Source organism: Andrena cerasifolii, chromosome 15, assembly GCF_050908995.1.
Source record: "Andrena cerasifolii isolate SP2316 chromosome 15, iyAndCera1_principal, whole genome shotgun sequence".
Lineage (NCBI taxonomy): Eukaryota > Metazoa > Arthropoda > Insecta > Hymenoptera > Andrenidae > Andrena > Andrena cerasifolii.
Window position 1 is genome coordinate 7,019,124 of NC_135132.1, and position 253,859 is coordinate 7,272,982.

At 47.0% G+C, this 253,859-nt stretch overlaps 9 protein-coding genes and 1 long non-coding RNA gene across 27 annotated transcripts; 5 read left to right on the plus strand and 5 right to left on the minus strand.

Annotated features, from left to right (window-relative positions):
- The first annotated feature begins 794 nt into the window (after positions 1-794).
- Positions 795-2,094, plus strand: Acbp1 (Acyl-CoA binding protein 1). Its single transcript, XM_076827713.1, has 3 exons — positions 795-949; positions 1,136-1,250; positions 1,649-2,094. The coding sequence occupies exons 1-3, from the start codon at positions 935-937 to the stop codon at positions 1,786-1,788; spliced, it is 270 nt and encodes an 89-aa protein (XP_076683828.1). The 5' UTR covers positions 795-934; the 3' UTR covers positions 1,789-2,094.
- A 1,265-nt stretch (positions 2,095-3,359) lies between these two features.
- On the minus strand, positions 3,360-19,300 carry LOC143376916 (dnaJ homolog subfamily B member 6). Of its 6 annotated transcripts, none has more exons than XM_076827711.1 (8): positions 18,953-19,300; positions 8,592-8,698; positions 8,140-8,249; positions 7,224-7,334; positions 6,392-6,571; positions 5,914-6,064; positions 5,072-5,161; positions 3,360-4,434 (listed from the first exon to the last, which is right to left on the minus strand). In XM_076827711.1, exons 2-8 carry the CDS (start codon positions 8,654-8,656, stop codon positions 4,257-4,259), a joined length of 885 nt encoding a protein of 294 aa, XP_076683826.1. In that variant the 5' UTR covers positions 8,657-8,698; positions 18,953-19,300; the 3' UTR covers positions 3,360-4,256. The 6 variants fall into 6 exon arrangements, with proteins under 6 accessions (XP_076683826.1, XP_076683821.1, XP_076683823.1 ...); XM_076827706.1 differs by having other exon boundaries at positions 5,914-6,163; positions 18,953-19,293; XM_076827708.1 differs by lacking the exon at positions 18,953-19,300 and adding an exon at positions 10,941-11,189 and having other exon boundaries at positions 5,914-6,163.
- A 993-nt stretch (positions 19,301-20,293) lies between these two features.
- Positions 20,294-41,500, plus strand: Aralar1 (calcium-binding mitochondrial carrier protein Aralar1). Of its 4 annotated transcripts, none has more exons than XM_076827696.1 (17): positions 20,294-20,450; positions 33,182-33,238; positions 33,363-33,505; positions 34,407-34,522; positions 35,064-35,203; positions 35,281-35,427; positions 35,497-35,638; positions 35,718-35,811; positions 36,822-36,912; positions 37,031-37,106; positions 37,348-37,466; positions 37,542-37,712; positions 37,807-37,947; positions 38,019-38,213; positions 38,293-38,395; positions 39,023-39,107; positions 39,311-41,500. In XM_076827696.1, the coding sequence occupies exons 1-17, from the start codon at positions 20,409-20,411 to the stop codon at positions 39,483-39,485; spliced, it is 2,037 nt and encodes a 678-aa protein (XP_076683811.1). In that variant the 5' UTR covers positions 20,294-20,408; the 3' UTR covers positions 39,486-41,500. The 4 variants fall into 4 exon arrangements, with proteins under 4 accessions (XP_076683811.1, XP_076683810.1, XP_076683812.1 ...); XM_076827695.1 differs by having other exon boundaries at positions 20,300-20,450; positions 39,017-39,107; XM_076827697.1 differs by lacking the exon at positions 20,294-20,450 and adding an exon at positions 27,185-27,366 and having other exon boundaries at positions 39,017-39,107.
- Positions 41,501-45,280: 3,780 nt separating this feature from the next.
- LOC143376920 (uncharacterized) lies at positions 45,281-45,919 on the plus strand. The gene is made up of 2 exons (XR_013087200.1): positions 45,281-45,502; positions 45,550-45,919. It is a non-coding gene; the product is annotated as an uncharacterized LOC143376920 (long non-coding RNA).
- Positions 45,920-50,545: 4,626 nt separating this feature from the next.
- Positions 50,546-61,884, minus strand: LOC143377357 (venom allergen 5). Its single transcript, XM_076828545.1, has 7 exons — positions 61,577-61,884; positions 56,251-56,372; positions 54,762-54,843; positions 54,421-54,581; positions 53,159-53,259; positions 51,675-51,769; positions 50,546-50,858 (listed from the first exon to the last, which is right to left on the minus strand). Exons 1-7 carry the CDS (start codon positions 61,680-61,682, stop codon positions 50,812-50,814), a joined length of 714 nt encoding a protein of 237 aa, XP_076684660.1. The 5' UTR covers positions 61,683-61,884; the 3' UTR covers positions 50,546-50,811.
- A 7,040-nt stretch (positions 61,885-68,924) lies between these two features.
- Ache-2 (acetylcholinesterase 2) lies at positions 68,925-184,926 on the minus strand. Its single transcript, XM_076827702.1, has 6 exons — positions 183,321-184,926; positions 126,885-127,027; positions 105,711-105,863; positions 90,008-90,171; positions 85,231-85,388; positions 68,925-81,655 (listed from the first exon to the last, which is right to left on the minus strand). The coding sequence occupies exons 1-6, from the start codon at positions 184,447-184,449 to the stop codon at positions 81,528-81,530; spliced, it is 1,875 nt and encodes a 624-aa protein (XP_076683817.1). The 5' UTR covers positions 184,450-184,926; the 3' UTR covers positions 68,925-81,527.
- Positions 184,927-199,963: 15,037 nt separating this feature from the next.
- Positions 199,964-230,287, minus strand: Ptr (patched domain-containing protein). Of its 4 annotated transcripts, none has more exons than XM_076828127.1 (9): positions 230,096-230,287; positions 209,503-209,779; positions 208,946-209,156; positions 208,674-208,859; positions 208,241-208,584; positions 206,193-206,393; positions 205,931-206,062; positions 203,689-204,002; positions 199,964-203,333 (listed from the first exon to the last, which is right to left on the minus strand). In XM_076828127.1, exons 1-9 carry the CDS (start codon positions 230,285-230,287, stop codon positions 201,843-201,845), a joined length of 3,348 nt encoding a protein of 1,115 aa, XP_076684242.1. In that variant the 3' UTR covers positions 199,964-201,842. The 4 variants fall into 4 exon arrangements, with proteins under 4 accessions (XP_076684242.1, XP_076684244.1, XP_076684243.1 ...); XM_076828129.1 differs by lacking the exon at positions 230,096-230,287 and adding an exon at positions 223,720-224,240; XM_076828128.1 differs by lacking the exon at positions 230,096-230,287 and adding an exon at positions 211,047-211,177.
- Positions 230,288-230,877: 590 nt separating this feature from the next.
- Positions 230,878-236,457, plus strand: LOC143377148 (2-phosphoxylose phosphatase 1). Its single transcript, XM_076828131.1, has 4 exons — positions 230,878-231,009; positions 231,530-231,697; positions 231,772-232,337; positions 233,340-236,457. The coding sequence occupies exons 1-4, from the start codon at positions 230,919-230,921 to the stop codon at positions 234,078-234,080; spliced, it is 1,566 nt and encodes a 521-aa protein (XP_076684246.1). The 5' UTR covers positions 230,878-230,918; the 3' UTR covers positions 234,081-236,457.
- Positions 236,115-251,177, minus strand: LOC143377145 (uncharacterized). 7 transcript variants are annotated; one of them, XM_076828120.1, is made up of 19 exons: positions 250,893-251,177; positions 250,668-250,790; positions 250,345-250,602; positions 250,080-250,262; positions 249,690-250,025; positions 246,570-248,810; positions 245,948-246,088; positions 245,521-245,783; positions 244,327-244,997; positions 244,136-244,263; positions 243,633-243,686; positions 242,985-243,152; positions 242,503-242,571; positions 241,241-241,555; positions 237,830-241,177; positions 237,493-237,762; positions 237,244-237,423; positions 236,785-237,164; positions 236,115-236,721 (listed from the first exon to the last, which is right to left on the minus strand). In XM_076828120.1, exons 1-19 carry the CDS (start codon positions 250,953-250,955, stop codon positions 236,601-236,603), a joined length of 9,312 nt encoding a protein of 3,103 aa, XP_076684235.1. In that variant the 5' UTR covers positions 250,956-251,177; the 3' UTR covers positions 236,115-236,600. The 7 variants fall into 7 exon arrangements, with proteins under 7 accessions (XP_076684235.1, XP_076684237.1, XP_076684234.1 ...); XM_076828122.1 differs by having other exon boundaries at positions 242,503-242,568; positions 243,633-243,689; XM_076828119.1 differs by having other exon boundaries at positions 243,633-243,689.
- Positions 251,178-251,759: 582 nt separating this feature from the next.
- Pch2 (pachytene checkpoint 2 protein) lies at positions 251,760-253,573 on the plus strand. The gene is made up of 2 exons (XM_076827634.1): positions 251,760-251,977; positions 252,153-253,573. Exons 1-2 carry the CDS (start codon positions 251,928-251,930, stop codon positions 253,363-253,365), a joined length of 1,263 nt encoding a protein of 420 aa, XP_076683749.1. The 5' UTR covers positions 251,760-251,927; the 3' UTR covers positions 253,366-253,573.
- Positions 253,574-253,859: the final 286 nt, after the last annotated feature.

Sequence of the window (253,859 nt, forward strand, 5' to 3'; positions counted from 1 at the left end):
TTAGAACTGAAAGTTTAGAACGGGGCCCCCCTGGAAAGTGGGTCCCGGGGCTACAGCCCCCCCCCTAGCACTCCTTTAATCCGGGCCTGGGTCCCATGACCAAAAAAAAATATGATTAGGTATAGGTATCCAAACACTACATTTTTTTGTACTACTACACTTGACCCGTTTTTAGTAAACTACCTCATTTTCCTCCAAAAATGGGCCTCCCAGAACGTTTGCCACCTGGGCCTTTTTTCTTAAATCTGCCACTGCCCACTCGATCACCAAGTCCGATAGATTCTAGGCTAATAGATGCTGTTCCCCTGTCTATTTTAAGACAACACTTACCGCATTATGTAAAACGTGTTTCAGCGAGTTGCGACATTATTCAAAACCGTTGGAAAGTGCCTCGTTAGTTTTCGATTTCACTTGAGATTGAAGATAAGATACGGCTTAAAGCCATTCCTACTTTCGCGAGCCACTCATTGCCATCGCTACTTGGGGGCTATATCCAGCGGAGCAACAAACGCTCGTTTTTCACGGGAACTTAATATACCCCGAAGCAAATCATCCCCCGACTCGGATTCCAGGCCTCGAAATAAATAATAGCGGGCGCAAGAATGGCCCTCAAAATGGAATCCTTCGTTCCGCACGCGGGATTACTCGCTGGCGCCTCGATCGATACTATCGTGAACCCGCTGCTAAAGTTATCAACCTGCTCCGTGATAACGCGGGGCGATCATGAATTCCTTATCAGTCGCAGGTCTTTTCAGCCCGACAAGTTATCGGCGAAGCCAGGGTCGGTCGCTTGGTGACCGGGCCGGGTGGAGAGGGAGGACTTTAAGGAGGCCGCTTCGCGAGCGGCCGCGCTGTTAACTCGCACCGGTACCCGAGGAAGGACGTGGAAGTGAAATTTACGAAGTTCTGCGAACTCCTCTGTTGACACAGCACGATGTCTCTGGACGAAGTAAATATAACCCTGCTGCTCATTTTCTAAGGATACTCCGTGATCCTCGTTCCTTCTTCGATCTCTTGCATTCCAGAGTTTTGCTCATAGGGTGGAGTTTGCTCAGTTCCAGTAACTGTCCTACGGTGTTTCCCGGAACTCTCATATTCCGAGCAGTGATTCTCATCAGATTTTCTACCTCCACAGAGATTTAACAAGGCCGCCGAGGAAGTTAAGGAGCTCAGCTCCCAACCCTCGGATGCTGACTTACTTGACCTCTACTCGTTGTTCAAACAAGCAACAGTTGGGGACTGCAATACGTGTACGTAAAATGAGTTTCAAACTCCTCCATGGACCTCAGTTCAGTCGCGCTGCATGTAAATCATAGGGGCAGGTCTGCCCTTGGCTGTAGCTCAATCGGTGCTAAGTATATTCAGCAGAATCAAGTCGTCGGGAATTTATATCGTCATTAATTGACCTGTGATCCGTGTTGAAAACATGATAGTGCACTTTCAGCCTTCATTTGTAATTCTAATTTTACAACGAATGCTAACGTGCACGCAAGAATGTAGCTTGAGAAACTTCAAAAAAGGAGAATGATAATCCCGTTTCAATTAATTAATTATTCCTGCTTTCTTTACAATATCATGGTTCTAATTAGCACTCCGTGTGGTTTTCTGAGGCTCTACCTCTAGCAGTCTTCTTGCGGTTTGTTTCTAGCGAGACCAGGCATGCTGGACTTCAAAGGCAAAGCTAAGTGGGACGCTTGGGACCGCAAGAAGGGCATGAGTCAAGACACCGCTAAGCAGCAGTACATTCAGAAGGTGGAGGAGTTGGTATCCGCCATTGGGAAGAAGTAATTCCTGCCCCTGAGGGATCTGATCTTAAGCTTCGCCAGGAATTTTATCAAACTCTATGATTATCTTATCAACCGGTCCTTGGGATATTCAGATACGTTTTTTTTTTTACCACACAGTGCAATGGTAGCAAATGTGTTCATTTAGTTTTTACGGGCGTGAAACGCTACCATATGCGAAGGAATTGATGTTTCTCGAATTAATCCGAGATTCCTTGTAATCTCGATTTTCCTATCTGAGAACTTCCGTTGCCGGCGACTCTGTTTATGTACACAATCTTCGAAAATATACAGATAAGGGTTTTCAATACTTGGCCGTGTAACGTAGAAGGAATCGAAAGGGGAGACAAGAGCTTCGTGTTGGAAAACTTTCGTACCCCGTTTGCGTAGCTTCTATGTTAATTTTTAAATTCCAGAAACTTTAAAGGTCGTCGCGTTTAAATTTCAAAAAGTTCATAAGCAATTCGTGACCGATGATTATTTAATTATTATTCATCTTCTTCGATCCGCCAAAATCCGCGACGGCCTTGAAAACACTCGAAACTCTCGAAACTTGAAGTGCTGATTCGGTTTTCGAAGTGGAATATCTTTAAGAGTTGAAGATTCTTCGTTCGTTGATTTTATAATTTTTCTTTTCTGGCTTTCGAGAGTTTCGAATCGCGAAAAAAGTACGAACTTTCGAAATTCGAAGCTTTCTTGGACTTCGAGGAACCCATCCCTACATTTAAGGGGAGAGCCTGGTGTAAGTAGCTAAAGAATCAAGGCATTCTCGTGAATTTTTTTTAAAGAAAGTATTTAATCGATCTCTCTGGATTTTTCAGGATATTGTATTGCCAGATTAAGGTAAATAAAACATTTTTTTAGTAAAAAAAAAAGTATGTCCAGTTGGTTGGCGACGCAATTATTCCGCGGCTGACAACGTAGCGTCTATTCATAAAAAATAAAAAATTCCAAAACTTTAACTTACAAGATGCAAAATTGAAAAAAAAGTTTATTTTTTTCGAACGAAATTTTGCCTTAAATGTGTAAAAGAAGCTATTTATTTAAACTGTATCATTATTCCAATATCTAAATTCTTTAAAGAAAATGTTCACGAATATCCATGCGCAATGCCAAGTCGAGCGGTTGAATATTTTTGAGGTTACATCGTCCGCCAATTGTAAAACTGTCGTTCCGAGAAAAACGCATTTAAAGTTTTCTGGTAACTTTTGCGTCACCTGCTGCTACGTAGCAAAAGTGGCTATAGCCGGTTTAATTTTTAGAATTTCGTTCTGCGGCTTTGGGAGAAAAAGAAATCGATTTTTCCGATCCGCTACACCAGGCTCCTCTCTTAACTCTTTGGGGTTAGGTGGGTTAAAAACTGCCCCAACCTTTTGCTTAGTTTTTTGTGCGTATAGTGGGTGCATCGATTGAAAAGCTAAGCAATAGGTGGGACAGTTTTTAACCCTCCTAACCACAAAGAGCTAAGCCATCCTCTGCCGCTTTGACGAACACTCGTGCTCCGAGAGTCTCTCGTAAAAGCGAAAGATTCTCAAGTGACGAAATTGAAGCATGGTTTCGGAAAGTAATGAAGTATTAGTGCGTATTAATAATGTATTTATCCACGTAAGTTTAACAGTTCTTCCTTATCATTATATACACATACGCAAGAAACTAACTAAAAGAAACGATAGGATTTACGACACTTAAGTGATTTCGGGAGGGGAACGTTTCTGCTACAGAGCAGAAGGGACCTAGTCCCGTAGGTCCCGCAGCGATCAAAGAAGGAAGAGGCCGTACGAGCAGGTGTTTAGTCGCAGTACAGTGTTCTGCTCCGATACAAGAGCACTGGCTATATGGCTGCTGGTTTAAACGAATCCTATGCATACGCGCGCGCGTGTCCTTTCCTCGGGCGTTAAAACTCCGCTCGGGCGTCCGTCCCGACGCGTGCTTCGAGTTCTCGCGGCTTACAATTATAACATAACTTACGAGATAATGAAATTAATCCTCTAAGAAACTAGGATAAGCGAAACTTACCGTACATAAACGTAACGTCAAAAAGATTTTTCGAACGGAAGCGACGCGCGCTATCTATAAAACGCAAGAGACCGTGTACAATAATCTCTCCTCTCTCACTCCTCCATTCCCGCGGGGCGATGGTCGGAGAGAACGAGCCCCGGTCCCGGTCGTTCGCGAGCAAACGGGAGCAGGCGCTCGGCGTGCCGTTCCCCCGTAGCAAAATCTCACAAAATCACCGACTACTTTGCAGCGAATTTTTTTATTTGATTATGCGATGTTTCATCTCGGAGCTACGACTCTGGCGGTCATCACTCTGATTACAGCGACAGCAACGTTACTTAGGAAATTTACATCAGCTCCGTAGGCGACGTTTGATTTAAAAGGTGGAGGGAGAAAGAGAACCGACAGAGGGGGAGAGAGAAAGAGAGAGAGAACGTAAAAGAAGTGAATGAGAGAAGGCTGCTAAACGGGCCTCTATTTTCTCTTACTCCTGTCTATGTGCTTCTTATGAAGAGCCGGGTGGTCTTTATTCAGCATCTTTGTCCTGCTAGCCCTCAGATGCTCGCCGTGGGCCGGTCTCGAGTTGTGGCCGGTCATCTCGCCGTCGTTGGCATTGTTGGCCGGCTGGCGGCTCGTCGACGCCTCGTCGAGCCTGGTAAAACAGAGAAGGTGACGGGAACAAAAGCTTTCTGTAGGCATCTCGTTCTGCGTCGCGTCGAAACGTTAATCCCGTTTAAAAAGCTTTCTTTCTGGGTCTTTAAAAGCGGCCTCGACCGCTCCGGCTAAGAGATCCAATCCTCTGTCATCGAAGTAATCGCTGGGCTGTTCCGTGTCGGGTGAATTCTACATAGGCATACACAGGGTGTTCCGCGACGAGTCGCGCAACGGGGGTGGCTGGGTCCGACGTGCGAGATGAGACTCCCTTCTGCGCGTGGAATCGCCGCTTACGATTGCACCACTCGTTGCGAGCACCCTGCATATTATTCTCTTCCCTTTCGTTTCTAATCGTTCTGTCGCGCGTGCACCACGTGCTTCTAACAACGCTGGGCATCGATAGAATCCCGGCGAGAAAACTGAAGTCGGGTTGAGGAGGCAACAGCCGCGGGCGATTCACACTTTTCTGTTTGCTTTTTTTTTTTGTCATTCAGGTAGATAGTAGCAGGAACAATATATCTCGGTAGAGCGCAACGGGGGTGAACACGCAAAACGTGAACGACGACAGGAATATCTCAATTGCCGAGCGGAGATCGAGCGGGCGTTGTTTGTAGAGATGTGTGATTTAACTGTACGTTATCGATTGTGGCACGCCGTTCACCGTCTTCGACTTCAGCACGTCGTTCTCGTAGGACATTATCGTCTCCTTGCCGTCCTCGTACACCCTGAAACGAACCAACGGGGCTCTTTAGTACCGCGCCTCGCTTTCTCCGTCGACGTGGCAAACCACCAGTGGCGGATTTAACGGGCGGCCGGTGAGCAATTACCGCCTGGGCCTCTGCCCATTTTTTTCTGTACTACTACATTTACCAGGGTTCGAAAGAGTTCTGGAAGTTTTCTGTAGGTTCTATTTGAAACATGGAGCGTGGAAATTTTTTTAAAAAAATTTCTCACATTATAAGTTCCCATGAGAACTGATAAAATGAAAATTCTGGTTGGAATGGAACTTATAAAATATAAAAATTTAAAAAAAAATCGCCTCTTTTCGGCCTCCTGACTAGGTGTAACCTTAAATAAACACGAAGAGTGTGATATTATATTGTTAAATAAAACTAAGTAGTAGTACTTTTTTTAATAAATCTTCTAATATAACTATTTCCATAGAACTTTTGTTATATAGATTCTAAAATATCAATTCCATGAGAACACTGTCTAAAGAAGTTCCTAAGGGTAACATTTCTTTCAATAAAAATTCCACAGGAACAGATATTTTCTTAAACGAAACATACAAGTTCTACCAGAATTTTTTTTAAAAATAAGAGTCCCAGAACTTTTTCGATCCCCGACATTTACACTGTTTTTACTGGACTATCTCTTCATTTTCCCCGAGAAGACTGGGCCCCTCAGACCGTTCGCCACCTTATCCCTTAAATCCGCCACTGCAAACGACTCCCGCGATTCCCGAGCTACCCTTTACCTTCTGGTGGTGATCTTTTTGCCGTTGATAAACCGAGTGGAGGTGCTGGTTCGCGTCATCACGCCACCGCCGCCGCCGCCTCCGCCTCCACCGCCGTAGATTCCACCGAAGTTCATCAACGTGTTAAACGAGGCGAATGAGTTGGACGGACCTTGGAAAAGTTCGTTGGATAGTGAGGAATGATAACTGTCTGGGCCGAAGAAGCACCTGCCTATTTTGTAACTTCCTGGGTGAATTTGCCTGTGGAGTTCTCCATTCGGGGGAAAATTAATGTTTGGTTAATCACAATGCTTGCTGGTGAAACCGGAGGGAGGGCTTTTCTCTTCATTATTCAGTTAATCAACATTTCCATTCTCCAGAACGAGCACAAGGTGTTCCGATTCATTCATACTTCTCCAGGGAGGTCACGCGTCCGGGGTGGCGGTCGGGAGGGGCACATTCACCCACGGGAGGTTGTGTAGAAAACGGATTTGCTTACCTGTTGGTACCTTGAGCAGATCGACGAAAGCTCTGTCGCCAAAGAACTCTCTGAACACTTCGTCGGGGTCTCTGAAGACGAACGCGCTGGGGAAGTGCATGTCGAAGTCGTCGCCGTACGGCCTCTTGCCGCTGGGCATTGGAACTCCTTCATACTGGTCGTACGCTCGCCTCTTCTTTTCTGAAACGCGCGGAAACAGAAAGGCAGGGTTACTGGCCGGCTCGACGGAAGCGCAAACTGTTATATATCGCTTGGTTTTATTCGCTCCAAATCCCAAGAAGCAGGTGCTGCAAGGCTTGCCAGGTTAGTAGAATACTGCTGGATGATTTCTAACATCATGAGCGACCATCGTAGCAGCAAAATCAGTATAGAGAGAACGCCCTCTGCATTGTCAAATAACTAGGACATTAGAACGAGTCCTCCAATGGTCGAGGTTGGTTGTGTTAACAAAATCTGGCAGCATGGTCGCTTGGCCGTTGGAGGACTTACCCCTCCGAGGTCACTGAGCAATCCGAACGTTCTCTCGCTGAGTCAGTTGAGCATTGGCGGTGGTTAGAAGTGCGGAAAGGTACAGGCAATATTAACTCTCTCTCGAGCCGTCCCAGAGGGCGCAACACGCAAGGCCTGGACACTGTTTGCAAAAATCTCTCGGGGGAACTCCTGAAGCCTACGAGGGCACGCGGCTTCGGCGGGCAACCCTGCCCCAGGGGGGTAGGGGGTGGAAGGGAAACGAAAACCAAGGCTAGCCGATTAGACAGTAATCAAAACAAGAAGAAGAAAGAAAACAATGTTTGGCCACTCTGTCAAAGTTCTTTTGTCACTGAAGCGGTACCGAAGAATCGATGGAAGGCAGAGTCAAAGTAATTCCGGCAGGTGAATCCACGGCCGGGCCTCGAGGACGCCTTCTGATACAATCGCTGGTCGTAGGTTCGCCTCTTCGCATCTGGGGCATCGAGCACGGTCACGAGAGAGATCGTCCGGAAAAAACAAAGATTTCTAATTGAATTTTCCTTCTAGGCCGGACGCCGGGAGCAACAGCTGATTCCCGAGTTTCTCGCACCCTCGGCCTTCCTAAAGGGGCGCGGCAACAAGTGGTGTCGGAAACTCGAGAATCCTGGAGCTGCGAGTTGCCCTGACAGCAGTAGCTTCGCCGCAGAACAGTTGCTGGAGTCACAGAAGAGAGACTCAGCTTTTCCCTCCCGGAAAATTATAGACCACCCCACCTGGACGGGGGCCCAGAACTTTCTGGCGAATTAAATCTGCGGCAGCTTTCCCCGAGGGGATAAAGTAGCGGCGTTCTACAATGGAATTACTCCCTGCCTATCCTCGCAGCTCCCCCGACTTGCTTGTGACACAGCCGTTCATAAAGAAACGACGTGCTCGCGTCTGATCCGGTCGCCGCTCGATCGAGTCGCGTTGCTGGGTCCCAGAATAAGTCGTACTAGTTGCGGAGCGCTTGAAAGAAGGCTCATGCGAAATTCGCCGTTGCTGACAAGCAGGAGGCACCCGTCGTTCATCTCCTATTGGCAGCTGTACCCTCCGCGGTTTCGTCACCGAAGCCAGGCACCGGTCGACTCGGATTAATTCAAGCCGCAGAGAAGTGATTTTCAGACAGAGATCGGAGGATTAATAGCCACGGAACGCCATTGTCCGCGCCCGGGTAGTTCTTTGATCCTCTTTGCTCAGCTTGCCGGCCCCTCTGGACCTGAGAATTTGGTTAAGAGAACCTCGGAACCGAAGGAGCTTACCGTTAGTGAGCACTTCGTACGCCTGGGAGATCTCTTTGAACCGCCTGTGCGCTTCTTCCAGGTTCTCCGGGTTCTTGTCCGGGTGCCATTTCAGTGCCAATTTCCTGTACCTGCAAAGCATTCGAGCGTTATTCCTCATGGAAACGAAAACAGACACCGAATTAGCTTCTTCATTCAGAGGGAGGCTTTAGAAAAAGTGTCTCGATTCTCTTTCAGCTGGGACGACACGAATGTTGCTTCCTGGACCAATGCCAGCTGCTCCGATAGAGACTAAAAAGCCATTCATTCAATCTGCCTTTGGCCGCCGCGGTTTGAAAAACAAATAATCAGACTTATTTCCAGTGCCCTCTGTTGTTCCATCCATTGAGCTTGGCGGATAGAAATACTTTCCTAGCTCCGGCCCTCCGTTTAAAGCGCTCCCCGACACCGCGGCTTAAGAGCTTCGTACTCACGCTTTCTTTATGTCCTCCTGAGTGGCGTTCTGTTGCACATCGAGCACCTTGTAGTAGTCGACCATCGTTCAGTCCTCGCGCTCGGATGTCAGGGCTTAGATAACCACCTGTCGAACAATGCGAGAACAGTTATCGTAATTAGCGGGCCAATTGGCAAGCGGGCCGGCCGCGAGCCGGCGGGCCGAGAACACGGGGGAAATACAGCTATCCCAGTTTCGTTTAGCTTGCCTGCCAGCTAACGCTCGGAGGCGCGTGGTTTGCACACGGCTGCGCCTCTCCGGCTACGCCTGAAACCCTGCTTTATCCCGAGTCTTTCACCCCTTGCGACTGCCACGTGGGGTCTGTGAGTCATCCTGCACACCGCACCATTCTTCAGCTTTGATATTGTTGGAGCCGAACTTGGCAATAAGGCCTGGTCAAGGCAGAAGCACATGGTCGGGTGGTTCAGGACGAATGCTTCGTTCGAAGTGACTCTTTTCCTTTGGAACCATCCCTCAAAGGGACTTTCGACCACCTGTTGCTCAATGACCGCTTCAGAGCTGATACCAAGGCAATACTCAGCGCGATAAAAATGGGCTATTCAGTGTTAAGGGGTCCTTTTACTGTGGGGGGGACTGGGACACTTTGATGCCGGGGGCACAATTAATATTTTCTTGATATCTATAGGGTATCTTAATATATAAAGCAGAGAGATTCTAATATGTTTGTGTGTTTGTCTGTCGCCTAAAAACTTTCGATGGATAAACTCTGCGATCACAAAAGGTGCCTCAGCTCATTATGCTATTTAAAAAAAAACTATAAATTTTTTTTTTTATAAAATCAGAATCTAAATTTCGGGCGAAGCCGAGTATTAAAGCTAGTCATTTTATAATCTTATACTGTCTTGTGATCATGTTTTGAACTTCTGTTTCTGGATATCAAGAGAATATTAATGTTTCATTGCGCCCCTTGCACCAAAGTGCCCTAACTCCCGCTAGAGTTTAAAAAACGACCAGCTTATTTTTTAAAACTTTTTTGGTCATAGAAAGAGTGTATTTACTAAATCGAAGTTTTTTTCTATTTATTAATACGTGTTTTGAGAATACAAAAATATATTGATATTTGGTTTAATCCTTCATGGTTAGTGTTGGTTAAATAGACTTGTGTTTTAACTTTGGAGCTTGATACCGGTAAGTTCCCGGCTTTGAAATGGCATTGATCTGACATTTTTCGGAAATTTGTGGCTTCCTCTTCCGGTAGAGACCGCCAATTTTTTAATCAGAGCGTCCGTTGGTAGATTCAATTATTTTCATTTATAAATTACTTCTCTTTAGAAACTTTCGCCTGATTTCGAAGAGGTGGGGTGCAGGGCTGCGGGGGTGAAACGGAGCACGGAGACTCTCACAAGATTTTCACGGGACTCGGCATATTTGCAGAATAGTGGAAAATATTTGACACGTACTTTTAATTATCGGCAATCGCCTGTGTCGAAGTGGTGAAAAACAGGCCCTAAATTTGAGGGTCTTACAAGGAGAGTATTTTAGGTGTCCGATCATTTTGATTTTTGGATATGTTATAGAGGACTGAAAAATAAGAAATACGTGTTTTTTTATTTTTCCCCATTTTAATATTTGGAGGGTGAAAACTGCGTTCAAAATTAGGGGTGAAAAATCATTTTTGTGGAATATCTCGAGAACTATTAGAGATAGGGGAATAGTGTCAAAGGACGAATTTTGTGTCTTTGAATGCGAAATATGACTGACCCACCAGATTTTCAAAAATCCACAAAAATGATTTTTCACCCCTAACTTTGAACGCAGTTTTCACCCCCCAAATATGAAAACAGGGAAAAATAAAAAAACACGTATTTCTTATTTTTCGGTCCTCTATAACATATCCAAAAATCAAAATGATCGGAGGCGGACACCTAAAATACCCTCCTTGTTAGACATTTCTAGAATGTCTCGAGAAAGAATTAAATTTTTCTCCAACCGCGAATCTTTTAAAACCGAATCCAGTTCATTCCACACTATTCTACAAGTCTGCAGTGTCCATTGAGCCACCGCGACAGTCGCTAGGAAGGCGAGAAACACTCGGCCAGCACTCGAAAATAGTACCACCGCCGTACTATGTGTAGTATTTCCAGCGGACGCGCAAATATAATCCAACGCGAGTTAATTTTACTTGCTGTTTTCGAAACAGTCGCGCAGTGTCGCGTATAAATGGCACACGCCGGCCGAACGCTTCCGAATCGATCCTTCAACTGCGTCGCCCCGGAACAATCGAATATATCACGCGTGTGTAAAGCATCCTAGCTGCCCCTCCGAGCTCTGCGGCGGGATCGCGAGGAGACACGCGCACAAAAGGCACCTCAGAGGCTACACCTCGAAAACACCATCCCCTGGCGGGCGAGCATTTCGTCCCTTCACTGGCGCGAAACGGCACTCGGCCCCTTGGTGCGGCTCATGCCGGCAGGGTTCAGCAGCCACGGGGACGGAGGGAACAACCGGTTGCCTTCGGGTATCGAAGCACCGACGGATCGCTGGCGCGCGCGCGCGGTGAGCCGTCAGCGAGGCGCACCGGCCGACCACTCGGTGGAAAACTGAGGCTCAAAGTCAAACACTGGACTAACGCGAAAACGCTAAAGTTAGCCGAGACGCGTATCGAAAATAGTCGGAAACACGGAGGTGGAGGTCATTACGTTATCCCACTTCGTCGATCCTCCCCCCACCACCGCGCCGCGGCAAGAGAGCCCGGTGGACTGGCTTGCAGTCTGCTCTTCCCATTCCAACAGGACCATAGGAATCCACTGAATCACTTCTACCGAAGCAGTACCTGAGTAGGGGGGCCCGCGCAGCCAACTGTACCGCGAGCAGATTCGGGGCGCCGATAGGACGCGACCGATTTCAGATCGGGGAAGCTCGAGTGGACGGAAAGAACGGCCGGCGGAGAGTGTGTTACCGGGTGAACAGGAATTCTCCGCGTCCGCCAGGTGAACAGCGATTCATGTCCATACGCGACGGGCGATCGTGACGACCACCTCCGCGATCGGGTCGAGGACGTTGGACTGGAAGGCGGTGTATCACCTTCCGTGTGCCACAGAGGCGTTGTACAGGTCGTTCCCTAAGCCCGGAGCTAAGTTGTCGGCGAGGTTCTGGCGCGGGGATGTATGGGAGCGTTTCTTAAGGTTCTGACGACGATCTGGGTATACTTAACGGGGGAAGATCCCGAAAATTCAAAAAATTCTGAAACTTTGTGAATGTGTAGGGGATTTCTTCCTGATTACAACGCAATTTTTTGTGGCTGCCCAAGTTGACTCGAAGTGGGTGAAATTAACCCCTGAATATTCGGCTATTTTCCGATTTTGTGTTATAACTCGTGAACTGTGAGAGATAGAAAAAAAGTTTGAAGACAAAAGTTACTTCTTTTAATTAGATCTATCGTTTGGTGAAAAAAAATATTCTATATTTCATGAGTTATAAAATAAAATCGGGAAATAACCGGGTTTTCAGGGGTCAATTACACCCTCTTGGAGTGAATATGGCAGCGAACAGAAATTGCGTTGTAATCAGGAGGAAATGCCCTACATGTTCACAAAGTTTCAGAATTTTTTGAATTTCCAGAGTCGGGATGTTCCCTTGTAAGCCTGGTATAACACTATGTGTGAAATCAGAGCCACCATAAGAGGGAGCCCGGTTTGGCGGAGCTGGCTAAGCGGCTGCCCAGTACGCAGCGGATCCGAAGATCGCGGGTTCGAGTCCCGTCGCCCGAGGTCCTGTTTTTTTCCGAATAAAAAACGTAGGAATTACGAACCCTGTATTTCTACGTAAAGAAGACAGAAGACTTGTGTTTCTCCTTCAGAAGAAGAAAGAGTAAGCGTGAGGGAAAAAGGGAGCTTTGCTGTTGTGTTGTTACTGTCTCTGGATCAGAATAAAACACTCAATGGGAGCTTCCTAGAGCCCGCAAGGCCCTTCCATTCAGCTAAACGCAGAATTTCCGACAACAGTGGGTGAGAGGCGTGGCGACGAGGCTGGCCCCAGTCCACGGATTAGGAAGAGCCCTGTAGCTTATAATAAATCTGCGCGTTCACGCGGGGATCGCGAGATCCATGAGTCACACCGGTTTCGGAGGTGATTTTGGCCTGCCTACACGCTGATCGCGTGTACCCAGGTAAAACGGCGTGAACAGTCATCGCGACGTGGGTCGCCGTGGGCGTCTCTCCAACAGTTTCGTCTAAGGAACACCCTTGGGGTCCGTTCTCCTTCGGGCATCATCCTCGGGCCCCCTTATCTCAGGTACAATACCCTGGGAAACGGTTGACAGTCCTCGGACTCGTTGGCCTTCGTCGACCACAACCGAGCTTCTCCTAGTCTAGAAACGGCGGAACAGCCATCTTGCGATTGGGTGTCGTCTCCAGGAAGGCCGAGGCGGCGGTCAGCTCGCAGAAAGACGACACCAGAGATGGGAATTCATTCGGTTCCCATCGATGTCTCTGACTGAGTGGAAAGTAGACCAGCGGGGGAATGTATGTCTTTCGATTGCAGGGATTCAGCGGCGCAAGGAATGCGCTCGCGAACGAGCCTTTCTGTGTTTGAAATTCGCCAGAGCCTGGATAGAAGGGAACTGGACTGGGCGGGCTTGCGTAACAGCCGATTCCGAATGTTTCGGATGCCTATTGTGCTCGTAACGCGTTCGGGGAAACCAGCTGGGGCTTATCGATCCATGGAAAACTCGCTGGGACGCACACCTGGTCCCTGGGAAATTCCGCCTGCGAGCACATTCAATTTCGATGGCGGTGCTTGGTCGAACAGGTTTCGCGAGTCTTATCACGCGCGAATGGGAGCTTGAACAGAGGTCCTTGAATAATCCTTTTCGGTTGGTTGGCCGAGTTCTCGTAGATCCGTGATTGAAGCTGGGTCCAAACGGGGCGTAATGTTCGCGGTGGTAATTCCCGAAGAGGCAGGGATCGCCGATAATCACCGTGCACCAATTCTCGTCTTGATAATCGTCCAAAGCTGACCATCGGGCGCCGCTCCAAGAATGGGAAGATCGGACACGCGGTGATTTCGTTGCTTTGGGCGATCGTTGCGAATCCCACCCTCGAGCAGAACATTTCGCCCACTGCATGTACTCTGACGAATGCCTTGTACTTGAATCTCGTGTGATTAGGTAAGTGACGAGGGGGAGATTCGGAGAACCGTCATTTTCATTGCTTTGGTAGCTTTTAGATTTAGGACTAGAGGCATTTTGGGACTCTAGGGTATAGGGTTAGAACTTTGGGACTGGGGGACCTAGGATTAGAAGAACTTTGGGACTCTGGGACCTAGGATTAGAAGAACTTTGGGACTCTGGGACCTAGGATTAGAAGAACTTTGGGACTCGGGGACCTAGGATTAGAAGAACTTTGGGACTCTGGGACCTAGGATTAGAAGAACTTTGGGACTCGGAAGTATAAAATTAGGAGAACTTTGGGACTCTGGAATCTAGGATTAGAAGAACTTTGGGACTCGGGAATCTAGAATTAGAAGAACTTTGGGAATTCGGGGATCTAAGATGAGAATAAGTTCGGGACTCTGCAGTATAAAATTAGGAGAAATTTGGGACTCTGGGATCTAGAATTAGGGGAACTTTGGGACCCTCAGATCTAGAATTAGAGGAATTTTGGGACTCTAAAGTATAGGATTAGGAGAACTTAGGGACTCTGAGATCTAGAATTACAAGAACTTTGGGACTCTAAGATCTAGGATTAGAAGAACTTTGGAACTCTGAAATTTGGGAGTAGGGGAACTTTGGGACTCTGAGATCTCGGCTTAAGGGAACTTTGGGACTCTGAGATCTAGGACTAGAAGAACTTTAGGATCCTCAGATCTGGGACTAGTGGGCCTCTGGTACCCTGCACCACATCATTTCCCATGCGAAACTGCTAGGGAGGGGATAGATTGGCGTTATCCGGAGATTACGGCGAGACATTCGAGATTCACGTACGGAAACGGGCGGTTTCGCGATTACGCGATCGTGTTTGTAGTTTCGCAAAGCGTGAGCGTTTCCAGTCGCGCAAAAGCCGAACAAGCTTCTCGCTTATTGTCGGAAACGGGGGGAGTGGAAGATGCCCCCCTCTGTGTGCTCGCGAGCACGAGTCACCAACCAACCATACGAATCGATTAAACGGAACCGCCAAATACGGTTCCCGGGCAACTTTCGAGGATACACGTGGCTCGACGTGATTGCGAATCGTGCCCCTGGGCGATCGATATGACTAATATGCCTGCTCCTACTTTATCTACTTTATCAGCCGCGTTCGCAAGCCTCGATAAGCCTGGCTAGAGAACCCTGCACCGCTGTGCCTCTATAATTATAGAGTATAAACATTTCTGTCAGAATATCCAGCGATAAAAGGCACCAGCCTTGGAACCCTCCTCTGCAAACTGTCTATCTCAAACAGCTCAAACCCTCAAACCCTAATAGGGTGTTGCTAGTTAGTTAGTAGCTGTTGGTGGAAAATGTAGCGAAACGTGGGCGACAGTACATGTTTACTAAACTGGCCGCCCACAGAGTCCCACGTGACTAATACAGAAGTGACGTTCGACACCAGCGATCATCCTTCATCGAACTTCGCCGTGGCTGCAGTTCCTCGACCCTTGGCGCAGCAGAGGGAAAAGGGACGAGCTGCAGCTCTCGCTGGCACCAGGGTCGAGGGACGCTCTAACGAAGATTAAACACGCTTCGTGTGTGGCTTTCCATGGAAAACGCGGCGAAGTGTGCACAGAGGCTCGAGCAGAAGGAAGGCCGGGAGAGAGAGAGAGACCACGGTGGGCGTCCTTTCGCGCTCTCCCGAGAAGGTGTGACGTCAGTTTTACATATTCGGGCAGCGTGAGCGACGTATCGAGGAAAAAGGATTCCGCCGGCGTCTCCTGATCTTGAGAGGCTGTGTTTGCCTCCGACAGAAGGACGAGGATTTCGCGGTATCCTTGCCCGCTTTAAAACACCGCCACGGGAATGTACGGCTTTGCCGCGCGGCACACTGCCTTCTTGGGTTCAAGAGGGAACCGCGCTGCGGGACATTTGTGCTCCCCGTCAATCTTTCAAGCTCGACGCTGAAGATCTGCATTGTGAGTCTATTTCCCCTGGTTCCTTGCTGTTCCGCCTGAATTCAGCCTAGACTCGTAGCGTTCTTGAAATTGGAACGCAAAAAGCGTGGAAGTAGTTGGTCTCCGGCTGGAAACGAGTGCAGAGCTGACGTTGGGACGGGAGGATGGCGACGGGGTTAAAAGTTGCCGGCTCTAGGTGCTCTGACAAAGATACCGGGGCACGGAGAGGAGGGGCACGCGACCGAAATAAACCGTCGGCCATCGGCGATGTCCTAGACCCTTTCATTGGCCTTTTAACCGACATTTTCTAGCCCCGACCTAGCGCAACGCGCGTTGCGTGCACCGCCTCCCAGAGGAAAGCGGATGGATTCTCGGGTGGAGTGAACTCTGTTGTGGTGTGCCCAAACGGGGGGAAAAAAGGAATGGTATTTTTAGTGGCGTTACATGTTACGCAATGTTGCGCAACATTGCGTGATTTGGTCACTATCGCAGCTGCCACTGTACCAAGTGTATGTATATAGTACTTGCTCTTTGGAAGAGAATTCGTCATTCTGGTAGCTTCTACTTGGGACCTTTGGGAAGATAGAAATCGGGGACCAGTGGGACTAGGAGAACTCAGAGTAGGAGAACTTTGGGACTCTGAGATCTAGGAGTAGGAGAACTTTGGGACTCAGGGATCTGGGATTAAGGGAACTTTGGGACTCTGAGATCTAGGAGTAGGAGAACTTTGGGACTCAGGGATCTGGGATTAAGGGAACTTTGGGACTCAGGGATCTGGGATTAAGGGAACTTTGGGACTCTGAGATATAGGATTGGAAGAATTTTGGGACTTTGAGAGCTAGGAATAGGAGAACTTTGGGCCTCTGAGATTTAGGATTAAGGGAACTTTGGGACTCTGAAATCTAGGATTAAAAGAACTTTGAAACTCTGAGAGCTAGGATTAGGAGAACTTTGGGCCTCTGAGATTTAGGATTAAGGGAACTTTGGGACTCTGAAATCTAGGATTAGAAGAATTTTGAGACTCGGGGACCTAGGATTAGAAAAACTTTGAGACTCTGTAATATAAAAATAGGAGAACTTGGGACTCTGAAGTTTACAATTAGGAGAACTTTGGGACTCTGAAGTTTAAAATTAGGAAAACTTTGGGATTCTGAAGTTTAAAATTAGGAGAACTTTAGGCCTTAGAGATTTAGAATCAGGAGAACTTTGGGGCTCTGGAATCTGGGATTAGAAGAATTTTGGGACTCGGGGACCTAGGATTAGAAAAACTTTGGGACTCTGTAATATAAAATTAGGAGAACTTTGGGACTCAGAAGTTTAAAATTAGGGGAACTTTGGGACCCTGGAGTTTAAAATCAGGAGAACTTTAGGACTCAAAGATTTAGAATCAGGCGAACTTTGGGTCTCTGGAATCTGGGATTAGAAGAACTTTGGAACTCGGGGATCTAGGATTAGAAGTTTGGGACTCTGGAGTATACAATTCAGAGAACTTTGGGACTCTGGAGTATAAAGTTAGGAGAACTTTGGGACTCTGGAGTATAAAGTTAGGAGAACTTTGGGACTCTGGAGTATAAAGTTAGGAGAACTTTGGGACTCAGAGATCTAGAATTGGAGGAACTTTTGAAGTCTGAGATATAGGATTAAAAGAACTTGAGTACCTCGACACCCTCTAAAGAGATAACTAGCTCTGTTCTGCTGAGCAATCTAATTGAAAGGCCAGTCCCCTTAATCTTTCTCCATTACGAACTGATCCCTAATCGTAAAGAATCTCAAACGACTGATTGAACGTGTCAGTTGCAGCGCTAATTGCTTGGTCAACGGCGGCGATTACCATTAAGATCGAAGGTGAGGCACGGGGAGAATCGGTGGTGTTGTTTCCACGTCCCATCGCGCGCATAATCGAACTTAATATAGCCGCGGCTCGAGTCACGTTGTTTGGGTGATCGAGATTACAACGTATGAGAAACGTTGGGTATGACGAAACCGTTAAGGGGGAACTTCGCCTCGAATACAGAACGAAGTTCGAATCTGATTGCAGGCTGCGATATTTAACAACAGAATCCAGAGGCTAACGAGAAACTGAAGCTGCTAGTCGAGAATTGAAATTGCAAGGGAACAATAAGCTAGGGAAGCGCAATTAACAGAGAGGATGGAGCGCGTGCTCGGCGATAATTTGTGGTCGATGATTCGCTTCCTGACTATAAAACAGCCTGCCCGTGGGATCCATTACGCGTGACGAGGAAAAATGCCGTTACTGTGCTCCAATCTCCATTGTCGTTTCCCAGCATGTACCTCTTCCTAACAACAGCCATCAGGCCACCATAAAACCCCTCATCCTCTATCGTTATTGCTACTACCTAGACCACAACGAGCTGGTTATTAATCCTAGCAAACTATCCCTCTATCGCATCGAATGTTAAAGCGCCGTGGGCTAAGAACCTACGTGAAACTGCATTCGCAGCAACCGATCCACTGTCGTTGCGTCCTTAAATTCCAGGTACCACAGACCTCCTGCACCTACTTACCAAATGTAATTCAGGCCATCGATTCAGAGCAGTGGAATGCAAGTTAAACCACCCAATCGATCCTCCGAACCTTTCCACGAAAGGAAATAGCAAAGACTGCTGAAGATCCGGACAAATCTTCCCTACATGTTTACCAATATTACCCAGAGCCTCACAGGGCAATCCCACAGACACTGTGATCCCAGATTGACAAGGACACAATCCACACGATCAGCCTGGTTATCAGATAAGCCGGCCAGGATGACTGTGCCAGGCCAGTACCAGTAATAATTCCGAGAAACTCGTCAGTATAGTCGTCAGCCTCGTAAAAAGCACGTGCGTGGTCTTTCACAATCTCCGCTTGAAGGGATCACCTGTCGAGGTTGAGAATCACGGTGATCTCGCTAGCACGTTTCCAGGCTCTCGGGGCCCGTTCCTCCCGACAGCGATTCCAAACGGCTGTGGCCATGGTAATCGGTTATCTAGCGGCGGGTGCACAACGATTCTCGGTGGCGAGTGACAAGGGCCCAGGCTTCGTTTGCGGCTGCCTGCGACTTGGGTGTCGCGCGGCGAACGCTGCCAGGGACGACGAGAAATGCGTTGTCACCGCGCGTGGACACGGGACGTGTCCCAAGAGCGCGGCACGTCAGAGCGAAGCTGGGTGGTTCTCGGAAAAATTTCAAGTGGAGCACGTTAGTCTCGTTACGACAGTTCCCCTCGGCGACGCAGCCGTCGCGGCGGCCCTGTCGCGTGATTATTCTTCGCTGATAATTGCTGGGCCTTTACTCACCGTGAAGTGGCCTCCGTTTGGTCCTAGCCGAACACACTCGGTCACGGATATTCCGCGGAAAAGCCAGCGGCTGTTTCCCCGTTTCAGAGCCAGGTCGGGCGCACAATGGAACGCGAAGCGACAATCTCGCGAAAAACCAGAGAAATGCCTGAGCCGCCTGAAGTTGGCGCAAACAAAGGTCGATATTCCAAGATGGCCGCCGCCGACGTTATTGATTCCTCTAGAGCCCGTTACGCCGCGCTTCCTGCTATTGATCCCTGGTAAATTCAATTTCCACGCTGGATATTCCGAGCCCAGTACTCTATCCTCCAGCGATGAATATTGTCGCGTCGGATGCTTCGTAACGGCGCGCTTTTCCCTACAATCCCGAACGCGACCAGCTCGCGATTCGCCGAGATTCGCCGCGGGCGGCACTGCTCGCGGAAAGGTTATCGAAGTAAAAATGTCATTCGCTGGGAAACGTTCGCGGGTTCTAACAAAAGAAGCTGTTTATCGAGTGATTCACTTGTTTCCCTCGGCGTAGAATCCTCGTTTACGTAACTGGAATCACCGTCTGGCTTTCGCAGCGATGCGATTCTCGAAATATAGCCCCGCCTCTACTATTCCAGAGACGCGTGTTCTAGAGTATTCCAGACACTTCTTAAATCGATTGCCTTTTAAGCAGGAGATCGATCTTGTAAATAGTAGCAGGAATACCCGAAGTCTTTTATAATATCCGCGATTAGGTTAGGTTAGGTTTATTCTTTCTTTGGTATAGTTACAAAAATATATAAACTATAGCTAACGTGGCGTTTCAAGACATTTTCTTATATGGCCCAACGAACTTTGTCCCTCACTTAAATGCGATTACTTTCGAACATTGTAAACGTGCCCGCGGACGGGTTCGAAAACCACCACTTTTCCCGCCAAAACTTGTTGCTTCGAAACCTGAACCCCGAACATCGCGCGTTCGAATTCCCCTCAAGCTTGGGTCAATAGCGTGAAACAGAGAGAAGTAGACTGGTAATCGGAGCGCAAACAGGAGCGAATGAATTGGAAAAAGAGTGAAAAAGGGGGAGAATTGAGATACTTTATTTGCAAATGTACAATCGATAATAAGAGGCGTCTAGTTGCAGCGCCAGTGGCGCCACCGTCTCGGTGGCGCCGACCGCCGTTACGTCCGCCGAGATGGCGCTAGCTGAACGGTTTGCGCACAGTGGCATGGCAGCTTCCGTTCCGCAGAGTGTTTTCAAAGAGCAGGTGATCGTTTGGTAGATCGGGACGCGCCTCTTCGGCCAGATCTACGGTGAACACGGTGAAGAAGCTCGCTGAACGTGGCTGCTGTCTGTCCACGGCTCGCGCGTGACTTGTGCGAGTGTGTGGAATAAAGTGTGCCCGCGGGACGCCGGTACCCGAACCGACAGCCCCCGTCGTACCGCTTGGAGCTGTGGACTAGGTAGTTTACTTGCCGCTGGGAATGTTGAAGGACTCGCTTCTCGTTCGAGCGTCCTGCCAAGAGGTGGGTAAGTTTTGCCGATCTCCCCTCTCGTAACGGTCGCTCGAGGTCGCGGGCCCTGTAGAGCGTTCCACGGACGTTCGATTAGGGGGCCCCGACGGCTCGGGCGACGCTTCCCGCGGCCGGCCCACTTTCCCTGCTCCGGGCCCTGCCCGCGCAGGCGGAAGCGGGGCTGGCCCAGGCACATCTGCATCGAGTTGGACGTGTCCACGAATGGCGGTGCGAATATCGATCCTCGAGTCTCCGGCCGGCAGGCTGACTTGGTTTCGAGGTCACCGGGACTCTCCCGACATCCTCAGCCCCTTCGAGTACCTTCTATTTCAATCCTGCGGAACATCGCCACCCCGTCGTCCCCCCCCCCCCCCCCACCCCCGTTCCGCGACGGCACCGGACGTCGCGAGATTATCGCTGGCATCCTGTCTCTCAACGCGGCGTGCCACTGCAGCCCGGCATCTCCCGTTCAATACCGGATCGAGCCAGACAAAATCACGGTCACCGCGATTTTGTTATGGGTTTTTAAGTAGCTACCCAAGTACGTGGAATTTTTATCGGCGGTTTCGGTTTATGGCTGAAGTAGTTTGCTCCACAGAGCTTCAGTCGCTTTGGTCGCCACCGCATTGGTGCCCTCTTTGCTGGCGCGTTTCTATGAGCGAAAAAGTGCGACCGGTGCAGCAACCTCGGTGGGAAAGAATTTTGGCGCATAAGTTATGTAAGCAGCCGGTCGGAAGACTGCCCTAAATATAGAGACGTATGCAGACGTTCGATCGGAATCAGCCGACGCACGGCTACTTATACAAGATCACCTTGACCGTGATGGAAGCGCGTTAATCCTTCCGTGTCGTAATATCAAATCTCATTTCGACTCGCCTTGGTCGAGGACTTGAACGGAACATTTAACTAGCTTCTCTGCTCTTTCGTTATTCCCTGGCACCGTTCGATCGCACTTTTCACTCTTCACTTCTCAATTCCTCACCGTCGGATTCTCGCTTCGTCGACTCTCAACTCTGACCCCTTCCATCACTTTCCAGCCGCGTTATCTGCGACATCTCCGAGCGTCTATGGCCGCACGGACTGTTGTCGTAAATCCACGGCCACCGGGAGCGCTGTAATGTCAACAGCGGCGTAAACAATTTCCTGCGCTGCTTTATTGGCCGGGCAATAGGCTCCCTCGAGGACCTTAATGCCTCTATTATTCAATGCGGCCAATGCACGCGCGCTTTCCGACGCGAGTCCAATCGGAACGTTCGCCTCGCGTGTCGCCAGAGAACGCTTCTGCGGTACCACCGTGACCGTGCCTCGTTACAAGCGCGTATCTGCTCCTGCAATCAGTGCGAGTAACGAAAAGCATACTCGGGTACTTAATTTCACGCGACGCCCGTAAGGGACGGATCGGATCGGTGGGAGCTATCATCGATTTCAGATTAACGGGCCTAATTCGCTGGTTCAATTAGCGGTGTTTGCCTTTCAAATGCACGGGGAATTGAAATTGCGCCGCTGACGGCACGGCCGGCTGATTGATAGGCGATCCGCGGGGCTCAGGCGCCAGGTGAAATTTCCACGGGCAAATATTTTAGTAGCCTATCGCGTTCCGCTGACAGTTTGCGATAGAGGGGCGGACAACGCGACAGCGTGGACGAAATTTGTTTGCAGCGATACCGCGCTTCTTCTCTTCCTTGATTAAAGGCTGTCTGTTGCGTGACTCAGGTTGCCAACATTTTTTCTTTCGACGCTGTGGAAAAATGTAGTAGGGGAACTGCCGTATATTTGGAATACCAGTTTGCTTAAGACGAATAAAAAATTACGGCTGAGGTTAGGAACAAATAAAACTGTATAATATCATAGGGAAACTAATAGACTTTTATATTTCAAATTCTCATTAATAATAAGAAACAAAAAGTATCTGAAACTTTGGTCTAAATGAAAAATGACAGGAAGTATTAATTTCGTTAAGTGCAGATAATTTGGAATACCGGGTATTCCAATTTACCTTCACTTTATAAACTTAAAAAAACATGTAGATAGTAAAAATATTTTCTTTTATGATCTAATCGGGGTCAAAAATCGCAATATGGTCTAGTAGGGTAGATGCACCATTTGTGATTACTTTAAGGTATTGTACCAGTTTCGGGCCACTTCTTATGAAATATAATATTTTTTCGTGTGAACAATAAATATAACCTTATATTTCTGGCGGTATAATAAACAAAATATTTATGATGTGAAATTCTCCACATAATAATGATTTGCAAGCAGTTTAAAAGTAAGATAATTATGCTCATGGCCGAAAACAGTGCAATGCCCACAAATGGTACACCTACCCTATCTTAGTTAAATATAAATGAACAGCGCTGACTCAAACAGACGCGGCGGTAGCCGTTACGCGTGAAATAATAGTATCGCTAAGCCTTGGAATATTCCAAATTACCTTCATCTTCGGTATTCCGAATTGGCAACATCGCATTGAAACCTAAAATATTATGTCGCACTTTGTATTCCCGAAAATATCGCAAAACTGAAGTGGAACCATAGAGGGCACGTGCAAAAGAGTAGATTAAGTGTTGAAGACTAAAGATTTAACATATTTTAGCCACGATTGGAACGACTAAAACAAATTTACTTGCTGAAAAAGTTTTGCAGATTGAGTTTTTCTTATTTTACAGATTAAGTCGGAAATGTAAAAATGTCGACTTTGATCAGTTATAAAATGTTTTACAAGCATCCTATGTTGATGTGGAAGTTCCAGGCTGTAGACAAAGGAATCCCACACTTCCAGTTAAAATTTCAAGTGAAAATATTCATTCATTCAAAAGTTATGATGTACGAAAACAATTAAACGACCGAAAACGGTATGAAAAAACCAGTGTTCAAACATGTAGTTTTGAGATAAACGGCTTCCATGTCCCCTGCGCCAATACCGCTCTGCGAGGGCGTTACTCAACGGTGCACTAATTTCCATAATTATTTCAATCTCCTCATGAAACTTTGCTGTAAGTGTTCACAAAGGATGACACATTCAAAATTCTTAATAATAAAAAAAAAATCGATTTTTCGAGATTCGAATGTGCTTATTTTAAGTAAAACAGGTTAGGGTGACAGTAATTAGATAGGTGGCAGTAGATAGCCGTATTACCCTATCCGTTTGATAAGGACTCTCTAGCAACTCGATTAGCATAATCGTCAGCAGACATTCCATCTCGAACACAATATTATTATTAAGCTCTATGACCATTCTCCGGCCCACCAAACGCTCGCTTCTTCCACATCACTGTCTCGCATCCCACTTTCTAACCTCATCGCGGCCAAACCCTGGCAACCGGCTCCTTATTTATCATCCCGTTGACTATTTCGATTATCGAGCCCCCTGCGGAGCATTTTTATCGCGTGCCCTCGATTTTGCAACGCTTCGTGTTTGTTACCCGCCTTATCGCGAAAAACAGCCGCCAACTATGGCGGGACGGCTCATTAAAACGCCACGGTTCGCTGCCGTGTCTCGGCGAGTTGTTTTCAAGCAGTGATTCTCAAAAAGAGGGCAAGGAAGGAGGAAAAAAAACCTGCTGTCGTGTAATCGTTTATCGGTGCATCGATACTCGCCTGAGTCACGGGACATTTCGGTCAATATTAATGGAACGTTCCAGGCGATTACGATAATGAATAAATTCTCGGTAAACACTGGCGACAATCAGCGACGAGGAACCGCCGCGTCATCGCCAGTAAGCTTTCCGTCCGCCCTCAGAATTTCTTTCGAACCGATCGTCGGTTTCTCGCTCGATCGGGACGGACGGAACTCGCATTGTCGAGCTCGCTCGCTCGGTGGCGGATCGGTTTCCTTACCGGTGTCGATATCGCCGGTCGGTAACAAGATCGATCTCTATCGCGGCGGCGATAATTGTCGATCGACGCGTCGCGGCCGGTTACGTAACTGCATCATGGAAGGTTCTAGCGACAGAACGAACGTTACAGAGCTGGCTCGAGTAATGGTGCGATAAATCGGGCTTGATTAGTGCTTTATCATCCGCCGGGGACTATTTCTCGCGGCAGGACCGTACCGCAGAACCGTTTGACGGTGTCAATAGCCTTTGGAGGCCTGCAGAAGCGCGTGTTTTGCCAGAACGATCCGTGGAACGAAAATACTGGTACGGGAGTGATTTTCAGGCCGGGCTAATTCCGAGCGGCGCGTAAAGCGCGACCACCATTGCGCAAACCCCGGACGCTACTTCGTCTGATCCGTTCCCCCTCGAGTTTCGTTTCGTTTCCCCCCGTCCCCGCGGCGATTCTCCGACGCCGTTGGTTTGGGGACAAACGGCGCGGAACGCTGGCGATTTTCTGCTCGAGGAATGTCGAATCGGTCGCGTCACGGGCCACGGATCGATAGCTCGCGCGAAACGAGCGACGCGGAGGAGGCTGAACGGTGACGCTGTTATTCCCCCGCCGCTTCCGAGTCACAGAAATTGCGCCGTTGAGCGGGGGCTCTTGATATAGAACGGCACCAAATGGGTCCAATTCGTGTCGGGCCGCAGTATAAATACTTGCCGGCTATCTCCTCGCGTCAGATACAACCGCGCACGTATTATTACGTTTACGTTGGATAGCTGCCGAAAGGCGCCACTCCATCTTTCCAAGATTCCACGCTAGCAGATTAGACCGGCTGCCCTAATTCTTCGCGGCTCGGGGCCGGACGCTGGGGCGCCCCGTGCAGTTTTATCCGCTCGCCCACGGAAACGTCGCAGCTTCGCGAAACAACGCCAGGATTCTGCGTGGATGGAGCCGGCGACCGCTAGACACCCATCCTGGATCCAACTGTTCCCTTCGCATTGACCCACTTCCTCTGGCACACGCGAGGCCTGGACATACGGGTATTATTATCCCGCCGACTGATTCAGCGACGAGGTTCACGGCGCGCGCTCCTTTCAGCCCTCCAGAATGGGCCCGCAGCTCCGTTCAACCCTGGAACCACGCTGCGGGGTGTCGCGCTGAAGTTTTGGACGCTTTCTTCAAACTTTGCAAGCTTCCGCTCGCAAATCTCGATTTTTTTACATCGAAAAAAAAATATGGCGGGCACCACTGGCCCTCTTGGGGGCGTTTAAATTATCCGGGGGCCATTTAGATTTTAATAACACGAAGTTACATGCGATTATTACTCTGACTTTTATCCTAGATTTACTTTTACTATTACGCATCCACATATATGTATTATATAATTTATTTTGTAATAGTAATAAGTATTCAACAAAGTTCACTGAGTGTATAAAAGTGGAAACGCGTTCGCAGATTTTTTTATATCACCAGATACTTTTTATATCGATAATATACTCGACGAGCTGCAATTTTAGGATTCTCGGAATAGTCGCTGCTGCCATAACACCTAATTTTGCGTCGCGCTGATGCGAGCCTAAACGTTAGGAGATAACACTGCCGTGCATAAGTAGCCAGACACCTAGGGAGTTTAGATAATTACGCATTAGTGCTGTAATAATATAATTATTTTTTAATGAACTTAATTTTAGTTGAATGATTGGTGAAATGGTATCAAACCTTATAATCACAAATTGGTATTTTTGGAACTTTTAACTTAACCTTTAGAGGGCCACCTAAGAATTTGGATACTTTGCCGGCCATTTTGGTGGCATATATGAACAAATTTTAAGTAAATAAAATTTACAATTTCAATGAAAAAACCCCGGCCCTCTAAAGGTTAATCCTCTTTTAAGGGAGGTGCAAAAGGGGCAGTTGCCCTCCCCCTGGGTTTTGAGAAAAAATCGCTTATTTTTCAAAACTGATCTTTATTAAGTTCATACTAAAAGCGACAATATTTTTAAATTTCTGTCTTAAAAATTTAATTAAATTAGCACTACAAAATGTGTGAAGAAAGCGAGAGTGGAATTATTTTTCTTTTCATCATCCCAAAGTCCCCGCCCGGAAAAAAGTCTCCGGCCGCGCTTGCACCCTTTATACAGCAGAGGGCGGTTGGGATAATGGTCCCGAACGAGTTTCAGACACCCCACCGCAAACATAGCCACCTACAGAGCCATTCAAAAGACTATTTCCCAAAACTTTCGTGACTTTCGAAACATTGAAATTTCAACCCCACCCAGGGTGCCAGCTACCTCCGCTCTAAAGTCCAAGATGCGATAGGGTTAATCCGGTCTCATTTGTTGCAAGAGGAGCCTCCAGATGCCGCGACCGAACGCGCTGCCTACGTGACACTGCGCACGCGAATCTTCGCGGCCCGTTCTGCATAAGTCCGAACCGGTTTCTACGCTGGTGCTGGTCCGCGCCGCCCTTTAGTCTAGATGCGCCGAGTACCGGGCCGCACCAGGGTTTGCGCGGCCCGCTTAAACTGGATCTGGGTTAACCGCGGAGATTTCGCAGCCAGGCCGCATTTGATTCGAGGAATCAGGCCGACCGCGTCAGGCATCCGCCTCGATGCTCATCCGCCTGCCAGATATCGTCGGGCCGGCTGGCCGGCGCTGCTCCCTTCGGCACGCTCGCGGCGCAGGGCCCCGGTAGCCCAGGACCCTGACACTCGCTGGGAGACCGGCGCGGCACTTTCGGTTGCCATAGATTAGCTGCAGGTCAGCCGTATCTGGGCCCTCCTGTAACAGTTTCCCCGTAAGCGGGTCGTGGACCTCCTGCCCACCTCCCTGCGGTGCGTGAACCTGCACCAGTTGCGCCGAGAGGCTCGCGGTGAGGCGACGACGCCAGTCACGCCTGGATCCTCCTCGCGGTAGCGTCGTCGTCACTGGAGATGATCCACGCCTCTGCGAGAGCTCTGCCGCCGATCGAGCATGTGACCGGGCATCGATCGTTGGTCCTGCTGTCCGTGTGATCGGTGCATCGAGTTCCCCAGCAGTGTTGTGCGCCGTTACGACTAATTCATTACGGGAGGATGCCTCAGAACAGCAACGGGGATTACGAAGAGGTCAGCCGGAGGATCAATTTTTACCCCCCCCGACACTCTCCTTCGACCCTCTTAGCCCTGCCGCTTGAAATCGCCAAGGCAGGAAATTGCCAGGAGCTTCCGAGATTCGCGTTGCGTCAGATTGCGGCTGAATTGCATCGACCGCAGTCCCGTCTCGCAGATACCGATCCCCGCGGTTCTAAAAAAATTCTCGCGATCCGTGCGGTCTGAAAAGCGGCCTTTTGATTGGGTTACGTAATCCTGCACTATCTAGGCGGCAGCGTTGAGATCATCGCGATCGTTTTAGAAAGCATCGCGACCGGATCCCATGGCATGTAACGACGTCCAGTTATATACCAGCGGCCCGAAGCGTGCTCGAAAAGGCGGTGGCTGATTAGAGGTGGATTATCACTTGGGATGACGTCGCGGGCACTAATTGCGGGGGGACATTACGTAAGCGAGTGTGATCTTGTTGTTGCCGGGATTATCCGATCGGATCCGCGGTTGTATCCAGCGCGGTAGCAACATTCCTTAACCGCATTAGACGCCCGGAGATGCGGGATGCCTTCTAACTACTGCAATCCCTGTCAAACCTTAGTTGGCCGCGCACTTATGTCTGATTAGCCTTTGCTGCCTTTGCCCGCGTCCTTGCTCCCCTCCTCGGGCACCTGTTGCTTCGTCTTTTCCGCCTCCTTTGCCGCGGCGGGTCCCGCGATCGGCCGCCCGATCAAAGGGACGCTTAATCGCTCTCAGCGGTCGTGTTCGTTCTGAAAAGGTGGGAATCCCCCCGAGAGGTATTACGCGGCTCCTCGGGCACTCGATGGGCCCTCGTGGACCCATCGATCTCCCCAGACCTTCCAGTTGCTCCGGCGGAATACTCCGGTGTTTTTTTGCCGCATCAGTAGTCTTGCGGCACATCTATACTCTCCGGCAGCGACCTTCGAACCTTGACACTTGGACGTTCAGATGAAACGTCTGTCGAAGTTACTCACTTCAGGTTCTTATAAATAGATGGTTGACACCACAATGCTCCTGAGTGATGCAATAATAGCGCGCCTAGTTCCATGACCAAGACCTAGCTCGGGTCTAAGGCAGACTTCGAGACGTGGTCTCGTTTAAGGGGATGCACCTGGGACTAGACAGACTGGGGTGGAACTAGTTTTTTTTTATAAATTTGTAAAATTCGAAAACTGGTTTATAAATTTTAAAAAAATGGTTTTAGTTTTTTAATGGTTTAAATTATTCGTAGGTAACAGTTTGCTGTAAAACTAATCTTCATGAGTTCATATTTTTGGTAGAAAAATACTAAATGAAATAAAGATTTATAATTTATATTTTGCACGGATTTTAGTAATTTTAGTTTTTTTTTTCATTTGGTTTTGTACGCAGTGTATTTTATTGTGTTATTTTTTTGTACACCCATGAATATTCAATGAACTCAACAATTTTGGTTATTTTCATTTTTTTATTTATTTGGTTTTGTATAGATAGTGTATATTTTTATAATTCCATAAATATTAAAAAGACTGAAATTTTTTCTACTTTAATTATATTTTTTTGTGAAAATTCGGAAAACGGATTTTTTAAAAGTCGGTTTTTGTATAAACCCCTGTGGAAACAGATCGGAAATATTTTTTCATTTAAAAACCTTTATGTGAATATTAAAACACATAGTTTAATGTGACAAGTGTGTAAATTTCATTCGAAAACTAAGAAGATCGAATGTGTACAGGGTATCTAAAAAGCGATGGACACCGCTTTCAGGGGTGAATCTACACCTCTGGAGGACATTTCTGAAAATAGCTTGCCGCAAAAATTGTTTATAACACTGAAGATTAATATTAAAGTTTTTTTACACCAACATGTTCTGTCCAATGATCAGAAATGAAAACTAAAGAATTCCATGACAAATCTGTGTTCCAAAATTCACGAGTAATATGGGTTACATTTTCTAAAATATCTACCTTTTTGAGAAAAACGATATTACATATTTAATCTTCTTAGTTTTCAAATTAAAACACAATTGTTACATTAAAGTACGAATTCTAAGATGCATGTAAAAATTCTCGAATTAACATACATTCAATGAGAAAAAAATGGCCGAAATTCACCCCCGTTTTTCTAGTCCTTGGTGCCCTCTCGCATTCAGTGGAAATCGCGGGGAATTTAGTGCCACGCTATGGGGCAGGAATTTAATTTCCTTAAACTGCTCTTTGCTGGAAGCTTAACGTCGTTTCACTGGGAGGCGTTAATCGAGGGCTTAGCTTAGCAATTCCTCTTAGTTATTTGGTTAAAGTTAGATGGAGCTCTCTATGAATCTTGAATTAAAATCCCACTTCCTGGCGCCGGAGATATAGCGGGGAGCAGTGGGCTGGATATCAGCTTCCATAAATCGGATGGAACGCGGAGGAAATGATCTGGCCGTTATGCTACATTATCTATCGATCAGCTCGCCCATAAAAGGCGACCGTTGGCGGTTCGCGCACTCCGCTGTCAGCTTTTTAATCAAGCGGCAGGATTAAACCCCGCACGCGGTAGAAAATCACGCTCTACCGGAGGAAATATCGAGTTACCACGTTTACGGCGCCAGGGAACATTTAAAAGAAACGCTTCCCTCCGCAATTGTTTATTAATCTGGAAATCGAGCGCGACCGCCGCCGTTCTTAATTAGCCACAAATCTTATTATATAATCAGAGCATTACCAGCGGCCATGGCCGTGATGGAAACACCGGTTCCCGTAAGATCACCGAAGTTAAACATCACGGGCGGCGTACTGGGGAAAGATGGGTGACCGTCACCTGTCTCCCGGTGCGTCGCTGCTGCTGGGACCCGAAGGAGAGAGGAGGGAAAAAGGAAAAATTGACTATCGTTCGTTGGGCAATATAAGCGACATGCTTGAAACGCCATCCTGTGTGTTAGAAACACACAGGAAAACAAAAATACAATACAATACAATAATCAGAGCATTATGAGAAACTTCATCTTACTCAATCAAGATTTTCAGCTGAAATTACTCGAGGACTATTGTCACGCATTCTTATGCATATTAAGCACCAATCATATGCAACATTGGAAGCAAATCGGTACACCACAAAGCAACATTGACGGAGGCCTGAAGAGGACCCATTTGTCTAACGATCGCGGCAGCGATTGTCTCCAAACGATCACAGACTTGAATGTGAAAAACGTGACGTGGCCCCTGGCAGGCTTAGTTAACTGAGCGGCTTCGAACTGGGACCAACGAATGCCGTGGAATAACGGGCGACACGTGTGCCGGCGATAGAAGCGAGGGCCTGCCGTGCCACGGTTACGTAACCCGTCGCGTTGCAAAATATATCGGACGTCGTATGCAGGAAGCAAAGCGCCGAGCCGGTTAGCCATCTCTTGCGCCAAGGCACGCGCCTCCCGAACACGCAAAAATACCTGCTCTTGACAATGAGCGATACCACTCGCGCGAGGGGGGTCTAGCGGGCCGCGGCTGGGGAGGAGAGCCGCTCGGGCGTCCGTCTGGGAGCAAGAAACCGAGGGAGCATACGTGTTACGCGCTAACGAGGCAAGATCGCAGGCATTAGAAGCGATAAAAACGGAGAATAGATGCGAGAAGCCAGTGCTGGGCCAGGTAGCGATGCTTCTAGTCACCTCGGGGCATTACGGGCCCCGAGGATCTCCAGAACGCATCGCTCGTAAAGATTTCATTGTCCCTGCCCCTGAATCACCGTGACCCTCGCGACAGAGGCTAGCGTGTGACAGAGACTCAGGGAACAGTGGATTCTAACGGCGGTGGAGGGGAGAGAGCGGGACGAGCGTTCCCTAAGTTGTCTTTTCGTCTTAGCGGGCCGATTCAGTCTAGTCGTGACATTCGCGCGCGAAGCACGGGTCTACGTCGTCGGGGCTCGTACGTGACACGTGCGTGACGCACCGCAAACGCTCCTCGAGACCATCTGCTCGACCTCTAGTCCCCCGTTCCACGGGCCCGTATTCCACGCACGCGACCTCTTGTCAGCATGGCTTCCGGGGGCACGTGACACCTCGCCCCAGAGAAAGAACTCGCGCCGTACTCGGCGCGCTCGGCGGACCTTTTTTCTCGAAGGCGCCCAGGGGGAATCCAATCTTGCGCCATGGTACGTCAGCGATAACTCCCAAGACCGCCAGCGCGATTTCGCTGGAAGCTTTTTTACCGCGTGCCTCCATTCGAGCCCGAGCGTTGCCGATAAGGAAGAACTGCTCGCCGATTTATCTCGCTCCTATTTCCTCTCTCGACCCCACGGGTTATCGTCGGAAATTCCATTGTAAGGGCCCACCGATAACCGCGGCCAGCGTTCCATTCAGCAGGGCGCTGTACGGCCCCGAGCTATCCGTCTGCTGATCGGAATAATTCGCGCAAACATTCGGCTGTGCCCTGCCGATAAGATTGCGCAGCTATCTCGGGGAGCGTGACTCGAGTAGTTTATCTACGTCGCTCTGGATTCCGTGGGACAGAGTCGCCGGGAATTAAGCGCGATTTCGAGGGGACCCCGGGCACGCCCGTGGCCGCGGTTATCGCCTCTGCAAACCTGGCACGGCTATCATTCCCGCATTATTCTCCGCGTCAAGTTCTCGAACGTCCAACGGCCGTGAAACGCGCACGTAAGAGGGCCACGTGACCGACACGTGACGCTTCTATATTACTCGGCGAGATCTCGAATTGCCCGAGGAATGCGTGGCATTTCTGCTTGCCTGTTGGGCCTGCGAGTAGGGTAAACGCACCAATAAATGAACAGTTAAGGCTAATGAATGAACACTATTATAAAATTAGGTTTGCAGCGCGATTGACTCCACGTGCTGCAAAAATTGTTTGGATCTGAAGCAAGAAATTACAAGAAGTCTCTAATTAATTAGTTGCTTCTTTTAATAACTTATTTTACTCATTTTAATAAAAAATGTCCATTCACTGGTACGTGTTCATTTACTGGTACATCCACCCTAGATGCTGCGGGAATTCCGTGATATTCCGTGGTCATTGTCATTTCCATCGAGTTAGTTGGCGTACTCCTGCGCGCTGCAGGACCGATGCGAATTTAATTCTCGCCTCCGGAGGTAACCTAAAACTCCGATGCCCCAGATTTGCAAGTTCAATGGTCCGCCGTGGGTGGCAGTGCGAGCACGTGGCATCTGCATGGAATTCGGGATGGAATTGTCGAGCGACTCTGGGGCTATTGGGATCGCGATCCCTTTTTAGCTCAGCTGTTATTCAGTCGAGGCCTCGATTAAACCCATCTTTGGCGTTGCCTTTGAACTTTCAACTACGCGACCTGGCTGGTGTAATGTCAGGCTCGTGTCAATCTCGCGGTATATATCTACACCGGATATCTTTCCGCCTCAGCATTTTCCTCGCGTGCAAATTTAGATGCTGCCGTATAGCCTGGCTGTGGCTGACCTCTATAGGCAGCGGAGTCTAGGAAGCGAAGAATTTCGCACAACCATATGCTTCTTAAACAATGATCATAACCAGTGGCGCTCGGTTACGCAACGATCAGTGCTTCTGCACGTAGATGCAACCTTTTTCTATCGCCGCGAGATAATTACTATCGCTGATAACCCGTTCGAGGTTCATAGACGCGCTTCGATAGTACGTTTTTACCGTATCAGCCCGATAACGCGCGGCGGTACTCCAGCAAACAAGTCGAGTGGCTTACGGAACAATGCCCCGCGGCTCTAGGAAAGCGAGAGCCTCGAAATCTCGTTCACTAATCGACGCCATTCGCGCGGCGCCTCCGCCATTCTAATTTTAAGACCTCCGATCCACCCGCCGGACTCCGTCTTCCGCCATACTCATCTGTGATGATCGGCTTGCAGGGTTCCGGATATCTCAAGCGTGCGAACACTGACCGCCTCCATGAAATCTTTAATCAGGTAAACGATCCGGCCTGGCCGTTCTCTGATAGCTACGCTGTTCTATATACTCTGCTGAATCTGCGCGAGTCGATCGCGCCACTTGCTTAATTCACTTGTTCACGGGGTTTCCCGGAAATTGCAGTACGCCTCGCAGGAGAAGAATGGCGAGAGGTTCATGACCCCGGCCGACTTCGTGCGAAGCTACCTTGGCCTCTACACCGATGCGGACTACAACCCCGACTCCGTCAACTTGCTCGCCGGCATCGTCGACACCAGCAAAGATGGGTCAGTCCTACGAAACCCTTGTAGCGTTACCTCCCACGCCGCCGCCAGATGGCCTTCCGACCGATCCCGCTTTCTCGCAAGTGCTCCCTCACCTACAGATTTCGGAGGCAAAGTTATAATGCGCTATCTGTACTGTATAATAATTAGCGGGAGTTGTGAACAGTTAGAAAAGTTTAGACAGAAGATTGCGTTTTGTCCTACCTCGTAATGAGTTCCGGACAAAACGCAATCTTTTGTCTAAACTTTTCTAACTGTTCACAACTCCCGCTAATTATTATACAGTACAGATAGCGCATTATAACTTTGCCTCCGAGCGGCCACTGAGGAGAGTAGGCCGTGCGTGCGAGAGAGAGAGTCCCTCCTGACCGTCGGCGTTCTTTTAATTCGTTTCGAAAAACATGGGATCGCATATGGACGAAAATCATACAAAGTAAAAACAGGTTTTATTTAGTTGATATTCCTGCGTGTGCGAGATCGTATGTTTTTCGATTCAAATTAAAAGAACGTCGACGGTTGGACTCTCTCACACGCACGGCTGACCCCACGGCCTACACAGTGGCCGCTCGGAGGCAAAGTTAAAATTCGTGCTCGGCGAGTTATGGAGACAGAGACAGACACACTATTCCGCGCGGCTAATGGCACGAGCGAGATAACCCAAGAGCGAGCGAGAGACCTCTCTCTTTTTTGTTTCCACTCTCGGCCGAAGGGTTCCAAGAAACGGTGGTGAGGCATAGTCGCGCTGGGCGTACAACGCTATGGTAGAAACGAGCTTATAACGAAAAATGCTTACTTTTGTATAGCATTCCACCTAAGAGTAGACCTACGCCCCTACCGATGGCGTAGCTACGTATGGCGTTATTTATTAGAGTATTCATTGAATTCCGTCGTTAAATCATTGCAGGCTCATATCGTACGCCGAGTTCCAGGCATTCGAGGGGCTGCTCTGCGTGCCCGATGCCTTGTACAAGACAGCCTTCCAGCTGTTCGACACTAATGGAAATGGAATGGTTGCATTTGGTGAGTGGAGGAGAGAGAGAGATGATCCCCGGGGTTTACACCCCTATTCCAGGAGGCCGCAAAGAGGCGAGAGTGTTTGAATTTTTTTAAAAAAGCGGGAGTATATTTTTTTACAGAACTTTTTGCACTTAAAAGAGCAGCATGTAAAGAACATTTGGTAATTTTTTCGTAGAAAAATATTTACGGTTATAATAAAATTACAAGCGACATCCAAAAAGCCATTTTAAAAAGTTATTTTGGGGCGAGCACTACCACTCGGAACCAGATAATCTAAAATCAAAAAACAAAAAAGATTTCGTTAGTATATTAATTTAAAACAAAATGTCGGCTATTTAAAGTTGAAGTCCTGTTTTTTCTACAAAAAAATTACCAAATGTTCTTTGAATGTACCTCTTTTAAGCGCAATTTTTTTTTTAAATATATGCTTCCGCTTTTACAAAAAAAATTCACAAACATTCGCCTGTTTTCGGCCTCCTGAATGGGTATAACCCCTTAAAATGAATACAATAACACAGCGTGCCTCTCTCATTCGCCTTTTCAGATGAGTTCGTTGAGGTGATGCGCAAGACGGAGCTGCACCACCGGATGCCTTTCAACATGGACAGCAGCTTCATCAAGCTGTACTTCGGCAAGGACAAGCAGCGGCTGATCAGCTACGCGGAGTTCAGCCAGTTCTTACACGTGAGTGTTTGTTCTGGCAACGAGTTTGGTTCCGGTGAGTTTTCACGGCTGTGTTACACCCCCGGCTGGTTCTGCAGGATTTCCACGAGGAGTACGCGACGGAGGCTTTCAAGAAGTTCGACAAGGACGGGCAGGGGTTCATCTCGGCGCTGGACTTCCAGGACATCATGCTCAGCATCAAGAGCCACCTGCTGACCAAGGACGTGAGGGACAACTTAGTCGCGGTAAGTGGCAGCCGGCGTTGCTCGGCATAGTTCAGAACAGACGTGGAACGGGATTATCTGAATGCGCAGGCTGCTAGCACTGGCCAGACAGGGAGGAAGGTCAGCTTTCCGTACTTCATGGCGTTCAATTCGCTGCTGAACAATATGGAGCTGATTAAGCGGATTTACCTTAACGCGACCAATGGCCACAGATACGAGGAGGTCACCAAAGGTATTCCATACATATCCCTCTGTCAGCTAACGTCCGAGTGAGACTGGTGACCCAGAAAGAGGAACTTAATTGCTTCCAGAGAGGTTCCTTCATTCCGCACAAATGATGTCGCAGATCACGCCACTGGAGGTGGACATCCTCTTCCAGCTCTGCGACCTGCTTCATCAGACTGGGTGAGTATCTACGATCCCGTGACCGTCGATTGCTAAGAGAAAAGGGTAACGAGCGAAAAAGGGTGTACGGAAAGGTGTGGTGGCTGGTAATCATCTTCCACGCTGGGCCTGGTCAACGAGAAGCTAGTAGTTTCGAATATTGTCGCTGAATAACCGTAACGCCACCCGTGCTCGGAGCGTCTCGTTCTCCGGGCAAAAGGAAATGGAGAGCCCTCCATGCCTGCTAACGAGAGTTAGAAAGAAACATAAATCGTGCCACATAAATTATCTCCGTTCTATTCAGTGATCGCCGATTAAAGCTCTCACCATTGAATATATCTGTTTACGTGTTTACGCTGCCTGGATCAGATCTACGGAAGATGACGAGGCAGATTCGCGGCTTGGGTGCGTCTTTGTATTACAAGAATAAGTCACGTGCTATGAATCTGTTAACAAAGCATACCGTCTCGGTCTCGCGCGGAAGAATGGGAATCCCTCTGAGACGCGGAAGCGGCGAATTCGGGAAGCCAAGGGGGCGAAAAGGCGTGGAAAGTTTACACAAACGGATCGATCCTTTCCGAGTTCCATGTTTCCTCGTCTCTCGGGGGCAAGAGTTCCCATTTCCCTGGCGTATGCAGCTCTCTGCGCGTAATATTGCATATCGACATGACACGCTCGTCTTCACCCACTTTCTTCGGCATCTATCTTAGGACGATGGTATTTGCAAACGTTTGCACATCGTGGGCACTAACGATCCCATCCACCACCTCCCCCCCCCACCGTTCCGTGCTATGACAGCTTTGACATGTTTGAGGAGCTCTGTCAACAGGCCGTGTATTCTTAGCATCGCTCGAGGCGCAGTGCCATCGACGTGTCTTTTTTTCTATATTTTTTTCTCTCTCACAAATAACTTCCTAGAGGAAACCGATTCCCGCCTCTTACCCCCCAGAGAAAAGAGAGTTCTAAATGCGCTTCACCGCCCGCGACAGCTAAGAGCCAACCTACTGAGCACGCATTTTCTCGGGTTTCAGGAAAATTGTGTACAATGATCTCGTGGCTATTACACCTGAGCAGTATTTCAAGCAAATTACGAAACGCCTAGCCGAGATTAAGGCGGTGTCGGTAAGTGTTGGGACGGGGAGAAAGAGGATTACGCCTGGGAGAGGAGGATCCCCCCTGTGGGACGGCCTGTAAGGGTTTCATGTACACGTGTGTGCGATAGTCATTGTTACCGTTTCAGAGCCCCGAGGAGCGTGGCGTGATCGTGCAAATACTCGAGAGCGGCTATCGGTTCGTGCTTGGATCCATCGGCGGAGGTACGTTCCACTGTTCTTGGTACTCCCATGTCTGTTTGCAGCCGCGAGGGGTGCCCTAGGATCGTCCTCTCGTTAGCTCCCTGTACACCCCCATCCCTCTGTTTGCCGAGCATTGTCGCGGTTAGGGATATCGATTTTAGCTCCCCTGAACGCCAACTCCTCGCGGAGTGACGGTTGTAGTTGATGAGAGTGGTAGACGACGGGAGGATAAGTGGTATTAGACGTGGAATGTTTTGTTCAGCGGTGGGCGCCACGGCCGTGTATCCCATCGACCTGGTGAAGACGAGGATGCAGAACCAGAGGACCGGCTCGCTGGTCGGCGAGCTCATGTACCGGAACAGCTTCGACTGCTGCAAAAAGGTTGGAATCGAAAAGTCTCGCCGCGAAACACTGACTGCATTGTTAATCATGAAGCTGGTGCGTTGCGTTTGACAGGTGATCCGGCACGAAGGTTTCTTCGGGCTTTACAGGGGTCTGATACCCCAGCTGATGGGCGTCGCCCCTGAGAAGGCGATCAAGCTGACCGTCAACGACTTCGTCAGAGATAAGTTCATGGATAAGAATGGCAATCTGCCCTTGTACGGGGAGATTATGTCCGGCGCCTGTGTAAGTCACCGACGGAGACGTCTACCCAACCACCGCACCCCCGCTCCCATGGATAAGCCACAATTCCCTTGATTGTTGACCTTTGTTTTCTCAGGCGGGAGGGTCCCAGGTGATATTCACGAACCCCTTGGAGATCGTGAAGATCCGGCTGCAGGTGGCTGGGGAGATCGCGGGGGCCTCGAAGGTCAGGGCGTGGACGGTCGTCAAAGAATTGGGTCTCTTTGGCTTGTACAAAGTGAGTGTCGCCTACTGCCACTCTATCCGTTCCGGGCGGCTTAACCTAACACCTCTTCTTAAATGTCCCAGGGTGCTAGGGCTTGTTTCTTGCGAGATGTCCCCTTCAGCGCGATCTACTTCCCCATGTACGCTCACACGAAGGCGCGACTAGCCGACGAAGGAGGGTACAACACGCCTCTGTCACTCCTCGTCTCCGGGGCAATCGCCGGTGTGCCTGCAGCAGCGCTGGTCACTCCTGCAGACGTGATAAAAACGAGATTACAAGTACGTACCGCCCTGCTAGACCGATCATCCTCTTACTAGTCTCTCTGCGGAGGATTGTAGCACTGGTTCTGTCCGGCAGGTGGTCGCTAGAGAGGGGCAGACAACGTACAACGGGCTGCTGGACTGCGCGAGGAAGATCTACAGGGAGGAAGGCGCCAGGGCGTTCTGGAAGGGTGCCACAGGTATGAGATTCTATATTTCCGTAGGTAGCTATCTCGAGAACATAGTAGATACGCTTCTTAACTGTGCCACGGTGTGAGAATTATTTTAAGTTCGATATAAAGAGTAATATATTTTGATTTGGTCGATTGCATGCGTGGGGATCGGCCCTGACGCATCTTTCGACTATTCTTCCCCTCCAATATGACCTGGAAACTTAATTCTAAGTGAGTACCCCTTCTGCTCTCTGCCTGCCAGTCTCTCGTGGTTTTTGAGTTTTGTATTCTGCGTTGAATTCTCTGTCGTCTGGTCCTTTCGTTTCGTCACCTTCTAATTCTGTTGGTCATGTGGATTTCGTTCGAACCATTATCTTCACGTGACTCGATCGTTCATCTCCACGTCTCGTCTCCACTTCTCTTCGGATCTCACCCCTCTAGGAAGAAGAGCATCACTGTCTTGTGTACCGAGGTTTATGTTGTAACAATCTTCGACAGAATTTTCTTCACGCCCATTGCCCATGAAAAATCGAACGATCATCATCAGCATAACACAAGTCTTTATTTAGACAAAGAACACGTAATAGTGTGTGGAAAGCGCGGCGACAGCTGGCCCGATTCTAGCCCCGATATTTTTCTATTTTACAGCACGAGTGTTCAGATCGTCGCCGCAATTTGGCGTCACGCTCTTCACGTACGAGCTGTTGCAGAGGCTCTTTGTCGTCGACTTCGGCGGCTCGTAAGTATACGCTTGAATAAAGTACAGGCTTAACGTGGCTACAGAGAACTTCAACACTCTCCACCCGGTACAAACATTGCGAGAGTTCCAAGCGAAGGATGTTGAAGTTCTCGAAATTCCACCAAAGGATGGACTGTGTCTCGCACGAAATTCGAGGAACCACCCCGAAGGTGTCCGCCTATAACGTGAAATATTGTTCGCAGTCGACCTACCGGGTCGGAGCAGAAGGTGCCTGCGACAGGGGTTGCCGAGGAGATCCGCTCGACGAATCCCGACCACATAGGCGGCTACCAGATAGCGCTGCCCATCTTCACGGGCATAGAGACCAAGTTCGGGCTCTGTCTGCCCAGGTTCCAAGCAGCCACCACCGGAAAGTAACCTCGTCCGTCAGCCGCTGCTAGAGACCTAAGCTTGTAGCGAGCCCCGGCTATCACAGAAAATCGCGTGACAAGTCGCTGAATACTCCGCCGACCAGAGAGAAGCAAGCACGAGCTCCGCAGAACCACTTGGTCTGTCTCGGGATGTCGAGCTTAGTAGAGAGCAGGGTCGCTACCGCGGCCGGGAGACGCTGCGGCAGGCGAACAGCACCTGGAAGAGACGAATGGCGATCCAAGGACGCTCGACCAACCGGAGGGATCCTCTGTGCCACCAGGCACACCTTGGATCGGGGGAGAAGAGGCTGTAGCAGAAGCTGTTGGGAGCGTGATCTCGGGAGTCCTTTAGATTACTACGCGAGGAGACTGAAGCCGATGATGAGGGAGCAAGCGTCAACGCGCACAAGCTAGTGGGCTAGCAGAGAGACGTGGGAACAGGGTTTACACGAGCTGAATGGGAGAAAACGGTTTAGCCTAAAAACACTATTAAACGTTCTCAACCACCTCTTTACGCTTACGTTCACGCGGATGTGGAGCTCGAATGGATTGGCGACGAGAAGAAGCAGCAAGCTCCTTATCTTCTTTGTACACTTTCTTTTGTCACCGGCTCCTCTACCCTTTCCGCCCGGCTTGGAGGATTCGATACAGCACCTCGATTCGACAGCTACACAGTCCCGACACACAATAAAGTACCACCGCATTGCTTTGCCCCCCTGGCGACCCTTCGCACCAGCAGGGAAGAACACTCGCGCCTGTACGAGGCAGTGCAAAGGGTGGGTCGACACACCAGTTGCCGCTTCGCACCTTACTTTTTCTACTTTTTATATATGCCACCTTGAATCCCCGGGAACGAGCACGCTCGCCTGTACCAGAAGAGCTAGGCTATTTTTGTAGATTCGTACTCCCTCGATTCTGGAATTGCATCGCGGAGAAATACTCGAAATCAACCTGCCACCATCGCGGTCCAGCGTTTACTCTTCTTCTAGTCGCGACTGCCATTCGTCCCTTCAGACACGCAGTACACGATTCGTGGGTTCGTTTGATCGACGATCCGAAGTCTCGGTGGTTCGATTACCGGTCTCCTAGCTCGCAGCGCGATTAGAGGCGCTGTACCTTTCCTTTTCCCTCCTTTTCACCTCGAGGAACTGCGCCCCGCGTGCTCAAGATTCCTCTGCTGGCCTGGCGCTCTGCCCCCTTTCGGGCAACGCACGGGGAATCTTGCGGGACGCCACGGGGACGTTCCACCTTGCGAACCGCGTCCACGAGTCCCTACGCGACGTTCTTGTCCGCTTCGAGGAGCGATCGGGCTCTACTTAGGCGTAAGGATTATATCGAGAGCTCGAGGAGCGTTTCAAACGACACGAGGGACTGGATCCCTCGTCCCTGGACGCTCGGGGTCCTCGGGCCATTTTTATTCAGTCGATCGTCGGAAGTGCTCGAAGGGTGGACGGTTCTCTTTGGGAGGGTAGTTCCCCTGCGCACTCCTGACGATCGGGTCGACCAATATCGCGCTGGTTTTTTCGTCGAGAGGCCCGAAGCGGCCGTGAAAATGGTCCATCCCGCAGTTCGATATTTACTGTCTAACAATACGCGCGCTCTAAAGCTGTAGAAGGCAATTTCGAAATTAGCGGCTCATCGTGCGCCAGCGGAGGACCGATGCTGCGGAATTGCTTCGATCACTGCGTACTCGCGCGCCGCCTCAAGCGATTCTGCAGGATCGGGTCCTCGGATTACAGTTAAGGACCGAGCTCACCGCAATCTTCACTGCAATCTTCACTGCATATTTCATTCGTTGCTCGAGATGTCGGGCCACCGTCTGCGCCAGGGGTAGTTCCTCTCGAGAGAGGAAGCAGGGGCTGCGAGACAGCGCTGGGTGTCAGACCTCGATATAATACTGAACTCTGACCGATCGGTTGCTCTCCCATTCGATAACCAGGAGCCTCTCGCCGACAGAAAAAGCTCGGATTCCCCCGAATGTATCAGCGGAAACTATGGAGCTCGATAAATCAATACAAATGATTTGAGTCGCAGATCTGTCAATCACCCTCCAACGCAAGAATCGATGACGAGAGGTACGGAAGCGTCGAAGTATTATCTCGCGACCTGACAAGCTGCCAATATCCGGTTCAAACGGTCGAGATATATTTTCGTAACGAGAAACGCGGGGGGAACCAGGCGCAGTGGCGCTTCTGTGCATTCGCGATTACAGTCCGGGCCGAATTCGTTTGCCTGTAAGGGCCGGCTGACTTTGCTTAGAATATGGAGAAGTGTTTGAGCAGCTCGCAAGGTGAACGTGTATATAAAAGTGGAGAAAGAGGTAACGAGGAGCGATCGAAACACGGGAGACCTGCGTTCTGGCCCGATATATCAACACAACCAACCCAATCGTGGCTCGATGTACGTACATACATACGTTGCATATGTAATATAATTAGCTCGTGTATATAGTATTGGCAACTGTGACTGCTGAAAGATCGAAACGGGATTGGAATCGGAAACCTTGACATTCAGTGTTCGCATATGGATTTTTGGAAGCGTCTGATCTTGTGTTGTGAATGTACGAATAGTTGAACTACTCGAATAATTTCGAATACGAATAATTCCAATGTCCGACCACTAGTAGGTACGGAGTATTCGAATAATTCGGGATATTCGAAGTGTTCGAATTTCGGATTGTACTGAATACGAATCTAAACGTTTGAAACACAAATAATTGTGAACGCCAATATGAAAAGAATTTCACGATAAAGCGTGGAAAAATATTTCACGTTCTGATAAAATGGTTCTGTTTCCTGTTTCTTTTACAAAATAGGTATTACCCGTGCAAGAGAAATAAATAAATAAATGAAGTATTCTATTCGGTACAATCCGAAATTCGATCACTTCGAATAGTCGAATGCTCCTAATTATTTGAATACCTAATAATCGAATTATTCGAATCGCAAATTCGAATTCCACTGGTATCCGAATCTCAAATTCGAATTCCACCGGTATCCGAATCTCAAATTCGAATTCCACCGGTATCCGAATCTCAAATTCGAATTCTACTGGTAATCAAGTAATATTCGAATCTCAAATTCGAATTCTACTGGTATTCGAATGATATTCGAATCTTAAATTCGAATTCCACTGGTATTCGAATCATAAATTCGAATTCCACTGGAATTCGAATCTCAATTTCAAATTCCACTGGTATTCAAATCTGAAATTCGAATTCTGCTGGTATTCGAATCTCAAATCCGAGTTCTACTGGTATTCGAATCTCAAATCCGAGTTCTACTGGTATTCGCATAAGATTCGAATCTCAAATTCGAATGGGTACTTAAAATACTCGAATATTCATAATAGTCCGATCACGCGAGGCCTTTTGGGAGCCGATAGCGGTCACGGCTGGCCAGTCGCGTGGAAATTATAATAATAAACATTCAGGAATCCGTCGTGGGCACTCGCAGCTCAATAACACTTTGGTTTTTATACGTCACGCATACACAGACACGCGGAAGCGTTCTTCTCGATATATTTCCGCACTGATTCTCTGTCCTCATTACTATATTGTTGTCGTCACGATTTTTCATGTTGCCACGGATACTTGTCGAGTTAAAAATCGTTCGCCGCCGACGAGGCTCGCGACAACGGAAGAGAGCAGAAGCCATCGGGCGAGCATCGAGGGAAGGACACAGGAATTGAAATACCTCCGACTCTATAGAACCACCGTCTTCAAAGATAGGAAGTCTCGTCACTCTCGCCTCTATTCTAGCGCTTCGCTGGTCCTCGGTTTTCCGTTTCGCTGGTTCAGTTGAGGGTTTCTCTTAACCGGCCTAAAAGCGTGGCCGCACAAGCCACGGCCACGATCGTTGCGCTCCGTGTTCCGCCTCGAGGGGGAAAGCGACGTCCCAGCGCCGCCTCTGAGGAGAGTCCGCTCTCAGTGTCAATCTTCGACGGACAAATCTCGCGATTCACCTCGACGATCATGGATCAATGGATCAAAATCGCTTGGGAAATCGGACAGATGGCTTGGGACAATGCAACTGCTGGAATTTCGATTACTGTGCACAGGCTCGGAAGATCCGCCTGTCACGGCCACCCGTTCGCGGGAGAGGCATCCGGGGGCGATGGCTGTGCCATTGCACAAGGGATGCAAGAGGGAAACTATAAGCGAATTAGGGTTAAAGTCTATATTTTACCGAGTACTAACGTAAACGACTCATTAAGCGACTCTGGGAAGGGGCAAAGTAATCAAGCTCCGGCTTCCATGGACCGTCTCATATCCAGTCGGCGACACCGAATCGTCGCCGATGCATAGGAAAGGGAAATGGATAGGAAGTAAGTTAAACGAACGATAACGATAAACGTTGTACTATAACATATACATATGCTAGGTCTTTCTTGCCCGGTTGAAGCGAAGAACAATTAAAAGAACAAATATCGAATCGACGTTCTACGATCTGTGATCACATTGTCAGATTCTTGACGGTACATACCGGAAGGCCGATTAGTTAGACGATTTCGAATTCAATTCTTACGAACTTACTCAGTCGTAATAATATCTTTGATAATTTAGATTTACCTCATTGCGAATTGTAAAGATATATATATATATATATATAATTGTAAATCAAAAGGAGAGGGATGGATAAAAAGGATGGAAGAAATTACCTAATTGTGAATAACACCTAAGCTGTTGTGGATATATTTTAAAATAATAAATATTATTTAAGAGACACTGTTGCAGGTGTGATGTGACGATTCCTCCAGCTCGCTTTATTTTGAAAGCTGCTCCCAAGGGGCTTCCCCGTCCCACCGTCGCGTGATTTATGCGAGACGTCTTTACCGCGCGGACGATAAAGGCGGTAAAAGAATTTTAGCGGCGGACTAATGTTGGCCGACATAATTTCAATTTCGCTGGGCGGCAGTCACTTCTTTACGACGGTTTCCGGGACACCGTGAGACAGTAACGGCCCCATAAAACACCAAACTTCTCGTCGTTCCGCCGAATACTAAAATATTCCTGGACATTATGTGCGACGTGCTCTTCTGCCCGGGTAAACGTGGCCCCATGCAATCTTTACAAGCATCGTCGTGCTTTTCCAAATTGGACATTGTCCTCTGCAGAGCTACCTTGCCTGCTCTGGGGGTTTCGAAAGAAGATGGTGTCTCATGGGGGACTTGAATCTTCCCTGGAACATGAATCAAGTCCTTTGCAATCGTTTAATACCCAAGTTTTGTTTACTTTAATCTTCAGTCACTTCTTTTCAGGGCAAAAAGTGTTTGTCAGGCCTTGGGAGTAAAGGTTTTATGAATATTCGAATATTCTTCCTAAGTATTCGAGTAGTATTCAAATATTCCTCCTAATTCTTCGAGTAGTATTCGAATATTCCCAATTATTTGAATAATATTTGAATATTCCGAATTATTCGAATAATATTTGAATACTTCGAATTATTCGAATATTATTATTATAATATTAAATAAAATATTCAAATGTTCCGAATTATTCGAATGCTCCGAATCATTCGAATGCTCCGAATCACTCGAATGCTCCGAATCATTCGAATGCTCCGAATCATTCGAATGCTCCGAATCATGCGAATGCTCCGAATCATTCGAATGCTCCGAATCATTCGAATGCTCCGAATGATTCGAATGCTCCGAATGATTCGAATGCTCCGAATGATTCGAATGCTCCGAATCATTCGAATGCTCCGAATCACTCGAATGCTCCGAATCATCCGAATGCTCCGAATCATTCGAATGCTCCGAATCATTCGAATTTCAAATTCGAATTCTACTATTCGAATAATATTCGAATTACTGCAATCCCCAATTAGAATTCTACTGATATTCGAATATACGACTATTTACAGCTCTACTCGGGAGCACTTCAGTCTCAGAATCTAAATCATTTTTGCAGTCCCCAGTCGCCATTGCATTGCAATCTGCTCGTGGTTCCTTAAATAATAAATTCCATTCCCGATTCGAATTCGACCTACATAGATCCTTCGAAACCCCGTTGCCACGTTGGTTGGCAAGTTTATCAATTTTACTAATGGCTAGCGATTGTTGAGTAGTTGTGCTGCAATTAAAATATTCTGTCACGATAGTAGTTGACCCGACAAAGTTGCCGGGGGCCAACTCCATTTAGCAGAATGAACATATTTTTCGAGCGCACTTGGAAACGTATTTCTCTCGCTTCTCTCGCAGCAATGCTGAATTTCGTTAGCCAACTCTGAAACGAAGTTACCCGCTACTGAAAAACACGCGGCATTGTCTATACAGTATTCAATTACATAATTCGGGTTGTACTTCAAAAAGCGTACAAGAAACGTGCAGTGTAATTAAAACAGTGGTTACAATCGGCTCTTGAAATTCATATTCTGGAAGTCGAGAGACATCTCTGCGGATCGAGCTTCGGAATAAAATGGGGGAAGGTTTCAAGAACTCGGCAGCATTAATGTGACTTTATTTTTCAACAACCATTTTACCGTAGAAGCCAAAGCAGGGCGACTAATGGCTGGCGACTCGGTCCACTCGCTCCATGCTCCTCTTTCTGAATTAAAAAATAGTGTTGAGATTAAAATGAGCGATCGAGCTCCTTCAGATGCAGTCTGTGTATTAGAAATGCAGGGCCGACTCATGGCTTATCTGAATATTCGTGGGAGCGAGTCGCCGCGTGCAGCTACATTGAATCAGCGGGCGCGCGCATGCATTTAGCTAATTAGCATACATTTGAACCGAGAGCGGGCTCGGTGTTCGTTCCTCGTTCTGCAAACGCCTTGAGCCCCTTGAGGAGCCTTTGGAAGACTCGCATCGCGATATATGGCGCCCCTCGAACTTTCTCTCAAAGCTGCTTCATGTTTGCTCACGTTGCCAGCAAAATCCTGCTGGTTCTTCCTCGATCCCTCTTCTTAACCCTTCAGCGCCGGGTTAAAATGGCCCCTTTTCTTTGTATCCTTAAGAATGGTCTAACTTTTTATATTCTTATATAGAAATTTTTTCTTCTTTTCCCTTCAGGGTAAAATGCATAGATTAAATGAATACAGGGTTCAAGTAGGTCCAGTCTTCTTCGATGAATAAAAATTGCGAAAGAGCAAAGAAAGGGAGTGATACCTCGGGCGCTAAAGGGTTGTTTGCAACCCCGGAATCGCCGGGATAGTGGAGGAGGGGTGGACGTCGCCGAGGGGTGGATATTTTCGGGAGAAATTGTTTTCCATGATTCACCTGGAACGGGATATCAATTGTTATTTAATTGCTTGATTGGGAATGGAGAACTCAGGGAGGAGGATATGTAGGCCAAGTTATACAGAAGAAATTATGCAGTCTGAAGATCTTAATTGTTAAGGAAAAGTAGCTTTATTTCTGTGGAGTATATTTTATTTTTTATTATGGATTTACAATGTTTTTTGATGGGTTACTTAATGGGGAGTAGTAGAATTAATATTGTTTTACATTTTCTGCGGTTTTTATTTTTTAAACCCTTAGGTGGATCTATGGCTTGGTAGTTTTAATAATTGTATAATGTGAGAGTTGCTCTAAGGGTTGGTAATTTTTCAAAACTAACGTACTGTGTTTAACTATTTTTTTTGACATGTTCAGTGTTCGTAGGTTTCTGCATAAATTAACCAAATTATTATAAGCTCCTTTTTATTTCAATTGAGAGACGAGTAAAATAGTTGGGGTGAATGATACCCTGTTAAGGGTTGCAAATAACCCTTTAGCGCCCGGGATATTATTCCCTTTCTTTACTCTTTCTGAATTTTTATTCATCGAAGAAGAATGGACCTACTTGAACCTTGTATTTACTTGAAAAGAAGGAATGCCACCCCCTGCGCTGTGATACGCGTCGCAGCTGGAGGGCGGCAATAAGCAGGGCTCAGTCTGTGTTTGGCAAAGCGTCCTTTGAGAAGGTAGAAGTGCGTGTAAAGCTGGAGAGTGCTTCATATTGAGTATCAATGCCTACGGCCGTTGCCTTTCAGGATATCAACTGTTATTGCAGCGGTTTGCAGCAGCTCCGGTTCAAGCACAACACGCCAGGTAGGTGGATGTTTTCGTAAGCCTTGTTTCACCGCTGCCTCGGCTACGGAACACAGTTCTGTGCGTACTACGCCGAACCCATTAGGAGTAATTTGCATTATGTCGAACTCTGAAGATGTCAAAGTTTACTTCAGTATTATAATAGGTAAAATTAGCTTAGAAACAGGGGCGGATTTCAAGATTTGGTGCCCCTAGGCTGACAAGCATCTGCCGCCCTTTCCGCGAAATGTCATAAAATATTTAAATTTAAAGTGGGCGAGACAATTTCACAATTAATCCAGTATGGCGACTCACATGTGAGTCATTGCGAATTCGCTACATGAAAGAAAAGTGAATTGCTTTTAAAGTTGTCTCAAGCCTCTGTATTTAATTTTCTTCCAATTTATTTCGCTCAAAATTTGCCGCTCGCCAAAATTGATCGCCTCCCAAAATTGGCCGCTGCCCAATATTTGCCGCTCCCCCAAATTTATCGCTTCCTAAAATTTATCGCCTCCAAAAATTGGCCGCTCCCCAAAATTTATCACTTTCCAAATTTTTCTGTTCCCCAAAATTTGTTAACAAAATTTAAAAAAAGGTTTCCTCCTCAAGTATTTATTTTTTTAAAACTCGTTCAAAAACTTTGGTAACGCAAGTTTGGAGCGCTTATTGTACCATTAAACTTCCCTTTGAAATTTTTTTCTACCTCTTGTTCTTTAAGAGTCATACGCGAGGAAGTGCCTATTTGACTTTGAGGTTAGTTTCCAAATCCTTATCTCTTGGGTCACTCTATAAACCCAGATAACCCAAGTGCTTTGGGAGTACATAGAACGAAACGTCGCCTCTTATGAGTAGAAAGTATAGTATATTCTCGTTATAAGCTCGTTTCGACTATTCGTTGTGTGCTCGGTCGCTATCCCCGCCATTTCTTGGAGCCCTTCAGTCGAGAGAACCCGAGAGCGCTCTCACGCATCTCTCTCGTTGGCGGCTCGGAATAGTCGACGCTATGCGTTGTAAGCTCGCGGCCAGCACCGAGTCTGGAGCCTATAACGAGAATTACAGTGAAACTTTTCTATTCGAAAAAAAATCAGCTCGGATTCATGAGCACATATTGAACTCGATCCACTCGAGCCAACTTCCAAAACCAAAACAGAAGCACTCGAAATTGGGTGCACCTGTAGAACCACGTAATCGCGTTCTATTTCATGGAAACACGGAGGTGGACCGTGGCGAGGGTACCTCGGTGTTCATTTCCCCAATGAAATAACGCGTTCAGTTGTGTGCAACTGAGAATAAATCCGGGCGTATTGCGGGGGAAGCCTGCCGCTCGGATATCCGGGATTTTACTGTCCCCCGAATAAGGGAATTAAACTTTATCGCGCATTTTTTTGCCACCCCCTCCCCCGCCCGCCGTCGTCCCGCATCGGTATAATCCAGCACTTTGTTCCGCTTTTTCGTGTTTTATTGAACCATTATTTACTCCGCTGCCTCGCCTACCCCCTTCGCCGATTTCTCCGGGCCGAGCGCGGCGAAAAATTCCCCGCTTCTTTCACCGCCACCCTCCCGGTAATTACCAATTACGCAGCGGTGAGTGTTCGAAAGAAAATCGTTTTAGCCACGCTCCCCGCGCCTCTCCAGCTCCGAACACATTTGCATCGTAGTAGTCGACGATGGTTACCTCCCTTCTTTCTATTTCGCGTCTGCTACGTTCATTAGCAAACTCGCAGTTCTGTTTTGCTGCTCTCCCTGTGCCGAATTATGCAGCGTTGCGCCAAACGCTGCTACGTCAAGGGTTTCTCTGCTGACTGTTGGTGGAAATTTGAAAATTACGAAAGCAGGGGTAGGTACTAATTTTTTACAGTCTTTAAAAGCACCCCGCGCGATATGGAACTCGAGTTGAACAGCGCAGTTTTGAGGGTTGCCGCTACGTCGCGGCGGACAAATGGAGCCGAGTTGATCGAAACAGCCTGGGGGAAAAATAAGAATAATTGCCGCTGCGAACGGGGTGAAAAGCGTGCGCCGTATCTTTCTTCTCGCGTAAATATTTATACGGCGTGTTTCGAGCCGCAGTCACGTAAGGGCTGCGATGCAAAATGCATGGAAAAGCGCATGGATCACACGAGGAGACAGCCCCGGCACAGTGTTGCAGAAGTTCCAGCCCGCCTGGAATACGGGATTACAACGTTATCAGCGCCTTATCTCGCATTTTCGAGTCCATAAGGTGCCGGGAGATCTTCGGGACAGCTACGCTCATATTTCATTTGTTTTTCAGCAAAGTAGGCAACTACTTACAGGGGAAGTTTGGCAACTAAAAAATTCAGAGAATTATGCCACTTTGCGTGGAATTAGAGTAGTTCATCCCTAACAGAAGGATATTTTCTGCTGGTGTCATTGTGGGGTTCTGGGGGGTGAAATCATCCCTCGAAGAATATTCACAATTTTCTTTTTCCTGGAATATCTCGAGAACGGTGAGATATATCGAAAAGAAGTTTAAACAAAAGTTGCGTATTTTTTTTATATATACAAAACTGTGTAAAAAATGGTGTAAGTAAAAGGTAGATGTAAAAAGAAGATGCAAATTTTATTTAAACTGCTTTTTCATATCTCTCATCGTTCTCGAGATATTCCACGAAAAAGAAAATTCTGAATTTCTGTCGAGGGATGATTTCACCCCCCTAAAACCCCACAATGACACCAACACAAAATAGCTTTCTGTTAGGGATGAACTACTCTACTTGCACAAAGTTCCATCATTTTCTGAACTTTCTGGATTTTCTAAATTTACTGAATTTTCTGAATTTTTAAATTTTCTGGAGTTTCTGAATTTTCTGAATTTTGTGAACTTTCTGAATTTTCTGAATTTTCTAAATTTTCTAAATTTACTGAATTTTCTGAATTTTTTAAATTTTCTGGAGTTTCTGAATTTTCTGAACTTTCTGAATTTTCTGAATTTTCCGAATTTTCTGAATTTTCTAAATTTTCTAAATTTTCTGCATTTTCTGAATTTTCTGGTTGCCTAATTTCCCACATTAGTTTTCTTCCAAATACGTCAGTTCGTCGTTTTTGTATTTAATTCTCATAAACTTAGTCTAATTACATGGCTAGAATTTACAGACTATCTTCCGTAGACTAGAAACATTGAAACGGATCGAAGGACGATAGGAAGATTCTTTAACGGAGCTTCGCTGTCGATTAAGCTTGACGTCCAGTTAAGAAATTCCCGCTCGATTCTTCGGTAGATTCTCGAGCTCTCCAATTCAGTTCTCCCCTATTACTCTACTTTCGCGCTTGGATTTCGTTCTTCCTCTAACGTCGGAGTCCTGTTAGCCGTAGGCACAGTATGCTCCCAGGTGGTAGTAGCTTTCTGCAGCTGCGAATGATATAAAATGAAAAATGCGAGGACTCTTCCAGATCGATAGACAGTGAGAAGATAACGAAGAATATTTTCCAGGGGTCGAATGAAACTGTTAAAATCTTCAATTAATCCCGAAGTAACTGTAATTTTATCACTATTATCTCAGTGTATTAACTGTAACTTTTTGCTGCAAATAAGAAACATTTATTTTCATGAACGCGAGAAAAAAAAGTTTCAGTTAAACAGGGACATTTATTGTGCTTTGAAAAAGTTAAAGTTGCGACAGGCAGATTTCTCGAAAGCGTTGCGGGGTAGATAGATCCGAAATTAAAACCTTAAAACGTTTCAGTGATAATAATTACGTGCTTCCTCTTCTATATTAATTTATCCTGCTTCCAGTTCCTTAAACAATGCTAATTAAAAAATATTCCCAACTTTTATATTCCACCCTTAAATATCTGTTGAAAAGTATACGATCCCCCAGAACTTTTATTAATCAACAAGTAACTATTAAAACCGAACTCCTACAGCATAGTTAAAGCGTTAATGTGCAAAGTTAACTCGGAACGGAAAAGAAACGATTTGAAAGTTGAAAGTTCAATAAATAAATTTTATTTACAAAAGTTAGCAGTCTCACTCGACCCCTGGTATTTGCAGCTATGGTGGCATAAAACTGAACGAGATTTTAATTTCTCCTTCGATGTCCCGGGATTGCCGGCCGAGCAGTTCATTCTGTTTTCACTTTAAATTCATTCAAGCGTCTCAGCTCGCTCGGAATTTTTCTGAAACGTCAGCCGTTACGGTCGACGATAGCGACGGCATGGAACTTACAACAAAGTCCGGCGTATCGATTCGAATAAGACATCCCATAGCTGCCGCAAGCAGGCTGGCCCGATTGATACGGTTGAAATCCAAGCACGTTGCCGCTGCAATGCAAAGTAATAACGCTTGAGCCCGGCAAGGGTGATTTATCGAATCCAAGATGGACGGGGGTTATTAAGGAACGCGTTAAAATTTATCGCCCGAAACAAGTGTTCATAAATCACTCCGCACTGTCGTCGGCAACGTTTCCACCGTTCCCCTGTCTTCCAGCGCGCCCCCCACCCCCTCGGAATGAGCACCAGACAATTCTGAGTTAAGGGGTTGCGCCACCTCGACGGTTTCGAAAAATTGAGACAAAAAAAAGTCTACTTGAAATGACAGATTGGAGCCTAAGAATAATATGAAAAGGATCCCATTGAATAAAATCGCTGTGGTAACAAAGATTTGTTTTATTCTCGAAATACGTATTAATAAATAGATGTTTTGGGAATACAAAAAATCATATTTTTTAAATGAAGTTTTACGTATTAATTAATAGATAAAACTTCAATTTAGTAAATGCATTCTTTTGGTGACAAAAGAGAGTTCCAAATTAGGGTAATTTTTTAGGGTGTACAGTGGAAAGACTAACTTTTTTTCACAGTGTGGATAATGCTCATCGGTAAAAAGTGACGGCTTTCTCTCGAAACCACAACTTTCGACCTGGCGCCACTAGTAACTCAAAAACCGTGCGACCAATTCTAACGAAATTTGGTACACGCATTCTCCACGGCACGTAGCCTTTTTGATTAATTGGTTCTCAAGATATGGAAAAAAATAGGCAAGAGACAAAATTTCTAGTTTAATATACTTAATAAGTTCTACAATTTTTGGAAATTCAAAAGATCCGAACGTCAGACGGTATAGAGTGGCTTGAAAAATCAGAAGACTGCCGAACTTTTGATTTTTAGTCACTGAGAATATCAGAAGTGATTTCAACAGGGCGCATAAATTTTTTATAAAAATATTCAAGAAGCTGTCGCACGTTTTGGGCCGGTCAAGGTGGTGCAACCCCTTGAACGAGTTTCAGTGAATTCGCGAGTTGAAAAAGTCGAGAATAAATATTCCGCGTCGAAGATTGAGATTGCTTTTCCTTCGTTTTTCGTGGGTGGAGAGGGTGGTGGGGGCGATAGGGCGCGGGCGATGACGCGTTCAATTTGTCGACAGTAATAAGCTGCCGATTGACAGGAAATACTCGAGAAACGAGGGAAAATTTATGGAAGCCTCGGCTGGATTCAATACACCTCGTGTCCCGTTTTCTTTTTCCCTGAAAGTCGGCCGATAAATCTAAAAATGAAACGTCGAGGCCGCGGATCCACCCAACAAGTGTCCCCCTTTCTCCCTCGAAATAATTCTCGCGGTCTCGTCGAGGATTCTAAAAGGTTCGTGCACCCCGTTGGCTCGTCGATCGCGGAGAATGAGTCCAGCCCCGTCGTCGAAATAAAATTTCTTACCTAGGCCCGTAGTTGCAGACGTAGTTCTTGGTGTAGCCCCGAGCCGGGTCGTAGTAGAAGGAGTATCCGCAGCCCAGAAGGAACGTGTCGCCCCAGACGAGCTGCAAGTAATTTAAAACCCTCTTCATCCCCTCGCAAACTCGAGATTTTTCGACCCCGCTTTGAGGATCTTTCTCACGGGCTTCCTCGAGTATGTACTCCTTTTCTCCCACCTCGTTATCCCTTCTACCCCCTTCTCGATACTGTATTCTAACTCTGATCTCCTCACGATAATAATAAAATATTCGAGAAGGTTTGCCGGAGGCAGTGACGTCCGTCGACCGAAGTAGGGCTGTAACGAATATTCGAATAATCTAGGTATTCGAATATCAGAGAATTCGAATTTGAGATTCGAGTATTCGAATATTTATAATGATAAATTCAATCACTCCGAATATTGGAATACTCTTATTAATTCGAATACTCATCATTTTTCAAATACTCATAAATATTCAAATATTCGAATCTCAAATTCGAATTCTCTGGTATTCGATTATTCGAATACTCATAATTATTCGATTATTTGAATACTCATAATTATTCGAATATTCGAATACTCATAATTATTCGATTATTCGAATACTCATAATTATTCGAATATTCGAATACTCGGATCTCAAATTCGAATATCATAATTATTCGAATATTCGAATACTCGGATCTCGAATTCGAATACTCATAATTATTCGAATATTCGAATACTCGGATCTCTAATTCGAATACTCATAATTATTCGAATATTCGAATACTCGGATCTAGAATTCGAATTCTCTGGCATTTGATTATTCGAATACTCATAATTATTCGAATATTCGAATACTTGGAACTCAAATTCGAATATTCGAATACTTGGAACTCAAATTCGAATATCCGAATACTTGGAACTCAAATGCGAATATTCGAATACTTGGAACTCAAATTCGAATATTCGAATACTTGGAACTCAAATTCGAATATTCGAGTACTTGGAACTCAAATTCGAATATTCGAATACTTGGAACTCAAATTCGAATTCCCTGGTATTCGATTATTCGAATACTCATAATTATTCGAATATTCGAATACTCGGATCTCAAATTCGAATTCTCTGTTATTCGAGTACTCATAAGTATTCTAATTTTCGAATATTCAAGGAAATTATTCGAATAATTACATCTCTCAGCCGACGGTCCTTGCGAGTATACTTTGCGCGAGTTGCAAGCTTGTAAACGTTGATTACTAACCTGAGTGTAGTGGCCAGTGGCGTCGCTGAACCCAGTTCGATAGTGTTGCACCTCGTTGAACCAATTCAGGATCCTCTGTCGCCAGTCTGGTTGGTCGTCGTAGGGACCTGGTGGCCTGGTTGTCCAGGTTCGAGCGATATTTTGCCCCACGGCGAACCTGCCTGTAGATCTACACTGATCAGTCGCTCTTAATCCTGATCGATGGTCTCTTTCGTTTAGATTTGCGGAGGGGGTGTCTAGTTGCTCGTTTATTGTCGCACTTAAGCGCAGAGGAATTTAAAAGCACCCTACTACTGCTCCTTGGCGATAAACCTGTAGTAGTGTAGACTTATTCTACTCACGGACGTTTCTGAGATTGTCATGGATCTCCACGCATCGATCCGCCCATCTCTGAGCGATCATCGCCAGCTCGTCGTCCCAGACCTGAGGGAGTCAACGAATTTACACAACTTTTGCAAACCCCACGAAAATGCTCCAGATCAGGGCTTACTAATTCGATTGGCTGTAATTTGGAAAATAAATGAGAAAGCAAGATCCCTTTTTTTTTTTACTTGTTGAAACTCGAATTTGAAAGTTTGTAAGGCTTCGAAACTCTTGGTACTTGAAATGCCCATTCTGTCTTGTAAATGGAATATTTTGGTTTAAGGAACTAAGTCAACAAAATTTTAGCATAAATCTCTTTCATTGATTTTATGTTTTTTTTTTTTAATTTGGGTCTCGAGAGTTCCGAATCAGGAAAAATTGCAAACTTTCGAATTCTCGAAACTGGAAGCTTTCTTCGGCTTGGACGCTTCGAGAAACCCACCCCTAACCGAAACAAACTTTCCAGATCGTTTACGTTCTCGTTCTGGCAGCTTTGATTGGCCTCCGAGATCCCATGATTTTTTTTCCGTGGAGCTGTCTCAAAGTAGAAGTGAATGCGAATCATCCAGCGACAATTGATCGAGTTCGGTTACCCGAGCATGTCGATTTTTTGGAAACTGTGCAGCTTCGCAAAAGACCTCGATAGAAGTATCAGGCAATTTTTCGTTCGTGGTGAAAACATGCCCTAAAGCTTAACAAGCGTTTTCCTATTTTCCAGTGTATCTTGGAGACTATAGTAGATATAACAAAATTATTACAATGAAAACTTAATGACTTTTTATGCCTTATAAAACTATGCCATCGAATTGTTAAAAATTTGTAGCGAGGAACGTTTTTTCATTTAAACTACAAACTTTTAACAATTCGATTACAGAGTTTTATAGGGCATAAATAGCCGTCAAATTTCCATTCTAATAATTTTTTTATACCTACCATATTTTTCAAGATATAGGTACAGGAAAGTAGGAAATCACACATTAACCTTCATGGGGTGTTTTCACCCTGTAGAACCGAAAAATTGCCTGATACTTCTATCGAGGTTCTCCACAAACCTGTACAGTTTCCAAAAAAAATCGGAATATTCGGATAACCGAATTTCCCTTGAGGTTTCCACCCCTAATTTATTATAATTTTTCACGATTCAATAATTAAGTAAAAAAAAAGAAGAATCTTGTTTCCTCAGTTATTTTAAAAATGATAGCCCAATTGAATTAGCAAAGCTTCATTTGAGGCGTTGAGAATAAAAACGGATATTTTTTTGCGAAATTTAGTTAGTAACAGTAACATATTGCAATCGGCTGTACTATTCATATAAAATAGAAAAGATTAATTTCTTTCAATCTCAGTCGGTCCGTTTTTGTTCGCAGTTGCCTCATTTTAAACACCCTGTACAAGTGTATCTTAAAGAGCGCTCCAGTGCGAATGCGGCTGTCTGGTTGGGGAAGATTAATCTGGCCAGAGTCTCACCATTTCCCTCATATTCGCGGCGCTTGGCTGTCCATGAATCTGCCCCAGAGCCACTAGTTGTCTCAGCCGATTATGCTCGTCCAAGATGGCCTGCTTCTCCTCGCAAGATAATCCCCCGGATCCTGGGAACGATTCGACCGTCTACCGTATCCGAGGCATTCCAACATTCCCCGGGAATCAGGCAGCAGATCGAGTAACAAAGTCTCCATCCCCCCTGTTACCCGTCCATTACGCATTCAGATTGTTCGATAACTCGCGACAGAGGCAATCGAACGTCCACCCCGCCGCGGTTTAAACAAGTCTAAAAAGCAGCTCGGCCCCCCATTTCTTCTCGGCCCCTTTCGCCAGGCTTCCATCCGTTCATCCGACCCGCTAGATTGCCCAACTTGCTGGAAAACTTTTCCCCCGGAATCTGCTTTAACGACGTTCCCTCTGTCTTTCCAGACGGAAACTTTCATCCAGCCCACCCCCTCCGTATTCTTTCCCCTAATAACTTTTCGTTCCGCGAGAACGAGGCGCGGCTCTGCGCCTCCACTTGTAGCGAAATGCAAATCAGTGCAGCGCCGAGGGGAGAGAGCGTGAGAATTGCCAATCGAATTTCTTAATCCAAGAACCATTTGCGCGCGGAATTTCTTATTTCGCAGGGGATCCACGGTTATATGATTTTGGCGGGGATTGGAGGAATTGTTGGAAGGTAGGAATTGAAGGCTCGCGTCTCGCTATAGGCATGGGCTAAGGGCGAATTTAGAACATGATTCATCCACAGTGAAAGGACCAGCGGCCGTAGCTGATGGAAAACACCGGTTCTCGTTAGATCACCGAAGTTAAGCATCACGGGGCAGGTACTGGGGAAAGATGGGTGACCACTTTTCTCCCGGTGCACTGCTGCTGCTGGGGCCCGAAGGAGAGGGGAGGGATACAAAAAATGGGACTATAGTTCGTTGGGAAATATAAGCAAAAATAAGGTTGAAACGCCATCCTGCTTGAAACACAGGAAAACAATAAAAACAAACAAACAAATACAGTGAAAGGTGTAAAAAAGATTGTTTTCATCCAAAGTGGACCACCAGTGGAGCAAAGTAGAGAGTCAGTCAGAGGGATAAAAAAAAATGGGACTATAGTTCGTTGGGAAATATAAGCAAAAATAAGCTTGAAACGCCATCCTGCTTAAAACACAGGAAAACAATAAAAACAAACAAACAAACAAACACAGTGAAAAAGGTGTAAAGATTGTTTTCATCCAAAGTGGACCCACACCAGTGGAGCAAAGTAGAGTCAGTCAAGCCTCTAAAACTTTTCATGAATTCATGTTGGCTGTGGGTGAATCATCCGCGATGCACACCCAAAGTGTGAAGTATTAATTCGCCTTATGGTGGGGAGGTTAGAAGGTAGTTCAGAACTGTTATATATACGAATGGGTAGTGAAGCGAGTACTTGCGAGAGAGCGAGATCAGCCGGAACGCCATCTACACTTGAAGTCGGAAGTACCCTTAATCCAATATAGGTTTATTGTTTCGAGCACCGCACTTTCCTTAAAAAAAACGCATCCCAGTATATACATTTCCCGCAAACAACCCCTCCCCTCCCACAGTCACTTGAAATCGTCCGTTACGGCTGAACGGGAATTCGCCGGCGGACAATTCGGAATAATAATTCGGTCCGTCTTGTTGTTGCGCGCACGGATTTCCCGTAATTAACTAGCAGCTGCTTTAATTCGCTAATGTAATCGAATCTCGCGGCCGCGCATTCAGCCACCGCCACGTCGGGAGGGGGGGGGCGGAGGGGGGAGGGGGGAGGGGTGCCGAGCGCGCTATTTTTAGAGCCGAATCGATGGCCAGCGACGTATCGAAATGTAATAGATTCCGATTTCACTCCCCCCCCCCTTTCCCTCTCGCCCTCCCCCCCACCCCCACCTGTAAATAATGCACGGTCTGAATTATTCATGCGCCACGGCTACCGCAGCTGGACGAAAAAACGAAACGATAAATTCGATTGCTCCCTTCGTTCTTTCCCTGGTTCGATCGCGGCGAGCTTTTGTCCCCGCCCCGCCGGCCGATCGCGGGGAACGAGCTTCGACTTTCGTCCTTATACAAAATTAACAGCCGGCAGTGGTGCTTCGCGTCCCGCTCCCCCGCCGGCGGCTTCGTTTGCATATATTCATGCCGAGTTTCCGATTGGTGTCAGGGCTTCGGAGCAGTGTTTACGCTCGGTCGACGCGGCACCTAAACGGCGGCAGGTGGATCCGAAAGCCGCCGGTTTACAGTTACGCGCGGTCGTTCCGGCTATTTTTAATCGGGATTGCATAATTAGCTTTAAATTTAGCCGAGGATGACAGGTGGCTCGTTCGCGCGTGTCCCCTCCCCCCCCCCCCCCGCGCCCGTGGGATTTCTCTTTTAATCGGCTCGATTTCGAATCCGAGGCCCGTCACGTCCGCAAACAAACTTCGGGAGCGATGATCGGTACACTTCTCCGCACCGTGGGACCGAGGAACGTGTGCAGCCGCGCGTACTGAATCGCGCGAGATTTTCAGTTATTTCAATGCTGCCCCGCGCGACATCAGATTACCACGGGGAATTAACACAATATTTATTCATATTCTATAATCCCGCGAAATACATTTCCAACCTCTGGTATTTTCCACGCCCCTGTTTCCACGCGCCGGACGAATTATACGACGATAAAGCGCGCAGGTCCCGGCCACTCGCCGCGACCGAGGCAGCAAGATTTCGTCGATTCTGGATCGTTAGACGAACCGTTCGTTAGCCAGTAGGGTAAAGGGTCCGTATACCGAACATTTAGTGAGGACATGAAAGTTATTTAAGAATTTTAACGTAAGTTTTCAGATATTCTGGAAATTTTTTGCATTAAACTGATTACACAGTTCGACAAAATTTGACTTTTTTCGGACTTGTAGAATTCAATAGCCGTTTCTTGTAGGTTTTCGTGTCCTGAAAACGAATCCGCAAACCGTTTGTCGCGATCACCCTCAGTTTTTGAGAAATTCGATTTAAAAAAAAAATGCAAATTTTCAACTTTGAAAATCTTTTGTGTCGAAACGGTAATACTTATTCGGTTGCTCGTTGCGTCAAATTATTCTATGAACCCTCCCGAATACAACGATATAAATTATCATTTAATTATGAACATTTAAATATGTTTAAACATCGATCAAAGGGAAATGGACACACAACATGCACCTACTTTTGAAGATATCTTTGAATTTATTTCCATAACTAAGGGTCTAGGAGAAAATCTGACTGCTCCACGAGATGCAGCAGACATTTTTGAATGAGGGAGAACTTGCGAGAGAGCGGAGCGGTCGAGTGGCCATCTGGCGGCCGCGGCGGAGGTATCGCTACAAGCTCGGTTCTACTCTACGTTGTAAGCTCGCCGCAAATACCAACCCTGGAGCCTATAAAGAGAACTTTCTGTGTTCAACCCGTGGGGCTAGTATCCCTCGACTTCCGGCCCCGACTGGTCCAGCTCCAGTTGCCAGGAAAGTCCTTGCCGCGGTGCTAATTATCGGGTGGAATTAAACGAAGGCGGAGGTCGTTCCGCTCGCGGCGGTTTGCGGGAATGAAGAGCGATGCAGGCACGGTTGGCGGGACTGCACGTGTCCGCTTCTTTTTCCACCGGAAATGAGCGTGGGCTCGGCCTGTACGTAACGATTCGGCCGACACCTGCCGCCTCCATTCTCCGCCGTAGCCGCCGGTTAAATGGATTCCGTGGGAATGGACTCGCCGCTTGTTAAATAAATAGTTAGCAGGCTGCTCGGGCTTCGTCCGAAGTTTTCCCCGGTTATTCTCATCTTCTCGCGAGCACTTTTCAACTCCTACCCCCGGCCGCCGATAACACCTACCCCCCTTAATTGAATTTAGAAAAATCTGGCACAGAGATGTCCGCCCGCGGCGACGTTCATTCCCGCGGCAATTTCGATACAGTGGGAAGCGGCGCGAAGGTCCGAGGCGGCCGGTCAATGGTACCATAGAAATTCCGTTGCGCGAGACAAATTAGAAACCTGGTCAGACTGGTCCACTCGTTTGCTCGATTTACGCCGTGATCTTGTCCGCTCACCGGCTGAGAGTGGTTCCCCGCGGAAAGAAGTCTAATCACCTGATCGCTGATGTTATACGACGGACGAGTTATTACGTCAGTCGCGAGGCTGGGACAAAAGAGGCGCGACTGCGGGTGGATTGGGGTGGTTAGGAGTAGCAGCGATGCAGTGCAGGTGGAAACCAAGGTTCGCAGGTGTAGCCGGAGGAAAAATAGATTGAGGGGCCTCACTAGTTTGACGATTTGGAAATGAGGCAAATTTGGGGGAAGTTTTTGAACGAAAAGTATTAGAATTTTAAATTTTGAACGTTTACTAATAAATAGCAACTAAAATAGCAAATAAAAAAATTGAGCGCATTCCTTAAATATCAATTAATAAACGTACAAAGTTTGAAATTATAATACTCAATACTTTTCTTTTAAAAAATTACCAAAAATTGCCTAAATTGTCAAAGCAGGAGGACCCCTTAATTTCTTGAAGTAACGAGGCTCGTTGTACCCGAGGTACTGTCTAGTAGGGTGGCACGAAATATAGTTTGTATAATTCATGACTTCTAATAGTTGGCAAATGGAATTTAAACTGTCAAAATCTGAACATTTCAGGTGCCGCATGTCACATAAAAATTATTATTTTCATCAACCTCATTTTATCATCAGATAGCACTTTCTTTTAAGAGAAACTCACTCTTAAAAAATGAACAAAAGCAAAATTTAAAAAATATATTTCCAAAGACAAAAAATTAAAATCTCAAAATTCTGTCTCACAGAAACTAGCTTCTATTTTCAGACTCAATTTAAAACACAGAGGTAAAATTTTTTCCACTATTAGAATACAATACAGCCACACAATTTCGATATTTTCGTTCCCCCTATCAGAGGTAAAATTTTTTCCACCATTAGAAAACAGTACAGTCACACAATTTCGATATTTTCGTTCCCCCTATCAGTCTCCAGTCACGTTCTTATCGGGCCCCGTTGCCCGGAGCCTGCCAAGCTGTAGCTCACGGTACACGGAATTCAAAACGCTGTCCCCAAGGAGATGAATCACCCGCGCTCTAGCTCCTCCAGAACAAGCTACCCAAAGTACCAATCAGAAGAATCGGAAGCAACGCCTCTCGATTGAATTCTCCCCCTAAACCCCAAACCAGTCCCTCACCCTATGCCCCTTACCCCTCCGATCCCACCAGCGTTCAACCCTCTCATCACCCACGCGATCTTCCAAAAGCCTCGGTCACTCGATCTCCATCCTCGATACCCCACAGCTCATACTCACTCAGCACGGTCTTCCCAGCGCAAGATGGCCACGAGTCGGCCGCCAGGCCCGTCGCGACGACGACGAACGTAAACGTGATCAGGATCACGTGGCCCCCGGGTACCATTTTCCCTGGTCCTCGCCCTGGAAGCTCAGCTGGCGGCTCGCAGGGGCGTGTTCCGATCCCAGCCCCTCGGGATCGACGAGGAGTGAAGCAGAGTGGAGCCTCAGGCCGGCTCCCAGTGCTGCTCGATAAACTCGATCGATTTACGAGCGATCGGAGACGCCAGTGGAGAACCGGTCAACCCAGCCAGACTAACAGCTGGCCATGCCTCTGCTGGCTTTATATTCGCATGTCCCATGGACGGTGTAATTGTCAGCGATACCAGGTCCCATGGTGGGGAGGACTGCATGGGTCAGGATTCATCCGGGGACCCAAGGTCGCCGCGGATCTGGAGGAAGGTGGAGGCTCTTTGGGAAGAACGATGGAGTTTCGTGTTACGTTGCTGTCGGAGGAGATTGGGGAAACTGAATGGCAAAAAAGGAGGCTGCGGTGCAGGATTAACCCTTTGTGCTTACGTCAGCTTCATTGGTCTTTGCCAATATTTTGTGTAAATTTTTAGACCTTGAATAACAAAATGTCGCTTTAAAAAAATCGCTTTTATTCACAACTATTTTTTAAACGATTTTATTCAGCTGCGATCCTGTGTTTGTTTGTTTGTATAACTAAATTAAAGTGCACTAAATATTAAAAAATAATTATTTTCTTGGACTATAATTTCGAGGGTATTTTTTCACTTTAAGTGTAACAGGGTATGAATCACTTTAATACAGAAGAGAACGTAGAAATGAATTTGTTGTGAGAATGGTTTCATTCGCATTAATGGAACAAAATGTTTTAATTACAGGATACAGATTGTAATGTGACCTAAAATTGATAAACTGCAGTTGATGATGTTCCACTTGCCAACCGATACGTCAATTTCTGGTTGTACATGTTGCCCCACGATTTTATTTAAAGTGAATTGTTTAAAGTGAAAAAACACATTCTTAATAAAATTGTTTAACATAAATTTTTTTTAAATGTTTCTTCAAACAGCAATGCCAACATATCAAAATTTATATTTCTAGAAAAAGATTGTATGAGTATTACTAAGGTACAATTATCACTGAATACTTAAGGGAGGATACTCACGGTAATGGCCCAAAAAGTAAAGCTAACTTTGGAAATTTATTAAAAGCAAACTACGTAATGAATCTTTTTTAAACTTTCCAGGTCTTTTCATTGGATATTTAAGTTACACGAATATATTTTTTTAAATCCATTTAAAGCAGATTTCCAAGCTGTACAGGACCAGTAACTTTGCGCTGCAAAAAATCTGGTTGACAGTTTTCTGACGAAACGGTGCTTCTAAAATCAAAAAACCAAAATATTTTGTAAACTATATGCAGATGGCTATGGCACGCCGGGAGATTTTTTCTTCTATTTCTTTTTCGAAAGAGGTTAATCTACTAGAACCAAATTTCCCAATTTTTTTTGCAGAGGTCCTCCATTCTGTCATTTCTCAGAATTTTCAAAATCGAGCCTGTCGCGCCATAGCAACGCGCATATAGTTTCTAAAACGTTTTGTTTTTTTTTGATTTTAGAAGCACCGTCAGAAAACTGTCAACCAGATTTTTTGCAGCCCTAAGTTACCGCACCTATACAGTTTATAAATCTGCTTTAAATAAATTAAAAAAAAAAGATATTCGAGTAACTTAAATATCCAAAAAGAATTCCCTACGTAGTTTGCTTTAAATAAATTTCCAAAGACACCCCTACCGTGGTGTCCCCCCTTAAAAAATTAAAAAATACGAAAATGCCAACTGAGAAATGTCGCTGGGGTGCAGCGAGCCCCGCGCGACCAAACTGTGATTATAAGACGGCGTGACCCCGGAGGGTTAACGATAGTTTCCACTGTCAGGGACTCGGATATAAATTCGGCGGATCGAGATGGGCGTGGGAGGGTGCGGCGAAGTTTCTCGGGGCCTCTGTTCCCTGACAAAGGGGTGTAATTATTTGCAGCTAAGTAATCGGATCGACTCGCCTGCGCCGGCAGCACCTGACTAGACGCGGGCCTCCCTAAAACTCTGCACTCATTAATATCTCCCCGCTCGGCCTCCCCGCCAGCCCAGAAAATCGTTAAACATAATCCCCGCGCAGAAATTGCCGGAGTCCCATCGGCTCCTCGTTCGGAGCGTGTCGCGGATAATAGCTCCCTCGGTTAATTGAAGGGACATGAATTATGAATGGGAGTTTTCGCCGGGGCCTGCCACGGGCAGCGTTCGACTTTCTAAAGAGATTTCTATAGGATCCGACGGGCATTCTGCCGAACGAACTAGCCATTTCGACTGGCGATGGGCGCTTCCGTCGTTGCGCCCGCTCTCTCGCCAGATCCATATCAATTTTACAGCTTTTTAGCATACCGAGGGCCTGCTGGGAGAAGAAAGGAGCCCGAACTGGGGGGGGGGGGGAAGTAAACTTTCCGACACGTGTGCGATCGGTTTATTCATCGGATCCCCCCACCGTTTACCCATTCCAGAGCTCGGCGGCTAGATTCTCCTAGAATGGGACCAGGTTTTCAAGGTGTACCGACTGGCTCGGTGGTTCCAGCCAGCAGACAGCCAGGCTCCAACGTGGTCATCCGGAATTAGCCACTTGTTTTTGTCCACCTGCACGAATAAATTAGAATCCAGCTAAAGAGGCCCACCTTTCAGGCCCACGTCTTTCGGCTAGACTTTATTTTATTTTCTGGTTTATCGAGTCGAGTCTGCAATTCACGTCCGAATGTTCTCGGAGGAAAGAATCTTCGCGGCAAGCCCGAGGAGGCGGACAAATGACGACTGTTAATTTTATCGCGAGACGAGAAACGGGACGTGCGCATGGTCGAGGCGGTAATTGTTGGGGCCTCGCGAAATATAAATTCCCGGCGTTAATAGTCAGGCGGCGGCGCTTTTGTTAAACCGACGCTCGAAATGATTTATCTTGTTCCAGGCGTTTATCTTGTTCCCGAGGAAGCGTCTGCGAGCTCGCGAATGCACGTTGCATCGGGCGCGTGCTCTTTGGAATGCAAATTCTCAAGGCACTTTGAGCACCGGCGAGGAAATTTTCTACGGTAGAACGTGCCCGGCGTCTCGCCCTGTTCCCTTCGATTCGCTTTTCCGCGGGATATTCCTCTGTTCCGGCTACGCGCGCGCCTTACGTCAAAATTTCTACGCCGGCGAGGAATTAAATTTCCCTACCGTCGCCACGGGCACCCGCTTCCGCCGCTATTTGTTCGCGTCGGTTCTAGAGTGCATGGGAAATGGGAATTTTGAAGCGCCGCAGCTTGGGGGTGTAGCAATTCTACGGCGTTGGAATTCTGAATGTGGGATTTCTGCGGCGTTGGAACTCTGAGTGTTGGAATTCTAAGTCGTCGGAGTTTCAGACTTAGGAATTCTGAGGAATTCGAGTGCTGAATGTGGGAATTCTGAGGAATTCGAGTGCTGAATGTGGGAATTCTGAGGAATTCGAGTGCTGAATGTGGGAATTCTGAGGAATTCGAGTGCTGAATGTGGGAATTCTGAGGCTTTAGAATTTTGAATGTAGGAATTTCAAAGCTTTGGATTTTTGAATGTAGGAATTCCAAGGCGTTGGAATTCTGAATGTAGGAATAGTAAGGCGTGGGAGTTCTAGATTTCGGAATTCTAATGCACTCGACTTCTCAATGTATGAATTCTAATGCACTCGATTTCTGAATGTGGAAATTGTAAAGCATTAGTATTTTGAATGTAGGAATTCCCAGGCGTTGGAGTGTTAAATGTAGGAATTCCAAGGCATTGGAGTTCTGAACGTAAGGATTCTAAGTCGTTATAGTTCTGAATGTACGAATTCTAAGGCGTTGAAGGACTGGATGTAGGAAAAGTAAGCCGTGGGAGTTCTAGATTTAGGAATTCTATCGCACTCGACTTCTGAATGTAGGAATTCTGATGCACTCGAGTTCTGAATGTAGGAATTCTAAAGCATCAGTGTTTTGAATGTATGAATTTCCAGGCATTGGAGTTTCAAATGTAGGAATTCTAAGGCGTTGGAATTCTGAATGTAGGAATTCTAAATCGTTGTAGTTCTGAATGTACTAATTTTAAGGCGTTGCAGGTCTGAATACTGGAGTAGTGAGGCATGCAAGTTCTAGAGTTAGGAATTCTAATGCACGAGAGTTCTGAATGTAAGAATTCCAATGCACTCGAGTTCTGAATGTAGGAATTCTAATGCACTCCAGTTCTGAATGTAGGATTTCGCATGCACTCAAGTTCTGAATGTAGCAATTCCAATGCACTCGAGTTCTGAATGTAGGAATTCCAATGCACTCGAGTTCTGAATGTAGGAATTCCAATGCACTCGAGTTCTGAATGTAGGAATTCTACTGCACTCGAGTTCTGAATGTAGGAATGCTAAAGCGTTGGAGTTCTAAATGTAGGAATACTAAGGCGATGAAGTTCTAGACTCAGGAATTCTAACGTATTCGAGTTTTGAATGTAAGAATTCTAAGGCATTGGAGTTCGGGACACAAGAATTATCAGTCATTGGAATTCTGAATGAAAGAATTCTAAGGCATTCAAGTTCCAAGTACAGGAACTCCAAGGCGTTGGGAGTTCTAAATGTCAGAGTTCTTAGGCATTCAAATCTGCGAAGTAAGAATTCCAAGGTGTAGGAACTTTGGAATTTCCCAGGCATAAATTTTCCAGAAAGAGTACGAAACCACTTTGCCACGTCTTACCGCGTCGGCTCGTGAGTCAGGCAAGTCCATTCACACAATCTCTATTTTCTCATTTCCGCGCGAAAATATACGAATTCCTTGGACCGTGAGTGTAACCGACGGTTACTAACCGTGACGTGCTGCTGACTGCGGCGACTCCGTCACCTTTAAAGGCTCCGAATATTCCAAGAGGAAATGGCAGCTGCAGAGGAATCACCATATATTCTTTCTGGTCTCGTGATTAGAATACGATCAGGTCCGAAAGGTTAATCGGATTCCTCGATATAACGCCGCGGGTCGATCCGAAATCGCCGGGAACAGGAAAAAGGGGGAACTCTGGAATCGTCAACTGGTCCGTATTAACGCAATCGGGTTATCGATCAGATTCTAAAAATATCCGATAGTTAAACGCGGTGCTATAACAGGTTTCGCGGACCACTCGTCCTTATTTCAATCAATACGCCCTGCTCGCTCGATTGAAACAATCAGTGAAGACCCGGCCGAAACACGGTCCTCGTGCTTTTTCCGCGTCCACGGCAATCGAACTTCTTGCGCCCGGCTCTCCATCACTTCCCACCCGCAATCCCCCAGATGCTTTTCATCGCGGGAGTCCCGCATCTCCCGAGGAATCACCGACCACTTCCCTTCGATTCCCCGAATCACTTCCCAGACACGTGGCCGCCAGTTCCCCATGATTTTCCTGCCAAATTACAGCCAAGTGCAGCGTCCCGCGCCAGCTGGCCGACACGTCGGCAGTGAATCGGCATTTCCCACAGGATGGCGGTCGGGTATAAGGATCCGCTGGAAATTAAAGTTGTACGCCGCAGCTGCGACTCGTCTCCCGGAACACGGTCCCGCAATATCGAGCGCGAATGAAAGTTGACGTTCCGCGTTGCCGATTCTTCCTCTTGCCACTTCTAGGCAACTCCTCAGACACACTTGTTAAAAAGACCGGTTCCGGAGGGCGCCCCATTTGAATTCTCAGGGATTACCTCCGGTTATGTTTACCCACTCCTCCACCCCTGGCTCCCGGAGCCACTTGTGGAGCTTAAACAGTGGCATTCGCTAGTAGTATTAGTTAGAGTTCCTACATTATTTAGAAATTCCCCTAAACAGAGCGTTCCCCTAATTCCAGTGCTCTCCACTTTCACTTAGATCCCCTGTGGTTCTGAATGTAGGAATAGTAAGGCGTGGGAGTTCTAGACTTAGGAATTCCAATGCACTCGAGTTCTGAGTGTAGGAATTCTAAGCTATTGGAGTTCTGAATGTGGGAATTCTAAAGCATTGGATTTCTGAATGTAGGAATAGTAAGGCATTCGAGTTCATATAGGAATTCTGAGGCGTTCGAGTCCTGAATGTAGGAATTCTAAGGTACTGGAATTCTAAATCATGGAATTCTAAGGCATTCGAGTTCCAAGTATAGGAACTCTGAGGCGTTCGAGTTCTGAATTTTGGGAATCCTAAGGTATTGGAGTTCTCGACGTAGGAATTCTAAGGAATTCGAGTTCTAGACTTAGGAATCCTAGTGCATTCGAGTTCTGAATGTAGGAATTCTGAATGAAGGGATTCTAAGACATTGGAGTTCTGAACGCAGGAATAGTAAGGCGGTGGAGGTTTAGGCTTAGGAATTCTAACGTATTCGAGTTCTGAATGTAGGAATTCTAAGCCATTGGAGTTCTGAATGTGGGAATTCTAAAGCATTGGAGTTCTGAATGTGGGAATTCTAAAGCATTGGATTTCTGAATGTAGGAATAGTAATGCATTCGAGTTCATATAGGAACTCTGAGGCGTTCGAGTCCTGAATGTAGGAATTCTAAGGTACTGGAATTCTAAATCAAGGAATTCTAAGGCATTCGAGTTCCAAGTATAGGAACTCTGAAGCATTGGAGTTCTGAATTTTGGGAATCCTAAGGTATTGGAGTTCTCGACGTAGGAATTCTAAGGCATTCGAGTTCTAGACTTAGGAATCCTAGTGCATTCGAGTTCTGAATGTAGGAATCCTGAATGAAGGAATTCTAAGGCATTGGATGTCTCCCGGAACCCGGTCTCACAATATCGAGTGCGAATGAAAGTTGACGTCCGCGTTGAAGATTCCTCTCGCGTTCTCTCGCTTCTCCTAGGCAACTCCTCAGACACGCTTGTTAAAAACACCGCTTCAGGAGGGCGCCCTATTCGAATTCTCAGGGATTACCCCGGTTCTGTTTACCCACCTCTCCACCCCTACCTCTCGGAGCCACTTGTGGAGCTCGAACAGTAGCATTCCCTAGTAGTATTAGCGAAAGTCCCTCCATTATTTAGAAATTCCCCTAAACAGAGCGTTCCCCTAATTCCAGTGCTTTCCACTTTCAGTTAGATCCGCTTCGGGCTAATTCGAACGCGGACTGGGTTAGCTCAGGGTCTTCTTAAGCGGGATTAAAATAAAAATTGCGATAACCAGAGCACAGTGACTCTCCGTTAATTAAGACCCCGCACTTTTACCGCCCGGGAATTAGCAAAACTTTCGCTTAATTAGAGGGCGTTTCGTCGCGCGGCATGGGGGCGGGGGATGGAAAGAGAAGGGGAATGAAGTGGTCCTAAGCCAGACTATGGAGGGCTCGTAGTAATCGTCGTATCGTTTATTTCATCGTTAACTACATTAATTTCTCTTATACATAGCTTGTTCTTTGCTCTCTTGTTCATTTCTCTGTTAATCATTACGTACAACGGTGTAACATTTATTTATAATATCTTTATGTATAACCTAACAACGTTTAACGCGACACGCAGATTCACAGAACACGTTTCTCTCTCTCTCTCTCACTTTCGCGACCGCGCGTGCACGCACACATCCCCGCTTTCCCTCGATTTTTACTTACATTTTCGTTCCCTTCTTCTCGATAGTATTCCCTTCTTTTTTCAATGCCTCTTCTCTTCGACTGAAAGCGCGGCCTGCGTGCAAGCGCGCGCGCACACACACGCATACGTACATATAATATAATATATATATATATCGTCATATAATATATATAATATATAAAATTGAATGTGTATATATATAATTGTGATATACGGTGTTATATCATTATATATATTATATACATACATGCACAATCTGTGATTTGTTAGTTGCTTGGTATCGTTAATTAACACGCTAAGCGACGAAGTAACATTTCCATCGAGCTCCCAAGTATACCCTCCATCCTTCTCTGCGAGGACTAAAAAGCGATTGTTCATTACGCGGCTAGAACGCGGAGTTACTTGCGATTCGAAGAGGACGAGCCTTTCATTGAGCACTTATATTCGTTTGTCCACGTCGAGGTTGATCGGAGCAGCGCGCGGGGAGAGTTTCGGGGATGGCTGGAGCGTAGAGGGGCGCGGGAGAACTCGAAGTCAAGTACGTGGAAGAGTGTGCTTCGGCTGAAGAATGGATACGAGGGGCCCAGTGGAAAACCGTCGCATGGTGGCGTTTTATGGTTTTAGAAGGGGAGCGTGTTGAAGGCGATATTATTTTCGGAGCGAATGCGGTATGGAGTTGTAATTATTTTAAGCGGTACTTGAATTACAACTGTAATCAAATTTTAGCTAAAAAATTATTTTCGTGGAAAATGCGCGACGAAATTTTAATTATCTTAAGCGGTGCTTGAATTACATGGTGAATTACAACTGTTGAGTAATTTTGGCTGGGAAATTAATTTTATTAAGTTAGGTGTCCCAAAGAAGGCGAGTGGCATGGGCTCTATTTTCCCTTCGCATTTTTTTTTTTTTAAATTTACCTGCTGTTACATTAGGAGGTGATGGAATTACACTACATTTGCAGGAAAGAGTTAATGTTTTAAAGAAACGACAATTTATGAATACGTCATCTTTGAAATATCAGTTCGAATATCTACACTGATTTGCAATCTAGGCAAAAATTGTTATCAATTCAGGAGCAATGTATACATTTGTTTCTACGCTACTGTATTTCGTTATCGTAGAAATTAGGCTTGTCCGGTAATTGAAGAGGCCTTGTAGAAAACACTGTAAGTGTCAGAATTGAAAAAACAAATTTTTGTCGGAAAATGTTCCATTTTACGTGCCAATTGTGAAACTATAGTAACGCTAATTAGGTGTCTACTTATCTGTAGAAAATAATGGAAGAGGCAATTACTGAATGGCATCACTCAGTTTTCTCCAGAAGTTTTCTACAAATACAAATTTTTTTTCATGAATTTTGACTATATTAATACAAAAAAAAATAGAAAATTTTGTGATGCATTTGGGTTATTTTGTGCTTAACTCTTTAGAGCCGGCAGCTAGATCCCGAGGAAGGAAGAATGTCCCGCTGTTTTATCGTTAAAAATGGTCTGAATTTTTATATTTTTTCAGAGGTTGAAATGCATGAAACAAATGGAATACAGGGTTTCGGGTAGATCCATCTTTCTGCAATGAATAAAAGTACGCAAACTGCGAATTTGTTCCACTTTCAAAGCGGTAAAGGGTCGAGCATAATTTGCAATCAAAACAAATCAAGTCTCCGAAATAATTTAAAATTAGGGAAATTTTTTCTGACCCTTGAAAAATTTGATTTTTGGCACTTACAGTGTTTTCTACAAGGACTCTTCAATTAGTAATAATAATAATACGTGGCACGTGCCAGTTTCCCAGGGCCCCTCAGTTCCCTCCATTCCCGTTTCACCTACCGCTACACTTCCCTCCCATCTGCCCGAACCTGCTCATCGAGGACGTGTAACCTAACCCCTCTATACCCGGGTGAAATCAGTTAAGTAGAAAAGCTGGATTATTAACCGCGTCCAGCGAAACAGTGGACAGCGTTAGAGCACTTGGCGGTAAGCGGAGTAGTGCCGGTGCGTGGAAAGAACCCTGTCGCTCGGAGGACTAATTAGGGTGAATCGCAATTAGGAGGCGAACTCTCGGGGACTCGCCTCCACATGCCAGTTTCCCTGGTTCTCCATGGGAGGAGGTGATTCTCCGTGGGAAATAAAGCAGCAGCTCAGTGTTTGTTGCCCTGGAATCCGAGTGTTGGCCCACTTAGGCCGAGTTTGCCCCGCAGGGGCGATCAAAGGGCTGGCTTTGAAGCGCGCCCGGGGAGGTCGGGGGAGGCTGAGCTTGCGGCGTATTCATCCGCTCCTTTTCACCCTTTCCATCCCAATGTGTACCGAGGCTGGCGGGCCTCGCGGTTTTTTTCAAGGTGGATCGCGAGCACCCCCAAAAATCCACCCCCTCGAGCCACGCTCTTGACTTTCCCGGCGGCCGCCTCCGCGACTCTCTCTCCCCAGAGTATTCAGGACCCCGCTGACCTTGGGCCGCCCTCGAGCGCCTTTATTCTACGTAGATAGCGCGGTGCCGGGAGGGAAACTGGAGCGAAGCGATACACCCCCAGCTGTCGCTGATCGATATGGGAGTACAGTGGCTCTGGCGAACGACATATGGAAAACACTGACGGCCTTCATCCCCTTTACATCTGCACTCAACGTTTTATGCATCCCTTCCGACCCACCCCAGCCGTTTCTTGCCCTGTTTACCGCGGATCCTCTGTTTCCAAAGCTCGCGCAGTAGCGCGGCTCAACGATCGCCCGGGCGGACTCCCTTTCGGCCGAGCCATGAATGCTGCTATATCTCTCCTCCTCATTCTTTTTTCCCTTCTCGAGCAGCTTTTTCTCCTTTTGCTCCCTTTTGCAACCCCGCCTCGGCGCCTCTCCACCTGCTTCTCCCGCTTTCCTTCCTTCGAGCAGAGGGGTTCTAGCGCTACCTGCTAACTTTTATTTATCCTCTCGCGCGTTCCTGATAGTTAACTGGAGTCGTGGAAGAAAGGCGGCGACGGGGGTGAAACTTTTCCCCTTGCTGCTACGTCGCGGCTTTATCTCGCTCTCGAAGATATGATTGGATATACGTTCAGGTTGCACCTGCGATAAACGATCAGAGCGGCGATGAGAGCGAACGTAGAAATACGTTCGAGACAGTTTTATAATGGAGATGTTTTTCCTTGAAGCAGAGCTACGCTTATACTAGATGACCAAAGATACAAGCGTCGAGTAGCAAATATTACTTTGCAGGAGAAAAAACGAACCTCGGTCGATGGGACTCGAACCCGCGATCTTCGGATCCGCTGGCCGCCGCCTTAACCGATTCCGCCAAAGCCGACTCCCCGAAGTCTCTTTATTTTCGACTCTACTTAACTTAAACGCCACCTAGCTCCTACAACTTTGTCTTCGCTATTATCGCCGGTCTTATAGTTGATACATAACCTTACATACTGCTGGACAGTATTCTTCGCCGATCGATCATGCGAAAAGTTAAAAGAAATTTATGTAAAGTAAATAGAGTATCGTGCGATACATAGATGGCATTCTTTTAAATTATCAATTATTAGTTAGAAGAAGGTGGCGCATTGTTCCAAATTTAAGAATTAGTAAACAAGTGACTATTCAAAGCGGCAAAGTTTATCGTGAAAGAAATGTGTTGCAATAATTTAGCCCTCGTTATAAGTTTTCTAAAGTTGTACGCAAATTTCGTGTATTCAAATTGTTTTCTCTGTCTTATTTACTCCTTGCACAATTTTTAAGAAGATTAGATCTCCTTTATGGGAACACGGAGATATGTCAAAGCAATCTTTGCGAAACGTTAAGAGGACTGGGCAGTCGAATCGCTCGAAAATCAAGTACTTGTTTGCGAATTAATTGCAAGGAGATGAATACAAACTGTGTCTGGTACTTTTGGGTAATGTTTGTTAATACTATAAACTCTAAAAAAAAAATTTTTGGATAATATAAATATAGATATACGACGGCGATATAGTCCTCTGATGTGTAGGTGATGAAAAAAAGTAGTAGGATTTGAAAAAAATACAGGATATCTAAAACATGTGCCATTTCCCGCGAAATCTCTGATATGGTGCGTCAAAATTCACGATTTTCAAAAAAAATTCAGATGTCGCCGATTTTTATTAGCGCACAAACACGACAGAATTTTTCTTGAAATAATCGCCGTTTTTCGGCCACCAATTTTATACTTTTGTTTTAATTTTAGTTTTTACTGGCTCCGCGGGAAGTTACGGATGTAACAAACAAGAACCGCAACCTTGAAATTGGATCGCGCCGTTTCTTAAGACCAATATTACGGCAAAACTACAGAAGAACGTTAAAATCGTCAGCGCCGCCATTTCTAAAGCACCTGTTTCTGAATTTGTTTTCATTTTTTTGCAGATACAGTAAAAAGAAAGTGTTTCTTTCAAAAGAAGATATTTTTATCGCCGCCCGATCGACGCTCTATAGTCTCTATCGCAGCTGCAACATAAAAGTAACTTTTCAAACCTCTTCTTAGCCATTCCACTCTGGCCACCGTTCCCAGCCCCCGCAGCTCCTCGCGAGCCGTCGACGGGGCAGCCGAAGGGAAAAACGGGAACGGCACGTTGCCAATTATCGCGATGGGAATTGGTAAATTCTTAATCACTCGGCCGAGAGGAGGCGCGGAATAAATTTCACGGGATTGCAATTCTCGCCGTGCGCGTCCCCCGGGCCGGTTGATATCGATAGCGCGCGCGGGAGCGGACCGAAATAACCGCGAGCGTCGCGCCGGCGGAACGGGACTGCCCGCGCCCGCGCGCCTCGCGAACTTTACGCGCTATCGAGTTATTTAATTAGCGAAATGACCGCGCGCGATTCCTCTTTTTATTTATCTCCCCGCTCCCCATCGATTTCTCCTACTCCCCCGATTCGCCGGTCTCCCGTCACCGGCATATTAACACCCTCCCGTCAACTCCCCGATTGCACCCTCTTACGTTAAGCTCGTTGGTTTCGTTATTAATTCAGTTCCTTGGCGTGAACGGCTCCTCTCGCCTTCCTTCGTTGCTCCGCAGCCTCGCGATTCAATGAACAATAGTCGAGGGGGGAACGGGGGTGTGGCGTTTGGTAGGACCCCTTTCAGCACCCTTTCCGCGCTCCGAATCGCGACGATGCTTAAGCGTACTCGTTTCCGTCGTAATGGTTAGGCCTGTCGAGTCGAGAAGAAATTTCTATAGCGAAAAATATATATATGTATGTTATATATAAGTTGCTTTGGTAATTAGTTGTCCCTTTTCCCTCCGGTAGCTAGAGGCTCGGGCCGCTACGGCTCGGGCGAAACGTTTCCGTTGAAAGCTCGAGGAGAAAGGGTACGCAGAAACTCGGGGTGCCTGGCTCCTTAATACTCTGTCGATTCTTTAGTTTCTGCCTCCCGACGGATTCTCGGGGGCGAGCGAGCCTCCAGGGGCGTCGCTGTCGTTTCCCGGCGACGTCCTGGACGCATCGATCGCCCATGAATTATGCGCTATAAACTGCGCCACGCAGGAACAAACTATCTAAAGACAAATATTGACCCATCTCGGCCGCCAGACCTCCGTGGATTCAGCGCGCTCCGCGGCTAACGAGACGTCTCGCGCAGCGGCGGATTTAAGAAACAAGGCCCAGCGGAGGGGCCCATATCTTCCGGGAAAATGAAGAGGTAGTTTAATAAAAAAGGGGGTAAGAGTACAGAAGAGTATAGGAAGGAAATATAGTGGTTGGATAAAATCATTATATTTTTTGTAGATAGGGCCCTAGGGGACCTTCAGAGCAGGGATCCATTTTTCGGGAAAATCATGAGGTAGTTTAGTAAAATGGGGGTAAGTGTACAGAATAGTATAGAAAGAAACTATAGTGCTTGGATAAAATCATATTTTTTGTAGATAGGGCCCTAGAGGGCCTTCAGAACAGGGATCCATTTTTCCAGAAAATGAAGCGGTAGTTTATTAAAAACGCGCTCAGTGTAACAGTACAAAAAAAATATGGTTAGGATAAAATTATAACTTCTTTTTTTAATGGTGGGGCCTTCTGGGCAGGCGCCCATTTATTCGTGAAAATAAAGCAATAGTTTACTAAAAACGAACTCAGTGCAATAGTATAGAAAAAAATATAGTTGGGATAAAACCTTATTTTTTTTTAAGGATAGGTCCCCGGGGGACCTTTTGGGCAGGGCCCATTTTTGGGGTGAAAACATCACGGTAGTTTACTAAAAACGAACTCAGTGTAATACTACAGAAAACAGTATAGTTTGGATAAAATCATAATTTCTTTTTTTAAGGATAGGTCCCTGCGGGCCTTCTGAGAAGAGGCCCATTTTTCGGGAAAATAAAGCGGTAATTTTCTAAAAACGAGCTCAGTGTAATAGTACAGAAAGGAATATAGTTTGGATAAAATCATAATTTCTTTTTTTAAGGATGGGGCCCTAGGGGCATTCCGAGAGGGGCCCAGGCGGCAACTACTCATCGGCCGCCCTGTTAAATCCGCCACTGATCTCGGTCCTGCAGTAACCCATTAAATTTTTACCACAGCGGGGGGCTCTCGATCATTTTTACCTTCGACGCCGGCCGCACGTTTGTTCTCGTCGCCCGGGACCGTGACGGATAATTGGGTGGCGTGCTGTCCCGATTAATTATGTTAATTAAGCGGCGGAGGAAGCGCCGCGCCGCGAGGAATTAATTAATTTCGTTAAAACGAAACGCGCGTTATGCCACGGACGGGCTGCGCGGATCGAGGAGCGGGCCGTGCGCGGTTTCACGTCGAGGCACTAATCCTAACATTAAGTTGTCACGACAAGACGCATGGGTAATTAGCTAATGATATGTGAGGACGTGCTTAATCGTTAATGAGGGGGGGGGGGGAGGTGCACGCTGGGCGGGCGCATACGGCCCTGCACTTACTCGCGTAAATCTCTAGGGGAGGTACGTCGATTTCGGCTCGCGAGAACGCTACGAATCGCTCGTCTTAAGTATCCTTGTAACGCTTAGAGGTTAGCTGTGAGCTAGTAGGGGTTGCCTGGGTCTCGATTTAGGCTTCGGATAGATCGGGGGTGGATCTACCCCGTAGGCCTCCGCTTAGTCACGACTGAGCGTCGTCCAGCTTCAATTTCGTTGGACATTTAGGCGTGGAGGTACTGCCACTGTCGCACAGTGTTTCGCGCAATGGAAAAGTTTCGAAAAAAGTCCATAAATTCTTGTATCTTAAAATATTATTTAAAGAACATAGTTTTTCATACTATCTAACAACTTTTACTGAATTTGCCAATTTGTTATAAAGAAGGATGCTAGAAATTTAGTGAAATTTTCCGTGCATTTTTTTGAACACCATTACCATTTGATGAATATTTATGTGATTTAATTTTTATGTATTATATCTTTCAAACTGGTAAATAGAGTTTTTGCAAAATTATCAGTTTGTCCGAGATCTCGTGTATATTAATTTAGGGCATGTTAAACTTTATAATAACGTCGAATTTAAATGCACAAATCTGCTCGAATTGACAAAATAGTTGAAATCGTTATTAACGCGTTAGATAAGACACACCTGTTACCTTAAACATTCGTCCCCTTACTTCCAAGTGTTTATACAATATCTACCGTGATTTTTCCATCCCAAATGTTACCTTCAGTGATACAATTAATTTGCTAAAAAAAATGTCAGTTAACAACAAATCGAAAAGACTTTTTATTCAATAAAAAAACATGATTATCTCAATTTTTTAATGGAAATGTATATTTTTTATACATCACTCGATGCAGCTTTTTATTCTTTTTAAGAAAGTATTGGGGTAGTTACGTCGAAAATTGATTAATTTAGAAGTTATGATTTATTTCCCGAACACCCACATACGCGAGACACTGTACGTCGCAGTGGCTGGCTCTGCGTCGGCCTGATCTCCCGAATCCTCCAGATTCGTTGAACAGCGGGCAACCCTGAGCGAGGGGGCAGAGTACATTGGTTGTCGTAAGAGGCGACTAAAAGGGGTCAGCCTTGAAATTATCCTCCTAATCACGTTAGAGGTCAGAGCGAATCCTGTACTGTAATTCACTTTGTGTGGCCGGGTGTAAGGATCGGTGAGTCGTCTAATTTAGCTAAGCGTCTCGCAAGCTTAGGAGCACCTTTGCCGAGGAAAATGCCCGCGCGGAGCCGCTAGAACTCAGGGTGAAGTTAGAGGGTTGGGAAGGCGTTTAACCGGGGCGGAGGACGAGCGATATTCGTAGCGCTAATCGCGAGTCCTTGAGCCTCTCGACGAAGCCTGCGACGGACGATAGGTCTAGAGCCAACGATATTACATCGGTAGAAAATATGTTCGGTTTCCTCGTTTTCTTTTAATCAAAATACCGAGTCCTTTCTCTGCTCGCGGTTTGTTCGCGTTTTGTTTAGCGTGTGCCACGCTGTGCCACACGATGATTGAACGCTCTCGATGCTCTAGCTACGAAAACGATCTCTATCGATAGAATTAATCTCTCTCACTCACACACACTCTCGCTCTCTCTCTCTCGCTCTCTCTCTCTCTCCCTCACTCTCGCTATATATGATATATTTATATCGGTGATATGTACGAAATGGAAGATTCATGTTTCAGCGTATCGTTGGTCGCGAGACGAGAGCAAAATTAATAGGCCGAATCCTTAGGAATTGTTAGACCTTCGCTATAAATTAATCTTACGAGAATTTCCATGGTTTGCCCAAAATTTGGTCCTAGTCGGGAGTGAGTCAAATTGAACGCAGAGAGGGCCAGCATTTCTGGCATTTGTTCCTCCACGCTCAGGAATGGTAAATTATTCAGAAGCTGACGCAATCCTTTTCCCTTTTTCTCTTTTTCCCATTTCCCATTTCCCTTTTCTCCATTTCCCTGTCCGCATTTCCCATTTCCCACTTCCCATTTCCCATTTCCCATTTCCCATTTCCCTATTTCCCATTTCCCTTTTTCCATTTACCATTTACTATTTCCCCATTTCCCTTTTCCCTTTTCCCTTTTCCCTTTTCCCTTTTCCCTTTTCCCTTTTCTCTTTCTTTTTCTTTTTCCCTTTTTCCTTTTCCCTTTTCACTCGTCTCGCGAGGAACGATCGCGGATCACATTTGCGGCGCTGGTTCTGCGATCGAGAAGTCACCAGACGGCCCTTAAACGATACGATGTATCTACCCTTAGTCGGTACTGTCTCTAAGTGTCACTGTGTGGACCTACGTCGCGGAGCAAGTTACACGGGTGCCTTAATTGCCTTACGTCTACGTCAACTCTGCTCGACGGCACACGTAATTTCACCAACACGTGTATATATATATATATAGATCCATATTTATATTTATATCATATGTATACGTATATTTACATCGCTTAAATGATACATCCCTTAAGTGTCTATTTTGTTTGTAACGTGTTCACGGTTAATTCACGAGGTGCCATTTCTTTTTTGGTTTTTCTCTTTTATCTCTCCACGATCTCTGGCAGCCGTGCGACGAAGCTGAGAGATCGCTTCCCCTTCTCACCCCCTCTTGCAGCCCCGGATCCATGCAGCTCAGGGGTGCGCGAGCGTTTCCGCTCCAGAAGCTTCGCCAAAAAGTAGAAAAGTCGGGGCCAAATTAGTTTCTTTTCGTCTAGCGTGTTTGCATTTCAAGCTACGGGGGGAGGGGGCGGGGTGTGTCACTGTGTGTACGTGTGTGTGTGTGCGCGTGTCTGTGTGACATTTTTGTAACGGGTTAAAAGGGCGGAAGGTCTGAGCTGAAAGAAAGGGAGACAGTGTCAGAGGATTGGGTCGAATTGAAAGTGTTTCCTTGGTTTTTAACGAAGTCGGATCGTCAATGAATGCTGCCCTTTGAGCATTTGCACCATTCGGTTACCCACCGATCCTCGAGGGTTGTTCGAATTTGACCTGGACTCCTTTCCCCCCCAAAATGGACTCTACGATCTTTCTACCTAGAAACGACAGATTACTCGCGACCGATGGTACTCGACCTTATTTTTTCTCATTTTATTTTCTCGCGTCTCTCCCCCGTTTTAAATGCTCCCTAGTAATTTATCTAGTTTAAAGGGTGTACTGACGGTATTGTCATGTTAGCTGTGCCCATCTCGAAAGTCCAGATCAAAAGTCTCTTTTCTTTGCGTGCCTGGTCCTCGCGTTAAAGATTGATATCCCCGTAGAAACGATCGGGTCGGTGCCAATTAGCCCTCGGGGCCATCGAATTCACCCCCACCCCGTCAGGATTTCCTCGAGAAGCGATCGAAGAGGGTGTCGAGAATGTCCGGCGGTCACGAACCCCAATTTCTCAAGCTCCTCCGAGCCGGGAGGGCGAGTTTTAAAGACTTTTTTAAAGACCTCCCTCGCCCGCCTTTTTCTCCCTCGACCGGGCCATTTCTCTGCGGCTTCTCCGGGGGGATCCCCCGCGACTCCTGCCGCGGCGCGAACTTCTCCGCTGCCTCCCTCGGCCGCCCTGTTAAAATGATTGTACGCGGGAGAGGCTTCTCCTTAGGCCGTGCTGTTGCTCCTCTTGATTCGGCAGAGATTTATTGTCGGTCGAGAGACAATTCCCCGAGGTACTCCGGTAGGGTTTTTAGAAGCCCGCTGGTGTTCTGGTTGAAACGTTAAGCCGAGGGAGTCCAACAGACGGGGCGCGCGGCACGGCTGAGGCTCGAGTGGCCCCGGCGGAACTTTTTCTCTGATTTTTCGCGTGTCACGCAGCCCTGACGTTTAAGCGTGCTCTCTCTGGCATTAAAAAAAGATTTCCCCGCGATACGTGGATTTAACGAGCGCGAAGTGCGTTCCAGTTCCAAATCCCACGCTGGCCCAGGTCCCAAGCACCTCCGCGGTGCCTCCGCGGAACATTCGGCGGCCCCACTCGATCCTTCGAGACGGCTAGGCGCATCGACCCATTAGCTGGCAACGTCGAGATCCCGTGCTACTTAGCGGCGCGTAGTTTCCGGTGGGCTGCTCGCCCGTCAAAGGGATTGACTTCCGGCGGAACGCAGCAGGGCAGGGAATTTATTTATAACGACCCGGGAGCTGGAAAGGACAGCGGAGAGAGGCAAGTTTGTCCAATTTCGCGGGGCAGACAAGCGGAGCGTGAATTCCTCGGGAAACTGACACGATCCAGCGTCGTCGCTACCCCGCCGCCTCTTCCTTTTTCCTTCCTCAGCGATCCCCCGCCCGACGGCGTCCTCGAGCCGCGCCGAGGACACCAGCAGGCTGCACTTAACCCGCCGAGTTTTCGAGGGCGCCTCTGTGAATCCTTAAGCCGGTCCCCGGGGATTCCCCGCCGCGCGAACGAAAACGATCAGCCGCTCGCCTGGTCCAAGGCTGATCACCGTTTCCGGATAGGGAGGTTCGAGAGGGCGTTTGAAGAGGTTTGCTGATGTTTGAAGAGGCTCGCGGACGTTTGACGGTGTTTGAAGGCGCTGGATTTGCGCAGAGGGTCCGTTTGGCGCAGCGACGCGTCGCGGATCCGCCACTCCCAAGTTCCGTCCGGAGTCTCCGGAGCTGTTAAGAATTCCGCGCCGCGGCGGATCGACTCGCGGCCACTTGTGACGTTTTAAACTTACCCAATCTCAGTTCGGAAACTCCGCGCGGTTATGCCACGTTCCCTGGCCCTTTTAAGCTCGATACCGGCTCGCGAGGCTCGTGGCCAGTCGCGGCCAGGGATCTGGTGGCCCGCAATCGATAGGCCGGCTGAGAAATAACGCGGCTGCTGGACGCGATCCAACGATCGTTCCCGGGGTTCTTATGTAAAACCGTGCACTTGTTGCGTTTTACTAATGAAACTGTTGTCATGAGGCATCGATCCCGCGAACAGGTGGTTAATACCGGTGTCAACTGTTCGCGGGGATCGCCTAGCACCGACACGTTTTTCCCCTGTCCACCGTATCGATCGCTCTCCCCGGCATTATTTATGCAAATCGGATCCCCGAGCATTATCATTCGAATCGGGGCGGTCGCGGCGGCCCGCGGAACGTCCCCTGGCCATTTTTATTCAAATCCCTCGGCGGCCTACGCCTTGGCTCGCTCCAGCCGTGAAATCTTCGCCTTCCTCGAATCGATATCGGCTCCCTCATCCAGCTGTCCCCGTTTCTCCCGGCCCTCGCCGTTCGTCAATCTTTTAAGATTCGATCTTTAAACTCGCCCGCGGTGAATCGGTTTCGTTGCGACGACGAGCAGGACTCCGTCTTCGACGTCTCGTTTTTCAACAGCTCGTCGAGCCTCTGTGGAGGCGCGGAAACCCTCCGTGCCCGGTACCAAGGAGGAAAGTGACGTTTGATGGGGTTGTTGGGGCCCGTCGATCTGCCGAGCGATTCACAGGGGTGGTCGCAGTTGGAGAACGCCCTCGAGCCCGCGCGACTCTTTGAACAACCGATTGTCAGCTTCAGGAAGGGTTGATCGATACGGGCCTGTTTCCCTCGCGGGTGGTTTAAATGACTCTCGACAGAAGCAGGACCGACGACAGGGCCGTGATGATGGTCAGGGAGCCGCGCAGCTCCTCCGTTCCTGCCGACACGCTCGACGCTATCGCGCTGTTGCAGGCCTCTGGCGCTGGGTCTGCAACACATTGGCAACAAGAGGTCATGGGGAGTCGAGCACAACTTGTGGGGAAAGTTGGGAAATTAAAGGAAATTGAGGGAAATTATGGGAAATTATGGGAAATTATGGGAAATTATGGGAAATTATGGGAAATTATCGGAAATTATGGGAAATTTAGGGAAATTATGGGAAATTTAGGTAAATTATGGGAAATTTAGGTAAATTAAGGGAAATTTAGGTAAATTAAGGGAAATTTAGGTAAATTATGGGAAATTTAGGGAAATTTAGGTAAATTAAGGGAAATTTAGGTAAATTATAGGTAATTTAGGGAAATTTAGGTAAATTAAGGGAAATTTAGGTAAATTAAGGGAAATTAAGGGAAATATAAGGAAATTAAGCGAGACGAAGGGAAATTAAGGGGGACACACACCTAGATGTGCCAAAAAGGTCGATTTGCTAACATATTTTCAGTGTTTAACATGTCATGAATGTTCAGGTCCATTTTCGTACACACGAAACTGAGCGTTTTGCTTCAAACTGTACCTGTTTTGTTATTTTTCAACCAATCGAAAAACTTGAATGTCGGCCGACAAACAATTCAGTGTCATTTAATATTCTGTTGTTAAAATTTCGTTTGAAAAACCTGTTTATCAAAAACAACCAGGGCTTGAAAACTGTCATAATATCGATTTCGGTTCTCCAAACGGTTATAAAGAACCTTTATTCTGAATAACTGTTGTGAAGAACCGAAATTTCCAACTATTATCTGTTTAAAAAAATTGTATATATTATTCAAAGTTGTCTCTATCTTTATTAAAAAAATTTAATCGACAAAAGTGTTTTTGCCACTTAGAAATAAATTCCCAAAACTGCGGTGCTTCTTAACCTGGCCAAGGTGAGCACGATGAAAAGTGCGAACTGCAGGCTGCGAATTCTGCAGCTCGGAAAAGAATATCCCTGTCGAATCGCCGCTTCGTTCAGCGATTCATTAAGGACATTCGCGAATCCGTGGGGGAATTCGTTTCGCATTAATTAGTCGCGGTATAAATATTGAAGCACCTCGGGTGATCATCGCCCATCGAATACTCTGATCTCGCATTCCCTTTGGCGCTCGCTAACTGCTGATGAGCCCGGCTCTGCCGGAGCAGCCGCGGGGAGAAGTTTCCGCGGCCCGTTCTTTTGTAATCTCTGCCAGCCGCGTGACGGGAGTTCGTAAGTAATCGCGTCGCGGGTGGAGGCGCGAGGAATCGCCACGATCGCCTCGAAGGGTAACGAGTTCCCGGCTCTGTAATTTCCGGGGGGTTGTGACGCTGCTGGGTAATCGAGCTCACCTGCAGCCGCTCCCTGTTTCTCGAGCCCCTTGGACAAATATCTGCTACGCGCGGGTGAATTGAAAACCGAGAGAACGAGCTACGATTATTTCTCGATTAACGGGTTGCCGGTTTTTAATATCATGAAAAATCGTGTAATTGCTCGCGACACACGCGATTCTGATTCACGTCGATTCCCCGGTGCACGGCGCACGCCGCTTCGCGGGCTTGTAATTGTTATTAAAAGACACGAGCTAGCTGGCAATTTATAGTCGATTAAAGGGGAATTAAGTGGCTCGTTAATTAAAGCGTGGCAGTCGGTAGCTGAGCTTAAGAGGATTCTCGTGTAACAGCCCGTAAAAGTAACTGATATTTATAAATTCATTTCGGAACAATTATTGTTAATATCGGATTAAACTTGCAGGCATCTTCAAACTCGCAGAAAATATATTTTTATGTCGACGCTTCTTACTATTTATTAATTATTATCTTGGTAATATATAATCAGAAGAATCGACATGCAAAAACATTTCTGCAAGTTTAAAGATGCCTCCTTGTGTCCCAAAAGAGATTAATCCAATTTTAACAATAGTTTTGGCAAAAAGAAATTGAGAATTTTAGTTAATTTTGGGGGCTGTTACACGAGAATCCTCCCGTAACGATTAACACTACGGTTTATGCAAAAAACGACTTTTCGAGAAACCGGTTTTCCAATTCCACTATTCCCAAAATCCGGTTAAACCGGTTTTCGAATTTTCAGAAAAAATAATTTGTACTGGTTTTAGAAATCTTCAGCTTCCTTCATATTTATGGAATCACAAAAAATATAACAAAATAAAATATATTGTACCTATACAAAACCAAGTAAATAAATAAAAATTAAATTAACTAAAATCCGTACAAATCCGTACAATTTTTGAGTTCATTTAATATTTATGGATCCAGAAAAATATAACACAATAGAATAGACTGCGTACAAAACTAAATAAAAAAACAACTCCATTTAGTATTTTTCTTCAGAAAATATGAACTCACGAAGATTAGTTTTACAGTAATGAGTAAACTGTTACCTACTACAATATTTCTGTGTTCGATCCTATTTCAAGTCAAAAGGTTAACGTTTTTAATTAAATAATTAATTCATTTCTGCATATTAATTCTAGTACATTAAACCGGTTTTTTAAATTCAAAACCCGGGTTTCGAATTTCACGAATTTATAAATAAAAACCGGCTTTTAAGAACCGACAAACCGTAATCAACAGCCGCGAATAAAACTAATCTCAGCGTCTTCGATTTTACAGGGCCCGCGGTTGTTGCTCGCTTCTCGAATTAGGGGGACGAATGGCAGAGCCTGCCAGTGATCGATGGAGTCGCGCGGACAGTAGTTTCGGTCGCTCTGTGGTCAGACATCTCGTATACGACTCGCGGACGAATTTGTAAAGAAGACAAGCCATTGCCATCGCTTTTCCAATATTAATCTGGGAATTGCGAGTGGCCGGTGGCTCCCTGCGGTCGAGCTATTTCCCATGTACCTCCGGGGGTGATCTGTTTCACAAAGGAGCCATACAGTGACCCACTGGCCGCGTAAGAATTGCACCCGCGGACGTCTCTAGCCTCCGAGGCATTTACATCGGACCGGAGCAGCTCTCGTCGTGCTTTCCCATCCCTGGAATCGATAATTGGAGGGCGGCTGTGTCACAGCGACCAAACAGCGGGATTTAATCCGGAACAACCTCGAGCAAACAGAGGCTGGAATTATGCGAGGGGATGCGAAACGAGTTCACGCGTACCGCAACGCGCGGCGTCGGCCGTTGTATCGGGGTAATGAAACGCGGCAAGCTGGCGTGGAAAATCACGCGGACACTGAATCATGCGTCGCGGCTTCGCCTCGGAATTACGGGGGATGGTTCCGAGGCGTCGATCTTACTTGTAAGCGCGCGGAATGGGGTGGTCGGTGTTAATAGAGCATCGATGGGTGATGGATCGGTGGCGCTTGCTTTTCAATCAGTCGAGCGGTGCTCGATTCCCCGTTAGAGGGCGACAATTTGTCGACGCGGTGCCTCGATATTTCAAAGCACACGCAGCTATTCGGCGGGGGTATCTTCGTAAATATGCCCCGCGGAAAATTGGAACCGTGACGTCCTCTGCCTGCGATGTTTACGCGTCGGGGGTTGGAGGCGGGGCGCGAACGTGCCTGGTTCTGAATCGATAGCGGGACAGGGAGCATATCGGGACGCTTTCACTGGCCTTCGTGGAACGTTGAATTAGAGTCTTTTGCGTACCTGGGATCCCCTTCAACCTTGGCAGGAAATCGTTCCAAAAAGCGCAGGACGTGGTGCGCGGACCCTTGCCCAGGCCCACCTTCCTCGCGTCGAGGATGAAGTACTGGGGCTGGTCCCTTGAGTACGGCGGCCACTCGGACTCCTCAGCCGTCGGTTTTCTGCAAAATAATGCGTCGCGATTTTTAAGGTGGAGTGAAGTGGAGTAAGGTCGATTCGTTACGCGCAGGGTTGTTACGAATATTCGAGTACTTTTCATTACATTCGGGTACCAGTGGAATTCGAATTTGAGATTCGAATATTATTTGAATACCAGCAGAATTCGAATACTCTAAGCATTCGGATACCAGTGGAATTCGAATTTGAGATTCGAATATTATTTGAATACCAGCAGAATTCGAATTTCAGATTCGAATACCAGTAGAAAAGGAATTTGAGATTGGGATACCAGTAGAAATCAAAGTTGAGATTCGAATATCATTTGAATACCAGCAGAATTCGAATTTGAGATTCGGATACCAGTGGAATTCGAATTTGAGATTCTGGTACCAGTGGAATTCGAATTTGAGATTCGGATACCAGTGGAATTCGAATTTGAGATTCGGATACCAGTGGAATTCGAATTTGAGATTCGGATACCAGTAGAAGTCGAATTTGAGATTCGAATATTATTTGAATACCACTAGAATTCGAATTTGAGATTCGGATATCAGTGGAATTCGTATTTGAGATTCGGATACCAGTGGAATTCGAATTTGAGATTCGAATATCATTTGAATACCAGCAGAATTCGAATTTGAGATTCGAATATTTGAATATCTGTAGAATTCGAATATTCGAATACCGGTAGAATTCGAATTTGTGATTCGAATACCAGTAGAATTTAAATTTAACCTCGTGTATCGCCATTTGTAAAATAGATATGTACACAAAAAAATATTTTTGTACTCTACGTGATAGTAACAAACATTGTGCGAAAGGAAAAGTCTGTACTTGCTTTCATCTCTTTGTAAATAATTCTAAAAGAAAAACTTAATTTTCAATTACTATTTGTCACTGTAACCAAAATTCGCGTTAATGGCAATGGCACATTTTAAAACATTCAACATGTTACTCCCGCCCCAGATCTACCCCACTAAAAACCATTAAGCAACCTCGCGCAAACTTAACAACAACCCCGATCAGCCCTGCACCCTCCGCGGCGCCGGTTTATTATTTATGGAAAGAGCACACCTGTTCTTTGTGACTCACGCGGCAATCAAATATTTGCGGGACGATCTCCCATTAATCGATTAGCCATCGAGAGCCATCCCCTTTTTGTTAATTAGCGAGTCGCGGAAGGAGGCAGTCGCCCAATTACGTGGATTTTTCGTCGAACGGAAATCGAGCCATTTTATCGACCCCCCGAGCTTCCACTGCGGTCGAAGGTCGCCCTAATTAACGCCCACCCTTAAAGCAATAATGTCCAAGCTCGCTACCTTGGGGGTGGAAGCCTCGTGCGGCGATAATCGTTGGAAAAAGGAGCCGCAGCTAGCTTGATAGATGATGCCCGCCTGACGCGTGACATATCGAGCTCTTTGTATCGGGGCCGATAAATAATTCCACCCCTTCCGTTAACCCAGATTGAAGAGCCCCGCGGAACGTATCGCGGTCTGCTCCGTTAATATTTAATGGCTGTCGCCAAATACGACGAGCCTTCGCTCGAGATTAATTCTCCGGCTGACTTTCCGGCTCGGCTGGCGACGTCACCCGTCCCAACAATAAACTCCCGAAAATATTCATCGCCCTCGGATATAGCAGCCGACCTCTAATTTTAGACTGGGCCCGCTACGCGATTTATCAAAATTCAATCGCACTTGCACGGGGATCCCTTCATCGTCGTGTCGCTGCTAGACGAGAAGCATTTAACGCCGAACGTACCGCCACTTTATTTATGCATACCTATTCCTACCGTAACCGATAGGAAATAAATGATCGGTTAGGAAGTAAGGGTCTTATTTTTGGAAATTGGATATAAGTAATGCCAATTTAACGGGGGGAATAATGCACAGAAGTACTTTGAGATAGTAATAGAAAAATTATATACTTTCATTTTTATTTTTAACATGGAAATAAAAAATAATGTATAATAATATTTTTTTCCATGTTCAGAATTTAGCTTTTCATTGATCTTCGAATACTCCATTTATGTTGTTTATTTCTTTCAATAACTTAAGGATTAGTTTTTTGTCTACTTTAAGAATAATTTTTCCTTTTTTTAATTCAGATGAAAAACAGCGAATTTATGATGGTTACCGCAGACGCCTTTTCTAAAAACCGTTCTACCGAAACAGCTACCACGCAGCTTCTTCTCCAATTTTTTAAATAAAAATTTCACATTTTACAGACAAAAGTATGACCGTTCCTATGTACATAATGTTTCTTTGATAAAAAAATTTCTTGACCGAAAAAAAAATTCTTAAAATCCGTCCTACTTTTTCGCCTCCTAGGTGTATGTAAATGAAACAAACGCAACGGTAAAAAAATGATTAAACGGGTAACACAAGAATGTATCATAAAGCCAAATCGACGGGAGAAACAAAAATTAATGCAGAATTTTGAACCGAATTTTAATACCGGTCATTTGACCGCTCGTGGTACGTTTAGCGTTCACCGAAGGGATGCTCCTCGAGCCCTCCAATCCCTTTTTAAACGCGCTTCCATGCAAGTCAAATTTGTTGCCCAAACATCTCTTCTCCAGTTAAAATACCATCCCCCCGTCCACCCCTCGCGCCACCCCCTCGCCCAGCGAAATTCCCGAGCTCCTTATTCAGCCGCGTATATTTCAAACGAGGCCAGACGTGAATACGAAATGCAATTTTAAGCAACCGCGTCCCAGTCGCGGTTTTAAATAACCAAGGGAGAATCGACGGCTGCCAGACAACCTACTGAACTTTCCGCGAGCTGGTGAAATAGGTGGACAAGCCCCGGGCGTTAAATATCAAGCGATCGAGCGGCGCCCGCGAGATTCCAGTATCGGTGAACGTCCGCCGGATGTTCTCCGGCAGGGGTGCCCTTTGGCCGAGTGTCTCGGCAATCCCGCCGCGGATCGAGTGTACGAAAGGCAGATGACTAAACGATGGGCAACGCCGCACTCCACTGTATTGTATTCAGACGTAAACAGAGCGCCCAGCTTTTTACTCGCAAATTGCCAGGATTACGCGAGGGCGCGCATCGTTCCCTACGAGCTGATCGATGATAGCGTGTCGTAAAATAATACGCTGGGTCAACTGAAACGCGTACAGCTCAAACAGCCCGCGATCAATAATCTCATTTCGTTAAGAGGCAAGTGGATCCTGGCTAATACATTCCGCGAGCTCGATTCTATTGGCGGACGCGGGGGCTGCTTTTAGGCTAGAGCGTGTACGTTGAATAGGGTGGCCGTTATTTTCAACCTGCGATTTCTTTTGCTCTCACGCCCTAATATGGTTGCATTTCAATAGCGCTTGAAAAAGATTATTGCAATCGGAAGACAGGAAAGGGTGCCGACCGGGCCTTAAAGTTTAGAATTCATCGATCATTTGAATTTGAAGAATTTCTCGAAAATGGTAGGTCCTGTCGAAATTTTGTTCGAATAATATTAAAAGAGCGTACAATTTTCTACAATTACTGTATATATAGTTTTTTCGTGCTTCCAACGGTTTTTTAGATAATAGCGTTTGAATATAGAGAGGTCCGCGCCTCGCGCGTCCCACCTGTGCGACGTGACGTATTGTCTACACGCGCGCAGTGCCGATTTCTCTATATTCAAACGTGATTATCTAAAAAATGGTTGGAAGCACGAAAAAATGATATATACAGTAATTGTAGAAAATTGTATGCTCTTTTAATATTATTTGAACAAAATTTCGATAGCGCTTATCATTTTTGAGAAATTCTTCAAACCATTGATGAATTCTAAACTTTAAGGCCCGGTTGGCACCCTTTCCTGTTGTCCGATTGCAATAAACTTTTTCAGGAACCATTTTTTTATGAAATGACACCGTTCTAGGGGGTGAGGTAAAAAAAAGAACAAAAAAATTCGACACATATAAATAAGGACCACCCTAATGTTGAATAATATCCCACAGTGGTACAAACGGCACTTTTTTGTGTAAAAATGGTAGAACTTTTGATAGAGCCGAGACGGAGGGGTGAATCTTTTTCGAGGTTAAAGCTAAGATGTTGCAGAATAAGGGAAAAATATTGGAAAAGTATGACAGACAAGTTTTGACTTTGAAAGTCTATGTCAAAGTTGACATTTTCGAAGGAAATCGCGATTTTTCCGTTATAGAGTGTGTTTCAAGTTTTCCCCATTTTTTTTTAACAATATTTACTTTTGCAATTTGTTGTCAACTCAATACTGACAAACTTTTGTTCGAAACATCTATTTCCCAAGTTATTTTTAGCACGTGTATCGTGTTTGATAAGTGTTTTCTGAGTGTTGGGAGCTTTTATTTTGTTTTCCTTCGAGTGTTCATATACAAACAAAGAGTCTGGATTACGGTCATGTTAAAAACCATCGCAAAAAAAAATATTGATTTTTAGATTTTTATCCACTGAGCAATGCACTTTGTGCCCTTCAGAATTCTTTGCCATAGATTTTCAAAGTCAAAACTTTTTTGTCATACTTTTTCAATATTTTCCCCTCTATCTTATTTCTATTAAAAGTTCTACCATTTTGACAGAAGAAAGTGCAGTTCACCGCACCGTGCGGCGGCTACCATTCTTACCAAGCGGTTCCCGATCCGCGCAAACTCACCCCGAGTAGGCGAACTTGGAGAAGTACAGCATCATCCTGAGGGACAGGTCCCGTTCCTTCTCGGTGTACGTCAAGGACATGTTCAAAGGATGCCCAAACACGTACTCGACCTCGTCGCCGTGCATCACGCCCATCCACTCGCCCCACACGTTGGTGCTCGTCCTCTGAAACACAGTCCACGTGGTTAAACGCCCGCTCCAATGCGTCAGGCCCATCGACCATCGTCCACCCCCGACGCGATTCCCCATTAGCCGCTCGGTTTTCATTTGCCGCGGTGCCATTTCGCAGGGTGGAAAAGTGGCGCGCTTCAAGAGGCTAGCCCCTTGAACCCGTGGGGTCGGGATAGGGCTGGGCTAGTCGGGCTTTTCGCAGCCTTTGTGCTCAACTCGAACGGCTGGCAGAGCCCGAAGACAAAGGCAGGAAGGCGGAATCGTTGTAGGCGAGGCGAAAGGGGTCGCAATACTTATTACGAGCCGAGGCGGGTCGCAGGGCACCCAGGTGTCTACTGGCAGCTGAAATTATTCTAATATAGTGGCTGCAGCAGAGTGCAGAGTCTTTAGAGGATCAACGAAGCGTCAGCGGAGCCGTAGAGGGCGACTGAGCGCCTTCTTGCCTCGGGACACATTCTCCCGTTATGGTTATCGGGCGTCTCGGTCCCGCGTCTGCTCTGGGCTAGGAAAATTGCGAGCCGGGCTAGAATGGTCGGAAATTGCACGCTTGTCCTCCTGAATGTGGCTCGTTGACGTACAACGGCAAGGCGCCGCCCCTGCTCTGCTTGCCTCTCGCTAGGAAACTTTCGATCACTCCTTGGGCAATTTTGGGTCAGGTCACATGGCCCAAATTCACTTTATATTATCATTTTTGGAACAGGCTTTGTAATTTCAACGTTTTTTTCTCGGATAGCCGCGAAAAAAACACACCTCGGGCGACGGGATTCGAACCCGGGATTCTTCGGAACCGCTGCTTACTGACCAGACGCTTAACCAACTGAGCCAAAGTCGATCCCCCGAAGCCCATTATTTCGAACTACCTTTTATGCTGCCTGACCCCACATCATTTTGTCCCGGCCAATCAGAACCACCGCGGACTTTGAAACGGCCTCGGAGACTCTTCCCTGGAATTACAGTCGCGTTGGAACGATCGATGCTGGCGCGATAACGCGCGGCCAGATGTTTCGAACGGGGAATTAATTAAGCCCGCCGCCCGAGTGAGTCCTGCATAGAGATTAATTCAGGGCAACTTGTAAAATTGAATCTGACAGGAGAAATCTTGAAACGGGTCTCGGGGCGGCCCCAATTCCCAACTCCGGCTCGCCGCAACTTTGTTCCAAGGAATTTCGCGAGTTCCCCTTGCCGGTAAACGGTGCGCGATTTTTCCCTGCTGTTAGCCGGCTTCGTTAGTCGCCGATGAGGGTCGGCAAACACGGCGGGCACGGATATGGCGGTTATTTAAATTGTGGCGCTTGCAAATGCGAGGGCTTTACGAACGGTCGGGGAGGATGAATGGTCGAGCTACACCACTGATTCTTCAGGATCCTGTCGATCTCTTGCTCTTTTAAATCATTCTAAAAAATAGTTCTTTTCTAGTACTACAATTTCGATGGTGATACGTGACTTCAAATTTTAAATAAAATCGTGGGACGCCCATAAATTAAATTAATTCAATTAATACCTTTTTTTAACTTCCAACCGTTTCATCCCTTGGTTCTGTATTAAATTAGGTTTATTTAAAGCCCAGGATTTTATTTAAAGTCACATGTCACCAGCGGAACTAAACTGTGGTACAAGAAAATAATTATTTTTCACTTCTTACTGCACTGTTGATCAAGTGAAATAAGATCGTTTCGCTTAAAGTTTTCTTCTTCTTATTCTTCGGTGAGATTTCCATTGGTCTGGGCACGAGGCAGTCAGGGCCAATCACGGAGCTTTTGTGCCGGCATTGAATCGCGATCGATGCTCTTGGCGTTGACCTTTTCCAAGGAATAATAAAGCGCGACGAGCTAATTAAAATCCTCCGACTACGCGTTCACGGCTGCTCCCGGCCACCCTTATTTTCGCTTTAATTATTACGAACTCGGGACGAACTCGTCGAGCTTTTATCTCCGGCGCAAAAGTTGGGCGAGAGTCGCTGGAGAGGGAGCGGTCTAACCGCGTTGAAGACGCGGAGAACGGAGGCAGGGAGAATGGAAGTGGAGGTGTACGCCGGAAATTCAATCCTGCTGTGTATAATTTATTTTCGGCCACTCTCGACAGCGCGGGGGTTTGCGGCATCGCCTTATCAGCGGGGCCCTTTATTGATTCAGTCGTGAACCTATCACAGTTGCCTTCCTTTCCGAAATAGCTGGCGGCCTCGGCATAACAGGACGTCCCGCGGAATTTATAAAAGGAGCCCGCCGCTGAAAAGCAGCGGGGACCATCCAGCTCGATAGCGCGGCGGCTTCGATGGAATTTACCTCAATCAAACCGGAGGTCGCAGAAAATTATCGCCGCTCCGTGACTGACACGCTGGGATAGGGGAGCTCGGTATTCGTAAAAATAATCCGCCGCTCGGTGGACTCGAGGCGTAGAAGTGGCGACGTTGGCAGGGGAATGTGTGGGACCTGGGATGGATCTCCTTGCCTCGACTTATTCTGTTGACCTAATGATTAGTGATTAGCGGGCACGGACGGCGAGGCAAGTTACCCACGCCTATCCTGGACCTAACCTAGAATTAACCAACCCTGGCTCAGATTTAATTGAGATCTAACAAGGAAACGCCCCCTGTTGGGGGTGGGTGTATCAAGTAAATACCGGTGCTGCTCGTAACCTCGGATAATGGCAAAATTGTATGTACAGTAGTGGGCGAGAAAACTGCACCAATCCTGAAAAGTATGTATAGTTTGTCGAATATGTAGATACCGGGTGATCAGAATGAAGGTCAGCAAAATTTTAATTAGCAAATTCAATTGGCTATAATTTCTAAAATAAATGAGAAAACAAGATTCATTTTTCTTTACACATAGTCGAAGAATATTCATAGTCGATTTACAAAATTTCAAATGAAAAGGATTTGTTTTATACTTTCAACTTATTTTTGTATATAAAGCACCCCTCCTTCGGTTGGACCATCGATACTGCGACACCGTGTATAAATTTATAACCCAGCCGACGTAATATTTGCATCAAATTTTCACGTTTATGTTGAATTTTGAATGAATAATATATGAATATTCGAATTATTCGAATCTCAAATTCGAATTCTACTGGTATTCGAATTATTCGAAACTCAAATTCGAATTCTACTGGTATTCGAATTATTCGAAACTCAGATACGAATTCTACTGGTAATTTAAAATTCGGATTCTACCGGTATTCGAATATTTGAATTATTCGAATCTCAAATTCGAATTCTACTGGTAATCGATTACTAGAATTATTCGAATTCTACTGGGATTCGAATATTAGAATTATTCGATTCTCAAATTCGAATTCTACTGGTATTCGAATATTCGAATTAATCGAACCTTAAATTCGAATTCTACTGGTAATCGATTATTAGAATTATTTAAATTCTACTGGTATTCGAATATTAGAATGATTCGAATTGCAAATTCGAATTCTACCGGTACAAGAATAATTGAATTATTCGAATCTCAAATTCGGATTCTACCGGTACTAGAATATTAGAATTATTCGTGTCTCAAATTCGAATTCCACCGGTATTCGAATATTCCTATACTTCGAGAATATTTGTAACAGCCCTATTTCAAATTTGATACACCCGCCGGCAATGCTTCCACGTAACACCGAACCTAACTCAACCGAAACCCACGAAAGCCAAGCTCAATAGAAGACTCAAGTTTCGTAGCGGGAAATATGAGGAGTCGTTTCCGCACCCTGCACATGCTCGTCTATGTACCATCGGATCGTTCACCCTGAATTAAGAACGGCCAGCGCCGAATCCGCGGGGAAGCGCAGCTCCGTTTGTAACTTCCGAATAAGTTGGCAGGGAGTTTAATTCGCGGCCGCCGCGGGATGGATTAATTTTACACGCTGCGCGGGCATTGTTTAACTTTCGGGCTCGCGAGCGCGTGAATCTCGCATCCCCGCGAATTAATCTCGCAGGATACCCCCGTTCCATCAATTCATTAAAACTTGATCAAACTTCCGGCGCGGCCACGATTTTTACCGATCACCCGCGGCCCTCCGCGCCTCGCCGGAGGAACTCCAAGAATTCCTCCCCCGTCGGGGAAAAATCGAGGATCGGCGAGAGTTCGTTAAAACCCCTGTCCCGTCGAAATTTCGAGCATCGTTCAAGCTGTCCAACAGCGAAAGGTCGCTGAAACCAACAGATTTATTAACCCCCCCACCCCGGCGAAGCTTTCAATTGACCGCATTCCGGCCGGCTAAATAAATCCACCCCCCTGGACGTCCCGTAAACGATCGCGCGGGGAAGTTTCGCGACCGCGTCTGAAAAAGTTGAATCACCCACGACAAAGCGGAAAATTGGCGAGCATCCGCCAACTTCATGCGGGGGCGCGTTGAACTTGGGAGTGCCATTCCGCGCGAGACGAATCGCCAGCAGAACCGACAGGAGGCTTCGTTATTTATCGCCGCCACTTTCGAGGGTCCACGACTTACACCATATACAGGGTGTTCATAAAAATGTGGGACATTTTCCCAGGATAGGTTCCGCTCGGCAAAGTAATAAGAAAAGTTACTATACGCTATGTCCGAGGATGCCTAGTTTTGCAGTTAGGAGCATTTTTATATTCCGTAAAACACCCTATTACCTTAATTAGACCATATATACAAGTGAGGTTATATCTTCTTCCGCGAATATTTTCTGAATAATTATTAATACTGGTGCAAACATGTTGTATGAATAATTGCAAGGAGAATTATTAAATTACATTTTCGTAAATATTTATACATTGCTGGAGCTTCTATCATTACTGTGCTCACATGTGACGTCACGTAGATGATTTTATCTCTGCGTTAAGGCAGTCAACTGGAGCCGTGTCTATAAGTGGGGGCCCGAGATTCGTGGTGGTGTAAGTCACTCGCGTGATGTTTCGCGTTTTGTGTTATAAAAAAATCTACGTATATTTTGCAGTTGTAGGAACACATCAAAAGGCTTAAAATTCTACCATAATAAATATGCATATACTTTAAAACAAGTACAAAACAATAGGAACTTTTGTACCTCTTCTTATGAACACTGAAGGGTGGTTAACCCCCTAAAGGTGCAAATGGGCAAAAATAAAAAGACACGTATTTCTTATTTTTCGATGCTCTAAAACATATAAAACAACCGAAGTAATCGGACGCGGATACCTACAAAATTCGATAACTTTGAGGGGTGGTTTAACCCCCTAAATATGAAAATGCGACGATATAAAAAAACACGTATATCTTATTTTCCGGCCCTCTAAAACATATCCAAAAACCAAAGCAATCGGAGGCGGGTAGCTGAAAACCTCTCCTTGTTAGTCGGACTACACGTTGTAAGTTACACCAGTATGTTTCGAAACGCTCTGGCCTTGTTACTTAAGTTCTAAAGAGGCATATTTTTATTTCCCAGTTAAGAATGAAGGTATAGCCTGACTCACTATGAAAGTAAACAGATGGAGCCCTTGAGACGGAAAAATTGTTATTATCTCGAATTATCAAAATTGGACTTATACCACTGTGATTCTCAGCCCCCCAAGTGTATATGGTCTAAAGTGTTGTCATCGACTACGATTGCCGCGGGATCGCGGAGAGCGGCTCGCAAAAGAGTCTGTCGCGGAATAATAGCTCCGAAGGTTACAAGAAGCGTGGGGACGAGGGTGTCGGCGAAATCGTGCGGCTGTTTCACTTAATTTCCAGCCGGGTGAAAGAAGAAGCGTTGTCCGCCAGAGGAGGGAACCGTGAACGCGCTAGCGTCATTACGGGGCTCTCCCGTGTTCGGTAAACGTCGTTAATTTTAACGATCCTTAAAATTACAAAGGCCAGAGGGGTGGGGGTGCGGTGGACGCGAGGGCGAGTATCGTCCAGAGGGAAGCCCGGGGGCGAGCGTAATGATATGGCGATCGATAATGCCCGGCGGAGCTCGATAGACGGCTGGAATTTCGTTGCGACGGCTTAATAAACGTGTATCGAGCGGTATCTCTTAATTAACTTGGCAATTTTCCACGGCACGCTGCATTAACGTCACACCCGGCGCCATTTTCATCGGGTAAAAATTGCCTGTCGAATTTGAACCTCGTCCGCGCCTTGGGAGCCCGCCTGCCGATCGAATCCGCGCGCCGCCAGCCGGCGAAAATCGGCAACTCGACGGGGGGCTGACTTATGGCTGACCCACATCACTCGCGTTCCGTCGAAAATTGCAGGTACACACGTACTGTTGGGTGTAAGGGCCTCGAGACACTCTCAATTAGATTCCTCATTCTTTTCTACGTGTCAGCTCTAGTTTTCATTGGGGTATCTTGAAAATTGACAGAGCTTTGGTAAATTTTGTGAATGGGGGTTGACCAACTGACCCTTCCTAACCCAGACCTTACTCGTATCTAACACTACGCGATCTACGACTACTTTTACGACTGTGATTCCTTTAATATCGTATGTTTTTTTTCAAATATTATGCAAATATTAAATGAATAATAACAAAACAATATTTATTTCTTTATTTCTCCAATTTATGCAGGAACAGCCCCAGAGGGCTGTAATTAAAATTAATTTCACGGATCAATTTATCACGTAATTCCGATTGTAATGATGCATCAAAATTTTAAATATTATAGACACTTTTATAACTTCGCAGATAATTTTCTCGATACTGACTTTTGGATGCAAGTGTCAGAAGTGACGATTTTCAGTATTTTCTTGCCAAGGGGTCGTTCTTAAATTGCCTAAGGGTTTTAGGGGAGTCGCGAATTTCTTACGTTTTCTTAGAAGGTGGGAGGGCAATCAGGTAGCGTTTTAAGTGATATTTTTTTAAACCTAATTTTCAATATGAGTTTCATGAATTATATAAATGTTTAAAAGAATTTTAATAACTGAAAAAATGTAATGTAAAAAATATTAAGGAAATAACGGATGGGGTTGGAATATAAGATCTTACGAATTCTCATACTCGGGGAGGGGGAGGGGGTAAGAAATCGCCAAAATTATCCTCGCGTAATTTAAGGCCCAACCACAGCAAATACAGTACATACTTATGATCTCACAACTCTATTTTCTAACAGCTCCAGAAATCTTAATATACAAAGCAGAACGTTTATATGTTTGCGTGTTTGTCTGTCGCCTAAAAACTATCGAACAGTAAACTCTGGGGTCACGAAATGTTTCCCAGCACTGGCCAATCCAAATAAATGTGACTACTTTAAAAACTGTTATTTATAAAATCAGAATCTAAATCCTAGAAATAAATTACTCCAGCACTTACAGCGTTTACCACCAAACTCAGCGTGGAGTTTACATCCCTTTCCACTGAGAACGTAATTTTTTTATTTCCTTGGCACTTACATCGTTTACCATTTCAACTCCCAAATAATTACTGCCCGCCGCTCCTCGCCGCCCCGGACTCACCCCTAAAACGCTCTGCCGCGCAAAAAGGCAGGATCCTCCAGTAATTAACCCGGTTAACGTCCATTTATTCGTCAAGGGATGTTCGTGTGAATGGGAAGTTTAGTCGCGGGCAACCAAGACAGGCACCGTCTCCGAATAGAATCTCCTCGAGGTCTCCTTTACACGGGACGACCGGCGTGGTCCTCGGGGCCACCCCGCGCGGCGGGATACCGCGGGCGGACCTTTTCATCCCCTGCCCCGACGTCGAGTGAATGGCCGCTGGGCGCCGAGAAAAGTCGTAAAACGCGATATCCGGGCGCGTGGTCGATAATGAATTTCGCGTGGAGAAATCCGGCGGCGATGAAAGGATCCCCCCTGGAGCCGGATTCAAAGGCGGACGGGGTGAAAAGGGGTGAAAAGGAGCTTTCAGATGTTTGGAGAGGCGGTAAAACTGCGGCCCGGCTGGAAGACGATTTCACTTGCCATTAATTCCTTTGGCCAATCGGCCATGCGATTCAGCCCTTAATGAATCGGCGAGGGGGAGGTGGGGGGGGGGTTGGGGGGCGGGTGCCAGCAATTATTTTTCAACGAGCTGTGGAAGAAATCGGAGGATTCGAGGCTCGAGCGGCGGTTGATTATTAGATAAATTGGAGCGTTTTGCCACCCTCTCCCGCGGCTTTGTTACGCCCGCGTGACTCAATTCAGAGGGAAGATGACGTCTGCGGGAGCCGAGTCTCACGGTGTCCCGAGGCTGCGGTAAATGAAATTTTTCCGCCCCGCTCGGCCATTCACTTTGAGGCTCTTATGAGCCACGCTGACAAAATCAGCCAGCCCTGATGGACGAAACACGCTGCGACTTCGGGAGAGAGCCGGTCTCGGAAAATTTCCTTTCGTTTCACTTGCTCGCGAGGTCCCAAACCCTCGACCGTCCTCCGACCCAGTTATTGCCTCTCCACTCTTGCGGAGCGCTCTCGCAAGAAACTTGTAGCTCTACCCCCGGAGCTTCTCTAGCTTCGAGTGGCCCCGCAGTCGCCTTTAATTTTTCCTCCCCCCCCCCCCGCCCACCCCCTCGGGACGCTTCCGCGGTGTCCGCGAGCCAACTTCGAGGAATTCACGGCTTGTTTTTTTTTCTGGAACGTCGAGCCACCCTCGCGTTCGAGGGAAATTCCGAGCGGAACGATGATTGCCCTGGGTCTTGGAGGGAAGCTGGTGGAACTTGAAGGGGGAGTATACTTTACGCAACGCTAAAACAGGCCGGTTTTTTTAACTTTTTATTCCTATGTATTTAACATTTGGAGATAGGGAGAAAAAGTTATGATGAAAATATGCTACGGTGGTGGTTCTAAACGGCGGGGGTTGTAGCGCCTTGGATTCTTGTGCAGAATCATAAAACCAAAAGTATTGTTATTAATTATAAAATTGTATCTTCGATGAACCACAAGAATAATAAAATTGTTGAAAATTTACCAAATTGTAATGCTTAGGAGAAAAAGCCTGATCAAAAAATTTCCTCAAAAAACGTACTTTTTCCCCTAAGATTTACAGCTTTGTCAATTTTCGACGTTTTTATAGTTTTTGAGGTTCATCGATGATATAATTTAAATAATAATAATAATATTTTTGGTTTTTCGATTCTAGAGAAGAATCGAAGGCGCTGAAATTCCCACCGTTTTGCAATTTCTGCGGCGACGTTTTAATAAGATTCCTTGACAGCGACATCTACAATACATATTTTTAACATGGAATTTTTGTTTTCGTATCTTCAAATGTTAAATATAAAGCCATAAAAAAGTCGAAACGACTTGTTTCGTAATTTCTCCCCCCTTAAGGGTACTAGACAGTCGTTTTTGTTGAAAATAGAAGCATTTCTGTTTCGATTAATTACAAAGTAATAAAAAAAAATTTGACACAATGTTTATTAACATCATAAGCTTTAAAAAACCGACTTTTGATAAAACCAGTTTTCAAATTCCATTATACCCATAAAACCTTATTTTTAAATTTTTCAGTTCTTTGAACATTTATGGAATTACGAAAATATAACAAAATAAAATATACTACGTACCAAATGAAATTAGAAAAAAACTAAAATCCGTACAAAATATAAATTATAAATCTTTACTTCATCTGCTATTTTTCTTCAGAAAATTTGAACTCGTGAGGATTAGTTTTACAGTAAACTGTTGCTGCAATATGCTTGCACTCGAGGCGACTTCAAGTCAAACGGTTAACGTTTTTACTTAAATAAGTTAATTCATTTTTACATATTAATTCTAGTATCTAAAACCGGGTTTAAAAACCGAAAAAACATGGATGGCACTACAGATGGATCACTAAAGAGGCTTTTTAACAAAGTTTCTCTTACTGTAGTATAAAGCTTAACATAATAAAGCATTAATCCCACCACATTGCATGTTAATTATTTTCCATTTTTTTTAATTCATTTAAATAATCCGTTTTAGTTACCACGAACTCAAGATGGCATGTAATTCTGCAATCTTTGCTCTGCACTCATCCCTTTTCCCTTGTTCATATTTCATTTTCTTTCTCATCTTTATTTTTGTTTTTATTACAATCTACCTAATGTGATTCTCTCTACGTTCCTCTACCTTTTCTTGCCGCGCGCTTGTTTATTCCCTTTACGAAATTTTCTACATTTCACTCACCTTGTCCACCTCCCATATTTTCCCCTTTGTATCAAAGGGCTACCGTCGATAAATTTATTATTACTACTATTATAAACCTTAATGCTGCCTCGAGCTATGAGTCCCTTATGCACTGCAAGCATGGTGACCTCGTGCTACGGCGTCTCGGCTTCCTCATTCCCAATTAACAGCGTCTTTGGGGGCTATCGACGGAGCGCCTTAGGTCCTGCAACCAGGTCGACGAGGTAGCTCCCCTCCACCTTTCCTTTCCCCTCACTCTCATTTACGCAGGCCCACGCACGGCTCGGGTGACAGTCATGGGGAGGTGGAAGGCCCCCAGTAAGGTGGTCCGAAAAAATCAAATTTTCGAAACTCGGAACAGGCTAGTGCGGAAAAGTTGCCGCCGGGGAAGACAAATCGAGGCAAGAAAAAATTTATGAAATCGGTCAATATTTCACCGGCCCCCATCGGGGTCAATGTTTTTAATTTTTTACCGCGTTTAGCGACTTCTTTATATTTTCATAAAATTTGTATATTTCACTGTTGAGCATCAGAAAATATTATTATATATTGTATATATAACTATATTATTATATATTGTATATATAACTTTATGAATTGTTCACTGTAAACTAAATGGTCTTTATCCGTGAATAAATAATAATAATAATAATAATAATAATAATATCTAAATGATTCTTAAAAGATTTTTCCAATGGATTATTTGCATGTTGCACTTTAATGAGCTTCAATTCTGACATTTATTTGAGCATTTAGATGGTCAAACTACAGGTCCAAAATCGTTTTGTGGTCCTACTGGGGAGTGTCTTTTGAGCGGTGAAAACTTACCTGTGGCTACATTTGAGAGCATTGATTGCGAAATTCTATCTATTGATGAGAAAGTTCTCAAACAACTTAGTAAGGGCCAGAAATATCTTCTGAATATAGCTTCAGCTATCAGGTCACGATTCTGTTCTCCAGATCAGTTACCTAGTTGCCTCAGATCCTGGGCCGCTGTATCATTCCCGGTTTTCCGCACTAGGCTCTTTCGAGTTCCGAAAATTTGATTTTTCCGGCCCACTCTACCTCGCAGGGTCCTATATTTATTTTCTGTACTACTACACTGAGCCCGTTTTTAGTAAACTACGTCTTCAGTTTCCCGAAAAAATGGGCCCCCGCCCAGAAGGCCCCGTAGGGCCCCATCTTAAATAAAATTCTGTTTTTATCCAAACACTAGTTTTTTCTGTACTACTAAACTTGGCAACATTGTAGTAGACTACGTATTCATTTTCTAGAAAAACAGGCCCCCGCCCAGAAGGCCCCTTAAGGCCCTGTTTTAAACAAAATTCTGTTTTTATCCAAACACTATTTTTTTCTATACTACTAAACTTTGCCCGTTTGTAATAAACTACCTCTTCATTTTCTAGAAAACCTGGCCCCCGCCCAGAAGGCCCCTTAAGGCCCTGTCTTAAACAAAATTCTGTTTTTATCCAAACACAATTTTTTTTCTATACCACTAAACTTTGCCCGTTTGTAATAAACTAACTCTTCATTATCTCGAAAAACAGGTCCCCGCCTCTAGGCCCCTTAAGGCCCTATCTTAAACAAAATTCTGTTTTTATCCAAACACAATTTTTCCTTCTATACTACTAAACTTTGCCGGTTTATAATAAACTACCTCTTCATTTTCCCGCCAAAATGGCCCCCCCCCCCCCCGGAACGTTTGTCACCTGGCCCAATTTGTTTAAACGGACTTCCTTAAGCGCAACTATGGAAAATTTAAAGCTAGAAAATTGGCGATTCTCGGAGATTGGGGATTCGCGCGATCGCGAGGGCGGGAGCCACAGAGGGCGGACTAAGCTGGGCACCCAGGTGTGGCCGGGCACGGTTGTTGGGCGTGAAGGAAGAAGCTAGAAGCGCGGAGATTAACAGCTCGAAACGGAAGAGCAGTATGCGACGCGTCACGGAAGACGGCGGCAGGTTGGGGGGGGGGGGGGGAGAGACGGGGTTGGACGGTTTAAGGGGGTAGCTTTAACCGCCGAGCGAAAGCGTTATTAAGATTACGGGCGGCGCGCATGAGTAATGACATCCTCCTTTGCTTCCACCGCCGCTCCCTGATAAATTACCTCCTCCGCTAATTACTTGGGCCTCGGTATTCCGCTTACGCGCATTTCACGTCCCAGTTATTCGACGCCGGCGAGTGAAACGGGCCGAGATCGAGTGGCTGCGAAAGTGAAACACGCTGCGGAGGCTGCGGAGGACTCTGGGGGGGGGGGGCGGGGTGCGGCGAGCCTTCGCGCGGTTCCACCACGCGATCCACTCGATTTCTTATGGAGCGACCGGCGCCACCACTGCGAGCGTAATTCCCGCGCGGAACTGCGCGGAACGGGGTTCGCAAAGTCGCGGGAAGCGAGGAAGAGGGGCGCAGAGGAGGGGTTGTGTAATTTTTCTGGGTTAAGCTCTCCCTCGACCCGATACTTATTCCCCGTTCAATCCCCGGCTGTCCGGGCGTTGATATTTCTCGGCCGTCGGAGCCCTCGTAACGTTCCACTCGTGCGTTACATAAATTGTGGAACTCTAATGTCTTCTCGAGCTAAAGAGGCGATGAAAGTTCAAGAGGGCCGCCCTGCACGAGTGGCCCGTATATACCGCGCTTTTATAACTCCGCCCCGGGAATATATATCGAGAAATTTCGCGGCAAACTCGCCGGCGGAACCTCGCCGAAAGGCTTAGCCGCGCGGAACAAGAAAATTGCTCGCCTACCTCCGCTCAGCGGGGACGACTCTGAATTTTCATTCAAACACGCTTCTCCGTTGTAATCCGGACTGTTTTCGATCCTGCTTTATCAGTAGGGATAGGGCAGAGCGGGCAATATTGCCAGGAATTGGAAATTAACGCGCCGGGCTCGGCTGTGGTCGACTCGTACTACTGACTACTGCCGGTACTAGCTGCCGCGGTTAGGGTGTCCCCTAAAATTTTAAGGTGCGATACAATTTTCGAACTCCCGCTAATTTTATTACTTTTAGTGTGCTGCGTAAGTATGCAAAATTTTGGCACAATCGGACTACTCTGAACCCTGCCTCAAGAAGCTTGAGGGGTCATTCTACTTTGATCGGTCGAGAATGAAGCTATATTTAAAGATTTTTTTTCTCGATAAGTACAACATGTAATGAAATAAATCTTTTTGGAATTTATTAAGCTAATCTTATATTATTAAAAAAAATTAAAACGATTTTTTTTAATTTGTTGCAAATGTTTTTTGTAGCGTCAATGTGACACCTAGAAAAAATAGGTATGTTCGGGGCGCAGGTGATTTCAGGCATATCTGAAATAAAAAATTCGAAAATATTCTTAATCTGTATGAGTGTCACTATTGGTTTGAAAGAGAAAGGTTCCAAAAGGGTGTTTTCGCGAATGTTCCTCGAGAAAAATCGGGGTTACTTTTCGACGAAAATTGTTAATTGATTAAATTGTTAATTGTCGCGACACCTCATACAGATTAAGAATCTTCTTTAATTTTTTGTTCCTGATAAGCCTGAGCCGGGAAATCACCTGCGCCGCGAACATATGTACCTCTTTTTTGTAGGTGTCACATGGACGTTATAAAAAAACATTTGCTACAAATTAAAAAGGATCTTTTAATTTTTTTTGTATAATATAAGAATTGCTTAATAAATTACAAAAATAAATATTTATTTCAGTATATGTTGTATTTATTAAGAAAAGAATCTTTAAAAGTAGCTTCATTTTTCGGCCGTTCAAAATAGAATGACCCCCTCAAATTACGATATACTATAAACTTTTTTTTATTTCACACAATTGTCTACATACAGGGTTGCATATTAAAAAAAAACAGCTGTTAGTCAGAGCGCAGTTTCGTTCGAAACTTTAAGCCTCTTGAGCCAGGGTTTACATTTTTTTTGATCCAGCCGAAATTTTGCAAACATGCATATCACACCAAAGGGAAATAAATCAGGGGGCGTCCCAGACCGAATTCTTAAATTTAAAAAAAAAAATCATTATAAGGGACACCCTACCACAGACCTCTAGCCGATACATACGACCCTTCCTCTCGTCCGCGATATCTCCTAAGGCAAGGAGCGTGGTATTAAAAGCGTAAAAAAATTTAATAATAGGATCCCGGGCTAATATCTGGCTGACCTTTATTCGAGGAGCTCTCAGAAGCCCGTCCTCGAAAAGCACTTACATAATATCCCTGGTTTTCAAAGTCTATCGACGGAGGAACGACATCAGTCGCGGAAGGGGCCGAACGACAATGGCGAGAGGACAAGGCGACAGGAAAAGACGATTGAATTTCCACGTTTATCGCGTTCGCAATCTGTCAAGCCGTCATTCGGCCGTTCGAAGCGTCGCGGCGCTCCCTCGCCAGTGGTAACTACCGCGACGAGGGAACTTCGCCTTCCCCCGAGTAACCGCCGTGCGTATTAATTAAATTTTTTTAACAAGGCCCGCGATTCGTTGCCCTCGGTCTCGCCCTTCCACCGCGTGCACACCGATAAGTGTTTTCGTCCTTCGTTCCGCACCGCGTGCCCTCCTAGGCTAGCTCTTATTTATACGGGTCGAAATTTCATTGCTCTCACCCCCTAATATGGTTCCATTTCATAAAAAAATAGTCTCTGCAAAAGATTATTGCAATCAGACAACAGAAAGGGGTGCCTTAAAGTTTAGAATTCATCAGTGATTTGAATTTGAAGAATTTCTCAAAAATGGTAAGCCCTATCGAAATTTTCTTCAAATAATATTAAAAGAGCATACAATTTTCTACAATTACTGTATATATACTTTTTTCGTGCTTCCAACCAGTTTTTAGATAATAGCGTTTGAATATAGAGAGTTCCGCGCCTCGCGCGTCCCACCTGTACAGCGTGACGTATTGTCTATACGCGTGCGGCGCCGACCTCTCTATATTCAAACGCTATTATCTAAAAAATGGTTGGAAGCACGAAAAAATGATATATACAGTAATTGTAGAAAATTGTATACTCTTTTAATATTATTTGAACAAAATTTCGATAGGACTTACCATTTTTGAGAAATTCTTCAAATTCGAATCATTGAGAAATTCTAAACTTTAAGGCCTGGTCGGCAGCCTTTCCTGTTGTTCGATTGCAATAATCTTTTTCCGGGGCTATTTTTTTATGAAATGGAACCATATTAGGGGGTGAGAGCCAAAGAAATCGCAGGTTGAATATAAGGGCCACCCTAGTGCCGCCGTGTTTGCGCTTCCAACTGAAATTGACGATCTCACCGAGCCACGGCGTGGGTGAATAATGGATCCACCGTTGGAGTCGATTCCACGGCCGTCACCGATAAAGGGGCCGGGCCGAATCGGGGGAAAAGAATGACCGTCGACGCCGCGTTATCACTCTGGTTCGCCGCGTGCGTGGCCGTGTCGTCCCGCGGCAAATGTCACGCTAGATGCCGCGATGGCTGTGCGAGCGTTAACGGGTCGCGCTATCGATCCACGGGAGGTGTTCACGTGCCGGCGAAAAGCTTGCGGCCACCTACTTGCGTGAAGAAGTAGTAGTAGACCTTCATGCCGCGGTCCGCGAACAGCTGGGCGAAGTGGATCGAGGGGCAGGTGAAGAAGTAGTCGCCCACCACATCCGCCACCATCTTCTGGTACAGGTAGCCGTTGTTCACTTGCTCCCAGTCGGTGTACTGCAACAGAAACCAGTCGCGGCCGTGAGTAAACACCAAGTCTCCACTAGGGTGGCTATTTTTTATACTTGTCGAAATTTTTTTTGTATGTTTTTGCTCTCACCCGCTAGAACGGTGCCATTTGATAAAAAAATAGTCCCTGAAAAAGTTTATTGCAATTGGAAAGCAGGAGAGGGAGCCGACCAGTCCTTAAAGTTTAGAATTCATCAGTAGTTTGGATTTAAAGAATTTCTCAAAAATGGTAAGCCCTATCGAAATTTTGTTCAAATAATATTGAAAGAGCATACAATTTTCTACAATTACTGTATATATCATTTTTTCGTGCTTCCAACCATTTTCTAGATAATAGCGTTTGAATATAGAGAGATCGGCGCCACACGCGTATAGACAATGGACGCGTGAGGCGCAGATTTCTCTACATTCAAACGCTATTATCTAAAAAATGGTTGGAAGCACGAAAAAATGATATATACAGTAATTGTAGAAAATTGTACGCTCTTTTAATATTATTTGAACAAAATTTCGATAGCGCTTACCATTTTTGAGAAATTCTTCGAATTCAAATCACTGATGAATTCTAAACTTTAAGGCCCGGTCGGCACCCTTTCCTGTCGTCCGACTGCAATAATCTTTCTCAGGGACTATTTTTTTATGAAATGGAACCATTTTGGGGGGTGAGAGTAAAAGAAATCGCAGGTTGAAACTAAGGGCCAGCCTAAGCTGCAGCCGCGCGTCTGCAAATCTTCGCGAGCTTTCGGTAACCCAGGCAGGCTTCGAAACGTCAACGTTTTCACGCGCGGCTGGGTAATTGGCAAGCCTGGACTCGGGCCTCGCGGCGCCGGAATCACGGTCACCCCGTTCGGTGATCAGAGTAATGGACGGTACCCCGTGACAAAGCGAACACGATCCTTTATTCGCGCCGGTCCCGCCTACCTTTCACGCGATCGTGTTTTTCCCGGACAAAGGCAATTGGCTGTAATCGGGGATGCTCTCGCGTCCCGCTGATGGCTGGTTCGTTAAAGATATTCATGGGCCGAGGGAAGCGGCGCATTAGCGCGGAGGTTATCGTCAGGGTAAGTTCCTTTTAACCGCGACAGGACCGTCGGACGTTTACGAGCCACTCCGGGGGGCTGAAAGGCTTGCTGGCAATTAAACCGCCCGGGGAAAACAACGCGACCGTGATATTTTCATGAGAACGTCGCGCGATAATCGGCGCGTATCGATCCCGCCGCGTGTTTACAACGAAACGATGGTGCTCGCGATGAACGCCCCTGGATAACCGTCGCCCGTCAATTCTCGGTACGAGCCGCCTGGAAACAGTCGGCCGTTTAGCCAGCGTGGAACACGGAAGCGTGGTGGCGCTGAAAGGCGTCGTTGCGGCGTTCCGTTTCGATTCTTTTCGGCTGACCTTGGGGCGGGTTTCTTTTAAGCATCGAGCACTTCGGGCGCGGGAATTTCTCGCGAACCTGTTGCAGGGAGCCCGCTTCCTCGTGGCGGGGCAAAAAGTGGAAGCGGAGGCGCGCGACGAGTTAAAAGGGGGCCCATTATTCAGAGTTCCGCGAGCAATGGGGAAGTTGGGCTTCCGCGGGAACGGGGCGCCGACGAGACAGGCGACCTGGATTCACTAACGGCAGTTAACTTCCGATTAATTAGCACCGGCGTCAATTAACGTCGCTCTCGATCGATGAACTTTCTCGATCAGCCGCCCCCAGCTACCTGCTATCGATTTCACATTTATGTTTAGGCCGGGATCTTAACTTCCGCGTCTGTTAGCTGTCTGAAATTCTAGCCTGCGATGCCCGCGTTATTTAGTGAGCGGGACTAGTTTCTATTTCAATCGAGTTCTACGCAGTGCTGCGATATTTATCAGGGGATTGGAGCGGACCAATTTTCTATTTCCTCCGCTCCTGCTCCGCTCCAGCGGTTTTTGTTTTAAATAAAAATTAGTTTAATACTTCCAATCAGTGATCTTTCGTTTGCAAGAAACCCGATCTTTCTAGCTTTTCATTTTCATATAGAAAAAAATTCATTAAGGGTGCTTAATTTTCGGGCAAAGAAAGTACTGTGCCTCCTTAACACCCGGCTGCGCGGCCCTTTGTTATAATATTTTTTCAGTGATGAAAAATTGAGAATTGGTATTTATTAATAACAATTCATCTGGTCTTATAAAATCAAAGAAAATTCAAATAATAACAAAAATTTGGAGCAGTGGAGCAGTATAAATTTTCCGTGCTCCGCTTCAACGCTCTGATATTTATAATAGCGTGAAGCGGATATCGCGATGGAAATTGTGGGAGTTTAGGGCAAATCAGTGCTGCGCAAGGAGCCGTGCTTAGCGCCTAGCTGCGAGCAACCAGCCGAGCGTCGAACGGTCCCGTTGCTAAGAGTAGAATCAGTGAGGAGGACTGCAGTAGTGTAGGCGCGTGCTTGTAGGCGCTTAGCGTAAGTATATGTATTTCGGCTGCTCGAGGCTCGACTGGTTGCTCGCAGCTAGGCGCTAAAAACGGCTCCCTGCGCAGCCCTGGGGTAAATGATTATTAAATTGGTTTCAGTTGCTCGTTTTTTACTTATTTCTACTTTAGTGCAAGGGCTGGAGGTGAGAAGAGAGTTTTGTATTTCAGTTTGTTTATTGGAGCATTGCATGATAACGGTGAGTAGGGGGACTTGATAGCCTTCCTTTATGTTTCGGAGTGGGGGAGTCGTTCAGGCTGCCTCAGTGCCACTTCACTCTGTCATTCGCGTGCCAGACGTCCACGGAACAACGAGCCTCGTCGTTTCTACTGCTTCGGCACTTTGGCGTGGGAAATTTGTTGTGTATTTTAGATTAAGGGTACACAGTTATGTGTATTTTATGTATTTCAGATATCACGCGTAACCGTGTCTATTCAATGGAATTCTTAGATGTCCACGTGCCACATAGCATTAGGTTGGAAAACAGTCTTTAGACTGAAGTACTTTCTTTCCTCTTGCTGGCTTATATATATATTTGCTTGTACAATAAGGGCACTTCCCGGTGAAATCGCGCGAAAATATAGGTGACATTTATGATATTTTCTAGAAAAAAGTACACAACTTGCGGGTCTAAAACTTTTTGTACTTTATCCTGCGACAAATGTAGAGTATAAAACCATTTTTTTATTTCACTTTCGCCCACCCCTGCCCCTGATATGCATTGCGTGCTGCAACGTTGTAAAAAATGCAGGCCTGGACTATCGCCACGATAACTTTAGACGGGATCTTCCAAAATCAAAAACCCAGAGATATTCCTTAATTACACGTGTGTGGTTATCGCGCTACCCTCAGGCAGTGTTGAGAAACAACTGGGCGATAATTGCCATATGTTTAAACGATACGATCCCGAAACACGGGTTTTTTCGCAGAAAAATATTTTGCAAAACAGAATCGAGTGTATAAAAAATCGCCACAGAGGTTAGCGGGGAAGCCAGTTTAATTGCGAGTAGAATCCCGTTTGAATTTTTAGAATCGGTCCAGAAATGCATTTTTTATCGTGGCGATAGTGCGTGAAAAATTGCTCCGCGAAGAACGTACTTAAAGTTTGACGCCGAGCGCGTTTGTCTAGTAACGGGAACTATTTTCCATGCGTTTATTCGATTGAAACGAAATTCGATTCATTTTTTAGACGAAGAAATGTATTATTCATTAAAAGAAAAATCACATTTCTATCTGTTATACCTGCGCCACAATACATCTTCAAAAAAACCTATTTTTAAAGCCGTCGCACTGTTGGCCCCACTGAACTACCTGTAAAATCTGTACCGCTAGGAATTTCATTCTAAAATTTTACCCGGTCATTCTTGAGACGATGTGGAGTGAAAATATGCAAAAAAAAATTTTTTTTGTTTTAAAGTGCCTTTAATAATAATAATAAAAAATATCCTAGATCTTAGACGTCTCCAAGTGTCCCATACATTTTGCAGGTATCCTATATTATGTTCCATAAACGTCACGCCTTCTACATATTGCAACGTTCATTACACATCCTATACATATAACTTAGACTTTCCCACATAGTTCCCATTTTGGTTCTGGTACAAGTTTCCAATACAACATCCTCATATGTCCCACATACTTGCCAAGCACTTCCTATACATTTCCCATGCGTGTGGTTCCCTTCATGCACACTTCGCTTCACATCACTTCCAATTCACACTTCGCAGCCACCTCACTTGCAATTAACACGTCACACTTCGCAATTTAGCGCCCCGCGAAAATGCAGCACTGTTGCGAATGTTCTCGACGGGGTTCCCAGGTCAAAGTCTCGGCTTGGAAACGCAGCAGTTGAAAAACTACTTATTCCGAATTCCATTCCGTGATTTCTGCACTTGCAAGGGAGGCAGACCTAGCAGTGTGGGAATAGTATGGAAATATCGTAGGGATAATGACGGGTTAATATATAATGAACATCGTATGTAAATTGCTCACAGATACTCCGAAGAGTGGAAGCGTTCTAAGTGGTGGCAATCATGCCAATTGCATCAGTACCGAGGATGGTGTAAGCCAGTGTGGGAACTGTAAATTGTACGGGTGCCGCAGGAAACATAAATAATTCCAGCAACAGGAAGAAAGTCGAACAACCGATTCAACAATTATTTGTAGAAACATCCTTTATTCGCACAGCACCGTAAATAATAAATTTCGAATAAAAATACTCTCAGCCCTGCATTCCTATTTTATTATCCATTAAACACCCTCGTACTCGCGTAGCTACCCCTTTGTCAACGCGGAAGGCAAAATAATCAGCGCCATTGGCTCTCAGAAGGAAGCGGTTCCGAGGTAAGTTGATGAATTGAGGCGTCAGGGCGTGGAACGCGGGGTGCAACTTTGATTGCTAAAAGATTACTCTGTGCCCCTCAACGGTGTTGCACAGGCCGGCAAGTTTAACGAAATGAAACTGTGGGCCGAGGAACGGCCTTTCCATTTGGCTCCCGCCAAGTCCGCGTTTGCGCGTTATTGCTGTGCCTCGACTTGCCACCTAATATGAATAAAGGAAATTTAAAAATTCTACGTACGCGCCTCGCGCTCGGCACCACGGTTCTTAAATAAAAAAATACCATTCCCCATCTCTGAGCACATCCCAAAATACTTGGTCTGACGCTGATCGGCGTAGATGCAAACGAGCCGCCACGCCTGCCATTTTCCAAAGCGATCACAGTCGTTAATGGAACCCGCGAGCGCACCTAACCCAGCTGGAAGCGCCGATTTCCACGCGAGCCCACTGCCGCGTGCATGTGTTCAACTATTGCAGCGCAGGCAGGGCGAAATTACCGGCTCTGTGGAGCCATGGCGGGCAATATGATACCCTTGCAGGGCCCAGAGAGCTCCGGTTCAAGGCTTTAATCAAACTTTCGGCCGAGTATCTTCGCGGGAGGACACGTAATCTGCCAAGTGTAACGCGTTCTTATCGCGGGGAGGAAGGAGGGAGTTACCTGCCGCGAGATACCGTAACCGGGACGGCAGAACTAAATTCCGCAAACGAGCGGGGCCATCAGGGATGCTTAAAGAAGCATCCCAGGGATGTCTGACATAGGGAATTAGTTTGAGAAGCGCATGGCGGATGAAAGGAGGCAAGCGGCTGTTTAAAACGAAGCTCGTTTCTCGGCAGTTCGATTCGGGTGCCCGGAAAGGTCCAGGTCACGCAACTGGAAACTCGATGCGTCGCACTCGTGGGCCCGCGTAATTCCGCAGCGACCATTTTCCACGCTCGTTAGTTTGTATATTTGTTTAAAAACCCTCGGACGAATGCGAAGCGACAACCTTGTTAACGACTGCGTTGGCGAAGTTAACCGGGCGATATCGTTCAACGGACAATAAATCGAACGCTTTCCAGTTAAAGGGTAGCGGCTAGCGAGGCTCGGAAAGGCTGCGGATCCTGAGCCAGGACGTCACTTGAAATCCTATCAGCAGAGCGGGCAGAAGTAAGCTATGTGTTCCGTGTGGCGTTCGGTGAAAGACCGCCGTTGGTCGTGACTAATCGAAACGACCGGACGAGCTCGAGGGCAGTCGGTGAATTAATGGGGGACCCAGTGTCCCCCCTCCGAGATTGCGAGAACAATAAGAGCCGGCGATGAATTCTCAACGAGAGTAATATTAATGAATTGTCATAATAAAGTGGAGCAGTCGTGCTCCAGCGATTACCGCCGCCCGACTGCGTCAGCCGAATTTATTACGGCGATAAACGGGACGCGGATAAATTGATTCGCGTTGAAAAGCTGCCGCGATTAAAGGAACGCCCGAGAGAGTCTTCCCTGCGTTGCGCGTGCAAGATCGTTAGCCTGGGCGGCGCGGTTTCAATTTATAAATTTATCCGACACCCGGAGACACTCCACTCGCGTAATTGCGAGCGATTCTACGTTTGAATTTTTCAGCACAGCAACCTGAAGGGGAGAGGAGGAAGGGAAGAAAGGCTTGGGAGCAGTCGCGCTTAATTTCCCAGTTTCAGCGCGCGCACACCCGGCTTAAATTATCCACGCCAGCTTTGATCTCTCGGAGCTTCCGAAAGGCTTCCTCTCTCCCCCCGACTCTACACACCGACACCCTCTTTCCTTTTGCGCCGCGCTGAAAGCCTAAAGCTTTCTCAGGAATCCAGCTGGGAAAGCTTTGTTTCGACGCGAGCCACTCGGGTTCCCAACAGAACACGACCGTTTGCGATGCTCTAACCCTTCTCCTCCCGTTGGCCTTATTTTCCGGGGGAACTTCTTAATGGCAGCGGGGGCTTTAATCGTAGCGAACCTGAGGAAACACGCACACCCCCCCCCCTACGGGGGTTAATGGGAAAACGCGGTGGTATTGTTTCCACGATTTTCAATTGTCGGAACACGGTCCTTTAAGCGGTTAACGACAGTCGTTTTGTGTTGCATTTCCCTCCATATCGAGATTCTCTTTTTTATTAATTCGAGGACAATTTCAACTCTTTTCGCGGATTTAATTGCAGGAAATTCAGTCACGAATTATTAATCAATTTAAGAAAGTCCATTACTTTAAATACAAGACAGAAAAAAATGGAGAAAAATCTTTTGCCAGTTCCGGGATTCGAACTCGGGGCCTACTGGGTGGGAGTCATGTGCCTTACGCACCTAGCTGCGACAACTCTTCACCATACCCTTTCTTCTCTCGGTTATTTCTCCGACGACTGTTCGCAGTTTCCGCGAGACTTCATAAGCATTTGAATTCTACACAGCAGGCACCCTAAGGTACTGTATTTTTCACTTAATAAGCACGGAGAATAAAGATCTGTAGGCAACAATGCTTTAAAGCCGGGCAGGGTTACAACAAACGTCCGCGGCGCATTCGGAAGATGGAAGTTTTCATTAAACGGAGAAAAATGGAAGGATGAGGATTTCCCTTGGCAGTGTTCCACGGCGACGCGGCTCCGGGCGCTCTTAAATAACAAAATTTACGAGGCTGTTCCAAAAATTCGAGGCCGTGAAATATCATATTTATGGGAGGAGACGGGGCTGGCAAGTAGGTACGTTCATGTTTAACGCGAACGACGAGGAACATGAACGCGCGTGTCCATATTCTGCCTTCTTTCGGCTGCGCGCTCCCCGATGCTGTTGCAAAACCATATATTATTACGATAACGCTTACCGCAGACCCCCGAATGGGGAGAGAGAGAGAGAGCCGTGGCCGCGATCCCTCCATTATTTACCCGCGAAATATTCCCGTAACAAGCCGGCCGGCGAGCTTTTTTACTTTACCACTGTTCGCTGCGCCGCAACCGTTTAACGCGAAAACTTGCCGTTCAACGCTAGCTCGCCCCGGGAAGCTAACCGTCGCTAATTTCACGGCGATATTAGGGAACGTTTATTCGGCGCGGCCGCGTGACCCGGTTCCTTGTCGCTGATCGCGTTGCACGGTTAATCTGATTCTCGATCGGGCCTATAATTACACGTGACAGGCAATTTTCATGCGTTGAACCGCCCTTAAGCACCGTAAGCCGTGGTTTAAATTCAGCCTCGCGGTTAGCTTATCGACTTAACTCCCCGCGGTAGCATTCCTCCGCCTGGCTTCGCTTTCCTTTCCAGCCCTGCACCCTGGAATTCCCCTCCCGATGAATTTGCATTCGCCGCTCGCTTGGCCAAGGGAAGGAAAGGAGACGCGAAAAATTTTCCAATCGCAGGTGTACTTGCCCTCGAAATTCCCGCGGATTTCGGCAGAGAATTCGGCATCCCCGGGCTCTAAGCACAATGTGTCGCTCTGATTAATCCAGCGGAACGGCAATCGAATTGCCGCTAGATTCGCCCGAAAGCGCCGCTAGTTGGAATTTTGTCTTTCAGCCGGTTGAACCGTGCCGCGGCGTTATTAATTCCGCAAACAATAGCGCGCAAATTTGCCCCACGGTCGGCCGCCTCGCCTCTATTCGCGATTTTCGACAGCTGTCGCTAATTATGGAATCGCGATCGACCATTGGGCGCAGCAGACTGGCGCTACCGCGCGATAATTGTAGCGCCGGAAGTCGACGGGATTGCGCGGCGAAATGAGCCATAAAAGTGTCGCCGCTGCCATCGATCCCTCCCTCATTAACAGTGGTATCGACGCGAGGCGTCCGACCCGCGATTCTTCCGTTTTGCAATTCAAATGCGCCGCATTGTTATTCGCGAAAGTACCTCGAGGCCTCCGACGCCTCTTCTCGCTACGTTCCACGACAATGGCGGGGAGGTTTCTTCCTCGGGGAGGAAGTCTCGCGGGTCAAAGGCGGCTGGCGTAGGCGAGGTATCAAAGGGAAACCTAATCGAAGCGCGATCTGCATAAATCCATCGCGGCCAATCCTTCGCTGCGGGAGGAAGTTGTTTCACGTGCTGCTGGGAATCGCCGATTCCAGGCTACGTTCCGTTTCACTTAGGCACGCATGCGTCGCGGCGGAGCGAGCTGGGGCGTCGAACGGTGCGGGGATTCTTCCGCGAATATCAACGAAAGATCGGAATTGGCTATTAAAAGTTCGCGATAACTTTTCGAAGGGGATCAAGGACCGCCCCCGCCTGGCTACGTACACGGTGTGCCGGGAGTAGCTGTCCAAGTGGGCCGGGGGCGATACTTCCACCCTCCTGGAGTTTCTCAGCAACCATTTTCGAATGTTATTTAAAAGGGACGTGGTCTTGGTGACGTCCACCGACTAGCAACATCGGTATATACTCATAATTATTGGTGTATATTTTAGACGGCTAAAATCGAGAGACTTTCGGATATGTATGCATAACTTCCGAAAAACAATAGTTTTTTAACTGAAACTTTTTTTTAAGTAGTTCATAATACTATGTAAAGATAGTTAAAAAACGGGAAATCTTCATGAAGCCGTTGATTTGTAAAAAAATGGGTATACCCCCTGAAATGAGCACAAATTGGGACATTCATTCACCTTATGTCGCCTTAGTATTTCATCTGCATTCTCTCTCTCTCTCTCCCTCTCTCCTCTCTCCTCTCTCCTCTCTCCTCTCTCTCCTCTCTTTCTCTCTTTCTCTCATTTTCTTCTCATCATTCCCTCTCTCTCTCTCCTTTTTCTTTTCTCACATCAGGTCTAATAATATAGCAGCTATAATGCTTGGGGCCTGGCCAATTTTCCACCACTTATATTTATTTTTAAATGATATATTAAAAACGTTTTTATTATCATTATAATTGTAGGAATAGGTTTTGTAATTCGTGCGTGTTTCGGGAGCCAGAAAAAAAACGGGTCTCGGGCGACGGGATTTGAACTCACGACCCCTGGGGTACTGGGCAGTCACCTAACCAATTCCGCCGACGTCGTTCCTCCGAGCTCTATTATTCCGATCTGCCTCTTATGGTGCACGGAGCGAGCGAATATTAGAATCGAAGTCGATCGCCGACGGTGATAATCCTGTTATCGGTGGCCACTAGGCGTACCGCTGGGATTAACTGACTCGCGATTAAACTTAATTCCGCGGCGAGGAGCATCAGGAGTGCACCGAGCGCAGGCTCGCGGTAATATTGTCGCGTCGCGACGACACGTCCCTGGTAAACGAACGAGCAACGTACCGATGCGTTCCCGAACGTGGCGCTACGTGCTCGGGGTAGAGATCCTCAGAATGGAGGGCGCCGGTCCAACATCCTCGACACTTTCGCGAGCTTTTTCCAGCGAGCCTCGGACGCCCCTCGGGATTATTTTTCGTCACGTAGCTTGTTGTTTCGTCGCGGAGCGTTGTTTCAGCCGGAGGCCGGCGCACCGTGAAACAAAAGGAGCTGCGGGGACGGAGGAGGCCAGCCATGGGGAAAGACTTTTCCGCGATATTTCCCGGAAACAAAGGGCGCCTCGAATTGAATCCCTAGAGGATGGACGGGACAATGGCGGCGTCCTTCGCGGGACTTTTGTTTAAATAATCTCCTTCTCGCCTCGGACGATCCTTAACGGAACTCCCGCAGCCCTCCCCGCGACACAGAAGAAAAAGCTCATCCTTCCGCCGTCTTTCTTCCCTCGACCTACTTGAGCAGAATGCCCCGCGACGCGCCCGCTCTGTTTCGCGTGCCCGCGAAATATGGGTCGCCGTGTGTTCCCGTCGGATTAAAAATAACGACCAGCCTCCCTTCCTCTCCCACCCCTCACGGGCCAAGTAACGTTCCGCTCTCGGCGGGGAGCTTCCGCCCTTAAACGCGCGCTACGTCGCCGACGTTTCGCCGCGGCAGCTGTGTTTACTGGTAATTTACGAGGCCCGCGAACGACAAGCGCGGAGAATCGATAAAGACACCCCCTTCCACCCGTCGTGCACCGTGATTATCTTGTTCCTGGGACGGGGTGGTTGCGTTCGATTGAAACACGCGCCTCTTATTCCCCGGTTCTATCTGTCTTCCGAAATTACAGGCTGCGGGAGACTTCGGCCGGTGGTGAATTAGGGGGTTGTTTACGCGCGATGGAAATAAGATGTGCGGAGGGACGCGGGCGATCGTTCAGTGACCCTCGAAAGGAACAGTGAAGTGGTCACGGTGGTTGGAGGGAGAGTGGAGAACGGTGGTCGCGACTCCGCGGGGTGGATTTAAGGGGTGGCCACTTATCGAGAAGCCCCGCGTAACCGCGGACCTTGATTTACTGGCTCGATAACCGAGGACCATTAATATCAAGTGGGAAACGCGACCAGCACATCCCACGTGCCATCTGGTTTTCCGTGTAACGGCCGCCGACACGCCTGCACACCCTTCTTCCCGCCAGCACGCAGCCCTGACCCACTAGGGTGGCGCTTATTTATACGTGTCGAAATTTTGTTTGTAATTCTTCGCTCCCACCCCCTAGAACGGTGACATTTGATAAAAAAATAGTCTCCGAAAAAGATTATTGCAATCGGACGACAGGAAAGGGAGCCGACCGAGCCTTAAAGTGTAGAAGAATTTCTCAAAAATGGTCCTATCGAAATTTTGTTCAAATATTATTGAAAGAGCATACAATTTTCTACAATTAATGTATATATAATTTTTTCGTGCTTCCAACCATTTTTTAGATAATAGAGTTTGAATATAGAGAGGTCGGCGCCACACGCGTATAGACAATGGACGCGTGAAGCACAGATTTCTCTACATTCAAACGCTATTATCTAAAAAATGGTTGGAAGCACGAAAAAATGATATATACAGTAATTGTAGAAAATTGTATGCTCTATTAATATTATTTGAACAAAATTTCGATAGGGCTTACCATTTTTGAGAAATTCTTCGAATTCAAATCACTGATGAATTCTAAACTTTAAGGCCCGATCGGCACCCTTTCCTGTTGTCCGATTGCAATAATCTTTTTCAGGGACTATTTTTTTATGAAATGGAACCATATTAGGGGGTGAGAGCAAACGAAATCGCAGGTTGAAAATAAGAACCTCCCTACTGATCCACCCTGTGCATAAAATTTACTCGCGCGAGCGGGGGTCGCTCCCTCTCGTCCCGCGAAGAACGCGGGGAAAATTACGGACAGCAACTGTCCGGCTTCCACGAGCGGTTGGGAATTTCGCAAAGTTGGGCCCCGTCAATTCGCTAATTTACAGACCAACTTTCTACGTACGCGCGTCTCGCTCGGCAGATGTTTGAACTTTATTAATATCGTTCCACTTAAACGCGCCCGCCGCGCTGCGAATTATTTATTCACCGTCCCGGAGTGGATAGCGGCGCCAGCTTTTAAAACGCTCGCGGAAAGGGGATGATACCTTTCCGCGCTCTGGAGATGGAAAGAAAATTATCCCCCTGTTGTGCCCGACGGTTATTTAAATTCCGCTGACCCGGCCGGCACGGTTCAATTGAGAAGTTAATTATTTCGGCTTGCAAATTCGCGCCACTCGAACCCCACCCCCGCCGATACCGATGCGAAATTATTCAGCGGAAGCGGGGGAGGGCAGCGACGGTGGCTTCGGTCGCCAAGATAAGACTGCGGAACGTTTATAATTAACTCTAAAACCGTAGTTATCGGGGATCTGGGTCGGTAATTATGAACACGCGTTTGCGAATACCCTTGCAGCCCCTGAAACTCTCGGCCAAGATCGATCGCCACCTCCCTCCCAGTTCCGGGCTCTCTGAATTTTTCAGGCTGCCCCAACGCCAACCCCTCCCCCCCGCAAGCCCCAGCCATCGAGCTCGCGTCTTCCACGACACGGGTTAATAATTAATCTTGACGTCACTCGATATTATGCTCCCCAGACGGCGAACGAGCACAGTCGGAGGATTCGCATCTGCAGCGGATGGAGAACTCCGCGAGTCGCGGGGCGCGCTTAACCCTTGTTGGACAAAATGGCACAAAATTTGACTTTGTGGTAAAATACGTTGTTATTGTTTATTGAAAGAGAATAAAAACCCTAGGCTCGGAAAAGAGCCCATGGGTCCAGAGGTAAAATATTCTTGAAGCATCATTGAAAATGGTACTACTGGCGCCATGTAGTACCTATCTCGTAATTTCAGGTACCCTCTGCAAGTAGGAACGCTTCCCGAGTGAGGGAAATTTTACTTATCGAATATTTCTTCTGTTAAATTAATTTTTTTCATAAAGTTTAATATGATATTAATGTCACATATTTCCAGAGTGTAATGTTTGGGCTAAAAATATTAAAAATTAAAAATTTTCGCATAATTTTTCGCCTGGGAAAGAAAACTCGGCTATCTAACCCCGAACACACCCTTAAGAACTTGTTCCGGATTATCGGAACTCGCAGCGTCGAGGTGCGCCCTAAATTAGTGATAATTAAACGCAGAACAGAAGCCGCCGCGCGTAGCTGCCGCACGCTGCGGGTCTCAGCTTGGCAGCCAAATTTATTGCCCGCCCCCGAGTGCTGGAAATTGTTAACTATTAATTCCCGGGAGCTACCGGTTAGCTGAAACGCTCGACGCGATTTTCCGGCCCGAAGTGAGCTTCTTTCAACTTTCGCACCCCCTCAGAATCAATGTCTAACCGACGCGCGACCACATCCTCCCTTATATTCATTTTTTAGAACGGGAGTGGATTAAAGAAAGAAATGAAGAAAGCTTGAAAGGGGTGCGCGCAGGGATCTGAAATTTGCCCTTTTGAAAATTCCCGCGCGCCCCTCGGCAATGGTTGCAGGTGGAGGTTCAAGGATGAGAGAGCGCAGGGGAAGGTCGACCGTCACGGGAGCGCGAAGGAGCCTCCGTGAGCAGCGCGCTTCGATCGTAACCGCGAGCGCCTGAAACGCTGCAACCCGCCGCACCGCGTTCCCTTACCGCGGCCAGACACCTCTTTTTAATTATGCAGCTACCCACAGCGAGGCCGGCCATCCCTTCCGCTCTCGTGCCTCCTTTGTGTCGACGTAACGCGCGCGGACCAACACCCCCTCCAACCCTCTGCGAGGGACGCGTCGTTTCGCGGCGAATGAAATTCCTCCGCACGATTCTCCGGAGAAACAGGGGCCTCCATCGACGGGCGTGAAAATTCTCACGGCCACCCTCAGAGTGCTCTAGACGCAGCGGAGCGCGAGGGTAGGCAAAAGTGAGAGTCCGCGGAACTCCGGGATGCCCGGAGGTTCCCTCGGGGGAGGGATGGTGGTACGCGGGGCACAGAGGGCCGGGGGCGGGCTATGTAAATGCGGCCACCTTGTCGGGAATCAATTTTCGGCGCTCCCTTTTATCTTCGCCGTGGCTTCTGCTATCTGCGACCTGCCACCTGTGGGAAAGCCCTGTCCACCCCTCTTCGTCCCCTGGTAATCGGGGCTAAAATATACGCTCGAAAATGGCGGCTGCTCGGGCGTCGATACGAGTGACGTGGACAGCGAAGCGAGCCCGAATTTAGAAATTTGAATTCACGGTAGTAGGACTGGTGGAGACGAACGGGGGTGTCCAATAGGGTGGCCCTTATATATACAGGTCGAAATTTCTTTTTTGTATTTCTTTGATTTCGCTCCCTAGAATGGTACCATTTGATAAAAAAATAGTACCTGGAAAAGTTTATTGCAGTCGGACAAGAGGAAAGGGAGCCGACCAGGCCTTCAAGTTTAGAATTTAAAGAATTTCTCAAAAAAAGTAAGCGCTATCGAAATTTTGTTCAAATAATATTAAAAGAGCATTCAATTCTCTACAATTATTGTATATATCATTTTTTCGTGCTTCCAACCATTTTTTAGAAAATAGCGGTTGAATATCGAGAGGTCGGCAAGGAGAATAAACGGAGGATTTTATGTACGTACAGATAATCGAAGCGTAAAATGATGCTGTGAGTGAATTTATCTTTAATTCTGTCCCGTGATAATTTGTAAGTTATAATATTAAAAATTATCTGAAGTCATTCCCTATGCAAATTATCTTTGTAAAAGGAAATGAGATCCCCATAAAAAACTTAAAAAAGTAAAAAAAAATTCGTCAAGTACATACATAAAAAAAGTCGAGGACGAAGAAGACTATTATCAAATAAATCACAAAAAATAGAAGATAATAATAAATATAATATTAAAAATTATCTGAAGTCATTCCCTATGCAAATTATCTTTGTAAAAAAAAGTGAGATCCCCATAAAAAAACTTGAAAAAAGTAAAAAAATTACGCCAAATACATGAAATCAAATAAATCACAAAAGAATAGATATTAGATAATAGTAATTAGCATATATAAAAAAAGTGTGAAATCAAAATGAGCTGCAAGTACATAAAGATGCTTTCCAACTGCGCTTAAGATGACACAACTACATATACACAGCTAAAGTGCTGTGTTCATACATTCCATTACCCACATCGCGGACATTTTAATAATGCGAAGATAAAATGTAACATCTAGACATTTGCCTAGATGTCCGCGGCCTGGAATTCAAATACTTGGCGTCATCAAAATTCAAATGATTGATGAATTCTAAACTTTATGGCCCGGTCGGCACCCTTTCCTGTTTTCCGATTGCAATAATCTTTTTGAGGGACTATTCTTTTTATGAAACGGAACCATATTAGGGGGGTGCGAACAACAGAAATAGCAGGTTGAAAATAATGGCCTCCCTAGTGTCCAATAACGTTTCACACTTTAAAGGGGTGTCATTTAATTCCGCGGACGTTCCTTGTCGTCCAAGTATATTCGCCCGGAACCGCGGCGGTTAATTTTTTACAGCACCTCGAGGGAAAGCTGGAGCATCGCCGAGTAACGGGGAGGTTGGGGGTTGCTGAGGACGGAAGGATCGCGTGTCGTCATAGCTTTTTATTCCGGGCGCTGCGGGGGCGGAAACCTTGCGCGTCCCGCGATGCTTCCGGAATATTTTCGACGATCCCCCGATATTTCTTGGGAAAGAAATCACGGATGTAGGTCGCGTAAAAGCATCCCCTGGCAGACTCTAAAACCGTCCTAACGATCACGCTCACTTGTACACGATTACCGGCCCCGTTTCAAGCCGCTCGTTGCTTGCAATGAATCCGAAAGCGTGTTTCTTTCTCAAAGAAATATTCAAGGGTGGGGGGGTGAGTCCTCCCCGATCAGAGGCGCGCGGTTCTCCTGGATTTTAAGAAATTAACAGCTGAATATTCATGGCTGCTTGCCACCGCCACACCGCCGTTGTTTGCCTCCGCGTGAGGGTGAAGGGTGCAAACAAGGGTGCATACATATTTACGGGGTTGATTTTCCCGGTGACATTGGGAACGTCGTGGCCGCGAATTGCGGCGGAGACAAGCATCTGCATATGCATGATCAGTCGCGAGTAAGTCGCGAGGGAGTTCCGCAGGGGGATGAAGCCGGAGGGAGGAATGTGTCTATACCATAGCGGGTGGCAATCGTTGATAGGGTGCGTGGAGTCTTCGCGAGGAATTATTGCGGAGCATCGCGGAGCGTTCGACCCGGTTTCGCTGCGTCAAACGGACCTTTCATCCCTCGGCTCCACCCCTCGCCTGCTCGGGGTGGAAGAAAAAGCTCGAAACTAAAACACGAGATTTCAATTAGCGCGATGGGGCGGCGGAAAAAAATTCGCGCGTCCGGAGAAACACTTAAGGTGCTGCCCCTTTGCTTTACCTCCGTCCTTTTTACTTTTTACCACCCCCGCTCGGGACTCTGTTTCTCCTAGCGAGCGAGGCTGTGTCGACGTTTCCCCGCTTCGAAAGAGAAGCCTCCCAGGGATCTGATTTCCTCGTCTGTGGCTAGCGTTCCTCAATTTCAATTTTCCAGCCTGACGCGTGCCGTCCACCCCCTCGTCAACCCCTTCACTCAGCGCGTTGCTGTTTTAATTAAATCGACGCTCGGTGGAGGTTTTGCGGGGCCTGATCCTTGACCAACTAACTTTGACGCCTTGTACCGCTGATGGGAAAGTAATTAGCGGCCACCCTTCTGGGGCAGGGGTGTCTTTGAGGGGTGACATTAACAGTGTACACAGCGATATTGATTGGCGACGGCTCCTGCTTCTGAACGCGTCCCTTTCGCGTGGTTACGACCACTGTTTGTTTCAGGGGGGGGGGTGGAGAGACCCCAACCCTCAACCCTCGACTCTCGACCGCCGGAGTCCGAACACCCTCCTACCTCCCGCATCGATTTCAATGGGATGATCCCGTCTCTGAGCGGTACCAGCCGGGGAGGAAAGATTCTCCTGTGCTCGAGGGGGTGGCAGTGTGCCATGGGGTTGCAAACGGTGTTATTAACATACAGATAGTTCGAAGCAGAGGCTTTCCTCCGGGGAGCTTCCAAATATAAAAAATTTCAGGAACGTAAGTCAACCCAGGGAGGGAGGGTGTTTCATCCCCTGGAACAGGGTCGTAAAGCTGAGCTTCCCGATGCTGCCCGGCCGCGTAAAGACTCGTGAAAGATTAGGGGTGCGTGACCAGCTTATCCCAGCCCCTCTGTAATACCGGGGGTTGGCTACGAATTAGCCAAACTTGCTGATTCAGGGCTGTCCCATTCCGGGGGATGCTTGACCACTTAATCAGGCCCGTTAGAGGAAAAATGTTTGCTCGAAGGGGCATTCCCGCACACCAATTTGTACCGCCACTTCATCAATTTCGCGTGTCTCGATGCCGCGAATTATTCAAACGAATGCAGCCTGGTAATTGAAATATCGAATAATCCCCGACAGTCGTACGGTATTTACAATGCCCACCGGACCAACAACAAACCAACGCCAGCTTTCCCGGATTTCCCCGGGGGTGGATCGCGTCAGCCGAAAATCACTGAGGACACTTCATTAATAATTAAAACCCGCTGGGGAAAAAAGGCAAACATCGAATGCACCGATACACTGCGCCCGCAAAAAATCGTCCATTTAAGGGGTGAATCGCGGAAATTCCCGAAACCAGCGATTTTCGACCTTATTCTGCGATCGTTAAAGGTTCGTAGCTCGGAGCAACGTTAATCGATTTTAATGGAATTTTAGGCGTCTATACAACTTACTTAATTCTACAAAGGGTTTTTTTTTTAATTTTCATTACAAGCTCACAAAAAAAAATTTTAAAATCGACCTTTACTATTCTTTTCGCTATTCCAACCAAATACATTTTTTTTCAAAACGACGAAACGCGTCAGTTAGCAAACTAATCCCTCTAGCTTCTCAAAAAAACTCAAGTTGTTCGGACCAATTCTAAAAAAGTTATGCGATTTTATAAACTGTCCGAATATTAATGCGAGTCACTGTATCTCTCGAACTGAAGCAATTTTAACAAGAGACCAGTTAAATTTTTTCGACAAGTCCCCGAAGTTAAATATGTCTCTGCGATTTTTGTTTAACAACATATGAACGTCGACTACGGACTGTTTGGGAACTGAAATATGCTACACTTCGGAAAACAAATAAAACGTGCTACTTTTCGCTGCAGCGTTTGAAATGTGCTACTTTTCGTAACGCACGTCGATATGAATTATTAATCGAATATTACAACCCTTATGCACGAAAGCAAAGCGTCCTTTTCAACGGTCGATCCTCGCTTTCCTAACGCCACACAGACGTTCTTAACATTCTAGACTACTCGGAGGACAGTCCCTTCTCTATAGACTGTTGTTATTCCTGCTTCCGCACTCCAAAACAAAACCACAGCGCGCGCAGTGACAACGAAAGGCGCTCGGGGCACACACGACAGCGTTGCGGTAGAATTGAAAATTCGGGCATTTAGAAATTTTTGCCGCCCTCCGTCTTCTGCTATATTATTTTTAAGACCCTAAAACACCTTTTAAACAAAAAAAAAATTTTTTTTTTTTGAAAATTCTACAGTGGTTTAACCCCTTAATACCGAAAAACGGCGATCAGTATTTTTCCAAAAGCCTTCTTTCCGGCGTGACGGCTGTTCCCCCTGGAGGAGGCTTCCCGAGAGGGCTTTTCAATTCGAAAACCGTTCAATTTTGCCGGGGCCCGGAGTGTCTCAGCGTAAATTTCACTGAAACCTCTTTCCGTGAGAGCCACTTTGAAGCGTACCAGCGGGGTAAATGCGTATATACCGTGGCGCACGAGTTCTCCGACTCAGGCGCGTGTGCCCCGACCTTCCGAGGCCGTCGCTTCTGTAATATTAACGCGGAGCTCAGGGGGGGGGGGTGACTTTTACCCCAAGTTCCTCGCGAAATTGCCACCGAAACGCCCCGCCGTATTTACTCGTCGAACCTCGCCAATCTTCTTCATCCCCTCGCGATACGCCCTCTCGATCTTTCGCGCGCTCGTCATGGAACAGCTAAGTGGGTGAATTTCCTGCATTTCCGTTCGCTCGGAACCCTCGGACAAAGAACGCGTGTCGTTTGGGGATGATTTTGGAAAAGATCGAGGGGGTGCTTGTCAGGCATTCCGAGTTACGCGACGGAGGTTAGCGTCACGAGAATTCCGCGGCCGGAATACTCAAGCTCCGTCTCTGGCCTCGCATTACCGCCGCCGCGAAGAGCGAGACGCAAAGTACGGGGGCGCCTGACTCGCGCGGTCTATTACTACTGCAGGCCGCGTCTTGTGCCAGTGATCCGGGGGCCGGATGTGTCTCGGGGCAACGTGACGGGAATATCGACTGTCAGGGCTGATTTCCGAGGGCGAGGCGACAAACCGTGCCACTTAAGGCGGCTGTACAAGGGAATCCAGCGGCCCGAAAAGCTCGAGCGAATGGCCGAGCGGGGGGTGCGGGGGGGGGGAAGGAAGTCGAGCTCAAAGGCCGCGAGATCCTGTGCCACGGACACAGGGCAGTGGGAAGGTCCAAAGGAAAGTTAAAAAGTGTGTAAGTAGATTAATGGGCGTTGGGAAAGGGAGCTAGTGCTATGACGTCATTTCGTAAGATGTCAAAGAGTGACGCAAGAAATTGCTTCGCTTTTGTCACCACGATCTGGAAACTGAATTCTATGCCAAACGATACCTTATGGTCAGATATCAATCACACGAAATTTTCAAGTTCGGGTGACAATTTGTTTCTGAGATATGAGTGGTCAAAGAAGTGAAAATTCGTTAAGGGATCGGCCCATACTCCTCGATGTATATACGGACTTTTATGCTAGTCCGATAATTTCAACAATTAGTTCCAGGGGTTTTGATGACTGCTAACAACGAATTTGAACTTAGATTTTCAAAATTTACAATGGGCGGTTGAATATAGCGGATGATATATAAAAAAGCACCCACTACACAGACTTTTATATTTTTCGATTTTTATTTTTTATTTTGGGGAATTTTTAAAATATAGGTTCAAATTGGTGTTAGCATTCAGCAACCCCCCTGGGAATAGTTGTTCAAATTATCGGATTGGCAAAAGTCCGTATGTGCATCGAGGCGTATGGGCGGATCCCTTAACGAATTTTCAGTTCTTTGACCTCCCATATCTCGGAAACTAATTGTCACCTCAACTTGAAAATTTCGTGTGATTGATATCTCATCATAATGTACCGTTTGGCATAAAATTCAGTTAAAAAATCGTGGGACCAAAAAGAGGCGAAAAAGGGCCTCATTTTTGGGTCACTCTTTCTTTTTGAAGAGACTACAACTTAATGAATACACGAAAAATTATATGTCTTGATATTTAACTGTAACGTTTTTTTGTATACAAAAATTCATAAAGGTAACCCTATTTTCCGACCTGTCAAAGATATGGAATCCCTTAAGACTGTGAAACCTAACCTCAAAGTAAAATAGGTACTTTCACTTTTTCGCGTATGGCTACTAAGGTGCAAAAAACAGATAAACAAACTTCGAAGAACAGTTTAACGGTACAATAAGCGCTGCGAACTTGGGTTAAAAAAATTTTTACTTATTCGAAAAAAATTTCAAAATTTTCCTACCTCACGCTATTGTGCCATTTCATTTGCTAAAATTTAACTCGTCCAATGAAATTTTAACGTAATAAATTAGAATCGAAATTCATTTCAACTAAATTTACTAATACATCAAACTTCTGTGCGAATTGTTTTCTGTTTTCTGTACTCTGCGAGTTATATGCGCAAAAGTAGGAGTGCCTACTTGACTTTGAGGTTAGCTTTCCCACCCGATTGGTCACGAACGAAGCCCGCCGTTATTCCTGCCTCGAGTCTCTCTATAAACCCACAAAATCGCGTTGCAATCCTGAAGAGCAGGTTCCCGGTGTTCCCTTGAAAGTCACATTTAATCGTTTCCCTGATCTCTACTGTGCCTTTCATTAAAAGAGATCTTAGGAGCGGGGGAAAGCTCACCTGGAATGTGATGGCGTCCCTCTCGATCTGCGACATGTTCTTGAAGATGGTGTTGATGATGTTGAGGAACTTGTCGCGCTCGAGGAAGCTGGCCTGGTCCTTGTCGAAGAAGTCGATGAAGTCGTACAGGATGAAGTAAGTCCCTGCAAGAGAAAGCACCGCATGGGTCAGAGCCTGTCGAAAGCCATCCGGAGGCTTGCTCCCCGCAAGAGGCGAGCTTTGAAAAATCCTGAAAAATGACGGGAGCGTCGCGCGCTCGCTCGAGGCACGAAGAGGAATTAGCAACGAGGCCACCGCGTGCCAGATAAATCACCCTTATCGGCATGAAAAATGGGATCTTTGCCGCACTCGTGTCGTCTTACACCTCCGCGTCCCTTCTTTCCGGCGCTTACGCGCGTACCTCCGAGCCCGGCTCCTCGATATGCAAACGCCTGGCCCGAGGCTGGGGCTGCCTTTAGGATCATGCCTACATCGCTGACGGTCGCTGCCACCTCGGCGCACACAGCGACATAAAAGATTTCCCGTCGAACCGATACCAGCCACCCGGCGGGCTATTTACATTGTAAATATTACGCCGAAAGACCATGCAGCCTCGCCTTCGAGATACCCACCGCCCAGCGTGAAAAATGAATTTGTCCGGGTCGACGAATCTCCACCGCGCCGCGGCGCGCTTATTCACGAACCCGACCTGTTACACTCGCACCGAGGCGACGGTCCGCGCGGCGAGATTGCTGATGCTCGAATTTCAACGTCGGATGGTATATTGAATCGCGCTCCTGCGTCACCTGGCTATTTCCGAAAGTAGCCGGAATCGGAGACTTTAATATCTCGTGGGAATCTAAATCGAAAACTACTGTTCGGAACCGTTCGGATTCGGGGGAAGATGGAGTACGTTAGGTTTTCAGTAGTACGAGTCGACGGATACTGCGACGCGGTTGATATCTGGGGAATTAACGCGATTAAACGAATACAGGGGGTGTCTTTGTGATTCTTAAAGTCGACGGGTTCAAGGTGAGCGTTTGGCGACGCGTGTTCTTCGACCGGGGTGTACTTTTCAATGTATATACGCGGGGGTGGCTGGATGCAATAGAACTCAATTACAGCCGGTTCCTCGAGGATCCTCGGGATTCCTCTAGGCTCGGGGATAGGGTGGAGCTTATTCTTCAACTATGAAAGTATAGTCTTCTTGCCATCTCAGTTTCTTCGTTTTTATAAGCAATATAGTTGAGCAGAATATCAGCACGATTGATATATATTTAGGGGTAGCTGAATGGTGAAGCCTTCAATGTTCGTGATAATTTGGGGAATATTTGTAATGAGGGTATAGATATTTTTGCTTAGAGCTCTTGATGGGAAGATACGATTATTACGCGAAAGGTTACCCGTTCGGTAACGAATGTATTTTCTTGTTTTTGCTTTATTGTGGTATTCTGTTGTACCTTTAATTTTTGTTCTCGGGGCTTGATGGGTTATTTCTCGTGTGCGGTAAGGTTTGTTTTTTTATTTTTTCACTTTTAAATAATGGGGTCTTCCCGTAAAAGGTAATAAAAGGGAAAAAAGTAATAATTATATGGAAGGGCATGGAACAATAGGGTGGCCCTTATTTTTAACCTGCGATTTATTTTGCTCTCAACCCCTAATATGGTTCCATTTCATAAAAAAATAGTCCCTGAAAAAGATTATTGCAATCAGACAACAGAAAAGGGTGCCGAGCGAGACTTAATGTTTAGAATTCATTAATGGTTTGAATTTGAAGAATTTCTCAAAAATGGTAGGTCCTATCGAAATTTAGTTCAAATAATATTAAAAGAGCATACAATTTTCTATAATTACTGTATATATAATTTTGTTGTGCTTCCAACCATTTTTTAGATAATAGCGTTGGATTGTAGAGAAATCTGCGCTTCACGCGTCCATTGTTTATACGCGTGTGGCGCCGACCTCTCTATATACAAACGCTATTATCTAAAAAATGGTTGGAAGCACGAAAAAATTATATAGACATTAATTGTAGAAAATTGTATGCTCTTTCAATAATATTTTAACCAAATTTCGATACGGCTTACCATTTTTGAGAAATTCTTCAAATTCAAACTAATGATAAATTCTAAACTTTAAGGCCTAGTCGGCACCCTTTCCTGTCGTCCGATTGCAAAAAAACTTTTTCAGGGTCTACTTTCTTATCAAATGGCACCTTTCTAGGGAGTGAGAGCAAAGAAATACAAAAAAAAAATTCGACACGTATAAATAAGGGCCACCCTAACGGAACACTACTTAGTAATTTGTTCAAATGCATTCATTCGTGCCTTAATAAAAATATAATTTGTATATCTAAAGAAACAAATAAGGGTGGTAAGATTTATAAAGAAATATTTAATTTTTTTTTAACTTCTAAACTGCACCCTCCTCGGGGGCCTGGCTGGTGTCTCAGGCGAGGCGAAGTAACGCCGAGGGTTTCGGAGGGGGTGAAAAGTCGTTGCAAACGGAAGGTGAGGAACGACGAGGGTGGTAGGGCAGGAGGAAGGGCAGGAAAGAAGGCTGGAGAAGCGTGAGAGCCAGGGACCGAGAAGTTGGCTGGAAGGCGCCAAGGGCGGTGGAATGGAAAGGGTTGGGGGAAAAAAAGAGGAAGGTTAGACGAGTCGCCCCCTCGACTCCCGCTCGTCTCTATCGATTCGAGGCTGGCAACTTGTTGGCTACCCCGTGGCCTCGGCGATCTTCACGGAAACCGTGCTTCCAGACGTCGGATGCTCGAGCCAGCCACCCTTACGTTTCGATCGCCCCTCTATTTTTACACGTGCCGGGTCGAGAGGGGACTCGAGCCACGAGCAAACATAACTTCTTTATCCGGGGCAGGAAGTTCGGCAGGCGAGGGTCGGAGGAGATATTACAGGGCGATATTAGGGAAGGAGCAGGTTCCTGGCTCCCTTTACCTGTGTGTAACGAGGCTCTCTCTGTTTCTTCGAAGACCGATAAAGGGAAATTTCGAAGGGGCTGGGCTCGGGGGGCGCCATCGATTTCCCACCCGGCGACGCTGGCGGCGTTTTAGGGGACGCTGGTCGATCGAACGGGGAGATAAAGGCAGGCTTAGGAGGGCCGTGGACGGGGACACGGCGTTACGAACTACCCCGTGAACTCGAACACTTGTGGCTTTCCAGTAGTAACAACTCGCATTAATGAGATGCCGAGGTAAAGACCGCTAGCGAACTTTCGCCCCTAACAGCCCCGCGAGATGGTCGGCACGCCGGCCATAAATTTCGAATCCACAACCCCCCCTCGTCCGGGTGGTAAATTAGGCTGTGTTTATTTCTTCAATGTTTTAATTATTTTAAAAACGACGAGTAGAAAAACGGTACAACTTCAGGTTTAAAATTAACCACTGCCTTTAATTTTTGTGTAATACATTATTTACCCAGTTGGAATTTCATTTGAAATTATAGAAATTATATCAGAAAATCTTACTTAATTTTCAACTTTTTTTTCAACCGCGATTTGAAGTAGCTAAACCTCACTCAAATCAATTCCTGAAGATAGTTTCAGACTCAGGATTAAAAACAGCATTACTTTTGGTAATTTTAAAATTTTCAAAATTTTAAATTTACCCCTAAAATTGACACACCCTAGCGGTACATAATGTCCCTTTTCAAAATCAGTCTACGAGTCGTAATTTTTCAGTAAACTTGACAATTTTTTTTTTTACTCTTCGCAATTAAATTCCCCATCGATCTGTCCAGCCCGAATTTTGAATTTAACAGACAGCGAAATATGAACGCAGATACTGTCGAAAACTTAGTCACACTTTTTTAATATTCCTCCCTTATCCTGCAACTTTTACCTCCGAAAAGAATCATCCCTCCAGCTTATTTCTATCAAAAGTCGCACGATTTCGGCACAAAAAATTGCAGTTTGTCCCACGGCGCGAGGGTACAAGGGGGGGGGGGGAGAAAAATTCCCCAGCAAGTCGGTAGAAGCGGGCGTTCTACTTTGTTCGTGAATTACCAACAAGGGGAGGTTGCCTCGAGGAAGCTCGCTCCTCAACATCCCTCCGTTTTGTCGCTGGGAATCTGGCGGGCCATGAATTTTCTACGCATCCCCCGTCCACCGAGGGCGGCGCGCAAATGAAGAAACATCGCGACACCGGCGCGTAGATCTTGCCGCCGTTAATATCAGCCCGTTAGAATTGCCGTCCGGGAGAAGAAATAACGCGGGGGGGTAAAAAGCGCGGAGAATAAAGCGTTCGCGCGCCGGGAAGCGGGCGATATTGCGAGGGAAACGAGGCGCGTCTCGTTGCCGCCGCCGCCGCGAAAACTTTACGTGACTCGCCGCGAGTTCGTTCGCGGGATAAAGGAGGAGAATAATTGACAGTAACGGCGGCGCGTGTGCCGAGCGATGTTCGAAGCGATGTTCCTTTCCTTTCGGCGGTGAGGAACGATTGCGTTCGAAGGGTTCGGGGGTGGATGATCGCCTGGGGGGTAGTTTTAATTTATTTCTCCGGGTATCGAGCTCCTCGAAGGCGCGGGTAAACGCGGCCGCCTCGAGGAAGCAATCGTAAATTGGGACCCTCCGCGCCTTAAGGGGTGGTTCCGGTCTAGAGCTAAAAAAAATAGGTGATATTTATGAATTAATTAAAGGAGAACTACTGTATATAATTTAATGAGACTGTTTGCATTGTATTAAGAATGTATTAAGCTACAGATATATATTTTTTGCTTTATAATTAATCATTGCAGACGACACTGGGGAGTCGTTAAAGTCAAGGGGTGAAAAAATTCATCCAAAACGGTGGGACCTGTATCTCCAAAAGTTATTATCCGATTTGACTGAAACTTTTCTTATTTTGAAGAATACACTTCTGGCTAGGAGGGAAACCAGAGAAAATACAAAATTACATTTTTTTTTAGATAACAACGACACTTGAAATCTGAAATCACTTTTTCCCTATAGTTTTCCTCCTTTCAACACCTCAGAAAATTATAAATTTTAAATTTTTTGTATTTTTTCTGGTATCCCACCTAGCCAGAAGTGTATTCTTCAGAATAAAAAAAGTTTCAGTCGAATCGGAAAATAACTTTTGGAGATACAGGTCCCACCGTTTTGAGAACACTTTTTCGAGAAAAGCGCGTTTAAAGTTTTACGTGGGTAAATGACTATAAAAGACTCAAATGACTACAACTTAAATTCTTTTAAACACGTGTTCCTAAAAGGTTGAACATTCGAAAAATTAAATAAAAAAAAAATCGACTTATAGAAAGGAACCTCCCCTTAAGGGGACTAGGCAGTCAGACTGCTCGAAAATCAAGTATTTTTTGCGAATTAATTACAAGGAGATGGATACAAATTGTGGCTAGTACATTTGGATAATGCTTGTTAATACTATAAACAGTAAAAAAATAATTATTTGAATAATATATACATATGTATGGCAGCGCTACAGTTGCCTGATATATAGCTGCTTTTTCTGGAGCCGCTGTAATTTTCTGGCCGTAAGAAATTGAATTGTGAAATATCCTCTGAAATTGATACTTTGCCCTGGCCCCCACTCCGCCCTGAACCTATTAAAAAAAAAAAATCAAAAGTATAGCGGTTGTAAAACGGTAAATTTTAAAAAAACGTGATTTATCGCTAGGAAGAAGAGCCATTTTATTTATTTTTTTTTTTGTCAAAATAGGAGTTTTCACAGACTTATGCTTAGGTTCAGGTCGTAGCTAGACACATTTCACATATGTGAATTTTTTTTCAAATCGATTTGCACCTCCGTTTTTTCGCAATCACTGAAAAACGAAGAGGAAATATGAATCCGAGAAAAACGCGTTTAAAGTTACGAAAGAGGAATTAGTTTACCTGCGTGCGCGCAGAAACGGTTTATGACGCGCTCGACGTTTTCGGCTGCAAAATCCTTAATTTAGCGAATTTTAGCATAAACCAAACGGCATTTTACTGGGGAAGGGTGGTACTTTCGAAAACTGCGACAACAAAGAATCGAGTTTCTGACTGACTAGTCCGCTTAACCCCTGGCCTTGTCGGGGGAAGCTTGAAGGGTGGTTCTTTATTTCGCGTTCCGGGGAGGTGTCGTTCTCCCTCCGACGGGGAATTACAATTGTTCTCCCGGCGAATTTATCATCGCTGCGAAACGCGATCATAAGCTGGGGAATTGAATCCTTGTGTATTTTTCGCGAGTAATTACGGGGCAACAAAGGGACGGGAGGAAGCTCGTTAAACTTTTCTCCGTTCCGTGGCCCAGTTTCCCGCTTCGAGCTCCTTGGAACTTTCAGGTGATATCTGGGAAGATTTCAAGGCGATCGGGCGAGCGTTCGTTAACCCTCTTTCTCTCCCCGGAAATCCCGTGGCAGATTGCAGCGCCCCCGGGCCAAGGGAAGCCCCAGTTTTTCGGCCTTTTAATAACCGCCGCGGAGAATAATGAAAGTCGAGCGGACGTAAGTGCAATCTCTGCTCCGGAGCTGATCGACGCGATTGCCAATATCGCCTCGCGCAGCCCTTGGAGCGAGGGGCGAGTAAAGTTCGACGGGGGCGGGTGGGCAGGGAGGAAAACGGAGCCATCAGTCCATTTAAAGAAGGGCGAGGAGGAGTCGGGTATCAAGAGGGTGGTCTTCTTTTCGATGGAGAACCGTTTAAGGCGCTGCGCCAGGCTTTTAAGGAACCTGGTGTAATCGGCAGAAATCAGGGTTCCTGTTGGGAATTTTTTATGAGGCAACTATACGTGCAATCTTTTTCAAACTTTCCGGCTATATTACTGTGTATTTCGCGAAGTGAACAAATATTTTTTTTTGTTTAAAAATAACGCGGTAATTACTGCGTGCACTCTAGGGGTCGTTGTAGTGTCCTGGAACCAAAACAGCAAATAGCTTTGTGTTTTTTAATAAAATTGCGCAAAAAAAGGATTATGCCACCTTAATAGGCTGGTTTTTTCTACAGTGAGCTTCTTTCTTAGTGAGAAGCTACCATATTGCTGCGATTACTCATAATAGATATCGTTGTTTCTATGATGCCTTATCTCAGGAGGGAGGGAGGGTGCTGTGTAAGGGTGGAAACTAGGTCAGGGTGCTACCCCGTGCGATAAGCTTTGAGTTGTTGTCGCGTCCAATGGCTGGGGAAAAAGCACCCGCAATAGGTTTTCTGTTGTTCGCCCCTTTTTGTAATTTATCGCTATCGATCCTTCGAGTATTAATTGCCATTAATTGATCCTCGCCGGTTTCCAACACCCTCGATGCTCCGAATGGATTAACCCTTTGAGTACCAGGATCCAAACACTCAGCCACATGCGGGAATGTTCAAATCCTATCCGTTAAGCATAGCATCTGAACGCCTATAGGCGACCCCCGCACAAGCCCCATACCCTGGGCAAACAAATGGCCCAGTTGCAGCGGAGGTTCCTCTGCAGCTCGAGAGAGGAGGCAGTTCTTTCTGACAGATGGATGTATGAGTTAGGAAGGACGCCAGGGCTTAAGTCAATATCGCCCGGAACGCGAGTGCAGCGCGAGTGTGTCGATAAAGACACGGGTGACGTTCCAGTAGACCATTAAACTTCCCTCGGGTGTGATTACAGCCTTAAGTCTACAAACTCCGTGAGCGCAATTTCCGAGCGACTTCGCTCCAGAACTTGCACGTCGACTCCCGCCTGCCCTCGCCATTTTATTTTCGCGGACTCTTCCAGAGATTTCAGAACCCTTTTAGCCTAAGCTTTCTACTGCTCGGAGGAGAGCTCATCAGGCGCTAAGAAGCCTTTAAATGGGCGACCCAAGTGTCCCGGTAGCAGTGAAGAAGCAACTAACACTAACTCTCTACTGCACGCTTGCCATTGACGTCCATCATATCATCGTTCGCTGGGGATTTTGCGACCTCGCGATGTGAAACCGAGGCACGAATTAATTTCAATCACGAAGATGAGGACCGGACTCTCGTCCCGACACAAGCCGCGGTGGTCAGAGGACCCCTCCGGATTCGAAATTTAATTGAAATTTTCGTCCGATCCGCAGCGGTCGCCATTCTGGAAAGTTGCACGAATTAAATATATCGCAGCAAGCTTGGGGGAATCGGTGACGGAAACACCGGCGACACAGAGCAGGCAGCACATACGCGGGATTCTTGCGACTCGGCGGACGAGCTGCGGGCGCTCTTTGTTGGAAATTCCTGTAATTTCCAGCAGCTCGTCGCGTTAAATGAAAACGATTGTTACATGCGAAGCCGCCCCGCTGTGCAGCGTCAAATTCCTGCGATCCCATGTCTGGCTCGTCGAGCTGTAAACGCGAAATTTCGCTTTAACCGAGAACATACTACAGAGGATATTACGCGCGCCGGTTTAAAAGTCGCTTAAATATTCCGAAAGCCAGCGGAAACCGCCGAAGTGGATTCGATATATTCCTCGACGGTTGGTTGGATGGATGTGGGGAATTGTAGGAATAGGTTTTATAATTCCTATTTGCGGAAGCCGCGGAAAAAAACGCACCTCGGTCCGACGGGACTTGAACTCACGACCCTGAGGGTACTAGCCAAGCGCCTAACCAACTCCCCCAAACGTTGTCGCCGCGAGGTATCTTATTCCGATCTGCCTCTTATGTCGCTCCTGATCCCATGGAACTTTCATCCCGGAAATATAAAAACGCGAAGCGAATGGTGAAACAATTCCGGGAACATTTGTGTCCATCAGGCGCAAGCACTGAAATTCCCTCGTAAATCCCCGGAATAAAGCCGAGTCGCGAAACGTCTCCGGTACAAGGAAAGTTGCATCTGGAAAACTGTGCCCGTAGTAAAGTCGACTGTAAAAGGATTCATCCGCTGCGGAATGCCTGCCGTATTTTCCGCGGGCGGAGGGCGAACAGTGGGCCCCGATTTATCCGCGATAAAGCCTGCGAGGGAATCGAGATTGAAGCGGGCGCGAGGAGAGCCGCCGTCAGGCAACCAGGAATTTCACTTTTGCGGCGCTGCGAGGGAGGGGGGTGTTCTTTATCACGCGGATGCGCCGGGCCACTCTCGTAATTTATCCGCGCGGTAATTTATCTACCTTTCGACCGTGACTCCGGCAGCCAGGGCCGCATCATTCTTCGTCGACGGAAATGAAATCGCGCCGCTGTCACCGGCGACGTGGCGCCCCTTGAAAGCGCCCGGCTAGACCGTCTTCCGAGTGGCAACGGGATATCCAAGTCGTCCTTTGAGCCGCCACTGTCGCAACGTTGCCGGTTCCTCGAGAGCGCAACGGGAGGGGATACAGACGGCGCTGCAGCGCCTTCGCGGCGGCGTTTTTCTGGGATCTAATTATCGAAGTTGGCGGGGGGGTCCGAGAGGGCGCTCTCGGAGCCACGGTCCGCTGACTGGGACAGAGGGGATTCGGAATTTGGAGACGGTAACGAGGAAGAAGTTGCGCGGAAAGTTGCCGCGTCTGTGCGGTTCTAATTGACCGGGAAACAGTCCGGGCTCTGTGTTAGTCGACGCCCCTGCCGCGAGCGCGTCCAGCCCGAAATGGAATTGTCGGATCGGCCCTGTTGCTGTTAAACACGAATTCGACAAACAACGGCCCTTCAAACTTCCGTGTCTGATTAAAGTGATATCGTTAACCTCCCTCAAAAGGGAAATAGTCTTTCAGGGGGAAACTTTTGGAATTACGGGGATTTAGTTGCGGGGGATGGAATTTGGAAAAGTGGGCCCGAGAAAGCTGTGGCGGTGAAGGAGGGAGGTCGGCAACTGCTGGCCACGCGAAATAAATGTCCACCATCTTCTTTCTAGTGGAGGGGTTGTTTTGGAGGGGATACTTTTTAACTCAGTTTAGTCGTTAGTTCCGGGCGTTTCGGTTCAGCGACCTTGTAACCAATAAAAACCTCTTGGACGACGGCTGTCAGTCGTGAGACCGTTCGTGTAAGTATTTTTGTTAGAGGTTTTTGTATTTTTTTCGTTATTTTTTATTTTTACCTTGCTTCTTAGTATTTTATTTTAGATTAAAAAGAAAGAGAAAAATCTAAAATATTTTTCTTCTTTTTTCTTATTCTACTTATTATTCTAGAAAGATAGCTAAAAAATAATCGTTAATCATTAAGTTATCCAATTTTCAAATGTGAAATAGTGATTTTTGAAACCCAAGAGTCTGAAGTTAAAAATGTGACACGAAATATAGCCGTTTTTTATATAAAAGTGGAACGATTTTTATTATTGTCCCATTGTGAAGACCTCTGGAGATACCATAGTAGGGGAGAAAGAGGAAATAGGGACTACACCTTTTTGGTTTCGAGAGAAACACATACCTATTAATAATATATTAATTACACGAACAAAAGATGAAAATAGTAGCTCATAGATATCAGTAGCTTTTTAGCGTGAAAATTCAATTACATACTTCGAAGCTATGTCAGTTTTACACAATTTTGTCAAAAACACATTTTCCAAAATAAGCTTCAATACTTCACAAAATATTTTACAGATTTTTTATCCTAAAATTAAAACAATTTTTTTCATATTTGTAGTGATTGCATGAAAAATTATTTAGGCCAAAAAGAAAAGAAAAAGTTTTTGAAAAAAAGTATTGTTAATTAAATAATTTAATAATTGAAGTAAACCACGGTTCATATTACCACCTTCTCGCCTACCATTAGAAGTAAAATAAGATATAAATATTATAAATTTAATTGCAGTAATTACAGTGGCTTGTCATCCACGCGACCCCTCGTGTCTCAAATTTAGTTTTTCACAACCACACCAGGGTTAAGAATTAATACTGGCGCAGTCGGTAGTACAACCGGGAATTGAGCCTACATCAGGCTCTCCACCCTCTTTCTCCTCCCGCACGATGCTCCGCTATCGCATTTTTCCTACTGTCCGACAGTGTACCAGCAGAATATCGGCTAACGACCAGACTTATTACCAAATTCAGGTGCGGGGAACGGAGGACGATGAAAGTGTGCTGCAGGTGAGAAATGGAGACGACGTAAAGTCGGGATTAATCCAGTTCCGGCTGAACCTCGTTGGCGATTGTTTGCGGCAGAGTGACGCAATGTTTGAGAACGATGCGGAATACACACGGAGTGGCAAAGTGTTTACATTAATTTGCAACGGTGTTTCAGGGCACGTATCCCGAGCGGATGGGAGAGGCGCGCACAGGAAGGGGAACGTTCATCGAAGTGTTATTAGGAAAGTTTCGACGATCGCGCGAGGCCGGAACTTCCGTTGAGTAGATAGAAACTTGCCTTCACGCTCTTGGTAACTCACCAGTCACACGCGAGCGTTCGCACCGCCTCTAGCCGCACGTATATTTAAATCACCGCCCCAATGAAATATTATATACACCCTCGATCAGCTTGCTTCCTCCCCTTTGACCAAACACAAATTCCAAATCCTGCGAGATTCCTAATCAGTGCCAGGAACTCCCCGGATCGCGTGCCACGTGTGCCGCGGCAATCAGAGATTCGGTAGCGACAGGACTCGATATCTCGTGGCGGGCGGAAGTGGCACGGGATCGAGCTGTAACGAGATCCAGCGGAACCGCAGGTCGAATTAATCGCGCGGAGTAGCCAGGCGTCTGTCGGCCGCCTCTTTGCGCGTCAGCCTTAATCGAACCTACGGGGGCCTGGCAAACACGTTTATGCCGTGTTTACACTGGCCTGTGAACACGCGTGCATGCATGATTAAACGGACGCGGCGGCGTTGCAGGCGGCGGTGACGAATAGTCTGTCAGCAGGCTACGGAATCTTTGGTTATGTTAGGTTAGGTTTATTCTTCTTCTTTGGTTTACATGCACTATCCTATATTCCCAAAGGTGGCGTGTCAAGAAGCTCCTTATTAGAGCACTAAGGTTAAGGTTAAGGTTTTTATTTTCTCTTAGTGCACGGCAATACTAAAAGATGGCAGTTCAAGGCATTATTTTATTAGTCCAATGATATTAGGGCTCTCAGAATACCGCCCTAATATCATTGGACTAATAAAATAATGCCTTGAACTGCCATCTTTTAGTATTGCTGTGCACTAAGAGAAAATAAAAACCTTAACCTTAACCTTAGTGCTCTAATAAGAAGCGCCTTTAGAGCACTAAAGACAGAAGAGTACTGAGTATCCGCCTTTTTGCGTATTTTCAAATTCACTTTATAAACAGAATACAAACTTAAATGTAATAAAATACTACAATAATCTGTCGTGCTACCAAGTATGAATTTCAGCAACGCATATTCTGTTTATAAAGTGGATTTGATAATACTCAAAAAGGCGGGTACTCAACGCTCTTCTGTTTCCAGCTCACCAAATATGGCGGATTCGCGTACTCACCTCTTTATTACTCTATTCTTATATTGCCTAAAGAACTCTAGTCATGTACCTCGGAATCTTTGAACCTCCGCTAATAGAAACGCGCCTGTAATTCGTGCCGGAAGATGGTGCCCTTTCGTGTTAAATTTCGAGCAAGTTTCCACTGGACGTGGAGTATGATCGTAACGAGCAACAAGGGCGATACGCATTCAGTGGCCGTGCCAGCCTCGATCAGTTACAGAGCTCGCCGCAATTGTCCTTTGTCCTGTTCCTTAGCTGGGAGCTCGACAGTTTGCGGTTGCGAGTTCGCAACTGAGGGCAGAGCGCGGCCAGCTGCCGGACAATTTATCGGTTCGCTGTAAAACCGACTCGACTTTCGACGACAAGCAGTCTCTGGGTCAGGGTTGCCATATGTCAGTGGGCTACCGCTCTCATTTGCGACTTTGGGAACAGTGTTTCAACTGCCACCTAGGCAGTTCCAATTTTTTAGAACTAAAATTCAATATGGCCGTGATCTGTACCAAAGGCTGGAACAGACAGATCAATCCTATCAACAATCCTATCGAAAAATAAGTTTTATAAAATCATTTTGACAGTAACAGGTATGTATATAGTTGAATATATATTTTTAATGTAGTGACATATGTCGTGACATAGCTCTATAAGAAAACATTATAATTTAAAAAGATATTCTACATATACCACATTAAAAATATATATTCAACTGTATAGATACCTGTTATTGTCAAACTGATTTTATAAAACATTTTTCTCGATAGTATTGTTTGGGTTTCGTGCGGTACTCGCTTGCATCAATCAACAAATACCATGCAATGCATATCAATGGCGTACAGTGCGTACACAGTACAGACGAATCATGAACACGTGTTCACGGCCATATTGAATTTTAGTTCGAAAAAATTGGAGCTGCCTAGGTGGCAGTTGAAACACTGTTCCAAAATCGCAAATGAGAGTGGCAGCCTCCTGCCATATATACATACAGATTAAATGGCGACGTACAGACCATATAACGTAGTGCGAAGTAGGAGAAGGGGAACGGCTATAGTAAAGGCGCGTTTTCACGTGACATGAAGTGTGTATAGGTTATGTGACGTCATGTTACACGTACGCGTACCGAATTCCCTGACAACCCTGACTCTGGGCTTTCAAACCCTGGGCCACGAATTTTTCGATGCTCCACTTGCTGTGCCACGTATTCCCAATTCCCAATTCACTGTTCCCTCCAATTCCACATTTTCGAAATTTACAACTCCTCGGAGTCTAAAGCCCCACAATGGCCCCGCGCGGAAGATTCCAGAATCTTACCACAGCTTCCTCGCAGCATAAACGTTGGAGGCCTCTACAAATTCTTCAAGTTCCACGCGCGACCGCATCCCAGAGGGAAACAAGCCCCCGTCCACCCCTCGAAACTTTTCATCCCTCCCCGTCGCAGACTCCAAGCCGGCGGCTTATTTAACCCGTGGAGCCCTCCGTCGATCGGCTAATCGCCGAGCCTTTTAAATCGGTCCCCGCGCGCCACGAAGGTGCTCCGCTCCTAAAAGCAATTAATCGACCGCGGCGCAACGATCCAGGACACTCGATAATTGAGAATCGGCGAGCGGGCGCAACGCTTTCGGGCCGGATTGCGGCGGAAGTTTCCTTTGTCTGGTAATTCCAGCGAACGGGCGGGTTCACAGGGCCGTGCGGCGAATTGGGAACGAGGGTTCGGTTCCCTTCTTTCGCCAACAATTTTCAATTAAAAAGAGAATTACCCTCGGGAATTGTAAACTACGACTGGAAGGGTGTTGCGAATCTTTTGCTGGGTATTCAGGGTAGACTCGTGGGCACTCGGCCTTTGGGTCTTGGGAACGGCCTGTGGTGCGATCGGCACATAGATGGCGCCCCGTTCGTTTCGGTATTTTATAGAGTTTAGGAAATTGTAAAGTCAGATTACTCAAATTACTTGTCTGTATAAGATGATATCTTGAAGTGCCATCTTTTAGTTTTAAGAAAAACATTGTTTACTAAGAGAAAATAAAAACCTTAACCTTGTTGACTACTGATAACAAAATTAACAAAATGGCGGAGGTTTGAAGTTTAAGTGTCAAAATACGGTGAATTTTTCAATCATTTTGCCTTGCAAAAAGTATGAAATGTTTAATGAAAAAAAGTGTCAGCGGTCCCGACCACAGCCACTGTGTTGAATAACGTGTAAAAATTTCAGACCGATTGGTCAAATAATCTTTTTGCCATCACCTGCACCAGTTGCAAAAATGTTTGTTTGAGATAATCCCGTTTAAAGTTTGAAAACAAATTAAAAAAATTATTTTAATTTTTTTGTACAATATAAGAGTAGCTTAATAAATACCAAACAGATTTATTAAGTGGAATTCAGTATATATAGAGTTCTTTGGGCAATATAAAAAGTTTCTTGAAACGCCATCTTTGGGAATATATGAAAGTACATGCAAAGCAAAGAGAAAGTAAACCTAACCTAACCTTGACGTCAAGTCATATCTTATAACTTGTTGCATATTTCATATATACATTCCATACTTAATGTTTAATGCATAATACAGTCGTAATATCACGTCAAGTCGCTTAAATACTTTAAGTAACTTGAAACTACTTTACTAATATGAACCTGTTATTCACTAGACTTGAAATATACTTTCAAGTTTCCTTCCAGTTTCCAGCGAACTAGAGAGGCTTTCAACTTTTACTTCAGAGCCGTCTTAACAGCATTGTATCCCTGGTGCAAAGCAATGCAGTGAGGCGCCTGCCCACCCACAGGAATAAAAGTGTTTTGTACTTGGAGGCCCCTACTATCATAAGGCCCCTGGCGACTGCCCAGTGTGCCCATGCCCACAGACGGTACTGTTTTACTTGCCTTGAAATATAGCATGAATAGTGTGAACGTACGTACAAGTGTAACCTCGAAGTCACTCGAGTAATCTGACTGCAATTGTTCTCGAAAAGTGAGGTTATAATCGTAAAACAATGACTAATTGTAAGAATAGATGGAGCAACGACAGTTTGCTTTTAATTACTTTTTTAAATACTTTTAATTTCGTAATTTCGTCCGGTATTACACAGAATCCAGCCAACACCACTTCCCTTGATGCCATTTCAGATATCTACTTGCTTCAAGTTCACTTAAAAGTAACTTAAAGGCAACTGGCACTACTGAGCACAAACTGGAAATTCAGATTACTCGAATTCAAACGACTTGAAGTTAACTATGTACTTCAACTAATAACAACGAGGCTCAACATCCGAGACTCGGCGTTGGGGGAATTGGTAACGTGACTGCCCAGTAACGCAGAGGACCCCGAACGTCACGTGTTCGAGTCCACCTATCGCCCCAGTTTCGCTTTTTCGCCACCAGACTTCGTTACACTCGGGGTTCGAGTCGAGGAAGGCTTATTACGGATCGTTCCCGGCGCGTTCAACGAATCGATTTAAAGCGGCCATTTAACGAGCCCGGCCCACGAACGAGTCATGAATCAACATCGAAAGTCTGGGGAAAATAAAGTTTTCCGACTGATTGGATCTTAGCCCGGAAGTTCCCTGCCGCGAATCGACGCTCGACTTTAATCTCCCACGGGTGAACGGCTTGCCTTCGTTCCTGGCGAGGAGCTGGAACAGGAATCTGCCAGCCTGGGATCCTCGTGATTTATGGCCCCCGTATCCATCGATCCCACGATCGCGGGGAAACCCATGGAAAATTCTGCCGAGTCTTCCGAGGCATCCAAGTGCTCCTGCGACTGTGACAGACATCGCAGAGGGAAAATCGGCGCCTCAAAAAATTCTACACCTAAAACTCAGTCAACTCCTGGACTCAGGAAGCCTCGGGCCGTCGTTGAAGAGGAAGAAGCCAGCCTTGCTTCCAGGGGAAGCCCGTGTTTAACTTGCGCCAAATCGGGTCCCGGCGTTTCGATTGCGTTTGGTAGATATAAGTAATGGTATAGTAATATTCAAGGATGTGATTTTCGCAGGAAGCAGCCGGCTCAGCCCGCCGGAAGCGAGGAGTTGGCAAGTTCGTAAGGATGTGGGGGGGCGTGGAGAGGCGGCTGCAGCTGCGTCTCCTGACCGAGTTCTGTGAGGATGGATGGCTGAAGGGATGGTGCGGAGAAAGCGAATGAATAATTTAGTGCCGCGGCCCTGGATCATAATCGGGGCTGGAAGAGGGGCGTCGAGTCCTTCTCCCGCAGGAGCCCAGGAGTAATCAAGAGAAAGGACCTTGCGCGGCCAGCAGCTGCTTATTTGTCGCGTTAATTGCTGTCCATTGTTCCGGAAACATTGCGATTCGTTAAAAGTTCCAGCGACACGGTCGCAATTTCCCCGCGGACTTCCCGGCGAGTAGTTTACATTTTCCGGGAGAAGTTATCCGGCTCGATTAAAGAATCATCCATCCGCGGGTCGCTCGCAGTTTCGGAGGCGGTCTTCGAAATTCCTCGCGCATGTACGCACGTGGAGCGCTTTTCAATGGAAACTCCAGCTGAGGGGGCTATTCGCGGCAACACCGCAGGCCTGGCGTGCGTCAGAATCGTTTACTCGTTTCGAGGCGGAGGGAAATTGGGTCAGATATCCAGGGATACATAAGTCCTCCTCTTTGTAGCTTTTTATCGGGCCTACCCCTGCGCGATACTTATCGACCCTTATCTGCCCGCCGTTGCCGCGGTCGTGTCGCGATTTTAACTCGACAACGATTTAGATTACCCCGCTTCCGCCTTTTAATTGCCCCCCTCCTCCCTGGCGACCTCCGCGCTTATAATTTTTCCACGCACCCCAGCACAATAGACCCTCGAGCTTCCCAGTCCGGAGAAGGCTAACTGGATCCTCGAAACGGCCATTGGGCTCGCAAAAGGAGAAACAGATTGCAGGAATTTCCAGCGGGGCCGAGGGGGGGGAATTCAATTAGTTTTAATCGGTCCCTCGTAAAACAGAGGCCAGGCGTGGGCGCAGCGGTGTCGTTTTAAGTGAATCGATAGTCGATTTAAACGGCCCGTTCGCGATCATGTCGCCGGGGATGAACCGTTGCTCGCTGTAGTCGCCATTATTCACTGCTAACCCCCGGAATATTTTCTCTCTTCCACTGTGCAAGGTCACCCAGTGTTTTAGAGCCTAAAGGCAGGGTGAATGCTGCCAGCGGGACTTAGAAAATGGCCCGATTCTGCACGGACCTGTCGCTAAACTATTCCCGTGCACGTCGATTCGCAGACGCTGCAAAACTGCATAATGAAACCGGGGGATGCCACCCTCCGACTTCTGGTCCATTTCTCTTTCTAAAAATTATATGATCCATCGACTCCTGCGCAAACAAATTTGCCCGGAATTTAAATAAAACGAGCGCGAAGGAGTCAGCCGGGCTTCCCTGAGCAAAGAAGCGAGAATTGGTTTATCGATTCCCGGCGTTCCCGGCGCCGCTTCCTGCCACTAGAGTCCACCTCGATTAATTCGATCGAAGTAATGAAGGGGAAATGGCGCCGTCGCGTGTCCGCCGAACAAATAAGATTTCGACATTTTCGGGATCCCATTGTCGCTGGCAAACGGACGTCCAGTCGACTGGAGTGACGCGGAGGCCTTCGGAACGGGACCGCGTCGGAAATTACGCGCGACAGGGGCGGCTGAGTTTTGTCGGCGAAATAATCGAGCCGCCTGGCCCAGTTCAGTGAAATCGTCGCGTCGTTAAGCTTCTCGCAGGCGGATTTATTTTTTTACTTGATTTTTCGAATATTCTACATTTTAAGAATACGTGATCAGAAGGATTTTTTGAGATTCCAAGAATTCCTGAAGTTACAGGCGGTGGGTAAAACCCCTTCAGGTAAAACTGTAAACGCGATTTTCTCTAAACAGTGTTCTTCATACTGGTGGGATATATATCTCGAAAAGTTATTAACCGATTCGATTCAATCTTTTTTTATTTTGAAGCATATACTTTTTTGCAGGAAGCAAACCTGTAACACTTTAAAATTTATGAAAATTTGTATTTTTAAAGGCGTTGGAAAACGAAAAATAAAGGTAAAACATGATTTCAAACTTCAAGTGTCGTTATTTTGTCCAAAAATTGTACTTTTTCCAATTTTTAAAGGTTCACTATCTATGGAATTTCATGGACTTTCATAATCTAGTAATATTTTTTTTATTTCACACCAATGGTTTATGCAGGTGCCACACGTCCCGCCGTTTTGTATGAATTTTTTGACGCTTCGACTTCAACGACTACTCCGTGCCATTTTCAAGGATGAATTACAAAAAAGAAAATATATTTTTATAGTTTAAGGCATCCTTAATACAATACAAAAAGTCTCATGAAATTATCTACGGTAGTTTTCCTGTAATTAATTCCTAAAGATCACCTATTTTCGTGGGCTCTAGACCGGAACATCCCTTTAATCCGCCGAGCGAACAGCGGGGGTGTGTCCGGGGGGGCCGTAATAATTTATATTTCATCCCTGTGCCCGCCGCGCCGCGATTCCGTGTTGCGAGGAACCGAACAGTCGACAGGGCTAAAAAAATGTCTGCGAAGTCGAAAAACTTGGGTCGTAAATCCCCCGAGGGGCCATGCCTCTGCGACTCGCGAGCAGGGCGAAGGTGAAGGGACCCGGGAGGAGGGAACACCGAGGAAAATATTCTGAAATATGTCGCCGCCGCGCAATCAATCGATACTCGATCCCTTGAAAGCCTCGGGATCGATGCTCTAAGCGGGTTCCGAGCTGCCGTTGTCGAGCTTCGATGTTTTATCGAGGGCGCGGAGGAAACTCGGCGTTCACCGGGCCTTCGTCCAGGGAGGCGAACTGTAGACAAACGTTGACGGGCGAAATCGAGTTGAAGCTAGCACGATGGCATCTGCCAGTTGGCGCGAAGAGATCCCCGGGGGAATGGAATGGACGTCCAGAGGCGATGGTGTTCGCAGGTGTGCCAAATTATTACAAGGGAAAGTGATGGGTAAACGCTACGTTCCCCTTGCCACTGTAGCGATAGTTCCATCTCCGCCGCGAGATGGCGTCGCTGCCGATGCCGCTTTCTCGCAAGTGGTCGCTCAACCACCGATTCGTATATACGTACACCAGTTTCGTCCTACCTCCTAACGTAACCCACCTCGAGTAAGCCATCCACGCCACGAATCCATGCAGCTCGATGCTGCAATCTCACGATGGCGATTTAACGACGGGGACGCGGAGCACGGTGGGACAAAGGAGGAAGAAGTGTTGGTTCTCTTTATGGGCGTCATCGATGCAGCCTAGAGAGGAAAGTGATTCCAGTCACGTAGCCCGGCAGCCCTTGAATAAGAATTCGATCTCTATGGAGATGAGATATCCTGCTCACACGTGGACTACTGATTTTATAAACGACCCGCTACAGTGGGGACTCCCGGGGCCCTGCCTCTCGCTTTCCATTTTCGGCAGCTAATTGCACCGAACTCTGAACCGAAGGGAATGGAAGATTGTATGGTGCCGGGGCAGTGGGTGGACGAGAGTGGAGCGAGGGGAATATATAAAGTTTCCGGGAGCCACGGGGGGTGGATGCATCGTAAACGAGGAGGAGAAATGTGGAAAAACGGGCGGACGCGCGGCGAATTTGTCGCTGGGCGATGGCGGACACCTCTAACTAGTCGAATTTCTGCTTTGAACGCTAACGAAGCACGGCCAAAAGGGTGAAGATTAGATTAAACGCTGTTCCCGGCAGGGTTCATCATTGTGGCCGGAAGTTGCAGCGAGTTTGCGAATATCATGGCGGTATGGCTGGACGCCATGGGAAAGTGCTGCATGGGTTTGCGGGATCGCCACGGGGACGGAGGTTCTCTAATTACTCCACGTGTATCATTCCTCCCTCGAGCGTGACAAGTATCCTCCTCGACACGCGGAGCATAAGATTCCCTATCACTTGGTCTCATCTGCTTTTAAAACACCTCGAACATCTACTTTCCTGATAAACATGGGATCACCACTGTTAGTGCGCGACAGCGCCACCAGAGGTCTAATCTCCCAAACTCTTTCTCGCAACTGGCAGGTCCCAGCCTCGTTCGTATATATACAATTTCCAAGTTTATTCCTCTCGGTGGCCTGTAATCTACTGATGAGTTTGGCTGGAGGTCCCAAAACGAAACGTCGGAGTCCGACGGTCCTGACGGTTACAGAAAATAGGTGTTTCTGCTCATGTTCCCCATTTCTGATCACATCTCATATTTTTAAATATTATTATATGCGTTATGCTTGTACTATAGTTGCAACAAAATAATTTACGCGAGTGTTGCAAGAGCTTTGGGGAAATTATATATATTATATATATTTAATTATAAATTACTAATAGTTAAACATCTTGAAATATCTTTCTTAAATAGTTTTTGAATTGGATTATTTATTATTAAAGAATTAATCAATTACTCTGCAAATTTTCATCACAAACAAATTTTTGACACCTTCTTTACGACGAGTTATCCCTTAAACGAGCAGAAATTGGGAGATTCGCCTTAACAGGAATTGGTTGGTGCGTGCCAGGCGATGTTTCCTGAAATTTTAAACAACCCCGACGGCGACAGTTTCGGCGGAATAGCAACGAATAAAACTTTCCACGGGCTGCATAGCCGAGGAGAGTCACAGCAGAAAAGGCGCACTCGAGCCAGACGCGCGATGGAGCGCGAAAGCCCCCCCCGGATCTCTTCTATTTGACGGGGACGAGTTTCATCGAATCCATCTCCTCCCAAAAAATACGTTTCCCTCGGTGTCTCACGGTTGACGAGAGAGGTCTCTTCGCAGACAAAAGGACTCCGCGACTCCGGTCGTTTCCTCGAGATGGAAGCCCATTTCCGGCCACGCAGCCCCCTCCCTCCGCCTCGCCCCGGAGCCGAGCTCCCGTCGCGACGTGCGACGGGGGCGCGGCAACAGTCGAGCGAGATTCCGCAGCTGCGGTGAAGCCTTGGGACCGCGCGAGATACAAATCGCGGTGAATTTCTAACGCGGGGTCACGGAGAGGTTGGAGGCCCCGCGCGGCCTCGCGGATCGAAGAGCAGGAATCCCAGCGATTTAATTTCCCAGCGCGGGCAAAAATACCAGCCGGGCTGTTTTAACGCTTGCGAAATGTCTGCCGGGCGAATTCCCAAGCTGCGGAGAATGGCCGAAGGGGGGAAGTTCCCGGAGAAGTTTCGCTGAATTCAATTGAAATCACGACTTCCCAGAGGTTCGCCGCGACTCGATCGACCGGGCCGGGGAGCAGATAAAGAACTGGATGGGTCCAAGTGTTAGGAGCTTCCGCGGTGATCCCGGAGATAGATCGCGGCGAGATCGAGAAAGATAGATTCAGCCGGGGAAAGCGCTCGGAAAAAAGGGCCAGTGGCACGTTTCACTCCGACCGAGGGCGCCATCTTCTTCGCGTCGGCTGTTCCGAGGATGTGCTTCAATAATTCATCAAAGATACGAGGCCGGAGGAATGGAACGAGGCTGAAGGAACGTCTATTACTCCCTATAATCGCGTTAATCCACGATTTATGACTCCACCCCCCGCACTTTATTCGATCCACTTTCAGCCCTCTCTCTCTCGCGCTCGCCGCTTCTTCCCGAGTTTACAGAGCTTTCATTCTTTTTCTGCGCCAGCTCAACTTCTTCCTTTTCCTTCAGTTTCTTATGGTGTACGTGGCTATGTTGCACCTCGGCCCTCCCTCCGCTTTCTTTCGCTGCTCGATCTTCCTTTACTTTCCACCCTTTCTTTCACGCGCTTTCCTTTATCTCCCCGATACACGCTCGCTGTACAGTTTCATCCCTCCGCTATCACTCGTCATACTCCGCCTTTCTTCCCCCCCTTTCTATTCGCCGCTCGAGTAATCCCCCCGTTAATTTCCCTCCACCCAGCAATTACACCGTTTCCTTGCCCCCGCTACGCAAATCGTCGCAGCGCCCCAGAAAACAGCCTTTAATATTCCGAGCGAAGGGGCGCGCGCGAGATTCCGTCGCGCCCCGCCTCCCGCGGCAGATTTTCCACCGCGTTTTCGCAGAGATCTCGGGACAAACGAAATGCATGGAATACATAATATCCGCGGCGAACACCCCGACGTAATTTCGCCCGAGACAAAAATACCGTTCCGATATCCCGACCGCCGTGCCTGCGGTTATGAACTCGGAAATTCCTCCGGCGCCCCGGGAAAATCGGTTCGCCCCCCCTCACAAGACATCGATTACATTCACCTGAAATGGTCGAAACAGTCGATTTTTCCAATAAAGAATTCGTCGGTTTTGTGGCCCCGGATTCGACGACTTTCTGGAAAAAATTATCTCACTTCAACCTGCACCCTAAAATTTAATCGCTGTTTTCTCGAAACTACGTTTTGCAAATCAGTGGCAATGATGTTTCGAAAATCACTGAACTGGTTCAAATGAAACTTGGCACGATTATTTCTCACATCAATCTTTACCACACGGATTTTTTTTGTAATTAAATAATTAAATAAATGTAATTTTGTAATAATTAAAAAAACTTTAAGAATTAAAGTTCAAACACTGGTGTTTCTTTTACAAATGAAAATTTAAATAAAATCTTTATGTTCAGTTAACCCTTCGTTGACACTCTGGGTGTGAGCCACCCATAAGCTGATTTTGACGCTCTGTACCTTCTATATGTAAAATAAATAACTTTTCTCCAAAGCAGACTTACAAACTATTTTTTTCCTGAAAATATTATATCCGAACAATAACTCTGCAGATTTTTAGCTTCTAATGTTGGAATTTGTAAAAGTTACAATTTTTTTGAAGATTTTCTTCGTGTTTTCACGACACATGGTAATCTAGATTTTTTTTACAAAAACTGTGATGAAGTTTAAATAAAAAAACTATTGGAATACATTCTACAAACCTTAAAGTTCACCCATGATTTTTTTCATAACGATTGCATTCTTTAGATAAGAATGGCAGTCGTTCAAAAATTGTTCTGGGTGTGAGCCACCCAGGCATGTCGAAGTTGATCGAAAAAAGAGGTGTGTCAACGAGGGGTTAATTTATTTTAATTAATTACCTAATTTATTTTACTTTCCGTATCTCTACCCTAATTTCCTTCATAGCTATGTAATAAAGGGTTTTGACCCGTTGGTATCAAATAAAATAAATAATAATAAAGACTGTTTTATACCACTTCTTTTAAGTCGAATTTTGGCTACTCTGATCCAATTAATCGTGTCTGTGAAGTAGCTAATAAATATACCAGTTCCTTTGACCTTTTCACCATATCTCATTCTGCACTTAAACGACATCTGAATATTCCAAATAATGAACTGCGATATGCTTCAGCTGTTCTCTATTTTAGCTCTGCACTTTACTAACCCGATTAAGTACTTCGATTACCGGAGCTTGCCAGACAAATTATTTTATGTCCCCAGCGTCATCTGTCTTAATATTTTTTCTTTCTCTTTCTTTTCATACGTACCCTCTTACTCTACACTAAAGGGACCCCTTCCCGTTTACAAACAATAAAATAAAAAGAATAAAAATAATAATAGTAAAGACTAGTTTCGTTTACATACTTTAGTTAAGATTTTTCTTGTCTTCTTTGGATAACACACGGAGGAGATATTTTCAGCACCGCAAACTCCTCACGTGACAAACAACCCTGCTTTGTTCAACAGCAGCCACACGGCGAACGAGAGGAATAATCCTCATTTTTATTTTTGGTAAATATTCTTTAAATTATAAGCTTTCAAGTGCATATTACGATTTTTAATTAACAAAACTACTTCTAGTAAAAAAAATCATACAAGCTCCCCGCCCTTAAAAAGCTGTCAATGGGAATTCAACGTCCTCGCCTCCCCAGATTCTCGAATTTTCTTATCGCCCAGAGTTTAGAAAAACATTGATCACCCTTAAAGTTTCACGCTTCAAGACCCCGCATGGTGGCCGTAGATTTCCGAAAAATAATCAACCGCAGGAGCTCCCATGGGCCCGGGGAAGAAGCTCACCCTCGTTGGCGCTAGTTCAGGGGGGAAAGTTTCTTAATCAAGCGGAGGCCAGCCCGTACGTGCACGCACGATAATAAACTTTATTCAGCCGCATCGGAAGAATTTGCATGCAAATACTTCTCGCGGCGGATTTCTCGGCAGCGCGCGGGAAAAGAGCGCGCAGGGGAGGAAGAAGCGGCGACCACCTGCCGCCCCATTAATTACAGCCGCCCTGTGTCCAGGGGAAATTCACGGAAATCCAATTTCGATTCGTGTCCTCCACAATGGGCGGTCTGAAAAGGTCCTTCGCTCCGAGTCTCTCGCTGGAGACTCGGTCGAGTCCTCCGACCACCCCTAGGCGAGGCTATTGCAAAATCGCGAGTTACTTGCGCCCCTGCTGCCCGATTTCTCCAAGCTGCACTCCGCTCAATCCGCGCGGTGTATTTTTTTAGAGATTGATGGCTATTATTAGCCTCCCTCCCCCTCCCTTCCTCCCCGGCGGAGTGTAATTAATTAGAGCAACGAGGTAACGGTTGAGGGAAGTTTCCTTGGAAAAGGAGGAGCCCTTTTCCCCGGGGAATTTCCCACATTAGTCAAAGCAACGGTTCATTAAATTTTCGCGCGCTACTCCGCCAGCCCGGGCCAGCAGCCTTAATGAAACTCTCTTTCAGGCTTCGATCAGGGCCACCCTTTGATTCCGGCCTCTGTACACGAGCCAGGCTAATTGGCACGTGTTCCCCTTAGGAACGTTTGTCCACGCAGCGCCGGCAACCATTAGCATCGCCTCGGACGCGTCAAACGCGTTTTCCTCGGGAGAATGCGGAGCTTTTTTCCAGCCAGCGGCGAGCACCCCTTCGAGCTTCTGAACAGGGGGATTCTCGTGTAACAGACCCAAAAGTAACAAACTATTGTTAATAATGGATTAAACGCGTTCGGGGTATAAGGATGAATTTTTAAACTCGCAGACATTTTTTTTATGTTGATGCTGATTTTTATGTATTAATTATTGTGGGATCTAACAAGACGTCTTTTAAGGGAAATAAATGAGAGGTTGAAAAATGTATAGTGTGCAATAAGAAAAAGTAACTTTTTTCCTTAGATAAATTTACTTTATATCAGTGAAGAATGTATTATAAATAGAAACTAAAGTTAAAATTTTAGCTGCAGTCCCAGCGTAACCTATCTAACTTTAAGAAACTAGTCTCTTTGTTTAAGATTTGACTTTGTCGAAGACGTTTAAGATTCCACAATGATTAAGAAATAAGAAGAATCGACATAAAAAGAAATTCCTGCTAGTTTAAACTTGATGCCTCCTTATATCCCAAAAGAGTTTAATTCAATCTTGGGGCTGTTACATGAGAATTAAGTACGCACGAGCATTCAGAGATGTTTCTAAAAAGAGTAACTATAAATTCTACTCAGTCTTCTAAATAATATTCAAAATTATTCGAATGTTATTCGAATAGGTACTCAGCATTATTCGAATACTTATAATTATTCGAATGTTATTCGAATACTTAGAATTATTCGAATATTATTCGAATACTTAGAATTATTCGATTATTATTCGAATACTTAGAATTATTTGAATATTATTTCAATATGTACTCAGAATTATTCCAATATTATTCGAATAGGTACTCCGAATTATTTGAACATCATTCGAATAGGTACTCGAATAATATTCGAATAATATTCGAATAGGTACTCGAATAATATTCGAATACTTGGAATTATTCGACTAATATTCGAATACTTAGAATTATTCGAATACTCCAAATTATTCGAATACTCCGAATACTCAGAATTATCCCAATACTATTCAAATACTCAGAATCATTCGAATGCTGCATACTATTTGCATAAAATTCACACGTTAACATCGCAGAAAAGTAATTTCTGTTTAAATTTCCCCAAACCGAGTTAAATGAATTATATAATAAACCTTTAAAATAATTTTAATATCTAACTAACAAAACGCAATGGGAAAAATATTCCGCAAGAAAGGAGGTTACGAGTTCTTGCACTGGAATAGAGAGAGGGTGAGAAATCGCCGAAATTACCCTCACGTAATTTAAGACCTCCCCCAGGGGGAGGAAGGAAACTGGTACACCACCATAGTGTGGACATTCGCCAGAACAAATGTCACGGGCGTGTAAACCTTATAACAGGACCCCCGTTAAGCGAAAGAACCCTTCGCGGGGCTTGCAAATATTTGCCGACCTTCGTCCAGACACGGCGAAGAAGCTCCGCGGACCCACCTCCCATCGGCTGGCGCGGAGATTAATGGACAACGATCGATCGATTAACAGGGATGTTACAAATTCGTCTCCCTCGATACTGCCTCCCTTCTCTCTAACTTCGAATCAAGGCCTAAGACGATGGCTCCGGCGCGCAGCGTTCCTCGATTTTCATACGAATGAGGAGAACACGTAGTAACTTGTTTCGGGCTTTTAACCACCCCCCTTGATCCCCCCGACGATGCGAAACGAGGCGCCGGAGGAAATATCGTTTAATTGAAAGCGGGCACGGTCGAAAGCAACCCCGCAAGAAAACGCGGGGCTTTCAGTTATGGTAAGCTTATTAGAGGCTTGTAAGCGTATTATCGAGGCGGAGAAATGTTTTCGATGAAACTTGTATCCCCCCTGGCGGCCCTGATTAAAGGATATAAACCGGCAGACACCCCCAGCTACCTCGACAAACTCTACACGGTCCGCAGAAGTCTCGTGGCTATCGAAAAAAAAATGAGGAACGATTGGTGGCGGGGGCAGCGGTTAAGGGGTAATCAATTTTCGTTTAGCGAATGCTCGAGGGGGTGGAAAGAAGATCAGAGAAGGCTGGTTATTAAGGTCAAAAGCTCTTCGCTGGGAACACACGACTCTGTTGGTCTTGGGAAGCGTATTAGGGGGCACCGTAAGCGTATTATCGGCCAGAGGAATGCCCGTGGGCTTTTACCGTGCCGTGGAGCACGAATATTCATCTGTTCGTCTGTTATTTGGAGAAGTGTTTTCCCGCTACCTGCTAGCGCCTCTGCCTCCCCGAATTTCGCACGTCCGCGACGGCGAAGTGCTTCCCCGAACGCCGACGCTTGTTAGGGCCATTATTTCTCTCGCACCTTGTACCCTGATTTTTTTAGAAATTTCACGGGGACGTGAACTCCCGTTAGGATTCATCGCGACGGCAAAGGTGCTGTGATAATATTGTAATACCTAATAAATCAATTTCTAAGCAACTTTTTTAACGTACAGTAGAATTCTCGGGGAAGGTTGTCGGGTAATTAGCTTTCTCGCTTTACCAAGGGGGTGATTTATATTTATATATATAAAATTGTTAAGTCACTGATTCATCAACGTCCAACCCAAACCGCTGAATTTAGAAACATAACTTTTACGAGTTTGGTGATCGATAAGTCAGGATTTTTTTTAATTCCACCCCCTAGGAGTGAAAAGTTCCTTTAATTAATTCCTAAAAATCGCCTACATTTACGGGCTCTAGACCGGAACATTAGGGTTTGTCGGTTTTTAAAAACCGGGTTTTAAAACCGATTTATATTTATAAATTTGTAAAATTCGACAACCGGTTTTTAAATTTAAAAATTGGTACCACTGTAAAAGCTTTATATTTTGTGCGGATCTTAGTTATTTTAGTTTTATTTTTCATTTGGTTTTGTATGCAGTCTGTTTTATTGTGTTATATTTTTGTAATTGCATAAATATTAAGGAAACTGAAAATTCTTAAAATAAGTACAAATATTTATTTACCATTGTAATTAAATATTTTTTGTGAAAATTCGAAAACCGGTTCAACCGTTTTTTTTCGGGAATAGTCGAATTCGAAAACCAGTTTTTTTTTTCAAAAGTCTGATTTTGTGTAAACCCTACGGAACATCCCCTTAAGCTAACTAGTAATAATTATAAAATCCATGAACCATAAAGCATGATTCATTTAGCAGACTAACCCCAAGTAACCCGCTTTTTACATCGCGCCAGTTAATTTTGCCGCTGAACATTTTGTTTGCGCGTGGCCCACCGGTGTGAGCTACCACCAGGGACCCACCGTTGGGTCACGCCGTCCTGAACGCGTTAACTTGTACCCACCCCTGCCTCGCTCGAGAGGAAACGCCGCACTGAAATCTTAGCCAGGCAGTAGCGAGAAATGTCCCGGCTGGTCTGCTGTGTCTCGTGAATAACGGGGGCGTTTTTTGTCGAACGAACGATCTTGGGGAATAAGGCTTGTGGGGGGATGGGCGATACGCGAAGTGACATAGTATTTACAGTCACGTAGCGCGACCGCCATTTACCACCTGTCGCAGCCGCTAGATAGTTACGCCTTCTGCTCCCTATCCGCTGGAAGAACTTGCTGCCTCCGCTCACAATTAGACGTAAACGCCCTTAGCCCTTCCACGATTTATCTACCCCGGCCGAACGACCCGTAAATCCAGTGGAGAATAATCTGGCTGGCTATTAAAATTCTATGGACTGTTTCCCGAGGAAGAGAATTCGAACGCATCGGCTACTGGATTTATAGGATTCCAGGGAACTTTGGGAGCTTCTTCCTCCGAAGAATTAATGGATAAAAATTTCCCGCGCCTCAGCCGATAGCAGAGGAATTGGAGGATCGGGGATTCCGCGGGTAATAAAAGGATTCCCGCTAAATTTCCCGCGGAGGAATAGATCAGGAGGCCGAACGGGTGGATCCATGATGGATCAGCGGGCCTAATCAGGCGATAAACTATCCAACGGAAGAATACCCAAGGTGTTTCGTTGTAAGAGAAGCCCAGCGAAATTTCCGAGGGGCGGATAAATCTCGCGTCCAGTGTCTGGTGTGTTTCTGGGCCGAGCGTAAATCTCGGCCACCAGGCGGATAAAGGGAGACCGGACTGTGGACTTCGGGGTGGAAAGTTAAAGAGCGCCTCCACGGTCGCTGGGTCTGGCAAGGAGTTCGGGAATTAATTTGCAATATTAATTCGCAGCTGGTCGGGGCCATTCTAGCGCAGGGTTGGTCAGCACTGTCAGCAGACGTGACGGCAGAGACGATCACGCGGGTGTCCAGCCACCGCAGACAATTGCCAGCCATCAGCGAAATTGCGAGAGATTGCTAGATAAGAGTCTTCACCGCCTTACCGAGTCAAGACGCTGATTACGCCGTCTGCTAATCTATCAATAAATCTGATAAGGCTTTCGGTCGTCCAGCCGATTTCAAGGATAGCAATCCCGGCGGCCACTTGCGCCCATCTTGAGCCTCGCGATCTTCCGCCGAGCACCTCTGGAACAAATCCGTCTTCCGATAAATGCCATCTCATCCTGATCTTCGCACCCCGAGTTTGGAAATTTCGCCGGACCCCGAAAGTTGCTCGGGTCGAGTAAGCCGGTCGGGGGATTCAGGTGCAGGCGAGCACGATGCTCAGCTCCGTGATAACGCGACGCTGATAATCACGCTTCCCCTTCCGGCAGCTGACGTCGCCATTATCGAGCGTCATTAGGCTGCACAACGGCACGCCGAACCGCCCCCGAAATTCTCACCCTAAATTCCCAGCTGGCACGCCACCCATCCCACCGTTTCGAGCCTCCGTTCTTCATCTTCAGCGGGCTTCCGGGGGTTTTGAGTGCGTACACTAGGCGCGACGTATTTCCTGGCAACGCGGAGGTAGCCGGCGCTCACGCACTCGGCACATGGATGCAGGATAAACTCGAAGGTCTGACGACCGGGGGGTCCGCACTCTTTTCCAGGGAGGAGGGGCAACTTTGGGAAAGGGTCAAGTTGACAGGCGACGATTGGTTGCTACAAATTTAAAAGTATTTACTTTTTTTTTTTTAGTGTAAACTTAATAGAGTTAGCGATTTTTTGCACCCCGCTGTGGACGCCAATGCTGACGACGCGCAGTCATGTAATAAGAACAGCAAATCTAGATCCCGATGCTGAAGCATTAATATGTAAATAACAGATGCATGAATTGCTAATAAATTTTTCGAACCGGACTACTTTCTTTTCCCGGCTACTTTCCTTATAACTTGGAAGCGAAAAGTTTTCCCAACATGCGACTTAAACCACTGAAAAGAGCATTAAATACAGTACAAATTAAACAGCTTTCAATGTACTTGATAAGCATTAACATAGAAAAATTGAAAATAGAATAAATATATGAAAATGAAAAATATTATGTTATAGTTTATTAGAAAGAGGTAATTCTTTTCTATTTTTTGGCGCAAATTTTATTTCGATATCTTTTATAGTTCAAAAGATATACAGTGGCTCATACCCAAAATCGTACAGTCTTTAAAATCGCATAACATTTTTCAAATTGGTCCAAACGACTTAAGTATTTTTGAGAAGCTAGAAGGATTAGTTTACTAAGTGACGTGTTACGTTTCAAAAAAATTGCAATTGGTCGGAATAACAAAAAAAAAAATAGTAAAGCTCCTTTTTTCAACTTTTCAAAATCGCGAAATTTCTGAAATCAGCGATTTTCGATCTAATTCTGCGATCTTTGATCGTCCGTAGCTCAGAGCAACTTTAACCAATTTTGATGAATTTTTCAGCATGTAAACAACTTACTTAAATCTACAAACGAGTTTTTTGAATTTTCATTACAGGCTCAGAAAAAAAGTTGAAAAACGACCTTTACTATTTTTTTCGCTATTCCAACCAAGTGCATTTTTTTTTCAAAACGACGAATAACGTCACTTAGCAAACTAATCCTTCTAGTTTCTAAAAAAAAACTCAAATCGTTTGGACCAATTTTAAAAATGTTTTGCGATTTTAAAGAGTGAGCCACTGTAGACAAATGTCACCAAACTGTTAATTCAAGACCACTGTGCGACGGAAAGTCCCTAACCCAGCAACAGTAAAATCCCGCGCGGAACGAAGCATGGGAAGGGCTCGCAAGGTAGCGCTTCGCATCGCCGCGGAATATCGGACAAGCGGTCGCCGAAAAACAATCGAGAAAATTGACCGACTTCGTAAACGAACGGACGAAAAACACCGCGGAACCTCGTTGCAGCCGTCGCCCGCGGGCTCCGCGCAAAAACCGCAACCGCGGCAATCGAACGGTTTCCACGATCGTTTCAACTATACCCACTCGCTCCATTTTAGAGATAATAGTAAAGCTCCGCCATGGAAGCTCGAAAAGCTTCGAGAGAAGCCAGCGCGTCCGCATTAGTATTAAATGTAAGCCTATAGGTTAAGTCTTTCTTCTTCGTATGTGAGGTTAGGTTAGGTCGCAGAACAGTCGTCAGACCTCGCCTCGCCTCGCGACAGTCTTGCTCTTCTTTTCGTTTCCCTTGCTTATTCTGTTTGCGCAATAAAGCCGCTTAATAATAATACCAATAACCACCCGAATTGAAGATTACACAGCGGTAATTACACGATCGCGCGCGGCGGAGTGGGTGAACGCCGCGCTGGCTGGAATTCCGTTCGCGGGGACTTGTTGCGTCGGCTAAACGAAGGTAAAATAATTGGTCGTTGCGTGTCGTGCGCGATAATCCTTTGTCATCCACTTTTCCACAGCCCAGCGAGCCCAGCGCCCTTCTATACTAAGCTGCGGGCATTCGGCGATTGAGAGCGACCCATGGTGCGATTGGCACATAGGTGGCGCCTCGTTAGTAGCGGTGGAAAAGGAGGTAAGATCGCAGAGTCGACGTTGGGGGAATTGGTAACGCGGCCGCCACGGGAAGTACTGGTGGCTCACTAATGATAGTATCCATATGGAAGAACTGACTGCTCGTCGTGCGCATCTCCTTGCTAGGAGAAATCAATCATAAAGGTATATTTTATTTACTTTTTATATACTCACTAGTAAATTCAGGTTGTATGTTCCTAACCTCCTATGGCTACGCCTCTTTGTATATATTAGTTTTATAAGATTACTTTAAGTTTAGCATAGTTTTTATTTTTTATTCTATTTCTAGTCTAGGCTTAAGATCGTGTTGGAGGTTTTTACCTTTCCTTCTGAGTTGATTGGTCTTTTTTCCCCTAGTTTCAAATAGCATCATATGCGGAGATACTAAAATGTGCAATTTCTTGGTTAGGAATAACAGTACCTGTTAGCTTTATTACCAAAGATGCCATAGCGAATAACGACTACTAAGAGTTTCCATTATGTAGAACAATTACTATTTTTTTTTATTAATACAATTTTAAGGCAATTTTTCTTATGTTTTTTATAACCTCATAAATATAACGGCTGTACAATATACCTGATAATAAACATATTTAAAAAAAAGAGTAACGCAGCTGCCCAGTAATCCCGAGGACCCACCGACGATCGTGGGTTCGAGTCCCATCGCCCGAGTTTTTTTTTTTTTTTCGCCTAGAAAGCCAACACAAAAATCCACCATTCACGGCGCAAAGAAAGTAAGAGAAGATCCTCGAGGGAGAAAACGATTAAAAACGTCGCCCTCCATCCATCCTCGTTTACGGTCCTACAGCGGAGCGTGGAAAATCTTGGAAATGCCACCGCGTGTTTAGCAGCTGAGAAACACGTGTCCGTCGCAAATGCTAGCCAGCTACCGGGGGAAAGGGGCGGACAGAGAATTCCATAAGTTCGGAAAGGCGAACGGTGTTCTTTGCCGGCGAAGGGGAACTTCGCTTCTTGGTTCCGTGTCACAGTGTCTCTCGCGTTCCTTCGTGCTCGGCCACTTGCTCGAAAGTTTCGCGAGGCGCACGTGAGCCGGCGGTCAAGCAGACATCCCCGGTCGAAACGGGGAAAGAACGCCAAAGTCGATCAATTATGCAAAACGTGACTCATGCGCGACGGATCGATGTCTCTACACCGATCCGCCGCCGGCTCGTTACAAACTACGCCCCCTCGCCCGTGGAATTACGCCAGCCAGCCGGAAGAGAGAGCAGAGATTCGACGCGCACGGGAACGCGGGGCGTGCGCTCGTGCAGCCTCATTTCCTCCAAGTCGAGGGAAACTTTCGTCGATCCCGGAGACCTGGCGGCAGGGAACTCAAACTGCAGGGGCGTTTTTTAATCGACCGGAGCGGCGGGGGATCAGCCTCGAGGATCGTTTGACAGGAAGGGGCGGGTTGGAAAGTTGAGGTCAGACTTCAGAAGCGATCGAGGTGTGGAACTGGAGATAGCTCGACGCGCGGAGATACAAGCGCACGAGTCGGGCCAGCCTCCCGAGTTTCGGGTGGGCGGAAAAAGGGAGCGAGCCGTTCGGCAAGGACGCGCGGGGGTCATAGGCGGGCGATTAATCGTTTATTGCCGCCGCGAGCGACTTCCGCGCTTTAGCGCCGTGAGAACCGGCCCGAGAATTTATTGATTGCTTGATTAAAACATGACGGTCGAGGTATGTAGGGTAAGCTACACAGCTATCGACCCCCAGACGGTGATTCGTTATCGGGTTCCCGTGTCGTGGAACACTCGTGGATGGACTCCGTTGCGCAGCCTCCTGTCCGCGAGCAAACCACGATAAATGCTCCCTCTTTCCCCAGGGCAAGCCTAACGCATCGTCTCCGGTTGGCCGCCAAAATGAACCGCCCAGCTCCTGCAATAACCCTGGGAAGATCGTCTTCCCGATGGCCAGTCGAGGATTTAATTGGAACAGCCGGGGGTATTGGAAGAAAATGTGGAAGACTGGCTCGATTTCGGTGGCGAATCTCTGGGAGCGATCGATTCGCGGCTCCAGGCCCATTGTACTCGCGACAGAAACCGCAAAGTTTGCTGGCAACCACTGGCCATGAGCGATTAAACCCCAGAGCCTCCGAGATGGAGCGATATCGTTGCAGAAAAAAGCAGCTTGATGGAATGGCGGCGTTTTTCTCGCGCTGATGCTTTTTCTTGGATTTATTAATTAAGAGCGATCCGCTGCCGCTGGGTATCTCCCGCAGGGGTGGATGTTAATATAGCGACCTCTCGCGCTTGTCCCTTGGCGGGCAACGAGTGTCTGTATCCCTTGAATCCTGTATACGAGATACTAAGGGGGAGATATGGGCCATATAAAATATGGTATACTTCCTTACGGCCGCATGGCCGAGGAAACGGTCAGGGTGGAGGAATAATGGGGCTGGCAGGGAGCGGTGAGCTGCCCTGCGCGACCGTCAATTCGAATTTGCCGCGAGCTTTCATTTCACGTGGACCGATGCGCTGCTTTATTGCCAGGGAAAATTAGGGACGTGTCGGGGAGATCGAGCTAAACAATTTTCTACGGAGGCATCGCGGTCCATTTTTTTTTTTTTTTTGGCTCCGTTATGACAGAAGTTTAATGCCCGACAAGGCGGCTCCTTCGAGAGTCGTTTTTCCCAGCTTCTTACGACAATCCGCCCGCGTTACTAAGTTCCCCGGCCATTCCCCACAATCACCTTACTTCATGGAAATCCCACCCGCTCGCCCAGGCAAACTTCGGCTCGCACAATTTCCTTAAACGTCGCTGCAAAACCCATTCCCTTTAACTATACCAACATTTATGCCCCAAGGATGGGCTTGGTTATTGCAGTGCGCCTCAACTTTTTCTCCAACCGCGGAGGACTTCGAATTTACCTGTCCCGCCAGGGAGGAACTGTCCAGTGGAGGGAAATCAATTTCGCTGCTCCACTCGCGATGGTCTCGGGGATATTAACAGTTTGAAAAATAGAACCTCGGCGGTGGGACTCGAACCCACGATCGTCGGTCCTCTGGACTACTAGATGGCCGCGTTACTTTTTTTTTGTAAATGTGTTTATTTAGCCATAAGAAAATACAGAACAGAATTACGTCACAGGTTTAAACACCACCGAAATTGGCACCTTGTCACAATAACAATTATACTTAAGCAACAGGCTCACATGAGCGCTCGTGCTTAGAAAAATCTAGGGAGTTTTTTTTTAAGAGCTATTTTGTACTTATAATGAGTTCTCTGCCTTTCCAATGACAGCTCGGTTATACTTTACTTCTCCCTGGAAAAATCGGTTCGGAAGCAGGTAAATCGCTTTGGTATGGGCAGCCGCGATTCCCCCAACGGGACTCCCCGTAGTTACTCTCTTCCGAACTGTACTAACGAGGCGCCACCTATGTGCCGATCGCGCCATAGGCTGTTCCCAGACGCGGGCTCCCAGCACTTTCGATCTCCAGAGAATATCGAGGCGGAGGTGTACCGAATCTGTGCACAGAGCGGGGAGGCACGCTGGCGCCAAAGTGTTCAATGTTCGGGCGAGTGAAAGCAGTAAAGCAGCTCGGAAGGCAACGCCCAAAGCAGAGCCTCGGCTCCATTCGCCAGGGTTAGGGAATAGATGAGCTGCTCGCAGCGACGTGGAGTATTTAACATGCTTCTGTTGACACGCGGCCCGAGACCCCTCGCGGCAAAGGACCCCCTTCTTGTCAGCGCCGACGGTCTAAACAGCTCATACATTTTAATGTCCCATCAAAGTACACTTACAGCACGGCCGGGTTAGCGGGGCTCATCCAAACCCCCTATTACTCGGCCCGGCGTTGTGATTGGCCAAACCGGCCGCCCCATAATAATCGTGAAACCGATCCAGCCTGTCATTCGGCGATTACGAAGTTGAACGCGGCCATAAATAGCGAATCGATCCTCCGCAAATTGGCATGCAACACCGTATCATCGATTGCCTCGTCGACGGAGGACAGCGGGGCTTCCAAGGATCGGACCTCCCATTACAGAATAAAGAATTGAAGAAGACGAAGAGGAGCGTGGCGGCCACGGTTTCCGCAAACTCGCGGGTATGACCCTCGAACCGAGTCCCTCCCAAATTGGGAGTCCGAGATCACAACGGGGGCCGAAAACACGGCGTAACAAGCTCGAGGGCTCTCTCCGCCCGATTTTTCTGGACCAGCTTAAAGAGACCGTAACGGGGTCTCGCTTAATCAACTCTTTTATTTACCCGTCCCCTCGCTTCCAAGGCAATTTGTACATTTCAAGGGCCGACCAGCGCGCCCTCCCAGCCGCAAGCTCAAGCCCCCTCAATTTCCCGGGCGCAAAGCGGCCGATTCTTCCTGGAAATTCTTCCGCGCTGACAACTGTCTCCAACTCCTACCGAATGACCGAAAAACCCCGGAGAGCAGCAGCTCGATAATCGATCTTCCTCGCTGTCCCTGCCCTCCTCCCCGAAGCTTCATAAACGCTCCAGTAAGAAACTTTCGCATCCAAGACGGTGCAATTAAAAGCTCGTTAAGTTGGAGCGCGCTGCCTCCGTTGGAAAATCGATGGCCACGCGAAAACACTTTCCTACCCGTTTTCCACCCGGTTTCTACCCGTTTTTGGCGCCCCTGGGCGCGTGCAGCGCTCGCCCATAGAAACTAGAGCAGATTGCGCGCCATTGTCGCTGGGACTCTGACGAATTCCCTGTGATCGCGAGCTGCGACTGCCTCGGCCGGGGCAATAATTTCGAGTGTCGCCATAATTCGATCGCATCTGCAGTCGGCTCTCGACGGAGCTATCTGGGAATTCCATTTGTCATTGGGTAGGGGGGGCTCTGGTCGTACGTTTTCGTGCCTCTCTCTGCTCGTCTGGCTGCCCGTCGCGATGCTTTCATGTCTATCCGCAATTACGTGCCATCAACCGTCCTCCTCCCGCCCTGTGCCCCCCTGGCGTTTAGAGATTACCGCCCATTGAAATTGTCCCCGTGTGATCGCCAGCCGATCGGCGCTTTTCGACCGATTAATCGCCCAAGATCGCGAGAAGACCGCGCTTGTGTGGCCTGCCACTATGGGGGGTTTCCTTTGCGCACTTCGTTCCGAGTTTCGGAGATATTATTTGAGCGAAAAAAATGAACCTCCGGCGGCGGGACTCGAACACAAGACGTTCGGGTCCTCCGGATTACTGGGCAGCCGCGCTACCGATTCCCCCAAAGTCGTCTCACAATGGTCCGAGTCGCCGAAAACGTGAAAAAAATCCTTACGTTCACATTTCACCCTTTATCATTATGAAGATGATCATTCCAGGGGTTTTTGGGGTCGCAGAATCTGATTCCGAGGTCATAATTTGTATTAGATTAAAACTAAGCCCTGTAAGGGGGAGGAGATGTCGATAAAATAATGTTATGTTTTATTTAACAGTAAACGCTGTCTCTGTTAATTTTTCTAATCTCGATTAATTAACTTCAAATAACGTAATCAAATCAGGCAGTACTGTTAAACAAAACATAACATTATTTTATCGACATTTCCTCCCCCCTACAGGGCTTGGTTTTAATCTAATAAAAATTTTGACCTCGGAATCAGATTCTGCGACCCCAAAAACCCCTGGAATGACCATCTTCATAACGATAAAGGGTGAAATGTGGACGTAAGGATTTTTTATCACGTTTCCGGCGATTCGGACCACTGTATTCCGAACTCTACTTAACGGAACGCCACCTGCGTGCCAATCGGCCCATAAGCCGTTCCCAAACGCCAGTGCTTCTATCCACTGCTCTTCCATGCAGATATCGCGCATCCAGAATTTTTGTGCCAGAAGCATTCGGTATCGGAAGTATTCGCGTCTAACGAGGGTTTTCTCCACTCCAATCTCCTCGCACTGTTGTTCCACTTTAAGAATGATTTCCCGCGGATCTAAAATGGCTCTTCCCCCCGGACAGCATCGATTTCGAATCGGGCGGCTGTCACGTTCCTCGCGAAGGCGTCACGCCTCCTTGAGAGGGATTCCGTGCCAGATATAATATTAATCGCTGCAGGTGGGCAGGATACGCTTCTCTTTTCAAACCGTCTATTCCCGGCGACGCGGTTGCAATAATAAGTAGCAGGTGTTTACGGCGCGCAACGGTGCATTGTTTATGCGCCGGCCAGCAAATCCTCCGGGCCCGTTGCGTTCTTAATTAACAACAACAGACTCGACCTGTTTACGGCTATAACGAACTGTTTGCCGCAGCCCCGATAGGCATTAATATTAATATCTCGATCAGCTTGCCGCGCATCCGCGGCATTCGATGGGATAATCAGCGAGGATTACGATATCCGTATGGCTGCGCTGTATTTTGCTAAAACTTCGGTATAAATTAGCGGAACCGCGGGACGAGAGAGACTGATGATCCCAGACACGATATCTGGGAGAAGGGAGCGAGGCTGACTTTGCTTTCGGGGTTCGATTAATCGCCGCAATTAATCCGTTCCGCCCAATTTCGAGTAATGAACGCAACCTCGGCGCTTTTTTCCCGGGAAAATTAAAGCAGACAAAGCGGAGGGGGCGGTGGCTGCCCGGCTTTTATTCCTCTCTGGCGTCACTTTGCAAGCGAGCGCACGGAAAAGCACTCCTTCCCGCCGCGAGATGCGGTTAAAGCGTCCCCTTTGAAGTCCAGGCACAAAGCTTTGCGAAGGCACGGACCCTCTTCTCCTTTTTCTCTCGTCGGCGCGGGAGAAACGACATTCCTACCCGACGTCGCGTCCAAAAAAAAAAGGGGGACGAGCGCTGGCAGACGCACGCGTCATTAACGCTCCCATTGGCGTTTGGTGTGCCGCGGCGCCGAGAAGCTTGCGCGCCATGCGCGCTCTTGTCGCGCGGATGCCGGGATCGGCTGGCTCCAGCTACCGCTGATGGAGGGGGAAACACCTACAGGAGCGGTGGTTATGCGCGCATGAACTGTGCCTGCGTCAGTCACGCACACACAACCGCCACTCCTGTAGGTGTTTCCCCCTCCAACAGCGGTAGCTGGAGCTCGCCGATCCTTGCGCGGATGCACTTTGATAATATTGCCTGAGAAATTGCTTTGCGCGGAGGTGGACACGCGGGATATTTTCGAAAGAAGCGGCGGGGGTCAGCCGATCGAAATCGGATTTCCAGCTGATATCTCGGCTAACCGTATTTATGATATCCAGCGGCGCGTATAAATTGATATCCAGAGAATCGACTGTCCCCTATGTGGCGGCCAATCGCAAGCCACGACTTGGATAATCACTCGTAAACGCGCCGATCGACCATCCCGCCTCATCTGATCTGCAACGCATCGCTGTTCGCGTGCGATATTTTCGCCACCCGAGTGTCTAGTTAGCACGTCAGCTTTCCTGCTCGCAGAATGAAATTTCACCTGTCAGAGTATTCGGTGCGAGTGACGCAAACGGGGGCTTCGGAAAATTGCGGATTCTGGGGCGCGAGGGCTCGGGGAGTTGGAGACTCGGGGGCGGAGAAACTCGAGGACTCGATGGTTTGGGGGCGTGGAGCTTCGAGGGTCTTGGGAAACGAGAGATTATCTACAGGGTGCTCCAAAATTAAGGGACAAACCTGAACATGCGATATCCTCATGCAAAAAGACGTCGAAAAGTCCTTTACAGTTTTGCGATCCGAGGCTTCGTTCTCGAGATATTAACAGTTGAATATTAGCGGTCCAAGTTCCGGGGCACGCAGTTTATAGCCGGGTCAGCTGAGCGCGCGGCAGTAGAGTCGTCCGTGCTGGTTCGTTTTCACGGTCTGAACCAACGCGGTCCACTCTACTGTGAGTGTGGCTCTGTATCTACGCGCGCCACTTGCGTGTGCCTGGAAGCGGTCAGCTGACTCGGCCTTAAACTGCGCGCCCCGGAACTTGGACCGCTAATATTTAACTGTTAATATCTCGAGAACGAAGCCTCGAATCGCAAAACGGTAAAGGACTTTTCGATGCCTTTTTCCATCAGGATGTCTCTACATATAATGGAAAGTTTGTTCTAAATCTGGAGATCTGTGAAAGGAAGCGAACAGATGGGAAAAACGGTGTCTCGCTCGACCGGCTGACTTCGAGCCGGAAGAGGCAATTAAAGGGAAGCTCACTGGGCCATTATTCGAGCGACTCGTCTCAGTTTCAGCGGGCTTGGCGGTCAGGCTTTAACGCGGAGCCCCTCGCAACTGTTGAATCTGGCTGGCCGCCAAGCCTCGTCCTAGTAACGACATTACTCCTTGTTTCTTATTCGTTGTAACGGCGTGCGGCTGACAGCGGGGGAGCTGCGAAAAACTTCCAGATTAACTGGTTATCGAGTAAATTGACCCGGGGAAATGGAGGCCCGCGGAGAAGCTCGGGGAAAGCTCCGGCGAAACAACTAAACCGATACCGGGAAAGCTTGGCGAAGTTTCGTTCCGAGGCAAAACGACCAGGGTGAGACGCGGGATAATGCAATGAAAAAGGAAGGAAATATTCTTTTGTATAAAATTTCACGGCAGACTCGCACGATGCTTCGACGCGCCGGGGGATTGTCGGACATTCGGGGTAGCGTTTCGCTGCTATTCCGCGCGGGGTGGAGTGGGAGGCGATAGTTTGACCAAGCGGATGGATCTGGAGTGGGATTTCGACGGATGCTGATAACAATCGTGTGTGTTTTCGTTCGGAGGAACGTTGACCGAGCACTCGTGGTACGTTGCTCGCTTATCTGTCGAATCGGGCAGCCGTCTTTGCCTTTGAAATCACAGAAATAATCAGCCCTCGCCGCTACTTCATCGTCGAAAGGAATACCCTATTCACAGAGTTTTGACCACAAATCAGGACAAATCTATGCCTCAATGTTTCACAAACATTATTAGGGCGAGGCTACTCCTCCACTCGATTCTCGAACCCGCGTTGCGCGAACGGTACACCCGAAAAGCATGCATATTCATGATCGACGGGAAGCTGTCTGATGCGTGCTGATCGTGTAATCCTAAATAACCTAACGCTTGCGCTGGATACAATCAACACACTATGGGGTCAGGAATTCCCATAAGAGGGAGCTAAGAATAAGAGATCTCGGAGATCGGTTTTGGTGGAGTCGGTTAAGCGACTGCGCGGTGGATCCGAGGATCGCGGGTTCGAGTCCCGCCGCCCGGAGGCCTTTTTTCCGCGATTCCCTAAAACACGTAGGAATTAAAAATCCCTATTCTTACAATACGAATGCGCCGAACTGACACTGAGAAAACCTTCGGGATAAATTCCCCTAGAATTAAAACACTATACACAGTACAACAATCTCGTGTTGGGAAAACCTAAATTAATACCGACCGAGAGAGAATGTGGCCACGTTCAAAAGAAATCTACTGCTGAATTACCGATCGATCGATAGGAAAGAGGGAGCCACAAAAGTATATTTATTTATCTACTATGTAAGGTTAGTTGCTGATGAGCTACCCTAGCGTGATATAAAGAGTAATATATAATTTCCCATTAAAACAGTATCAGCAATCTAAATAGCAGAATATAAAACAAAAAGACGAGTCCCTTAAGAGCTACAATTCAAGCTAAATATGCATACAGTAATGAAATCGAAGAAGAAGAGCTGGTCGGTCAGAAAATGGCACGGCGACACGCTGCATATTTGGAGGGCAGGGTTATGCAGCTGGCTGCAGATATACGAGCCAATGTATACTAACGAGGTAATCCCTGGCCACCTGACGTTCCAGGCCACGACTATCGTCATACGTTCTGGTACGTGCGCGCCGGCATCCTGATGCAGCAAAACGGGCCGCAAGAATGATGCATCTCGGTGGACCGACCGGTTGGAATGCTGCCAGTGATTGGCACCTGCCTCTGTCACAGATTGCCTGGCGCGCTTCTCGCCTGCCGCCGCGTGAAAAGTTCGCCCTTCCGGTCGCGGGCTCCTCCCAAACAACCTTGACGAACAGAGACGAAGACACACGGGCTTTGGGACGAGCTTCAAATTGGATCGGGCAAGCTAGACAGAGAATGAAACGTCCATCGGTGTTTGCGGGGGCGTCGCGTCACGCATGTGGGTCACGTTCCCCGAAAACTCGGGCTTTACGCGACGGGATACAGGAAAATTGCATCCCGCGGCCGTGATACCAGCCGGAGCGCGTGTCGCCACGCTCGAAATCGAACAAACACGGCCCCATTTGCAAATCCACCGTTCCTCTCGTTTTCGGTGTAATCTAGCGGGACGGGAGGCGGTAAGTCCTCTCTCCGCGAGCCTGATCCAGGGCCGAAATTACGGGCGAGACCGTCGAATCGCGATTTTTCCAGTCGATAAGGTCTCCGGAATTACGGCAGTTGTTAGCGCAACATAATGGGGGACGAATGCGGGACTCGCCTTCACTTTGAGACCTCTGTAAGTTGCTAACTGGAGCTGAATTAGAAGCCTCTGTTTGTAATCATAGCACCCAGGCGCTCCAAGGTGCCCATGACTGTCGAGGATTAAAGCAACCACGCCAATTTTTGTCCCTGCCCCACATAGGCTTCGCCACGCGCGCCCCGGAACGATCGCCGGGGAAACACCGGCGAGCCAGTCGGAGTCGAAGAGAATTGCAGCAGCTGGCTGGTTGTCCGTGTCAGATTAAAGGATCGAAGCGGGGGGGGGGGGGGGGAAAGCGAGAACCGTGCGAAACCAGCGGCAAGATTACGCCCCCGCGATAGCCGAGTTACCCCGAGTTATTCGCGGGAAAATACGACCGACAGGGCTGGCCTCAAAGGCCGGACGCCTCTGTGAAAACAGTAATTAACGGAGTGCCCTTTTTCCCGTGCAATTCCTCCTGGCGCTTTTAATTATCCGACGCGTCGGTCGCGCGCGGCCATTTTTCCGCGGAGACCGCGCGAATTTCGGCCGTCGCGCCCCCACCGCGCGGTCTTTCCCCGAAATGTTCGGGGCGGAAATGCCGCGAAGGGGGAATAATCAGGCGGAGTGCGCAGTTCCTGGGAATATTTCTTGGCGGCTGCTTAATTACCCGCTGCATCATTCATAAGTCGAAGTGCATCGTGCGTCTGCGAGCCGTTATTTGTGTAATTACACCCGCGTCGGTTAATCACATTACACGGGGACACGCTGAGGAACACAGCGGCGGGAGTCAACCAGAAATTAAGCTGGTCAACAGAGTCTGCAAGCGGCGGAGGAATTTCTCTTCGAGTTGCGAAAGTTACTTCTAGCGACGCGCAGTGGGGAAATTTCGCGACTTTATGGCCAGAACCACAAAAATAAGTTTTTCAATTCGATAAAATTAATGCAAACGTCAATTGAAGAACTAATATGAGTATCAAATGCCACCAATTTTACTGTTAAATGTTTTAATACAAAGCTCGTATAGACTCGCGAATGTTTATGTTCATGCGAGGTTAGACCGATCGCAAAGAATTAATCCAGATTTTCACGTTGCTTCAAACACTTATTGTTGTATCTGTTATTCATTTGGCACATGCTTCAATAGGGATCTATGTTTATTGCTGACAAATATATAAGAATTATATTTTGATAAGAGGTTATGCACTGCACAGGGACTGACGTGAACCGCGTGAACTGGGGACAGTCACTAACACGACCCAGCCACCTCATAATCCGCGCGAGAGATGGCGCAGTGCGCTCCCGAGATGTTCAGGCGAGTTCTCAATACGCAACGCTTATATTGTGTTATATGCCAAAGAAAGAATAAACCTAAACCTAACCTATATTGTGTTATTATGATGAGTTAATATTGGTTTTATTTTGTACAATAATGTTGTTTATTTTTATTGTTTTCCTGTGTTTTAAGCAGGATGGCGTTTCAAGCTTATTTTTGCTTATATTGCCCAACGAACTATAATCCCATTTTTTGTTGTTCCCTCCTCTCTCCTTCGGGTCCCAGCAGCAGCAGCGCACCGGGAGAAAGGTGGTCTCCCATCTTTCCCCAGTACACCGCCCCGTGATGCTTAACTTCGGTGATCTAACGAGAACCGGTGTTTTCCATCACGACTACGGCCGCTGGTTTTTGTACAATAAGCTATGAGAGATTAGATATGGGAGTGTGAGAGTTAAGCATGATGTATGGAGGGATGGAAATTATGTATAAGGGAATATAGTTCGTTGGGCTATATAAGATATGTCTTGAAATTCCGCTTTGGTACGGTGTGTTTGTAACTGTATCAAAGGAAAAATAAACCTAACCTAACATATATTGTGTTATCCAAAGATCTGAAAATAATTTGAAGGCATGAATTCAATTCCTGGTGGTGCGTAAGATATCTTTTTGTCCTCAAAATAATTATGTTTCGGCTTTTAATACGTAATTTATACAATTTTTAAAGTAGTGTTTTAGAAATAACCTTTTCATATAAGAAACAATTTTCAATACATAAAATAGTTATCAATCCCATAATATCTTGCAATGATTTTTATTCCTATTTTACGTTGGACTATTTTCATTCTATAAATGCAATTATTAATTGCTAATGTTTGCTAATCTTGTAATTATATGCATTTTTTTAATCACGATCCAGTGTGTCTTTTCTAACATACGATATAACTGTGACCGAGACTGGTTCACATGTTATACATTACAAACATTTTTATTTATTTTTAACGATTTTATTCAGCTTCGATCCTCTGTTTGATATCTAACAAAGAAAAAAGTGTATAAATATAAATAATAAAAAAATCTTTATCTTTCGTAATTTTTGTAAGTGCTATTTCTCGGATAATTTAATTTCTCATACATTAGAACGTAAAAGTGCCGAATTTTATATATTAAAAATAAGTTTTCAGGTTTTGACCACGAAAATGGATGTAGTTCTTCAATTGACATTTGTATTAAATTTGTAAAATTCAAAATTTTCATTCTGTAGCTTTGGCCATAAAATCGCAAAATTTGCCCACTGTGCGGTGCCTGCACTCCGCAGATTATTCTGGGGGGTGTGGATACTTTTTCCGAATGTCAGATTCGAACGGCGGATATTAATAGTGACCTAATTGCACGGCTAATTTGCTGGCTGGCTCTCTGACAGATCTCGAATGACGCCAATGAAAAGGGCAAGAGGCATTAACGAGAGGAGGAGGATTAATTAACCAAGTGCACTTTTTCGCGGATCTCCTTATGGCTGCGGTTTAATTATCCGATGCGCCGTTGGGAAAGCCGAATTGCTGGCATGGCCACGGAAAAACACATTTCCTCGATTACTACGCGCGAGTCTCACTTGATTAGCTGGAATTGATTTTAATTAACGCAATATCCCAGAGGAAAAATTAGGGGAGTACAATTGGGGGTGCGTTTAGAATTGCACCCTTTGTTCAGAGAAGAATTGCGTAAGTAGAAATCGACAAGTGGCCGATGGAGGAATATTCAGAGACGGGAAAAATTGAAGAAAAACGAAAGCGGGGTGTGTGGGATTCGAACTCGAGCCATTTTGGTAGCTTTCAAAGCACGCTATCGACCACGCCACTTGAACCTCAACGACTCTTTAGGAGACTGTTCGACCACCTGGTCCCAGAGATTGACATTTCCTCCGAGGAGCAGAGAGAATTGAATAAAATTAACAATAGTATCCGCTGTCACAGGGCCGGGATGTTCGCCGACTGTTATTTAAATGAGACCGTCCGAGCGGGGGCCAATTGAATTAACCATAAAGCATTTGTGCGGCAAGATCTGCAACATTTATCGAAGATGGCCTGGAAAGGTCGCGCGGAGCAAGTTGGATAAAAGAAACTGAATAATGGAGAGCCCGGACGGTCAAGGGGATGGACGGAGGCCCTGCTGCAAACGTGACCTTAACCCTTTGACGAAACATATTTCGAGTAGCTGGCTGCGCTGGGACGAGCACCCTTTTCGGTTCTCGGTGCCTTAAAGCGGAACGACCGAATCGAACGAGTTCGATGCGCGATAAGGCACGGGGACCATCTATCTAGGCGAGCGATTAGGCGAAACCAACGGGGGAACACGAATTCAGATATAAAACTGGCAATTCAGGCGTTGAGGACGAAAACGGACTAGGGTGGATGCACCATTTGTGGCCACTTTAAGGTATTGTACCAGTTTTGGCCACTTCTTAAAAAATATAATAATTTTCCGTGTAAGCAATAAATGTAACTTTATACTTGTGGCGGTATATTAAACAAAATATTTATGATGTGAAATTCTCCACTAAATAACGATCTACAAGCCATTTAAAATGAGATAATTAAGCACATAGCCAAAAACAGTGCAATGGCCACAATCGGGACATCTACCCTAAGCCACATTCTTTGAGGAATTGAGTTAGTAGCTGCAATGCATTCCATTGGGATGTACTAATCATATAATGTAACAGAGGACAAATTTTCAAACAAAAGTTTACTGGTACAAAAAGCGCTGCAAACTTGCGTCGACAAAATTTTGAACAGAGCTTAACAAAAAGATACCTGACAGAAAAAAAACTCTTTCTATTTTTCTCTTTCCTGTTTTCTTAAATGTATTTGTATATTTTTGTATCTTCCTGTTACTTTCGTAATGTCTACTGGTGCAATAAAGAATTTTAATTATTATTATTATTATTATATATATTCTGTTCAAAATGTCATTGCAATTATTTGCCAAAGTACCAATTCTGCAAATTGGGGCCGCAACGTAGCAACGAGATGAGAAGAATGGTCAAAGTTTCATTATATTTCTCTAATTAAACAGCCAGGAAAATTTGAATTTGAATTCCACCAAACCAACCCCCGATTTTCTCCTCGCTCTCTCGCGTAATTTCCCCAATTTGTCCCGGTAATTGGACACCTCTGAGAAAAAACGCGCCCCTCCGCTCTACCCGTATCCACCAGTCTGACGGCGTTACCCTTAACGACTTGGTGGCGCCGCCCGAAGCTAAGAATCCGGGGATGCACTGTCGAGAATCCAAGGATGCCAAGAATTCCGCGGCGCAAACGGTCCAACGACAAAAATCGACGGGCTGCTAGCGTTCCCCGTCCCGTCTCGTTTGCCGAGCGTTCGCGTGACGGCTGTCCTTGTTCTCGCGTTAATGAGCACCGGATCTTAATAAAAATCTGGCCGCCCGCCGCGTAATACAGAGCTAGCGTGCTGATGGCTCGACTAATGGCTGTGAACTTTACACTTCTGCGCGTTGAAAATCGCCGCTTGTAACGCCGGCCACGGGCACCGCTGGTGAAAAAGCTCCTCGGGCTGATCATCAGCGCCGATTGCGCCGCTAAGCAGGCGCGTGGCTGGAAGATACTGGGGCATTCGGTCCAACCCGGGCCCCGTTCATTATTCATCACCCTGAGACGTGCTCTTGTTACATAATAAGGCAGCTCTCGGTTAATTTTACATCGGATTCGCGCCCTGGGAAGCTGCGACTCCTCAAGACCCTCCGTTCGGTTAATTTACGTCGGCGCGATTAAATAATCCGCAATTAGGGCGGCGAAATTGTGGCGAGCCCCGCGTGGCTTGAAATGAATTCTTTACCGGTGCTCGAAACGGGTTTGTACGTGCTGCGCTGTGTAACAGTGTCGCGGAGAATAGGGCTGTAACGGATATTCGAATAATTTAAGTATTCGAATGGCAGAGAATTCGAATTTCAGATTTTAGATTCGAGTATTTGAGTAATTAGGAGTATTCGAATACCAGAGAATTCGAATTTCAGATTTTAGATTCGAATATTCGAATACTTAGGAGCATTCAAATACCAGAGAATTCGAATTTTAAGATTTGAGATTTGAATATTCGAATAATTAGGAGTATTCGAATACCAAAGAATTCGAATTTTAAGATTTCAGATTCGAATATTCGGTTAATTAGAATATTCGAATAATTAGGAGTATTCGGATACCAGAGAATTTGAGATTTGAATATTCGAATTATTAGGAGTATTCGGATACCAGAGAATTTGAGATTTGAATATTCGAATAATTAGGAGTATTCGGATACCAGAGAATTTGAGATTTGAATATTCGAATAATTAGGAGTATTCGGATACCAGAGAATTTGAGATTTGAATATTCGAATAATTAGGAGTATTCGGATACCAGAGAATTTGAGATTTGAATATTCGAATAATTAGGAGTATTCGAATACCAAAGAATTCGAATTTTAAGATTTCAGATTCGAATATTCGGTTAATTAGAATATTCGAATAATTAGAAGTATCCGGATACCAGAGAATTTGAGATTTGAATATTCGAATAATTAGAAGTATCCGGATACCAGAGAATTTGAGATTTGAATATTCGAATAATTAGGAGTAGCTCTGTCGAATATCGAATACCAGAGAATTCGAATTTGAGATTCGAGATTCAAATATTCGAATAGTTAGGAGTATTCGAATACCAGAGAATTCATTTTTGAGACTCGAATATTCGCATAATCGAATAACTAAAAGTATTCAAATATTCGGAGTGATCGAATTTCGGATCGTACCGAATAGGAATCCGCACATGAAATATGTATTCACCATTTATCATGAAATTCTTTTAATATCAGCCTTTACAATTATTTGTCTCTCAAACGATAAATGTGGAACTGTCAATCTCAATCTCGGCTGAATTTATAAATTTTGAATACTCCTAATTATTCGAATAGTCGAATGATCCAAATTATTCGAATTATTCGAAAAGACTATTCGTATTCGAAATGATTCGAATATTTACAGCTCCAACGGAGAACCGCGTCGCGATTTGTAAATCACGCAGGCTGACGGAACGCGCGCGTGAAAGAGTAACTGGACGTGAAAGGACTGCAGGAGGCCGGAATAATCCGGCGAAAAACCGATGCACCGCGGTCGTTATTAGACACGATGAAAATTTCCCGCGAACAACGGCCATTGTTTAACCGCCCCGCCGATCGGGAGCAAAGCTTCCCATCGAGCCAGATATTTATCAATCACGTAGTGGCGATAAAATTCGATCGCGGCCGGGGATCACGCTGAATAACGTTTAAACAATCCCGTCCCAGCTTTGACGTTTCGATATCGGACGCGAGCCGCCCCGCTCGAATTTTAATGCTCACGCTGGCCGCAGCCTGCGCTCGCTGGAATGGAAACATTACGGCTAACAGAGTCTTGGGGGAGGCGAAATGGATCGGTGGAAATGTCCATGAGACCGTTACGGATATTATAAGTCTCCCGAAAGAGGCCGGGGGATTCCCGTGCTTTAGGGTTCCTGGAAGTTTCCGAAGTTCCGACGGTAAATCCGTTTAAGGACCCAAACAGCAGTGTTTTTCCGCGAGGAACGGCAGAATTAATGCCGAGGGGCGGAATCTATGCCAGAGATCTGTCGCGGTCGTGCGTTTCGTGCCCCGCCGGGGGAGCGAAATTTCCCCGACGGCCTTGAAAAGCACGGGGCCGTCGCACGACCGGGAAATCGGGCGTTTCCAACGTACGCGAATATTCATGGGACGGCGGCACGCGACTTTATCGCGCCGGTCCCGAGGAATTTGGCTCTCGATCCGGCGATAAGCGCGGGAAACTCCGCGGCAGTAGTACGAGTCGAGCGTTTCAGCGACGCCCGGCTGGGAAAATTGAATTCCGCCCGATCCCATCAAATTTTTTCAAGTGCACGGCTTGGGGGTAATCGCGGGTCGACATTGGCCTGGATTCCAGAGAAAATAGCGCACGCTTCCGTGAGGCGTAATTTAAATAAATTAATCGAATAACAGTTGTCCTGAACGGAGTCTGTATCCTATAACGAAATTAATTTGTTCTAGGACCTTGTTTGTTAAATAGGATACATATGTATATATATAATAATAATGTGTTCGTAACGTAATATTATAATACATATATATCTGAATTATTAAAAATAAAAATTAAAAAATAAAAAATAATAGTGTGTTCGTAACGTAATATTATAATATTATTATATAAAATTCAGATATATATGTATTATAATATTACGTTACGAACACATTATTATTTTTAATTTCGTAATTTTTATTTTTAATTTTTTGATTTTACCTTTACACGTATTATTCACGTGCCCACCGTGTAAAAGACATGGAAAACGACAATAAATTCCAAAAAAGGATTTATATTTGTTTATTTGTATCTTCTACTTAACAAGTCTTCATTTTTAATAACAAAGCATTTTCAGTTTTCTTTACAAATTTCCTAGGTGTTCCACAGTAGCCACTATTATTCCGAACTACTGTTTTTCACTCTTTTCAGTTTAGTACAGTTTCGAGACACTTCAATTTTTTTACAAGTTAGTTTTATTAAAAAAAAAAATCCCCTCCTTTTGGCAAGCTGTTCAAATCGGGTGTACCATATTACACGCGTTTACTCCAAGCGCAATTTAAATATGTAAAATAAAACCACACAAGTACACGAACCTATTATAAATTTAATCTGTTGCATTTAAATTTTATAGATTGAACACATGCGCACGGCCGACTTTATTTCTACGCGTTCGTTGTAAGCATCTCGATTTAATGCGAAAATCTGTTCATTACACCCCACCTGTAGTGCAACCAAAATCCAGCGGGGCCAGTAAATACAGTGCGAGTGCAATTGAGGCCCGTGAAAATTGCATCCCGGTGTAAGGAATTCGCGGCCCCTTTTCCGATTCCATATGATTAATACACCCCGTGCATGATTAAGCGAAGTTATTGCAGCGCGGCTTCGGATAGGATGCAAGTGCAAGGCTGCGGGTCGATGAGAACGCTAACGATGACATCGAACGCGACATAATGTTCGGCTAATCGCCCCTAATTACTTCGCGCTACACTTTCCCCGCATAATTCTGTTTCAGTTAATGCCGGCCGGGCAAAGGGCGTTGCATTATTCGGTTAATAGCGGCAGTGCGCGAATTTATGCGCGTATTATAATCCCACCAGCTTGTTGATGTAATTATCGGCAGTACGTGGATCGTCGTTTGACCTCGTTAGCGCTACACCGTTCGTTTTCAAGGAGCTTCCGTCCAATTCCCCGCCCGAACTTCCGCCATTTCCACGGGCATCGAGCCTCGCGAAAACAACTCGCCGCCTCCCCCGCGAGGGGGGCGGTTTTTCCAAACAACGAACCCTCCGCTTTGCATACGGAAGGGGGGTAAATAAAAGCAGCGCTGGTTTAAAATTTCTGCCCCTCGCAGAAAACGTGCCGCCGCTCGCAGCGCCGCGCCGCCCTTCCCCCCTTTTTTTTTTATTTATGGAAATGGGCGAGCGCCGGGAATTCTCGGGCCGCTGCCAGGTCAAGGGTGAAAACTTTCGCTTTTCGGCGCGCGGAGGTAGTAAATGAATCCTGCAGGAGGATCTCCTTCGGCGCCTCGTTTCCAATAGGGGGCTGTCATCGAAGAAAATTGCTTCGGGTTTGACGGAGGGACGCGCGGAGCAGGGGAGGGCCCGATAGTCTCTGCACCGGAAAGATTTTAACGACTCCGCACTCCCCCGAGTTTCATTGAGATTCAAAGACTGCGTCCCGCGCGGAAGTTAGTTAAGAATTGAGCGAATAATGACGGGGGTGGGCGTGAATTTGAATTCGGGTCACTAGATTCTTCCGAGTCCCTTGGACCAGCAAACTTCCTGCGGAACAGAATGCGTTCCCTCCGCCAGTGTTGCCAACTCAGATTTTTGAAAATCCGTGGAGAGAAGTTCAACATCCCCCTTTGAAAAATTCGTTGATCTACGGATTTTCCTCATAGGTGTTAATTATTACATGTATGAAAGAAGCTGGCTAATTCCCTTGCTCGTGGAATCCGCCCTTTCCCAAATCCTTTCTAGAAATTTTATATTTCGACCCTCCAACCTCAAAAAAATTATTGTCACAACGAAGATTCACAAATTACGAAAAAACGTTCGCGTGCGAAAGTTGTGAAATCGACTTTTACTAGTTCCACTTCAGTACAACAGCTTTTCCCAAAAATAATATTTCTCCAAAAGTCATGAAAAGAAATTAAAAAAGTTCACGTGCAAAGATTCTGAAACCAACTTTGCTAATTGTGATGAAAAGCTGTGCTAAAAGTGACGAAAAGCTCTTGTAGTGAAGTGAAATTTAGCGACCCGCAGTAAATCGGCGGTTTGGATAGGGAAATCAATGGCAACAGATGTCGCTATTAGTCGTTACAAAAAAAAGTGATTCTTTTGCTGATTATACAGGGTGTCCCACTAAGGAGTGGACAGCGCGATATCTCTTAAAGTATTGTCGATAAAAATATAAAAAAAATATGGAATTGCATGGTTCGAGGGGGCCCATTTATTAGCGCGAACGAATTTTGTTTTCGATTATTATTTTAAAAGATACGATGGTCAAGTTCGGTTTTTCAAATGGAACTATTTTTTTTGAACACCTGAGTTGATAGTGCGTTCCAAGACAAATTCAATAAGCTTTAATGTATACACTTTATTTCCACCGGTTTTTAAGATATTGCGCTTGCCAATTTACTGATTTTCACTGCAAGAAACCCCTCTGGAATGGCAAAAACCGGGGGCGGTCTTACTGGCGCCACGGGTGGCACTGCCTGTTGAAATGGATACTTACCTGCCAAAGGTCTACGCCAGAAATGGCAGGCCCAAAGGCTGGACAATTCTTTTCTTTTGACACAATCTGCTCCCTATGGTTGAAATTTAGTCTAGCAACTTTCACTCCTCCTAACCTAACCAATCCAACTTGCATCCCTCCCGAAAGAACCGGCCATCCGAGCGTAGAAGCAAGTGCGAAATAATAGTAACGATGCGCTTCTCGATACCGCAGATGTACCTACCTAAGTAGCATTTCTGACGGAAAAGAATTGTCCAGCTTTTGGGCCTGCGAACCCTGTCGTAGACCTTTGGCAGGTAGGTATCAGTTTCAACAGGCAATGCCACCCGTAGCGCCAGTAAGACCGACCCCGGTCCTTCCTATTCCAGAGGGTTTTCTTCCAGTGAAAATCAGTAAATTTGCAAGCGCAATATCTTAAAAACCAGTGGAAATAAAGTGTATACATTAAAGCTTATTGAATTTGTCTTGGAACGCACTATCAACTCAGGTGTTCAAAAAAAATAGTTCCATTTGAAAAACCGAACTTGACCATCGTATCTTTTAAAATAATAATCGAAAACAAAATTCGTTCGCGCTAATAAATGGGCCCCCTCGAACCATGCAATTCCCTATTTTTTTTATATTTTTATCGACAATACTTTAAGAGATATCGCGCTGTCCACTCCTTAGTGGGACACCCTGTAGGTTACTAACTCATGAGAAAAGGTAAAAAAATCCGTAGATTTCAGTTTACAATCCGTAGATAAAGTAAAAAATCCGTAGGGTTGGTAACACTGCCCTCCGCCCTTAATTTTGAAAATGAATCGAACGCGAATCGATCGAGGACAGCCTAAAATCGTGCAGCTAGGCGAAGCGACTCGACGAGGATTTAGACGACGAAAGCCCTCGTTGGGAGCTTCCTGCCAGCCTTTCCCACCAATTTTCTTAGGGCTCGTATCGCGGGAACGTGCCGTGGAATATAGATTCGGGGCCGGCTGGCCGGAAGTGTCGTGAATTATTGAGAAGCCCTAGGTAGCCCGCGGGCCACGCGGAACGAGGCGTTTTTCGCGGCGATCGAATCAATTTGCCGGGGAAAGAAAGATGTCCACTTGCGGATGGTTTATGCATGAAGCTTCCCTCCTGACGTCGAACGGAGGCTAAAACTGGAGGGCGGAACGCAACTGGGACGCGACCGTTCTCTCCGGCCCCGGCTGCGCGCTGCGCTTGGTGGCCCGGCGAATTTCCATCGGTCGATCCCTCTTGAGGAGATATCCGCTAAGCGATCTGGAATTAGAGGAGCGCTGAATTGCGCGACGCGTCGCGAATTTACGCAGGTGTCGTGTCGCCTGGCAGGCTGAATAGGCGAAATTGCTGACGCAAATACGTAGTACCCCGCGCGTTCCTGGCCACCCATTCAGGCTCCCACAATGCCTCCCGTTATCAGAGTCTACCTCTCTAGTCAAACCCTAAAACCTAACAACATCCTCCCGCCTTCACTTCGTAGCCACCAACTGTCTACGCATTTAATTTTGTAGCCGAAAAAAAACGAACCACCAGCGACGGGATTCGAACCCAAGATCCGCAGGTCCTCAGGATTACTGGGCAGCCGCGTTACCAATTCCCCCAAACTTGACTCCCCAAAGTTACTCTCTTCCGAACTCTACAAATCCCGAACCAAAATAAGCACGTGCTTAGAGTGTCAGCAGACGATTTCTGAATTTTAGAATCTAACTTTTCTTAGAAGCACTTCTTAGTGAAACTCGTGCTGCGTGAATTCCGGCGAGGATGGCCGAGTCTCGAATCCTGCGGAACCTCGCAGCGTAAATCGGCTTGGGAGCAAACGGAGAGGACACTTGTGGACACCGTGCACTTAGTCTAAAGCGACGAGAGAATTCCATTGATTCGGGTCTGAGAGGGAGATCGGTTTTCGCTGTCGGCGGAAGCTCCTCCTCAAGGATCGAGGCGGCGGAGACCCAAGGAGGAGCGAGCTCCTAAAATTGCTACTTCACGTGCTCCGGCTAATCGGGTCTCGGATCTGCACGGCACCAATCTCTTCCTCCGCGGGGTCTTCTATTTTTTCGAGCGGCCCCGGTTACTGCGGGAACACGGGCGAGCCGGGATCCTAGTGCCAGGGCACTGGTTATCGATCGATTCGCGGCCAGGGATATCGAGCCGAGTCGTTTGTCTTTGCGAGTCGGTGATTCGAATCAATTGACCCACGGGGATGCTCGGAATTGCAGAGGATCCCCCGCTAGTGCCAGCAAGCTGGATATATCTTGGATATTCTTCCGACGGTTCTTCAAGCAGACGGCACCGAATGGGATCGATCGATCATCTGAATAATCGTAGTCGGCGAATCGAGCCTGGAAGCTTCCCTTCCTGGGGGGTAGTTCTCTCTTATGGGGCGAGAAAGACTGTTCCATTTCGCCCGCAGCGCTGCTTAATCATTATTAATGCTTGCGCGCCTCGATTATTCGCTCGGCTTGAAGATGGGTTGCGTGTAAACGGGGATCAGGCGGGCGCAATACTGGATGTTTGTCGACTAAGAATTTATACAACTTCCTAATGATGGCACTGCTTAACAATTCTAATTAGAGAAAATACACGGGAGCTTCGAATATACTGGGGAAAGATTGGAGCAGATGCTGCACAGGGCAGCACTGTTTACATCCGCGCTATTGCCGGCGAAAAAGTGAACCTCGAGCGACGGGACTCGAACAAAAGACCCGCGGGCCCTCTGCGTACTAGCCAGCTCCGATGTTACTCTTTCCCGAATTGTATTAATGCAGCGCCACCTATGTTTCAACCGCACCATAGACCGTTGCCGAACACCGAATGCCTACACTGTCTTCGAATTCCACAAATGATGGATACATAACTTTCTCTGTCGTCGTTTACTCCCTTCAAACACAGTGCTCGTTTTTTTCTTCCACTCACGGTTACCTCGGTAAGTACATAACCTCTTCTTGCTTTCTAAATTCTTTTTCTATTTCCTGAACGTCTTTTTAGGTTAGGTTGTAGAGCTGCAGTTATGCAGAATCTCGCCTATTCGCCATTATTGTTACATTTGTAATTATAATGATGCAACAAAGATTCAATTCCAGTTACGTCCAAATCGTCCGTGATTTTCGTTACGGTTGGTTTTCCTGCACGCGACTAGACGCAACGTCAAGAATTTCAAAGTCGATTTTCTCGAAAATTAAGCGCGATATCGAAAAAAGTTACTCTTTCTTTTCTACTTATAACAAGTAAATAAGTCGAGAAGAAAAGAATACAAATTTCGATATTGCGCTTCGTTATCGAGAAAATCGACTTTGAAATTCTTGACGATGCGTCCAGTCGCGTATATGGAAACCTACCATAATGAAAATCACCAGCGATTTGGGCGTAAGTGGAATTCACCCAAAGATATTCAATTAAAATAATAATAATCAGTCAAAGATCCAGTCCTGAGGTCCGATTTCTAGATTCATAACAATTTCTATGCCCTGACTAGCTTATTCACTAATTATTCACGATCCTAACCTCTTAACGATCACGTCCGTGACATTATGCGCGCGCATGCGATCAAATCTGAGCGTTGAGGTTAGGACACTGATTTCTGCCGTCAAGAATCACCCATTGTCTATGCGCACTTTGATGCCCTTCGGGTCGCGAGGAGCCCGTCGATCGGCGCTCGATCGAGCTGCGTCCTCCAGAGAGGCATTCCCTGATCGAAAAGGTTAATTAGCTAGAGTGGGTACGCTTTTAAAAAGGCCTGGCAAAATAATATCCCGCCGACGGCGAACGCAGCTGCGTCGCGCGACGGAGCTGTTCATTAACGAGAAAGGCGGATCGCGAGCCAATAATGAACAGGTTTCACCGTTATCTAACGACAATACCCTGGTACCATTGTTTCCATTCACTGTGGACGGCCGTCCGTCCGGTTCAACCGGGGTTTACGTAACGAACGCAGCAAACTTGAAGTCCCGGAACCGCACATTTTTCCGCGGCTGCATCGCTGATTAACCGAGATAACGAGCCACGCGCGAGCTACGCTAACGATTCGACTCGTTTCCACGCGATAGATCTCCCGCCCCCGTCACTGGGAACTTCTACCGTTAAAACATCCAGGAGAACGCGCCCCCGCAAACCGGGGGAGCTTGTCTCCTCGTTAAAGCGTGTCCAACGGGGAATTATTTATCGCCAGTTGCCTTGGTCGTTAAGCTACCGGCGGAGAAGTTGCGCGCGGTAGAAGCCAAGCTACACCCTCCGGCGTAACCAAGAGACATTGAAAAATCCGCTCACCCTCGTTCTCGTTGTTGCCGATGAGGATCTCCGTGTCCTTGAAGTCGCCCTCGCGCAGCAGGTCCAAGGGATGCTTCGGTAGAAAGATCCCGTCGATGGTGGGCGCGGACGGGAAGCCGAGGATGCCCCAGTAGCTGTTCCATTGCTGCACGGAGATGGTCTTGGCGTCGACGGACCTCATGCAGGCCATCACCCGGGCAGGATTCTCCTGCAGCATGGTGGAGTTGCAGCCGCAGTCGTCCACCAGCACCCGGGCCACCTCGTGCGCCTTCTCCCCGGTCATGTAGCTCCAGGGTGCGTTCAGAGTCCCGCTCTGCAGGATCCCTCGTCGCACCAGGCCACGGGTAACGGGTGAGATGAGGTGCAGGGAGACGGAGCTACCGCCGGCGGACTCGCCGAAGATGGTGATCAGCTCGGGGTCGCCGCCAAAAGCAGCAGCGTTGTCCCTGAGCCACCTGAGGGCCAGGGCCTGGTCCCACAGGCCCATGTTGCCCGGCGCCTCCTCGCTGTTGGAGAAGTGCTTGTTCAAGTAGAGGAAGCCGAAGGAGCCGACCCTGTACTGCATGGAGGCGACGATCACGTTGCTGGTGGCTGCCATGATGTCCGCGTCGTAGACGTCCAGGGTAGCGGTGCCGCTCATGAACCCTCCACCGTAGATCCAGACCAAAAGAGGCACGCCGTGAGCGTCACCGTTGCTCGGCGCCTCGGAGCCCTTGTGCCTCAGGCGGTACTTCTGCGGCACCCAGATGTTCAGATAGAGGCAGTCCTCGGAGATGTTGGTGTTGGGATTCCACATCTCCTCCCCAGGGAAGCCGGGAAAGTACTCGTACCTCTCCTGGTAGCAGCTGTTGGGTAGCACGCTGGCGTTTAGCACCCCGTGCCAGGGGTCTATGGGCAGAGGCTTCCTGAACCGGAGCGGCCCGATCGGCGGCTTAGCGAACGGTATGCCGTAGAAGATGTGAACCTCCCTGTCCAGCACGGTGCGGGGAAAGCCGCGGATGAGCCCGCTGGTGGTCTCCACCACCAGGGGATCGTTGTGCACGTTGTTCCTCTGCGCAGCGACGTTCGCCCTGGCGGAGGCTGCGGCCAGCAGGGTGAGCAGCAGCAGCATAGGCGGCTTGCTCGTCATCCTGGCTGCCCTGGCTAGAGTCCCAGCTCCGTCGGGCACACCTGCTGTGAGAGACTCAACAAGTTAGCGAGTGGGGGACCCCGGCCGTGGAGCCGGCTTTTGCGCGGAATCCTCTCCGTGTAGCCTCCACTCTCTAACCACGCGCGTCGTCCCCGTCTCCGGCCTCTCTTTCTGCGTCCCTCTCTAATTCACCGTGACCTTTCCAGGCATATACGCACGAACTTGCACACGCACGCGCGCTCAATCACCCTTCTTCACCTTTTTCTTCGCCCCTGAGCACCTCCTTCTACCTTCCTCGCTCCTCGAGGCCCTCGTGGAAAACAGTCGCGGAGGGATTGCGCGGCGGAGGAGGGAGGATGCTTGGGCCAGGCAGGCGGAGATCTTGTTTTGACGGTCGCGGAAGGGCAAGCGACGGAGAGCTCGCACGCTGACGGACGCAGGGTGGATATTCGCGCGGCGGCTGGCGAGCCGCGTTGCACGGGGTCGACTGATCGAGGAGGTAGAGGTGCGCCGATGGCTCGCGATGCTGGTGGAGGCGGGCGGTGGTGGTGGTAACGGTGGATGTAGTGGTGGTGGAGAGAGTGTTGGGCGGCGCACGCCTCGCGCCCCGTATCTAGCGATGGCCATTCGATTCTCTTTTGTTCCGAGCTCTCGACCAATTTCGCCCGCGCACAGATACGAATCTCGGCTGTGCCATCGCTCCGCGCCGGAGCATTCCGAGCGTGTTTGATAAAACGAACGGATCCCGAGCTGGTGGAGACTTGAATATTCTTTGCGGGACGTCGCTAGAACGGTGGGGAGAGTTTGTTCGACCGTTTAGCGTGACGCGGGAATGGGTCGCACCCATCGCTGGCAAGTAGAGGTGGAGAACTATCGAAATCACTATCGACAGTCTTGTATAACTATCGATATTTGGCGTAATTTTTTTACTTTTAATGAAGTTTTACCATAAAAAACATAATTTTTTGGCTTTTTTGAAGTATATGTACATATATCATAAAAAACTTCAAAAAAGTAAGTATATATGTATATACACCATAAAATAATCGAAGAATCGAGGAAAGGAATGATTAGGAATAGAATCAATTAACTGAATCATTATATTGGAAAATACAATATGAAATATATATATAATAATACTATCGATAGTTCTCCACCTCTACTGGCAAGTATCTACAGACAAAGTCGATCTTCAAACGCTGTCCTTGCTCGTTTGTCTACCCTCGCGCACTCGTAGCTCTACTCTCATTCTTCCTCCCCTTAATCACCCCGCGGACCAAGAAATCGCATTTCCCTTCCAGTCAGCGGCAGCCATCGGAGTTCGTTTAGGAAAACTCCCTCCCCCGGAACCACGAGACACGAGGGGAGAAACAGAGTTGCAGGGAAGCTAGCTTGTGTCACCTTTCGGCGGGTAAGCAGCGGACCTGTTCCGTCGGGATACATTGTCCCAAGGAAAACCACCCTCGCCCGTCAAAGGCGGATCTTTTTTTTTGAAGGGTTTTATTTTAAGATATTATTATTATGCCTGACCCGAAATCACCAGGATTCAACGTAAACACTCGCGACACTGGCGTAGCACGCCTGATACTCGCGACGGTCTACAGCCGAATCCAAGGCGGATCTTGTTAGAATGATTGGAGCATCGACAGACAGGGAGAAAGTAACGAGGCCCTGGCTCGAGTAATTAACTCCGGGCGGCCCAGCGAGAATGAAATCCCAGCGGACACGACATCCCGATGGCGGAAAGAACGTCTCCTCGTCGCAGAAGTCCTTGTTTACGAGCGGTCGAACGCAGCCAGACGGCGCTAGCTCTCTTTGTCCACTGCATCCTCGCGACCGAAGAAGACAATTACGGCTCGCAGCGACCCCGGCTGTTATGAATTATCCACGGTGCTTTCGAGTAGCGAATTTGTCGCGGGTCGAGGGGCGGGGAGCCCGGGCTTCTATATTCATTGGAGTGTCGACACGGGGCGCGACAATCTGGCAACTTTTCCCCAACTTCTCGCTGGAAAAACAAGCTCCCCGCTGCGGGAACGTTACGTGACGGCCCCGCTCCGGCTTCGACGGCCCAGCTCGAGCCGGCTCCGAGCCGCCCGGCATGCAAAGACACCCGGAATGCGTGATGTTATTAGTGGGGAGACCGTTCGGGGCGCTGGTTGCATACTAAAGGCGCAGCCACGATCGCAATTGCGATCTGCCCCTCGATGGATGGATCCCCGACGCCCTCCCACACCCAAACAATACTCCTTCTTGCGGACGCTCCTCCAAGAAACGCCCACCAGCCCTCCCACGCGATCCGTAACACCGGAAAAACTTGACGCTACCGTTCCACTCTCCAACAAACGGCACCCCGGCGTCCCGCAGGAAAAACTACGTGGGATTCTACGAGCCCGGGTCTTGTTCCCCGATCGGCAGATGGCCGAGAGACAAACAGCCCTCGTTACAGGGAAAGTAGCTCCCCCTAAATGCCGAAGAAGAAAGAAAACCTCCCCTAATGAAGCCCCACGATTACACCGTCGTTATCCATTTCCTGGTCCTCCCAGTTTCACAGCCGGATCTCTTTTGTTCTAATCGCGGCGCCCCTAAAGGGTTTTCTTCGCAGAGGCCGGCCAGGGTTAATCCTTTGGTCCCTGACGGCAGATACACCCCCCCGGGGATCAGGATCTGTTGTTTATTATGCTCGCTGACCCACCCTTCTCCAATACCAACCCCCTCTGTCCCCAAGCTCGTGCTGTAAACCGGACCGCCCGGCTGAAAACACCGCAATTCGAGCCCGCCTCCCGGATAATAATAGCGATGTCACTCGCGAGCTTCAGGGCAAGCGAGCTCCATTCGACGTACGAGACGCTTTTCAACCCTTTGGCCAGCCGAGCCACTGGCAACGCTCGAGGGGGCCGGTTCATTTTGTAATACAACTGGACGCGCGCGGGCAGGTTGCTTCTACTAAACATTCAATCCGTGGACGCTTGCTGGGTCCCGGGCTGCGTTCTCTGTGGACTGGAATTAAACCTCCAGGGTTGAAGAATTTTTGTAAGGTAGCACGGAAAGAGAGAAAGGGAAGATCGCGTTTCGCCGTGCGCTCATCGCTAATTTCTTTTTTTTAAATAATAAACTTTATTAAGAGAATAACAGTATGTAGATAATATATATAAGTAGTCTCAATATATTAATGTACTTAGACAAAATATACTCTCTTAAGCCTAGTCCCTGATTAACCTAATAATCTTTACCTACCGTATTGAATCAGTCTTGATTATTTTTTTGTTTTGTTGGTTTTTTTTTGCAAACACTATTAACTCAGTTTTTGTTGCATTAAGGGATATTAAATAGTTTAAGTGCCAAGACAGAGCCTTGTGGAACGCCAGCTCCGATCTTCTTCTTTGTTGATTTGGCTTCATTTACCGTTATCATAAGTTGTCTCTCTATTTCTTAAGTAGTCACTTATTAACTTTATTAAGGTTTTAGGGTACTTATTATTGGATCATTTTGCAGAGCTCATCGCTAAAGGCTTACCTTACTTTAGACGCGGTGATATTAGGAGGTAGAACGAAACTGGTATATATACAAACCGGTAGGTGACGAGCACTTGCGAGAGAGCGCGATCAGTCGGAAGGCCATCTAGCGGCGGCTTCGGAGGTATCGCTGCAGACCCAACTTGGCGCACGGTAGATCCACTTCTAGCTTGCCTCGCGTGTCCCGAGCAACAGTTTCGAATCGCAGGGTAATGGAGGTTCTCCCCACGAGGATCTTAAAGAATGCGGTCGCGTTAACGTAATCGATCACGTGGTCAACCGCGCGAAAATTTTCCAGCCACTGGCACCCGTCGAATTCGAGTGCGCAGCAGAGCGGATCGTTCGCTCGCGATTGTAATTCATTAAATTACGTCGATTACATGCTCGATCGGCCGGGCCCGTAGCTCTCACCGCGATTAATCGACGGCTCGATTCCACCTGCCGCGGGCCGAGCATTTTATTACCTCCGCCGCTGCAAGTGTCACTGGACACCGTCCCTACTTTTCCTCTTTTTCGCCCAACTCCCTCGGCCAGCGGCCCTCGTTTCGCCACGCTCGTTTCTCCTCTTTAACCCGCGAGGGTAGGGGCCACCTAGCCCGGCTCTCGTCGAACGCTTTGCTGCCTGAAAAATTGCCGGCCATCGCGAAATGAAGATTTACGCGGTGTCGTGGATGTCGCCGAGTCTGCCCGCACCCGCGCATGCAGCAGGACCAGCATCGATTCCCGGTCCTGAAGATACAATCCACTTCTGGACTTCGTAGCTGAGCTTCTCCAGCTCGGGCTGATCGTTTAATCTTCAAAAACTGCGTTGGGTGGACTCACGGGTCTCCCGGATCGATCATCCAGGTCGAGACAGTTGCCATGGATCTGGAACGAAGCATGCGGGTGCAACAATACCCAGTTTCGTCGGACAGGCGGTCAAAGACGGGGATTCGAAGGGTAACTTCGACTTCTTTCCAAGCGGGATGCTTCGGTGGGCCGTTCTTTGGCTGTCAGGGCTGATCCTTCCGGGGATAAAATGTATCTGTATTCCGCGTTAAGAATGCCGGGGATGGAAAGTTCCGCGAGGTAGCTGGGGGTGAGTAACACTCGGCTGCGTTGATCTTGCAGCCGGCGATTTTGCAGAAGAAAGCACCGCCGAGGGATCAAGAATTCAGAGCATCTCGGGTCTGCTCGCAGGACCTGCCCAGGTTACAACGCGCCCCTCTCCACCCAGCTGGACCTGATCAGTCCTGGAAAGAAGCTGAAGCACCTGCAGCAAGCTGGTCGGAGGTTACCAGCAGGTGGCAGGTTCGCCGCGTATCGATTTCTTACGAATCCAGCCGGGCTTGGAATCGCTATAGGACTGCTCTCGAGCAAAACGGCCCCGAAGCGATCCCCTCGACCTATCTGGAACTTTCCGCTACGTCCGATTGTCTCCCACTCGACCCTTTCCCACGAGGAGCATTAGACTAAGGGCCGGTACGCAACGACCAACAACCTATCGGCCACTTTCCGACTGTCCCGCCCGAACATAACGCGTCGCAACGTTCACCTGGCAGGCTGCCATCAATCGCTGGTTATATCTTCGATTTATCAGCATCGCACGCTGCATATGCATAGTCTAGCGCTGGCAATAGTACGTGATTTATTAATTATATAAAGAAACGCACGCAGCGCCGATTTTGATGACCTTGATATGTTGTAAAATCAACAACAACACCCTACATACGTTATCACTGACGCACCTAGAGGGGGCGGAGGCAAGGGGCCTTGGCACCCCCTAAAGAAGGGGCTTTGTAAGAAAAGAAAACTGGATTTTATTCTTTAACGGGCATAGTACCTACTTTTTTAGCCCGAAAATTAAGCATTCTTTATGATTTTTTTTCTATATGAAAATGAAAAGCTAGAAAGATAGAGTTTGTTGCAAATGAAAGATCACTGCTTGAAAGTATTGTATTGATCGCTTCCGAGGTATCGGTAAAGGTCTGGAGGCAGATTAAGAGGGCGAGAGGATTCAAGGGGTGGGACTCAGTGGAGCGGTACGTGTATGTAGTTAAAAAAATTGTAAAAAAATAATTAAAAATAATATTCAAAAAAATATTTGGATATTGTTCCGAAAGACACCAGTAGCTTTTTTTAGAGAACCTTCGAGTGGTGGACCATAACTCAGTTATTGATAAATATTTTTAAATGAAAAAATTACGATGCACGGTACTAGACGCAATCCTTAAAAGGAAAAAAGATTTTTCGAGAAATGTGTTATAGCTTTTGAGTAAAAAATTTCCAAAAACCACCCTTTTTCGGCCTCCTGACTGAGCATGACCCCTTAATAAAGATAAGTTTTGAAAAACACGCGATTTTTTCTCAAAAGCCAGCGGGGCCAACTACCCCCTTTGCACCCTCTTTCGGACGCTCATACATAATCCCCTAGATTTACCTATTCCCTTCTTGCACGCCCATCTTCTGCGCAATAAAGGCGCTTAATGAAACGAATCGATATCCGCGGAGGAGCCCGTGAAAGGCAATTACACCCTTCGATATACAATTCATTCCCACGGTTAAATATTCAAGCTCGGAGGAAGCTGGCGTGCCGGCAGTTTTTTTCCGAGAAGCTCGCAGAAAGCCCGCGCGACCGCGACCGGTTTATCGCCCCTTAATCCGACCGCCGGTGACACGATACCTTTTTCCTCCGTTTGCTTTGGGCCGATTTGCATCGAGCGCGGTGTCCTTCGTGGCTGCTTTAAGCCCCGCCGGCGCAGCTAATTCGCGGCGCGGCTCGATCATGCTCGCGGCCCGTGCACGGAGGGAACGCTGCGTCGTAATTTCGCCTGGATTCGGGCCGCCAGGCCGTGTACGGTTACTTGGAAACTCCTTATTACCCGGCTAAACATCGCGTACTTGCCTCTCAGGGTTCCGAACATATGAAAACCGACTGTGAGTAATTGGTCGACTTCTTAAGCGGCGGGGATTGTTCAAAAGTTTCAGCCAATCGAGCAGCGGTAACAACGGCGATACACTCGACGCTAATTAGTCGCGATTCGAGGGCTTTGGGGAAAGATTCTACGGCGAGCGGGTTGTATGGGTCAGGCGAAAGGCGGCGCAATTAAGCTCGAGTTCCCGGGGCTCTCGAATTCGAGCTCACTCGAGGAATCGAGTAGATCGATCGCCCCGCGGAATTAGATAATCTGATTTTTCGCCCGCACATCCGGGGGGGGGGGTGGTTCTGACCGTGGCAATCGTAGCTTCGAATCCGTCCGGGAGATCGAGCGCGGGATAAAACTGGCGGAGAGATGCGATTGTTAATCGTGGCAAACTGGAAATAAACCGTGGCCGATGCGCGGGTCATTGTTTGCGTCACCAGTCTCCCGCAACCTTTATCCAACGCTGGCCAGTCGCGCGGCGTTCCTTTCATTCGCCCCCTTGATTGACTTTGCTCATTAGCGGGTGTCGCGTTACCCCGCTTTCCCATCGATTTTTAATTTCGCCGAGAGATAAGCATCTGCTTCTCTCTAGTTTCCGCAGCGATTCGGGTGAGAATGCCGAGCCTTAACTCCCCGGATTGAATCGCATTTAGCGGCACTTTGCGCTCCCCATTCGAACCTCATCCGCGGCGTAACATTTGTTCCATTGTGAAAAGCTAGAAGCGAGGGGATGAAAATTGAAAACACGCGAGCGGGCTGATCGTTCCCCGGGAAAGACGCGGCACGAATCTGTCAGGTGAGCACGGATTATCGGTATAATCGGGAATCGCGCCACGTCCGACCTAACGGGGATGGTTATTGGTCCGAAAGCTGGCTGCATAACGTGTCCATCTAGCCGATACGCCGCCGTACGCGCGGAATTTCAACGAGCCGGCGAGTCCGCGCGCATTTATTCCTCGAACGTGATTTTAATAACCGGCGACGGCCCGTGACGTCGAAAAAAACAGAAACCCCGCTCGAGTGCCTCCCGGTTGAACGTCCGGCGACGGCCGCAGAGCATCGTATTTTAATATCTGTCCCAGCAGCGGCGCGGGGGGATGCGAGAATCCACGAGAGCGTATCGGGGTCTCTAGTGCACGGGGGCACGTTTCAAAGGACCGACGAGGAGAAGGAACGTCGAGCCGGTGCTCCACGATCTTCTTAACTGTACCCTTCTAATACATGATGCTTTTGAAAAGTTTGCTTTTTTTAGATCGGTTTGTTTAAGCGCGCACTTGACACCATTCCCTCTTATAAGCCTTATCCCAGTCTACCTCCATCTGGCACACTCTCTCGCACTCGCTCTATCCCTGGCGCACCGCAGATCCGGAGCCTCTGAACTCTGCGTACCTAGCTCCTAGCGTCGCGCGTTAAAGAAGGATGTATCGTTCCTAGGGACAGGCCCCAGGCGGCCTCAGTGGCAGCACCGTTTGGATAAATAACAACGGCGGTAACGACGTCTTGGGCGAGGGCGTGACGGCGCACGGAGCGTTTGATCGGCGGGTCACGTTGGCCGCAATGATCGTGGACCAAGAGGATAACGATTGGTCGGTTCGGCCGAGGGGATAACGAGTCACTTCCGCTGGCAATTGCGCGACAGTCCATTTGTAAGTAACTCTGGGCGATGATTGCCAGCAGAAGCGGCCCGCATCTTCTAATAGGATGCAATTCACGGTGTGCCAGTGGCTCGTTTCGATCCTATAAATCGTCCGCTCGATTTTACGGGCGAACCTGTCCCACGTGCGCCTGCCCCAGTCTCGCCGCGAGCCGAGCCGACCGCGGGGACCGGGATTAAAGTTCAAGGACTGTCGCCGAGGTAATTGAAAGCGGCCATCAGAGCCACCCCTGGCTCCCAGTAGAAAGCTCTGACCTTTTCCGTCACTCTCCGATACCTCCTACTTCGCCGCTAGATGGCGCTCGGCCGGTCACGCTCTCTCGCTGGCGCTCGCTCAGCTACCGATTTGTATATATACCAGTTTCCACTCGTTCACGTTCGGGCACCGCTGCGGCCTCCGGTCTTGCTGCTATAATTATCAGCACCGGGGTGGGCTGTCTAGACAGAAAGCTTGGACGACGCTCTGTTACTCGGAAGCCTCCTAATTAATTAGCATCTGTCTAGAAGTAGCAGCAGTGAGTCGCGCGCTACCTACCCTCTTGTCTCATTCTTCGCAGCTTTGAGGAACACAAAGCTCTCGTTCTTCGCAACTTTGAGGAACACAAAGCTCTTGTTCTTCGCAACTTTGAGGAACACAAAGCTCCCTCGTTCTTTGCAGCTTTGAGAAGCACAAAGCTTCTCTCGTCCTTCGCAGCTCTGAGGAACACAAAGCTGTTCTCTCGCGTCCTTCGCAGCTTTGAGGAACAACACAAAGCAGCAGAGAACAGCGGGAAACAGACTATCTCAGGCTGAGGAAGGAGAGAGCTAAGCTAACAAGGGAAGATCCCAAACCCGAAAATTAAAAAAATTCTGAAACTTTGTGGATATGTAGAGAATTTCCTCCTGATTACAACGCAACTTTTGTTTACACTACCCAAATTCACTCGAGAGGGTGAAACTAACCCCTGAAGATTCGGCTATTTTTCGATTTTATTTTCTAACTCGCAATCTGTAAGATATAGACAAGAAATTTCAAGACAAAAGTTACTTCTTTTAATTAGATCTATCAAATGGTAAAAGTTGTATCAATTGTTTAAACAATTAGCAAAAAGTTATAAACAAAAATATTAATAATATTTTCTAAAATTCGTGGTTTCGCGTGAAATCTGAACTGGATGTTTTGATTTCTGGAGCAAACTGGAGCAAAAAAAAAATTGCGTTGTAATCAGGAGCAAATTCCCTACATATCCAGAAAGTTTCAGAATTTTTTGAATTTTCGATTTCGGGATCTTCCCTTGTAAGCCAGACCAGACCTCTCGGCTCCGATGCAGCCCCGTGACACGATTGATCCCGATGGCCCCCGCGAGGTAGTTGCACAGTGGCCAGGGATTCATTCATTTCCCGTTTCTTTAGCGGCGCACTCGCGGCGAGCTCTTTGTGCCTTCGCCTATTTACTCTGCCCCAGTTTCTGCGGGCTCTCGGCCCTGCCTCCAGCCTGCGTAGGCTCCATCCTAATTGCGCACCGACATACGTGCTAACGGCCCCGAGACCGCGCCGCATTCCTTTTAATCCCGCGGAAGATCCTCTATCTTCCGACGTGCCCTTTCACCGCGACGGCCGCTCGCGGCCGCGCTTTATTACGCCCGCGTATTGTCCGCGACGTCACGCTCGCCGGAGGAACGGCCGGCCACTCCAGTGGAGCGCGAGGGAAAATAAGGGAGCGGATAATACTATTTATTACCCGACGATTTATGCTCCAACGGGGCGCGACCTGTCTTCTCCAGAGCCCGATGGAAAAGTTCCCTTTGGATTCAGTGGCGGGCCGTGGCCCTCCCCGTGTTTAATTAAAATCATCCTCGATCCTCCGCCAGACAGCCCCCGGTAAGTTGACGTGCAAGCACAAAGGGGGAGTCGAGCGTCCCACCCGCCAATCTCCCGCTTTCATCCGCGTACAATTATGCCAACACAATGCAGATAAACGGGAGCTTTTTCACGATTTCCTCCATGCCCACCGCCGGGATTCGGCTGTTTTCCAGCCGAGGGACCCCTTTATCCCGCGAGGCGGAGGCTCCTGGTAGGAAAAGGGTTCGCAGCTGTATCGAGATACACCGCGCCCGCTAATAAACGCCCAGCGCCGCGGGCTCCTTGGCTAGGCTGCGCTATCAGGACTCCCCCAATTATTGGAAGTGACGTGTACTCAGATAAGGGCGCGCAAAAGAATGGCTGACGTCCCAATCCGGCCCCCTCGGTATTCAGATATCGACGTTCCATTTTATACAACGCTGCTAACGTCGCGTGCCACATAGGACCAGCTCTTGCTACCCCAATTGAGCACCTCGCGGCAAGAGGGGTGCAGCCCCATTTTTGACAGCTTTTGAGTTATGAGGTGGAATGTATGTAATAAAAATTTTTACAACGTTTGAAACTTTGATGCAAATCCGATAAATAAGCGATTTATTGTAAATCTGCACCCTTTTGGAAAAGTTGCCAAAAATAGAAATAAAAACTTATCAACTCGATAACTGCTACCGTAAACTGGGGGAACATTGTTAGTTACTTAGCATGCTTTAAGAAAGGAAAGGGGCAAATATTTTATGCATTTCCACAAGTAGTGCAATCACAAGTGATGCGATGTTATAAAAGGATACTTTAAACAAATGCAAAAATGTTGAGTTTTATATTATATAGCAAAATGTTCTTCCAGTTTACGGCCTACTTATTGTAGGAAAAAATATATTTTAAAATTAATTTAATTTTTTCTTTTTAATGTGAATATTAATACTATAGGAATTATAAAAACATTCATATTAATATTTTTACTATGGAAATATTATAGAAATTATAGAAATATTAATATTAATATTTTTATTATAGAAATTATAGAAACATTAATATTAATATTTTTATTATAGAAATTGTAAAAACATTAATATTAATATTTTCATTATGGAAATATTATAGAAATTATAGAAATATTAATATTAATATTTTTATTATAGAAATATTAATAGTAATAGTAATATTTTTATTATAGAAATATTAATAGTAATAGTAATATTTTTATTATAGAAATATTAATAGTAATAGTAATATTTTTATTATAGAAATATTACTAGTAATATTAATATTTTTATTATAGAAATACTAATAGTAATAGTAATATTTTTATTATAGAAATATTAATAGTAATAGTAATATTTTTATTATAGAATATTTTTTGCCAAAAAATAGAAATAAAAACTTATCAACTCAATAACTACTACTTATCGCATGAAAATACAGATTTTTCACTTAGTGTTCTCATTTTAACGTCAAGTCAAAGTAACATTAACCATTATAAACAGTTTTTTCTAATTTCCTTGAAGTTGTAACACTGGAGTTGCACCCCTCTCGCCGCAGAGTCCTGAATTTTGTCGGAAGGGGCACCGCGTGCTCAACACCGGGGCCATTTCCGGGCGCACCGCTTCCCGCAACCATTTCTTTCCCACCGAAAGAACATTACGTCCTCGTCTCGCAGTAGGACGAGGCTTTCGGCCACCTCGAAGCCCGGCGGTGGCGACTTGCCGCAGGAACGTGTCGTCACGCGCGCCCCGGCAGTTCGCGCCGGGAAATAACACGTTTATGCGGGGGAATGAAAGCGCCGAACGCTTGCAACTACTAATACCAGGGAGTTTCGCCCGCGTTACCCGGGCAAATAAAAAGCGGTGCGGCGCGGAGGAATCTGTTTATCGTCCAATATACTCGGGCGAAAAATGAAAGCCGGCGTCCCCAATCGATCGGGGCGCGCGAAATTACTGCTTGAAATCGGCGGGCTTCAAGGAACCTCGCTGCTGCCGGTTGGTCGGCGGGCGAGCGCGAGTTTTGACGTCAACGTCGGGGGAAAAGCGGGTCAAGCCCTTCAGCCGCGTAATTATTTTCAGAGCGGAGGGTAGCAGCGTAATAAATAATTTTGCTGCACCATTTAGCGGCGCAATTTTGGAAGCATAATTCCCCACCGAAGCAGCCAGCGGCTACGGAAACGAAGTTGCGCGCCGTGAATGCGGTATTTAGCGGGGAAGATACGCGCCGGCGAGCCCGGTCCTCCCGCTCGGGGGATTAAAACTAGGGGCAAGCAGAGATCCGCGCGGGACCACTGTCCGGGAATAATTGGATAATTGGAATCCCGTTATTCTACCCCAATATCTTCCTCCAGTCGCGCGGCGACGAGGAAAAATCGTGGGTGCAGGGAGGGTAGAAGCATCCTCGTCTCGGATTCCCCCTCAAGATGGTGGGGCAAAAAGAGCACCTGCCCGCGTCGAGTGAAAAGGGGAGGGAAAAGGAAGAGCGCGGCGGGGAGCGGGGCGGGACGCGTTGGTTAGGAAGATACGAGGAGCAGTTGCGGTTGTTGCGCCTGTACAGATATTGATCGGGCAGGTCACGCAACAGGCTGCTTGTCAGGACACTCGTCAGGTCTCCCCCGGCCAGGAACCCGCCTAAGGATTCTCGACAATAACTCACGAGGCCGGAGGATCCGCGAGGCGCGCGCCCCCGTTGCGGAACCGTCGACACCGGGTCTCATTAATAATTCACCTGCTGAAACCGATACTCATTTTCCGCGGGCCCCTTTAGGGTGCGCAATCGAGGACCATCCAGCGGGAGGGCTGCAGCTCCATCTTTACCAACTTCAAGTAAATTGGAAACAACTGTTTTTAAAGTTATTCCTTTCAGATGACATTAAAAAGAGAAGACTAATTTGAAAAATATATTTTTCACACAATAAGGAATTGTTATTATTGTGTAATAATATTATTCTGTAATATAATTATTCATATTACTATTAACATTTCTGTAATGAAAATATTAATATTAACATTTCTGTAATGAAAATATTAATATTAACATTTCTGTAATGAAAATATTAATATTAACATTTCTGTAATGAAAATATTAATATTAATATTTCTGTAATATTTCTATAATTAAAATATAAATATTAATATCTCTATAATATTTCTATAATAAAAATAGAAATATTAATATTTGTATTTTTTCTATAATTTCTATAATATTTCTATAATAAAAATAGTAATAGTAATATTTCTATTATTTCTATATTATTTCTATTATTTGTATATTTCTATAATAAAAATACTAATATTAATATTTCTATAATTTCTATAATATTTCTATAGTAAAAATATTAATATCAATATTTCTATAATTTCTATATTATTTCTATTAATATTAATATTAATATCAATATTTCTATAATTTCTATAATATTTCTATAGTAAAAATATTAATATCAATATTTCTATAATTTCCATAATTTTTCTATTAATATTAATATCAATATTTCTATAATTTCTATAATATTTATATTAATATAATTTCTATAATATTAATATTAATATTAATATTTTTATTATAGAAATATTATATTAATATTTCTATTTTTATTTACTTACAACAAATCGCTCATTTGCTATCATTTTTGCATCAAACGTGCATCAAACGACGTAGAATTTTTTTTTACACATAGTACACGTCATAACTTAATAACTGTCAAAAACGGAACAGCACCGCTCCTGCTACAAGCCTCTCAATTGCTCCAAATGCGGAGTCGATGTCATTCTTTCAAGAAATTCGATCGGATCTGTCAAATGGAAGAGGCTGAACCATGGGCCAATTAGAATAGGGTCTGGCAGAGACGAATTTCGCTGGGTGTGCTAAAAAGAGGGCGAATTTGGTTAGCACGCTGGCAGGGCGGAAAAAGGCGCCGGAGGTGCAGGGTAGCTGGCCGGTGCCGTTCCATGAATGCAGGTTTGATTGGACGACCCGTGTCCAATAACGTCACTGACGTTTACCTGCTGTTGTCAGGTCGCAGAGTGTTGTCCGTCGAATGATGGCCTAGCTGACCCTGCCGGGCGAATCAATCCCTGAGTCCGACCCGGCAATGAGGGTGCAGGAGAATCCCCGATATCCGAAAAGACGGGGTTTCGAGGGGTTGGATTCCTCCTATATCGCGGACCTCCCTTTTTCTATCGGGAATCAGGGCGCAACGGGCATGCAATCGAATTGAGAGGACACGGCAGCCGGGATTGTTCCGGCGAAGAGTAATTTTGCGAGCCCCTTTCGATCACCGTGGAAACGGGATTGAGTTCAAGCCCGAGGAATGATTGGGCCAAGGCTGCTGATAGAAACCAGAGTCGCGTGTTAGTTTAATTGAGGGCCGGGGCGGGGATAAGGAAGGGGTTTCGGCCGGAGCGTGTAGATACCTAACGTATCATCAACGCGTTTTACAGAACCAATGAGCCGGAGTTATCGGACCGTTTCATGGGAGAGTTCCTTTCTCGCTGCGGTAACCGACGGACAGCAAGCGACTCCCGCGGAAAGGTTGTGGTCCACGGTTCCACCGCACCTGTTGGACCTGTCCGGCAGGGCAAAGCAGTCGCCTTGGACTTTCAAGGCTGACCCACTGCTGTACCTTAGGTCTCAGATCCTGCGCTTTTTAATCGACTTTGAAAAGGAGGAGGTTATAGATTCGACCCGTATGTATCTTTTTTAATGTTTGTCCCCGCGTAACTCCTCAGCACATGGACCGATTTTGATGATCTTTTTTTTATTCGAAAGAGGGTGATGCCCCGGTGCTCCCACCATGTACTGCATCAGCCCAGTATTTGTCCAGTTCTGGTTAATAAAGATTAAGGGAATTACTATGCAGCAATTCTTTCTACACACCATTTACTCATCATCCACTAAGGGTGGTCCTGATCTGGCAGTGCCTGTCCATCGCACGGTCAAACTTACGGCATCCTTCTCCTATCTATCCTCCTTCTACTATAATTCTCTTCCCTTGGAAATTCGTTCTCTATCCTCTATACCCGCTTTTAAATGTACCGCCCGCTCTTTTATTCTCGTCCACTTTCCCTAACTTCCCTTGTCTCCTGGTTCCCTGCCTCACTCTTCTGTTGTCTCGCTAGCTTTGTATCTGTTTGATAATGTTTCGGGGTTAAGTTGCAAAATAACAGGTACGCTGAATCTCGCCCATTCGTCACTTAATTATTCATGGAATTTTGTGGTGAATAAAGACAAATTATTATTATTATTATTGTCACCTAATTATTATTATTATTATGTGTACGTACGCGTATATCTCCTCAGCATGTTGTGTCAAATATTATATATAAAAAAACATGAAATAAAAAAAATTAAAATCGACTTCAAAAAAATAAAAATGTACTAAAACGTAAAAAATAATTTTTTCCCTTATCTAATCTACGACACTCAATGTTTTTTACGTTGGCGCCTCATCATTTGTATTATGTAAATCTGGCGCCGTCTATACTATCGATTGAGCCAGCAAAAAATCGATTTTTTTAACTGATTACACAAATATTCCCCCTTAACATTTCATTTCTCCCCCTCCTCCTTCTCATAATAGGAACTTTTGGACCCGCTGGTTTCGTTAAAAAATTAGGGAGGCGTTCGGGAAATCGTTATCAGAATATATTTCGCTTACAATTATATTTGCAATGGCAGCTGCCAGTCTGCGACAACTGTGGCAATGCATTCTACATGATGCACTCTCTCATTCATGAACACTCACGCTTAATATTGCTGTACAAAAGGTTCCGCTATAACAGCGGGACGCGCCGTTTACCTCGGCTACTTCGACCCCCTGGCGCGTCCAATAGTCAATTCTTTGTTATTTTTTCCAAGCACTGGAGGTAAACGGAGTGGCCCACAGAGGAGCCCAAAGCTTCTTCCAAGGACCGCGAAGAAAATTTGCCTGAGCTTCTTTAACCGCGACGCAGGCTTCGAAAGGACCTCACCAGTGGCAGATTTAAGGAGTCACTCTATTTTAAAATTTTTTTCTCAATAAATACAACGTATAACGAAATAAATCTTTTTGGAATTTATTAAGCTGTATTGTGTTTTGGTTTCCCATAATTTTCATTCCACACGCGCGTTAATTTACCTGCTAAATTTACTTCTGTTATGTATACAGGGTGTCCCAAAACGTTCGTCACCTGGGCTTCTTTTCTTAAATCCGTCACTGTGCCTCATCCACGCTCTGCGCCCTCTATCGCACGTTCGAAAAGGTTCTCAGCGCTGGTGCGACACGATGTCGAAGAAAGAAAGAAAGAATGCGGTTACTTCGAACTTTTCAACGCGCAGAGGTCCCTCGGCGTTTGGGAGGCTGCGCGAGGAAGCCGAATTCGATTGCTCCGACGACCGAAATTCGGTGGAAAGCCAATTTCCTAAAGCACCACGCGCCGCAGCTGTAGACTCCACGGGTCAGTGTCGATTTGTCGCGGAAACGATGGCCCGGTCGATTTTTGGTCGATTTTATGGTAGACGGAGAGGGATGGAATTGACGAGGGTGGAGAAAATGGGTCGAAAGCTTTGATCTCCATTGAGCAGGTAGTCGTTTGCTTCGAACGGCTCTTACATGCTACTCGGATCGCGTTGAGCGATCGGTAACTCTTGCCATTCGTCTCCTAACCTAAAAATAATCGGGTCGTTCGTATAAATCTCTTAAAAAAAGACGTCGTGCGCTTGGCCTAAGGTAAAAATGTAACAAACTCGCAGCGACATGCAACACACAGTTCGCAGCGGATCGGTTTCTCGCGTATCCATCTAATTTACGCATGTACAAATACCCCGGAAAGTTTTAATCGCTCGCGGGGTAGGCTGGCAGAGGGACTCGATGCGGGATGGAAGTCGAAAGGGACGAGTCGTGAATGAAACCAACAAAGAGGAGCTGGAGGAAGTCCCTACCTAACTCTCGCATTTGGAAGTCGACATGGAAAACTGATTCGAGGTTCTCAACTCGGCGGAGTGTCGCTTGAAAGGCACACAGGTGGTGCGCCCATCAGAACCGACTCCTTAGAACAAAAAGAAAGAGATCCTCCAGAAGTCTTTCACACGTCCGTGTCCCCTTTCCGTTCCTTGAGCACCCCGTAACTCGCTGAGCCGCGGAGTACTTGCGCGCGGTAGATCTCCGCGTTGTAAATCCGTTTGCGAAGTTCCGGGAGCCCCGGTGATTCCGCGCGGCGGCTAAGTTGGAATCCAGCGAGTCCTCCGCACCGCCCCCAACCCGCCAGCCAAGTCGTCGAAAGGTATTTACAAGCATTGAGGAGACGCGACTCCAACTCCTCCCGCGGATCACCGGGCGACCCCGTAACCCATACACTTCACTAGCCGAGTTTGCAAGTCGAGGCCAACAAAGTTTCTGAAACGAGTCGCGGCGTACCGCCAGCGAGCCGTTTCTCGGCTTGCTGCGCCAGCAGACCCGGCGGGACGAAAGAAAGTTCCCCTCTGGCTGGCCGCGCACGAGCAGCGCGAGCCATCGGCCGGCTTCTAAGGGTACCGCGGGTCTGCCAGGTGCCTCGGCGAGTGGTGGAGGTTGTGGTAGGATCTGGTCCTCCTGTGGTCCCTGTGGAGCTGATTGGCGGGCCGGAAGGCGGGATGCGGCCCTACGTACGGCACTGTCCTCACCGCACGGCGCTCCTGGTCCGCCTGCAGCTCCTGCAGCGCGCCGGCGTAGTCAGGCGGCGGTGCCGCGGGGTGAGGGTTCGTTTGGAACTGGGACATGCCGTAGAGGACCCCAATGGACCGCCTCCAGACGTCCTGGCGCCTGTGGGTCTCCTGGGCCAGCTGACCTTCCCGCCTCCTGCTCTGCGAAGATCCACTCTCCGTCGAGTTGCTGTCCTCGCTGGTACCCAGGCCGGGGTCCCTCTCCTCGAACGCGGCCAGACTGGTCGCTGGGCTACCCTGGAGGCTCTTCGCAGCTCCCGCTGGCTGGTAGTAGGACAGGCTGAGGTGGGGGATCACGTAGGGTTGCTGCAGTTTGGCGGCCAGGTCGGTGGTCCCCTGGATCTTCCTCTGCTGCGCCTTATCCGCGTCCGTCTCGTCGTGGTCGTAGGAGGAGGGTCCGAATAGGGAGAGCAGCACCGGCAGAAGGAACATGCCGTGCATGGCTCCGATGAAGATCACCAGGAACACCATCTTGAAGAACACCATGAAAATGTAGGTGCCCGCGAGCAGCAGGGCCACTAGGCCCAGGATCGTCGACGCGGCGCCCTGGACAATGGGTAGTCCGAGGCTATAGAGGCTCTCCTTCACCCTGTCGTCCGGTGACTTCTGCTTGGAGCTCATGTAGGCGTAGCAGATGTGGGCGGTGAAGTCGACGCTGAAGCCTATGCACATGATCAGGTTGATCATGGATATGCTGTCTAAGTTGACGTCCCAGAGGGCCATGTACCCCGCCACACCTAGCTCGATGGAGATTATGCAGAACGCCACCCACAGGCAGCAGAGCACGTTCGGGATGAAGATGAAGCTGATCAGCATCATGATCAGCGCCCCAAACACCATGCACTGGATGCTGGTAGGCTTGACGAGCTCGAACTGGTCGAAGAAGACGAAGTACGGGTGAAAGACGCTGGCGTTCAGGGGCGACTCCACGCAGATCCGACGCAGCTCCTTCACCATGTCCTTCTCCTGATTAGTCCCGCTCACGTTCACCGCTTGGATAAGGAACCTGCTCGCCACCACGTGCTCCTCGGCCTCATCGAACTTCACGTCCAAGGAGAAGCTACTGGTGGGCTGCAGCCAGGTCTCCTTCAGCGTCTTCAGGAAGTTCGCCTCGCCGGTGATGTTCACGCTCAGCGAGCTGTCGTTCCCGTCCAACCCGCTGTCGTTCACGTAGCTGAGGAAGCTGCGCAGCCAGCTCTCCGTGAAAATCGGCGCGCTGCTGATGTAGCTGCTCGCCTCCAGGGACCTGGTCAGGTTCTCCATCTGCTGCTGGATAACGGGATCGCTGTAGTCGTACTCGCCGCTCACCACCACCTGCAACAGAGCAAAACGGAAGCTTGAAGCGGCTGCTCCTCTAGACGAACACGTCCTCCTGCTTCCCTCGCCGAGCAAGTCTCTCTAACTGGACCAGTCGCGGCTGAGAACGACCACCCGGTACAGGAATCATCTCGGCCAAGCCAGAAAAGCCACGAAAGTCTCTGACGCAACGCCCCCGTCACTTTTCCTCAATTCCACGCCGGTGAAAGTTGTTTGCGCGGATGTGCCGCGCGGGCTGCGTGACATAACTGCCGGTGGCGGATCATGCGTCACGAGCCGAGGCACCAGTTCCTTGGGCGAGAAGCCTTTCCCTGGGAAGGAACCCAAAAATGTCGCGGATTGATCACCGTACCTGTATCCTGTAGGGGAACTCGCGGAAGTAGTAGTCCTGCTTGTCGTAGAACACGATGGAGTAGGAGTCGTTCTTGGAGAGCTTGCGACGGTCCAGGCCCTCTCGAAGCGTGGTCAGGCCGTAGAGCGCCCCGGCCAGATAGCAGGCGAATATCGCGATGACCACGACCTTAACAGGTCGGCAGTTCAAGAGCACGGCCAGGTAATCGCGGAACCAGCTCATGCAGCCGTGCTCCGGATTGTCCACTGGATTGTACGGATCGTCCGGATCCACTCCTCCCGAGCACAGTACTCTATACAGCCAAGATCGATTCGCTGAAAGCCAAAGTGCCGGGCAAACCGTCGTTATTTCGCCTGGCGAACGCGGTGTCCGTTGCTCGGACAGAAGGCTTCGAAACCGAGAGTGCTCCGCGGGAAAAAAGCCGATGAAATCATCCTCCGGGACAAAGGTGCCGGGCGGCGATTGCCCGTACAATGTCACGCGCCAAGTGGTAATGTTAATTGCATCTGAATGCCGGTCACGTTTCAATCGATGGCTGAGTGAGTCGACGGGGACAATCGGGCTCCGAGCAGCTCCCAAGATGCGTTGGAATATCGATTTTTAGGCTTCCAGCGGAACAGGGGGAAACGAGCGAAGCGTTGCTTCGCAGCTCTTGGGACACGAACGATCGTTGACAATGTCCGAGCCGTGGAGAAAGTCAAGCGTCTCCGTTACGTAAGGCGTTGTGATCTAACGAATTAACGACACTCGGCTGTAACGCACGCCTGACGTAACAGCGTCCACGTTTCGAGACGTCCAGCAGTTTTGATTTTATTAATTGAGGACCTTGTAAGAAGAGGGTGATGCGAATTCGATCATAAATGAGCGATTTATTGCAAATAAATAAAAATAGAAATACTAGTGTTATTAGAAATATTATTATGGAATATTAATATTAATATTTTCATTGTAGAAATATTATAGAAATTATAAAAATATTCATATTTTTATTATAGAAATGTTATAGAAATTATAGAAATATTAATGAAATTATAGAAATATTATAGAAATTATAGAAATATTATAGAAATTATAGAAATATTATAGAAATTATAGAAATATTATAGAAATTATAGAAATTATAGAAATATTATAGAAATTATAGAAATATTATAGAAATTATAGAAATATTATAGAAATTATAGAAATATTATAGAAATTATAGAAATATTATAGAAATTATAGAAATATTATAGAAATTATAGAAATATTATAGAAATTATAGAAATTTTATAGAAATTATAGAAATTATAGAAATATTATAGAAATTATAGAAATATTAATATTAATATTTTTATTACAAAATATAGTTTTGTCGAAACTAGAAATAAAACATTATCAACTCAATAACGACTATTTTTCAATTAGTATTATTTTTTAACATTAAGTCAAAGTAATAATTTTATAAACAGTTTTTTCTAATTTACTCGAAATTGGTAAAGATGGAGCTGCACCCCTCTCGCTGTAAGGCCCCCAATAAAATTCAAGTTGAACGGAGGACGGTTCCTCCGCGACGATACCGAGGCTGGAGAAAGTCGCTCCATATGGCGCGGAGGAATGCCAGAACTGTTCCCCGATCAAAAAGCTACCATCTACTTTCGCGAATAGCACGGCGAGTGCGAGTTTGAATTTTCCAACGGAGCCCCTTTCACGCGGCATTGAGGATCGGGAATATCGGGCTCCCTCCGCGGAGGGAACGAGGAAACGCTTCGATCCGAAGATAATACGCGGTCGAGAAGCCGAGGGCCCGATCGTTTAATGTAGAAAGTACCGCGGCGCGGGAAATAAATGAAAGTTCAAATAAAAACACCGAGTGATACGTCCGAGGTAACGGGGCCCGTGAAAGTATTCCGGGTAACGTCTTCTCCGGCCGTTCCTTTCGGCTCTCCGTGAACGGGCACGCACGCGCACGGCCAGCCGCGACGGTTACATCGGATGTAGTAACCCACCGAAATGACTCCACCGATTGCCCGATGCTTACTTTTACTACGCAGATTCTTGGAAGCTTATGCAACGAGGAAACGCGCTCGTAACAACTTCCACGTTAATTTTCAGCTGGACTTTTTAACTCTGCCGGTACGTAACACCGTGCGGCTTGGTGTTCGGTGTTTGCACGGGGTGGTGGTAGACGATCAAGCGCAACCACGTCGGCAGGGATGATTTCTCGCCTTCTTTCGGAGCTTTATAGTAAAAAGAGACTCACCAGACTTGGAGAGGGGTTGCACCTTGCAGCACAGAATGCTGTGGAGGTTCTTCTGCTCGCAGTAGCCGCTGAGGGCCACGCACCCCGTGAAGAACGTCAGGTGGAAGACGAAAGTGAAGACCACGGCGAAGCCTGGGGACATGGTATCCTTGCAATTCGATTTCACTCGAAGCCGCACAGATATTTTCGCAAAAACGCGATCTTATCGGCCAACGATCACGCGCAGATGGCTTTCTAATTCTCTGCGGATCGCCAAGCTTACCCGAATAGATGCAGAAGATCTGCACCGACGGAAACGGCGAGAGGATCCCGATGAAAAACGATATCATATCGGTGAGCGAGGTGATCGTAATCGAGACCGCGGCCTCGCTCAGAGTAGCGGCCATCCTCTCAGGCACCGGTTTCAGGATGCTGGTCCGCCTCCAAGCTGCCAGCATCACGAACGTGTCGTCGATACCGATACCTGCGAACCAAAAATTAACCAATGCACCCATCTGCTCCCGCGAGCCTCTATGCTATTTTGGGTTCAAAAAAAATTTATTTTGTCATATTTTTGTAGCTAAAACGTTGTACGGATTTGTACGGATTTTAGTTATTTGAATTTTTTTAGTTAGTTTTGTGTAGAGTATATTTTATTTTGTCAAATTTTTGTAATTCTATAATTTAAAAAAAAAACTGAAAAATTTAAAATGAGTATGAATATTTCTTTACTGTTTTAATTATATTTTTTGTGAAATTCAAAAACCGGCTCAAAACCGTTTTTTTTTAGAATAGTGGAATTTGAAAACCAGTTTTTTAAGAAGTCGGTTTTTATATAAACCCCAATCAGGAAACAAATAAGGCGCAACTTGGAAAAAGAGACCTCGTAATTTTTGTAAGCGCTGTTTCTCGGATAATTTAGTTTCTCATATATTAGAACGTAAAAGTGCCGAATTTTATATTTTAAAAATAAGTTTTGAGGTTTTGACCACGAAAATGTATACAGTTCTTCAATTGACATTTGCATTAAACTTGTAAAATTAAAAAATTTCATTTCTATAGTCTTGGCCATAGAGTCGCAAAATTTCCCCACTGTGCATCGGGATATTACAAAACCTTTCCTGCGCTATCATAATTCCTCAAATCCTCAGCACGACGCCCAAGTAAAACGCCTATCACAGAAAGCAAACTGAGTCTGAAGTGGGTTCGTCATCGGGCATCCCTTATTGCAAAAACGACCGCGGTGCCATTTACGGATAACAACGAGGCAGTTAGTTCGAATGGGCGATTCATTCATTCGTGATTCAGCGCGGCTACATTTCGACGGCGGTTTATAGCCGCTAATAAACGCGCAGGGCGCGTCGTTTATTCAATTTCCAGCAAGGACGGAGCGACGTTCGTGCCGGGGAACCCTTCTTGTCGCTCTAGCTACTGTATCGGATTTATCGAACGATCTGTACAAGCCCAGTGTATATCGATAGCTAAGCGAGGAGCTCTGTTAAAATGGCAGTGATTCGCATGTGCGGCGGGACGTGACGGGCTCGTTGATGAAACTCCCTTCGCAACACTGTCTGCCAGCCCCCTCCGACTCGATCGAGCGAACGGATCACCGATCGTCACGGATATCGCGAGGCGACGGGATGGTGATTTGCGTGAAAAGCGGAAGTCCCCGTGGCGTCTTTTCCCTGCCGTTAGGCTTGCTTGATCACCAACGATGATTGCGCTCTGCCTTCGGAGTCATTGCGAAATCACATGTTCCTTCTTCGGGGGGCCCTGCTGGAGACTGTTGCGCGCAGCTGCGGGGGGATATTGGATCGGGATTCCCGGCGCCTGCAGCGTGGCCACAACAGGCGCCACTGACGAAATCGATGACAGTCAGAATGCGTCCAAGGAATTGGTAATTCCTTGGCAAACAGAGGGGCACGTTCCTCGGCGGTTCCGTTGACATCTTTCGCGGAACCGGTGAAGCAGCGCTCAGTATTCACACGGCAGGAGGGACGCTCACGTTCTTTCCAGTAACCGGAGCAGAATGCGAGCTCGCCTTCGTTGGGAAACGACGCGAGTCTTCTGGGAGCGTTTTTGTCCGATCTGTCCCGCGGGGTGTTTCCTAGAGCTATTCTATTGGCGTTATGCGAGCAGCCGTGGAATCCGTTTGACCTGCATCGGGCGGGACGCAACACTTGGCGCGGGGAATTCGACGGAGGCGAGAGTAGCGTGTTCTGCCATTAGAAGTCTTTAGCGGCATGCGCGTGGACGCGCGAGGAATACCGATGACGGCGTGGCGCGCCGAAGGAGAGTCTGGGTTCGGTTGCCGGGTCATGGGCGACTCACCGATCATGAGGAACGGTGCGGCCAAGTTTAGGCCGATGAAGTCGACGCCTAAGTAGATGCAGAGGCCGAACGCGGCGACCGTGGCCATCGCCGCGGAGACGTTGCCTAGTAGGCCCAGCCAGGGCTTGCTGCGCACCCAGTCGGTCATCATGCAGGTGACCACGGAGAACAGGGCCATGAGGATGAAGGTGCTGGAGAAGTAGGGCACGATGGTCTTCGTGTTCTCCTCCAGCTCCAGCTCGAGGGTCCTGGAGGCGAACCTCGCGGTGGCGATGTGCTTGAACACGCCACCTTCCTCCATCTCCTTCACTGCCTCAAGGAACGCCTCTTCCCAAGCTGCTCCGCTGTTCCGAGGCAAAAGAAATGGAATTAGCGCGCTTCGCACAGCAGCATGCGCAATGTTAGCTTTTGGGTTAGCCTCTGTGTAACTTACATCGCATCCTGGCGAGGGTTGTCGGCGGTGAGGAAGTAGGCTAGCTGGAGCGAGGGCACAGACTCCACCACGTAGTCCTCGTTGATCGTGCTCCCGCCGAAGTACACCAGCAGCAGGTGTAACTCCCACGTCTCCGGGTTCAGCGTGACCGGGAACGTCAGGTTCAGCTTCCTCCTCTCGACGTCCCTGTAATGTGCTACCGACTACTCAGACATCCAGACCTCCGAGGAACCCTCGTTCCGCTCCCGCGCGGGAACTGCGCCAACACTTACATTATCACGTAACGGAGGTCCAGGATGTCGTTGGTGAAGCACTCGTCTAGCCACCTGGCGCAGATCTGCTCGTAAGTGAACACCTCGCCCGCGTAGGTCGCCTTCGCCCCCTTAATCGCATCGTCCAGCTGCTTCAGCTCGTCGAACACGACCTGCCTTAGCAGATTCTCATCCCCGTCCTTCGCCGTGACGATCACGTGACCGAATCGGCCTGCAAGCACCAGGGGCCGGCGTCGAAACTCGTTCCGACTTCGAAGTATCGCCGCGTCGAGTGCTCAGTCAAGGGTTAATCAGCCGCGACTCAATGGGACGAGAAAGTTGTTGTGACGCTAATAGCAAGGTTGACCCGCGGGAGCGTGCAACAATACGGAATTACACGGCCGCCGATGCAAACAAGGAAGCGGGACGGTAAGGCCGTTAGCAGGGAGCCGGCGTGTACTTTCTCCTTGAACTTTAGCAGCGCGCCTTGGCGAAGGTTGATCTCCGCGCGGGGCGGCCCGTGAACGAGCACTCGACGAGCTCCCAAAGGACCACTCCCAATGGCCTCCTATGCTCACCTGGCCTGGTGATCCGGCCCAGGTTGAAGTGATGGCTGTAATTGACCTTGAAGTACTGCTCAACGATCGTCCTTTCGGTTTTACTCGGCCCATTGGTCGGGGAGAATAAGTACTCGGGGTCGATCTCGTAGTGGATCCTCTGGTAGCCGGTGAAGCAGATACAGGCCAAGAGGACTGGCACTACCACGAAGTAGCCGGGGTGATGACCCACCGTCAGGCCCAGCCTGTGGAACGCACGGTTCAGGAAATCGTCCACGCAGGTCAGGTTCTTCCACATCTGAAGACACAAAGCAAGGCTGCCTCTTAGAAATCTAGCTGGACCAGCCTGACGACAACTGGTTCGCCGCACACCCGTTCATCCGCGCTGCTTGAAATTTGTAACACGTTGATGATAGTGATTTGGCGAAGGTGCTGTCGGTGGGACGTGGAAAATGCCAGAAAATGTCGCAACGGAAAAGCATGCGCGCGAACTGACGCAATGGCACTCATACGATGGTGACGGTAGGTCAATTTTTAACCGACTTCAAAAAGAAAGGGGTTCTCAGTTCGATGTGTTTGTACGTATTATGTTCGTCCGCGAATTTCTCCGTAACTACTGCACCGATTTTCGTGAAACTTATTGCATTTAGTTTAGCTTCAATCAACTTAGGCTGCGGAGAAAGAATTACGAAAAACGGTTAAGTAATTTTGAGGTAACACCAAAAATAAAAAATCCGTTTCATTATTATTGGAATCTTCCGTTTCATATTTTGTCGTATTTTTTAAAATAAATGTATACAACTTAAATATCTAATAAAAGTAAAAAATAAAAAATTTTAAAAAAATTGAAACCGAATTTAAAAAAATAAAAATGCACTGAAAAGTTATTTCCTTATTTAATCTATGACTCTCAATTTTTTTAAGTCGGCGCCAGGGTTACACTGTGCAAATGATGAGGCGCCGACTCAAAAAATTTGGGAGTCATAGATTAAATAAGGAAAAAACGTTTTTTTTTCACTTTTCAGTGAGTTTTTATTTTTTTTTAAGTCGGTTTTAATTTTTTTTAAATTTTTTCACCCGATCAATTTTCAATCAACTAATGAAACGGTAGAGAATGTGAAAAGTAAAGAAATGGGAATTAAGGAAACCAGTAAAACCTGAATCTAATAAGAAGTAATATAATTTTATTAAACATTATTCTATTTTTGTTACTAATATATTTTATAACGGGCCTTTTACGCGACGACTGTGTCATAAAACGCCCCACGCAGTTTTTTCCTTTGTTAAGAATCGTCAACTAAATATAACCGCAAAGAGCCCATTGGGTATCGCAACGCACAGGTTGGGAACCCCTGTTCCAGCTCATCGTCCAACGCAGAAATAAACAAACTTTAGCGCGGGTCAGAAATGCCACGGAGTCGTTGAAATCTAGATTATTCTCGAGCGCCTTTATCGTTCGAAGAGAGGCTTGATGATGGCGCCGGTCGTGTTTACAGAACCATTCTACCCGAGAGAAAGACATTCAAGGCGAAAGCAATGCAGGGTAACGGCTGCGAGCCAATTACCGTTTCATTTCGCAAAACGACCAGAACGCTCGCGAATCCAGAACACTTCCTCGTGGCGATCGAAGCCGATTCTGGGCTTCTTGCGCGGACCCTGTCGTTTTTCTCCAGCAACGACCGGTCACAATGTTGCGACCGCTTCATCGGATATTCCCGGCGCGTTCGTCGTGCTTTCCCAGCCGCTGCCCGCTCGATCCTCCTCGCGTCCGCTTTCCACTCAGCGGACCCGTAAAACACGTGAGATTCATCGCACGGTCCCCGCTCCCCGCGTAACGAAAACTCCTGGAATTCAGATCCGTAGGCAATCCGCGTTGGGAACGGCGCATGGTGCGAGTGGCCACAGGTGGCGCCCCATTAGTAGAGTTCGGAGAAGAGTGACATCGAAGAGCCAGCGTTGGGGGAATCGGTAACGCGGACAATAAACGGTTATCACAGGCTGGTATAACACAAAAAGGTGAGATCTCAAGTAGAAGGTTAGACCGCGCGTACCCAAAACAGGGTCTCTAGTCTGGTTTAAAGTGTTTCCGACACGGATATTCTTTTATACGTTGGAATTAAGTTGTTATTTTTGTATTGTTGGGTAATAAACGTATTTATAAAAAAAAATCGGTAACCCAGACCTAACCCAGTAGTCCCGAGGACCCACGGATCTTGGTTTCGAGTCCCGTCGCCCCGAGAATTTTTTTTTCGCCTGAAAATCTCATCGCGTTTTCTCGGCCCAGCCGAGATAAGCATGTGTAAAAGGCGGAACGTTCCCGCGACTATCAGTAACGGTTGCGAAATGGAAACGGAAAGCCGAGTCGAGAAAGAAGAAGCTCGCTAGCGCAGCGGTTGCGAGGACGCTATTGTGCCTATCGTAAATGGCGCAAGACACGCGGCGTCGCTCATGGAGAAGCGCACTTAGTTTAATAACGCAGACATCCGTTCCTCTTGTCTAGTAACGAGCGGACAACCTCTCCGCGGGGACGGTGGGAATACGGCGCACGCACGTCCAAATAACAGAGTCCCTACTCTCTGTCTGCATTTCGAAAAGTTCCTTTCTCTCCGCTTCACTACGAAAGCCGAAGGTCCGCCCTTTATGGAGACAGGGGAAGTGGGTTGAGCGGGCTCGAATTCGGCTAAACGTCATTGAAAAGCGCCGTAAAAGTGACGTCGGACTTGACCCGGTTCGGCAGCACGCAACAATACGCGCTTAGCATACCGAAATCGCGGCCGACATCACCGTTGACTATTAATTCCGCAGATTCGGGGCGAGATTGCGAGGTGGGCCTGATCTCCTAGGAAGCAGATCGCCTTGCGCAACCGTGCGAGAGTCGCTGCGAATCGAAAGAACTGTGGCAGAGCTTTTCAACCGTCGGGAGGAAGGGTCCTCCTCGGTTAATCTCGCTTGGAAATAAAGAGGGATCGAGTAACGAGGAAGTCTCTACTCGCCCGAGTACTCCAGGCCTCCTGTTTCATTTTTCAGATCCATATCCCCGCCATTGTCCCTCGACAAAGGAGCTGCAGCTTCCGTAGATCATAACGCCCGCATCGAGGATCGGGTAACAAGCCGGGCGGGCCCGTTTTTCAGGGCCACCCAGCGGGTGGCAAGCCGCGCGGTAATGAGACTCTTCGTTCCTGGAAGCTTCCTGGAGCCGGCGCGCTCCCGAATTTCAGGATTCCGTTGAAATTCGAAAGCGACGATGGCCTGCGGCCGTTGTTAGAACGGAAGGACATTGGCTCCGAGCGTGAACGACTTTCTAAAACCACTTGCACTCGATGCCAGCTGGTTTTTCCACGCCCGGCCCGATCGTAACCGAGCGGCCGCGGATGACGTGGGTTTCGCGAAGTTCAGAGGCCAGGATGCCCGACGGATCTTTTCCCCGTCAGCGGAGAAAGTGGCATTGGGTAACGCGGGCCTACTGGCGCGCGCGCCCGCCTGCTCCTTATTCGATCCACGCGATTGGATAACGGTCGCGTAACGATCGAGCCTTTTGTTCGCGGCCAACGAAATCGTAACAGTCTTGAGTAACGATCCTAATGAACCTGATTAAACACCGCCGTCCGTCGATATTACACAAGCCGCGGGGAGGGGAGCGGAAAAAATCAGCCCGTAAAGTTGAGTCGCGCGCCGGCCCCCGATTCGCGACGCTTATGCAACGCGCACGCGCGGAGCGTGCCGTCGCGGACGCCATTGTGCGTTGCGCCGTCGATTTGTAACTGATCCGTGCCGGTTGGTCGTAACAAAGTCGAGCATAGGCCTCAATGAATATTCCTTATGGGCTCGGCCGAATGGTAATCGACTGGCTCGACCTCCACGCCAGGGAAAAGTACTTGACACGGTATTTGAATTTCATGGGGCGTCGTCGAGCGCTTTCCCAACCCCCTCCTCAACCACTTTCCTTGCACAGAATGATTGCTAGAAATGCGAGTCGTCCCACTGACCTGGGACTGCTAATCGCTGGCCACAAGTGCACTTCGATCTCCTGTCGGGGACCCGGGCATTACTGATAACGATTGATAGCATTGGTGGAACCGAGATGACCCCTTGCACGGAACTTACAAGGGAAATTACCCGAACGTATCCGATTTTTGTGAAAACACCCCTTAAAGGTTGATGCGTGACTTACTACTTTCCTCTATATCTTGCAAACTATAGTAGATATAAAAAATATATTACAATGAAATCTTAACGGCTTTGTATGCCCTATAAAACTGTGTAATCAAATTGTCAAAATTTTGTAGTTTAACAAAAAAAATCCTTCCCCGCTACAAATTTAAAAAAAATCGATTACACAGTTTTATGCGGCACAGAAAGCCGTTAAGATTTCATTGCAATCATTTTTTTATACCTGTTATAGATTTCAAGATATTCAGGAAAGTAGGAAATCACACATTAACCTTTAACGGGTGTTTTCACGCCGAAGAACCGAAAATAGGCGCAACCGAAGAATTGCCTGATACTTCTGTCGAGGTCCCCTACAAACCTGCCCAGTTTAAAAAAAATCGGAATGTTCGGGTAACCGAACCTTTTTCGAACAGCTAGGATCGTAATTTCGATGTAACGACCATGATTCCGGGCGACGATGAGGCCAGGAATGATTTGAAACGCTGGTCACGTGAGTTCCTGCCTGTGTTAAGAATACCAACCGTTTAATTTCGCTCGCCAGTCCTTGTCCCCAAAATTCCCCACCCGAATAGTCCCTTGGCTCGAGTGGCCGCCCTTCCCGAGGATCGCTCGGTCCCAATCAGCAGAACACGATGTTTTCTATCGTGTAAGCTAAGGACAAGGCTGCAGTGTCGTCTCCGCGATGACAAAATTGGCCGCGGCAGCGTAATTTGGCAAATTGCGAGTGTATCCCTCCGCGCGTCTCCAGAAGACAATGGCGATGTCTAGCGACGAATCAACTCATCACTGCGCTCCGCGCGACAGCCGAAACGAGAAGATTGCCCCTGTCCGCGAATATCGGGATAATTGCATTTCTCAGTGACGCTCGCAATTTCTCCGCCCCACGATCGGCCCCGAACCGTCCCGCGAGGTAGCGGCGGACGAACGAAAGCAGCGCTTATAAATAATAAAATGGAAAATGCTACGCGCTCGGTCACGGCATGCTTTCTCATCGACACGCTGCGGTTGCTCGCGCTTTAAGCAACCGAGTCGGTTGCGCGTGAATCTTCCGCGGCTGACGAATCCTCCAGTTCTCCTCGTTCACAACGCTGCTCAACGGCGAACGCCGGCCTCCTACGCTCCGAGGCGAGCGGAAATACGGAGGCACTCGAGAAGAGGGAACCAGAACGAGCACGCGCCGCTCGAGGGCCACGCGGCGACAAGGAAAACCCTGGCAACAGGGAAAAATCAGGGACTGCGAATAAACGCTCGAGAGCTCCTCTCGTGGAACGTTGTTTACCGCGTTTCAAGCTTTTTTTCTCGCCACAGTGAACGCTCCGAGGGCGTTCCATTGCGAAATGGTCTCGTTATCGTTTCTTAACCTCTCTTTCGATCAAACGCGCCTCTATTGGCTGTGTACACGATCTCTCGAACACGGCAATTGCCTCCCGCGTCCTCGACATCTCGCGTCAGTTGCTCCTGTATGTGGAAAACTCGCGATGCTTTATGTGACGGCTGGCGCTAGAACGCCTCTGAAGCCATTTCCATGAAAATTCAGTGATTAACCGTCGACGAGTAATACCGGGTAGACTGAACGACGAAAGAAACCGCTTGGATTACTTAATCTCCACTCGTTACTGGCTACACGTGTCTTCGAACAAGTTTCTACAAGCCTGTCCTTTTTTTTTTATATATTCTAGCTGCATTCTTGACCGAACACGACTGCTAAACTCAGGGGAATGGTCCTTCGTCGCGGAATATTGGGAAATACTGTGAGAGCGCCATCTACTAAAGTAAGCTCTGCAATCGGGTCAATCGCGTTACAGGACTGGTGTCACACAAGTATTGAAATAGTGCAATAATGTTTTTCTCATTAAATAGGCTGTTAAATTTTACAAAATCGATCATCGAACAGTCGAAATTCCCAATACTGCCAATTACACGTGACAGCTAACCCGATTAGACTGCTTTAATTTTCGCCACCAGATTGCGTAGCGGAAGTAAGAAAATATTTTCAGTAAATATTTCTCCTGCAAGCGAAAATGACATGATTTACTTTATATTTGCTACAACTATAATTAATACAATTCTTTGTATGGGAAAAATATATCCAGGGCGACGGGGCTCGAACCCAAGATCCGCGGGTCCTCTGGATTACTGAGCAGCCACGGTACAGTTTTTTTTTAAATGTGTTTATTTAGCCGGAAACAAAATTATGAGTACATAACATTCTTATATTTAACTACGGGTATAAACACAACCGATAATGGCACCACGTTACAGTATCACCATGTATTAGGCAACAGTCTCAAGAGAGCGCTCGTACCTAAAATAAACTGAACTTTTCATGCTTAAAGTAATTTGTACTTATTTATAACCCTGTATAACCGGTGGTAGAACATTTAAAGGTAAGATCATGGAAAAATCGGCTTTAAAACCAGGAAGTTCTCTTTAGGAGTAAGCGACTAATCTAGTGATATTAACCTACTTAAATCTAAACTAACCTAACTTAACCTAGATTTATGTACACACTCATATATATATATATATACTGGTCAGTCACTTATTTGATAACCTTAAGCTTTTTGAGGTAGGTGCTGTTTATATCCAACCACCAATATTTGCTTTTTAGCCTCGCTGGGCTGAGAGAGTCAGGCAGCCACGTTACCGATTCCCCCAACGCGACTCTCCGACGTTACTCCTTTCCGAACTCCACTTAACGGGGCGCCATCTATGTGTCAACCGCACCATAGGCCGTTCCCAATCGCCGAAAGCCCGCTACCTTCGTTTTCGAGGAAAACGGGTTCGAAGATGAGTGAATTGAGAGTGGTGAATTTTCTCGAAGACTCGTTGCACACCTTCCGCTTCGAATTCTGTGGATTTGCCGCGTAGATGGACGTTACGTGGAACGAAAGTAAGCGTGCTTCGTTGCTCAACGATTTCCACGCGAGGGCTGGCCGGCAGCCGCGATTTCGTCGATCGACTGACGAAAGACGTCGGCGCGCCTGCCACGTGCTCTTTCAAAACGAGGGAAGTAGAAAACAGTTTTCTCTCCGGGGCCTGTTTTTCGATTCGTTAACGAAAGGAGCGGTTGGAGCGCTCTCTCGCGCTGCTAATTCTGCACATGGGCTGGCGGTTAAACATAAACAAGATGCGTGAAAGGTGCGATCGTTTGCATGCCCGTGGAAAAACACTGTCAGACCCTTCCACTCGCTCTTATGCGCGACCAAGGCAATTATCCCTTGCTCCTCCGTGAAAAATGGCCTGCAGGGAAATTGAGCGGTCGACTGCGTCTCTCCGCGCTGCAGGAGCGCCGTGGAAAATTCAGATGCAGGGGTGATGGATTCTTTGGAACAGCAAGCATCTCCGCGCCTGACCCGGGTCCAGGTAGACCTCGGAGATCGTGGCGAGGTTCCCAGAAGCTCTTGAATAATTCGTGGGGCAGGATTAACGCTCCGTGAAACGGCGGGTCCGCGAGACCGATTTCCTTATCGACTTCTTGTGAGATCCCTCCGTGGAACCTTTCTCCGGCCGAGCATCCGAAAAAGCGAAAAGCAACCGTCGTAAACCGATACAGGCATCGGTGGCCGGCGTTTTACGTAAGCTTCCCTTTATTTTTCGACGGGGCCCGAGTGAAGGTGTTTTCTCCGGCGCGCCTGCAGTGACGGCAACAAGTGTAACAACCTGCTGCCTCTCCAGATAGCTACTGTAAAAGGTGCGCGTCCGCGACCGACGTTCGGACACCTTTCAGGAGGCTTCTCGAACGATTAGAGAGTGCAGAAGAGTTGGGATACATCTAATGACTTGCAACTAGTAAAAATTGAAGCGGGTACACGAGGCGTTTCCCTCTGTTTATTCGAAACAGTGTCCTTCGTCGCCGTGCATCTAGTTGCGAGCAGATTATTCAAGAGCTGATGCAGAAGCCAGGCAATTGGAAAATAGGCTTTCCTTTTAATTCACGCGACCGCTTATCAAGCATAATCCCTGACAAAATCGAGCTTTCGGTTTCGATTCCTATGCCACGTACTTCGCGTTCGATTCAGCAAGAGGTAGAATCAATTCTCCTCGAATTGTGTGCGAATTAGGGGTGTTACGAATACTCGAATACCAGAAAATTCAAATTTTAAGATTAAGGTTCGAATATTCGAATAATTAGGGGTATTCGAATACCAGAGAATTCGAATTTAAGATTTGCGATTCGAATATTCGAATAATTAGGAGTATTTGAATACCATAGAATTCGAATTTGAGATTTTAGATTCGAATAATTAGGAGTATTCGAATACCAGAGAATTCGAATTTGAGATTTTGGATTCGAATAACTAGGAGTATTCGAATGCCAGAGAATTCGAATTTGGGATTCGAATGCCAGAGAATTCGAATTTGGGATTCGAATATTCAGATATTCGAATAAGTAGGTGTATTTGAATAATTAGGAGTATTCGAATATTATTAGAATAATTAGGAGTATTCGAATATTATTAGAATAATTAGGAGTATTTGAATATTATTAGAATAATTAGGAGTATTCGAATACCAGAGAATTCGAATTTAAGATTTGCGATTCGAATATTCGAATAATTAGGAGTATTCGAATACCAGAGAATTCGAATTTGAGATTTTAGATTCGAATAATTAGGAGTATTCGAATACCAGAGAATTCGAATTTAAGATTCGAATATTCAGATATTCGAATAAGTAGGATTATTCGACTAAGTAGGTGGATTCGAATAATTAGGAGTATTCGAATATTAATCGAGTACTTGGAAGAATTCAAATATTATTCGAATGGTTAGGAGTATTCGAATTTAATTTCGAATACTATTCAAATAAATTACTCGTATTCGAATATTTACAGCTCTAGTGCAAATAGAGCAATCTGCGGCGGCACTAGAGGCAATGAATGCAGCCCAAACTATCAATCGCCGCTGCACAAGCGTCAAGCAGCGCGTTTCGCGTCACGCACACGCTCGTCCACTCGCAATCACGCATTTGCATTCGCGGCGTATTCAGTCGCGAGCTATGAGACGTGACTGGAAGCACGATTGCAAAGACTGCTCGGATCAATAATATATCCAGTGTTATCAGTTACACTTTGAGCCTGCCTGCCCCATAACTCGAGTCTGGGCGAAATTCAAATTTCGCCAGCTAGTGCAAAGAATGCACGAGGCTTGGTGAATCAACGTTGCCACCCATTCACCACGATTCTACGTGGCGACGGTGGGTGTACGGCCGATTAATCCAGGAAATCGCTTATTAATCACCCGAAACTGTTACTAGGGAACCATCCCGATCGGCGATTATTACCGCAGTCACGTTGCTCAATTTGTCGTGACGTCAAACCTGGCTGGAACTACGTTCGGACACAAAAAGGACGTGTCCCGAGCCGAACCCCAGCCGTTCCTTTTCTTGCTCGATCGGAGGCGATAGCGTGAAGAAACTGCGGCAACAGAGACCTGCACCTGCGTATCTAAACTGAGATTCTGATCAGTGGGCCTGAATAAAAGCGAGAAAGGCGCCATTGCGCGGAGTAATAGGACACCAAGGGCAGCTTCGTCACAAGATTTCAGAGGCACCAGCGTCTGTTTACGAGGAAAGTCGTTTCAGCCCCAGACCACGTGAAATCTCAGCGATCCTATCGCACTAAGCGACCATTAGGTGCCGCGAGCGTAAACACGGCGAATTCTTGCGACTCTGGTACACACGCCAGCGAGGGAAACCAGTCCGAGTTCGCCGAATGGGTCTCCTTAAATCGCCTAAGCTACTTTCCGGCTCTCCACGGTTTTTTAAAAACCCTGCTAAGGCTTCCTCAATTACTGGAATAATAGAAGACCTCATACAGCAACTTCGAGTTATTTCAGAAGCAGAATCAAGTGGTTTCGACATAAATTTCAATGCCTTTCATTATTTCTTAAATTACGGGCTCATATAAATTTTTTTTCTCGCTATTTTCTTCGCTATTCCGACCAGTTGCAATTTTTTCAAAACGACGAAGATACGTCGCCTAGTAAACTAATCCTCCTAGCTTCTCCAAAAAAAACTCGTAATATAATTTATGAATTATCTTTCAGATAGTTGCAATGTCCCGTTGCAGAATTATTTCTTTCAAGACTTTGGTCCCGCCAGATAATTTTGCACGCCGTGCGGCGTCCACCTCCCCCTCCCCTGGCTCGAATATCCGTCAGCAACAGGAGCCCCCGACAATCTACGATCGATCGACATCGGGGCCTTATCGGCATTCGGAAAAAAAGCTTGCCGTTCTGCTCGACCTCGAGCGCACGCCAGTTACATTTGCGCCTAGATTATGCAGTCGCGTGCCCTTTTTTCCCCCTATCCTCCGGTTCAGCGTTGCAAAATCCGCGGGTCAGCCGCGGACAAATCGGGACAAGGCTGAGCGCTAACATTTCTCAAAATAACGCTCGCGAATTCAGCGTTCATTACACGGCCGTTGCATTTCTCTTGCGTGCATGTACGAAGAAATTATTGCCCATTAATGGTAGGAGGGGGACTCGTTCCTTTCTCCAGCGTGCGTCGTCTCTGTGACCCCCTTGCGTGCCCACAGAAAAGGAAAACAACGAGGCGAATGAAAAACAGACGAGGAAAAACGCTGCCGGAGCTTAAGACAGCCACGGCGTGTTTACGCGCCGAGGGTTCTTCATACCGCGCGCGGTCCCGGCGGTGTGTTTTGAAAGCGTCCAATATATATCTCCTTTCTTGGCACACCTAGATACGTTTGCTTTGAAAAACCTTGCGCTTATTGAAAGCGTTTACGCTCCAGCGATGCTCGACACCTGCTCGAGGTAGGATGCAGCAGAACAGAATTCGCGGTTTTTAAGCTCTCCAAACCGCTGCTAAGACCCCAAAGAGCGTATCCGGATATCCGGGTAGCAGCGCGCTTTTGATCGCTGGTACACACTTTCAAGATAACCCGATTATGCAAAGTCTCCGCGCGAGCGAGCGTTTATGTAAATCGGACTCGGCCGATCTCCTTGGGTCAGGCTCCTCCAATTCGATCTGCTGAACAACACCACATACACTCACACACATTGGGGCCCCCCCGGTGTCGCGACGATTCCTCCGTTACTCCGAGGGTGGTAAGAGTCTGTATCTTCATTTTGGAAATGCCACGGTATATTTTATTGTCGTACCCTGCTTCGAAGGAAGGACTTTCCCGAATTCGATTTCCACACGATCGAGATATCCTCCTCCTCTCCTCCGCGCTTGCGCGAACTGCGGCGCTGCTGAGACTCTTATAACTTCGTCGCGGATGGAATTCTTTTTTGTGGTGCAGGAATAGGTAGAAGTGTCTTCGTTCAATTTTATAGCGCCAGGTGGCTTCGCAGTGTAGAAATAGGTTTTGTAACTCCCATGTGCGGATCCACGGAAAAAAATGTACCACCTCGGGCGATGGGATTCGAACCCGCGATCTTCGGATCCTGTGCGTACTGGCCAGGCGCTTAGCCAACTCCGCCAAAGTCCCTCCGAGGATTCTATGTTCCGGGCTGCCTCTTATGTTTCCTGATCCCACGAGGATCGATGGGCATGGTATTCAAATTGGAGAAACTGGGAGGAATAGAGAGGCGTTCTCCTCTCCCCGCGTCTTCTGCTTTTTCTTTCACCGTCGTCCAGCGACAACGCCGCGGTCCGATTCCCCAGTGATCAGTGAATTACAGATATCTCTTCCGGCTCCAAAGCAGACTAGCTGCGACTATGAGCCGCTCCTAGTCCGCAAGAATGGGGGACGTTTTAGATCCGTTTTATCCACTATGCAACGGAGATCCCCGGATCGAAATGTTTACGTGACTCGAGGACTTTCGAGACGCCTGAAATTTTCAGGTCCTCGGGTTCCCACTGGCTCCCGATACTTTCTACCGATTTTCGTCGTTCAGGGAGATTTACGAGCGTGGATGAAATTTACGCGCCATTAAACAGTCGCGCGCAATGCTTCGCGGGCCACGATAACGGAATGATTAGCGGCGATTTGTTGTGAAAGCGATTCGTTAGCCCACCGATCTTTGAAGCCATTCGTTATTCGGAAGACGACCCTCTAACGCAATTTATAGAATAATAATGGTCTTTGTCATAAAAGTATCCGAGCACTTGCTTATAAATTGTTAACAGGATGGAAGTAATTTAAATTACAAATGAAAGGACTTGCAATGATTTCAAATTTGTTAGTATTAATTTGAAAATTAGTAAAATTGAGTTTCGTCTATGAGTTGTCTAACTAAAATGCAATAGAAATAGAAAAACGTCTTCAGAACTAGGCATGGGTGCCTCGAAACCCAAGAAACTTTCGAGTTTCGAGAATTCGAAAGTTTGCACTTTTCTCGTGATTCGAAACTCTCGAAACGGAAATAAAAAAAATTATAAAATGATGGGATCAGGAACCCCCGTGCGGTAAAAGGAAACCCGGACTAAGGGGCGACGGAGTGTCGGAGTTAGCCGTGGTGGCAAACGCTACTGATCAGCACGCGGACGGCTCGGGTTCGATTCCCGGCACCGTGGGTTCTCTTTTTTCCGAGGTTCCCAAAAATGTAAAAATATTACGTCACCAATTCCTACAAAATCAACGAATAAAAACCATTGTTACATTTCATAATCTTTGATAATATATCAAAGAGCCCGCTATCAGAGTTAGCAGGCAACATCGGCCACTGATTATAAAAATAAGGCGGAGTGTACGAATTCGAATGAAAATTATAGGCCGTGGGATCGAAGGCAGACAGTGTGTGCCGGGTAACGAGTAAATTGTGCGTAATGACGCGGTGGGCTCGCGCGGCGGTAAAAATGCAATTGTTCATAGCCGATCGCGCTTTCCATTGAGCGCGCGAAAGAGGGAAATGCGGCAGCGAGCTGTGACGCCGACTGCGGCTAATACGAAACTGCTCGGGCGAAATCGAATGGGATTAAGAATAAACGAGACCAGAGCCCCGGCGGCCTGCCGAAGGGAGTCACCTGCGCAACTGCACCGAGCGCGACGTTCTGCACGACGGAAGCGGTAATTTACAACGAGGAGCAGCAAGCTGGTTGTTAGAGAAACTGACGGACGCTAGAACGCACATTTTCCTCCGAGAACGGTACCCCCGCTGTCGCTAGAAATCGGCACCATTCGATTCTGTTTCCCATCGACTGAAAGAAACATGGATACAGTCCTATTACCGGCCGATTAATTCCGCGATTAGTGTGTTCGGGCTTGGAAGCTTCTCGATGGCCCCACGAGTCCCTAGGGACGGCGAGGTAAGTTTAGAAAGGTATCAAAGGCGGATCGTTGGTCGACGCTCGCGTTGTAAGCGTTAAAAATAGAGGCTGGACAACGTCCCCTCGCTGCTGATTCCTCGATAATTCCCCTATGCACCGAGGTCAACAGTTTGTTACGGGCACGCTGTTCAAGGGGTATAAACAGCGGCGGTTGATTGACCGGCCGCGGCGCACATTCAACGGCATACCTTCGCGAGATAACAAGAACAATCGGCTGGATTGCAAATGACGACGACGATGACACTCTGGGCGCGTTACAGACACTCTTCTACGCTCCCGCTTCGCACAGGCGAGTTTCAATTTATGTATCCCGCAGCGCGCATCTCTCGGAGAGACACTTCCCGTTTAGAATTATAGAATACGAAGGGAAGAACGTATTTAGGGGAGGAGCTTCGTGTACTACTAACGCGGCTGCGAGCTACGTTGCGCGACGAGCGACGGAATTGGTCCCGATGCGTGATCCACGGGAAATCGAAAGTTCGTAAACCGGAGCGCATGGCGCGGGGGACGGAAGCGGGAACGTTGTTAGCTAAATGGTCAAATTGGTCACTCATCCGAGCCCCTGATAGACTTAAAGTTGAATACTTAAAAAAAGGGGGAGAAGTGCTTTTCGCAGTGTTGCCCGTGCTTCTGGTTTATGCGAACAGGATTTCAATAAATCTGTTAACAAAGTCGAGGGGGACTACGCTTCCGCCATCAACTACCCTACCGGCTAGAGTCATCCAGCTTAGAAGAAAATGCGCATATCCCAGACTTTCCGCTCCCCTTTTTCCACCCCCTTCAACTTCCCTCTAACCACCACCTTGTGGCAAAGAACCTCCCCCTTACCTTGGCGTGTTCAAGCAGGCTTCTTCTCCCTCGGCGCGGATGAAAATATAGTTCCACGTGTGTAGCTGGCCGGTCGCTATCGAGGGCCCACTTAACGCTGCTTCGTATCCCGAATGGAACACGGTTTATATTGCGCCGACAGTGTCGTTTCACCTGCGCGTTCTCGGAGACCGGCGTGTCATCGTCGACGGTGCGATGTGGAGAACGAGAAACAGAGGGGGCCCGCTTGTCGGAACGCTTCGTGGTGAAATGCTGGATTCGAACTGCTCGCCGCGCGGTTCGAGCGTCGCGCTACTAGCCGCGCCACGCGCCGATCGGCGGACCTCGTCCAATCTCGATCCTTCTCGGCCCCGCTCGGCTCGCCCCCGTCCTCTTTGACCGCGTGCGGTTCCCGCGTCTTCGACCCCTTTCGCGTGTTTCCATTTCCACGTTTCCTTGTTTCGCTTACGTCACGCGCCTTTATTCGCCCTTGGGACCCCTCCACTCGTGGGCCCGTCGAATTTATTCCTCTCCGGGGCCACCTGCGAGTTTAACACGTATCGGTGTGAAATCTTCGAGAGCTACTAGGGGGGAGAACTGCGCGTGTAAGAGTATGGGGGTGGGTTCTGAAGGACGAGTACAAGTGTGTGTTTCCAGTTTAAATTTTGTAATAATAAATATCTATAAGGCCCCGTGGGGCCATTTCACCCTTAATTAGTCGCAGCGGGTCTATTTGGCCCCAGCCGTCATTCAAGTTCGATTTCTGACAAAACCAAGCCATGCTCCTGCAAATTAAGAACATGTTTGTTTTTTTTTTATTTTGGATAATCCACTCGTCCAAAATTTCAACCGCTAACAAAGGGTCAAATTATGAAGACGTCAATTTTACTGTGACATATTTATGTAAACAAACAACAAAGATTTTTTTCTTGTATTTTAAGAATATACCCTCGTAAGTTCGAAAACGTTAAATGTTTTTGATTTCAGACGCGACATACAGCTTTTTTCAGGGCCACCATGTACTGTCTAAAATCGAGAGAGTTTCGGATATGTATCCATAACTTCCGAAAAACAATAGTTTTTTAACTGAAACTTTTTTTTTAAGTAGCTCATAATACTATGTAAACGTAATACAAAAACGGGAAATCTTCATCGAGCCGTTGACTGGTAAAAAAATCCGCAAAATGTACACATTTTCGGAGCATTCAAACGGGTATACCCCCTTAAAGCGCGGGGCCTTATTCGGGGAGCGCGCTGAACCCGCCCCGGATAGGCCCTGGTTTTCAGAGTTTCCGGAGGAGAATCTGCCCTTGATCGAGGGATGATCGCGTGGTTACAGTGCAAAGGTAGCGACTCGCGGATCCCTGAGCGGACGAATGTAATGCGCAGCGTCCACGTCAGACGGAAGCAATGAACGTCGCTGCGCTTATCTAGTTTGATGCTTCCGTCTGCGCAGAGGCGTGGGCAGACTTTCTATGGAAGCAATCGCTTCGATGATCAACACGCACGCGGAAAATACGTGGCCGGGTCAGCTGGGCCCGCCGCGATAAGCGTGGTCGTGTTTTGGACGAAGGAAAGTCCACGCCAGATAGCATCACCTTTGCGGGGCCCACTGACCTTCCCGATAACGGCTCGCAGAGCGTATACGTTTCAATTATCGAAAGCACTGCATCTGCGCGGCATTTCCGCTGACGTCACGTCACGGTTGACCCGCAATCGGTTACTAACTCGCGATAAGAGCCGCTCTGAGCGCGTGGAGCTTAGATTTCCAGCGACAATGCTTCCAGAAGGGAGCACCGGGGCACCCAGCCGAAAAGCTACCCTTTAGTCGGTCAACAACGACAGTAGAGGGAGACTTGGAATTTCGTATCTGTGGCTAATGAATTGTAATTAGAAATGGAGTGCAAAATCACTACCAGTGATCGCAGAATCTCGGTCACGCATTTAACTTCATTCACGACCGTGACCGTGACTTTTTTATCTTGAGTGAATTTGCTTACTCTGATCGCCTGATCTGTTTATAAAATACTTCAATATAGCTTGTGTCACAGTCAAAGCGTTAATTCAGCGAATGTAAGCATATGTACATTCCTAGTCAATGTATGCACACGCTGAAGCCGAATAAAATCCTGTAAAAATCACCGTGATCGAGTCACTCGTGATTCAGAAACAATAGTTCTGGCCATCGCTAATTGCAATCCTAATTCCTGAGAACCCACAGAGAGCAAAGTGCTCGGCGTACGAAGCGCGTCGAGATAAACTCGAAAAGATTGACCCCTCTTTTTTTCATTCCTGCTGGAACTCCAAGAATTTAATTCGAGATATGAATCCAATGACAAATTACATGGAAATATAGTGGAAACTGGATACGTGACGCTGAGTGTACATACATGGAAGCAGAGAACACGATTCGCCAATGAAAACAGTTTCATCGCGACACGTAGGTATTTAGGAGGCGCCAAGGCCAGGGCGAACAATCGCGACTGGGCAAACAACGATCTGCTCCGAACAATATCACGGCCTTCTGTCTCGTAATAATCGCATGCTCCGCGGTGCGAAATTGCCACCTCGTGTTCCGCGCGGGTCTTTCCATTATTCTTGAGGGCTTCCTGGAACGTTGCGAGCACCCGAAGCGTTTCCACGGGTAAAATAAATACGCTTTGTTCCGAGATAATCGATTCCTTTCGGCGCATCGAGCCGCGATGTAATTTCAGGGGGGTATCCCCGCACGGCAGAAAAGGAAGAAAGAAGGGAGCCGTCGCAACAATGGGCCGCTTCTAGGAAGACTGGCGGGTGCTGGCGATCGTATGGACAATGTGAATCGACGTCGATCCGACGTCCTCTACCTGACCAGGTACACGGATCCTCCGCAGGGGGATCTCGCGGAAATTCTTTGATTTTCACGAACTGGAAGAGTGGACGTGGGAGGAGCCGGGTTAGGCGGCTAAATCCAGCAACGAGATCGCTCAAGCTGGGAGAATGATCTATGGTCGACGGGCCTTTGATCTACAGTGACAATTACAAAGCTCCGCGCATTCTTCGCACGCTCGCAGATGGAAAGCTTGCAATCGGCCTGCCCCTCGTTCGTCCGGCTCGAGATGCTCCGAGGCCCCCGCAGATAAGGCAATTTGCTCTCGTTCCCTTTCATTTTCGTTCAAGTTCCACTGATCCGAGCAAAAGCGCGCATCCGCTGATCTGGATCGCCAGCGCCGCTCCTCGTCACCGTTGCGATGCGATCTGGGAAAGGATCACGCGGAGGTTAGTCACGATGTGTGATGAAATAAGAAACCCGTGCATCGACCAACTTTCTCCCAGATACGCGGGTTTTCCTCGAGCAACTGGTCGCTTCTCGTAATGCTGTCGCAAAAGAGCGACGGGGTGATCGAGGATGGTAATTAACGAGAGGATCCTTGACCATTCAGATCAAATAAACCCTCGTCGTAAGTAGAGCGCTATTATACACAATTAAGTACGGGCCGCATTCTGCAATGGAGGCGCGCGTAATCTGCGATCGGCTCGCGGCGGCGACGATCGCTACAGTGGCCATGATCTTGCCAAGGCTGCGAGTCCAGGCCCGACCATACGCAATCGTCGGCAGCGCTGATGATAATGAGGAACGATGTTGCGCGGCATTGAAGAAGGATCCTCCCCGTGAAGACTGAGAGCGCAAGGTCCGCGAGGAACTGGGGGTGAAAGATGCTGACAAATGCTTCCTACTTAGGTGTAGGGCCAGCGATGCTGCATTCTTCAACATCTCGCCACAGATTCTTCAGCATCAAAGTCTGCCATATAGACAGGTTGCTGGACGAGGAGCTGATCCTTGGGAATGTAGCTCAGAGACTATCTAGAGCGTTTCTTCTTGCACTTCCTCTGTCCCTGTTTATTCTCGCCAACCCCATTGTCTTCTAATTCGTAGAGCAGGCCTTTCAGCCACAACAGGGTATTAGCATCAGAGTATAAGCAGCTTTTTTCAATCTTCACCATTACTTGATACAAGTTTTTTTATCCGTCATCCTAGACCTCGATAAGTCTACAATGAACGCAGGTATCATTTGCGTGCATAGGTCTCATTTACGTACGCCTTTCAATTCGCAGCTTCGCCTTTTACTTTTCCAAGCGGCTGATACAGACTCCCGACGGAGAATCGCGGCTCGAACGTGGGACGCCCGGTCTAGGCCTCGCTAGATCAAAGACCCCCGTCAAAAGACAGCCAGCAAATTGCCAAAACCCTTTTGTGCCGCGCGCGAGGCGGCGAAGGAGCGGATACTGACGTCACCCGGCTCCACCAGGAGTTGAGTGCACGTGTGCACACGCACGGGGCCGCTTACACAGGGAGAAAATAGCGTGGCCGCGCATCTAACCCGTAAATATATTCCGTTTAAGGCTGATGGCTAGATTGTCCGTAGTTGACTGTCCGTAGTTAATCTCCGGGCTCTCATATCAGGCCAGTTAGCTCGAGTTACTCGCTGCCCGGCTCGTGGAGAAGCGTAATCGGGCCCGTCTACGTCGTCTGCCGACTGATTGCCAATTCAACGCCCCCGCTGCACGCGGACCACCCGCGGCACAGAAGCTGCAAGAAACGCGGCACCGGGGCAACTCCGGAGGCATCCGCGCTACTTGAACACCGTATTAAGGGCCTTATTGTTCGTTTCCTTCGTTGCCGTTTCTTGGAGACGGGCTGTTCTTCTCTTCCAGACGCAAAGAGTAGGGGCTACCGTCGCCGGGTATCACGAGCGTTTCGGCTTCAATTTCACTCAACACTTGCTCCAGATGCTGGCACCGACGCGGACTCCTTTTAAGGGGCTTTGCTTTCTTACTCCCTGACCAGTGGCGGATTTAAGGAAAAATGCCCAGGTGACAAACGTTCTGGGACACCCTGTATACACAACGTGACCCTTTATTGTTTTCCTCAAAACGGGGCATCTAATAATTGTCAGGCAATAGTATGTGTATTCAAGAAAACGCATATTTCTTCATAGTTTTTATTTATTAATGAAAAGAACAGAAACGAACACGTGAAAATAAATAATTTGTGTGGTCTTATATTTTTCTGAAGAACAAATTTGCTTAAGTTTATTTGGTGTTGATTTCAAATAAGAATGAAATTCTTGGCAGAGTTTCTTAAAATTTACTTTGATAATTAACACTGCTTTAAGAACTGCACTTGCAACTGTGTTTCTTCGCTCGTCCATAACGTATTATAACAGAAAACACCCTTTCTACGGGTGCATTAGTGCCGAGCAGACATAAAATATATTCAATATTTAGTCAGTAGTTGCTCTCTTCCTGAAAACAGGACATTTCGGCGTCCCGAAGCTGTGCTGCTCAAAACGGGACGTATGGTCTCAATTACAAATAAATTTACGCGCCTTGTGGTATGAAAATTATGGGAAAATATGATGCCGGGATAGAATCAGAATTTTTTGGAAGATGGGGACTTAGAGAGGCCTCCTGGGCCTTTTCTTCCTTGAAATTGGCCCTGCCTTGCCCCTTATTTCCTCTTCCCTTGCACTCGCAACTGTGTCATGCGAGTACAGTGAATTTGGAGGCCTGCGTGTGCCCGAAGCACCAGTCAGTAGAATCGGAGCGCGTCAAGGGTGGGTAAGACGAGATTCACAAGCACCGAAATCGGAAATAGATAACGGTAGCGCCTGCGCCTCTGACTCACCTACTTTCACCCCTTTAACGGTGGGCCTGCGTTTGGCAAATATTTGCCTAACGAATGCTACATACGCGAACGTGTATACCCCATCTTACACTGATACAATCCTCCCTTACGGAAACAATATCTTCCAACATCTCAGAGGAACATTCGTACACAGAACGTTGGCATAAGCGTTAGCGGAGGCTATCGCAAGTATCGTGAGATAAAAGAAAGCTATTGAAATCCTGTTTATCAAACACGCCTGGCGCCATATTGGAACCTGAGCGCGCGAATTGCGTCTTAACCAATTGGAGTTTTCTAAGCTCCCCGTGATACACCCCTTTAAATGTACACGGTATCGCGGAGATTGGCATTAAAGAATAAATGATAGTAGGAGCATCTTAAAGAAGAGCGTACGGATTAGAACCGGGGAAGGCTGGGAGGGAGGGGCAGCAAGGTGGAAGAGGCCGAGGGGCTTCTGCGCATAAAATTCATCTTGCTCCGAGCTCCCGGCGGGTAGCTTCCCTTCCAGATGATAATTTGTTCCGCGGCAAGCGTTTTCTCGCGAATAATCGATGATTATTCTGGTAATCCGTTGAATATCGCGCACTTCCACTGTAGAGATTCACCACCACGCACCACTTTCGACCGCCGAATCGAAGTGGATTTAAAACAGGGCAGCAGCCAATGGAAGCGCGAGCGATGTACGCACGCGCGCTCCAATAACCTACTCCTGCCACAAGCGCGACTTACCTGCAACAGTCGGGCAAAAATGTTCCACTGAGGCTCCGTTTTCACTCGGCTCCTTATCGTGGGTGTAATTCCGAAGTTACGATCGCTCGGGTGAAGTCGCAAGGGTGCTGGCAGCGCGGGCGACTCGGTCGAGATGTCCAGGCCACTCCGTCGACCCACACGCGCACCTGCCATACGCTGATGCGAGCCCATTGTTGTCGTGAAAATGTCTATTTCAAAACACGCGTCTGACAGAAGGAACAGAAGGAAATTTAAATATCCTCTGAAAGGAGGTCTCGCTTTGTATAACCTCCCGCGATAAGGGTGTAACTGGATAAGGGGGCTGCTGCAGCCCCGTACACGCGCATCGTCCACGAACCTGAAACATCGAACAACTCAGAAAGTAAATCTAGAAATTTAATTATTTCCTGTATCTAATCTAACTTCAAAGTAAACAGAAATAAAGCACCAAAAGTACTCGCGGGCACCGACCGTCGGGGATGTTGACGTCGTTCCGAAGTTCCACTTGACGAGCAGCGAGTCTGAAGCAGAAACAAGGGAATAATCAGTAAGACGTGTTTGGGAAAGTCCAGAGAAATGTCCGAGGGTGAAGGAGCGACAGCGCCCATCGACCTCTCCCCGCGGTGCGAGCCGGTGTCCAGGAGTCGAACAAACGATTCCCTCCACGTCCCCGTGATTCTTCTGGGCTTTTCGAGGGATACAATCAGAGGGCCATGCGGCACAGCTGCTGAAGGAGGATGCAGCCTGGGGTATCGCCGTTGAGCCGGGTCCCATCTGGTTGCCGTCAGCCACGAACCTGGCTCGGGCCAGGATCATTCGCAAAATGTTGGCCGAAATGGTCCGGCTCTCTTACCAGCACCGAGCGTTCTACTGCTACGTGATCCTCAGCGTGTGGATCTTCCTCCTCGTCGCTGGTAATCCAAGAAGAGACACCTCCATGCTTCTTCCATCCTCGATTTCGCTACAAAACTTCCCATTAAAACAGTCACTAGAATTTCACCACCGCTTTATTTTTACCCCTACCCTGCCTTCTATGCGGCATTATCGCGCTAATTAATTATGCTTTCGCTGGACGGCTTTAGAACGCTCCTTATGGATATCGGACGTTGTTTTATGGTAACCTGACCGCTGAAATGGTAAACACACGCGACAATGCGATTAACTCGCGCATACACGACTTCGTGTTATCAGCTTCGCTGACCAATTGTAAGCCGTGCACGTAAACACGGCTAACGAACCCTTTCCCCTCTGGTCTTGTTGCTTTTCTTTTTTTAAACAAACCGGATTCAATACCGGCAGCTTGGTTCGCGATGCATGGGTCCTCGCTCAAGGGGCATGTCATGCGCTTCTTCCTCTTCCTTCCTCCTCTCTGCTGCGACACCTAAGGAAATAATAAAACGTAGAAAATAAATCTGTAATCTCCCAACTCCACAGGCATGTACAAATATATCGGCATAGATGAAAAGAGCTCCATGCAAACCAGAGTCGCGGGGAGCGATATCTCTATCAGGGAGTTTCCAAGGAACTTAAAAGCCGACATGAAGACGAAGAAGATATTTCGATTTTGTAATCCTCCGAATGATATTGCTACAGAAACTGAAGGTATCGCAAGCTCGTTATAGTTATCCAGTGCTTACTAAAACAGCTCGATAATAACTCTACGCTTCTGCATTCAGGAAAATTGGATGGGAATCTAACGCTGGGTGGGATTCTGGTATTCGTGAGGCACGGGGACAGAGGCCCGCTAGCTCACATTCGAAACATAAGCATAGTAAACTGTGGCGGAGACTTCGCTTCCACGCCTGAGTTAGAGAGCCTCTACCAGAATTACGTGAACTTTCTGCAGAACGTCTCCAGCTATTCCAGAACAGCGTGGGCACAATTCTTGGGCCCGTTCCATGGTTTCCCTATGCTGCCCACCAGCTCGAAAGACTGCAGGATTGGCCAGTTGACGACGCTGGGCATCGGGCAGCTGTTGAAGACTGGCGTCGCGCTGAGGAACGCTTATTACCACAGGCTGAATCTGGGGAACGGCACCGTGACCAGCAAAGACGTTATCGTCTACAGCACTAGGTACCGAAGGACGGTTCAAAGTGCAGTTGCTCTATTGTACGCCCTGTTAGAAACAGATGGCTTCCAGAATCTGGCCAAAGTGACGATGCAGGAAAGTCAGAGCTACGCGTTTTGTAATACGGACTGCGCGTGTCCTGCTGCTGAAAAGTTCTTCAAGCAACACGTGAAGGTAAGCGGAGTAAGATCCCTATCGTCTTCGGGAAGCCCTGCTTCTAATCTTGGTAATTATTTACTTTAGCGATTCCTCACCGATTCTGATGAAATTTGGATATGTTGTAGAACTCCACATTTTGAAAAACTTTTTCCTATACATGTTACCGCCGCTCGGCCTTAGTTTCCGAGATATTTGCGAAAAACTTCTGTTGACTTATTCCGACACAACGCATTCCACTTTCCAACTTGTCCCGGATATTAGTATAGGTTGGGGTTAGATTAGTGCTCGGGGGGCGCCCGCGGGCGCGTAAAGCGTGGTAGCAAGTCGATGTAAGTTTGGAGATTTCAACCAGAAACTTGCGGATGCCCGTCAACCCCGACTCTGTTTCTAAAACATAATGTTTTTGCTAGGAAGAGAGTGCCTTCGAGAACACCTATTGGATGTAGGGGGCTCCCGTCAACACCCCGACTTAGTGATCTTCTAGCGAGTGATCGGTATAACCGCAGCCATCTTTGAGCAAAACCGGAAATAAACATATGTATCTCTTTCTATCAGTATTTCTCTCTCTCTTTCTGTCTCTTTCTATCAGTATTTCTATCTCTTTCCTTTTTTACAGTTTCTTTCTCTGTCTACTTCCGCTTTTGTTCCAAATCGTGGCAACCAATCAGCGACGATACACGTTGTTCCGATCACTCCCTCTAGGGATCGCTACCCCGACTAAAATCGGTTCGCCACCATGCTTTACGCGCCCGCGAGCGGGCGCCCGTCCCCGCACTAATCTAACCCCAACCTATACTAATATCCGGGACAAGTTGGAAAGTGGAATGCGTTGTGTCGGAATAAGTCAACAGAAGTATTTCGCAAATATCTCGGAAACTAAGGCCGAGCGGCGGTAACATGTATAGTAAAAAGTTTTTCAAAATGTGGAGTTCTACAACATATCCAAATTTCATCAGAATTGGTGAGGAATCGCTAAAGTAAACAATTACCCTAATCTTTGTTCCAAATCGGTTGCAGGAAATGTCTGACCACCTGAAATCCCACCCAGCAGTGGCGGATTTAATAAGGCAGGCTTCGAACGCAGTGTTCGAGATCCCGGATCAAGCACAGACGATGGACCCCAATACCTTGAAGGACGCGTTGCTGACGTACATCTGCCACGGGGCGTCGCTGCCCTGCGTTGACTACGATACGCAGCGTGTATGCGTGAAGACAGAGCACGTGACTGGGCTGTTCGCGTACACCGAGTGGGAGTCCAAGCAGATCTCGAAGAGTAGCAGTCGCAGGAAGTACGGGCTGCTGAGGGCTTACGGGCTCCTCCGGAGCATAGTTTCTTACATGCTGCGCATAATATCCGAGGCGAAGCCGAAGATAGTTCTATACTCTGGTCATGATAAAACTTTGGAATACCTCGCGACCGCCCTCGGGATATTCTCCGACAAGCTGACCATGCCCCACTACGCCTCACGCTTTGTCATCGAGGTGTACCGAATAAATCCGAGGAACGAGAACCACGTGGCCAGCGACTTCTACTTCCGCGTAATCGTGAACGGGAAGGATTTCACGCAGAAGATCCCGTTCTGCAGGAACGCGAACTCCTACAGCGCGAACTACGCGGAGCGGCCGGACGTCGACAGGCGAAGGGACTCTAGACTCTGTCCGATCGAAACCATCATCAGGCAGCTCCATGATGATTACTTCGGCCCGTTCAACGCGACGAATTTCAAAGACGCCTGCACTAATCACAAGCGGGGATAATTTGCACGGGAAAAGCGTTGTTGAGTATTCACTCTTCTTCACGGGCACCTCACTGCACGCGCGCGAAATTTGAATACGAGTTGCGCCTGATTTCCACGGCGTTCCCGTCGCTTCTGGGATTCGTCCGCCAATCGGGAGGGCGGACAGGTGCATTGTGCGTCTGTCTTCCGCGCGGGCACCAATCACAGGCGAGGATATTTGGAAGTCGACGAGCCTTTGGGGTCATCCTTAAATTACGTAAGGCTTTTTGGGGGGTCGCGAATTTCTTACGTTTTCTTACAAGGAGGGGGAGTCGGATAGCGTCTAACGTCATATATTTAACCTAATTTTCAATAAATACAAACTCTATCATTAATACTCCAGAAAAGTAGTTTTAGTTTAAATTTCCCGAAACCGAGTTAAATGAATTATATAAACCTTTAAAAGAATTTTAATAACTGAACAAATTAAATGTAAAAAATATTACGCGAGGGGGTTGAAATATCAAACCTTACGAATTCTTATAACGGAGGAGGGAATAAGAATTCGCCAAAATTACTCTTACGTCATTTAGGGACGGCCCCTTTGCGACCAACACTTTTTAATCTGCACAGTTGCGGATAGTTCGTTGGGTTTAACTTCCAGTCCCGGTCGGGGATAGTTTAAAGAATGCTTCTTGGGGTTGTTGGACCGAAAATTCGAATCTCTGAGAAGCTCAGGCGGAGTAAGTAGCGAGTCCCAATTATATATGATATTTTGCGAAGAAAGTATTACAAATTGCCACGGGAGATGTAGTTTCTGGTTCGTACGAAGTCGGTACTTCGAGGAAAGGCGACAGTAAAGAGTTAATTACTCGGGATATACACGATTTGCACCGTTCAGACTATAACTATAAGTGAATTACAAAAAGAAAGCCTTACATTCTTAGATTACGTTGAAGAAGATCGAACGTAGCTTTAGATATATCAGGACTGTACAGGGTGTCCCGAAATACTCGATGCCATTCTTCGGGCTGGACCATGCATTTTCAGACGCCCTGTATAAGTCCAGATGATTGCCATATATTTTATCACACACCTTAATGTACATATGTATATAATCTCAAACTTCTATGAACGATCACGTTCAGTCTTTCCAGGCATTATCTAACGAATCTTAATTAGGTACTGTTAAAGAATAATGTACAAGGAACGATAGGATTCTCTGTAACTCGCTGTCCTATTAATCGTTAATTAGTATTGTTTCCCAGTTAGTTTCTGCGCGTTTCTTTGCAATGGAAACATTGAGCCCTGTTATACTTGCGATGGACCAGAACTAGGGATGGCGTCGAAAGTCGAAACCCGAGAAACTTTCGAGTTGCGAAAGTTTGTACATACCTTATTCGTGATTCGAAACTCTCGAAAGCCAAATAAGAATCAATAGAAAATCAATGCATAAGGAATATTTCGCAACGTGCCTTCGATAATTTGTATATCGTTATATTTTTGTTTAATTTATGGAACAATTTTCTTCACTTCAGTTCTTGAAGCAAGATATTCCACTTACGAAACAGATTCAGCAGTTCAAGTTTCGAGAGTTTCGAAGCCTTAAGGTGCACATCCACGATGTAACAAAAATATCGTATCTCGCACGAGATTTTAATTTCCATTGTAATAATTCTTTCGTTTCCATTATTTACATTCTGTTGTCGCTGAGATTTGTCTCGTGATAGAAAAGTCGCGTGTAAAATCCCATCGTGGATCAGCACCTGTACAATGTTTCGGATTCGAGTTTCGGGAATTTAAAAATCACGTTCGAGTCCACCCCTAACCAGAACCCTTTGAAATGATCACGCTTCAATGCTGTTGACTATGTATCGATCAGTGAAAGATTGCACCGTTTGAATAGCATTGCAGACCGTACAATTGCCAGTTGTATTTATTGAAGGGTACACGAAGCAACGAGTGTCGGATGTGTCGTCGAATTAACATTATAGATACCTTTTGTTAAAGATATGCAAATACACAAACGATACACCAGCGCGTCTAAGTTCCCGATCAATTCCTTTCTCACCGGTCTCGTAAAAAGGCATTCCATGTTTTATTCGTAATATAAAAACAGTACAGATCGTCAATAAATAAATACTAGACACTTATTACAATTTACAAGGCACATGTCTGCATCCTTAAAGAGGCTAATAATAGTACGCTTAAAGGTAAAGTCTATCGTAACTTTGGTAAAAGACGATAAATGAGCACATACGCTTACTACTAATCATGTTCGCTCTGCTCTAGATTATTTGATAACTAAAGTTAATAGCACATAGTCAAGGGCGTAACGCTGGGTGAACATTCGTAGTCTCTATGCTATACTCGTATTTACACTCTGTAAAAAAAATACACGAATGGGGGGGGAGGGGGGGATAAAATTTCAACATCTCTGAAAATGCCTGATTTCGATCATTGGGCGCAGCAATCGTGATACCTTAACAACAACGTGATACCCGCATCACAGTCTCCAAGTTTCTTTCTTAACTCTTACAAGACTTAGACAATCGTAATACTATTCTGGGGCAGTCTGCCGACTTCCGGACTCTGCTATTGCTAAACCTAATGTCTGCTGAATGTTCCTTATTCGCTGATAATACTGTTCAAGCGCGAATCCGTCAAAACCACCGTCCCCGCTGAAAACAGAAGGGGGCAATCAGTGAACTTGGCCGCCACCACTGACTGATTAATACACTCACTTTGTAGCAGGCCTTTCTCGAACAGGTGGCGAATGATTCGTGGACATTTTCTGCACCGGTATAAACGACTGATCCATGTTCCACAATAACGTCTTGGTTCCCGCTCGCTTACCACTGGTCCACCTCAAGATCAGCCACTTCATTCTGTGTATGCTGATGAGAACCAGCGCCGCGCTCCTGAACCGCACTTTCGGCGACTTGCGATTGCGACCGGTGGTAGTGTAAGACCGTTGCTCCTTAGTCAACTGAGCGAGAATGCTCAGCGTGTTCTCTTCAGAGAGCTGGTAACCGCCCACTATGGTTAACAAGTAGCGTTTCTGGTACGTCAAAGCCTTGCGCCGACTGTGGGCTCGCAAATACTTCCCGTAGAAGTGCTGCAACTGTGGAGCGACAAACGTTACAGAGAGGAGGACAATAAGATGCGGAAGGTGATTATGTTATGTAGCAAGCGAAACTTACTTTCTCCACGTAATCTGGATGCGGCAGGTTTGGCGCTTGAGATCCTCTGCTTCGTTTTATTTGAGCTTCAAGTAGCTTCACTCGCTGGATCAGCTGTTCCTTCTCCTCCCTTACTCTCATCAGCTTCTCCTGGAGCGCGCTCTTCTCATTCGCCAGCTTTTCATTGCTATCGGTGAGGTCCTTAAACAAAACGGTAATTATTAAATACAACCGCTTAAGGTACAACGCGAGACACTGTATTTCATGTACCTTAAGTTTCTGTATATACTTGGCAGACTCGTTCTTCTCGCTTGCGAACCTAACCTTCGGTTCATTCGCGAGTTCCGATTCCCTCCTGTTGGACGTCCTCAGATCCTTATCCCTTAACCTCTTCTCCTCGTCTTTCGCGGCGGACAGTTCTTTAAGAAGATCTGCTTCTCTTTCTTTAAGTGTCTCCAGTGTCTCAGCCAGTTTCATCTCACGGTCATGTGATTCCGTCAGTTCCTGCTTAGACTGCTTCATGTCAGCCTCTAAATCCATCTGCCAGATATAAAGCTTGAATTAAACAGAGCCAAGCCGTGCTAGGAACTAAAATGGATGTACTAACCATAACTTCCCTAGCGTTATTGATTTCCCTCCTCAATCCTTTGAGCTCGTGTTCCTCGCTGGTCCTCTGCTCCTGCCTTCTGGTTTCCGCATCGGACACAGTCTTCAGCCTCTTCTGTAGCCACTCGCACTCCGCCTCCCTGGCCTTCACCTCCTCTTTCGTACGCCTGAGATCAGAGTGTAGGTGGTCCTTGATCCCTTCGATCAGAGCCAGACTACTCACTATCTTCTCCTTCTCTTCCACTTCCATCTCTAGCTGCTTCTCAAACCGATTCTTCTCCATCTGCAATTTCCTAACTGTGTCCTTCAACTCCGCGCAGTCCCGCTCCCCCCTCTCGAAGCTCTCCATCAGCGACAGGTACTTCTTTCGCTCAGTTTCCAACAGGTCTGCAAACTGCGACGAGTCGTCAGCTTTCTGCGATTGCACGTGGTCCTTCATCAAGCTCAACTGTATCTCCAAGCTTTTGTGCTCCTGCCGCAGCAAGGACAGGTCACCGCGAAGCTTCGCCTCGTTGTCCAGGGACGTCTTCAGCTTGCTCTGAAGAAACTCGATCAGCTCCGAGTCCTGGATCTGACCGGACTGCATCGCCCTGTGCTCCTTCTCGATCTGGATCCTCAAAGTACGGACCAGGTTCCTCTCAGAGGACAGCTCTTCATCGAGCTTCGCGACCTTCTTGGACTCCTCTGTCAAGTCCGATTTCAGCTGGAAGATTCGAGCCTCGTACTCCGCGATCTGGCACTTCAACATTCCTCTCTCAATCTCTAGGTCGTCCTTCAGCTTCTTCAGCTCCTCGTTGATCTTGCTGGCTTGACTCATCTTCAACTTCAGCTCCATAATCCTCTGGATCGTTTCCTGCTGGGCCTGGCCTTGAGTTTGCCTCTCTGCTCTGCACACTCTCTCCTCCGTGTCGCTTTCAATGGCACTCATGATCTGCCTGTCCAAATGCGCCGATAGATTCAGCTCCCTTTGCACCATGTCCTCGATGTCAGTGTCATCCTGCGACCGCTGCGCAGGGAGCTTCAAGTCGGACAACTCCTTGCTCAGCTTCTCCACCATGCTCCTCAGCTCAGCGTTCAGTCTCCGCTCGTCCTTCAGCTTTCTCCTCAACTCCACCACGTTCCCAGTCTCCTTCATCTTGTTCTGTATCGTCTCCAGGGCTCTGTGCAAGCTCTTGCTATCGTCGCTCATCTGACGGATAACTTTGTCCTTCTCCTTCAGATATTCCTGCAGGTGATGTATCTCCTGATCCTTCTCGTTCGACGGCGAGGACGTCCCCGAGAAGCTGGACCGCCTAGCCATCTCCTCCAACCGTCTGATGAGCTGATCCCTATTATTCAGCCCCTCCGTCAGCCTCTGAATCTCGTTCTGACACTCCGCGATCTCCTGCTTCGACAGCTGATACTTGGTCTTGAACTCGTACAGCTGCTTGTTCTCATTCTCTATCTCCATATTACGCGTCTGAATGGTTTCGATGGTGATGTCCTTCTCGAGGATCGCGTCCCTCAGATTCTGCAGCTCCTTCAGCTTCTCCTGCAGCAGAGCAGCGTACTTCCTCGCCTGCTCCTGCTCATTCTCCCCCGTATCCTTCAGCCTCGCGTTCTCCGAGCTCAGTTCCATTATAATTTTCTCGTTCACTTGCATCTTACTCTTCTGCTCCTGGATCTCCTCGTTCCTCAGCTTCAGAACGTTCTCCACCTCCTGCAGATCATTCTTTATCTTCGCCTCGGACGCTCGCGACAGCTCGTACTGGTTCTGGTAGAAACGCTTGTCCCTAGTAAGCGTCTCCGCTCCCTCCTTGAATTCCTGACGCAGCTCGTCGTGAAGCTTCTGCAAAGCCGCCAGGTCTGCCTCCCGCCGTTCCAACAGCGCGGACTTCACCTGCAACTCCTCCCTTACAGCTTGCAGCTGGATCTCCAGGTTCTCCACCTCTTTAATCGACTCGTTAATCGACGTCTGCGTGTATTTCATGGAGGTTACGCGCGACACGTTGCCACTGCTTCTATCGTCAGGACGGAAATGGGTGCTGTCGGACTCCTTCTCCGGAAGCTCTTGCATCTTGGTGCTCTCTTGCCTCGATTGAGAATCGCGGTCAGTCTCGTCGACTGAAACGGTGCCCGAGGACCTCGACTCGAGCCCGCTGTGGAACAAATCCATGACCATGGACTGCTGATTAGCCGTGGCTGACAGGCTTTGAGAGCGAAAGCCCAGGTCTAATAGAGGCACTTGTATACCCATTTTCGTGGTGTTCATTAAAGGCGCGACTGAGTCATCCGCGCTCTTGAATAGAACTGGCGGGGTGGGAACTTTGAATGTGGAGACATTGGGCAGCCCTTGCGTGACGTTCGCGCTTCGTATGGCCTCTGTTGTCTCCTCGCACTCCGAGTGGATGGAGAGGATGTCGCTTAACGTGCGAGCACTGTTCTTCGGCTCCGCTTGTCGCATCAATTCTCGCAGCTGCATCTCGTCCAAGTTCAACGAAGAGTACAGTTCAAGCTGCTTCTCCTTCTTGGACAGCTGCTCCTTCAGGTGATCTATTTCCTCGTTCTTGTCGGCCAGTATGCTGTCTATCAGCCGCGGCAGCTCTAACTGCGTGTGCTCTTGGACGCCGACCTTCGCTTGCAGAATCTTCTTCTCGTCCTCGGCCACTTCCAGATGGTCCTTCAGCTTCTGGATCGTCGCGCTTTCTACCTGCACGACGTTTGCTATTTCCGCCTCCTTCTCTTGCAGCAGCTGATTCACTCTGTCCAGCTGGTTACTCATGTCCTTCAGCTCCAGATCTTTGTCGACGATAGTTCGCTCCAGGGACTGGAACTTCGTGTTAGCCTCGTGGAGCTGCAGCTCCAAGCGCGACGTGGCTTGCCTCTGGGCGAACGGGGCGCTCTGCTTGTGCTGCTCCAGGCGACCACGCATCGCCTCTATTTGGAAGAGCTGCTCGGAGGCTGTCTGCTGCAGGATCTCCTGCTCAGCTTGCAACTCCTCGTTCTGATTCTTCAGAGCGGTCACCTGCATGTCCAGGTCTTTGATCCTCTTGAACGCGACCTCCTCGGCTCTGGCGTGCTTCGTCATCTTCTCTTTGAGCTTGAGTAGCTGGTCCAGCGGCAACATCGGCGGCGAATTAGGATCATCCGGAGTCGGACACCGAGAGGCGTCTAGCTGCTCTCTGATAGAGACGTCCTCGCTTGGCTGGCTCAAGCTCAAAGTAGAACTGCACATGTGCGCGGACTCTAGATCCTTGATCCTCTTGTCCAGCTGGCTCTGCATGTCGCGCAGCTCTATCTTCATCTGCTTCAACGCCGAAGAATTCACGTTGAACTGCTCCGTGCTTAGCTTGTGCTTCCTCAACTCCTCCTGCGAAAGCAATCCTTGCAAACAGCGTGGTCTAAAAACGCTCGCTTTACGATTCAAATTTACCTGCAGGTGGTTGATGTGTTCGTTCAGGTGTTTACTCTCGCTGCTCATCTTGACTGAGTCCAGCTCCTGGACTAGTTCGTGCTGGTTCTTGGTCTGCGCGGCGATCACGGTCTCCAGTTGATGAATTTGAAGCTGCAAGGACTCATCTTTCTCGGTCTTTATTTGCAACTGCTGCTCCAGGTCGGTGATGATTTCCCTTAGCACCCAGATCTTGTCGATCGCCGCCTTTAGTTCCACCTCGGTCTCCGTCTTTTTTGCTTCTGTGTCCGACATGAGAGACGACAGATCTCTCATCTGAGACTCGAGAGCCTCCACCTAAATTACATTCAATCTCCTGATAAAACTGCGCAACTATTAAGGGGGCACAGCACTATTGAAGTATCGAAAAATCGATTTTTGTTATTGTTATTAATTTCCAAAGTGTCGTCCTTTGTGAATATTCACAACTAAGTTTCATGTGTACATCATAACTTTTGAACGAATGAATATTTGCACTTGAATTTTTAACTGGACATGTAGAACTCCCGTCTCTGTAATGTGGAATTTCCCTACCAACATTGGATGGTGGCGAAATTTTTTATAAATTATTAAAAATGATTTTTTCCCGTGAAAACGCGAACAAAGTTTGTTCCGTGCATAGCTACCACAATTTTTGTCCAAATTCGGTGGGGAAGTTCCACGTTGTAGCACTTGGTATAGAAATTACTCACCTCAAAGCATTTTGCTTTAAGATCACGGGTTCACCAGAAACTATGTACACAAGTTTCAAGTGCGCGACGCGTGGGGCCACTTTCAGCACTTAATAATTCCAATAATTTTAACAATATCGACAATGTTTTTCTTTGTAATTACTCGCAAATACATGCGTGTATTCATTACATACGTTCTAGATTAGATTATAGGCTATTTATTTTTTTTTGTTTGAGCTTTTTTATTTTTCAAACATCATTAATAATTCCCGGGTGAAACCGTGTAACAGGTCAGCTAGTTCAACATAAACCACCGATTTTGCTCCTTCAATATTGCTGTAACCCCTCAAAGCAATCCGCTGGGCCACAACCACAGAAATAATCGCAACGAAGCACCACCAACATTTAAAGCGTACAAAGTGGCCATCGTGTTGATTTTCAGCTTCCAAACCAATATAATCGCATGCATAAAAAGTATCCTAATTTCTATCGAAACAGAAATGTATCCTAATACTTCCTCTGCTATCCGAAATGGTAAGAAATATATTGAGCTATATAATAAATACCACTCACAGCTGCACTGATGTCAGACGCTTGAAGCACGGGGACTTCTGACGTTGGTTCACGTGATAGTGTAGACTGCTTTGTGCGACAAACAGAAAACCAAAACCAGAGTGCAGGAAAACTCGTGTTAATACCATTAGTGGCAATGCGTGTTATAAGCTTCCTAATTGCAACGTAGGTACAGGTAACAAAATTAATTCGCCCCAAGTTCCCCGCGTGTCACCCATTAGTTCAATCGCTTTCGAGGACTTACATAGGGTCAGTAAAGATCACAAGAAATCCCAGTCGAAAACGAACCAAAGTGATTAGTTAAAAAATTCAGCTCTTAGGCTCGAATTCCGTGTAACGTATTAGATAGGCTGCACGTGAGTCGAGCTTTGAATTTAAAAATCTCCTGGGAATCGGAAGCCTTGGGTGCATACAAAGGCTCAAATTCAAAGTGTACCTTTCATTTTCATTTCTTCTTCTATGAAGTATCCTCGCGAGCTTACCTCCGACGTGATGCGCGAGTCCCGTTCCTTCTCGCGTTCTCGTTCTTTGAGCTGCTCCTGCAAAAGGTGTATTTGCCTGGCGGCCTCGTCCCGCTCATTTTCCCTCTCGCTTGCTTGTTCGTCCAGGAATCTACGGGTTGCTTTCAGCTGCTTGTCCGCCGCCTCGATCTACGCATATTTACTTTCTGTTAGAACCAATGCCGGGGTCCACTTAACGTAGCAATTAAACATATCAAACATATGAAAGATATTAAGATATTAATATGAAAGATATCGCAAGATCGCTGTTTAACTTCCAAACAAAAGTTCAGCACTCTTGATAGATTTTCAGCGACTCTTAATTATACCTTATCTCTGTTAAGGACTGTTAATGGTTACCATCAACTTCCTGAACAGCGAATTAATTCACAGCATTAATTATGCGCATGCAGAGGGAAAATGAAATAAAAAAAGAAACACCATAGCCGTGCATGCTGCGGTTAATCGTTGGGAAGTTACTGTTAATTCCATTGGCGGCGTTTTTGTGAGACCAGAATGATATGGAAGGCACAGCATGGAATAAGAGAAAATCCATAGCGTTACGCAGTTAAAGTTACGATTAACTTACGGAGCGGCTTGTATAATAGTATTAGTAATTCTATAATTTACCTTTCGGCAGCAAACCCTGTGAATGTATGGGGGAGGAGTGGGTTCTAAAGGCACCTGCTGGCAAGATAACAGAACGCCAATCAATCCTCTAAAAACTGCATCACAGAGCCACACAATTTTACCCGTGAAACTTTCTTTTCATTGCGGTATACTTTGTTCGCGGAACTTGCAAGAAATCTTTCTATTAACCGCCGCGAGGTTGCATCGACTGATTTCAATCTACCGGCCGATTTAGCGAAAACGTTGGGTGCGTGAATCGTGAGAACTAAACACAGTAAAGGATGATGACTTCGCTGTTCATCGTGTACAAAGAAATCTCGTGCGATTTACGGATACTAAGCTCGTAGATACAGATGAGACGATCAAAGTAATGAACTACCAAGTACACAACTCGTAATTCAATATGCAATACACCACAACTTTCTCGTACGTAGCATACCAATTCTATGTAATGAAAATTCATGCGATCAGTGCACTGGCCGGAGGGGAAACATAAGGTTTACCTGCTGCTGCAAGTCTTCTTTCTCCCTTCTCGCGTCCTCCATCAATTTGTCGCTCTGGCTGCACAGCTCTTCTATTAACTGCAGCAGATAGGAGCAGTCTCCTCCGCCGTTCGACAGCACATGCCTCGCTGAAAAGACATCGCGGAATTACGAGCAATGCTCATCGAGGGATGAAACTCGGGGATCTCTACCTTTCTCCTGCAGCTGCGAGAAGTCTTGCGGGGTAATGTCGCTGGCGGCTTCGTCGTTCTCCCCGTAACCCTCCGTTATGATTTCCTTTTTGCTCTCCGCGTTGATCAGCTTCCTTTGAAGATCGAGGATGGTAAGTTTCAGTTGCTCCGCTTCCTCCTGGTAGCTCATGATGAGCGACTCCGCCTGGTGCAGCTTCAAGTTCAGCTCCTCGTTCACTTTGTTCACCCACGCGAGCTCCTTCGAGAACGTGCTACGGCGCTCTCCACCGGCGAGCAATGAGGCACCGAGGATCTCCGCGCTGTCGGACTTCAAGCGACGCACGCAGTTGTTCAACTCGTGCTTCAGCTTCTCGGTGATCCCGTCGTTCTCCTCCAGCATTGCTTTCAACGTCTCCGTGTCGCTGTTTATTATGGAGACTATCTCGGTGGTCTGAGGGGCAAAGTGAACTCTGCGGACCCTCGCTTCAGAGGCGGTCGACTCCTGGTCCTTCTTCGGTCTTTCGATTTCATCGGACTGTGCTGTCTTTTCGTTCACCACACTGTCGGACAATTGTCTCTTCAGGACTTCGTTGATCAGTGTGCTGTTCACTTCTTCTTCGCATATGACGAAGTACTTTATCAGCTCTTCCACCAGGGTCTTCAGGGTCGCGCAGGTTTTACTCAAGCTGTTTCTGTTCGATGAAAATACGGAGAGTGTTTGATAAGTATGCCACAATATTTCTGGAAGTCCTTAAGGGGTAACGCCACGGTGATACGCCAAAAATGATAAGATAACTTCGGAGAAAAAATATTTCTAATAAAAGTTACGAATATAAAAAATTAATAAAAAAATTAAAACCGACTTAAAAAAAAATAAAAATGCAGTAAAAAGTAAAAAACAATTCGAATAAAAAAAAGATCATGAATCTGCTAACGTATTAATTAAAAAAACTATTGAAATTTTCGTCGTGGATGTCGAATACAAATTGTTGCTGCATTATGATAACCGAAAATAACGTTTTGTGCCGAGTACCCTTCTTAGTAATAACCAGACATAAACAGTCCGTCATCAATGGTCGACATTCAAAATTTACCCAGTTCTGGTCATGAAGTTTTTAATTAATATAATTTAATGCTTTTTCTTTAAAAAAAAAATCCCTAAATATCGCCTTATTTTCAGGTCGTCACACTAGGGAGACCCCTTGATCCTATTACCTTTCATCCACCACCCCCTCTACGTCTCCTTTCCTATCATAATGAGAAGCAGCTGTCCTAATCCTGCTGACCTCCTCCTGATGGCGATCGATCATCCTAGCCACATTCTTCGAATGCTCCTCCTTCAGCCGGTGCACCTCTTCAGCATGCGCGTGTCTCAGATTCTGCATTTCGCGCTTCGCATTGCTGGTGAGCTTGTCCCGCAGTTCCAGTAATTCCGACGGCCAGCTGTCTTCCACGTCCGATTCCAGCGTCAATAGTGCCTGTTTGATAAGTCAGACTGGCGTGAGACGAACAAGCATTACAGAATTAGTCAATGAGTGCTAGAACTTCTTTCTGTACTTCTTTCTCGCTAGGGAAAGTTGTACGAGCTTATACACCTGCGGCATAAGTTGCCAAAAATTCGTGGGTCTAAGTCTAAAGCTACCTGGATTTGTTCTTGAAGCGCATTGACAATATCCAATTTAGCTAGCGCGATCTGCTCTTCCAATTGATGGTTGTAGGCCGCTCGCAGTTGCGTTAATTCACCGTTTTCCAACGCACCCGCATCCCATTCTGTTTGACAATGCTGCATGCACACATAGGAGGTCACACAATAGCATGTTAGTTACGAAGGGGGATTGTACGTCACTATTGTATTTACTTCAGAACCATTCGGAGCTGAAAGTCTGTGCACAACTGTAAATTTGCTAATCAGGATCTAAAGGGCCTCTTAAGCTAACCCTACATTTTAAAAACAATAATAGAGACACTGAACTGGAACTACATTCACAATGGATCAAAGTATCATGCACTGCTGTCACAAGATAATTTCGGATCTCTGTATTTGTTCGAAACAGACATTTCAAATTAGACGTAGAGTCTACTGAAATGGTACAGCAACGAATGGGCTCTCATTTCTATTAGTAAAGAATAAAGAGGAAAGCAGCTTCGTCACACAGAGAAATATTCAACATTTAAAACAAAACATGATACAAATGAAAGTGTGTTAATTGCACGAGGTAGGGAATGCAGTTTGAAATATTTCAAACATCAGAGATCGTACTTACCTGGTTCATCACATTCCCCAAGAATTCATGCCGCTCTTTCCCCCTGCTATCGTGCAACTCCCTTTCGTACTTGATCTTCTGCTCCCCCAACGCTTTCTCATAATGCAGCTTCATCTCCTGCACCTCGATGATTTTATTCTGCAGCTCCCGCTGCAGAGCCTTCATGTTTGCCTCGTGCTCGAGCTCGGGCTTACCAAAACTGATAAGGTTGCTGCTGTTGTGCCTAGGCTGTTCATCCCCTAACGGAGAGCCAGCTCTCGAGCTGCGCTCAGAAATATTTGAAACGTTCAGGCAGTCCCCGGCGCCTCCGAAATATAAACCCTCTGTCAGATCCGCGATCTCGCTGTCGTTGTCAGACATTTTCTTCGACTGCTGGCTGAATATCTCCTCGGAGTACTGCTTCTCCATTAGCAAGCATTTCTGCTCGAAGTACGTACGCAGCTCTTCCATCTCCTTCGCGTGGCGCGTCTCCAGTTCCGTTTTCAGATCGTGCAACTCCGCGGTGCCATTCTCTACCCCCAGCATTAGCGACTGCACTTTCCTCATCTCCGAGGCGGTCTCAGCTTTTATCGCGCTGATTTGCTCGTCGTGAACGCAAACCAGCGCGTCGATCTCTTTACGCAAAGACTCCTTCTCCGCCCTCAGTTGATTCACAGATTCCTGCAAGGCATGCATGTCCTCCAGCTTCCTCCTCAAACCCCTGTTCTCTTCTGCCACGCGTTCCTTCTCAGCGGACAGGTTCTCAGAGAGCATGGCGTAGCAGCTCAGTTTCTTCTTCGCTTCCTCATAATCAGTCTCCTTTTCCATCAAGCACTCCACTTTCCTGGACAATGTTTCATTCTCTTCCGAAGCCGATGCAAGCTTCGCCTGCAACAACGTCCTCGTGTTATCTTCGCTCTTCTCGTAGAAAATCTTGTTGGTGTCTGTGCTTTGGTCGTGCGTCGTGTTCATAGAGTCACTCGCAGCTCTGCCCAGTTTAAATTGCTTCGCCAAGGCATTGCTGTAGCTCGACGACGGCGCAGAAGCATCGAGCCTGCTGTCGCTCAACGCTAAAGTCTGATTCAACTTCTCCTCCACGTCCGCGCAATGCGCCCAAGCGGCAGACAAGCCGCTCTTCAGCTGCTGGCACTCCTCCTCCGACTTCTTCAACTTCTCCGTCAAACCGTGCACGGTTTTCAGGGACTCCATAAGCTCCGCCTCTTTTTCTTCCAGAGTCGCTTTAAACTGCTTCAGCTCCCGTTGGTCCTCCTCGGTTCTAAGCAGCAGATCGCTCACAGCATCCTTCTTACTAGACGCCTTCTTATCATCGGCTTGGCCCGAGTCGCCCCTCTTTAAAGAATTCACCTCAGACTTGTACTTGTCGCACGTGTTCTTCATATCCTTCAGCTGCTTCTCGTACGACCTCTTCGTGAGATTCGCCTGCTCGAGCTCCTCCTTCGTCTGCCGGACATCGTTCTCAAGCCCGTCGATCCTATCAGCCAGGAGCTTCTCCAATTCCGCTTTCTCCTCGAGCTTCTGCTTCGTTAACTGATACTGAATGGCCATCTCGTCAAACGTCTGGTAAGTGGTCTCGTTCAGCTCGCTGAATGTGCTTACGTTTACACCACTCAGCTTCGACCAGGATTTCTCTAAATCGTAGATCCGGTTGCTCAGAGTTCGTTCGTGAGCCTGGCTGTTCTCGATCAGCGACTGCGCGGCCGAGTATCTCGACGACAAGTCGTCCAGCTTGAATTTCAGGCTTTCATTCTCCTCTTTCAACACAGCGGCGTTGGATAATGCCTGCTCCAGAGAACGCTCAATGCTCTCCTTCGACTCCAGGACCGCAGTCGCGGCGATGTACTTCGCAGTCATGTCTTCTAGCTGCAATTTATGCAGCTTGATCTGCTCGCCCCACATCTCCTTTTCCTTCTGGTAGTCCAGATCTTGCACGTGTCGCGCTTTCTCCGACTGCACTTTCAGCTCGTTCAGCCTAGTTTTGTACTGGTTGGACTCAGCGTGCGCCGTCTGCTGCGACTCGGAGCGGTTCACCAATTCCAATTTCAAAGCTTCCACGGTTTTTTTATAGTGAGCCAACTGCCCTTGGAATATCGAGAGCTCCTTGGCGTGTCTCGTTTCTAGATCGGGTAATTCTTTGTTTAACTGATCAGCCAGGGCTTTTTTCTCCTCCTTTAACTGCTTCAGGTGTTCCTCGTACTTCGCCTGAATGTTCATTATCTCCACCTCGTGCTTCGTACCTAAATCCTGCAAAACAATGAGGAATAAAGTGTCCGCTGTAAACGGAGATCCGGAACGGAACAGAAACAAAAGCGAGAGGAACGAAATATTTTTCTGGAACAGAAGCAGAAACGAAGCGAAATTCTTAACCCTGTTGCAGAAGTGAAAACGATATAACCGAAATAAAAATTCCGACTAGTAACGTTCTGTACACTTCAGCTTAAAAAATTTCAATTCAGCGCGCCCCTTATTTTCATCATGTTTCGTGTCGGTGAAAAAAGGGGTCTGGAACCCTGATAGGGCTGGCTGCGGTGCTGGGAGTCTGGCTTTCGTGGGGACGTCTTGCATCGAAAGCATCAAAACTCTAAATTTTTTTTGTAAGACATAATATGTAACAGGAGTGTCGAACTTCCCCACTCCGAGAGCCGCACTAGTCGGGCCCCCGGTCAGCCGGTTCCCCCACTTATTTTTCTCCCGGCTTTGCACGAGACTCGGCAGGGAGAGAATGCGGCACCCGGTGGAGAAATTAATCAGAGTGAAGTAGGTGTGGAGGGGGCCGTTCTCCTACGGCTCTACGGAGCAGGCGAAGAGAAGGAGCCACTGCGGCTCGCGAGCCGCTAGTTCGACGCCCCTGATATATAATATGCTATAATACATAACTATAACGTACAATATTTTATAATATAAGTACCAAAGGCAATAAAATTGTTAAAATAAGTTTTTTTTATAAATTAAATAACCGGTTCGGAACAAAATTTGTTTTTCGTTCTGATGGAAACGAAATGTTTTTCAGCAGGAACGATATTAACCGAAACGAAATTATTATTATCGGAGCTGAACCGAAACGAAAAAAAACTTTTCGTTCCAGGTCCCTGGCTGTAAATTTGCTTAGCTTCCGATACATACTTTCAGCTCTTGTTGAAATCGAGCGCTATTTGTGTTCGTCTCGGCAGTGACCTTCTCCAAGATATGCTGCATATCTTGCTTTATCTTCTCCACGCGAGCTTCGTAGTGTTTCTGCTGCTCGAAGGTCTCGGCTATGTTTAAATTGTTGCTGGCCGCTCCCAGACGAATTTGCTCGTTCAGCTTGTTTATTTGCTGCTTGAAATCGTTAATCTCAGCATTCTGGGCGTCCCTCTCCATTTGTAAAGTCTGCGCGAGTTCCTGAATCTGGGTCAGCTCGCTGTTTAACTTCTGGATCAGCGATCGCTGGTCGCTAATGGTACTTTCTAAGGCATCGATCTGAAAGGAAAGCGTCTTTAATCTCCCGTCCTCTCAGCGCGATATAGAACTCACCTTTTCCTGTATATTCATATGATTCGAAGAACCAGCGTCGTCCTTGTCAGGTATCTGCATGGCGTTCATGGAATTTAATTGAGACACTAGATTGTCTCTCGCAGCTAACGCTTGCTGCAGGGACCAGGTCAACTCTTCGATCAGGTTGTCACGTTTGTTTATTGCCTTCTCGAACTCCTGCAACTGTTTAACAAAACACAACGCATGAGTATACACCGTGTACGAAAAGAACGAAGCATTCATGTTTAGCAAGACTGTAACACACTTTTGTGTGGTACAAGGATATAATGTCTCTGCCGTGGATGCTGCTATTCTGGCTCTGCGAGGAATTCGGGGAAGAAGCCTCCGCCCTTAGGTGGTCTATCTCGGCGTGCAGGGCTTCGACCACGGCTTCTTTCCCCTGCAGTAGTTCTTCTAACTGAGCCACTCTTCCCGCGAGCCCTTCCAAGTCTCCGTCAGCTTCGCCTTCGCTCATGCTGACGCTGCTCTGCGTTATGTCCCTCGACGAGACACCCTCGTGCGCCTAGGTTTCACAGAAAGGATATTCTTATAGACCTCGCGCGATCGCTTTGTTAAAGCTACTCTTACGTAAGACTCCCTGCGTCCGAGGGACTTATCGTGATGGAACGATTCGTCGTCCGAGGCCTCGTCGGTCTGGCTGTGACTCGAACCTTTCGATTTGCCGGCCCTCTCCGCTTTGTACTTTTCCAGCTAGAATCAAGAAACATCGCGGGATCCAGATTACATGCGCACGGGGCCGATGAAGCGGAATGCGGACTGGTTGGTCGTTAACAAAGAAAGCGATGTGCCTACCATTTCTCTGCCCGCCTCCAAAGAGCGTCTCCTACGCTCATCGTCGTCCGCTGCCTTGCTCATTTCATTAATAATACTAGATTGACGATCGTCCAGTAACTGGGTGGTGGTGAAGAATCGTAATCGCTAATTGTTGAACGATCAGCGGCCCGATCGTCTTCCACTACATTTCAAACACATGTGTTTCAAACACTCCACCCTGGTATGTACGTTTTGACCGTTGCGGATTTATAAAAATACGAATTTGCTATAGCGTCCGGTAATGCGCCATAGATCCTCGATTAGGTAGATCGCGATCAAGCCACAGCGCGTGGTGCCGCATATCCCACTATCGGACAAGTTTTACGCTACACATTACCAGGGACGGATTTGCGAGTAGGCTGCGGAATAAGGCGCCAAATTTTTTGGGAATGGCCAATTTGGGGGAGCTGAAAATTTTGAGGGATGGTAATTTCTGGAAGCGACAAAGTTTGAGAGGCAGAAAAGTGTTGGGGAGTGACAATTCTTTGAGTGGCAAATTTTGGAGAGCGACAATTTGAGGGGTAGCGAATTTTGAGAGGCAGAAGATTTTTGTTAGCGGCAAATTTTGGCACAACTTTAAGAAGAAACCCCTTTTTTTCATGTAGCGAATTAGCCAAACTCCCACGTGAGTAGCCATATTGAATAAATTCTGAGATCATGTCGACTCTTTTCAATTAAAACATTTGACAATATCTCACGGAAAGGGCGGCAAACGCTTTTCAGCCCAGTGGGCGCCGAATCTCAAAATCCGCCCCTGCATATTACAGCTACGACTTCATTCCCTTTCATTCATTGGGAACCAGGCATGAATCTCCCCTCTCGCCGCTCCTTTTCCCGATTTTTCCCCCTCCTTTTCGCGCAACAGTTTGGAAACACCTGCGTGATCGGTGTGAAACCGTGGTTTAAATTTCTTTCCGGTGTTTGGCAGACATACCCTGTTTTATTCAGATATCAGTAGCAAACCCCTTTGGAGATTATTCCCACGAATCCCGAGGTGCTGGGAATAAGAGTAAGATGGAAGGTCCCGACGTGCTGCACGTGGAAATCTGTCAAAACATCAACAGGTATTGCCGGCCATTCGTCCTTTGTCAAAAGGGATTTACAGCTTTCCTGCTTCCTTTCCGTCTCGCTTCGGAGACTCCCTACGAAATGCCACGAAACGACGTTAACAGACAGCTTTTCCTCGATCCTCTTATGAGCTCTCTTTCTTAATAGGGAATGTCTTTTCGTTATCCACAGCACGCTATCCAAGGACGAAGTAGAGAAATTAGTGTACGCAGAGATAAACGCATTGACGTATATCGCGCTGGACACCGTTATATACGAGGGGGATCTCTCGAATCATATTTTAAAGAGTCACGTCGGCTCCATAATATGCTCGGCGAGCCAAGGAGATAGGAGTCATGTGAAAGTACAAGGAGCCACGTTCAAATTTCATGTGTACAGATTATCGCAGGAGGAAGCCGCGACGGAGACTATGCAGAACGACAGCGAGGAGTTGTCAGTGTGTACCCATTGGATTCTTCCGGGGAAGGAGTTTCACTACCTCTGGGAGAGTCTTTACTTCGACTCCAGCATAAAGGAGGACTTGCTACACTTCGTGGAGACGTCGATGATATTTTCCGACCACGGAATTAATTCTAACATCATAAGCTGGAATAAGGTGGTCCTCTTGCACGGACCACCGGGTACGGGTAAGACCAGCTTGTGCAAAGCCCTAGCTCAGAAAGTAGCTATCCGCTTGGGCGATCGGTTTTCTTACAGCGAGCTCGTTGAAATAAACAGTCACAGTCTGTTCTCCAAGTGGTTCTCGGAGAGCGGGAAGTTGGTCATGAAATTATTTAACGAGATGAAAAGCGTCCTCGAGAATTCGCAGGCGCTGGTCTGCATCCTCATAGACGAAGTAGAATCTCTAGCGCACGCTCGGAAAGCGTGCAGCAGCGGGGCAGAGCCCACCGACTCGATAAGAGTGGTGAACGCTTTGCTGACCCAGCTGGATCAAATAAAACGATACCCGAACGTTCTGATCCTGACGACCAGCAACCTGACGCAGGCCATCGACTTGGCGTTCATCGACAGAGCGGACATAACGCAATACATAGGCCAGCCCACGCACCAGGCTATATATAAGATCTACACGTCGTGCCTGAAAGAATTGATGAGGGCGAAACTCATGGAATCGGAAGAGCTATTTGAATTGTCGTATTTGAAGAAGCTGGGCTACGTGGAGAACTCTAGCACCAAGAATAGCCTGAAACTGATGGACCTCAGTCAGGAAAGCCTCGGCTTCAGCGGGCGATTACTGAGGAAGATCCCGTTCTTAGCACACGCTTTCTATCTGAGAACGAAAAGGTGCACGCTGACGCGTTTCCTAAGGTCCATGCACCTGGCCGTGAAAAGGCAGAAAGAACAGGAGATGGAGGGTGTCGTTCATGCGCTGCAAAATTTTTAATACTAAAAGGTATTTCCACCACATCCATACCGCACGGCCTCTCCGCTTCTTTTTTAACGATCACATCGGAATTAGTTTTTACCCAGCGTACGACACAGTATTATATTTATTCAGTTGTTCTCCCCACGAGCGTTACTTTTTTTAACATAAAGCATCGCAAGTTGCGTCTCGTGTGCCTTGTATGTATCATTTACGGCGCACACAACCACCCGGCTTTATTATTTCACCCTCCCGTTAATCCTTCCAGCGGGGGCGGATTTAAAGAAAAAGGCCCAAATGGCGAACGTTCTGAGGGGCCCATTTTTTCGGGAAAATGGAGAGGTTGTTTAAGGGGCTAAATGTATGCAGTACAGAAAAAAGAATAGTGTTCTGATCACAATTTTCTTTTTGAAAATGGGGCCCTCAGAGGACTTCTGGGCCGGGACCCAGGCGGCAATTGCTCATCCGTCGCCCGTTAAATCCCGCCACTCTCTTCCACGTGACTTAAAGGGTCT

Bases quoted from the DNA above. Each gene is read 5' to 3' on its own strand.
- LOC143377148 (XM_076828131.1), top strand. From the start codon at position 230,919: ATGTTGGCCGAAATGGTCCGGCTCTCTTACCAGCACCGAGCGTTCTAC. The intron at 231,698-231,771 runs GTATCGCAAGCT...TTCTGCATTCAG, and splicing joins TATTGCTACAGAAACTGAAG to GAAAATTGGATGGGAATCTA. The intron at 232,338-233,339 runs GTAAGCGGAGTA...AATCGGTTGCAG, and splicing joins TCTTCAAGCAACACGTGAAG to GAAATGTCTGACCACCTGAA.
- LOC143376916 (XM_076827706.1), bottom strand. From the start codon at position 8,656: ATGGTCGACTACTACAAGGTGCTCGATGTGCAACAGAACGCCACTCAG. The intron at 6,164-6,391 runs GTAAGCAAATCC...CCCCGAATGGAG, and splicing joins TCTGCTCAAGGTACCAACAG to AACTCCACAGGCAAATTCAC. The intron at 4,435-5,071 runs GTACAGTTAAAT...CTGTTTTACCAG, and splicing joins GGCGTGCCACAATCGATAAC to GCTCGACGAGGCGTCGACGA.
- Aralar1 (XM_076827695.1), top strand. From the start codon at position 20,409: ATGTTGAAGGACTCGCTTCTCGTTCGAGCGTCCTGCCAAGAG. The intron at 33,506-34,406 runs GTCAGTCCTACG...AAATCATTGCAG, and splicing joins GTCGACACCAGCAAAGATGG to GCTCATATCGTACGCCGAGT. The intron at 37,467-37,541 runs GTTGGAATCGAA...TGCGTTTGACAG, and splicing joins GCTTCGACTGCTGCAAAAAG to GTGATCCGGCACGAAGGTTT.
- Acbp1 (XM_076827713.1), top strand. The intron at 1,251-1,648 runs GTACGTAAAATG...GTTTGTTTCTAG, and splicing joins AGTTGGGGACTGCAATACGT to CGAGACCAGGCATGCTGGAC.
- Ache-2 (XM_076827702.1), bottom strand. From the start codon at position 184,449: ATGACGAGCAAGCCGCCTATGCTGCTGCTGCTCACCCTGCTGGCCGCA. The intron at 105,864-126,884 runs GTGAGCTTTCCC...TTTCTGTTGCAG, and splicing joins GGGACGCCATCACATTCCAG to TACACCGACTGGGAGCAAGT. The intron at 90,172-105,710 runs GTAGGTGGCCGC...ACTGTGTTTCAG, and splicing joins ACTACTACTTCTTCACGCAA to AGGACGAGCACCAACGTGTG.
- Pch2 (XM_076827634.1), top strand. From the start codon at position 251,928: ATGGAAGGTCCCGACGTGCTGCACGTGGAAATCTGTCAAAACATCAAC. The intron at 251,978-252,152 runs GTATTGCCGGCC...CGTTATCCACAG, and splicing joins ATCTGTCAAAACATCAACAG to CACGCTATCCAAGGACGAAG.
- Ptr (XM_076828127.1), bottom strand. From the start codon at position 230,287: ATGGGCTCGCATCAGCGTATGGCAGGTGCGCGTGTGGGTCGACGGAGT. The intron at 209,157-209,502 runs GTGAGCATAGGA...TGGTGCTTGCAG, and splicing joins GGGCCGGATCACCAGGCCAG to GCCGATTCGGTCACGTGATC. The intron at 204,003-205,930 runs GTGAGTCTCTTT...TTTGGCTTTCAG, and splicing joins GCAACCCCTCTCCAAGTCTG to CGAATCGATCTTGGCTGTAT.
- LOC143377145 (XM_076828119.1), bottom strand. From the start codon at position 250,955: ATGAGCAAGGCAGCGGACGACGATGAGCGTAGGAGACGCTCTTTGGAG. The intron at 250,791-250,892 runs GTAGGCACATCG...TCTTGATTCTAG, and splicing joins TGGAGGCGGGCAGAGAAATG to CTGGAAAAGTACAAAGCGGA. The intron at 242,572-242,984 runs GTAAGCTCGCGA...TGTCGCACAAAG, and splicing joins ACTCGCGCATCACGTCGGAG to CAGTCTACACTATCACGTGA.
- LOC143377357 (XM_076828545.1), bottom strand. From the start codon at position 61,682: ATGGTACCCGGGGGCCACGTGATCCTGATCACGTTTACGTTCGTCGTC. The intron at 56,373-61,576 runs GTGAGTATGAGC...AATCGTTCCCAG, and splicing joins CGCTGGGAAGACCGTGCTGA to GATCCGGGGGATTATCTTGC. The intron at 54,844-56,250 runs GTGAGACTCTGG...TGACTCCCTCAG, and splicing joins CCGCGAATATGAGGGAAATG to GTCTGGGACGACGAGCTGGC.